This window comes from Petromyzon marinus, chromosome 31, assembly GCF_048934315.1.
Source record: "Petromyzon marinus isolate PM22_M1 ecotype Great Lakes invasive population chromosome 31, UKy_Petmar_22M1.pri1.0, whole genome shotgun sequence".
NCBI classification, from domain to species: Eukaryota; Metazoa; Chordata; class Hyperoartia; order Petromyzontiformes; family Petromyzontidae; genus Petromyzon; species Petromyzon marinus.
The window spans coordinates 5,122,223-5,371,848 of NC_133697.1; the positions used below are offsets into that span (position 1 = coordinate 5,122,223).

The window sequence follows — 249,626 nt, forward strand, 5'->3', positions numbered from 1 at the left end:
CCGAAAAAAAATATACAAATGTATGCCTTCGATTGATTCCTTGTGCAACGACCATGGGCAGAGTTTGCAGAGGGGGCATGGGGGTGGCAATACCCTCCCCCCAAACTGGACACCTTCAATTTATTTTCAGTACCATACGATTAAGATTATAAATACATTAACTATATGCACCCGGGACAAGGCAAACCCCTGCCCCTCCCCCCTCCCAGGTAACAGTCAAACCTGCCCATAAATGTGGCCAAAGCCGTCGGGTGTGGGAATCTCGAGTCCAAGTGAATTGAGCCAAAGTCTGGTTACAACACTTGGCGGGGGAGATTTGTTCTGGAACATCAGACGTAGGTGAGGACTGCGATGAGGTTGCTGTCCAGCAATGAACTATTGGAATACATCTTTGAGCGTCACTCACGCCTCCTCCTGCTGCTGCTGCTGCGTATGCGTGTGGTGAGTTCTCTTGAAGCTCCTCCGGTTTATTTCTCTATGGAACATAACCGCTCACTTGAAATGTATTTGGCCACACAAATCCCAACGTAGCAGCAGCACCCTCCTGAAAATGAGTCTTGTGACTCGCTTTGGCTTTCCCGGATAAATAAACAACTTGAGTGTTATGCATTCATCTCTGATAGAACTGCAATGTTGGTTATCATTAGCTTGCTGCTGCTGATGACAATGCCACCGATGTGCGGTCGTGGAGAGTGATGATGATGTGATGATTATGGTGCTGGCAGTGTTGTGGCTGAACCAGCTGATTTGCATTTCTCTCTCTCTGCCACAACAAACCCGGCCTGCCGAAGGTTTCGTCAACACTTTCTATTTTTTTTTGTTACTCCGAGGGCTGTATTTTTAAGCTCGAAGCCATGCAAATGGGCGCATTCAGCAGCAGGGGGCCACAGAGCATAATAAGAGGGAAGAGAAGAGGGAGAGAGAGATGGGGCGAGAGAGGGACATGGAAACAGAGTGGCTCGGCGGTCTTGGGAAGGCAGCATGAATTTGATAGAAAGGACTATGAGATTTAGAAAACAAAATCAAGGGAGCAAAGAAGAAACGTGGGTGCCACGTGGACACCAGAACAATCCAGACCAGGCCCTGTCTTACCAGACTCGACACAGCAGCTACACACACAAGACTTATTTTCTCAATTGATTTTATCCGGATCCCTTCTAGGCTGGCTTGGAAGTAAGTCGGGATATTACCGGCGTCAGGCACTTACCACTCGAGAACAAGATACACCTTATCCATAATAATCATACGATTCTACCCTACATTCATATAGTTCTGTGAACATGCTTTGTATATATAAAACATTAAGGGCAACATGAGATTAGATGTGGTGTGGCCAAATGAAATCGGAAATAACGTTCTGAACTGTTTAGAGCAAAATTTGAGAACTGGGTGTACTGTACTTACTGTATACCAACCAAAACATAAGAAGGTACTGTTGAACTTTGTTTTCACCTAGAGTCGGTGGTGGGAATTCCATATTCCGATGACGGGGGTGAGTCTATCCATCGGGATTACTCTTTCATGTAAAATATTATATTTGCACTGTGAAAATTCCAGAATGTATGACCCATAGTAAAATGTTTAGCCTACTTAATATTTAGCTATTTTTTATATTCAACATTCGCAAACGTATTATGCCAAAGTAAGAATTGTTTTGTTGTTTGAGGGTTTGTTCAACCACGAATTTAGGATTATAAAGGAAAGTTAGAAATATGAAGATCCTTAAATTCCTTTCTATATGTGAGCCGATGGGTTATTCTATGGGTTTACGTGTCTCTGAGGCTATGGGTCTCTCTAAATCTGAGGGTCTCTATGTGAGCCGATGAGTCTGTGTGTGAGTCTGGGTCTATAAATCTGTGGATTCCGATGTGAGTCGATGGGTGTCAGTGAGTCTATGGGTCTCTGTAAATATCTATGTCTCTTATGTGCCTATGAATCTCTCTGGGTTTCTCGGTCTCTCTGTGAGTCTGTGGGTATCTAATGTAAGTCTACGTGCCACATAGGGATGACTGCCATTGTGGGGCTTCCTCTGCCTAGACTGCAGCAGGGGAACTGGAATGATTGAGATGAGATTGAAGGTGCTTTGAGTTTGCTGAGACATTTAAGCAAGTGACATGTAAATACACGTCCTTATGCTTAAATTCTTAATATCCATTATCCACCAAGCCTTAAAAAGCCATCGCATCTCAAATAACGATATAGAAAGAATGCGCCCGCATTTTTTCCCCCTCCCGCATTTCCCCCCCCCCCCTCCCATGTGGAAGGGTTAGGGTTTAAGGGTTTGGCAGTGGCACGTCAACCTTCGCTTGGCTCATGAATTCCAGAGGGTGACCTTTTTTTGAATGGGATTGGCAAACACATTTTCACGATGCGTCCACATCTCGGGCGCAATGAAACTGACCGCTACAGAGCCATGGCGATGACACGAGCAACAACAGACGCGTTGGGTCGATTGCGTTTGGCGATTGAGATGAAAACGATTTCATAGACCGGAACGTGGCGGGGGTGGGGGGGAGGCCTTCATCCAGCAGTGGATAGACAAAGGGCTGTAAAGTACGATTCTATTTCTAAAAGGATCCATTGAGCCTCAAAGTCTCTTTTTCGAGGGAGACTTGGGTCAGAAAAAAAATGCAGCTAAAACAAACATGCTATTTGTGCTGAACACGAAAACAAATCTGAAAATGTGGAAATTTTTAGAGCGCGTAACGCAAGGATTAAAAAATGATAGTCAAATGCAATAAATTGTGAAAGTTAAATTACAAGTTCAGAAAACACAAGAATGTATATACTATTCCACTGTAACACAATTAAAGTTCCGTATCAACACTCATTTAAAAAGGGGATTAAGTGCATTGACGTTCCAGGTGGCTGCATGGGAACACAAATTAGTGTTAATCATTACATACATTTTTACGGACATCCCGGGATCGCACGCACATATATTGGGTCTATATATATATGACTGGGCTGAACTAACACAGTGCGTTAGCTGCAGTGCGTTGCTTTGTGTCCTATCAAATTGCAAACGATTCTCGAAGTTGCCCGTCTGAATTAAAGCCATGTAATTACGTCAGCCGTCGCAGAAAGCACGCAAGGCTAAGGTTGCCCGGCTTGTTTGCGGAACAAAGTGTGGCAACCCAAAGGCCTCGGATGAATTCCACCACCAGTCTCAGGATGGCAAATAGTGCTGGGAAAGTCATGCCATGTTAAGCTTGAACATTAAAACACGTTTAGGAGAGAAAGAGAAAAAAATACTCGCCACGTTCGTGACATTTGAAGAAAGCCACAACTTAGTGCATTTTCATTTGGCCGAATATTTATTCATGCTGGAGGAATTCGATCAGCTATAAAGCTCTTTTTTGACAGATGTCCAATAGGGGCATGTCAGAACGTTACAACGACAAACAATACGAGTAATTGAGCAATGGCAAGAACGACGTTAAAGTGTCCACCGTGAAGAGTGTAGTTCATTGCGTCGTGTTCTTTGCTGTGGTGCGCTGTGCAACTGGCGAGTTTAATTCCCACCCGTGGCTAACCCGAGCATCAGTGGTGAGTGAAATGTCAACTGATCCTACGTCCCTTCCCCAGCGCGGGGAAGTATGGTCAGACCACACCACATGAGCGGCACTGAAGGGAAGCCTTAATGCAGCTGTGGACTGATAACGGCCTGGTTATTGTTTCAATGTCGATGGAACAAAAATACGAATTTAAGCATAAAATAAAAACAACTGCTGTGACAATCTATGCCTGTTTAATCCTGGGGTGGGGGGGGGGGGGGGGCAGGTGAGACACCACCCTCTGATATTTTTGATTGCCGATCATTTTTGCATGCTGAGGGTCATAGCCAGGGCTTCGTTTCTCACTGGTTATGTCTGGAATGCTGAAAGGCTGGCTGTGGAGTAGGGACCATCGGCGTACAATGTTCACGTTAATAAAACAATATTCTAATATTATTTTCCTATATTGTATTTTTGTACCCTATACGATAGGACTGCCACTGCCGCTCGCACCGTTGCAGCACGACGAGGACATGACAAGGCGAGATGGATGTAGCGTGCCGGTAATCCCCGGAACGCCGTTGCGGACTGTTCTGGCTGAAATTAAGCACCGATTCATACCCGACTAAAATCCGGAGGGCAAACTTTTTCGATCAAGGGGTGCTCCAGTGATGAGATTTACTAAGGGGTGGCGTAAATAACAATAATTAGCATTCTTACCACAGTGCTGTTTATATGCACGGTAAATTTTTTAAAACATTTTTGAAGGAAATTATTTTTATGCCAAGCCGCGTCTCGGAAAATCATCTGCGAGCGGCGAAACGCGCCTTGTGTTGCAGGCGCTGGCGTGACCCCTGCTATTAGGGGCCACTTGTGTCTGCAACCCCGAGCGTCAACACTCCACCGCTGGTACGGGGCATTTCTCCCGCGTCTCTTCCTCCTTCACCTGAGGGTTGCGCAAAATTGCTCGCAGCTGAGAGGGTGGGTTAGTCGGGTGCATGCATGGTGGGGGGCGGGGGGGGGGGCAGTGGGGATGGGTCAGAGGCAGCCTTGCCTGGGCTCCCCACTCCCCTACCCTTCCCTCCTCCCCGTCCCAACTACCACACACATCCCATACTGTACACACCACACACCCTAACGCCACCATCGCACCACCACCACCACCTCCTTCCTCATCTGATCAGACGCCTTTGCTCCCATCCAACCCCGTCGCCCGATCTCCCCTTGCGCTCGCTCTCCCTGGCAGCTGCCCACCCCCCCTCACCCACAGCCCCCCGTAAAATAACCTCCACTGCCGCCGCCAGCGCACACTGCTGGCCGCCGTGGGTTGCGTGGGCCACCGGGGGTTCAGGGGTGAACGCCGTCAATCAATGCGGGCCGCGCCGGCCCTAATTCCCCAGGACGGCCTGCCAACTGAGTTTACTGTTTGGTATGTAGCGTCAACATGACCTATACCTTCCACCACCGCGCCCCAACCCTCCCCTCCCACAACACATGCGAGACCTCCGCGACACGGAATAAGATTGAAGCGTTCATTTAAGGGGGGGGGGGGGGGGCGAGGGTGAGCGACAACAGTTGCCGCTATTCATCCGGTGCGCTTAAATGGCCCGCCAATTGCATTTCGGCGCAATTGGGTCGGCCGCATTTTAAGGCTCACCGCGGGCGTACTGTTACGGGACACCGTATACATCGCGGGCCGACGTTCCGCTCCGACCTTCATATCTCGCGTCGGTCAAGCCGGCGACTAAAGAAGCCCTGTGTGTGGCAGCCCGTGCGGGCGCAAGGTTGGTCTGGGAAACGACGAGGTGACCGACACCTCCTTGGGATCCCTGTGCGGCCGACGTGTATGTCGTTGTGATTTATGCGTTTCGACCAGTTAGTGACGACTTGACACTGCCGCTAAGCCATCGTGAGTTACACTCGTGAAATTGTAGATTAATTGCAGCCCCCCCCACCCACCCCGGACCGCCCCCCCCCATCCCCCCACGTCTTAACATCTTGGCAGTTCCCCTCTCACCGTAACACACCGCGGTTACATCGGTGCCGTGACTGGGATTGTTTTTGTTGTTCTTGGAAGAGAACCGTTATCATTCGGCGGTGCCTTGCTTGCTTGCACGGTTTGTTAAACTGTTACACAAGCACTGTGGACTGTGATGGGAGATTTTTGCCAAAGCCCAGGCAAAGGGAATGATAGTTCCCCGTGCTCAGTCGTCCGAGTAACAGCGCCAACGGAACCGGGGATGAGATTATCCATGATTCAGTCCTTTCGGTTTGCTGGGACGATGTTCCACACGTTGCAAGTTGTTACACTATAAAAACGAGCGCCACTTAGCAAGGAACTCAATGGTGAGGTTTTGTCGTACGAATATACTGTACTTGCCCCCGCGATAGGAATGTGGAATTCCACCAGTGGCTCAGGGCTTAAACAGGAGATGTGCACTGTGTCAGTTGCTCATTTGAGCAGGAAATAACATTTGATTTGATAATTGGTATATATTTATATTTACGTCATAAATGCGTGGTCCCAGGATGTTACTGAAGTACGTAACGATTTACGTTCATTCACTTTCCAATACAACCACCCACAAGATCCACGCCCTTAATGCCTAACACCACGAGCCAATATGGATCGGATCTTGAACTGTAGCACAGTGGAAATGCAAGCATCTTTCTGTCCTGAATTGTCCATAGTTTTACGTCATTTCCGAATCTTGCCGTGGGAAAGCACCATCATCGAATCACCTGCCTATCGTTAGACACACGGCTAACATCAGTCGCAAGTGATATCCGGACCGTGTCTGTGCCCCCCCCCCCGCCTTCACCAACTCCCACTAACCAGCGCAGGTGAAGTATGGTCATACAAGCCCCAGTAACCGACACGGTCATTTCACCCGGTCAATTTTTATTTATTTTGAACTACTGCTTGTATTTAGTATGTTGTCCTTCCCTTCGCACCTCCGAGTAGCGCGGTTGGCTACGTATGGTGCGACAGAAGTTCAACAAACATACATACATACGTCCATATGGAAGGCCTCCTTCATCCAACAGTGAATTTAGAAAGAGGCCACGAATTATTGACCACGGTACGTTCATAACGGCGCGCGATGCAGGCGAATGTCATACCCGCGCAAATGAATACGGCAGCTCCGGCACGTATGTGTATGAGAAGTTCATTCCAGTGGAACGTTATAGATCAGAGAGGGCTACGGCCCTCTCCGAGATGGATATTGTGTACCGCGCAGGGGGCATTTCTGGGCTCACCATCAGTCCTGGGAGCAGGCAGTGCGAAGAGGCTCGGCTAACGATGATAGTTTTTCCATTTCCAAACGCCGCCCCATTTGTCATCCCGCTTTACGTCGCTCCAGTCACACCACACTGAACATTATTTTGATCCATCCCGGCTAAGGATGGAATTTACAGACCCTGTAATTTATGATAAAGTGCTGCGCGCTTTTCCATAACGCTTTGTTGGCTTACTGAGGTATAATGCTCAGCGCCAGTGGTGGTGGTGGCGGTGGCGACAGTGGTGGTGACAGGCCGGTGATGTCATGACACTTGGCCTGCAGGCCCCATTTCTCTGTCGCAATATCGAGCCAGCCCCCCCCCCTCTCCCTCCTCCTCACTTCCACCATTATTTCTCCCTGCCAAACTTACGGCCAATAAAGCTTTTATTGCCACAATATTTAAATCAAAGTTTTCTTAACCCAGATCAAGACTTTGCATTGTCGAGTCTCCAGCTGTCCTTGCCATAAGTCACGTAGATTACGTGAAGGCTTAATAAGCCTGCTGGGGAAGATGCTGGCAGAGGAGCGGAAAGAGCTTTTGCATGTTGGTTGTTTTTCTCTTTCTGTTCTCCGCTAGTTTTCAGGGTCTGCAGGTGAACGATAATATTCTCAACGTAAGTCAAAGCAAAGTTGGTCGCGAAATACTCAAGGGTGCGAAAAAATACTCCTCGTCGTTTTTGAAGTACAATCCCCAATGAAGGGTTCGAATGGTGGTGGTGATTTTTTTTTAGTGTTGTTATCGTGAACGTTTTGTAAATAGTGGATATACACAGATATTTATTTCTGAGTTTGTTTATGAACATTGATAATTATAGCAAGGAGGCTCATGGCCTGTGAATATGTCCATCCATGTAGAGGATGAATCGGGCTCACGTTGAAGACGGTAGACTGTTGGGGATTCTCCAAAGGGTTTTAAAATGTAGAAAAGGTGAACATTTTAAAAAATAATAACACAAATTTTGAGCGTTCTTGGCTCATACTTAACGGCGATGTTCAAAATCTGACATCAGCGTTTCGGTAGTCGTAGGTCTCATTTTGATTCATTAGGGTTTGATATCCCCATATGCCATTATCTTCAAGCAGTTTTGGATGCAGCGTAACTAGAAAATCGATTACTTACACCGCGGAGTTAATTATTTTATTGTAATTTCACGTGGACCGGGCCTGCCTTCGCGGAAGATAAATTGCAATCTGAATGTCTTCATCTCACTCCGGGTAAAATTAACTGGGGATTTAAAAAAAAAACCCTAATGTCCCCAAAGTGATACCAAGAAACCCTGAACATATCCGTACATTTTAAGGACATATTAACTCTTAACATTACCTTTATTAAATATTTAATCACAGTTTCAATTAAGTTGAAATCTCTTTGTACGATGTCCTATTTGTATTCAGCATATCTTAACCGAGCAGGGACTGAAATAGAATTATTTTTTTGCTAAATGGAATGCCTTACGTGGAAAGAAATGTTGAAATTGTGTGGCTAATATACGGAGATCCCTTTTCTTCTATCTTCAATACGGTACATTACACTGAGCCGTACATGTGTCATTTAATATATGACCATATTATATTATCAGTTGTGAAAACTCATGCACATCAATTCAATAATCAATTTATTTTTTTATTCGATAAAAAAAAATTATACACAACACGGGACGAAGCCCTTGTTTGATCATCGTCATCATCATCGGACATTGTCTGTCCACTGCTGGATGAAGGCCCCTCACTGTTTGTTATCCCTCGTGGTGGACAGCTGCTCCAGTCCATCTCAACTCCCGCGCACAAACCGATGTCATCGCTCCATCTCCACGGGTGGTCGTACTCGATTTTAGCAGACTCGTATTTACCGCCAACGTAATGGAAACATGGAAAAATTAGCGAAAGTTGTTGGCAGTTATCCTGGATCTACCGCATCTGCAACACTTTCACTCATTTACTTCTGCAGCTTGTGACAACCAGGGTGGGCTTTCAGTCAACTTATCTCTATTACATTTCCCTACGAAGAAACACTTTGCGATTGATTTTTTTTTACCTGAGCATTAGGCCGTTGTATTAACGTGGGCTGTACAATTCAGCATTCGCAACGAGCGGCAGATGTTTTAACGTACCGCTATTTTTTCTTGTGTTCGTAAAAAAAATATATAAGTGGCTTGCGGTTTGCTTGACTGCGGTGTCGTCCTGCGCACACATCGACGCAAGGGCTTACTTGGTTGAAACCCGGTTAATAAAGAGAATGTGAATCCTCAAGGGGAACGAGAGGGTGAGGAGGGGGGTGGAGGTTGGGGGGGATGGATATATACTTCAACGTGCAGCCTCCCGTGCAGAAAACATAGGAGCGGGCGAAGTGTGAGGCTTGGATCTGTGCCCGGGCAATGCGTCTTAGCCTTTTCTAATTACAGCTTGCAAAATGAGGCAGTGATGGAAGGTGGCGGGTTCCGCGAAGCCGAGGAAATGAAGTGACAACACCCAGCGTTTTCCTACATTAGCGGCCTTTCCATCCTGTCAGAAGGTGTCGGCCAAGAATTAATTGGGCTATGCGCTGTCCTCATCTCCCGAAAGTGTCACAGGATCTGCCAGCCTTCTCGGCTAACGACAATTGATTGCTTTGCCCTTGTTTCCCCGTGACTGTAGAGGAGAATTTCTAAATAAAGGTCACTCATGCAGAATGATGAAGAAGGGTACCGGAGTTTACAAGCGAAAAGTCATTTCCGTGATGTGTTGTCTGGGAGCGCAGGGGCGAAAAAAAAAAGCGGGCTTAACGTTTCCACAGCACGTACGTGCTGTCACCGTTTCCACGATGGAAGAATTTCCCTGATATTAATTCTTTGATGTGCTGCGCTTTCAAAAGTTTTTTTGTGTCCCCCCCCCCTCCCCAAATAAAAAGACAATTTTTTTAGACCGGGAATATTTTAATTCTTTGGAGCACTCCGTAAGATTAAATGAATAAAGCAACCTTGGAAACGCAGGAAAATTAATACCGGGGTACAATTTTGCCAATAAATTAAAGGCTGTAATGCGTTCCTCTTATACATTATTGAACAGGTTTCCTTTAAGTAAAAAATTACTGTATATATATCACACACACACACACGTACGCGCGCATATTGCGCACAATACATAACGGCCCTTAGTTTCTTCATATTAATTCATCCGCGTGCGACCTTCCCTTGAAGCTTATTATTGTTTATTGTTTATTGCTCGACGGTCTGTGGTCATCGCAGAATGAAGTGTCACTCTCGCGCGCGAGGGCGGTGATGAAAGACTCATCGGCAAGTGAAATGATCACTAGGTGTCTCCCTGTCGCGCTGGTTGACGTGCGACTCTAAAAGCAAAGGAGCGCCTTCCTCCTTTCGGACGGGATGGATGTGCGGGGATTGGGGTGGGTGGATGGGGGTGGGGGCCAGCAGACGCGGGACACCCAACGCATCAAATCTCTCTTTGAAATGCCAGCAGTGTGTACTTTGCATGTGGCTGTCAGGCAACCTGCCATATTCCTTCCTCTGCACCCCCCCCCGCCCAACATTTCGCGACTCCCCCCCCCTCCTCCTCCTCTCCACCCCCCCCCACCCACCGCCCCCCCCTCCCCGCCACCACAACTTCAGCACAGGCAGACGCCCCGTCACGTTGTCCAGTCAAACACCAACGCGGTGAAGCAAAACCTGATTCTGAAGGTAATTTTCCTGACAAGAAATTGGATTATTTCAGACACGCCATCTGCGCTGATCGGGAATTAATTGTTGTACCTGGTAGGAAACAAATTAATGCTGCATCTGTTATTTGATTTGTGGAGCGTTGCTTCAGCCAGCTTGGCCTTCTAAACGGTTTTTTTAAATCATTTTTTTTTCCTCTCGCGCTGTTGCTGCTGCTGTGCAGGATTTCGCGACTGCGTTGCTGCACGGCTCTCCGATGTGTTTTCGGGTTGTACCTTACCTCCACGTGCTGGGAGCTTCTGCAGGAACTCAATTGAGCCCAGGCCCACTTTCTGCTGGGAGTAGCAGCAGGCTGCTGCTGGCACGTGGAGTGAAACGTCGGACATCATGTCGAACAACGTGTGGTACAGAAACAGAAACGCATCGGAGAAGCCTAACTGCTGTGTTCGTGCCTCTGCTCCCGTGACATTGAGAGATGTGTTCGCGGTTGCTATAAAATGTCCTTTCATTCGCTTTAACGCATTTCACCAAAAATTATAATAACAACGTGACCATGATGGAATCTCCTCGGAAGCACCTGGTCTCATTAGATCTGAGAAGCTAAGCAGGCTTAAGCCTGGCTTGCGCTTGGAAGGGCAACTGTCGTACGTTACAGCAGTTGTTTCGAAGGCTGCTTCGTGCCTACAATGGGGTCGGAACAATTCCATTGTTGTATTCTACTTCTATGCCTCCACATCTCTGCTGCCTGCTGCGACCAAGCCGCACTGGCCAGCATGGTGAAGTGTGGTCATATTAACCGGCAAGATCTGCACGGCATGGGGAGGCCCTCATCCAACTGTGGATTTTATCCGGGGGGTGGTGGCAATGCACGTGGCCTGTAATCCTGTACCCTGGAGGCAGCGATGGATGGTGGAGCGCGCAAATGTTGCAAAACTGCTTTCCCATGAGCGTCGAGGAGGTGATATAGCCTGTCTCCCTGTTTACTGGACACCTGTGAAAAAAAAGCTTCATAGCTCATCGGATTCCTCGAGTACAAATAAATATTCTGATTCTGCCTCGTCGGAAGAAGGCGGCACAGCAAAATGTGGACCCCACCTGTTCCTTCTGTGTGGGATACAGCGTTGTCCCCTCGCATGCGCGGGTTTTCTCCAAGCGCTTAGGTTTCCTCCCACATGTAAATTATTCATAAATTCACCGATAACACCTAACTATTGTAGACAACATATACATTTGTCGTTGTCGGCGTGTTAAAAGGGCCTGAGCCGTTTGCTTCCCACCGTTTTGGGACAGTTAGGCTGAGCGACGGTGTGAGTTGGAGTGACGCTCGTGGCTTTGCGGCTGTTTGCGCTTTTAATTTTTCCGAAAGGTTTTCATTTGATTGTTAAAAAACCATCCTGAGTGCGACCTTCTTTTGCTACACTAGTTAGTAAGGTGTCGAATTAGGAAATAGACCACTATATAGAGGATTGTAGAGCTTGGGGTGGGAGGGGTAGAATTTGGCATTCTTTCACCTTTCCTGCTTGTCTGTGGTTGCTCTCATCTCTGAGTCATACTCTGTCCTCGAGAGCGAATGAATATTGCGCAGTGCCCCATTAAGGACAAAAGCTTCTGTACGCGTTCGCCAGTACATTATCGAGAGGTAATCCCTGTGCTATGCTTCTAGGGTGGCAGGATGGCAAAGGGGTAACGCTTGTACCTCTCAGCAAGAAGGGTCTGGGTTAGATTCCCACCTCGGGTTCCCCTCTGTTTGGGGTTTGTATGTCTCCCCACTATTCTGTATGGGTTTTCTCCCATTGCTTAAGTTAACTAAACTAAATTAAACCTCTTATTTTACCAGGTAAGACCCACTGGGCTATATAGCCACAAATAATAACCATACGAAGTGGCTTACCGTGTGTAAATGTATAGCAACGAAATACTCTAAGCGCATGTTTATAAATGTGGAGGGGAAAAACCGGAGGACCCGGAGAAAAATCTACGCTACCACAGGGAGAACATGCAAACTCTCTATATATACAGGCGCCAGGGTTGGGATCAAACCCATGTCCTCCTGTTAACACTAGGTGAGGTAGTTAACATCTCAGCACCGTGGCACACCATACAATGTATCTGGCATTTGACCAAACATCCCGATGTTGAAAAAAATACCTGGAAATTACTCAATTTGGATGACACTTGGCTACATTGGCTCGTTTTACAAAAACTTTTGTTCAGGGCCTCCCTGAACAAAAGAATCGTGAGACTCAGCAAGGCGTTACTGGGTAAACAATAATATTCACCAAAACAGCTATTTTGCCTGGGCAAGCAGTATTATCATCATCATCAGCCATGATCAATCCACTGCTGGATGAAGGCCTCAGAAAAACAAGTAGCCATGTTGCCCATGCCTCAGTATCTTCATTATCCCGTCATCATCAGCCAGAATCCCAAGCTGCGGATTGACACAATAGCTGTACATGAGCATGTTAAATACAGAACAACAACAATAATAATAATACGTTTGACTATTATATTTAATCTTGACTTACTTTTTTCGTGACTGCAGTAATTCATACCCTTTGGGTCTTTCGGTAAAGCCACGTAGATAGAAAAATAATAATACAAAAATATCACGACGTCAGGAGTTCTCCTGCTGTATTTTTTCACCCGATGACGATTGCTCGTGTTGCGATCGAAACGTCGTGATATTGTATTTTTTATTATTATTTTTCTATCTACGTGGCTTTACCAAAATACCCAAAGAGTGTTGTATTTCATTTAAAAATATTCACGCGGCTGCGGACATCTTGAACGTAATAGAAAAATGTCACACTTCAAAACGGTCGATTAGGATTAAACGCAATGAGGGGTTTAATTTTATTTTAATTGCGCCGCACCTTGCGCACGTGCGTCCGCGCGCACGCCAGGTGTCCGTTAAAAAGGCCCCGGGTTGCGATGCCACCTCCTGTACACAGCACCGTGGCTGGGTCACCGCGGTGGGGTCGCTGTAGCGGGGTCACCGTGGCTGGGTCGCCGTGGCGGGGTCATCGTGGTGGGGTCATCTTGATGGGGTCACCTTGACGGGGTCGCCGTGGCGGGGTCACCGTGACGGGGTCACTGTGGCGGGGTCGCCGTGGCAGGGTCACCGTGGCAGGGTCATCGTGGTGGGGTCATCGTGGTGGGGTCACCTTGACGGGGTCATCGTGGTGGGGTCACCGTGGCAGGGCCACCATGGCTGGGTTGCCGTTAGCGGGGTCATCATGGTGGGGTCACCTTGACGGGGTCACCGTGGCGGGGTCGCCGTGGTGGGGTCACCATGGCTAGGTGGCCATTGCAGGGTTACCGTGGCGGGATTACCGTGTTGCCGCTGCCACGCCACCGCAATTTACTGGCCAAGTGCAAACCACCTCACGATGGTCGGCACGACGGGGCCGGTAGTAGCGATGTTACGGCATCGCTCGCACTAGGTGGCTGGCGATGCCCGTGTGTGATTTTCCGTGGGATTCTTATTGCATGGAGAGTGGATGATGGTGGTGCAATTGCCGTGGCTTGCGTCTCTATCCGTTTCATGTCTTTGATGGTGAGCAAAGGCTCAAAGTGCCAAGTCACCGACAGAAAGCGCAATATTTAAAGGTTAATACCTTTGTTAATATCTCGCTACGGAGCCGAGATGTTAACTAACTCGCCGAGTATACAGGAGGGCATGGGTTCCATCCCGACCCTGACGCCTATATATTTGGAGTTTGCGTGTCTCTCTCCCCATGGTCGTGTGGATTTTTCTCTGGGTCCTCCCGTTTTTTCCTCCACATTTACAATCAATATACATTTAGAGTATTTAGCTGCTATTAATTTCCACGCGATAATTCACTTCGTTGAGCTATCATTTGTGTGGCCAGGTCGCTTCTGAAACAGAGCTGTATAGCTCAGTGGGCCTTGCCCGTTTAAATAAAAAAATTGTTTAGCTCAGTTTTATATAATTGAGCGTGGTTATTATAAAAACTTGGGAAAATAGACGATGTGAGAGAATTTCAAAGCAGAGCAGTGTGAGGATAGAAGCAGGAAGGGAATTGAAGTGACCTGCAGTGTGGTGGTTGAACACAGTCTGGATGAGGAATCAGTGGGGTGACGCTCATGGGAACAGTAACCTTGGTAGTAGCGATAGTAGAATTGCAAGGAGGCGACTGGCCACATCTAAATGCAGACGCATCTCAAGATGCTTTGTGCTAAGTTTATAAAACATAACATCACGCAGTGTAGAATGTGTTTCTAATTTCACCATTCGGGCTTCACTACCTCCACTATCCTGGATCCATTATATTCACATCTTTGCTGGTTATGAACTCCAGCAAAAGATGAGTTCAATTATTGTATGATGTGGGTTTTCTTTGGGTGCTCCAGTCCCCCCCCCCCCCCCGGAAACATCGTAATATACAAAGGACCGCAGAGCTTGAGAAATGTTTGACGCTGCCTCGACACCTGTACTTCCCCCACACGCCTCTGAGTCGTCTTCTTTATTAGAGCGAGCGAATGCTGTGCGACAGTGGTGGTGGCGGTTCGTTGCATGTTGAAATTATTATATTATACTGATTATATTACCACAATCAGAAAGTCCCCTTAAAAACATAAAACCTTATCCGTCAAAACCCCCAAAAATTCCAACATTTTTACATCCGAAACTCATCCGTTATCGACATCATTCCTGTTTGTTTATTTATTAAAACGGCCGAAATTATTTAAATTGCCCGTCTATACGCACAACTTAACGTTTATTATATTTTAGTAACGGCGTTTGCTTCGGTGGCTTCAAATAAATAACTTTTAACTCGCCATCTCACGCGCTTTCCCGCGTTTGCGTTAGTTGCCGCCGCCGCTGCTTCCGTGAACGTTCCGTTTGTGGTTTTTTTTGGGGGGGGCGGGGGGGCGGGGGGGGGCGGAACGAGGTTTAAAAAAGAAAAAAAATGTGCAGACACACTCTTCCGTCATCTTTACACAATCTGTTTAAACGTGTCAGAAACGATCGCGCCCATCCTAAATCATAACACCGGCGAAAACATTAACTCGGACGCGAGCGGACGCTTCATTGGGCGAGCTATGAGCGCCCGACGCAAAGTGGCAAAAAAGATCTGTGCGCGCACGCGCGGAAACAAAGTGAGCGTGAGCTATGCCGCGGGAATGAATGAGATTTTATGCCAAAGAAAAAAAAAACGGGGGAAAGCCCTGAGCTGTGACGTCGGCTCTTCCGCTGTCCGCGATCGGGGCTGCCGTGCCACTTGCGGGATTGATCTGTGTGCCGCGTTCCTATTCAAGTAGTCGGGGCTTGAGTCGCAAGCCCCGCAATTGACTGGCTCGCGCCGCTGCTGGCAGAACGGCCCTCCACGAGAGGGAGCTCGAGAGAGGGAGCCTCTCTAGAAAGGGTATTTTGGCCTACTCTTCCGCGCTTGGCCAGACATCTTGGAAAAGGAGGGAATTGCCCACGTTTTACTCCCACCGCCTGCACGCGACCTGTCAATCAACTAAATGTGGGGGGGAGTGTGGAAGAAACTTGCACCGACGTTTCAGCTGAGGTGCCGGGAGATCGATTGAACCGGCGACTTCTGGATCGCAAGTCCGGTGCGCTAACCATCGTTACGCCGCGGTAGGATGGATGACACTCAGCGTGAGAAAAATAAAATGAATTGATCGAAGCATTAACGTTCAACGTTGCACTTGTCCACAATGCGTCCTTACGGAATTGTAACGTTTTTTTTTTCTTCCAGAAACACCGAAACAAAAAGTCGAACAAAAACGAAACTGAGGACAAATATTTGCGTGAAAAAAATAGGTGGCAGTAATTATCGCCTTTCATCGTAATAGCAAGCCAGCCCCACGTGGCGTGCACTGCTGATGATGGTGGAGCATTCGCGGTGGCGCAGAAGCAGCAGCCGCCGCCGCCATGGCCCCGATATGCGGCAGCCCAAATTAGGGGTCATCCTCATTAATTTGGTCTTAGCGGAGGAATGGGGAGAAGGCACCGCAGGGCTCGACAGGGGGAAACCGCTCGAGCACGCTCCTCCGCCTGGCCGCTCGCCCTGCCGCGTGTGTGCCGAGGTCTCGCTGCTCGCACGCTCGCTCGCTCGCTCGCTCCATTGCTCAGCCTCTTAAAGGAAGAACGAGGGGGGAGGGGGGTAGGAACGAATAAAGGAAGGCTTAAGTTAAATTAGGCCATTTAATCGTCTAAAGCTGCCCGAGAGGAGAGGCACGCATTGCACGCCGCTGTCCACATGCGGAGGACGCGGTAAGAGCGGGACGAGGATCACAAAAGAAGTTGCAGAAGTGGCGAGACGGGGAGCGAAACGAGGGCAGCGGCACAAATCCAGTTTTGTTCTCAATTTTCCCGATAAAGTGGTTCTGGCAGATCTCCAGGACCCTTCGATGTGAGTGGGCCGAGCTGGCGGGCGGGGAAGGAAGTAGGGAAGGAAAGAAAAAAAAATACAACCCAGTGAGTTATTCTGTTTGACATTTCACAAACAGCGGATCGCCAAGCCAGAATGTTTTCGTTTTGTCTCTGGAAGTGGTAATTTTTTCGCGTGAAAACGTAGTGTTACCCGCGCGCCAGGTCCTTATCGCATAATATACAGTCCAATCAGGCAATTGCATTGAGGTTTACTCCGTCGTATCATCATAACTAGGGTAATAAATTTGTTTGCGTGAGGGAAATACGTTAAACGTATAATGCCCGTGAAGAATTAAACACGCGATATCCCATTTGTGCCGATTCCTTCATTCAAACTTTTTAGGCCTCATTTACAAACAGGACTCGTTCTCAAACTCTTTTATGTGGAGTGATTAACTTAGTGGGTTGCCGTGTCAAATAAAAGTTCTGCAAAGCAATTCCATTGATAATTTTAAGCCTATGACCAATGCAACCCGCCATTTTTATAGGACAAGTAACACCTGTTGAGCTAGGTAAGGCCCAATTAAGCTATATAGCTCTTTTTCAGAAGCGGCCTGGCCACAAACGATAGCTCAACGAAGTGGCTTATCATGTGGGCATGTGTAGCAGCAGCCACTTTTTTTAAGGAGGACCTGTCCATAAAGTCAACAATGCACCCGATCTCACCAGAACTCGCAAGCTAAGCAGAGCTGGGTTTGGATAGTGCTTGGATTGGGTGACGACCACACACAAATGGATGTCCTAGACTGCGGGGATAGGCGGTGGGCAATGCAGAAAAAATCCATCGTGTACCCTACTGTGATCCATCATCTTTGTTCCCCACACGTAGGGTTTCGCGACCAATATTATTCATAATAAAGGTTTTTGGGTAAGGTCGCGTTATTTATAAATGTGTCGCAACCCTCCAAGACCCGACACGGCCAATCAGTAAAAAATAAAATGTTTAACGTTGACAAAAGACAAATAGTTCACTACTTTAGCCCACCGGTGTGTTAAAGAGTGTACCCACAACATTTACAAATTTTTTTTAGTACGACGTTTCGCTGGTAATTATATCCAGCATCATCTGGCAAATTGCCCGGTGATGCTGGATGTAATTACCAGTGTATCAACAACATTTACAATTTTTTTGAGTACGACGTTTCGCTGGTAATTTACATCCAGCATCATCTTGCAAATTGCCCGGTGATGCTGGATGTAATTACCAGCGAAACGTCGTACTCAAAATAATTGTAAATGTTGTTGATACACTCTTCAACACACCGCTGGGCTAAAGTAGTGAACTATTTGTATTTTGTCAACATGAAACATTTTATTTTTTACTGATTGGCCGTGTCGGGTGGTGGAGGGTTGCGACACATTTATAAATAACGCGATCTAACCCAAAAACCTTTTTTATGAATCTTTGTTCCCCGCTATCATTAACCCCTTCTGGCCAGTGTGCTAACGTATTGGTTAAAGAACCCCCATGACCTGCGCAGAGTAGGGGGAGGCCTTCGTCCAGTAGTGGATTGACTAAGCTCTGTAAATAACGGTGACATTGTTAAGAGCCCATCGTGCCTAAAATTATTTTACAAGAGGACACCTGAGTAAAAAAATAACTATGCACTTGTGTACTCTCAAACTCAACAACTCTTCCACACATTTTGCACATCATCTATCAGTGCCACACTGTGTGCGCACGCGTCCAACCCTTGTCAGTCCACTGCTGGATGAAGGCCTCCCCAAGTTGTCGCCACCGCTCACAACCATGCGATGTTAACAATCCACCCAGCACCTGCGCAGGAACTGATTTCATCATCGCTCCATTTCCCTCGGCGGAACGACCACCCCGAACGCCGCGTTCCACTCCTTGGACTGCGGTGGCTGAGATATGTTAACTCCCTCGCCTGGTATACAGGAGGTCGTGGGTTCTATCCCGACCCTGGCGCCCGTATGTATGGAGTGTGCATGTTCTCCGCGTGGTCGCGTGGATTTTACTCCGGGTCCTCCCGTGTTTCTCTCCACATTTAGAAACATGCGCTTAAAGTATTAGGTTGCGATACATTTCCACACGTTCAAGCCACTTCGTTGGCCTATCATTTGCGGCCAGGTCGCTTCTGAAAAAGAGCTACATAGCTCAGTGGGGCCTTAACTGGTAAAATCAAAATAGTATTTATTTTGCTTATTTTTTTAAATAATTATTCTTGACCACCGGCCATCGTCTCCTCGCCGCCACGTGCCCTGCCCAAAACCCCGCTCACCATCCCTGTGATGTCACGTGTTGTCGAATCGACTCTGCTCCTCGTTGTGTCTCTCGACGCAAATCGCCAAGCGTCGTGCTCGTTCCATCGTCACCGCCATCGCGAGCTGTTTACGCAAGACGTGTGCGCCCTTTTATTTATTTATTTACGTGCGTATCAATGCGTGTCTTGATTGCGACCGTTCTTCGCCACGTCGAGGCGTCCCCCAGTGGCACGTGGCGGAGATAATTCCTTTGTTCATCTCTCCGCGGGTTTTGGCCGCGAGCCCACGGGCAGGCGGGGAGGATGCCTGAAAAAAAGTGGCATGGGAATGATCCCCGGGGTGTGCGGCGGAAAGGGCCCAGATTCTCTCCAACGCCTAGTGTGGTTTAAAATAGAAGTTATTTACATAAACCGGGGGGGGGGGGGGGGGGGAGTGTGGACATGAGAAGCAGACAAGGTATGAGACGCTGTAGTAACCTACCAGGCACATTTGAATAGGGCGTGACCCAATAGGAATTCGAAAATGTGCTGAATTCTCTGCACTCTTAAGACGTCTGCATGGGTTTGTTTAAAGGGACGCTGGGTATGTTTAGAGGGAGGGGAAGCGAGTGAGCTGTGTTGCCTTTGTAGCAGAGGACGTCCATCGTGTGCAGGTGCCAGGCGCGTTTTTTTTATACATCGCAGGATCGCGAGAGATGGCGACGGTTTTTGAGAGGCCTTCATCCAGCAGTGGATTGATCCTGATTCCCGATGAAGGTAGTTTCCGAATGCATGTTTTTTTTGACGCGTATTTAAATGCGTCTTTTCCAACCCCTGATGTTTATCCCCATCGCGCCTATCGACGTCATGGCACGGGGAATTCGCAGCTCCGGCAGATCAGCAACGATCCTCCCCTTCGTGTTCAAGAACGGCCCGCGGAATTTTTTTTAAACTATATGAGCTGTTGCCTTATTTGACCAGGTAAGGGCCTCTAAGCTGTTTATCTATTTTTTCGGAAGCGACTTGGCTATCACAAATGATAGCCCAACGAAGTGGCTTATCACGTGGAATTTTATGGGAGCAGCCAAATACTCCAAATACTCTTTTTATGAAGGGTGACCTGCCCATAAAGTCGGCAATGCACCCGATCTCACCGGAACTCGCAAGCTAAACAGAGCTGGGCCTGGGTAGGTAGTGCTTGGATTTGTTTGACGACCACAACACAAATGGTGGTGCTGAAAAAAGTCCACCGTGCTGTACTTTTATCCGTCACCTATCTTCCACGTTGCCATCAACCCGGACGTATATTTCTAAATGTGGAGTGAAAACCTGGAGGACCGGGAGAAAAATCCACGCGACCACGGGGAGAGAGACATGCATACTCCATATATACAACAGGCGTCAGGGTCGGGATCGAACCCACGACCTCCTGCATACCAGGCGAGGTAGTTAACATCTCGCCACCGCGGCACCCCGAAAGCGGATATTACAGAGCTACCTCTCAGATCTTTTGTTCAATCGACCTCTGGTCCCCACACAGTGGGGAGCAGCACTTTCCTGCCCGCTCTGCCACTGAGAATGTTCATCACATGACAGTCTCCCCAATATTTTTCTTTCTCACAGCTGGAATGTGGGCAAGATTTAGTGTAGAACCAAATGTAATGTCACTTTTTATTTTATAACGTGTGCACATCCATTGGCCACTTGGCTGAGAGCAACAACTCACTTACAACACTTGAGAATCCCGGTTTAAATATCGTGCGTGGCTGAAACCTGGATTTGATCCCAGAAAAGTTTCTGGACAGATTCCTATAAAGCATGATTCTTCACTAATTTTCAAGAGGGCGGGGGGGGGGGGCACTTTCGCCGATAAGATCATCATCAGCGTGAGGGTCACCCCACAATTCTAGATTTAAAGCTTTCGTGACTGCAAGGATGCATACTCTTTGGTTCTATTCGGTAAAGTCACGTAGGTACGTGACTTTACCGAATAGAACCAAAGAGTATGGTCACCCCACACTTGAAACCATTGGGGTTTGACAGCACAACTATGATGAAGGGGAGTGTTTTGACATTTGTGTATTGTCAAGGGGGGTAGGGGGGGGACAGGGCTAGGGGCCTTATTAAAGGCCAACGGGGGAGTCGCCAGGGAGCCCGCGGGGCCTTGCGACGAAAAACGCCGCTGTTACGAGCGACGGCTCTTCGCAGCGCCCCTCGCCGATGTCACCTTTTTTGCCGCTCCGCTCGACGCGCGGTGCCACCGTGGGGGGCCAGCGGCGACACGCGCGTTCATGCCGTGGATTTATTTTCGGTTGAAGATCGCCGACGGTGCGGCGTTGGCGGTGGCGGCGTTGGCGTTGGGACTTCTGCCAACGTCTCTCTCCCACCACCCCCCCCCCACCCCGACGCTTTGGAGAGGCGCACCCTAGTCATTTAAAACCAGTGGATGGAAACACTCCTGGGAAGTGCTTATTGATTTTTTTCAACATCATTGACCCCAACTGCTAATGTGCAGCTTTTTATGTGCCAGACTAAAGCTTGTGGGAGGCTGCACACAGATATAGAGCGAATTGATTCACCTTCCCTTTGGCTATGGCAGACCGTCATTAGATTAGAGGTTTTTTGTTGTCATCTGCTCTAGTTCCCCCACCACCCATCCACCCCATCCCTTCTTCTTTTCTTTCTTTCTTTGCTCCATCACAAAAATTGAGTTTTGAACTCTTTGATGCCTGCGTCCACGAAACCTTACGTACCAGATTAATTCACCGCACGCTCCACTGGGTCCTTTTAAAGCCCTCTCTCCGTCAGCTGATCGCTGGATTAGAGCGGCCGGCTGACGGGTTGCCCCCCCCCCCACCCCCTCGAGGCCGACCTCCACACGTGTGGGGGCAACGCTTTAGCACCACCTGTGCGCGACAGGTCGGCAGCCTTTGCCTGCGACCCATCGTTTTCATTTGTTTTGTTCTTCCGTTTTGTCTTTCTCCCCACCCCCCTCCACCCAATTTTACTCCGACCCCCGTCGTCGCATCAGCGAGATGAACAATCCCTTCGGGGGTGCTCTTTCGTGCAGCAGTCTTTTTTTTTTTTACCCCTGAGGTGCGAGAGAACGGCCCACAGAAGTGGACTTCACAGAGCTACCGCTGAGATCCGCTCGAACCGACCTCTGGTCTACAAGGTAGGGGGCGGCAACTTCCGCGGCCACTCTACGGCTGCGGGCAACGTTCGTCGATTGGCAGGTCAAACCAATATTTTTGTTTGTTTCAGTTGTCACAGGGCTGATATTTTTTGCCACACTGAACCCACGATCAAATTGAACGCGATGGGTTTTATTGTGTGTATTAATCGGTTGACTGGGCCGAGACGATCAGCTCGCTAGGCTTGAGAACCCGGTACAACCAGTAACCTGGGTTTGAACCCAGCTCGGAGCTCTCACGTCTGAGCCACCAGCATCACCTCGCACATCAAATAATAGGAAAGGTTATCATCCCTCGCTTGTGCTTAAAAGTGATGACTTCAGGTGCATTAATTTAAAACGTTAAATAATGATTTGTTCTCTAAATAGATGCTTATATAATTATATATTAGATTTTTACTTAAATTGCCTCATTTAATAGAGGACTGAAACCATTATCTGCTCTCATAATACGCCTAATGAAGCCTGTCTTATTACCTGTAATGGGTGCAGTATTTAGGTAATACGCGTTTCACTTGTCAGCATACTCAACACTTCAGTGGCACATACATGCGGCTGTGTATGAGATGTACTGCAAGTAGAAATTATTTGCGAAATAAAACTGATTTGCGCCCACTACTCAATAGGACTTCAACGGAATCCAAAAAGAATGTGCCAAGCTCTCAACAAAACACAATTTTACAAACTAATGCTACACGGAACAATGCTTTGCCAGAATAATTCTGGCGACTGCCTGATGCTGCTACTTGTAACCTATGAAACGTCGTACCCAATTGTTCAATGTGTGCGGATTGCTCTCCGGCACGCCGGGCGGTGTGCCAGAACGGTAATAAATTGGCACCTTTGTTCATGAGACAACTCTAACGGCTGTGTCGGGTGGAGGAGGGTGTACAACACACATTTTCACCTGCGCAATCTGACTCAAACGTCAATTATGAATCGTAATGCTTCGTACAAGGTCAACACATTTGGCAGAAGGCAAAAAAAAATAATAGGTGACGTTTCGGCCAATGGGCCTTATTTACAGCACATGCTTTTATATATATTTTTATGTTTAAGGCGATAGCGTTATTGACGAATGTGAGTTTTGTTTGTGCGTTAATTGTGCCAATGCAGCCGCAGCAGCATCGCTAAATAACCAATCTGTTACAATTCCGTACACATCAGTTTGTGGATGCCATTGAAATGACACGAACGTGCTTCTGGTAAAAAACAAAGTTTGTTTCAAAGCATCACGCTCGGAAGACATCGTTCTTTCACTTTGAGAAATTGGATTAGATCACCAATTATAGGCCCTGTAGTACAGCCCTAAGATTTGTGCTCCCACAAATGAAGCACAGTACCTTTCTGATCTCGTCAAGCAGCATATAAACCATCAAGCGAACTCCGGTAATCCTCGCAGCAGTGGATTTTGGCGAGCCATCGAACAAAGGCGGTGGTCACCGCATCACATCCTTTCAGACGCGCTCCTGCGGCCGTCTGGAACGTTCTTCCGATATTAGGAAGCCACTGGAGCTGCGCACTTTTAAATCATCGAGATTGAAAACTCATTTCTTTAGAATTGATTTTGTGTTTGTTTTGTCGTCCTTCTCCCGCACCTCCGATTAGCGCGGCTGGCTACGTACCGTACGACAGAGGTTCAACATACGTGCAGGCCTTTTTTTTTTGGTGTAATTTTGTCAAGGCGATGATGCCCAAAGCGATGGTTTGGTGTCCGCTACAAAACAGCTTGAAACGGCGTTCCTCAATGGGAGCGGCACTCGCCAAAATCATGAACCCTTCTCGCGCTTAGGGCACACTCACAAATATTTTAATAGCCTAACATTTGTGAGTGGATGGGCGTGTTGGTGCGACACCGGTACAGCGTAACACACTGGTCCCTCCCTAAACGGCGCATAATAAGAATTTGAACCGAGATTCGTCTCTCGACCGCTTCGACATCACGAGAACCAATTTTGACGCGCCACCACCCCGCAAGATTTTCTGACCGTGGTTGCAGCGCGCTAAAGTATGGTCACCCCCCCCCCCCTCCACGTCTTCAAGATAGTCACGGCGGAGGGCACGGGAAAGCCCTCGGCCGTTTGTGGATTGAAAGTGGATGTACAGCAATGCAAATTTTCGCGTCATTTAATAATTAACGGCAACTCCCCCCATCCCCCTTCAAACCACTGCTTGATGAAGGCCTACCACCCACCTCCCCCCCCCCCCGTGTCGCGTCCGTCATAATGCATTCGTTTCGACCGTACTTCACCGCGCTGGCCTGTGTGAATCGGTGAAAGTTGGCCCGCCCAGGACCGGCTCAGATATCACTCACAAGTGAGGTGAGCTGCGGACATGGGATCGAACTCGCGCGGTTCGGTCCACGGTGCAGAGGTCTCACATCCACTGCTCCACTTTGCCCCCCCCCCGCCCGCGCCCCCCCCCGTCCCCCCGCACCCGCCCCCAGCAATGCTATAAAGTGTACATGAATAAATAAAAGAACTTAATGCCACGGCAAATGAAAGAAGGTGTACATTATTTACAACAAATTTGGAAATGAATTAATAAATAGATAGATAGGCGAATAAATAAATAAGCATTCGCATTAGGGGCATCTTTTTTTTAATATAAAATGCCCTTTGGTAGATGGGCGCCGACTGAGGGTTGAGAAGTAATTGTGCACAGGCTGAGCGGACTCTTTAATTGATGTTAAATTGTTAAAGCGGTCAACACGGGCAACGTTTACCGTACGGTGCAAGACCGCCAAAGGGATGCATCGTTTCATTGCTTGTGGTGGTGGGATACATGTGTTCATTGTGGTGGTAGTGAGTTACATGTGTTCCTTGTGGTGGTGGTGAGTTACATGTGTTCCTTGTGGTGGTGGTGAGTTACATGTGTTTCTTCTGGTGGTGGTGGTGAGTTACATGTGTTCCTTGTGGTGGTGGTGAGTTACATGTGTTCCTTGTGGTGGTGATGAGTTACATGTGTTCCTTGTGGTGATGAGTTACATGTGTTCATTGTGGTGGTGAGTTACATGTGTTCATTGCGGTGGTAGTGAGTTACATGTGTTCCTTGTGGTGGTGGTGAGTTACATGTGTTCCTTGTGGTGGTGGTGAGTTACATGTGTTCCCTGTGGGGGTGGTGAGTTACATGTGTTCCTTGTGGGGGTGGTGAGTTACATGTGTTCCTTGTGGTGGTAGTGAGTTACATGTGTTCCTTGTGGTGGTGGTGAGTTACATGTGTTTCTTCTGGTGGTGGTGGTGAGTTACACGTGTTCCTTGTGGTGGTAGTGAGTTACATGTGTTCCTTGTGGTGGTAGTGAGTTACATGTGTTCCTTGTGGTGGTGGTGAGTTACATGTGTTCCTTGTGGTGGTGGTGAGTTACATGTGTTCCTTGTGGTGGTGAGTTACATGTGTTCCTTGTGGTGGTGAGTTACATGTGTTCCTTGTGGTGGTGAGTTACATGTGTTCCTTGTGTTGGTAGTGAGTTACATGTGTTCCTTGTGGTGGTGGTGAGTTACATGTGTTCCTTGTGATGGTAGTGAGTTACATGTGTTCCTTGTGGTGGTAGTGAGTTACATGTGTTCCTTGTGGTGGTAGTGAGTTACATGTGTTCCTTGTGGTGGTGGTGAGTTACATGTGTTCCTTGTGGTGGTAGTGAGTTACATGTGTTCCTTGTGGTGGTGGTGAGTTACATGTGTTCCTTGTGGTGGTGGTGGTGAGTTACATGTGTTCCTTGTGGTGGTGGTGAGTTACATGTGTTGCTTGTGGTGGTGAGTTACATGTGTTCCTTGTGGTGGTGGTGAGTTACATGTGTTCCTTGTGGTGGTGGTGGTGGTGAGTTACATGTGTTCCTTGTGGTGGTAAGTTACATGTGTTTCTTCTGGTGGTGGTGAGTTACATGTGTTCCTTGTGGTGGTGGTGAGTTACATGTGTTCATTGTGGTGGTGAGTTACATGTGTTCATTGTGGTGGTGAGTTATATGTGTTCATTGTGGTGGTGGTGAGTTACATGTGTTCCTTGTGGTGGTAGTGAGTTACATGTGTTCATTGTGGTGGTGAGTTATATGTGTTCATTGTGGTGGTGGTAAGTTACATGTGTTTCTTCTGGTGGTGGTGAGTTACATGTGTTCCTTGTGGTGGTGGTGAGTTACATGTGTTCATTGTGGTGGTGAGTTACATGTGTTCATTGTGGTGGTGAGTTATATGTGTTCATTGTGGTGGTGGTGAGTTACATGTGTTCCTTGTGGTCGTGGTGAGTTACATGTGTTCATTGTGGTGGTGGTGAATTACATGTGTTACTTGTGGTGGTGGTGAGTTACATGTGTTCCTTGTGGTGGTGGTGGTGAGTTACATGTGTTCATTGTGGTGGTGGTGAGTTACATGTGTTCCTTGTGGTGGTGGTGGTGTTGGTGAGTTACACGTGTTCATTGTGGTGGTGGTCAGTTACATGTGTTCATTGTGGTGGTGGTGAGTTACATGTGTTCCTTGTGGTGGTGGTAGTGAGTTACACGTGTTCATTGTGGTGGTGGTGAGTTACATGTGTTCCTTGTGGGGGTGGTGAGTTACATGTGTTCCTTGTGGTGGTGGTGAGTTACATGTGTTTCTTCTGGTGGTGGTGGTGAGTTACATGTGTTCCTTGTGGTGGTGGTGAGTTACATGTGTTCCTTGTGGTGGTGATGAGTTACATGTGTTCCTTGTGGTGATGAGTTACATGTGTTCATTGTGGTGGTGAGTTACATCTGTTCATTGTGGTGGTAGTGAGTTACATGTGTTCCTTGTGGTGGTGGTGGTGAGTTACATGTGTTCCTTGTGGTGGTGGTGAGTTACATGTGTTCCCTGTGGGGGTGGTGAGTTACATGTGTTCCTTGTGGGGGTGGTGAGTTACATGTGTTCCTTGTGGTGGTAGTGAGTTACATGTGTTCCTTGTGGTGGTGGTGAGTTACATGTGTTTCTTCTGGTGGTGGTGGTGAGTTACACGTGTTCCTTGTGGTGGTAGTGAGTTACATGTGTTCCTTGTGGTGGTAGTGAGTTACATGTGTTCCTTGTGGTGGTCGTGAGTTACATGTGTTCCTTGTGGTGGTGGTGAGTTACATGTGTTCCTTGTGGTGGTGAGTTACATGTGTTCCTTGTGGTGGTGAGTTACATGTGTTCCTTGTGGTGGTGAGTTACATGTGTTCCTTGTCTTGGTAGTGAGTTACATGTGTTCCTTGTGGTGGTGGTGAGTTACATGTGTTCCTTGTGATGGTAGTGAGTTACATGTGTTCATTGTGGTGGTAGTGAGTTACATGTGTTCCTTGTGGTGGTAGTGAGTTACATGTGTTCATTGTGGTGGTAGTGAGTTACATGTGTTCCTTGTGATGGTAGTGAGTTACATGTGTTCCTTGTGGTGGTAGTGAGTTACATGTGTTCCTTGTGGTGGTAGTGAGTTACATGTGTTCCTTGTGGTGGTGGTGAGTTACATGTGTTCCTTGTGGTGGTAGTGAGTTACATGTGTTCCTTGTGGTGGTGGTGAGTTACATGTGTTCCTTGTGGTGGTGGTGGTGAGTTACATGTGTTCCTTGTGGTGGTGGTGAGTTACATGTGTTGCTTGTGGTGGTGAGTTACATGTGTTCCTTGTGATGGTAGTGAGTTACATGTGTTCCTTGTGGTGGTAGTGAGTTACATGTGTTCCTTGTGGTGGTAGTGAGTTACATGTGTTCCTTGTGGTGGTGGTGAGTTACATGTGTTCCTTGTGGTGGTAGTGAGTTACATGTGTTCCTTGTGGTGGTGGTGAGTTACATGTGTTCCTTGTGGTGGTGGTGGTGAGTTACATGTGTTCCTTGTGGTGGTGGTGAGTTACATGTGTTGCTTGTGGTGGTGAATTACATGTGTTCCTTGTGGTGGTGGTGAGTTACATGTGTTCCTTGTGGTGGTGGTGGTGGTGAGTTACATGTGTTCCTTGTGGTGGTAAGTTACATGTGTTTCTTCTGGTGGTGGTGAGTTACATGTGTTCCTTGTGGTGGTGGTGAGTTACATGTGTTCATTGTGGTGGTGAGTTACATGTGTTCATTGTGGTGGTGAGTTATATGTGTTCATTGTGGTGGTGGTGAGTTACATGTGTTCCTTGTGGTGGTAGTGAGTGACATGTGTTCATTGTGGTGGTGAGTTACATGTGTTCATTTTGGTGGTGAGTTACATGTGTTCCTTGTGGTCGTGGTGAGTTACATGTGTTCATTGTGGTGGTGGTGAATTACATGTGTTACTTGTGGTGGTGGTGAGTTACATGTGTTCCTTGTGGTGGTGGTGGTGAGTTACATGTGTTCATTGTGGTGGTGGTGAGTTACATGTGTTCCTTGTGGTGGTGGTGGTGTTGGTGAGTTACACGTGTTCATTGTGGTGGTGGTGAGTTACATGTGTTCATTGTGGTGGTGGTGAGTTACATGTGTTCCTTGTGGTGGTGGTAGTGAGTTACACGTGTTCATTGTGGTGGTGGTGAGTTACATGTGTTCCTTGTGGTGGTGGTGATTTGCATGTGTTCATTGTGGTGGTGGTGGTGAGTTACATGTGTTCCTTGTGGTGGTGGTGGTGAGTTACATGTGTTCCTTGTGGTGGTGGTGAGTTGCATGTGTTCATTGTGGTGGTGGTGGTGAGTTACATGTGTTCCTTGTGGTGGTGGTGAGTTACATGTGTTCAATGTGGTGGTGGTGAGTTACATGTGTTCCTTGTGGTGGTGGTGAGTTACATGTGTTCATTGTGGTGGTGGTGAGTTACATGTGTTCATTGTGGTGGTGGTGAGTTACATGTGTTCATTGTGGTGGTGGTGAGTTGCATGTGTTCATTGTGGTGGTGAGTTATATGTGTTCATTGTGGTGGTGGTGGTGAGTTACATGTGTTCCTTGTGGTGGTAGTGAGTTACATGTGTTCATTGTGGTGGTGAGTTACATGTGTTCATTGTGGTGGTGAGCTACATGTGTTCCTTGTGGTCGTGGTGAGTTACATGTGTTCATTGTGGTGGTGGTGGTGAATTACATGTGTTACTTGTGGTGGTGGTGAGTTACATGTGTTCCTTGTGGTGGTGGTGAGTTACATGTGTTCCTTGTGGTGGTGGTGAGTTACATGTGTTCATTGTGGTGGTGAGTTACATGTGTTCCTTGTGGTGGTGAGTTACATGTGTTCCTTGTGGTGGTGAGTTACATGTGTTCATTGTGGTGGTGGTGAGTTACATGTGTTCATTGTGGTGGTGGTGAGTTGCATGTGTTCATTGTGGTGGTGAGTTATATGTGTTCATTGTGGTGGTGGTGAGTTACATGTGTTCCTTGTGGTGGTGGTGGTGTTGGTGAGTTACACGTGTTCATTGTGGTGGTGGTGAGTTACATGTGTTCATTGTGGTGGTGGTGGTGAGTTACATGTGTTCCTTGTGGTGGTGGTAGTGAGTTACACGTGTTCATTGTGGTGGTGGTGAGTTACATGTGTTCCTTGTGGTGGTGGTGATTTGCATGTGTTCATTGTGGTGGTGGTGGTGAGTTACATGTGTTCCTTGTGGTGGTGGTGGTGAGTTACATGTGTTCCTTGTGGTGGTGGTGAGTTGCATGTGTTCATTGTGGTGGTGGTGGTGAGTTACATGTGTTCCTTGTGGTGGTGGTGAGTTACATGTGTTCAATGTGGTGGTGGTGAGTTACATGTGTTCCTTGTGGTGGTGGTGAGTTACATGTGTTCATTGTGGTGGTGGTGAGTTACATGTGTTCATTGTGGTGGTGGTGAGTTACATGTGTTCATTGTGGTGGTGGTGAGTTGCATGTGTTCATTGTGGTGGTGAGTTATATGTGTTCATTGTGGTGGTGGTGGTGAGTTACATGTGTTCCTTGTGGTGGTAGTGAGTTACATGTGTTCATTGTGGTGGTGAGTTACATGTGTTCATTGTGGTGGTGAGCTACATGTGTTCCTTGTGGTCGTGGTGAGTTACATGTGTTCATTGTGGTGGTGGTGGTGAATTACATGTGTTACTTGTGGTGGTGGTGAGTTACATGTGTTCCTTGTGGTGGTGGTGAGTTACATGTGTTCCTTGTGGTGGTGGTGAGTTACATGTGTTCATTGTGGTGGTGAGTTACATGTGTTCCTTGTGGTGGTGAGTTACATGTGTTCCTTGTGGTGGTGAGTTACATGTGTTCATTGTGGTGGTGGTGAGTTACATGTGTTCATTGTGGTGGTGGTGAGTTGCATGTGTTCATTGTGGTGGTGAGTTATATGTGTTCATTGTGGTGGTGGTGAGTTACATGTGTTCCTTGTGGTGGTGGTGAGTTACACATCTTCATTGTGGTAGGGAGTTACATGTGTTCATTGTGGTAGTGAGTTACATGTGTTCCTTGTGGTGGTGGTGAGTTACATGTGTTCCTTGTGGTGGTGGTGAGTTACATGTGTTCATTGTGGTGGTGAGTTACATGTGTTCATTTTGGTGGTGAGTTACATGTGTTCATTGTGGTGGTGGTGAGTTACATGTGTTCCTTGTGGTGGTGGTGAGTTACATGTGTTCATTGTGGTGGTGAGTTACATGTGTTCCTTGTGGGGGTGGTGAGTTACATGTGTTCGTTGCGGTGGTGAGTTACATGTGTTACTTGTGGTGGTGAGTTACATGTGTTCCTTGTGGTGGTGGTGAGTTACATGTGTTCATTGTGGTGGTGAGTTACATGTGTTCATTGTGGTGGTGGTAAGTTACATGTGATTCTTCTGGTGGTGGTGAGTTACATGTGTTCATTGTGGTGGTGGTGGTGTTGAGTTACATGTGTTCCTTGTGGTGGTGGTGGTGAGTTACATGTGTTCCTTGTGGTGGTGGTGAGTTACATGTGTTCCTTGTGGTGGTGAGTTACATGTGTTCCTTGTGGTAGTGAGTTACATGTGTTCATTGTGGTGGTGGTGAGTTACATGTGTTCATTGTGGTAGTGAGTTACATGTGTTCCTTGTGGTGGTGAGTTACATGTGTTCATTGTGGTGGTGGTAGTGAGTTACACGTGTTCATTGTGGTGGTGGTGAGTTACATGTGTTCCTTGTGGTGGTGGTGAGTTGCATGTGTTCATTGTGGTGGTGGTGGTGAGTTACATGTGTTCCTTGTGGTGGTGGTGGTGAGTTACATGTGTTCCTTGTGGTGGTGGTGAGTTGCATGTGTTCATTGTGGTGGTGGTGGTGAGTTACATGTGTTCCTTGTGGTGGTGGTGAGTTACATGTGTTCAATGTGGTGGTGGTGAGTTACATGTGTTCCTTGTGGTGGTGGTGAGTTACATGTGTTCATTGTGGTGGTGGTGAGTTACATGTGTTCATTGTGGTGGTGGTGAGTTACATGTGTTCATTGTGGTGGTGGTGAGTTGCATGTGTTCATTGTGGTGGTGAGTTATATGTGTTCATTGTGGTGGTGGTGAGTTACATGTGTTCCTTGTGGTGGTAGTGAGTTACATGTGTTCATTGTGGTGGTGAGTTACATGTGTTCATTGTGGTGGTGAGCTACATGTGTTCCTTGTGGTCGTGGTGAGTTACATGTGTTCATTGTGGTGGTGGTGGTGAATTACATGTGTTACTTGTGGTGGTGGTGAGTTACATGTGTTCCTTGTGGTGGTGGTGAGTTACATGTGTTCCTTGTGGTGGTGGTGAGTTACATGTGTTCATTGTGGTGGTGAGTTACATGTGTTCCTTGTGGTGGTGAGTTACATGTGTTCCTTGTGGTGGTGAGTTACATGTGTTCATTGTGGTGGTGGTGGTGAGTTACATGTGTTCATTGTGGTGGTGGTGAGTTGCATGTGTTCATTGTGGTGGTGAGTTATATGTGTTCATTGTGGTGGTGGTGAGTTACATGTGTTCCTTGTGGTGGTGGTGAGTTACACATCTTCATTGTGGTAGGGAGTTACATGTGTTCATTGTGGTAGTGAGTTACATGTGTTCCTTGTGGTGGTGGTGAGTTACATGTGTTCCTTGTGGTGGTGGTGAGTTACATGTGTTCATTGTGGTGGTGAGTTACATGTGTTCATTTTGGTGGTGAGTTACATGTGTTCATTGTGGTGGTGGTGAGTTACATGTGTTCCTTGCGGTGGTGGTGAGTTACATGTGTTCATTGTGGTGGTGAGTTACATGTGTTCCTTGTGGGGGTGGTGAGTTACATGTGTTCGTTGCGGTGGTGAGTTACATGTGTTACTTGTGGTGGTGAGTTACATGTGTTCCTTGTGGTGGTGGTGAGTTACATGTGTTCATTGTGGTGGTGAGTTACATGTGTTCATTGTGGTGGTGGTAAGTTACATGTGATTCTTCTGGTGGTGGTGAGTTACATGTGTTCATTGTGGTGGTGGTGGTGTTGAGTTACATGTGTTCCTTGTGGTGGTGAGTTACATGTGTTCCTTGTGGTGGTGGTGAGTTACATGTGTTCCTTGTGGTGGTGAGTTACATGTGTTCCTTGTGGTAGTGAGTTACATGTGTTCATTGTGGTGGTGGTGAGTTACATGTGTTCATTGTGGTAGTGAGTTACATGTGTTCCTTGTGGTGGTGGTGAGTTACATGTGTTCATTGTGGTAGTGAGTTACATGTGTTCCTTGTGGTGGTGAGTTGCATGTGTTTCTTGTGGTGGTGGTGGTGAGTTACATGTGTTCATTGTGGTGGTGGTGAGTTACATGTGTTCATTGTGGTGGTGAGTTACATGTGTTCCTTGTGGTGGTGGTGAGTTACATGTGTTCCTTGTGGTGGTGGTGAGTTACATGTGTTCATTGTGGTAGTGAGTTACATGTGTTCATTGTGGTGGTGGTGGTGAGTTACATGTGTTCATTGTGGTGATGAGTTGCATGTGTTCCTTGTGGTGGTGGTGAGTTACATGTGTTCATTGTGGTGGTGGTGAGTTACATGTGTTCTTTGTGGTGGTGAGTTACATGTGTTCATTGTGGTGGTGAGTTACATGTGTTCTTTGTGGTGGTGGCGAGTTACATGTGTTCCTTGTGGTGGTGGTAGTGAGTTACATGTGTTCATTGTGGTGGTGGTGGTGAGTTACATGTGTTCCTTGTGGTGGTGGTGAGTTACATGTGTTCCTTGTGGTGGTGGTGAGTTAAATGTGTTCCTTGTGGTGGTGGTGAGTTACATGTGTTCCTTGTGGTGGTGAGTTACATGTGTTACTTGTGGTGGTGAGTTACATGTGTTCCTTGTGGTGGTGGTGAGTTACATGTGTTCATTGTGGTGGTGAGTTACATGTGTTCATTGTGGTGGTGGTAAGTTACATGTGATTCTTCTGGTGGTGGTGAGTTACATGTGTTCATTGTGGTGGTGGTGGTGAGTTACATGTGTTCCTTGTGGTGGTGGTGGTGAGTTACATGTGTTCCTTGTGGTGGTGGTGAGTTACATGTGTTCCTTGTGGTGGTGAGTTACATGTGTTCCTTGTGGTGGTGAGTTACATGTGTTCCTTGTGGTAGTGAGTTACATGTGTTCATTGTGGTGGTGGTGAGTTACATGTGTTCATTGTGGTAGTGAGTTACATGTGTTCCTTGTGGTGGTGGTGAGTTACATGTGTTCATTGTGGTGGTGAGTTACATGTGTTCCTTGTGGTGGTGGTGAGTTACATGTGTTCATTGTGGTGGTGGTGAGTTACATGTGTTCATTGTGGTAGTTAGTTACATGTGTTCCTTGTGGTGGTGAGTTACATGTGTTCCTTGTGGTGGTGGTGAGTTACATGTGTTCATTGTGGTGGTGGTGAGTTACATGTGTTCATTGTGGTAGTGAGTTACATGTGTTCCTTGTGGTGGTGGTGGTGGTGAGTTACATGTGTTCATTGTGGTGCTAGTGAGTTACATGTGTTCCTTGTGGTGGTGAGTTACATGTGTTCCTTGTGATAGTGGTGAGTTACATGTGTTCATTGTGGTGGTGAGTTACATGTGTTCCTTGTGGTGGTGGTGAGTTACATGTGTTCCTTGTGGTGGTGAGTTACATGTGTTCATTGTGGTGGTGAGTTACATGTGTTCCTTGTGGTGGTGGTGAGTTACATGTGTTCATTGTGTTGGTGGTGGTGGTGGTGAGTTACATGTGTTCATTGTGGTGGTGAGTTATATGTGTTCCTTGTGGTGGTGGTGAGTTACATGTGTTCATTGTGGTGGTGGTGAGTTACATGTGTTCCTTGTGGTGGTGGTGAGTTACATGTGTTCCTTGTGGTGGTGGTGAGTTACATGTGTTCCTTGTGGTGGTGGTGAGTTACATGTGTTCATTGTGGTGGTGGTGAGTTACATGTGTTCATTGTGGTGGTGAGTTACATGTGTTCCTTGTGGTGGTGAGTTACATGTGTTCCTTGTGGTGGTGAGTTACATGTGTTCATTGTGGTGGTGGTGAGTTACATGTGTTCATTGTGGTGGTGGTGAGTTGCATGTGTTCATTGTGGTGGTGAGTTATATGTGTTCATTGTGGTGGTGGTGAGTTACATGTGTTCCTTGTGGTGGTGGTGAGTTACACATCTTCATTGTGGTAGGGAGTTACATGTGTTCATTGTGGTAGTGAGTTACATGTGTTCCTTGTGGTGGTGGTGAGTTACATGTGTTCCTTGTGGTGGTGGTGAGTTACATGTGTTCATTGTGGTGGTGAGTTACATGTGTTCATTTTGGTGGTGAGTTACATGTGTTCATTGTGGTGGTGGTGAGTTACATGTGTTCCTTGCGGTGGTGGTGAGTTACATGTGTTCATTGTGGTGGTGAGTTACATGTGTTCCTTGTGGGGGTGGTGAGTTACATGTGTTCGTTGCGGTGGTGAGTTACATGTGTTACTTGTGGTGGTGAGTTACATGTGTTCCTTGTGGTGGTGGTGAGTTACATGTGTTCATTGTGGTGGTGAGTTACATGTGTTCATTGTGGTGGTGGTAAGTTACATGTGATTCTTCTGGTGGTGGTGAGTTACATGTGTTCATTGTGGTGGTGGTGGTGTTGAGTTACATGTGTTCCTTGTGGTGGTGAGTTACATGTGTTCCTTGTGGTGGTGGTGAGTTACATGTGTTCCTTGTGGTGGTGAGTTACATGTGTTCCTTGTGGTAGTGAGTTACATGTGTTCATTGTGGTGGTGGTGAGTTACATGTGTTCATTGTGGTAGTGAGTTACATGTGTTCCTTGTGGTGGTGGTGAGTTACATGTGTTCATTGTGGTAGTGAGTTACATGTGTTCCTTGTGGTGGTGAGTTGCATGTGTTTCTTGTGGTGGTGGTGAGTTACATGTGTTCATTGTGGTGGTGGTGAGTTACATGTGTTCATTGTGGTGGTGAGTTACATGTGTTCCTTGTGGTGGTGGTGAGTTACATGTGTTCCTTGTGGTGGTGGTGAGTTACATGTGTTCATTGTGGTAGTGAGTTACATGTGTTCATTGTGGTGGTGGTGGTGAGTTACATGTGTTCATTGTGGTGATGAGTTGCATGTGTTCCTTGTGGTGGTGGTGAGTTACATGTGTTCATTGTGGTGGTGGTGAGTTACATGTGTTCTTTGTGGTGGTGAGTTACATGTGTTCATTGTGGTGGTGAGTTACATGTGTTCTTTGTGGTGGTGGCTAGTTACATGTGTTCCTTGTGGTGGTGGTAGTGAGTTACATGTGTTCATTGTGGTGGTGGTGGTGAGTTACATGTGTTCCTTGTGGTGGTGGTGAGTTACATGTGTTCCTTGTGGTGGTGGTGAGTTAAATGTGTTCCTTGTGGTGGTGGTGAGTTACATGTGTTCCTTGTGGTGGTGAGTTACATGTGTTACTTGTGGTGGTGAGTTACATGTGTTCCTTGTGGTGGTGGTGAGTTACATGTGTTCATTGTGGTGGTGAGTTACATGTGTTCATTGTGGTGGTGGTAAGTTACATGTGATTCTTCTGGTGGTGGTGAGTTACATGTGTTCATTGTGGTGGTGGTGGTGAGTTACATGTGTTCCTTGTGGTGGTGGTGGTGAGTTACATGTGTTCCTTGTGGTGGTGGTGAGTTACATGTGTTCCTTGTGGTGGTGAGTTACATGTGTTCCTTGTGGTGGTGAGTTACATGTGTTCCTTGTGGTAGTGAGTTACATGTGTTCATTGTGGTGGTGGTGAGTTACATGTGTTCATTGTGGTAGTGAGTTACATGTGTTCCTTGTGGTGGTGGTGAGTTACATGTGTTCATTGTGGTGGTGAGTTACATGTGTTCCTTGTGGTGGTGGTGAGTTACATGTGTTCATTGTGGTGGTGGTGAGTTACATGTGTTCATTGTGGTAGTTAGTTACATGTGTTCCTTGTGGTGGTGAGTTACATGTGTTCCTTGTGGTGGTGGTGAGTTACATGTGTTCATTGTGGTGGTGGTGAGTTACATGTGTTCATTGTGGTAGTGAGTTACATGTGTTCCTTGTGGTGGTGGTGGTGGTGAGTTACATGTGTTCATTGTGGTGCTAGTGAGTTACATGTGTTCCTTGTGGTGGTGAGTTACATGTGTTCCTTGTGATAGTGGTGAGTTACATGTGTTCATTGTGGTGGTGAGTTACATGTGTTCCTTGTGGTGGTGGTGAGTTACATGTGTTCCTTGTGGTGGTGAGTTACATGTGTTCATTGTGGTGGTGAGTTACATGTGTTCCTTGTGGTGGTGGTGAGTTACATGTGTTCATTGTGTTGGTGGTGGTGGTGGTGAGTTACATGTGTTCATTGTGGTGGTGAGTTATATGTGTTCCTTGTGGTGGTGGTGAGTTACATGTGTTCATTGTGGTGGTGGTGAGTTACATGTGTTCCTTGTGGTGGTGGTGAGTTACATGTGTTCCTTGTGGTGGTGGTGAGTTACATGTGTTCCTTGTGGTGGTGGTGAGTTACATGTGTTCATTGTGGTGGTGGTGAGTTACATGTGTTCCTTGTGGTGGTAGTGAGTTACATGTGTTCCTTGTGGTGGTGGTGAGTTACATGTGTTCATTGTGGTAGTGAGTTACATGTGTTCATTGTGGTGGTGGTGAGTTACATGTGTTCATTGTGGTAGTGAGTTACATGTGTTCCTTGTGGAGGTGGTGAGTTACATGTGTTCATTGTGGTGGTGGTGAGTTACATGTGTTCATTGTGGTGGTGGTGAGTTACATGTGTTCCTTGTGGTGGTGATGAGTTACATGTGTTCCTTGTGGTGGTGGTGAGTTACATGTGTTCCTTGTGGTGGTAGTGAGTTACATGTGTTCATTGTGGTGGTGGTGAGTTACATGTGTTTATTGTGGTGGTGAGTTACATGTGTTCCTTGTGGTGGTGAGTTACATGTGTTCCTTGTGGTGGTAGTGGTGAGTTACATGTGTTCATTGTGGTGGTGGTGAGTTACATGTGTTCCTTGTGGTGGTGAGTTACATGTGTTCCTTGTGGTGGTGGTGAGTTACATGTGTTCCTTGTGGTGGTGGTGGTGAGTTACATGTGTTCCTTGTGGTGGTGAGTTACATGTGTTCATTGTGGTGGTGGTGAGTTACATGTGTTCCTTGTGGTGGTGAGTTACATGTGTTCATTGTGGTGGTGGTGAGTTACATGTGTTCATTGTGGTGGTGAGTTACATGTGTTCCTTGTGGTGGTGAGTTACATGTGTTCCATGTGGTGGTGGTGAGTTACATGTGTTCCTTGTGGTGGTGGTGAGTTACATGTGTTCCTTGTGGTAGTGAGTTACATGTGTTCCTTGTGGTGGTGGTGAGTTACATGTGTTCCTTGTGGTGGTGGTGAATTACATGTGTTCCTTGTGGTGGTGAGTTACATGTGTTCCTTGTGATGGTGGTGAGTTACATGTGTTCATTGTGGTGGTGGTGAGTTACATGTGTTCATTGTGGTGGTGAGTTACATGTGTTCCTTGTGGTGCTAGTGAGTTACATGTGTTCCTTGTGGTGGTGGTGAGTTACATGTGTTCATTGTGGTGGTGGTGAGTTAAATGTGTTCATTGTGGTGCTAGTGAGTTACATGTGTTCCTTGTGGTGCTAGTGAGTTACATGTGTTCCTTGTGGTGGTGGTGAGTTACATGTGTTCCTTGTGGTGGTGGTGAGTTACATGTTTTTCTTGTGGTGGTGGTGAGTTACATGTGTTCCTTGTGGTGGTGGTGAGTTACATGTGTTCATTGTGGTGGTGGTGAGTTACATATGTTCCTTGTGGTGGTGGTGAGTTACATGTGTTCATTGTGGTGGTGGTGAGTTGCATGTGTTCATTGTGGTGGTGGTGAGTTACATGTGTTCATTGTGGTGGTAGTGAGTTGCATGTGTTCCTTGTGGTGGTGAGTTACATGTGTTCCTTTTGGTGGTGGTGAGTTGCATGTGTTCATTGTGGTGGTGGTGAGTTACATGTGTTCCTTGTGGTGGTGAGTTACATGTGTTCATTGTGGTGGTGGTGAGTTACATGTGTTCATTGTGGTGGTGGTGAGTTACATGTGTTCCTTGTGGTGGTGGTGAGTTACATGTGTTCATTGTGGTGGTGGTGAGTTACATGTGTTCCTTGTGGTGGTGGTGAGTTACATGTGTTCCTTGTGGTGGTGAGTTACATGTGTTCCTTGTGGTGGTAGTGAGTTACATGTGTTCATTGTGTTGGTGGTGAGTTACATGTGTTCCTTGTGGTGGTGGTGAGTTACATGTGTTCCTTGTGGTGGTGAGTTACATATGTTCCTTGTGGTGGTGGTGAGTTACATGTGTTCATTGTGGTGGTGGTGAGTTACATGTGTTCATTGTGGTGGTGGTGAGTTACATGTGTTCATTGTGGTGGTAGTGAGTTGCATGTGTTCCTTGTGGTGGTGAGTTACATGTGTTCCTTGTGGTGGTGGTGAGTTACATGTGTTCATTGTGGTGGTGGTGAGTTACATGTGTTCCTTGTGGTAGTGAGTTACATGTGTTCCTTGTGGTGGTGAGTTACATGTGTTCCCTGTGGTGGTGGTGAGTTTCACGTGTTCCTTGTGGTGGTGGTGAGTTACACGTGTTCCTTGTGGTGGTGGTGAGTTACATATGCTCATTGTGGTGGTGGTGAGTTACAAGTGTTCTTTGTTGCGGTGTGAACATGAATGAGTTCCTCGTCGTTGTGGAATACCTTCGCATGTGGAAAGCAGAGCTGGCCTCAGGGGTTGCCAGCCAAAGGCGACTGAGACCGCCCAGGGTAGGAAGCTGCGATGGGCATCCACGGCGTGCGAATGGCAGCGGGTCGGGGTGGCACTAGGAGAGAAATGCAGAGAAATGTCAAAAGACGCACGGACAAACGCATGGAAGCAGAGACATTTTGAGACGCGGACAGAGGGAAACACAGAGACGCACTCCAAGGAACGTGGACAGAGTATAGAGGCAGAAAGACAGAGAGAAAAAGTCGAAATAAACGCGGAGAGGCGGCGAAATACAGCGGCAGATGCAGAGAAGCCTGTAGAGAACAGCTGCGGAAAAATAGAGAAACGTCGAGAAGAGACAGACAGAGAGGTGAACAGAGGCACAGAGATTTGACCCAGCGAGACTAAACCCACTTCGACCACCGCTGCTGGAGGCCTCTCAGGGTGGCAACATTCATTTGCTCCCCCCCCCCCCCCAGGGCTGGCATGCATGTTGTGCAGCAAGAGCGGTCGCGGTGACGCTCTCCAAATAGGTTCACGGCATTAGTAAATACGCTAATTGCGGAGCGTGCGCGCGCGCGTGTGAATCACGCTAATTGCTGTTCCGGCACGTGACACTCGCTTGGACGCGTCCAGGTCCATCGCGCGGTAGGCAATGGGCTCGGCGCTTCGCGGTGCCGCAGTGCTTCGTTGTCCTGCGCTGCGAGCCTGGCGCCGCCGAGGTTCGATTCCAGACCGTGGGCCAACGTCGGTGGCGAGCGATGTCTGAACCGGTCCTGGGTCACCCTGCACCCGGTCCCCACCCCCCTCTCTTCAGTCATCGGCACCCCGCGACACGGCACGGGAAGGGAGACCTTCATCCAGCAGTGGATTGACAACGGCGGGGGTGAGAGTTACCATGTCAATTGGAACCTGACGTCCATGAAGAGTGACGATCTACGAAAGTCCTGGAGACAGTGGTGGCAGTACCGCGTTCCTGTGGTGGAGGCGAATACGTCCTAGGCCAACCACTGTTGACTCCCCCACAGAGGTACTCACTTTATCGACCCCGGAGGGAAGGATGATGGGTCGGGTCAACCCCCATCGGCAACCAGGATTTAAACTCGCGACCTTCCGATTGCGAGCCACTCGCTATGCCGCTGAGCCGGATTCATCGTCGTCTGCCATGGCCAATTCACTGCCGGGATGACGGGCCATGCTGAACCATCATTTTATCGACCCCGGAGCGATTGATGATGGGCTGAGTATATCCCCCCCCCGGCGAGGAATTTGAACTCGCAGCCTCGCGATAAAATTGACCAAAGGTAGGCGGTGAGAATTCCCGTGCCAAATGAAGACGTCGCGTCGTTACACTGATGTAAGAATAACAAAAAAAAAATCAAATCACTTTTTTTTTTTTTACAAAATCTCGCAAATTCGTTCCGTGAGCCCGAGGGTTACGGACTGCGCCCGGCGAGTGCGATGAGATTCCGTGCACGGGGAACCGCGAGCTCCTCGGCTTCGCCCGCTGCGTGCAGGGCCACGGCGCGAACGGACTCGTCCCGGGGAAAGTTGCATCGCAGATTCATGCCCGCGGGCTGCCGCTTTGTCCCCGACGGAGCTGCGGCGAAACGTGACGACGCCGCGCACCACGAACTCCGCGTTGGCAAATTCCCATTCGTTTTGACCGTTCGCTTTACCGTTGGGAGCGTTCTAGGCCTCGGCAAGGTAAGGTAAAAGGTAAAAACAACGAGCCTACCTTTACCCTACCATTTACCCTTACCCCATACAAATTACCCGATCACAGGGTAATTACTGGGGCACTACTACACATGAAAAAAGGTTTGTAACAGGTAAATGCTAGGTAGAGCGCTTTATTCATATAGAAAACTCTCAATGATTCCAATTTTAAATGGAGGCCACGGACTGTGCCACGGAGCTTTTAGCGAGCGGTAAACAAGGTATGTACCTATTCTTGGTTCTTTCGGTAAAGTCACGTAGAAGGGAAACAATAACATAATATAAAAAACCGCCACTTTTTTCAAATTTTCTTGCTGTGGTTTACACACCTGATGATGATTGCCTGTGTTGCAGTCGAAACGTCGTGAGAATTTTATTGTTTTATATTTTTATGATTTCATTGTTTCCCTTCTACGTGGTGACTTTACCAAAAGAACCAAGAATATGAATCCCTGCAGTCACGAAAGCTTTAAATCAAAATTTAAGGTATTTACCGGGTAATGCTTCGCGCTGCCTTTACCCTACCATTTACCTTACCCCTTGGCATGGCGACACCTTCACCCTTTTACCCGAGGCCAAGCGCGTTCCTTAAAACTTCAGTCGGGATATTTTAGTTTTCACGAGGAAATGCCGCGTTGGCGAATTTTTTGCGGTTCCTGCGGGTTTCCCGTCGCTGTGATGCCCCTGCATTTATACGGAACCCCAAGAAGAGTATTAAAGGGTGCCGTAGTCCTGGCTCTGTGAGTCTGGGGCATTCACATTGAACCCTGGGAGTCCTAAGGGCGTCTTAATCTGGTTTGGTGAGACTCAGGCAATAACATTAGCCACTAAGAATCGTGAAAGTGCCTTTGGCTCTTTGAGCTTTGAGAAATGTCACTTAGACCTCCAGGAATTCTAAAAGGTGTCCGAGCCTGTCTCTGTTTTGTTTGCATTAGTTGGTGTGTGCGTGTGTGTATATATATATAAACATTGACGGATGCTCGATGCTTATTTTGTAATAGTGTATTTATTTGTGTGTTTTCTTTGTACGGTAATCGGTTGCTGTTGTTGTTGTTTTCGTTTCGCATTTTAAACCACTTTGTATGCACTTTGAGATGTAATGGCCTGAAGCATGTAAACAATTATTAAAGGCTATTGCTGCTGCAGATGACGATGCCTACTGTGTGCGTGGTGACTGTGCGTATGCATGTGTGCGGACTTCTTTCACACCGTACGTCGCCAACCCGCGCTGATGGTTTACAAGACGTGAACACGAAACAATAGATGTGCGAGCGTCACGACAGCAAAGTCGCACGTTTGGACTTCACGACATCAGCGATTGCTGTCGACATGACGACAAATGTAACTTTTGCATTTCCTTTCCTGTGCCACACATTCACCGTAACTTTATCCAATGATTATGTAGCGGTAATAATAATAATTATAACGCAAAACATAATTAGGGCTCACCTTTAGTAAGGCAGAACATTTGTTACCGTGCACGAATGCGCGCTGATCACACACACACATCAATCTATTTGTAACAACAACAACTGTTTCAAGTCTGGAGCAGGCTCAAGGGGTGGATACCGAACATCTGCCGGCAGTAACCGGGTCCGCGTCTTCCCGCCGGCCACTCCGGTGAAACTGCGCCGGCCTCATCGCCGCACGCGAGGCTTTTACTCGTTCCTTTCGTCTGTTGCTTTTCTTTTTTGTTCTGTTTATTATTGCTGTTGTTGTTGTAACTTTCTCACCCGCCCCTTACTGGACATCTGCGAAAGAGAGCTTCGTGGCTTCATTCGGATTCCTCCAGGATAAACAACGATTCTGATAAGAGGTTGACCCGCGGGTTGCAGGAGCAGCAGCAGGAGCAGCAGCAGGAGCAGCAGCAGGAGCAGCAGCAGGAGCAGCAGCAGCAGTAGCAGCAGATCACCCCGTGATACGGATCTTAGGCGGCGTCGATTGCGGTCCGCTGAGGCTGTTTTACGCACCGTATATGACGAGACGGACGATAGCGGGGGCACTCCTAAAATGGCAAACACCGTTATCGCCAGCTCGCACGTATTTTTCCCTGCCGTGCCCCGATGTAGTGCGTCCGAGCTGCTTCCACGGTGACCAAAGTGTTGCTTTGCCGGCTCGTTTAAAAATAGCGGTAGTCGTCGCGTGGGACCGTGTGAAATGCAGTCGAAGGCCCTGTTGCCGGTATCGAACCTCTAAGGGGTGGGTTTATTGTCTGTGTTGAAATTCTTTCGCACCGTACGCAGTCAGCCGTGCTAATCGGAGGTTTGCGGGCGAAGGGCAAAACAACATTGCGAGTGGACGAACGACTTTCCCCACGGCCGCCCCTCACATCGCTCACTGCCGATCGCGGTTCTTTCGCCACCTCCGTCGAGGAGGACAAATCTATAAACTATACATTTTTATTTTTCCAAGTGAGGCCCACCGAGCTATATAGCTTTTTTTTTCTTTTTTCAGAAGTGACCTGGCCACAAATGATAGCCCAACGAAGTGGCTTATCATCATGTGGAAATTTATAGCAGGCACATACTTGAAACGTGTGATGTTGATTCTATATGTGGAGGGAGACAGAATATGGAAACTCCTAATATACAGGCATCAGAGTTGAACCCACGATCTCATATATACCAGGCGAGGTAATTAACATCTAAAAGCCCCGTCAACACCTCGGCTTCCGAATTTGATTGCTTGAAAGTAATTTTCACACATCCCTATCAGCCGCAAGGCCTTCTGGTATGTTACGGACGCGTTTCGTCCGCTTGTTAATTGTTTAACTTGTATTCTCCGCAATGGCGCTAATGATTATTTAGTGTCGTGTATTGTGTAGCTTTGTGTCGAATAAGGACCCTTATAAATAGTTCACAAGCATTGATTCAAGCAAGCCTGATTGTGCTGATGAGACACTGAATGTCAAAACCGGTCTAGAGTTTGGTTGTGTTGAACCAATGCTACTAAAATTACGCACTCCCAGAAGGCCGTGTGGCTGATGCGATGTGTTAAACAGACTTTTTATTCATCACATTTAGGGACTGATAATGTGAAGGAACATATTGTCTGCTTGTTTTATTTGTCAAAAGGTTGACTCTGTCTTCACTTGAAGCAACCTGTCGCTCCCAAATGCTCGCGACCAGTTGCAGAGGCGTCAGCAAATAAGCGATTTGGTCAGTTGCATGCAACCAAATTGCATGCAACCGATCACGCAAGTGCAGGGACCCTCCTTAAGAGAATCGGGGCTGTGGTTCTGCACGGCAGAGGAGATGAGACTGTGTCGAACCGACTTCCACCCTCAGCTGGAAGTGGCGACGGCTGCGTTTGCGGTAGATCAAGTGCTGAATTATTTGCTTAATTTCCCTCTAATCAGATTTCCCTAATGGGTGTAAAGAATCAATTCGCAGCCACAGATAGTATCGTGCGAGGGATCCTTAGGAATGCCTCCGCGTGAATAAACAGTCTGTAATGAGATCAGATTAGCAAGGCAGAAGGGGGTTGGAATAAGAATATAGGGCTTTTCACTATCATCTTGCGGCCGTGTTTATTTACACTCCCAGCGAGGGAAGGGAAGACACGGCTTGGTTTGGCTTCCCCGCATTGGACTCTATGTGGTCCGTTGGTTTGAAGTGAGCGTGGGGCTCGGTGGTGGTGGTGGTGGGGGGGGCTCTGTGCCTGAACTCTCCCTCTCTCCACCAGGCGCTGCTACCCTGAGCCTGCCCCCCACTCTCCGTTTGTCTCTCGCTGTGAGCCTCCACACTCCCAACAGCAGGGGGGGGTGGGGTGGGGGGGGGTAGTTTCGTGTGGCTTTGTTGTGGAAATAGCCGCCCGGCCTGGCCTGGCCTGGCCTCGCCTGCGGATCGCGGAGGTGCGACGCGGTGGGGTTTAATTTCTCACCGCATATCTTTTCCCCGGGGTCGCTGATAATGCTCTGGAGTGCGTGGTACTCGACTGGTAGCCACAGCCCGTACCCGTAGCGAGAGCGGTATGGTGGATGCGGTGTGCCGAGTGCGGAAATCATTTAAAGTGTCCCTGATAGAACAAAGTAGGTGGCATGTGACAAGCATTCACAGTCAAACATAGCGAGGAGTATACTGGATGTGGTGTGCTGGGAGGATAATTATTTTCTGGGTCGCAGACCTGGACTGACCTGGCTGAATGTCGGCTCTGCGTGTGCCGATGCATCAATACCACGGTTAATGTTGACTCTCGCTCATTGCACGTGCGCTAACCACTACACTACCGCTCCCCATTCAGCATTTCTACCACAAAATCTTGCAAGAAAGGTAACCAACGTTCATGTGCGGACAATTCAGTCTAAGTTCTTCACGTTATTTTATTCCCACACTTTATATTGAAACACAACAAAACAAGACACTGGGCTAAACGACGAATACAATTTTAGATATTCGATGAGATTCAATTGATAGAGTCCCAGGAAGAGCATGCATTTTTCTCTTTACATGTGCCAATGTCACCACACCTTCCCCCCGCCACTCAGGCATTATTCGCGTTCGCCTGATGGATGATTGGCCTGGGCAAAGGCCATGTTTGGATACCATCGGGTGGTGGAAAAAATTGAAGGCAAGTTTAAGGGCTTCATGCGGCGCTCAGACACTCAACTGTGCCGCGCGCTTCATCCTCAGGGCGCAAAAAAAACCAAAACGAGGCTCGCGAAACTCCGACGAGCCGCAGAAGAGGAGCTAAAAAGCCGCGCTCACGCTCGGCAGAACAAGAGCAAGTGTATTTTTATATCTGGCACGCCACGTATCATACCACGCATCATACCCGTGACACTACTCAGACCTTTTTTTGCGCTCTGCTCTGGCCTTTCTTCCCGTTGTTCGGGCCCACGCCGCGATTTTTTCCGTGTCCTTTTGACTGTTCTGTTCAGTGGGGGTTATCCGCCGGGCAGTTTTTTTTTTGTTTTCCACGGGCACGTCCGCGGTAACAGCCTTGATTGATTTTTCGGAATGCGCCGAGCGCCTCTCTGGCCATTCATCAATAGGGCCCCCCCCCTCTCTCCTTTTTAGCCCGGGATCCTCCGCCTGACAAAATGGGAAGATTGAAAGTCGCTTGTTTTCTTTGGCCCTTTTGGAGTTCATTGGCATGTTCATAATCGGAAAGCTTTTACCTCCTGAAAGCTTTTGCATCAACATGCAAATTACGGGTGAAATGGAATAGGACGTCGACTGGAAAGCCCCAACATCTGTCATGCACATGTCTGCCGAAAAGAGGGGGTGACGCCAGGGTCGTAGTTGAGGAACCGAAATTCTGGCCAAATGATTCCAAGTCACAGCATCTGTGGGCCCCCCCCCTCCCCCCACTTGTTTAAACTAGAATCTGGCTGGCCTGTAAAGTGGGCTCGAGCTGATGGAGGCGCAGAGATCACCAAAGGAAACGTGTTGGATGTTTGACGTTCTGCCTCTTTTTTTGGCACGGCGGGCGCACGAGGAGTCGGGGAATTTGTTATCGTTAGAAAAATGTCCGGGTAAGTTGATTTATTTGCTCTTAAAAAAAGCAGGGGGAAATTGCAACGAGCACGGAGCTGCTGCCAATGAAAGCTTCCCATAAAAACACTCAAATTATTTGACCGAACAATTAAGTTGATCAATTTTACAAAGGGAACTGTTTTGCCGAAACACCTGGAATCTCAACGGTTACCGCAAGAACAACCCATTGCTCTCCGCCACCTTCCCCCCCCCCCCCTCATTCCAATTTTACTCGTGCTTTTTAAACAAATCCGAGAGAAATGTTCAAATCCCAATCGTGTTTTGGTACGATGCTTGCATATCGCTCGGAGGAGGAAACAATAAAACCGTTATCGCTACAATAACCGTAATTTATTCCTTTGTTAATCGTTTGTTGGACGTAGGCCTTCTCACGTTGTGTCGGCCCATGGCGTACTTCACCACGCTCTGGTCACTGTGGGGTTGGTAAATTGATATGAGTGGGACCCGGCAGCAGTTCGGATGTCGCTCACCAACTTATGGTAGCCGTGGCCAGGAATGAAACTTGGGTTCATCACGCACGTGTCATTGTATGCGTGTGTGAAATATGTTTTGTCACTCTCTCTCGCTACACTTATTTCCCCGTTTAAAGCATTGCATGCTAGTGTACAATTAAGAAACATTTCAAATTTATTATTATTATTACTTCTTCCCGGAATGCGTTTCTGCGGATGACATTTGCAGGGGTTGTACAGAAAGATTCGCACGGATTTTTTTTTTCTACGGCGTTTCATTCGGCTGCTCTTGTTTCTGTCGATGTTATTGGCCTGATTGCGACGTTGAAAACGTGCCGCGATTTGAATTTATCGCACGCGCGAGCACGGGGACTGAAAGCGCCCCTTGTCCCGAGTTCCACGAAAGAATCAAAAGTGTCCCGCGGAACATTGCAGCCTGATGAACCGCAATCTTAAAAAAAAAGTTAAGAGTTCCTTCCGTCTCCGCATGAGAACGGGACGCTGTTCTAATCCGGTCGTGACCCCCCCCCCCCCTTCCCTAGTGGCCCAGTGGAGTGTGCAAAGCCACGAAATAATCAATAATAAGTGAAAATTCATGAAACGTCGGAGCGACGTGAATACGAGCACGGTCGGCTACGTACGGTGTGAAAGAAGTTCAACATACATACGTACGTGGCAGAAGCGGCTTGGGCAGTGTGTAGTTATTTTTTTTTTATATACTACTAAAAGCTACTTCAAGGGTTTTTTGTTTGTCATTTTGGGCGTTGGTCGTGCGGGCCTGGAATTTATATTTCGGGGGTAATTTTTTTTTATTCTTCTGACGGCTGATTGGCGAGCTTTTGCAGGCATGGTGTTAATTAAACCATACGGCATGCTGTTCGCTCTGTCACATCCACTGACAATAAAAAAATATATTCGCCCCGCTTCCCTCCAGCAGGCATTTAAATCTCCTAGCAATTATATTCCTACTCCAGACAAATGTCACATGGCAGGCAGTGGCGCGAAAACACTCATATTCCTGCTCTCTTGTGGTTTAAGTGAGAAATAATTTCAATATTCAACTGCTCGCCACAAAGCTGATGATCATTCAAAAATGTGTTTCAACTGCCCTCTGATACTCAAGTTCACAGCGTTATTATTTTTCTCAGGCATGATCCCCCCAATTGTCCTCCCTCGCACAAGTCCCAGATGCCCGTTTTTAATAAAACCTGTTTGGTTTTTCAGTGAAATTTGCTGGATTTTATAATATGAACGCGAGCAGCCGTGGCCTTAGTGGCACAAAACAATTCACTCCGCTCAGAATTGCGTATTTACGTGTTTTTTTTTCTTCTTCGGGAGCAGCTATCTGTGATGTGCAGACTCCTCAACGCGAAACATTTGGCTCACACTTTGAGGTGACAATGGATGATAACAGTCTTTAACGTGCTAATAAGCAGTAATTTTAACACTAATTAACCTATTAGGTTAATGTAAATGCTTCAAACGGAAACTGTAACTGGGTTCGTGCCATCTCATAACAACGTAAACAGCGCGGAGAGGCAGTCGTTGCTGCGAGGCCTCCCAGACGATCTGCGACTTCATCCACACCAGGGCGCGATTGTTCCGCCGGTCGCAGCCGCCCCTCCGCGTTTTGTTTTTTTTGCATCATCGCCGCCACCGCCGCCAGCACCGCATATTGCCTTTCGCCGCAGCTGAAACGCCGAAAAGGTCACAAGATGAAAGCCGGGCTATATAAGAGCAACAACAACAAAAAAACGGGCCCGTTTGTTTTTAGCGTTTGTGCCGGTGGTTGCGGCGGTCTGCGTGCCATCGACGACGGCAGGGAAGGGTTTATTTTGGATCGGCCTCAGATGTTGACCCCGTAGTTGCAGCCGCGGCATCCACCCCGCGTGACCCCCCGCCCGGCCACGGCGCTTGACCCCGCGTGGGGCAACGGCCAAGGCCCCGGGGGTCAACAACTCTGGCTCGTGTCGAGACACCTTTGGCCGCTCCCCGGGGGGAGGGATGGGGAACAAAACCCGGAATGAAAGAAGAAAGTCGGCGCCAAAATAACGCGCCGCGTCCACACGAACCATGCGGCCCACCGGCTTGCTCTTTGCGGGAATCGGTAGTGGGCCGGGTCGGCAACCCTTTATTTTACCGGGGAGATTAAATAAACCCCCGTTGAGACATACGCAACACCTTTTGGCAAGGACGACCCGGGTGGTAAAGTGGCGGCACAAAAAACAACGTGCGGGAACCGTGGGAAGGGGACACGAAACCGCGCTTTTCGTCAAACTCTCGATCGACACGCGGCGCGCACCCGCGGTAAACTCGCCGCTGGTGCCCGCCAGGAAATGCGTGGTTCAAATCGCACGCTTGTTAAATTTAAATGCGCGCAACATGGAAGCCTGGGTTTTTCATGTTTTTTTGTCGTCGGCGTCGGCGACATCTTTTTGGGGCGAGTACGCCTCCGCTAAGCCTCCTGCGAAGACAAACAAAAAAAAACACGTGGAGGCTGCAGAGCGATACGTCCTCTCCGACGCCGTGGGAATTTTAGATAACTGGTTATTACCGTGTTGGTGATCGAGACGTTCGCTGCGTGTGTTTTGGGCTTGCGCGCGCGGCTAAAAGGAGAGAAGTGCACAGCTGTTTCGCCGTCTCTCGACTACGGACGCGGATTCGTGTCGCTCTGATCACCTCCGATCAGCGGGGTTGGCTACGTACGGTGCGATTAAAAGTCCAGCATTACATGCGCACACTGAACGTGAGGGTGAACAACAAGAGAAATCACGTATACCTTTTCAAAAAGATTTCAAAGACAGTTGTGGCTTTTGAGGACAATGAATTAAAGGTGTGGCGGGATTTGGGATATGTCCACGTGGACACATCCGGCCATGTAACTCTTGCAACGTGGACTTATTGCACATATGAACAATACTTTGAAGAACACGTAATGGGACTTCTTGAGTGTGTATCCCAGCCAGGAGGCTTAGCGGTAGTGCGAGTTGCTCGCAATCGGGAGGTTTCGGCGTTCGAATCCTGGCTGGAGGAAGTCAACAGTGGGTGTGCTTGTGGAGAGTACTCGCCCCTGTCGTAGGAATACGGAATTTCCACCGCCGGGCTCAGGGCTGTAAACAGGCGATGAACACCAATGCCGCATTGCTCAACCACTGTGGCTTTTAAGAAATCGTTGCGTCGACTAACAAGATTTCGGTGGTCGCGTGCGCGCGCGTCATGGATAGAGTACTTCACACGCGTGTTACATGAATGTTTCCGGGGGCAGCTGAAAAGGAACATAAACAGTTTGGTACAATATTGGCAAAATGAATCCCCCTTCGCGGTATTGTTCTACTTTGAAGGCTCGTGGGGGGATTCGCTAATTTTACATTCTCAAGCGAGGGTCTCCAGGGTACCCGTGCATATGGCGATCTGGGATAGAAGGACTTCCTCAGCCACTCGGAGAACGAGGAGGAGGAAGAGCAGGAGGCAGTCGCTCTCACGCGCTGGCCCTCCCTGCTCACTTGACTTCCCTCCGGGGACTTAATTTGTGGCTGGCTGCTGAGACTGGCCGACCCAGAGGCAGCTGAAAGTGGCTACAGTCGCTCTTTGCGGTGTTATATACACACAGGCGCGTGGCAACACCGCCGCGCGCGTCACCTGATCACCTGCGATCGCTGTTGTCGGGGTCACAACAGCCGGAGGAGAGCTTTTGTGACTAGCCTAGGCTGCCAGTAAAAATGTAGCGTGCAAATATTGGTGTTATCAGCTGGCTGGCCAAGTATGTAACCGATTGTCTTTGCAATGTAGCAAATCAAAAGTCAAAGTGAATTCCTTTCTCAAATGAGCATTGAGGTGGTGCTCATCTATTGTTTACAGCCCTGACCCAGTGGTGGAAATTCCACATTTCTATGGCAGGGGTGAGTGTAAACCATAGGCCAACCACTGTTGACCACAAAGTGGTATTAATTTTATGACCCGAAAGAGATGACGGGCCGAGTCATATTCCCAACCTGTGTTTGAGTCAGTTTGGAAAAATCCGAATACTTGTGGCAGGGTCGTGTCTAAACCGGAGGACAACCGCTGCTGACTTCCCCGCAAAGTGGTATTTATTTTATGACCCCCAGAGGGCTGATGTGCCGAGTCAACCCCCAACCTGGATTTGAACTCGCAACCCTCCAAATGCGAGCCGCTCGCTCCCGTGCTGTATTTCTGGGTGCTTGTGTGGCAAGTGGTACTGGCGATATCCTGCCAATTTTGCACCATCGGTGAGGCACAAGCGATGTGGCGACGTCTGTTTCGCCGCGCTCTGCGCGCGCGTGCAGCCTCTTTGTTAATCTAGGTCACGACAATTCAATCTTCGCTGCCACTTAAAAGGCCGGCTTAGATGCCCCAATTTTCGCGGCGAGGGGGCCACGTACACAAACCTTTGACGGAAACGCTTTGGTAATGGGCCAATCGGAGACGCGGCGGAGAAGCCCAAGGAATGATGCACCTAATTCTTGTGGCCATAATCGTGGTGACAGGCCCAAAAAAAAACGCCATCAGAGCGATAATTGGTTTAAAATGTGTGGTGGAAAAAATTACACCACATTAATGAACCGCCGTGAAGGAAAAAAAAACCTTTTTTCCCACCCAAAATGCATTTTTGGAAGACATTTTAATGGCTTTGTGTAATTAAAACGCCGGGAAAGAAAACTACAGGGACTGAATTAGCTCCTTCTGGCTCATCTCGGCTGTGTATAATTGCGACATTGCGGAAGGGGAAATTGTCAGGCCAATCAGCCGCGCTTCACTGCTGACTTGGGCCCGGCCACTAATTGGGAAACTGCACTTTAAGTGGCATTCTCCGTGTGACACAGTCGCCCATATTTTAATGGTCTCGGGTGCAATTCCTGTGAGTGAGCGAGGTGGTGAGATAGGGTGACGAAATATTCGCACACGGAGCTGTGGTGTTAATTGCCTCGACTCTGCCAAGTGTTATTTCATAATTGGTATCTCTCCCTTTCTTTCCTTCCTCTCCGTTTCAATCTATTGTACATATCTTATTTCACCTCTATTCCCTTTTGCATTTTTTTTCGCTTTAATGTTGATATTGCCACACAAGCCTATGAATATGCAAATGAGCCTGTGTGGCCGTGCGTTAGACCACATACCAAGCAAAGTGTCCTGGGCGTGGGCAGATGCTCTGTTTTGTCTCACGCGCTCCCCCCTCACCCCCCTCGCCCCCCCTCCTTACTGGGTTGCAGGCTGGGGAGAGTTTGTTTTCACTCAAGTTCGCCTGTTTGTGTGTTGTTCGCTGTGCTTTCACGTGCCTGCGCGCGCGTGCGCATTTGTAAATATTAGCGCTTGGCACAGCGGTTCGCGCACCCAGCTACGAAACCACCCGGCGGCCCAAGTTCGATCCCCGCTCGCGGCCAACATCACCGGCGGATGCATATGAACTCATCACGTGATCTCCCCGAGTCGACTCGCGATTCAATTAGTTCCCGGTGTGGTGGGAAAAAATTTGTGGCGATGGGGAGTCGAAGGCTGCCAGGTGTGGTGCTGATCACACTCACCCCCTTGTGCTCCGTTCAGGTCTTCTCATAGGTGGTCGCTATCGTCACTTGCCCCAACAGTTTACGTAGGCCATAAAAAGGGGTATTTGTCTTTGAATGTTAATATTTCTGTGTGTGATTAGTTGTCTTAACCTAAGGCTAAGGATTTGCATCCCTAGGGAATTTGCTTAAATGCCTTGGCATCTAACAGCACCTTGCGTCTCATCTCAACCGGCTGTCTAACCTAGGGGACCCCCCCCCCCCCGGTGGAATTCATCTCTATGCTGCACAAGAAGTATGCAACACCGGCCTGAAAATGGGAAATGTATATAGTGGTTTATAAATATAAACAGGTCTAGAATGTCAATGTACAGTTCTTTGTCAATCCCTTGCTGGGTTAATGTCTCCCATCACGTGGTTGGTCATGGGGGGCGGGGGTGGGTTGTATGACCATAATTCACCACGCCGGTCAGAGTTGGTTGTTGAAATGGGGATTCGGCGCCGATTCAGATGCCGCTCGCCACCAATGTTTAACCACGGCCGGGATTCAAGCTCAGGTCGCCCGATTTTAGAGCGCAGCACGCGCTAACCACTGCACCACCGCTCCTCCCTCGATTTGGAGTGGGTAATTTATGATGGAGCATTGGTGCAGTGGGTTGCTCGTGAGTTGCTGTCCGATTTGGAAATGTTGGCGCTTGGTATTGCGAGGCACTCGACTGAGCAACAGGCAAAGTGCACGGGGGCTCCCCCTCGTTTTCATTGCGAGCACAAAGTTCTCATCGGAATCAGAATCTTATTTTGTCCTTGGAGGAAGCTCGTGAGCCCACGACGCTCTTTTGTCACAAATGTCCAGATGTCTCATGGAAACGGCAAACCACTCTCGTGAAGCTGCTGAATGGACACGACTGGACTTGTGTTCATAATCGCTCCTTCCCGCACCTCCGATTAGCACGCTTGGCTACGTACGGTGCGAAAGAAGTTCAACATGCATACACACAATGAACGAAACCGGCAACCGGACGGTAAAACCCGCACCACTGAAGCCCGTATGGATCATCGTCATCATCAGCCACGATCGATCCACTGCTGGATGAAGGCCTCTCCACCAAGCCTTGGCTATTTCTCGCGGTCTTGCATTGGCGGTAGTCCTTCGAGCAACTGCAACACGAGCTGATTTTCATCGCTCCAACTCTCTGCTGTGGGCGCCCTCTCCGATGCGCCACCTCCTTTGGCCGCCACTCCGTTGTTCATCCCGAGCGTCTGGCCGCCATCGCTGGTGGCGACGCGTCCTGCGCAAGCCCCCCTTCTGGTCAACCTTACGTCTCTCACGTAACGCCCTCTCTCGTTCCGAGACGTCTGCCAGTTGCAGAGTGGGGTGTGGGGGGGGTGTGGATGGAGGGGTCCCGTTCACTGCTGAATCTCGGAAGTTGCGAGCGGCTCGGCGTTAATTTTGTTTAGGAACGCGTAGTAGCACCGTTATATTTTTAAAGGCAGTGTACCCCGCCGCAGAGAACCTTAGCGACACGACCTACGTGCTCTATGATAGCTGGTGCCAAACTGTGCCGCACGCCCTCCCGCATGGACTTGTGGGAACCTCAGTGCGGCTTCCGACCTGAAGACGTACCGATAAAGTTTGTTTTTCTTCCGATTCCGTTCCGATGTCGTTCGTCACACTACGAGAGTCGGAACGGAATCGCAATTGGAAAGGGTTAAGTGTGATCTCTGTTCCGTTAACTCTTTCTTTCTGTCTCTTAATTCCCATTGTGCTCATATCCACGCTTTTCTGTGCACTGTTCAGCTTTAGTCCCAGCTTTTTCAACAACTGCAATCAAATGTATTTCATGGAAATTATTAATCATCCAGGTGAATTCCTACGGAGTGATCATATATAAATATGCATACATAAATTGCTGAACAACAACAAACTGCGTGTCTTCGTATTGAAAAAAAAAATCAAAATCTACTTAGACTTGCTTAAATCCCATTAATCCGCCGAGAGAAAATAAAAAAAAACAACAACGTAGTAGTGACATAAATCATCTGGAGCTTAATGCAGAAATAATTATTTAGCGGAGACAATCAAACAAACGCAATTACAAAGGCACATTCGTCACACTACTGGGGTCGGAAGAAATCGCCGGTCAAACCCTAAAGTGGCTCTCTGTTGATGTAAGCAGATTCATTGCGGTTGAGGCTAATGCACGGAATGATGAACCCCGACTGCCAGTGAGAGGCATTAGCGGAGCGAAAGTGAAAATAATATAAATATATACCGAGAGTCGACGTGATGCATTTTTAGAGTGAGGGCTACAAACATCCACGCTTAACCAAGGTTCAATGTGAAAACGCCAAAGATCACATGAGCTCCATTTAAAACACAACTCGCTATCGATTGCTCTCCCCCTCCCTGATTGTGCCGCCCATCGATTTCTGTTACTAAATTCATATACGGGTGGCTTGTTGCAATTTTGTCCAGCGGTATCGATTAAAATGCTCGGGAGTGACTTGTTCCTCTAACATTCTCAGTTCATCACAGGTGACGCTCCGTTGTTATCCTACTTTCACGTGACATTAACCCCTTCACTGGGTTCCCGTTCGAAGAAGGAGTTTTTATTTATTTATTAACAACGCCTGTAAGCAAACGACTCTCAACTTAAACGCGACAAGCGATCTCGTAGCAGTGTGTGTGCGGGGGGGGGGGGGGGGTGGGGGACAGCGCCACTTCTACAGTGTAAAAGATTAGAAAATCGACGTTGTGGGAAAGGCCCGATGACAAAAGCCTCTTTGTGTCTCGTTCGATGCCACATGGAGAACAATTCCCGGCGAGATTCCCGAATGGATTCTTCATCGCCACCGCTCCCCACCGCTATCTTTTGACACAAACGCATGCACGTTCATATGCACACAAAGACAACGGTCCATCGTATAGCCTTTAACAAACAAATGCCTGTTAGTGAGTAGCACCTATGAAGGCCGGCACGGCGCATGAGCGGGTGGGTGGCCGTCACCCCGACCCGCCACTTTAGTCTCCCACGTGGCGATGTTTGTACATTGCACCAGGTACTCATTTAAAGGCTGAGTCAACCTATGGGAGCTCCAGGAACGGTTCAAATATATTTACTGCTGGGTTCGTAGTGCAATGCGTTTACCCCAACGCTACCACTCCCCACAAACACACACACACATCAACTATGCATACACTTGCATAATATACACTGAAATCGCATACACAATTGGAATGCAGTGGGGCAAAATACCAAACGTGACATTTTCACTGCTGTATAAATTTGTTTTGAGAAACAATTTCTACAAAGCTCCCCGAATTAGTTTACAATTGGTGGGGTACCCACACATTACCCCCTTTAATTTTTAAATAAAATTTTAGCAGCGTAGCTGCTGGGTGGGAACAGAGGGCCGAGACAATACGGCGTTGATATACCGACCGCACTTGTACAATGATGCACGCTTTACAACAGGGGTAACTGTATGTATGTTAAACTTCTTTCACACCGTACGTAGCCAACTGCGCTAATCGGAGGTGCGGGGAAGGACAACAAACTAAACGCACCAAAAAAAAAACCGAAACACAATAATTCGTGCAACTGTGCATGGATTCATTGACTCATACACACGCTTAAGCGCACGGTAAAGCCCACGTTTTGAATCGCGTGAGTAAGAATCAACGTTTCTCCGATTTGTCTATGTGACCCCTGCAGTCAGTAGACACCGCTATCCATAACACTTAAATACACATTCTTCAATAAAACCGCAGTCTTGATTTGCAGCAATTTCACGTGTGCATGGGCGTGTGCGTGCACAGCCCATTAGCCAATCGACTGCTGGATGAGGGCCGCCCCACGCCGTACAGGCGGCGAGGGTTATTCCACCGAAACTTTCACCATGCCGGTCAGTGATGGTTAGTGTCGGTGAGGTGGGCAGTACAAAAAAAAAAAACCTTCCTCTCTGGCCTCTCAATGTGATGTGATGAAGGATCATCGGCCCGAAACGTCGCCTATTATATATATATTCTTATTTCAAAGGCAGTGCTACTGACAAAGTATTGGCACCTCTACGTTCCTGGTTCGAGCGGGATCGGCGGCGAGAGGATTGCCACCCCCCTTTCGGCTTCGTTCCACTGGGGGCTTTGCCGTGGACGACACGGCGTCCGCACGTGCAGTGAGATCGCGGTTGAACGGGGAGTGGGCCATTTTTTTTGCTTAAATTTTTATATATATATTTTTTATATTTCGTGTCTTAACATTTACTCCAAATTGCACTCCTATCGTGTTTTTGTACCGTTTGCTGTTTGTAACTCGCTGCAACCCCCCCCCCTCCCCTCCCCTCCCCTCCCCCCGGTTGCCCCCATACTAGACACGTGTGAAAAAGGATTTCATCGGATTCCTCCTGCGGTCTAGAATAAAGATTTCTGATTCCGTTTCTCTTGTCCGCGAAGCCGCGAGCCGCACGAGAGGGGACGGACGTGGGTTGGGGGGGGGTGGGTGGGTGGGTGGGGGGGTTTGGTGCCAAGAGATCAACGACACGACGCGTGCGATCAAAAGACGGGACGCTCGCAACAGCCGCATCCGAAAGGCATTGAGACGTCATTCGGGCCGGGATTATGAAAATTGTCATCAAGCCGTTTTTAATTATCGTCAAACACGTTCGCGATAGAGAGAGAGAGAGAGATTAAAAAAAACTAGAAGCAGCTTTATAACGTTGAGTGTTTTTCTCTTTCGCCACGGACAGCAATTGTCAACCCTTTTTTTTTCTCCCACTTAGGGAGACGTGGTGACGACGCTGGGGTTTTTTTTGGTGTCCGATAAATAATGTACGCTAATGAACTCTTGGAAGTTAAGAAGTGATAATGCATACAAATCGCAAACGCAAGCTGTTTCGCTCGGCAGGTTAAAAGAAAAAAAAATCTCCGCTTCTAGTCTCGTATTGATCGGAACGCACTGAGAAATCCCTTTCCATTACGGCCAGCGCTGATGAGTCGCCGGGCGTTGTACTCATCATTCAAATGTTGTGGCTCTCCGCTTCCCCAGAGTTCAGGAGGAGGCCAAGGCACTGTCAACACAGCGGGGAAGGCAGAGCACTAGTAGCGAGTCTAGGGGCATCCTTTGTTATCTTAAAAGGACAAAATACAGAAGATGACGTTTCTGCCAATATGCCGTCATCATTACTGGAGGCCTTTCGGCTCAAATGCAACCCTCTATATTTTATCCCTGTCAGCAGAATTTGTGCCCTCATACGTATCTGCTGATGCCACGGTCTTTCGAGCCACACTCTTCACGTATTTTTGAAAGGTGAAAATATTTTTTGGGGTAAAATAAATTGCAATGTGTTCCCCCCCCCCTCCCCCCACACCCGCCTCGTGCTTGTTGTACGTGTCGTACGTTTATTTCATTCCGTAATAGTGTTTTCAAAAATGTATTTTTCACCGCGGTGAAATACCGCGGTAAATGTTTGCATTTCCGAAACGTGCCATCTCAAAAGGAATAGAAGGCACGACCCAACAAAAAGACAAGCCCAGCAGAGCCACCGCCACTGCCGGAATTGAATATTTGATTTACAGATCTGCTCCTTTGCTGAAACAATTGCATGACTTTGGCGCGTACCAAAAAAAAAAATCCGTTTTCGAGGCACGGGGGTGGTGGGTGGGTGGGCGGGCGGGTGGGTGGGATGATGTATTAAAATGATGGAGATGGGAATGTGCCAAATAAATAAAAGGCAGCAACACCGCGCATCTCACCGAGTCCTGCGACGGGGCGGTGTCTAACAAGGCAAGGTCACGGGCTGTCGAGCCAAAGCCATCCTTCCTCGCCGGCGCCGGTGACAAGCCTCTCGGTGTAATGGAGGCGCCCAATCTGCATTAGACCGACGGTGAAAAACGAGGCGGGCTCTAATCTCGTTTGAAACGGGGAATGTCGCAGGTCGCCCGAGTCGTGTTATGAATGTGTCAAACACTGCCGGGCTCCCATCCCTCATCGCCGGCGCCCACCACGAGATGAAATTTACTCACTGACCTGCAGTGGTAATGAAAGTTAATGACCTGTCAGGGGTGTGCTCAGCCATGAAGGGCCCCGGCCCTAATGAAAAGCAGTAGAACGGGCTCAGGGCAGACGCATGGGCCCCCGTGTACCGAAGGGAAAGGCGATAGACGGATTAGCGAGGTGGGGTGGCAGCAGCGGGGAAGTGCAGCTCGGGCCAGGGGTGAGGAGACATTATGCTTCCACAATGTCCAGCCTGGATGTAATCAATAATGACAAATTCCCTGCATTAGGCCGTCTAAATATATCTGCGAAGTTGCCTGTTTTGTTGGGTACCGCGGACGTCGGGTCGGGCTTTTTCTTTCGGGTGGTGAACGTCTTCCGGAATTAACCGATCGGAGGCGTTAAACAAAAAAAAAATGTTTTATGCGTGCGTAAAATAGAAATTGAATTTTACGCGCATTTCGTAAAGGGTTATTGGTTCGCCTGTTTACATTTTTTTCTGCTCTTTTATTTCACGAGTTTACGAGTTTGCGAAATGAAAGGGTGGCTTGGGGGACGCGTGGGTGATAGTTAATCTGTTCTCTCGACGAGGCGATCGCAGCGCCCGCGTGTTTCTGGAGTTTTCGGGTTAAAACGTGTCGATGACTGGCAGCACGATCACAATAATACATGATTAACATTGTCCACGCAGTACTTTACACAGCAAAGTCCACGGAACTGAACGCAAAGCCTGAACTGAAATCTTAACCCAGTCCACTGACGCAAGACGAAGGTATCTAGTGCAGCCTTAACAGGCTGCAAGTGCTGTTAGCAAACACCTATGAAGGCCTGCAGGGCACACAAGGGGGTTGTTGGCCAGAATGACGCGCCGGCCGCCTTTGTCTCCCTCATGGTGATATTTAACGCAACGCTCCAGGCACTCATTTGAGGCTGAGTCGACCTAGCACAGGCCCAGGACTGGTTCAGATCATTTTCACTGGTGTTGGCCGTGAGCGGGGGAGGTGCAAGGAGCTACCCGCTGCACTGCCGCCCCTCCTCCCCATCCACTGACACATTGAAATGTGTGGGAGGAGATATATTAACGTGCGTATAGCTCTTGCAAATGTACATCTTCATTTCGCGTCACGCCACTCTTAAGCACGTCAGACGCACGTTCAGCTTCCTTCGCGCCGCACGCAGCCGTCCGCACTTCCAAGCGAGGCGCCGTGCGCCTCGGAACAACGCCGCAAACAGGGGGAGCGCGAAAATCATTTCCCGTCGGTCCTCCTCCCGCGCCGGTGAGAGTGCTGTTCCTCCGCCCGGCCCGGCCCGGCCCCACACCCCCTCCCCCCCCGTCATCTGCATATCTAACTATCGCACGCCGGTGGAAATGTCACGACCCCATTCGCGGTGGTAGCTCAGACCATCTTCAGCCGCGTAATGGTTTCATACATCATAATCCCGGCCGCCCGGCCGCCGCTCCCTGGCCGGTGCAGGGGTGTCAGGCCAGGGCAGCTGATGGATGGGGTGATGTCGGTGACACCGGGGAGGGTGGGGAGTTGTCCCTTCCCACGTGTGGGCAGCTTGCTCGTGCTCTCTCTCTCTCTCCCTGGCTCCCACTCCCACGATATTCTCTCCCTCTCTTCCCATCTCCCTGGCTCTCTCTGCCTCACCGGCTCACACTCCGATGATATTCTCTCTCTCTCTTTTCATCTCCCTGGCGCTCTCTCTCTCTCCCTGGCTCCCACTCCTACGATATTCTCCCTCTCTTCCCATCTCCCTGGCTCTCTCTGCCACACCGGCTCACACTCCGACGATATTCTCTCCCTCTCTTCCCATCTCCCTGGCTCTCTCTGTCACACCGGCTCACACTCCGACGATATTCTCTATCTTTCCATCTCCCTGGCTCTCTCTGCTACACCGGCTCACACTCCGACGATATTCTCTCCCTCTTCCCATCTCCCTGGCTCTCTCTGTCACACCGGCTCACACGCCGACGATATTATCTCCCTCTCTTCCCATCTCCCTGGCTCTCTCTGTCACACCGGCTCACACTCCGACGATATTCTCTCCCTCTCTTCCCATCTCCCTGGCTCTCTCTGTCACACCGGCTCACACGCCGACGATATTATCTCCCTCTCTTCCCATCTCCCTGGCTCTCTCTGTCACACCGGCTCACACTCCGACGATATTCTCTCCCTCTCTTCCCATCTCCCTGACTCTCTCTGCCACACCGGCTCACACTCCGACGATATTCTCTCTCTTTCAATCTCCCTGACGTGCTCCGCGCCATGAAGGAGCTGCGCCTGCAGCTGGAGGCACCGGGAGATGGTGGCGGCCCTCCACCCCCTTCCTCCTCTTTCCCAGAGTTGTGCTTCTCCTGCGCGCACCCCCCCGGCCACAGCGACTCCGGCAAACTACTGAAGCTCCGAGGCTGCAGGATCGTGCCCCTCAAGAGTGCCCCGAACAAAGCGCTCTACACGTGGCTGTGTAAAGGCGCTGCATTCCCGGGACCTGGCCGACCTACCGGACACAAAACGGAGAGACCATTTCTCTCCCCTCATTGCGACCGCCCCTCAGTGGAAACAAATGTACAAGTCTCCCGTAGCCAAACGCTGCGGTGACCTCCAGTGGAGGTTGGCACACTGCACGTTGCCATCGGCCGTGTGGCTCAGCCGAATCTCGCCAGGGGGTAACAGACTTGGTGCATCTCCTGCGGTGCCAGGGAGGATCTACCCCACCAGTACTTACGCTGCCAGCGGCTCAAACCAATGTTCCGCCTTTTGGGGGACATCTTCAGGAAACTGGGGGTGCCCTTCTACAACAGAAGCTTCGTATATGGGGTGCCTTACCTGGCTAACAAACGCCATGACCTCGCCAACTTCGCCTGTGCTCAGGCGAAGATGGCGGTGTACAGAACGAGAAAAACGATGCTGCAAGGTGACACTGACGGCTGCTCTGTGCTGCTTCCAGTGTTCAGGGGCCTGCTTAAGGCGCGGCTCCGGCTGGAGCACGCGTACCACACACATGTCGGTGATGTGCACGTCTTCTTCGAACGCTGGGGAGCCGGAAAAGCTCTCTATACTAGCGTGGACGGCACCCCACGTGTTCACCTTCTGAAGCGCTCGCTCGTCAACGTGGCGTGCGCGATGACCACCACAACCACCACCAAGTGACTTTTCTTTCATGTTGTGCGCGGTGCTTTTGAGCGCCACAGCGCGTGGATTTGTAACGTTTATTTTCATTTGTTTGCTGGTGACTTTGTGCATTTCATATCAAAATCGCCTCCAGTGCTTTTGCTGCTGGCGGCAATAAAAGTTGTTAAAAGTCAAAAAGTCTCTCTCCCTGGCTCACACTCCCACGATATTCTTCCTCTCTTCCCATCTCCCTGGCTCTCTCTGTCACACCGGCTCACACTCCCTCGATCTTTTATCTTTATTTGCATCACCCGTACGCTCACTCTCTCTCTCTGTCTATCTCTCTCTTCATGTCACACTCCTGCTATCTCCTCTCTCTCTCTCTTCATCTCCCTGGCTCTCTCCTCAGCTCACCCTCTCACAATTATAATATCTCTTCACACTTTCCATCTCCCAGGCTCTCACTCTCTCTCCAGCTCACCCTCCCACGCTCTTCTCTCTCTCCCTCCTCTCGCTCGCTTTTTTATTTTGTGTGTGTGTGAACTATCGTTGGTGTGAATGCCCGCGCTTATTCATGCCGCGTGATTTAGAGTGTTAATATAGTCCGAGAGGATCTGCTTTGCGTTACCCGCATTGGGCTCACTGCATACAACAACGGCCTCCCTCCCATTTCCATGAGGCCACTACTTCAGAATAGGTCGAACCCTTTCTGGCAATAAAACAGGAGGGGATAAGATGTTCAAATACCAAATAGAAACCGTACGCAAGAAATCAAGTTCGCATTAACCACACACGGTACTTTGTGGTGAACATGCAAACAAACACGCTCTGATAATTGATTATGCATTGTCTTTGAGACTTATTGGCCTACACCAGAGACAGCCTTCTTGATGGCCTTGTCTCGCCAGTGTCAGACCAGAGAATGTCAAAAGGCGAACAGTACAAAGACAGTGCCACACGTGTCAGGGCATTTATAGGTCGGGGGTGAGCAGCTTCATCATGGGATACCTTTTTGCCAGTATGAAAAATCATACTGGCAAAAGTACGTGTCGTGAATGCAGACTTGATTCCTTGCAAAATGCGGTGTTTTGAACATCAGTGCCAGAAATGGGTAAAACCTATTCTTGTTTTTCGTACTGACAAACAGGGCCCCATGAAATAGCCCACTACTTAGTTTAAACATACGGAATAATTCTCTCAAAGGAATAGGGCAGCGGTTCCAAAAACGTTGTGGTCGCAACCCCAAATCGGGTAATTTCATGAGAGGATGGGCTCGCGAGATACAAAGTAATCCCACTCATCTCACGCTCTCAGACATTCTAACATTCACGCTGTGGTATTGGTTGGGGGGGGGGGCGTGCGCCCGAAAGCATCTCCACCAATCAGAAAGCTGTATATTGATTTGAGTCAGATCATAGAGATTTCTGATTGATGGAGATATTTGATGATTGTGCGAATTGCCGTTTTGTTTCCGAGTGAGAAACCTCTTCGCGCCTGCATACGCACCTCCGATTAGCACGGTTGGCTACGTCCGGTACGAAATGAGTTGATGCGTACAACGTATAAGCGAGTAGTGAGTCGATTCTTCCACGGTGGAGTGATGCTTGAAACGGTCCACTTCTATCCGTGAGGCCACCGACTCTGTGAACGAGAAAAGTCACTCAACGAAACCGAGTTTAACACGTAGGCTTTCGCGACCAATAGCATCCATAATCCAATTTTTTTTATGGGTTAGATCGCATAAATATATAAATGTGTCGTTTACCCCGGCACCACCCGACACAGCCAATTAGTAAGATTTTGGTAATCCATTGCACAAACGGAAATGGATACCCATAGTCATTTATACGGTGCTTTTTCTGGAAGACTTCGCTGTTTTTTCCTGGATTTTTCTGTTGCGCGTAGTCACTTTAAGATGTTTTCTTGTTCATGGTTTTTGTTTGTTGCGGTTGCACCCGATTCAAGAGTCGAATGGCTCACAGGGCTATACCAAATAAATTAAATGAACTGAAATGAAAATGAACTGAAATATGCATTCATTAATTCCCCCCCCCCCCCCCACTTCACGCAAGAGTGTTGTGTCACTACATCTACCCCTCTATGTAAGGAACGAAACAGGACTTCTCCACAAATCTGGCTCACGCCTAATGAAGATTTTTGTAATTACTGGCGAAACGTCGTACTCAGATTGTAAATGTTGTGGCTTGGCTCTCCAATGCACCGGTGTGCTGTACTAGTAACCAATGGCATGTTCTGTTTACGTGACAAACCTTGCTAATTGGCTGTGTCGGGTGGTGTCGGGTTTAACGACACATTTTTTTATATTTACGTGATCTAACCCAAAAAAACCCTCTATTTTGGATCAACGAAACTTGTTCGCAAATACGATGAGACGTTTCTTAGAGTATGGCTTCACCAAGTGTGTTTTTTTCTTGAAGAGCAGAAAAAAATCCAAAATGTATTCTCTGGCTTGCCGCGACGTCGAGCGAGAGAGCGATAAACTACGTAAACTGAAGCCGGCACTTGGGAAACTTTTCACAAAGGGCACGCGCCGACGCCGGAGTCATCTCTGTCAACACAGAAATGAGGAGCTGTCGTGCCATCGAGCAATGCGGTTGCCCACTCCGAGAAGATGTTCCTTTGAGCATCTTTGCTCACTCCGAGAAGATGTTCCTTTGAGCATCTTCTCGGAGTGAGCAACCGGATCGCTCAGGCTCAGAAGCAACAAACAATTGTGGAAAGTTTGCCTTTTCCCGCCGCAATTGATATGGTGAAAATAACGTACGGTACGACTACTTCTATTTTTTTTTATTTTTACCAGGTAAGGCTCACCGAGCGCCGTGGCTCTTTTTCAGACGCGACCTGGCCACGAATGAAAGCTCAACGAGGTGGCGGCTCATCACGCGGAAAAATTTAACGCGGCCAAATAATCTGAACGCGTGACCTTGATTCTGAATGTGGAGGGAAAAACTGGAGGACCCGGAAAAAAATCCACGCGACCACGGGGGAGAGAGAGACAACGCAAACTCCAAATATGCAGGCGTCGGCGTCGGGATCGATCCGACGACCTCCTGCATACCAGGCGAGGTAGTTAACCCCTCGCTACCGTGTCGCCCATTCATTGGGGAAACGGAGGCAAACTAAACGTTGTGCTTATATACTGCATTTGCATTTATTCATCGTGACTCTGCTTACGTTTTCTCTATTTTGCACTCCTATCTGTTTTTCTGGATTGTCGTTATAACTCGCTGACCCGCCCCCGACTGGAAATTTTATTTTTTTTGGGGGGGGGGGGGGAAGGAGCTTCATAGCTCATCGGATTCCTCCAGTCTAAATTAAAGGTTCTCATTCCGAAATCTGTACCTCTCTATCAGAACAACACTGTGCGAAACGAAGAATTGAGGCAATATAAAACAGGCGATCAGCCGCATGCCTGAAATGCACCGCTGCTCGCCCTCTTCAAACGGATGTGAACGCCAAGGGCCCGTGATGAACACACAAACTGGCTGCAATTCGGAGGGGATGCTATTACCTCGCTCGACGTCCTGTTCCGCGCCGACACTCGCCAGACAACGGTGACCGCTCGGTGGAACGCCCGGCGTTGTTGCGCGGCTACGAGGAGGTCAATCGGATTCCCTCGGGGGGGCGGGGGGGGGGGGGCGGATCGCACCGATGGCTTCGGGTCCGGGTAGAGGCGGCTCCACGTCCACGGGGGGACACGAAGCAGGGGCACGTTGCAGAGGGGAAGAAGAAGGAGGAGAAGAAGAAGGAGAAGGAGGAGAAGGAGAAGGAGGAGAAGGAGAAGAAGAAGGAGAAGGAGAAGAAGGAGAAGGAGGAGAAGGAGAAGGAGGAGAAGGAGAACGAGAACGAGGAGGAGAAGGAGAAGAAGAAGAAGGAGAAGAAGAAGAAGAAGGAGAAGGAGGAGAAGGAGGAGAAGGAGGAGAAGGAGGATCTGAACGTGTCACAGTGCTACTGGGCACTGAGAGTGACTGGGTCCTGAGAGTGACTGTTAACTGAGAGTGACTGAGTTCTGAGAGTGACTGGGAACTGAGAGTGACTGGGTACTGAGTGTGACTGGGTACTGAGTGTGACTAAGTACTGAGTGACTGGGTACTGAGTGTGACTGGGTACTGAGAGTGACTGGGTACTGAGAGTGACTGGGTACTGAGAGTGACTGGGTACTGAGAGTGACTGGGTACTGAGTGACTGGGTACTGAGAGTGACTGGGTACTGAGAGTGACCGGGTACTGAGAGTGACTGGGTACTGAGAGTGACTGGGTACTGAGAGTGACTAAGTGCTGATAGTGACTTGGTACTAAGAGTGACTGGGTACTGAGTGTGACTGGGTACTGAGAGTGACTGGGTACTGATAGTGACTGGGTACTGAGAGTGACTAAGTACTGAGAGTGACTGGGTACTGAGTGACTGGGTACTGAGAGTGACTGGGTACTGAGAGTGACTGGGTACTGAGAGTGACTAAGTACTGAGAGTGACTGGGTACTGAGAGTGACTGGGTACTGAGAGTGACTAAGTGCTGATAGTGACTTGGTACTAAGAGTGACTGGCTGAGTGTGACTGGGTACTGAGAGTGACTGGGTACTGATAGTGACTGGGTACTGAGAGTGACTAAGTACTGAGAGTGACTGGGTACTGAGTGACTGGGTACTGAGAGTGACTGGGTACTGAGAGTGACTGGGTACTGAGAGTGACTAAGTACTGAGAGTGACTGGGTACTGAGTGACTGGGTACTGAGTGTGACTGGGTACTGAGAGTGACTGGGTACTGAGAGTGACTGGGTACTGAGTGACTGGGTACTGAGAGTGACTGGGTACTGAGTGACTGGGTACTGAGAGTGACTGGGTACTGAGAGTGACTGGGTACTGAGAGTGACTGGGTACTGAGAGTGACTGAGTATTGAGTGACTGACTACTGAGAGTGACTTGGTACTGAGAGTGACTGGGTACTGAGTGACTGGGTACTGAGAGTGACTGGGTACTGAGTGACTAAGTACTGAGAGTGACTGGGTACTGAGAGTGACTGGGTACTGAGTGTGACTGGGTACTGAAAGTGACTGGTTACTGAGAGTGACTGGGTATTGAGAATGACTGGGTACTGAGAGTGACTGGGTACTGAGAGTGACTGAGTATTGAGTGACTGACTACTGATAGTGACTGGGTACTGAATGACTGGGTACTGAGTGACTGGGTACTGAGAGTGACTGGGTACTGAGAGTGACTGGGTACTGAGAGTGACTGGGTACAGATAGTGACTAGGTACTGAGAGTGAAGGGGTACTCAGAGTGACTGGGTACTGAGAGTGACTGGGTACTGAGAGTGACTGGGTACTGATAGTGACTGGGTACTGAGAGTGACTAAGTACTGAAAGTGACTGGATACTGATAGTGACTGGGTACTGAGAGTGACTGGGTACTGATAGTGACTGGGTACTGAGAGTGACTGGGTACTGAGAGTGACTGGGTACTGAGAGTGACTAAGTACTGAGAGTGACTGGGTACTGAGAGTGACTGGGTACTGAGTGACTGGGTACTGAGAGTGACTGGGTACTGAGAGTGACTGGGTACTGAGTGACTGGGTACTGAGAGTGACTGGGTACTGAGAGTGACTGGGTACTGAGTGACTGGGTACTGAGAGTGACTGGGTACTGAGAGTGACTGGGTACTGAGAGTGACTAAGTACTGAGAGTGACTGGGTACTGAGAGTGACTGGGTACTGAGAGTGACTGGGTACTGAGAGTGACTGGGTACTGAGTGTGACTGGGTACTGAGAGTGACTGGGTACTGATAGTGACTGGGTACTGAGAGTGACTAAGTACTGAAAGTGACTGGATACTGATAGTGACTGGGTACTGAGAGTGACTGGGTACTGATAGTGACTGGGTACTGAGAGTGACTGGGTACTGAGAGTGACTGGGTACTGAGAGTGACTAAGTACTGAGAGTGACTGGGTACTGAGAGTGACTGGGTACTGAGTGACTGGGTACTGAGAGTAACTGGGTACTGAGAGTGACTGGGTACTGAGTGACTGGGTACTGAGAGTGACTGGGTACTGAGAGTGACTGGGTACTGAGAGTGACTGGGTACTGAGAGTGACTGGGTACTGAGAGTGACTGGGTACTGAGAGTGACTGGGTACTGAGAGTGACTGGGTACTGAGTGTGACTGGGTACTGAGAGTGACTGGGTACTGAGAGTGACTGGGTACTGAGTGTGACTGGGTACTGAGAGTGACTGGGTACTGAGTGACTGGGTACTGAGGGTGACTGGGTACTGAGAGTGACTGGGTACTGAGAGTGACTGGGTACTGAGAGTGACTAAGTACTGAGAGTGACTGGGTACTGAGAGTGACTGGGTACTGAGAGTGACTAAGTACTGAGAGTGACTGGGTACTGAGAGTGACTGGGTACTGAGTGACTGAGTATTCCAGCATGACAATGACCCAAAACACACGGCCAAGGCAACAAAGGAGTGGCTCAAGAAGAAGCACATTAAGGTCCTGGAGTGGCCTAGCCAGTCTCCAGACCTTAATCCCATAGAAAATCTGTGGATGGAGCTGAAGGTTCGAGTTGCCAAACGTCAGCTTCGAAACCTTAATGACTTGGAGAAGATCTGCGATGTGTGCAAACCTGGTGGCCAACTACAAGGAACGTCTGACCTCTGTGATTGCCAACAAGGGTTTTGCCACCAAGTACTAAGTCATCTTTTGCAGAGGGGTCAAATACTCATTTTCCTCATTAAAATGCAAATCAATTTATAATATTATTGACATGCGTTTTTCTGGATTTTGTTGTTGTTATTCTGTCTCTCACTGTTCAAATAAGCCTACCATTAAAATTATAGACTGATCATTTCTTTGTCAGTGGGCAAACGTACAAAATCAGCAGGGGATCAAATACTTTTTTTCCCTCACTGTATCAACCACGCCGCCAGATGTTTAGAAGCCGTGCCTCATGAGTGTTGAGCCCATGTGTCTCGCGAGACCCGGTTGAGTACATCAAATCGTTGCTTCTTAATTAAAACGTATTTTCACATTTGCTGGTCTACAAGACCAAAACTTTAACGCAATTCGCAGGTTTTTAAATCACGGCCGTTGCCGTGGGTCGTAAGGGATTTTTGTTGCGTGAACAATCGGCTCGCATTGTGAAAAGAGTTCGGGAAACGCCGGGGGCATCGCCGCATCGACGTTACGCCTGGCTGTGGCAGCGTGAAGGACGCTGCCGCCGCAGCGGTGCGTCGGTCAGCGGACTCGCCGGACATGCTGCCCGGAGGTCGCCGGTTCAACTCCCGTCTCCCGATTGTGGCCGTTCAAGAGTGGTGCAAGTTTCTCAATTCCCTCGGGGCTCTGTAACCAGGCTGCGGCGCTGGTCGATTTGGCGGTCGCGTGCGGTGGGGTAAAGTGTGGCTGCTCCCGACTACCTCCAGGACTTCTGGCCAGCGTGTAAGAGGAGGCCAAAGTATCCCCTTATGAAGAGGCCCTCTTAGAGCTTCCTCGGGCAGCAGCGGCGTGAGCAAGCAATTGCAGGGCCGCGCCTTTGCCCATTCGCACGCGCACGTCTTGCTGTTAGGACAGGTTTAAGTTAACGGACACGTGTGGTCGACTCCTAGACCTGCCAAATGAGTTGGCTACACAATTAGAAAATTAATTGCACATTAGTCGGACGATCCACCCCGTTACAAAGTTGTTCAAGCACTAATGACTCTCTCTACCCAATTTAATCCATCACATGAATGCTGCCCCCCGAACAACCTCGCCTTCAGAGGGACCTTTCTTTGCAGCGCTTTCCGTTTACAACAGAACCGATACATAAATATTATTTGTGATAACCTTAAACCGATTGGATCTCACCGCGGACTATTTGCGATTCTCTCTCTCTCTCTGCATTTCAATGCCCCCTCCCTGAGGAAGGCGCCGGTCATTGGAGGTCCTTGCGGCAAAGGTGGTCACGAGAGAGAGAGAGAGACAGAGCGATTGCGAGGCTACACCTCGAACCTTTAACCTGTATATATCTTCACCGCAGCACACCAAGATCTCCCGCCAGGATCTCAACTATATCCACCACCGCAACCACTTGCCCAACGCAGAAACACCCAACGCAGAAAGTCCCTGGGTTTTGATCTTCCGTGAAGATTCATGGGTCCACCATAAACAGGCATCCGCGCAAACCATGGCATACGGATACCTGATGAACACATGGAAAATTGAAAACTCTCAAGTCGTGTGCAACCGTGGTCATTCAGAACAGACGGTACAACGTGTAAAGACGCAATACCCGATCCACAAATACGAAGGAGACATCAGAGCGATAAACTACGCTGCTCCTGACGCGGTTGTCTGGCTTGACCACCTGAATGTGAAATTGTAAGTTGTTGCTCTTCATCTCCATCAGCCGTGCGAAAGAAGAAGACCACCACTTGCAAAGCCCTTGTGTACCCACGTGCTTCACCTTCAATTGTGAGACTTCAAAACTACGCTCCGTGTGCTTCGCCCCCCCCCATACCAATACCGCAAACTTCAAACCCTCATGCTTGGAAAGCCGAATGGAGTTCACAAGAAGTCACCAACACTTTCCTCGTGAAAGACCCAACCACGTGGAAGATCCCTGGCCTCGATCTTCCGCGCATCCTTTGGGCCACAGCCCCCGAGTCGCATCCGCACGCACAGACATGGCAACAGCAGCAGCAGCAGCGGATGTGGTGGTGCGGCGACTGTGGCCACCCAGAACGGAATCGTGGAACTCAACGGCCGATACGCAAATACGAAGGAGGGAGCGTCACCATGGCGATGATGCACCACTCCGCTCCTCCTGACGCACCTCTCTGGCTCAACGGCTTAAATGTGAAATTATGGCCGTTGCTGTCCAGCAATAACAACCATGCGAAGAGGAAGAAGAAGGAGACCAGGAAGAAGACCACAGCACGTGCGTATTCCCCGACCACCGTCAAACCGTGACTCACCCCCGATGTGGGGGAGAAACACCGGAACAGAACTTGCATTGATATCGGGAGCGCCTTGCTTGGACCCCCCCTCCCCTCTCCCCTCCCGCAGTCTCGCACATAATTCTCCATCCCTGAGCACGTGCCCCGACCGAGAGACGATCGACGGACGGGACGACCTCGATGCAGACAAGGGAGTAATGAGAGGAGGAAGAGAGAAAAGAAAGAAGCGATTTGGTGTTCACGCTCTGGTCTTGTTAATCCGGTGTGCGGCGGCGTTGGATAAACAAAGCCGAGCCCGGCGCGTTCCCTCTCGAGGAGGGGGGGGGGGGTCGTGTCACGATTGAGAAAGCCCCAGCAGAGAAAAGAAATAACAACAACAACAACATCCCGCTGCGTTGTTCCTGAAACCCAGGGCCACCCCCCTCCAAGGTGTCATGTGTGTATCTGCGGAGTGTAGAGACCAGGAGCCAGGATACTGAAGTGGCGTCAGCTTGGGTTAAGGTAAGACTTGTCGTAAGTCCGCGATATTGAGCCTTCACTAAGGTACAATCGTAGCCTGCCGTACTTCTCTTACAGGGTGCCACGGTGGCGAGATGTTAACTACCTCGCCTGGTATGCAGGAGATCGTGGGTTCAATCCCGACCCTGACACCTGTATATTTGGGGTTTGCGTGTCTCTCTCCTCGTGGTCGCGTGGATGTTTTGTACAGTTCCTCCAGTTTTTGCCTCGACATTTAGAATCAACATCACGCGTTTTCGAGCATTTGGCTGCTATAAATTTCCACGTGATAAGCCACTTCGTTGAGCTCTCATTTGTGGCCAGGTCGCTTCTGAAAAAGGCCTACATAGCTGAGTGGACCTTACCTGGTGAAAATTAAATTTAAAAAAACATAGCTTAGTTTTAGATAATGACAAATCGTAAATGCGTTTTCTACTCTCTGGCCCCACGTCTCGCTTCCACGTCATACGAGACTTTTGTTGCGGGAGCGCCGTCAAAATAGATTCGAAGAATGACGGCCTTTCCACACTCTCCGGCGGAGAGTGGTTATTTGCGGTTGAAATCAAACTTTTTTGGGGGGGAAATGTACGTCCGGGCTTGACGATAATATACGTTTAAGCCAAGCGGCATTGTACGGATGCTGGTAAAAATGTGAGGTACCGCCGATGTGATGATTCGAATGGTGGATGCTCACAGCCAGGCGCGGCACATTTGCAGCGAATTCCACACGCCTGTTGGCTGGCATCCTGAGCGAAATCCGCATTTATCACAATTTGGCGTAGATCGTTAACTGTTTGTCAACGTTTGTCGGTTCCATGGAGTGCTGCCTCTATTAGGAACTTGAAATGGCGGTGTCAAGAATCTCGATTTTAATCCGTAAATGAAAAAAAAACCCCTGGAAAACACCGTCTCTGGCTGCGGTTGTTCTAATGGAAAACAGCTTGAGCTCGTAGCGAGATCAATTTGCGGCGAGTTTGTTTTGAATTATCCGCCGTTTTTTTTTTTGGTATAAATACAATTGTGGTTTGGCTCCCCGGAGGACTGTAAGCAGATTATCGGGAGCCGGAAGAGCCTTCCTGCCAAGCAGCGCACCACGGAGAAAGCCTTAATGGCATCCGAGCTGCCCTTTAAGACCTGATTATGTCACCCCTCAGTAACTCTGGGTGTTTCCCTTCCTTGCCTCCCTAAGGATTTAGAGGGGGCTACATTGGCCGGGGTGGGGGGTTGTTGTTGGTGGGAGGGGGGGGGGGGTCGGTTATAAGAGAAGGGGTCAAGCAGCTGAACTCTACAACCATCGTAGACACCCCCCCACCACCACCACCCTCACCCACCCCTGCACCTTTTCTTTCTACACCCTCACCCCGGGAATGCCACTGCCTCTCCCCCCCCCACCCCCCGATTTAATTTGTAAAGAAAACTGTGAATTACAATTTGCCTGTTCACAAGGTTTTGACAGGCCAACACATATTGTCCTCATTATTATTACAATCTGTTTTGTGCAGTGTGAAGCACCCGCGCCTTAATCGGGTATCGAGGGTTTGGCGCAGACGAATGCCCCTCGCCTACTGTTGGAGGGCTCGGCTCGCGCCTCGTGCTACCTGCGCGCGGCCGAGTTAACTCCTTGCACCGGGGAGTCGCGAATGGCGCAACACGCCATTCAAGAACCGCGCACGTTCAAGATGAACCACGGTGGCGAGACGTTCATTCCCTCGGGCGTAGGTATGCAAGAGGTCGTGTGGGTTCGATCCCGACCCTGACGACTGTATGTTTGGAGTTTGCGTTTTCCTCTCCCCGTGTGTTTTTTTTTCTCTCTCCGGGTCCTCCGGTTTTTGCCCTCCACACTTAGAATCAACGTGCGTTTAGAGTACTTGGCTACAATACATTTACACTCTGATGATAAGCCACTTTGTTGAGCTATCATTCGTGGCTAGGTCGCTTCTGAAAAAGAGAAACATAGCCTCAGTGGGTCTTACCTGGGAAAGAAAAAAATGTAAAGTAGTAAAATAGAACAATCAGCGTTCATTATTATCGGCCACGATTGTTCCACTGCTGGATGAAGGGTCTGTCCGAGCAGCTGCCACCTTTCACCGTCCTGTGATAGAACAATGCGTCGATTTCGTCGCTCTGTCTCTCGCGTTGGATGTGCTCTCCTCCAAGCGCATCCCTCCCCTGCATGTTCACACTCCTGCGCGTCCATTCGGGCTCCGAAGGCTTCGGCATTAATTGTACACGGCTAATTAATGTGTATATATTTTCGGGGTGAAGTTATTCATTGAAGATCAAAGATTATAAAGTTGAATCGGTGGAGTGATGGGGGCGATGTGGGAATGCTTTCATCCAGAAGTGGATGCAACGTAGCTGATGATGATTAGCGCTGGAGGGGGGTATTGCCATTGCCAGGATTAGACTATTACCGCATTTCACAAACTGACGGGCTTGTGTGTTCCCTAAATGTGACTATCATTCTTGGCTGTAAAATCGAGTTTAAATTCCACCAAGGTTCAGAGAATATGCTTAATCGACTTTAATAATCAAATTTCAATAGTTCGCTCGGATAATTTTTAAGTTGTGATGTCGCTTGATCTCACACTGGCGTCCCTCTGCCAAGGTCACTTGAGGACAGGAGCTGACACATTTTATTCCACTGAACAACTGAACTGCGGCCAGACCCGTGTCGGTTCCACGTTGTTTTTCCACTGCTGGAGCGGTGCCACTGACGTTACACGCGATGTAGGGAGCCGAGTAGCATATAGATTACATGGTGACGCTGTGTCCTGACTGCCGTTGGATGATGCAGTGAATGCGTAGTCAAAACTAAAACATAAACTCTATGTATTTTTTTTTATTCTACCAGGTGAGGCCCACTGAGCTATGTAGCTTTTTTTCTGAAGCAACCTGGCCACAAATCATAGCTCAACGAAGTGGCTTATCATGTGGACATTTATAGCAGCCAAATACTCTAATCTTATGTTTATTCTAAATGTGGAAGGAAAAACCTAGAGGACCCGTAGAAAAATCCACTTGACCACGGGGAGAGAGACATGCAAACTCCAAATATATATGCATCAGGGTCTAGATCGAACCCACGATCTCCTGTATGCCAGGTGAGATCGTCAACATTTCGCCACCGCAATGCCTAGTTAGCCCCAATCCCTGGTCCTACACGGCCATGAGCCAGCGCATCGTGGTTTGGTTCGAGCTCGGCAAATTGCAAGTGGAAAACAAATCACCTGTATCACGAGGGCACCATGCTGACTCGGCACGGATGTGCAAGTGGAAAAAATGCGAGTGTACCTTCCCTCGAAGCCCAGTGGCGGACCGGTGCAGCTCTCCCCCCACCTCTGCTCCAATCGAGCCATAAGTGCGGCTGCCAAAATGTCACCGGGTCCTGAGCTGAATAGATAATTTCGGGCTTTGCATGAAAATTGCCACCGCGGTCAGCATCAGAGCACCTAATTGCGTGGCGCTGAGGCCATTAGCCTGCCTTTCCACGGCTCGTGAGAGCCGCTGACGGCAGGGGTTTGTGAAAGGTGGCGGCGGCTGCGGTGGTGCAGGCTGGCGTCTTACAATTTGCGCAGAGACTGCGGTTTCAGAAGGTGGCTTAAAATGCGACGGCACCTGCCTCTGTCGTGCCGGCTGGGGTATGATGTGGCTGCCATAAATCTATTGTAAATACAAGCAGCTTGCAACTGTCTGAGCTAACAAGGCTCAGCGCTTGCGGATCGCTGGCAGGGACACATCCATTGTAACGATAAGTTACGTGCCGTAAGTGCAAGTCAGCTTTTGGCACATGCTGCCGAGCTGGCGGTGATGGCATGTTTAGGGAAAGGTATCAAAATCTTTCGGGAGTGGTGGTGTCAAGGGGTTTAGCTTGGGTTAATCGTTTATCCAGGTGAGAACTGAAGAGAACAGCATAAAGTCTCATTTGCAAGAGTGACCTGGGAAATTGGTCCGCCTGTAGAAGGGCGACGATTGCTACGTATAATCGCATTTGAGTAATTTGCGTGGTATTAAAAAATTTGGACACTAACGTGGCACACAACAGCCTCCTCTTGCGAATAATGGCAGCGGATCTTTCACGTCCACCGTGAAGCAGACGGCGCATAGTTTTATTCCTGGGGTTAATACCACACCACCGCAGTATTAATCAGGGCGGCCGCTGGTCTCGAACCGCGAGCCTCTGCAACATGCGGCGAACGTGCTGCTACCACTGTGCCGCGTCGCCACCCCAAACACACAGGGTCAATGACCCGGCGACCAGCGTTTGTTTGACCTTTCCCCCATGGAACGGTAAAAAAAAATCTAGTTACAATTTTTTATTGACTTGTTAACTTCACGGGTAAAATTCACTGGAGCAGCCACTTAATAACTTGATATGAAAGCTACAATTCATTTTAATTATTGTAACAGGCATATCTCCATCCTTTAAGGGAGATAGTCATCATCATAATCGCCCCCACCTCTGATTAGCATGGTTCGCTACGTACGGGACAAAAGAAGGTCAACATACATACATCGTCGGGGATATTTTATTAGATTATTATGACTGTTGACACTGATATTATTCACTGTGATAATAGTCTAGTGGTGTAGTGGGTCTCGCTTTGTGCTCATGAACCCAGCAAAATCCGAGTTTGAGTCCCGGTCCCGGCTAACATCAGTAGCAAGTGATATCTGAAATGGTTCTGGGCACACCAACAACTCGTGCCATCTTTCACCCACCCACATTGACCAGGATGGTGAAGTATAGTCAAACATTATCTTATGACAGTACAGCATGGGGAGGCCTTTAGCATTTCGTGGAGTGATAAAGGGCTGTAAACAATACTAATCATAATACATCTCTAGAGACGTGATTAGCTAATCGTGATTAATTGTGACAATCTTTTGAATAATGACAACTCATTGTTTTGGTTTATCCAATATGCCAATCTGACCAATTGATATCGATTTATTTTTAATTGTTTGTCCAATTATTTTGATTCCAAATAGCTTAAGTGAAGATGCATCTGTGGCACGATCATGTGAGACGGCGCTGTGAAATCAGCTCAACGTATTTGTCGTCGCACTCCAACACCATGAGAGATGGATTGGGGTGGAGGCCTCCATCCAGCAGTGGATGGACCCTGGCTGATGGTGATGTAGGCCTGGGGTGGAGGCTTTCATCCAGCAGTGGATGGATCCTGGCTGATGGTGATGTAGGCCTGGGGTGGAGGCTTTCATCCAGCAGTGGATGGACCCTGGCTGATGGTGATGTAGGCCTGGGGTGGAGGCTTTCATCCAGCAGTGGATGGATCGTTGCTGATGGTAATGTAGGCCTGGGGTGGAGGCCTCCATCCAGCAGTGGATGGACCCTGGCTGATGGTGATGTAGACCTGGGGTGGAGGCCTTCATCCAGCAGTGGATTAATTAAGGCTGACGATGATGACGATGAGGTTTCCGCTCCTTTTAATGCATTCGTGTGCAGTAGGCGCGGGGTGAATCTTGCGAGGCTATAGACGCCATCGTAGGATCGTAAAAAATGGCAATGACTTGGGGAGGCCTTCGTCCAGCAGTGGATCGAGCATGGCTGATAATGATTATGACGATCATGCTGATGCTGAAGTTGTTCTAAAATTTGAACACGGTGAAAAGGCGCAGCGGTTGTGGGCAAGCGGGGGCCGAGCCGCTGTAATGCGGATCCAACACCTCCACAACTCTCCACATTCATCCTCACCTGTGGGTTCCACGTGTCTGCGAGTCCATCTCAAAACAAATCAACGACCGCCCGCTCGGTCTGTTAAATTAAACGTTCCCCCTTGGAAGTGAGGGGGCCCGGTGGGGTGGCGTAGGGCGGGGGGGTGGCCGGTAAGGATGTTGGGGGTGATGGATGGGCAGTGGTGGGGGGACGGCGGGAGATGGAGGTAGGGGGCAGGGGGGCAGGCATGACAGTTTACGTCGTGCCTGTGATGGCTGCGGTGGGGGCTCGTTCCCTCTCGGCCGCATCTCGCTCGTCTCTTGACGTCGACGACGATGATGTCGGCGAGGTCCCCTGTTTTAAATCGCGAGGGCCCCACAAGGGGGGGGGGGGGCTACCCGACGCGTGGCATCTTAACGGACCGCCGCGAGGGCCCCCCTGTAATAAAAAAAAAACGCCTTGCGTCGGTGCGCAAAATCGCTTAAAATTTGCACGGGCGGTGTACGGTTGCTAACATGTGCACATGTACCGTTGTCTTTTTGACGCCGAGAAAAATTGCACGCCCAATGAATGTGTCCCCCACCGCCCCCACGGCCACATCGAGTGGAGCAAACTGAGCGGAGAGTGTAATTCTATCCAGGTGACATTTTACCCAAACCCATTTAATGCCCCTTTTCAGAAGTTGCCAACAAAAGTTCGAGATGACTGATTCTAACATCGCGCCTCTGTTCTCGTTAATCGGAGGCGTCATTAACGTGCGTGTAATGCGGTGATAATGTGCGCCTGGAACATATGTACAATGCCCCCCCCTCCCGCACGATGTTCAATCATTGAATCGTTGCGGTATGAACTTGTGTTCCAGCAGCAGCAGCAGCAGCCTTTAAAAATAAAAAAATGCGCCGTATTTTACAACGGAGCGCGTCTTTTTTCTTTTGTAACCGCTAATGACGGATGTGCTCATAACCGTTCAATTCCCTCGCCCAATATCACGGGCTTCATCACACTGATTCCTTCCCATGATTTTAATTTAACGGCCTCTTGTAGCCCACAGTTGGATCCTTTGAAAGCTTCTCAACCGTATGTTTCACTGTCATTAGCTTCATTACGCAGTCAGTTGAATCCGCTCCCAGCACACACTTAACTGTAACAAGCTGTGAACACTCGGAATAATGAAGAGCCGATCTGCTGCTTATTATCTGCGCTGTTATTTATTAACTTCACCTCCCAGCTGCCGCCGCCGCCCGTGCAGAGGTTTTTTTTTTTGGCACGATGAAGCACTGCGAGATTCTGAGTGTCTGCATTTGCACATTTTAATACACAGATATATGCTGTTAATTTGGGAGTTTTTTTTTTTAAAACAACGCCGCATTGCGTTGATTTAATGGCACTCTCGTGCCCAAAAGCAGCAACCGGCTGTTTTTTATCTTTAATGAAATAATTTCGTGAAATTGCTGCGTAAAAAAAAGTGTTTTCAGTTGCGGTGGGGCGGAATCCCATAAAAAAACATCGCATTGCTTTCTGAAATAAAAGTAAATAAAATAAAATAACTTTAGCGATACGGACTTATTTCATCCTGCGCGTGAACGATACTTTGAAGGGCACATAATGAGATTTCTTCCGTGTGAATCTGGCCAGGTGGCTCCAACGGTAGAGCCAAAAAGGTTGCGAGTTCACAGCCTGGTTCGGGGTTCACTTTCGTCCATCTGTGCGTATGTAAAGTTGGACTTCTTCTGCGCCACACGTAGCCAACTGTGCTAATCTGAGGTGCTATCTGGGGTTCTAACATTATTACCACGTTGTGGGGAAGCCAGCAGTGGTTGTCCTGAAGTTAACTCGCCCCTGCAATGGGAATGTGGAATTTCCACCAGTGAAACGGGGCTGTAAACAACACATGGGCATGACCTCAATGCTCAGTTTGAGAAGGAAGTCACTTTCACTTTTGTTTTGCTACATTGGCAAGGGTTTCTCATAATGACAATCCATTACATACTTGGCCAGCCAGCTGAGAATCTTTTTTTTTAATTGCGCACTGCATTGGTGGCAGCCTGTGCAAGTGACAAAACCTCTCCAGCCCATCACCACTCTGAGGTCAATAAAATAGCTAGCGCTTAGTGGCGAAGTCAACAGCGGTTGCCCCGTGGATAGACTTGCCCCCGCCATGTGAATGCGAAATTTTCACCGCCAGCTCAGGGCTGTCAACGGGAGATGAGCCACCAGCGCTTATTTGAGCACGAATTAACTTTCTTTCTATATTTCCCCCTGACGTCTCTCATCGGTTCTTCCCGCCTTTGCTTCAAGCCAGCGCTCACCTTGAAAGCGTGCCAACTGCCGCGCCATCAATTCCGGTCCCGCGTCTCCGTGCGTTCTGCGAGCAATTGGACGCGCGCGTGATGACGCTTCGCGATCAATCAGAGACGACGTCTCCCCGCTAATTGCACACCTCTCTCCGTGTCAGAATAAGAATAATAAAGCGGTACTGTCCACGGCAACGCGGTTCTCGTCACCGGTCGTCGGAAAGTTTCCGTGACTCTCCCGATTGCTCGGGTTTTGGTTGCCCCGAAACCGCCAGCAGCACCGCCGCCTCCGTCACAATCGTCGATCCCGGCGCTCGGATGGCATTTTGGCGGAGTCGCCCGCGCTCGCGAGGTCAGGCCGCTCGCTCCCCGAAAGCCGACTGTTGCGTTTTCGGCCCCCGGGCACGGACCCACCTCTTCCATTAACACGGCCCCCGCGCTCGCAGACCCCAGCAAAGATTTATTGCTTTATTGCTCCTAATAATGGGTCTCTTTTAATGTTGAGTAATGATGCTCAAGAGATGGGAGGGGGGCACGGGGAAAAAGGGGGGGGGGTGGGGGCGGGGGGAGAGGGTGGTTCTCACTTTGGACGGAATTCAAGTGTATTTCGGGGGGGGGGTGGCTTGGGCGTTTTCATAGGGGCACCATTGTTTGGGCAGATGTGCAGGAATGTCCGTCTTGAAAAGTCCTCATTGTGCACAAGGTAAGCTGGGAGGCCGAGGGGCCATTAAGCCTTCTTTCCGCAGCGAGCTGCCCGCGTGAGAGCTGGACAGGGGCGCGTTCACTCGCCCCCCCCCCCCCCCACTGCAGGAGGATGAGGACGGTTCAAAGATGGGGGGGGGGAGCCTGGAAAACCAACCCCATATCAAAGCGGCAGTCTCCGTAAAGGACGGACGTAGCCGTTGAAACCTGGGAGCCTGGCACAACTTCAAAGGGTGGCCCGACCGGGCGACGCATGATATGACGGCGTCAATGTTCTCGGCTCCCGTGGTGGGGGGGGGGGGGGTGCATAACTGAGACGCGAATGATTCGATCGCGACGCGGCGGAATTTGTGTACCGTGTTTATGTCTAGCAGGAGAGTCTTACAAAGAGGATGCGTAATAATTGTCTTCGCTCTGTCTGTGTTCCATTGTTGGTCTGTGTTTGTAATTGCCTCTGGGATTTCGTGAAATAAAAAAAAGGTTCCAAGCGATTTTCTGCTCGTGCGAGCATCGAGGCGTTGATGCTCAACTCCCGTTTACAGGCCTGCAGAGGCAGTGGTGGAAAGTCGACATTCCTCTGGCAGAGACAAGTCTCCCCGTAGGGCGACCGTGAAAGACTTCCCCACGAAGCGGTGCCCATTTTACCAGAGGGACGATGAGCCAAGGACCCAACCCTGACCAGGATGCGAAACACTCTACCGCTGAGCCGTCTGCTTAATTAAAGCAACAGCGCCATAACTGCAACAGAACGCCGCCCGTCCGACGAGACTCCTAAGCTAAAACAAATTTTCGAAATTGAAAACTCATTTCGTAAGTACCGCTTTTTTTAGTTGTTTAGTTTGGGCGTCCATCCTCCGCACCGCCGATCAGCACGGTTGGCTAAGGGCGGTGCGAAATAAGTTCAACGTACACGTCCATACATCGACTCGCGTCGGTCATCCAAGTTGGGTGGGGAACAGAACGTCCTTGAGATGAGCGTGCCGACCCACAGCGCGTGGACGCTGGCTGCGCGGGAAGCCCTTGGGCGGTTCAGGAGAGACGAATGCGTTTGACCTGCGCGCGTGGGTCCACTGCGTGCCACGGCAGAGCGGTTTAACCACAGAGCACAGCGTGGTGCTGCCTGCCCGTCGCTGTCGTGTCGCTTTTTAAACGCCCTCCGCTATAAGTTGGTAGCGGCTCGCGGGATCCTGTGCGTCGCGTCGTCCCAGCAACACCCCCCCCCAACGTCTCCTGTACCGTCACCATCGTCTTCACCACCACCATCGGTGTCGGCAGCGTCACGCCTGCTTATTTTTGAAAGGGTTGTTCAGGTTCAAGCTTGCTGCTGCTGTGAGTGGACACTGCTGTGGGTGGACGATGCTGTGGGTGGACGCTCCTGTGGGTGGACGCTGCTGTGGGTGGACACTATTGTCGGTGGATGCTGTTGTGGGTGGACAACTGCTGTGGGTGGACGCTCCTGTGGGTGGACGCTGCTGTGGTAGACACTACTGTGGGTAGACACTGCTGTGTTGTCAATAGTTCGAGTGCCCTTGCTCTGCAATCCAGAGGTCGTCGGTTCGATTTGAACTCTCAGCGCGGCTCGTGAAATAATGGTGCAGGTTTTCTTAAACCGCCTCTGTCCGCCCAGCAGTATGGTTGGATACACCCAAGTTAACCGGTCGGCAGGTCGCCTGTGGTGGGGTAAAATGTAGGTACTTCCGCTCCTTCTGAGATGTTTGGCCAATGTGGAAGAGTTGGCCAAAATAACCTCGCTCAAGCTCCACCTTTGCCTATTCGCATTGACGCTCCTCTTAATTTCTACCGGTTTAAGACATTTAGCCAACTGTTAGACCCGCTGAATGGGGTTTGTCTTTAAAATTAGAAAAAAATGTCACTTCAGAAGTCACAATCCTAATTTCATCCTGGAGAAATCCGATTAGCTATGAAGCTCTTTTTTCACAATACTTGTGGTCAGAATGCAAAAAAAACACACTCTGATAATATATGCATTGTCCTTGAAACGGATTGGTCCACACGAGAGGACGCCAAAAGGCATACAGATTGTTGGCGTCCTCTGGTCTCGCACCGTTTCAGACGAGGCTCAAAAGAAAGCTGACTCTGGCGTGGACCAATCCGTTTCAATGACAATGCATATATTATCAGAGTATGTTTTTTGTTTGCATTCTGACCACAAGTATCGTGGTTAATGCAGACATGATTCCTTGTAAAAGTTTTCAGTTTGGTGTTTTAACATCTTAACACCTAAAAAAAAGAGACCTGATGGTTCAATTAGCCACTCTGTCTACAGGAAAGCTACCCATACGGATGCTTACCTGAAACCGGATTCCCACCACCATCCATCCCAGAAGAATTCCCTCATGAAGACTCTGCACCATAGAGCCCAATGCATATCCGACCAAGAACACATAGCCAGTGAACTCAAGCACGTACACCAAGCTCTTAAGGCTAATGGTTACTCCGACTACACAATACGCAAAGCTATCAATCCAACCATGAAGAAGGACTCTGTTGAGGAGCCTTTCAAAACCATCACTTTACCCTACATTGCGGGGATCACAAAAAAGATCTCCAAAATCTTGAATAAACACAAGATCCAGGTCCGATTCAACACATTACATAAAATCCGTGATCTGGTTCCGTCTGTAAAAGATGTGATTCCGGACATACAGTACCCTGGCGTCTACAAACTATGTTGCCTCTGTGGTAGTAGTTACATTGGAGAATCCAAACGACATGTCTCGGACCGCATTCGTGAACACAAAGCAGACCTAAAACACGGTAGGACCAACACCTCGGCCGTGGCAGATCGCTGTTATAATTCAGTAGGCTCACATGACATTGACTTCTCCAAGACAGAGGTTCTTTGCAAGCCATCTAGCTACCATGAGAGATTCGTTCATGAGGCTATCCACATATACAAACACAGAGACAATTTCAACCGAGAAGATGGATTCTGGCTTAGCAATCATTGGAAGGATTTGATAAACCATATCGGGTCTTAATTGATTGTTCATGCTTACGGTGGCTTTCAGACCGCATCCATTATTTTCGTCTCCCCCCTCCTCTTTTCCGAACATAGATGGACTCGTCCATCTGAATAGCTGCCAAATCGCTCTCCATGGTGCTAACGTTAAAAACGAAACGCCACTTTTTTCAAATTTTCTTGCTGTGGTTTTCACACCTGATGATGATTGCTTGTGTTGCAGTCGAAACGTCGTGAGAATTTAATTGTTTTAAATTTGTATTATTTTATTGTTTTCCTTCTACATGACTTTACCGAAAGAACCAAGAATATCTTAACACCTGTTTTGTTGCCAGAAAAAAGGGGGAAAACGTATTCTTCTTTTTTTTCCTGGGTAGTAAGTATTATTTACTAATTGCTTATGCCTCAAAAATACAGAAAATAGCTATTATTCCCCAAAAACATTGCTTTTGTGACCAGAACATTGATATTTAGAAATTTACCTATTTTTCAGAACATTCAAGATAGATTCAGTGCTGAGTAAACTTTGAGTAACTTCTAGAAGAGTCTAGAACTTTCCAGTAATATAAATAGTATATATATACAGGAGCCTTAAGCCCACCAGTTCATTTTAGTTCCAGCTGCCTAAGTGGATACATATCTGCATTTTTCTGAGATGGCATCAAGAGGCTGCAAGCATCTGGCAGACGCATTTTGCCATGTCTGCGGCCAATTTATCAAGACAAGAGCGAAAAGTACTCTGTGGAAGCATCTGGTAAGATGTGTGAGGCCTACATGGCATATTTCGGCATGCCTGTCGGGGATCAAGACAAACCCTGGGCACCTCATTTAACCTGCGAGCAATGCAGAAAAACTCTGGAAGGTAAGATGGATAATTGTTGCTCGGAATTTAGTGGTATAAAATTTGTTACAATCTTTAAAATTGTAAAAAGTTTTAAATGTTCAAATGTTTTACAATTTTAAATGTTATTGAAAAAATTTAATATATGAAAAATGTTGCGAGAATCACATTAGTCGTGGGTAAAATAAATGTATTTTTGTAGGATAGTACAGAGGGGAAAAGAGAGCCATGAAGTTCGCTATCCGAAGAATTTGGCGGGAACTCACTGACCACTCAAGCAACTGCTACTTCTGCATGGTGGACCCTTCCAAACGTTGGACTGGCAAGAATGCACCTGCTATCACGTATCCGGACCTTCCTTCATCCATCACCCCGGTGCCACACTGCCATGAGCTCCCCGTACCCACTCCTCCTGAGAGAGAGCAGCCGTCTTTAGAAGAGAGCAGCAAGTCAGAGAGCGAGGAAGACGTTGTAGATCCAGATGCCAATTTCAGAGGTGGGGCTGAGGATAGAAACCAATACAATCCAAACCAAAAAAAACTCAATTACTTGATTAGAGATATTGGTCTCACCAAGTCCATTGCCGAGATTTTGACGTCTAGGATCAAGCAGTGGAACTTGTTGGATGAAAGTGTGCAAGTCGCAGATCAGAGGAAGCGTCACCAACCTTTTTGCAGATTCTTCACTCGTCAAGATGGGCTCTGCCTCTGCCACAATTTGACCAGTCTGTTCGAGGCAATCGGAATCGCCTGTAACCAGAATGCGTGGCGCCTCTTCATTGACAGCTCATCCAGGAGCCTCAAAGCCGTGCTGCTCCATAATGGTAGCAAGTACCCGTCCCTTCCCCTGGCTCACTCGGTGCACCTCAAAGAGGATTGCAACGGCATCAAGACCTTGCTGGACGCCTTGAAGTATGATGAGTACGGCTGGGAGGTCATCGGAGACTTCAAAATGGTGGCATTCTTGATGGGTCTCCAAGGCGGTTTTACCAAGTGTCCCTGCTATCTTTGCCTTTGGGACAGCAGGGACACCAAGGCACACTACCACAGGCGGGACTGGCGACAGCGGACCAGTATAACGAGAACATGATGGGAGACTATATTTTAGGGCTGCTTCGTGAAAGTGATTTACAGTATAATAGTAAATTTCGAAAAACTACTCACCTCAAAAACTTTTGTCTTCATTTTTATATTAATTTAGTATAAATACATCTTCATTCTGACTTCATTTGAGCGAAAAAACACATTTGCCCATTTTCTCATTGAAAATAGGTGGATTTCAAAATATCACTGTCCTGGTCACAAAAGCAAAGTTTGTGGGGAATAATAGCCATTTTCTATAATTTTCAGGCATAACAATTACAAAATAACACTTACTACCCAGGAACAAAAATTGTGTCACATGGTGTAATGATTGCAAATATGAAGCACCTCTCATTGAGGTATTTAGAGCGCTGTAGAAGACACAGCAGCACTCAGGATAAAAACAACTGATGAAATAAAAATGTTTTTATAATAAAGTAGTACATGCTAAAAGCCTTTTTCTTAAGTAACTAGTAGTTGAATAAACTAAAGTGTATCAATAAGTCTGAAGACGTTCTTTTTAGAATGTCCAGAAGACTGAGAAGATCTTGACAAGTACGTACTTTGAACTTCTTTCGCAACAGACGTAGCCAAATGTACTCATCGATGGTGGGGGATATCGGAGGTGCCGGATCGCGGGGAAGAGAGTTGCAGGGTTCCGAGCGGGAAAACGTTCGGTCGCTTATCGACCGAAGCCTCTGTGACCTGGGATGTGTGGGTACAGCAGCATACCTCTGAGGTAGGTTGGGGCAAGGTGGTTCAGAGCTGCATAAGATCGCAATAGAACGTTGGAACTGAATCCTACGTGAAAATGGAAGCCACCGCAGAGATGCCAACACAGGCATAATGTGATCTAAAGAAGGTTTTCTGGTTAACACCCTATCAGCCGCATTCTGATCCACGTTCCACCTCCTGGAATGCCTTCAAAAGTGTTCAAATGCGAACGACTCATTGCACGTAAGTGTGAATCCACTATCTGACATCACCCACCGCCGAGTACCACCAATCAAGAACATTTAAGACTCTCCCTCCATATCAACGTCAATATTTGCCTTGCTGCTGATCTCGTGAAGGAGCATAAACCGTCACGTGAACTCCGGTCATCCTCGCAGCGGTTTCTGGCTGACCATCAAATAAAAACGGTCGCCGCATCGCGCGCTTTCAGATGCGTTTCTGCGACCATCTGGAACGCTCTTCCTTCTGATATCAGGAAGCCACTGGGGTTATGCAATTTTACATCAAAATTGAAAACGCATTTCTTTAGAACTGCTTTTTTTGTGTTTAGTTTGTTATCTTTCCCCCCACGCACCTCCGAAGAACACGGTTGGCTACGTATGGTGCGAAGGAAGTTCAACATACAGTACATGCAATTGCTGACGAAGGCCAGGTGACCAAAACGTTGAGTTCATCCGTCCAGTCAGTGCGGTTCGGTCGGTTTAGTTTGTTTCGGGCAAGGTCCTTTCAGCCAAGAAGCTCTTGTTCAATGGCGACTCGGTCACAGTGGCTGAGACAGCAATAGGCGACTTAAGGGGCCGTCCATAAATGACGTCACGCACCTAGAGGGGGGGGGGGGTCAGGCATTTGTGACGATGTGTGACGAGGGGGGGGGGGTTGATAACTTTGACGTCACATCAAAATGCGCAACTTTAAATAAATATAGACAACACGTTCTACTTCATTAAATAGACTTTTAAATAAATGTTTTCTCCTACAACTTCAGAGTGCAGCGACATATTAAATACGCACTACAATGACAATAGTTTAAAGCGATTGTTTTTCTTTGGGGGGGGGGCAGAGCTTTGTGACGTCATATTTGAGGGGGGGGGAGGATTTACAGAGTCACTGGCAAAAAAAATCATGATAGTGTAAAAACAAAAAAACACCCACGAAATATTGGTTTTAATTCAAAAATGGTTATTTTCTGTGTAAGCAATTTCAAAACCAATTATTCTGTGGCCATATCTCAATCATCTTCGGGGAGACGGTGCAGCATCATAATAATTACTTGGCATTGTTGATCCTCATTAACATTATGATTATTATTATTCACACTGTTCTACTGGTGGAGCGGTGGCACGGTGGTGAGCACACTGCGCCACGAAACCTGACCACGGCTAACGTCAGAGGTGGCCGGGAACCCGTGGGCTCTTCCTCCTTCTTCACCAAAGCTTGGTGAAGCACGGTCACAAACAAAGCCCCCGCGGTCATCTTCAGCGTTGGAGGGCTGGGGGGACGGGGGAGACGGCCTTCATCCAGCAGTGGATTGACAAAGGGGGCAGGCGTGCGTTTTAATTGTAGGCCGTGGTTTTTTCGGGGGGGGGGGAGGGGAGAGTGGTGGACACGCGGTTAGGAAACGCAACGTGAGCGCGCAAACGAGCGCCTCTCCGACCGTCCGTGAGTCAGATAAAAAGTTAAGAGATACATTTCCTGAAGCTCCCCTCGCTGCATAATAAACCGACATTTGTGGATATGCAAGCAAGCACGAGTCGTACGCTCGTGACGACGACGGCGTTCAGACGCGCCTCGTAAACTTATCCCGCCGATGTGTGTGCGTGTACGCATGTAGGTACGTATGTCTGTATGTTTGTATGTGTGTGTGTGTGCGTTGAACTTATTTCGCACAGTACGTAGGCAAACTGTACTCGTCGGGGGAAGGACAAAAAACGAAACGCAAAAGAGCAGTTGTTTAAAGAAATGAGTTTTTAATGTAGATTTTAAAGTGCGTGGCTCCACTGGCTCCTGAATATCAGAAGGAAGCCTCTGAATGAACGTGAGCACCCCGGGTCAACATTAAAGGCGTGGGAGTCTTCCGTTTTTGTAATTTGTGTTCCAAACGACACACAAAATATGTTTTGGTCTCTAACGAAGGGGGGGGGGGGGGCGCAGAGTGTGGGGGCCCGGAGGGGGGAGGGGGGGGGTGGAGCAGAACCGCATCTCGAAATTACAAAGCGGCACGTTTACTAATTCCGAAATAATTTATTTCGGAGGGGAGCGAAAAATGCCACCTTTTAATATGGTAATGAAAAAGCGGGAAGCTGAGGTGGCGGTGGCGGCGGCGGCGGCGGCGGCGGCAGATTTGCGAGTGAGCAAGGCTCAGACTCTCATTGTGATGATCTGGGCTGGAGTGGTAATGGGCACACGTGAAATTGCTGTGAAATGAGGTGTTGCCGGGCTGATGGAGTCATGAGATGAGCTGTCAGTCGCAGAAACAACCTGTCTCCCATCAGCCACATATAATTTGGGGGCGGCCGCTGGCCTGTGGACAAGTGAGTCGAATGCGCCGGCAAATGGAGTGGATCTCTCCGCCCTTGATTAAAGTTTACGGATTTTTTTTGTTTTTTTTTTATTCAGGGGTGGCAGAGCGAAGTTGCGGGGCGGGGGGGGTGGGGTGCGAGGTTTAAATTTAAGAGAGGCTTAATCGGCCCGCTCGCCCGCTCGTTTCCAGCAGCGCTCGGCTCCACCGTTAACCCTCGCATCACCGCTGCCCCAATGCCAAATTCTGTGCTCTTCTCCTCCTCTGCCATTGAGCATCTCTTGGCTGTAAAGCCCTGCTCTTCATTGCAAGGCCCGCGGCCCAATGGCGGCCCCTGTTGGCCTTTAGTGCGGCCCCTGGGGTGTGGCCCTCGACAATACAAAACGAGTGACAACACCCCCCCTCCCATCATCATCGTCCTGCTGCTGTCAAACCCCCAATGGTTTAAAATGTGTGGCGGCCCTCACACTGAGATCTTATCGGCGAAAGTGCCCCCCCCCCCCTATAAAAATGAATGAAGGACACTGCTCTAAGACATTCTTATCATCATGTGACGCAGTGGGAACATTCGTGCCTCACAGCAGGAAGCACCCCGGTTCGATTCCCAAATCGGGTGCCTTTCTGCGTGGAGTGTGTATGTTTTCCTGATCTGCATGGGATTCCTCCTGTTTCTCCAGGTTGCTCCCCACAGCTCAACACAAACACACACACACACACGATGTCAGCGGTGTTGACCAAACATCCCAATGGAGCAGGATCCTGCTGAAGTTGAACCTTCGAGCTCAGTGTGGCTTTCCTGGGTGAATAAGTAACGATCAAAAACAGCATCGTCAGCTGTGATGCACCCACCGCTGGATGAAGGTCTCCCAACACTGCCTCCATCCTTCACAGTCCTGCGATTCAACATTCCATTGAGCACCTGCACACAAGCTGATTTCATTGCTCCGTGTTTGTATGTTTGTTGAACTTCTATTGCACCGTACGTTGCCAACCGTGCTAATTGGAGGTGCGGATGAAGGTCACCAAACTAAACACAAAAAGCAGTTCGAAAGCAATTAAGTTTTCAATCTACATTTAAAAGTGCATAGCTCCAGTGGCTTCCTCATAGCACGCGATGCGGTGACCGTCTTTGTTCGATGGCGAGCCAAAAGCCGCTGCGAGGATGACGGGAGTTCGTGCGATGGTTTATGCTCCGAGCTGCATTGTATAGAAGTCGCTTACATCATATTGAGAAACCTAGTATGGCATTACCATGCTAGCTTGCCTGTGAGGAGGCACACGTTGTCAAAAAGTTGTGGAACAAATGTTCTACAGATCTCTAGATTTGTAAAGCTACGTAACATGGTTCGCAGGCTGGTGCACGTGGCGCGTGCACTCGCGTCTGCCGTGAGTAAATCGAAAGCCGAGGCTAACGGGAGAACATTTTCACAAAGGTCAAGAGTTTTCGTTAGAAACTCAATACAGACAACTTGCAGTTCCCATTAATCAATACATTAACCCATCACTCCTCTCATCCCTCGCTCCATGCATCGCTTAATCCTGAAAATACTCTCCGGAGCCTTTATAATTCATGAGCAAGGAATAAAGAAAAAAAAACTTCCAGCAAATGACAAAAGCTAACGCGGATATTGTGGGAGAGTTGTTTGATTAAAATACAATTTGAAGTGTGGGACCGCATGCCCGGCTGATTAAAAGAAATGAATTCAAACCCCGCGCAAACGTTCCCGTGGACTTTATCAATCAGGCGCCGCCAGTGCTTGGGAAAGTTGTAGTCTTTGGGCATTTCTCTCCCACCCCCCGCTCCAATCCCTTTCATCCTGAAAGATGTATTTTCAAATCGCGCCAACTTCTCGCCATCAATTGCGATGAGCGATCCGCGAGAGCCCCTTCGCCCCCCCCCCCCCCCGAGGCCACCCGGCTCCAGCGTGCGTCTCTGCACGCGCCCCTCCGCAGCACGCCACCGCCTCCGAGCCACGAGAACGTCCGTGGCGTCCGCTGTCGCCCGATCTCGGTGCGCAACTTCAAAGGCCCGCGTGGGTATCGCTAATCCACCGCGCGAGCCGCCGCTAATGGCTTTTTGGCCCCCACGAGGGGAAATTATTTTAACATAATACCGTCCCCCAACGTACCACCACCACCCCCCCCCCAAATATATATAATGGTTTGTGCCAGCAATACAGCTGGAAATTAGTTTGTAAGTAATGGCGCTCGTTCATTGCGCCGGGTTATGAAGCAAAGATCTGTCGAGGCTTGATGGACAGTGATCATTTAGCCCGGTTGCGCAAAGCCGCCACGCTCCGCTGTAGTTTTGAGATCGCTCTCTCGTCCACGGCCCCCCTCCCGCCCGCCCGCCCCCGCGCCCCGCAATCTACATCGCGGACGAAGGGCGGGCACGTGTTTTTTTCCATTAATATTTCAGACACCTGCATCCTTTATCCGCGGCGGACGCCGATTTTTTGTAATATCGCCCCCCCCCTCCCTCCACTCCCGTCGCTCGCTCACTCGCTCGCTCCAGCAAGCAAGAGCAGTTTCCACACAGCCAGAATTCCTTCCAGCGCGTCAACCACCTCGGCCGGAACCGCCATTAGTCAGCACGCGCACGCGCGCTCGTAGATTTTTTTTTTCCAGCTCTCCCGAACGACACCGCCGAGTAATGAATCGGCCATCGCTTGCGACAACTGTTTGACTGGAATTTTTCATCCGTCCCTCGTATAAATTACGTTGATTGCACACTTCATTATTCAAGAAATGGAGAATGGGCCTTTTTTTTTTTTGTGGCTGCCGCCCGGCTCAGCCGTTTCTTAACCGCTCATGGATGTGGCGCGCGAGGCCTCCACGGCCACCACCGCAGCCGCCGAGGGCCTCCACTCAAAATTTAAGCAAAGCAAAATAGAGGAGAAAGAGGTGAGAAAGCAATTAACGCGTGACCGGCGTGGCGACCCCCACAATTACGCCGCATTTTCCACGCCCGCGTGGATGAATCGCGCAGAGGCGTTTCGCGAATCGAGAGCCTCACGTCTGCCCCCTCCGGAGAGGTGAGACGCCTCGCGAGGGTGCCAATTTACCCGCGGTGGTTTTGAGAGGAGCCCAACACGAGCAACGGAACGCGTCCGGGCGGATGCCCACCGAGTAGGTGGAGCGATGAAATCGGCTCACGTACGGTGGGGAGAGGGGGGGGGGGGGCTTGACGGATTGATGCATCGCAGGATAGCGAGAGATGGCGACGGCTTGCAGGGGGCGCAAGGTGGGGGGGGGGGGGGGGGGGGAGAGGCGGGAGGGGTCCTTTATCCAGCAGTGGTTTGATCAAGACTGCTGATGATTGTGAGAATGAAAAGGTGTTATTGTCACCGTGAACTCTGTCCTCGCAGAACGCCTTGCATGCCACGTGACATGGTCATACTACTTGCGCAGCGCTCAGCAGCTTTGGTTTCGAATCGGCGAGATGCAACATCGTGGCGATTATAATCGTGAATCTTACTGATAGCATGGCCCGACATTGAAGGGCCACTTGATGCCATCGCGTTGTACAGAAAATATAATTTGGGACTTTAAAAAAAAGTTATCTTTATTTAAGATTTCCAACGATACGCACGGAGCAAAGCAGACCCAGGATACACGGGATCAGCACAATCGCGAATTGAAGTTTGTCAAATGACTCTTGTTTAACCAGGTGAGAACTCAAGGGACCAGAATAGCATTCGTCTGCCAGTTGGGAGCGAGGATTGCTTCTGTGTATAATCCCAATGACTACTATAATGAGCCAAGAATGTCTGTTTGTGTGTAACGCGCGTGACGTCACTCCACATGCCGCACCCTCCCGTCATTAATATTCATGAGCTGGTGGATTTTTACTCTCACGGAGAAGAAGGTCGAGCGGAAATACATTTTTGTTTTTCGCAAATTCGCTTTAAGTTTGACGTTTCTTGATTGAAAGTGAATCTAATAAATAATTCTATGCAGCAGCAAAGTGCATTTGGTGTCTTTATTTATTTCTTCAGCACTCGTGACAAAAGGTAAGTCTAATTTATGCTTCTACATTTTGGTAAAATAGACATTTCTCGGTGATTTTCCAGATATTGTATCGAATTCCAATTTATTTCAACCCCAGCGACCGAAAGTAGAAGCGAATAAAGTACCAGAGCAGTGAATTTGAACAAATTGAAGGTCAGTTATATACAGTGCTACAGTGAAATGCAGTGAAGTGTTTGATGACATTTTCGTGCAAGATTCACTGCTATTAAATTTACACAGGATACAACAATTATACTCTGCTCAATTTTTTCGTAAATATTACAGCTTCCGTCCTAGGACGGGCAAACAAGCTAGTTGAGTAATAAACATAAAACTACATGTGCCCCTAGTTTGTGATCTTCGGGGAAAAATAGGATGACAAAAGAGACGTATGCGCATTGCACTTCTTTCGCGCCGTACGTAGCCAAACGTGCTAATCGGAGGCGCTAATCGGAGACACAGAGAGAGAGAGAGGAAAGATGAAGAAGAGAAAGGGATGGAGGAAGGAGATTGAAGAACGAATTTTGACTTTAAACGGCCGCGGCCCGCAGAGCAGCGTCCGGATCGACGTGTGTCCAACAACGGCGAGGATTCAGAAGATCAAACAAAAGTCACTCAACTGACCGCGAGACGCCGGCATCGCCGGAAATGTTTTGAGCGCGTTATCGCTGAAGACTATTTACGCGGGGGCACAGATTTGGCGGAGCGGCGAAGGATGGGCGCGTGCATTTTTAATATTCAAATGAGGGGGGGGGGGTGGAGGTTAGTAATGTGTTTTTTCCGTTTGTCTGCCGACTGCGGCTGGCACACCTGAAAACATGTGAATTCTAATTGAACACCTCGCGATCCATCTCGCAGTAATACCTCTGACAAGTTGACTGATTACGGAGCGGAATGTTTGCATATTCGGCGCCCTTGCTAACGCAACCTAATTACCTGACAAAATGATCAACAGTAGTGCGGTAATATCCATGTATGTTCGGGTCTCTCCCTAATATCCGTCATTTTTCAGACGGAAACAAACACCATTAAATTAGAATGAAAAAGATGCCCTTTGCGTGATGTGTAAAACAAAGTTCACTCTTTTTAAAACAACTTACCGAGGGGAAGGGAAGAGAGAGAGAGAGGATTCCGCCCTTCTCTCTGGCATTGCCTCTTCGCGCCCTTCATGGACGTGCACCAGGAAGGTTTTCACGACTTGTACGGGTGTGAAGGGCAGTTTTAATTTAGATGAGCGTGGAAGTTGCAGTTCGCGACAGTTTGGATAAATGCAGTGTCTTAAAGAGTGGTTTACAACTTTAAGTTTATTTTTGTAACTGGCCGCTTGTCATTTTTTTTGGTAGGCGTGTTCTCTGCATCTCCAGATGCTGGACATAAAAAACCGTGGGGAGAGATCTACAAGTGCACGAATGTGCCTCTCTCAATCCACTTCTGGATGAGGGCCTCCACCATGCCACGCAGATCGCTGGGGCTATTTGCCGATACATCGCCACGTTGGTCAGTGTGGGTCGGTGGAGGCGGGGAGCGCATCGAAGAACGGTACAACGACGGTTTTTTTTCCTCCGGTCGCCACGGAGGCCTACAGCAAGCGGACGTGCTCGCCGGTCGCCCATCCGCGTGCATATCTACGATCAAACCTCCTTAGCTTCCGAGGTGCGACAAGATCGGGCGCATTGAGAGTGATTTGATCGTCAATATTTTTGCGCGGTAAACAAGCGAGCGAACAAACGCGCGTAAGCTTAACAAGTTCGAACGCCGAGACGGAGGAGCGAACGGGAGGGGTTTGCACTGGACCAGGGAGCGGCGTTATCCACACGAGCTTCACGCTCGGCCACGTGTGGGCATCGCTCTTGCCCGGTTCGAGCTGTCGCACGGACCGCGTGACACAGCGCTCGGTTTCACCGGCGGCATTCGGAACTTCTCCGTCTTTTTGAACGGCGAGGCATGGAGCGCGGCGAGCGCGCGCGCGCGCGCGTGCGTGCGTACAGACCGCGCGTGACAAACGCAACCACGACCGCATTCCGCCCCCCCCCCCCACAAACCCGCCCCCCAGCACACCCCGCCGCCCCCCAACTCTCACTTCTCGAGACCGCATCACGGATCGTTACGGGGAGAATAGGGGACTGCTGGTGGAATGATGTGCGTTTAAATGTGTTTTCTATTCCATCGTTAATACATCAATCTGTGCATTCTTTCAAGCTAAAAACAAAGTATATGCTTTACTTTTAAGCGCATTTTTTTTCCTCTACGAAGGGCATCATCTATTTGGATAAATGAAGAGTGCTTAGTGCGTACTAGAATGCAGTGTGCGCTGGCGCGCGTGCGTGCGTTCGCGTGTGTGGATTAATCGGCATTTGGCTGAGAATTGCCAAGGTGTAATTTACAAGAGATTGTTTATCCTTTCAGCTGTGAAGAATTAGACGAATGATAGTCGCGGCAATTGTTGATGGCTGCCATTCGAAAGAGTAATGTTTACTGGGCCGGGGTGTTCATTGTGGCTGGCGACAAAGCTGGCATCTGCATATGTATAAAGAAATTGAATGGCGCGTGTGAAAAAAAAGAAAGGGCCGTTTAGATTTATTTTAACGGATGAGCTAATGTTTTTTGGCAATGAATTGGGAAAAAATTAAATCGGCGTCAGTTAAAAACGTCGCAAATTCTTAAATTGTACAGCGGTAAAAAAGAAAGTATGTTCTTGAGTGAATATCATGATGGACAGAGTTAAATGGAAGGCCGCGATTGTCGACGTCTTTGAGAAAGGCCTTGGCACATAGAGGGACGGAGAGAGAAAGAGATAAAATACATATCACCAAAATATTCAACAAACGGTAAAGACACGGGCCTTGATTCATCCACTGTTGGATGAAAGCCTCCTCAAGACCGGCCCGGTTATGCAGGTTGTTTGACCATGCCTCACCATGCTGGACCGTGCGGGTTGATGAAAGGTGGGGGGAGGGGGGGGGGAAGGTGACCCAGGAATGGTTTGATGTCACTCGCCACTGATCTTAGTCTCGACAGGGACTCAAACGTTCGTCCACTGGGTTCGTAGCCCCGTGCGCAAAGCACTGGGCCACCATCCTCCACCAAAGTATTATATATAAAACCCATTACAAGATGTAACAATACTTACTCGTGCTGCTGAGCTCATTTGAAATCTACCCAAACACTTGGATGGTAATGGAGTTTATCAGCCCGTGTGCAGGAGACAATGGATCGTTGCACCAGCAGACCATTGGTGACAATGGTGGTGATGGCTTAGGGGGAAGGCCCTTTTCCAGCAGTGGATGTATCATGGCTGCTGCTGGTGGTGGCGACAGTTTGGGGAGGCCACCGCCGCCGCCGCGGCTGCTGGTGATGATGATTGATGGTCATGACCATGACGACGTTGAAGTTAGCGACCACTCTGCCGGTTGCGTTCACACCAGACGCGTGCGCGCGTGTTTTTCGCACGAGGAATCTTTCCACGCGGTCGGACCTCGACGTGAGTGACGCCACCTCAAGCAGAAAGCACTGGCGTCACCGCGCCGATGGACGTTTCCGGTACACGCTCTGTGCGACCAGCGTGGGGGGCAGTGGGGGGGGGGGGGGGGGAGGCCTCTGAAAGACGTGGCCTGTTCTGCCGTGCCACGGCCCGCTGGAATTCGGGTCCGAGGTTCGTGGGGGCACCCTCATTCTCTGGGAGGAGCGTGGAGGAGTGGTGAGCGGCGGCGGTGAGCGGCGGTGGTGAGCAGCAGTGAGTGGCTCACCGGTGCCGTCGCTTTTGGCACAGGTTCCGCTTAGGTTCTGCTCCGGTGCAAGCGAAAAAGGGGGGGGGGGGTGTGGCGGGGAGGGTGGCTGGGGCTGGCCAGGCTGTTCGAGGGGGCCCCTGGGATCTTTCCTCCCAGCCTCCGGCCACTCATCCATCACCCTGCCAGCCTTTTATGACACAACCGAGATGCTCAGCTGCGTTATCGGCAAATTGGACAAGTGCTTTATCGACAACTGAGATTCGAAAATACACGCGGCTGTGTATAGGGCCTAATGTATAGGAATAAATATATATTTCTACAAAAATGCCGCTTTCGTTTTTTTATTTTTCACACGCCGTGTTTTATTGTTGTTGTTATTATTCGCCGTGTTTTATTGTTGTTGTTATTGTTCGAAGGGTTTGAGCGGCCGTGTCGATGCCAGCCGAAAGGCGTGCGTCTGATGAGTATCACGAGCGTGTTCGTCACGTTATAGCGCACGAAGAATATTTATCGAAAGTAAAGCGTTTTTTTTGTTGTTAATCCCCACGATCGTAACATAACGAGCGGCTCACAAAAATACACGCTCGTTCCGTTAAATGCTTTTACAGCTCCCCCGCAGTTGCTGTTTTTTTTTTCTCTCTCCCTCTCCCTCTTCTTCTGCTGCTGCTTCGTGAAATCCCGCATGAGTTTACTCGCCGTGCGTCAGGCGCCTCCGAAGCGCACCTGCGAAACGCAGCCGCCACCGCGCTGCGATGCACAGATAGGGAACCCGCTGCGCCGCAGCCCACCGGATCGGATGTCGGCAAAGTGACAGCGAAAAACCGCAGCGCCGCCTCGGCACAGCAGCGTGCCGCGCGCGCGGCACGCATCGAAATCTACTTAATCTCTGAGAGGCAACCGCTGACAAGCGTGCCGCAAACGGCAACACGGACTTCCATTCTAGATAATGCACGAGCCTCCCCTACCACTCCCCACCCGCCCCTCCGGGCCGAAAAGGAGTGTGGCCTTCTCAGATAAATATTTGACGTGATTAGTATAATTTTTGTTGTTGCTGTTGAGATTGATTATTGTTAGGAGAGCGAATTAAGTGCTAAAGCAGTTCGAAAAATCTAATGTATGAACGTGCGTTGAACTCTTTTCGCACCGTACGTAGCCAGCCGTGCTAGTCGGAGGAGTATCGAATGCAAAGTTGTTGAGTAATCACCACGGACAGAGCTAGACGGGAGGAAGGCCACAATCGCGAGCATGGACGTTGCACACAGACGATTATTACTGTCGACGTCAGCGGTGCAGTGTTTAGCGCTGTGCGCTCGAAATCTCTCGTGACCCGAGTTCGAATCTCGCCCATGGTGAAGAGACTTTGGAGACTGACATCCGAGCCGGGCTCCTGGGCACCCCTACCTTCGTCAAGCAGCACTGACCAGCTGCGGTGAAGTATGGTCAAAGCAACGGACGTGACCCAACGCGTGCGTGCAGGAAAGGGGGGGGCATTTCAGTTTTCATCGAGCGGTGCGTTGACAAGAGGGCTGAACATGAACCGTCGGTTTTTTTTTCTAAGCTCGAAATCTGAAAATCAACACTGGCACTTTGCGCTCTATGTTATGTACGCGCATAGTTTTTGTTGGTCATAGATTACTTCAGTTGGGGTTTGTGGCGTTTGCGGGGGAGTCTCGGGGGGGGGGGGGCGGGAGAATAAAAATAGGGGATGGGGTGGTGGTGGGGGGGGGGGCCCTTGGACAAAAGAAAAATAGCTCAGTTTTGCAGCCGAGAGGTTAAAATGCTTTTTGTAAATCGCTTTAGGCACAATGAACACGAGAGGCACAATGGAGTGTGTAAGGCGGCTCGCACAGTGTGCGTGTGTAAGGGCTGCGGGGTCACCGTCGCGGGGGGTGAGGGGGGGGGGCGAGCGAGGTCGCCGCCTGTGCTAGGATTGAGCCTGGTCTGAGACCCGCAGAGAGGAGCCTCGCGCGCACTCTCTGCTCGGAGGTCGCGCGCGCACTCCTCTCCTCTCCTCCTCCTCCTCCCCGTGCGTAATCCCTCTTCAAGGCCCGGCCCGGCCTTTTTAGCTCATTAGGAAATCCGTCCCATGCCGAGTGTCTGACCGGATCACTTACAGGGCACGGACGCCCCTCTTAGAAACGGCGAGAAAAATCGAAAGCTTGCTCCGTGTGTGCGTATGCGCACGTGTTCAGAGTGTTGGCTGTTGCGGAGTGGAAGTGCTTGCGTTTTGAAATGACAACGCAACGTTCGTTACTGTTGTTATTGTCAATGTTGCTCGCACCGAATGGAATGTGCAACAACAACAACAAATGAGGTCATTATTGTTTCTATTATTTTTGTCGGATATTTTTTTATTTATTTTAATAATGTTTTTTAGGTCGCGGAGATGGAGCCGTGAAATCGGCGTGCGTGGGTGGATCGTCGCGTCGCCATGAGTGACGGCGACGGTTTGAGGAGGGCCCCCCCCCCCCCATCCAGCAGGGGACTAATCACGGCTGACGCTTGTTATGATGCTCTCGATTATAATGATGGCCGACAATAAAATTTGGTTTAACACGCAGTAGGTTTTCGCGAACGATATCATCCATAACAGAGGTGTTTGGGTGAGATCGCGTGAAAATGAATGTGTCGTTGAACCCGCCACCACCCGACATAGCCAATTAGTAAGGTTTGTTACCTAAACAAAACATGCCAATTTGTTACTAGTTCAGCACACCGGTGTGTTAGAGTGTAAACCCACAACATTTACAATTGGAGTACGATGTTTCGCCAGTAATTACGACCAGCATCATCGGGTGGACAGCCAGAGTTTTGGAGAAATCTCCTGCTTCGATCTTAAATAGAGGGATAAATGTGATATCGTCAATTCAATTTTACCAGAAAACCATGGTGTCAGAAGTGGACATTTGTATAATGACACCAACTCTCTGCTTTATCCAGGTATATTTTTTAACATTTTTTTTACTGCTGCTGCTGTTGTTGTTGTTGTCATTAAACATCCGTCATTGACCGCAAATGTCTGCTATTACACGCAACGACGTTGGCAGGATATCTACGGCAGCGAGGGGTGCGATCGTTTGACGGAGAGCGTGTGCCCATCTCAAAGCCGTCTCATCCGCGCCGAGGAGGATTTGCGAATGAGCACACGGCGCAGCCTCCCGGTTCAGCTGCGGACGGGAATCAGCAAGGCCAAATAACTCATTTATGTCCGATTCCAGGGTGCTACCCAGTGGTAAGACAGTAATTAACAGGCGTGCAAAGGCGTTATTATTAAGCTCAAAGTGGCTTCCTTTGCCGGGGGTAAAAAAAAAAACCCCTACACACGCACAGACACATGCACACACATACGTACGTGTACGTACACATCAACTCACCACCACCCCTACCCCCCCACCCCACACCCACACCTTCAACTCAAACCCTTGACAAGAGTAGCTACCCCCCACTCCCCTCGCCCCCCCCACCTCACCCCCCCTTCTCCATTCCAGCCAGCCCAACACCCCAGCAATCACCACATGCATCTGCCACCCACCGTGCTCGCTGGCCTGCCAGCTGCTCTGAGACGCAATAGATGGACAGGGCCATTTTTTTAGGTCCGTGGGCCAGAGCAGAATTCGGTCGCTCTAGAGGTGGCAAATATGTTAGCGATACCAGCCTCTGCGAATATGTGTCCACAAAGATGCCTGCCGCAGGAGTGAGGTGGGTGGGCGCATTCAGAGGTCGATTCGATCTCCCTGCACAGCAGTTGGAGCATCAGTGCGGGTTTCTCAAATCCACCACCACCCACCACTGTCGATCGATAGAGAGCATGTGGTGGTGGTGTGGGGTGGGGGGGGGGGGGTAAAGTGTGGGTACACCCGCCTCTTCCAACACGTCCAGTCAACGTGCAAGAGTAGACCACACACTCTCTCGAGTTCGCTCCGCCAGAGGGCCTTCCAACCAGCAGTGACACGAGCGAGCAATGTGCCGAGCCACACCGTAACCTTTTATAACGACTTTGTTATTTTACGACCGATTAAGGTGGATTACACGTGGAATAAATAAGGTCATTGCACAATTCACTCCAGTTGGTTATTTAGAGGTGTTGGTGCGACTCAAGTTTTGTCATCTCTGGTGGAACCAACAAGTCAAGGATTTGGGCTGGGCCCGTGCCGTTGGCAGAAAAACGAGTGGCGGAATGGCGAAAGTTCTAAATCCTCCGGCATCGCGTTCGTGCGCAGTTGGAGGTGCCGGCTCAATGGGATGGCCCTCTCCTTCGACTTATAAACTCCTGATGAGAAGACCGAAGAGATATAGACACGAGGCCGAGGTGAAATGCGGACCCAAAAGTAGATGAAGAGAGAAATGAGAGGAATGTAGACAAGAGATGGTGCGGGTTGGTGAGGGTGAGGAGCGTAGATGCGGGAGCATAGAAGTACAATGCAACAATGGATTTTGTTGCACTGCTCTCTGCTCTCCAACACGTAGCCTCGAAGCAGCCTATAACACCTGTGATGCATGGTGGTCGCCCATCCAAGTGCACCAACCTGGCTCAAGCCTCCTTAAAGCTGCCGAGATCTGACAAAATTGGGCACATTTTTGCCACTTTCATCATGTGCACTCGATAACTGATGCAATATAATTATTGTTATGCATCCGAGAGAAGGTCCACCCTGGAAATTGAGTGCTGAAATCCGCATGCGAGCAGGCGAATCATCACATCGCGGAACCGTGAGAGATGGCGATGATTTGGGGAGGCCTTCAACCAACAGTGGATTTACGGTGGCTGACGACGGCGAGGATAATCATTGCTAGGTGTCCGACAGAGTGTCCGCTGCAGCGATGGAGCGATGGAATGAGCGCGCGCGCATGTTCCAGGCGGATCGTTGCATCCTAGAACCCTGAGAGGTGGCGACAACTCAGGGAGGACTTCATCCACCAGTCGATTGATGGTGGCTGACGAGGACGACGACGACGACGATGAAGAAGAAGAAGACGATAACAATGTTACGCAAATCGTAATATTGACGCGACACGCTTCTGAACATCTTAGCGTCTGTGCCGGCACGAGGCGTCATTCGCCGGTGCTATCGACGGGGGCCAGGGCGTGACGCCGAGCAGGCCCCGGTGAGAGGCGTCACCCTGACGGATGCCTCGCCCGCCTTCCCATCAATCAGCTGCCCCCCCCCCCCCTCTCAATTATGCAAAAGCTCCATCAGGCTAATTTGCAGTCCAAATTAAGACCAGCGGCCTCCCGGTGAGCCGGGGGAGAGCCGGAGTCCCTCTGGCTGAGACAGAAGGCAAGCGCAGTAGCATGTCTGGCAGGAGGAACACGTTGGGCGCAGAGGCATCACATGTGTATGTATAAATATATACATGCATGGTTGACCTCATTCTTTCACTCAATAAATAAACATATAAATATGCTTTTACGCATAATTAACAAAAAATAACAACCGCCACAATGTAAACATAATTTTTCTAATTTTTTTTTTAGCCCGAACGATTGTAATTATTTTTATATTTAGCCGCGGCTGATCGCGCTCCGCTTCCCGGAGGGCCGCGCGCACCCCACTCGCGCGATCGCTCCCCGCCGGCACAGAGATCGTCGGGGAGCGACGATGTCAGTCGAGAGCAACGTCAAACTGTTTGTGGGGAACGGCGTCAAAGAGAAGGGAGCCCGCCGCCCCCTGAGCGGACGTCCTCCGGCGTCGGGACGGATATAATTCCACCCCGAGTGCCGATGGGCCCTGATGTCCTGGCCCTTTGAGTTCCCGGCTCCCCCCCCCCCCCCCCACTGCGCCCCCCCCCCTCCCCCCTCCTGCAGTTTGGCAACTCAACTTGACTTTTTTCGTTTTTCTTACGTTCGTCTCCTCTTACGTTTTCTTTGCCGGCATTTTTTTTTATATTACATTTAAAAAAATAATAATTTTAACGTATCCCTTGTCGTTTTAAGGGGCCCGTTCTCCGCTTGCGGGGTTTCTCGAGCGCTGGCGGTTTCTTTCGGTGGTGAATTTCGCAACACGTGGAACAAATTGCTAATGCTCTCCCTGGCAAGGGGCCGAACGTTGACGAGCGCTGCTCATATAACGTACAGCGGTGGAGGTCCCCCCTTATCTCGCCGTTCTTAATGCATGTTGAAAATTGTCAGGTTCAATTACGCCTCTCATAGATACAGCTTTCACCGGCTTTGAAACATGATTGAGACTTCAATAGCGCATTGTTGCCTTTTATTTCTTTCGAGCGTTTACTTTAAAAAGTTCCACGGTCAGCACTTTCCGCCAATCCACTGCTGGATGAGGGCCTCCCCTGCGCCGCCTGGGGTCGTCGTCGGCGGGGGGGGGAGGGGATGGGGGGTAGGTTCGTTCAACCGCAATTCAACACGCCGCTCAGTGTGGGTTCGTGAAGGTGGGGAACATAGAAGTACCTGACAGCAAGGTTGTTTTCCCCCGGACTGTCCTTTTGTTGCCCATCGCGTACGCACAGCCCCGCAGGCCACCCATGACAACCTTGGAGTGCAAGACGGTCGGCCGAAAATAACCGCTATATCCAGGCTCAACTTCAAAAAATCTGACTTTTCCCGGGTGATTTTGCCATTGCGTGTGCACAGCTTACGCACACATTTATACACAGCAAAGGAACCCACACGTACACGAGTGCGCGCTCAGGCTCTTCAAATATTTTTTGGTGTCAAACTCCCAGCTTTTCATTTTTGGTGCGCTGCCAGCGGGGCACGGTTACCCTCACTGCATTCTCGTCTGCGCGCGGTTGTGCGTGCGCACGCGTGCGTGTGTGTGAGCGCATGTGTGTGTGTGTGTGCTAATGTGTGTGTGTGTGTGTCCAATCACCGCATGCTTTTGTTCGACCGGATCGAGGGGGGTAAACGGGCGCGGCACGGGCTAGATAAGCTGAGTGGACTTGCCGATGACTGGTACCAGCGGTGTCAAGATCGGCCTCTGTGGAGGAGGCTCGTGAAGGACGCTACTGGGCAGTTGGGGGCAGTCACCCTCCAACAACAACAACAGAAGGCGGAGGAGCGACGCTCACAACAACGAGCGGAGCGCCGGGTGGCTAAAGCACAGCAAGTTGGCACAGTCGGGGGCACAGGAGGTGCATCAGCCAGTCATCTCAGTCATCTCAATCAGTCGACCCGTGGCACCTGGGTCTGCTCCGTGACCTCCTGCCAGCGGGCGTTCGACACTTCACGTGGCCTCAAGGTGCACATAGCCTGGCACAAGCGTTGTGGTGACGTCACCGCCACTTAGTGGCGAATGACGGTTGTTTTTGTTGTTGTGTGTGTGCGCGCGCATGTGTGTGTGCGAACGCATGTCTGTGTGCGCATGTGTGTGCGCATGTGTGTGTGTGTGCGCGCGCTTGTGCTCGCGCGTGTGTGCCCATCTCGCCCGAACGGTGCCGCGCTTAATATTCCAAGGGCCACCTCGCTCCAGCGCCGCTAATGAGCTGGCACAGGAAGGCGGCGCCGCGCCCGGCGATGACACCTGTCCATCTCGGTAGGGCGGCTCTCGCCGAGGAGAGCAGCGGAGCGGAGTGGAGCCGCGCGCGAGGGGAGAGGCGGCCACGGCGTACGGGGTGGCGGAAGGATCGGTGGGATTTGTTGCGGGGGAGGGCCGGAGCGAGACTCTGAGCTGGCTCGGGGGAACTGGCGGGGGTCAGGGTGAAGGTGCGTTGTGCCCCCCTCCACCCCACTCTCTCTCAGTCAGTCCAGCTGGCAGGATACGAACGGGGGAGAGAAAGAAAAAAACATCCACAGCCTAAGACAAAACAAAAAATCTAAACAAACCTCAACGGAAATGAAGTGCGTGCGCGTCGAGTGAGGATACTCCTTTTGCCGACAGTTGAAACGCTCGCGTTGGTTTCCGAGTTCCAAAAAAGCTCCACCTCGGCAAATCTGTCATATTTTACGGCGGTGTCACATTCGTACTTAAGCGTGATTTATTTGGCTGGGCCGGCGTTGTGTGTTGCGCGCTCTCGCAGCCGCCGTCACAGTTCGGGCGCGGGCACCTCAAGTCCGCGCTCTCCACGCGTCGCGTCCCCATTGCCGACGGAGCGATTTTGGGGGGCGTCGGCGTCGTACTCCCTGACGTTAAGCGGCGGCAGCGCTCGCTCGCTCGGTATTTGATTTGCGGAGGGGTCCTTAATGCGCCGCGACGTCCCGGTCACATTGCGACGTTGCTGTCAGACGAAGCGGAGCGCTCGCATTGCCGACAGATCTACGCAAGCGTCGCTCGGTTTGGAACGCGAACCGCGCGACGCCGGCCTCTCCTCTCGGTCTTCCACAGAAAGGGGTCTCTAAAGACCGTCGATACCCTCGGGCATTCCTGCAGACATTGTTCGCTGGCAATCTTCGCGATCTGTCCGTCCGGCCAGGTGGCTCAGCGGCAGAGCGAGGGAGCGGCTTCGCAATCACGCTCAAATCCCCGTTGGCGGTGATGACGGTTGCACGTCTTTAATCCAGCGCAGTGCAGGCCGCGAGGGTTGGTGGATTGCCCGGTTGTTGTATAACTCCCCGTGGCTGTCGAGGTGCCATACCCTGGGCTTGCCAGGAGAAGGTGGCATAGCAAAATGTTGACCTATGCGGTAGTTGCGTTGCCCACTCGCATGCGTGGGGTTTTATTTTTTGGTCTGGATGCTCCAGTTCCCTCCCGAATGTAAGCGCCCATTGACAGGTTTGTAACCACCTTCATATATAGAGTATTGCAGAGCTTGAAGAGGATGCTTGCCTCTCCTGCTCCTCTTTGAGGGGTCACCTCTCCCTTCGTGAGCGAGCGCACACCTTGCGGCGGTGGCGTATTCCAAGTTTAAATTATTACAATTACAACGCGCACCGCCTCGTTTTAGACCTCCCATATTCCAAATGGTCATCGTGTTATAAGAATCGGTTTTACCCTTTCTGGCAATAAAACAGGTGTTACCCCGAGCTCTCAATGCTCCTGATAGTGGAATTGTCTTTGTGCTGTTCGCCTTTTGGCGTCCTCTGGTCTGACACTGTTTGAGACGAGGCTCTCAAGGAAGCTGTCTCTGGTGTGGACCAATCAGTTTCAAAGACAACGTATCATATACTATCAGAGCATGTTTAACATCTTAACAGCTCCTGTTTTCATTGGCAGAAAGGGTAAAACATATTCTTAAATTTTGATACTGGAAAGGGAGGTCCCATGATGTTGATCGTACTATTTAAGGCAACGGCATGACAATGAAACAAGGTGTCAAGCCAGTTTCACCCTTGCTAGGAGTCATTGTTACGCTATCCCAATCACTGGCCTGCCACGTGTGGTTTCTGGCTGCGAATCGCGATCACGAATCATAACGATTAGTCAAATGACTGCAGAGAGAGAGAGAGAGAGCAATGTTGTGTGAATGTCCAACGAATGCATACATTTCAGGGTTCAATCTCAATCCCAAATTCCTACCTTTGTCAGAACTGGGTTTACATTAGGTGCGCTTAAATCCAGCGTCCACTGCACTACAGGCCATTGCGGACTGCCAATTAATGTCTCCATATAGTTCGGAAAACCGCGAGGCCGGCTTGAAGTAGGGATTATGATCGGTGTAAGGCACTGCCACTGTATTGCAGCACGTGTCCCTGTGAGTCCTACGAGCAGGTTTAGACAAATTACAAGGACAAAATAACGCGAGATGGACGCCACCGAGGGCGAAAACAATTGCCCGAAACAGCCGCTGCGGATTGTTCCGACCGAAATTAAGCACCGCTTCCAGCGATGGCGTGTTCTACCCTTTGCCCACTGCATCACCCAGTTACCTATCAGAGACAATTACAGCTGCTTGCACAACAGCTGTCGCCTCCTACCCCCCACCCCCATACTCCCCCTCTCCCACCACACCCCCACTCTGACATGTTTTGCCAACACTGGGTTGCCTTCTCTCCACCTGGGAGGAACGATTCCGCAATTTCCCTGCTTCTATGAGTCCCCCCCCCCTATCGCCGCCCCCCCCCGGCACTACCTCTACCGCCCCCACATCCCTTTAAGCTTTCGTATTAAAGTCGTGCTTGAGCATGCACGTGCAGACTGCTGTTAGAGGCCACATCTGCATTTTTAGCAGCGAGAGCTCGAGACGACGGTAATCCCCATTAACGGAGGGGGAGCAGTGGGGGGGGGGGGGGGGGTTAAAAATAAATAGACGAAATAATGAAATGAGGATTATGTTCATTTTGTCACTGCTCGAGAAATTTACGAGGACGTCGAGACGTCTTCTGAGCCCCTCTGTCCCTGCGTGTTTCAGGGGGTGGATGAACCGTGTACCGAGTACGTACCGATTTATATCGGAGGTCAACGGAAGTTGTTGGCAGGTACGCCCCTCAACTCTCGTGTGAATGCCGCCCCCCTCCCTGCCCCGCCTTGGGAATGTGGAATGTACACCTCTGACTCGTAAGGTTGTGGAATGCAAGAGGCCAAGCAAGGTCAAGAGGTCATCGTGGCCAATGCTGTCGGTGCCAACACACACACCGGCCTGCCACCAATGGCGCAGCCAGAATTTTCAGGTGGGGGGGGGGAAACCTCTCCAGCAATGAAAAATGAAAAGAGGAGTTGTTAGTAAGTAAGGACTTGTTAGTAAGTAAGGAGTTGTTAGTAAGTAAGGACTTGTTAGTAAGTAAGTGAGGAGTTGTTAGTAAGTAAGGACTTGTTAGTAAGTAAGTAAGGAGTTGTTAGTAAGTAAGGACTTGTTAGTAAATAAGTAAGGAGTTATTAGTAAGTAAGGACTTGTTAGTAAATAAGTAAGGAGTTGTTAGTAAGTAAGGACTTGTCCCTTGCTTTTTTATTCGACGCGTGTGCGGCGATGGCACAGCCATCGATCGAGGGTCGTAATCGAACCGCATTGTGTGATCGGCATCGCGCTCGCTGAAGGTGTTGATTGCCTTCAGGTAAGTCGTGGACTCTGTATACGCAACTGCGCACAATTCGGAGTCACTTATAACCGCTTCGCCGTTACTTCTTGCCAATTATGGACTCAGACTATTGTCCTATCAACTCATAGAGTCCCTGGCACATAATAATATTCTATACAGTGGCAGTGGGGGTCGCAAAATGCCGATCTATTACTAATAAACCTCAATGATCCGATCGAAATTAGGGATTTCGATCGGATCATTGGGGGGTGGGGGGGGCACGTGCCACCCCTTCCTTCTTTCTCTCCGCTCGCTCCTGGTGTCTGTTGCAAGGCTGCAGCTCAACGTACGTTTGAGTAACACAGGAGTCACGTACAACAAGTTCCCTGATGCAATTTAAGATGCAACATTCTCCTGGCAGCGTTCTATTTTGAACTTCAAAGTGGCCTTAACCTCTCGTCTGTATGTTGCAGCGGGCGTATCCCACCCATCACGACTCCTCCACTTCCCGATATTGCGTCTGAAAAGCGTCCGTGCCACGGTCTATTCTGAACTTCAAAGTCGTTTACACTCTCCTCCCACGAAATTCCTAGCAAGGCCAGCCACTCGGCTCTATCCGTAGTCAATGAGAGACGAGCACCCCATAATCGCCATCATCGCTCGTTCCAGCAGCGGAGATGTCGAATTTAATATATATACGTAACTGTATGTATGGTAATCCTCTTTCGCACCGTACGTAGCCAACCGTGCTAATCAGAGGTGCGGGAACTGGAATTGGCTGCGTGGCTCAGAGGGCAGAGGGCAAAGTTTTCTAGCTGGCAGCGCTTAGATTCTGTGTTCAAATCCAGGTTAAGCTGCATGTGGTTTAACCGGGTTCTCAGATGGCAGTGAGTTGATGGTCGCAGCCCTGGTCACCAAATTACTGCACGCATTAAATTTGGTTCCGCACTCAATTCGGATCAATTCCGTATTTTGAAAATGACGGAAATATGCGACAAACGTTGCACTCTGTGAGCAGGTCGCATGAAACAGTGCTCTGGCCTCTCCGATGAGGTCACGTAAAGGGATCTCAGAGGCAGCTCTGCGATATCCACTTCCGTGGGCCGTTTTCTCACGCCGCATTGTTGGTTGCACTGCTCTGCGATAGATCCGAATGGATTCCCCGCCTGGTGACGCGACCCCGATGGCGCCATGGGGATAGAACCGGACGGAAAATGACGAAGACTTTAAGAAAGCAAAGCGACTGAAGGGCGGGGTGAGTGAAAGGTCGCTCACCGTGGGAGTGAAAACCGGCGAATCCCGTCTACAGCACCGCCACCACTGCTGTCTCAAAGTCTCATAGCTGCTGTGGCCACGCAGCAGGTTCGGCTACACGGTTCTGTGCACCACGGAGATTCCGCCACTCACCAACCTTCACGAACTGGGGCTCACAGTTACTCCTCGTCTGTAGGATTACCCACTGTTTGACCGTACATGCCCACGCTGGTCAGAGTTGGGGAGGATCGGAAGTGGTATTAGATATCACGTGGCTGGCGATCGAACTTAAAGTAGGTCGAGTTTATAGCGCGGCACGTTAACCACTGCACCAACGCTCCCCCACTCTGCATTTACATATCAATACTGCAACGGCTATTTGTCAGTCCGCTGCTGGATGAAAGCCTCTGCACACACCACGTCGACCATGTGGTTTGACCATACTTCACCACGCTGGTCAGTGCGGATTGGTGAAGTGATTAGGGGGGTGGTGAGGGGTGGGCGTCAAATTTCAGGGCGGTGCTGGAAATCGAACTGAGGATGGCGCACCTCACGAGCGCAGCGCGCTAACGCTAAGCGCTGCGCCTCCACTCTTCGTGAAATTACGAATGCGTTGTGAGTGGAACAAAGGGGGTCTAATGGATCCCGTGGGCCGCGATGTCAGCATCGACACCTCAAAACGGCGCGAGCACGTGCGCGCCACAGCGAGCGGTGCGTGGGCATGCACGGCACCTACCGTGGCGAGAGGGAAGGCCGTCGCGACACTTCTCCCCCCCCTACCCGGCTGCTGGAGGAAGGGCCTCTCGGCGAGTTGCGCGAAGACCCTCGCAGCGCTTGAGGTGCGCCGCTCGTCACGGGAAGGACTTTTGAAGATGAAGAAGAAGCGCGGCTTAGTCTCTTCGATGAGCAAGGTTGCCTACGTACGGTGCGAAAGAAGTTCAACAACAACTGCCATTCGCCAATAAGTGGTGGTGGCTGACATCACCACGGCGCTTGTGCCGGGCTATATGCACTTTAAGGCCACGTGTATGTTGAAAGAAGTTCAACATACGGTTCGGGAGAAGGTGTTACAGCCCTTTTGCTGGATAAGAACTAGTCGTGGGCAGTGCCGGATTATCCTAGTAGCAAAAGTAGCATATGTTGCGGGCCCCTCACTTTCAAGGGCCCCGTGCTAAATGCTTTCAAGCTATCAATTCCGGTTCAGCGATTCTGCACTTGCTCTATTACTATAGTACTATACCGCCTTCAACTGTTTTGAACGAATGGGTGTTTAGGGTTAGCGATTTGTCATATTATCTGGCTGTATAGCGAATGAAAAAATACAATTACTTTACTATGCAAATATAAAATGTATGTGTTTTAATATTTAGGTGTTTGTTTTACTGGTAGGAACGAAGTTGTAAACTGAGTGTACCAGCCTGCAATAGATTAATGTGTCCCTCCGTCCCCTTTCAATACTTTAACGAAGTGAAATCTCGTGCTGTTGGGTGTATAATTTGTCCGAAGAACCCTCAACGATTTTGAGGGCAAAAAGGTGGGAAGACGCTCTCAATATGCACAATTTTACGTAACAATGTCATAAAATTGCGCAAAATTCCAATGTTCCTACCAGCCCACCCTGCAGGGACCTGTTTTATATTTAGCGCGCCTTTATAACATATGCTACAGACCCCGCACTAACTTAATCCGTCGTCGTCATTGTAACTGGGGGCGGCCCGGTGATACGGCCCGGTGATGGGGCCCGGTGATGGGGCCCAGTGACACGGCCCGGTGACACGGCCCAGTGACGGGGCCCGGTGACAGGGTCCGGTGACGTGGCCCAGTGACGGGGACCGGTGGCGGTGGCGCTGTAGTTAGAGCAGCGGTTAAATTCGTACGCCTCACAAAATCACCGATCACAGATTTGCCCTCCCCCGTCCATATATGGAAGAGAGTGAGCGTGGCTTTGGCCGAAGGGGCTTGTCTTTGTCAATATGTGGTTATGTGCATTTTGTTTTTTAACGATTGTAAATGTTGTGAATTTACTCTCCAACACACCGGTTAGTGCTGTACTAGTAACGAATTGGCACGTTCTGTTTACGTGACAAACCTCACTAATTGGCTGTGTCGGGTGGTGGCGGGTTTAACGACACATTTATATTCACGTCATCTAACCCAACAAAACTTGTATAATGGGTGCAATTTGTTTCTTTCTCATTATTTATGTATTCATCTTTTTAGTTTTTTGATTTGCTAAGCAGTGAAGGTTTTGTTTTTATATCACCAGTGTAAGGGACCGGCTAATTGATGTGCAGCGTTGTGGGATAGAAATTAGATGAATGACGCTCTATAAAATGACATTACTATTACTGTGGATCGTTAATCGAATTTTTTTTATCGATCTCGCTCAGTCGATCCATGATCAAACAAACATCAAAAACACCGGGTTAATCGTAATTTTTAGGGTTAATCGCTGTGTCGATTAATCGCCATTCGATCCGTGTGGATCCAGTAATGATGTGACAAGTACCCCCCTTCATTTGATTGGCTAATATCCTCAGCGAGATCGGTGGTTCCGTTGCAGTCCGATTTTATTTTTACCACAGCGCCCTTCGCCGCTCGTTGCAGAGCTTCACGGTTCCAATCTAGCGGCGGCCCCCAATCAATACCGCCACGTGTTTTAACTGTAGTCTTAGCAGTACTAATCATCATCATAATACTATTACTGCTACTACGCGCTGTCTGCTTCACAGTGGACGTTAGAGATTCCCTGGCGTCACTCCGAGGAGTGGGTCGCCGCGTGCCAGCGGGGTCAACGGTTCAACCTTTTTCTTCCAAATTCGAAAATTACAGCGTAAATTACCTGATTGGGATTATACACAAAAATACAAAGGATCCCCCCCCTCGCCCGCCACTGACAGACTGATTCCCCGGGTCATCACTCTTGCAAATGAGACTCATCCTGGTCTCATGAATGCTCACCAAACAAAATAAACTTTTTACTAGAGGACACACGATACGTTTGCGCACATGACAAACTTACCACCGTGCAATAATAATAATACCACCGCGTGTATCAGAATCACAATGTTTATTTATTCTGGAGGAATCCGATGACCTACGAAGAGTTCCAGACACGTGATCAAGAGAAGCTTGCAAGTTTAAAAATGTTTAATGGACGGGATAGTCACGCTGCTCACAGATTCACCGTAAAAACATGTTTTAACAAAAATTAAACGCACTCATTCCAGTGCATTATTAATGGGGTGCGACGGCGGTGAGTTGGTTCATAAGCACAGATAAAACACTCCGATTACATTCCTGGTGTAAAGCACGCGTACACTTACACACAACGCGCGTGAGTGACCCAATTAGCTTCGTGTCAACAAAGGATGTAGCAAATGTGAATCCTTCTGCGTAGTAAGTCCTAGAGGATCTACAAACTATTTGTTTTGTTGCCAGGTAAGGCCCACTGAGCCGTATAGCTTTATTTTCATAAGCGACCTGGTCACAAATGATAGCCCAACGAAGTGGCTTATTATAATCACGTGGAAATGTATTGCAGCCAAATGCTATAGACGCGTGATGTTGATTCCAAATGTGGAGGTAAAACCCGGCGGATCCGAAGAAAAATCCATGCGGCCACGGGGAGAACGTGCAAAGTCAAAATATACAGCAGGCGTCAGGTTCGAGATCGAACCCACGACCTCCTGTATACCAGGCGAGATAGTTAACATCTCCTAGCCACCGTGGCGCCAATTATGCTGCAGTAGTTGGGGCATGACTCGCAGTATACACAGGGCGTGGCGATGGGGATGGTGGATGTGGTGTGCCGGGGTGGGGGGGAGTGAAGGCATTTTATCCGGTTCACCTACCTGGGCAGCACCTCCGGACAAAATAAAGGCGTGTGGATACGGCAAAGTGATTTATTACCGCTGATCCTTCAACTGCTTATGCCGTTCGACGTTTCGCTGCACGAACCGGCAGCTGTTATCAGGACCTACGTTCGCGCCGGTGGACCGAAACGTCGGACATCCGCGCGGGAAAAGAAAAAAAACACGGGCTAGGTACAACCCGTGGCATGTCCTTCCCTCTGAGAATCCACTGCTGGGTGAAGATCCTCCAGCGCCGCGTAAGATAATGGGGGCTTGTTTGGCCACACCTCACCGCGGCGGCCAAGTATGCAATACGGCAGTATTAGCGAAGCTCTGCTGCGACGGGGGGGTGTCCCGTCGAACGCCCAACGACCCTGCGCCGAACCGCGCGCGCTTCGCTCGGCCGCAATGTAAGACGAAAGAAAGAGCACTGGGAGTGTTGTGCCACGGTGACGAGATGTTAATTACCACGCCTAGTATGCAGGATGTCCGTGTCGGTTCGATCCCGACCCTGACGCGTGTTGTATATTTATTATTTGGAGTTTGCGGTCTCTCTCTCTCTATCCCGTGGCCTTGCGGAAGTTTCCTCCAGGTCCGCCGGTTTTTTTCCCTCCACATTTAGAAGCAACGTGCGTTTTAGAGTATTTGGCTGCTATAGATGTCCATGTGATAAGCCACTTCGTTGAGCTATCATTTCTGAAACAAGAGCCTTATATTCTTTGGGTCTTTCGGTAAAGTCACGTAGATAGAACAATACAATGAAACAACTAATAATGAAAATAAAGTGAACAAAAAATAAGAAAAAATAATACAAATATCACGACGTTTCGATTGCAACACAAGCAATCGTTATTTTTTTTGTTCTATCTACGTGACTTTACCGAAAGACCCAAAAATATGAATACCTGCAGTCACGAACGCTTTAAGTCAAGATTTAAGAGCTTTATAGCTCATTGGACCTTACCTGGTAAAATACAAGTTTAGTTAGTTTAGTTGATATTCGGATTAGAAAAAAAGGATGTTTCTGCCCCTTTGTTAATCAACCCACTTGCCGGGTGAAGCTCTTCCATCCAACACCGTGTAGACCGTGGTGGTTTGATTGACCATACTTCACCACGATGGTCAGTGCGGGTTTTGGTGCTTTCCTCTCTGTCTGCCACACTCCGCAGTGGAGTCTCGAACACCGGCCCAGCCACTTTCCTGCTAGCCATCACGTGTCCTGCCCAGGTCCACTTACCTTGATTAACGGTCAAACCGATGTCTCAGTAATTAGGGATGCCGCGATACAGATATATATATTTATTTTGTTCACGAAACGTTATTACGTTTCACGATGGCTATTGTCGCGATGATCAGTTCGCCGGTTGTAATTGTTTCCCGTTGTCATCGTTTCATTGATTTGTTTGTTTTAATGCTTTGCGCAGTTTTTCGTTTTTGCTCCACGATCACATTTCCGATCCACATTGTCACGGCGCGTTGACAGACATTGATAAACAACCATCTGGCATAAAAAAAATGGTGCTGTACGTGATATTTTATTACCCAATCTGAGCATTCCAAACTCACTCCAGCCTGATCTCGTCCACCTCTTAAATCTCCATCAGCTGTTGGCTGCTGCCAGCTCGTACCTCTCCCCTCCCCTGCTCGGCAAATTGCCTCGCACCTCCTTCCATCCTCTTCCGTTGGTCTTCCTTTCCTGAGTTGCTCGCGCCCAGCCGTGGTCTCCGAACTCTGTGAAATTAATCTCGCCGCCGTCTCCTCCCGCTCCATCTCCCTCTGCTCCGCTTCTCTCGTGGGTCTCCATTGCGTGGTTCGTGTTCGCCTCGCGTCACTCGTTCTCGTGACGCGTACTGCCCATTGTCACGTGACTGTAACCGGTCGAGAGCGGTGTTTCGCAAACTTGATTTGGCCCGCGGAGCACTCGGGCCGATGCAAACACTTCCGCGGACCACCAGGCCCCCACCACCCCACCCCTGATGACAAAACGCATTAATCTCTCTCTAAATACCACTCATACTAAATGATTCATGTTACTGGAATATAATACATTGCTTTTCTTAAACCCAGCTATCAGGGTTTTTTTTTTTGGGGGGGGGGGGGGCGGGGGGGGATGGAGATCTCAGGATTATATGTAGTTTAATCAGGGTAGTTTACGTAACTTTGTTCTTAAATTAAATATGATGAGTAAAATATTAATTAATGTCCGAATCGAAAGGTGTAATCAACATCGTCATTATTGTCCGGATCAACCTGCGATTGTCATCACAGCCCCGGGGACCCACCCGGAGGACCATCGCGGACCCATACGGTGGCACCGGGCACCACAACTCTGAGAACCACTGGGCTAGAGGGAAAATTGTGTCATTGTGACCCATCGCCCCACTGTTCACGAGTCGCGGTCGCAATTGTGGCCGTTCGCCGCTCTCTCGCAGCGCGCACGCCGTCGCTAGAGGGCTCCCCTTTATTATTCCGAAATCGCCTTCTCGGCTCGCACGGAGAGAACGTCAGACTCGCGTCCAACGCCTCCCCGCTCCATCCCAACTACCGTCACCACCACCTGAACCCTTTGTAAAGTGGTCCACGTACACACACGCGCGCGCGTTACACGTTACCGTGCAGCATGCTGCTTAAAAGCACAACAACTGAAACAAAATTCTGCCTGTATTGAGTGGCTTTACATACTAATATGATTTACAGCAGGTAAAGTATGGATTGGTTTCAAACGCGTGGGTCTCATCAGCAGTCAGACTCGTTAAATAAATGCTGCTGGATTACGCAACGCTACTGAATAGGGCACGCTATTTAAACGACGGGGTCCTCTTTCAACGTGAAAAAAAAACATTACCATACACAGACTTAATTTTCGACTGCGCCAGTCGAAGGCAATTCGTTTGAAGCTGGAAGAACCCGACGCCCTATGAAGTTTTTTTTCTTTTTCACAATTGTCTCAGCCCAATATGGTGGTTGACAATAAATGTAACATCACGGAGGCAATTTAAACAGCTTAACATAGGAGATACACAACAAGGAGTTGCCTAGGAACATGGACAGCACAACACGTGTGTGTGTGTGTGGGGAGCGGCAGTGTAGTGTGGCGGTTAGTGCACTGCGCTACGAACCTGGCGATCCGAATTCGATTCCCGTTCACGGCCAACATCAGGGACGATTATCTGAACCGGCCCTGGGCCTCCCCTAGGTCGACTCAGCCTCAAATGAGTACCTGGTGCGGTGCATAAAAAACATCGCCACTGGGGAGACAAAGGCGGTTGGGCGTGGTGCTGACCACCCACCCCCTCGTGTGCCGTTCTGGTCTTCATGGGTGCTCGCTAACAGAACTTGCCCAAACAGTCTAGTAAGGCTATACGTGGGATCTTTGTCTTTAGAGCGGCAGTGCAGCGGTTAGCGCGCTGTGTTACAAACCCGGCGACCCGAGTTTGATTCCAGCTCACGGCCAACACCGGTGACGATTATCTGAACCCGCCCTGGGCCGCCCCTAGGTCGACTCAGCCTCAAATCAGGACCTGGTGCGATGTATAAACATCACCACGAGGGAGATGCATATGGCCGGGCGTGTTGCTGGCCACCCACCCCCTCGTGTGCTGTGCCGGCCTTCACAGGTGCTCGCTAACAGCACTTGCCCGAACATTCTGTTAACGCTATACGGGTATATTTGTATTTTTTTTTAGCCAGCTGTTTCAAGGTATGCAGCAGCACAACACTACACCCCGCAGTAGCTATTCGAATTAAGGAAAGGGTGACCACTTCGGTCCACTAGTGGCTGGATGGGGTCGCGGGGCGGATTGCTCGTAGTCACGGTAAGTCTGCAGAAACACATGTGCCACGGTGGCGAGACGTTAACTATCTCGCCTGGTATACAAGAGGTCGTGGGTTCGATCCCGATCGTGACGCCCGTTGTATATTTGGAGTTTGCGTGTCTCATTCTCTCTCTCTCTCTTCGCGGCTCCGACTGGAGCACGCATACCACACACATGTCGGTGATGTGCACGTCTTCTTCGAACGCTGGGGAGCCGGAAAAGCCCTCTCTGTACTAGCGTGGACGGCACCCTCATTGTTCACCTTCTGAAGCGCTCGCTCGTCGCCGTGGCGTGCGCGAATGACCACCACAACCACCACGTGACTTTTCTTTCGTGTTGTGCGCGGTGCTTTTTAGCGCCACAGCGCGTGGATTTGTAACGTTTATTTTCATTTGTTTGCTGGTGACTTTGTGCATTTCATTTCGAAATCGCCTCCAGTGCTTTTGCTGCTGGCGGAAGTAAAAGTTGTTTTTGCCTCCGCATTTGGAATCGACGTGAGCTTAGAGTCTTTGGCTCCTTTAAATGTCCACGTGACGATACGTCACTTCGTTGAGCTATCGTTTGTCGCCCGCTCGCTTCTGAAACAGAGCTACATAGCTTAGTGGACTTTACCTGGTAAAATAAAACACAATTTACATTGTTTATAATAATCTTCAGCTCTATCATTAGACCTCCTTTGCCAGTACCAAAATGAAATAATAGGGTTTTTCCCTTTTTTTTCTGGCAACAAAACTGAAACCTTTTTACGAGGATTAATGTCTGCATCTGGTCGAGCACCAATTGGTGCACCAATTGGTGCTCGACCAGATGACGCCAAAAGGCGTCATCTTATTTTAGACCTAATGATGTAGATGCTCACCACGAGCCCTCATTACTTTGATAGTGCATTGTCTTTGAGCTGTACACCGTTTGGCGTCATCTGGTCGAGCACCAATTGGGTCGAGGTTCAAAAGAAAGCCGTCCCTTGGTGTGGACCAATCAGTTTCAAGGACAATGCATATATGATCATAGTATGTTTTTTGTTTGCATTTTGACTACAGGTATTGTGGTTAATGCAGACATGAATCCTTGAAAAAAGGTTTCAGTTTTGTTGCCGAAAAAAGGGGAAAAACCCTATTATGGAATCTTCAGCTCTGTTCAGTCCAGCTCAGTGGGCTTTACCTGGTAAAATAAAACGTAGTTTAGTTTTATTTGCATTACTTTTCCTATACTTAGCACTCCTATCGTGTTTTTTTGTATTGTTGTTGTGACGTTCTGACCCGCCCCTTACTGGACACCTGTGAAAGATAGCGTTATTGCTAATCGGATTCCTCCAGTCATCAATACGTTTTCCGATTCTGATCAATCCACTGCTGGATGAAGGCGTCCTCAAACCCTCGCCGCCTCTCGCCTTCCACGAGATGCAACATCCCACCCAGCTCCTGCGTGCACGCGGGCTGAGTTCATCATCGCTCCCCTTGTGTGGTGGATGGCCAATGGGACGCGTTACAATTCCTCGGCAGCCCCCGCTGTCCCTTCCCCGAACCCTTCAACACACACAGACAAATGCATCCCAGTATGGCCGGAGCAGAATGACGGGGCAAATGCTGTTAGTGAGCGTCTATTAAGGGCGTGACGGCGAGCCGAAAGAGTGGTCCTGTGGAACAGCTCCGCGTCACGGCCGACCGCCTTTGTCTCCGCAGGGGTGATTTTCACACACCGCGCCAGGCACTCAATTACGGAGGAGTCAACTTAAATTAGAGACCCAGGGCAGATTCAGATACCGCCACTCACCATTCATTATCCGTGGCTGGGAACTGAACAAGGCTAGCCAGCTTCCTCCACAGGGGCCGATCTTGACATTACTGGTAGCAGTCATCGGCAGCTCCACTCAGTTCCAAATCCTTCCGTATCACATCATCCAGTTTCTTATCTAGCCCGTGCCGCGCTCGTTTAGCCCCTACTATCCGGCCAAACAGAGGCTGCTTGGGCATGCGGTGGTTGGGCATGCGGGCTACATGACCCAGCCAACGTAGCCTTGACTGCCGGAGGAGCTCACTGATGTTGTCCAGATCTCTCAAGGATCTGTGGGCTCCACACAGTAATCCAGCCTGGCTAAACCCAGGATGTATCGTAGACAGGCCGTACTGTTTCAAGCCGGGGCAGGTGTTCTTCTAAAGGGGAACCACGTGAAGGGTTCGATATGTGTGTGTGTGTGTAGGCTTACTCGGTAAACATGGATGTAAACGTGGACCACTTTACAAAGACAAAGTTCCCCCACATAGGATTTCACGGGCTTTTGGGCAAGTATTTTTTTTAACGAGTAACGACTCCGCTTTAAATAAATACCTGGTGCAGTGCGCAAACATCGCAGGTGGGGAGATAAAGGTGGCCGAGCGTGGTTCTGGCCACACCGCGCCCTCGTGAGCTGTTTAGGCTCACCCCCCTCCCGCCCATCCCTATTGACACAGACAGTGACAACGATAGAAAGGCAAAGGAATCCCATATAGCCTTTAACAAACACTTGGGGCAAGTGCTGTTCGCGAGCACATGTGAAGTACGCCAAGGCGCACGAGGGGGTGGGTCGCCAACAACACGCCCGGCTGCCCTTGTCTCTCCAGTGCTAATGTTTAACGTATCGAACCAGGTACTCATTTAAGGCCGAGCAGACCTAGAGGAGGCCTAGGGCCGGTTTAGATATTCGCCACTGTTGTTGGCAGTGAGCTGGAATATAAGTCGAGTCGCCGGGGCTCGTAGCCCAGCATAATAACCACGACACTAAACTATTTTATTTATATAAAAAAATGTACCAGCTAAGCGCCACTGAGTTGTATAGCTTTTATTGCAGAAGCGACCTGGCCACAAATGATAGCTCAACGAAGTGACTAGTCATATGGAAATGCATAGCAGCCAAACACTCTAAACGCATGCTGATTCTGAATGTGGAGGGAAAAACCGGAGGGCTCGAATAAAAATCCACGCGACAACCGGGAGAGAGACACGCAAACTGTTAAGACTGTACTGGGATCTTTGTCTTTATGATATATGTATGCGGACGTGTATGTGTCTATCGATATGTTACGTATACGCGTGCGTTTCATCTACGTGCGCTATTTTACGATGGCCATTCACCCAACGTGTACGTGGATTGTTGGAGTTAGCGTGGCACGTGTTACGACGGTGGAAACATATAGTCTTAAGGTGGGAATATGTAGCTTCATGAACGTAATGACTCGAGTAAGAACAGGTTAAGACTAGCCGATGTATATCCTAGCCACAGTGGCACACCACCGCTGCCCATCGAACACACGAGACACGCACGCGCACATCGCGCGCCGCGTCCATGGAGAGAGTGTGGCGGCTGATCACGGACAGACTGTGGCGCTGGCCACTGCGAGCGATGCACAGCGCGCGCCGACACTTCGTGGATTACGCGGAACGCGCCCGGGGCCCCCGCGTCCTCATTAGAGGCGTTTACATCGCCGCTCCGGCTGTGATGAGCGTGCGGGAAGCCAACTCTCTTCGACTCTCTTAGAGCAGCAGCAACAAGGAACAATAAAACGACGGAAACCAACCGCTACTCTCCCCCACCACCGCCGCCACCACCATCACCTCCTCCTGCCGACGTCCAGAAATATACAATCCACAAAAACAGACCGCCCTCCTTATCTTGTGGCCACACCGAGAGGAGGATGTGTGGTCCCCCGGAATGGCACGCACGGGTCTTGAAATGTCCTTTTTGATGAGACGACGAGAAAGGAGAGAGAGAGAGAGAAAAAAAAGCTGCATTTAAAGTTGCGGCGGAGGAGTTGCGTCGTCAGTCTGTCACGACTCCCAGCAAGGTCGCTCCGTCACTTCCCATCAAAAGATTTTTAAATGTGGCAATTGGGGCGACGACGCTGTAGTGGTGTGTTTGGTGGTACATTTTAAAGTACCGATTCTCCCCCCTCTCTCTTTAATAAAACCTAACATCGGACACCACAACCTGGGTTGAAGCATCGTCATCATCAGCCATGATCATCCCACCGCTGGATAGAGGCCTCCCTCCCTAACCCGTCACCATCTCTCGTCGATCTGCGATGCAACAGTCCACCCGTCACCGGCAACAAGAGTTCATCCAATGGCTCCATCTCCTTCGTTGGGCCTCTGCCACTCCGTCGTTAGTCCGGCTCAACGGCCGCCGTCGCATCTAGCGACCTGCCAAAAAGGCTGCTTTGCTCACTTTCGTCTAAATATTCCACGTGATTACGCCCCCTGACTCTCTCGTCTCTCTGTGTGTCGGCGCAAACTCCGAGCGGGCGTGCACCTCTCCGACCCCTGCCTCCTTTTGCGCACCCCTCGGCTTCCGTTCCACGTCGTTTTCATCGTCGAGCGGCCGTGATTTGCCGCCGCCGCTCGACGCGTCGACGGAAAATATCGGCACGTGCGCCGACCGAATCGGAAGGGCTCGTCGAGCGTCACCTCGCAACGGACACGGTACACGCTCACACGCTCACGCGTGTGCTGTGTGCTCACGCGTGTGCTGTGTGCTCACGCGTGTGCTGTGTGCTCACGCGTGTGCTGTGTGCTCACGCGTGTACTGTGTGCTCACGCGTGTACTGTGTGGCGAAATGAGCTCAAGCCTGCCGTAAATCACGCGACTTCCGTGTGGCAATCCCCCACTCTGCCCGCCCCCTGTGAAAACGCACGCCGCTCCGTGCAGCAGCGTCGAGGCCCTGATTCAGCCTCCTCCTCCCCCGCCTCGCCTCCTCCTCTGCCCCCCCCTTCGACCCCTCCTCCTCTCCCCCCTCGCCCCCTCCTCCTCTCCCCCCTCGCCCCCTCCTCCTCCTCCTCTTCATCTTTCCCGAACCCTTTGCTCCCATTTTCTCCGTTCCGTTTCCAACCTTTATTTAACTTTTCCAATTATTTATCTTCGCTCTTCCCTCTCCCGTTCCCTTTTTTCTTTGCCACGCATCAAACCACTCGACTCGACAGCCCTCTTTTTATTCTACCCTGGAGTAGCCACCGTTTAAAAAAAAACAACGTCAATAAACAAAGTTGCGAGTTTAAAATGAATCCAAATCGCCCACCCCACAAACAATCAGGGGTCTCGTTTACGTTGCCAGCGCGCGCGATGGGCGCACGCTTTGAGGGTTAAAAAGCCGAGCCAATTCCCAATTATTACCAACTTCTGCGCTCAAATAAATGACTCCGGCAGCCGTGCACGCAGCGGGGGGGGGGGGGGGGGGGTGGTAGGGGTGGGGGGACGGGGGGGGGACGGGGGGGGACGGGGGGGGGTTGTGCCGCTATCTTGACGGCGCTCAGACGCCGCCGATCTATTTATACAATTCGTACTTTTCCACGAGAGCCCCCCACCGCACCCCCACCCCCCCACCCCACCCCATCCCCCTTTATTATCCTCTGTATCGCTTTGCAATAATCAATGCGGGCTAATGTAAGGCGTTGAGGATTTGTATTTGTTTCGTTGTTGTTGTTTTCGTGGTAAACTTTGCTCTGTGTTCTGTTGTTTTGATCGTCATCTCTGCTCGTGCTCGCGGGCGAGTTGCTGCTACTCTCCGTTTACAAATATCCCTCCACCGCTTGTTTCGTTTCTTTTCTTAATTTATTTTGGTGACGCTCGACACTCAATGCCCCCCCCCCCCCCGCCAAACAGGAAAAAAAAAATTCGCGAATCCCGTGGCCGGAATCCTCACTTAACCCACCCCCGCCCTCCACCCCTTTAATTATCGGTGCTGGCCGTGTCATCGGACATAGCGTCCGTCGGAGTGACACAAAATCTTTGAAAGCAATTCCAGGCATAATGACGGTGTGTCATCGCTTGATGTAGCCGCACGCTTGGTTAGAGGGGCGCGTTTATTTGCGCGCGCGTGGAACCTGTTGGTGTCGCCCGGAAGAGAGCTCCGTCACTCTCTTTTTTTTACGATCAGAGGAAACAAGAAGATGCTCGGTGTGGTCGTGACTTTGCTTCGTTCATCATTTCGGTTTTTTTGCGTGTTTTTTTTTCCAATGCTTTGCTTTATGTGCGCATCCCTCCCCCCCCCCTTTTTAAATGAAAGAATTCACAAAAGCCGTCACTCTCTCGCTGTCCGTCCGTCCGTGTAACGTGTCTGTTGCGTCTGTGTGTGTATGTATATATATATGTGTGTGTGTCCAACAGTGTTTGGTGGGGAGCGGTAGCGCAGCAGTTAGCACGCTACGAACCCGGCGACCCGAGTTCGATTCCCGGCTCGCGGTCAACACCAGTGACGGATTACCCGAATCGGTCCTGGCCCTCCCCTAGGTCGACTCAGCTTCAAATGAGTACTTGCTACGGAGTGTAAACATAACTACTAGGGAGACAAAGGCGGCCGGGCGTGGTCCTGGCCACCCACCCCCTAGTGTACCGTGCCGGCCTTCATAGATGCTACTCGCTAACGTACTTGTCCCAACAGTCTGTTCACGCTGTACGGGGGGGGGGCGTCTTTGTCTACTTATATCGTACGCACAGTTACATTGACCGCGTCATCCATTGTGATCGTGCGCCGGATGCCATTACCTAAATGTGACATTTGGAAGTGGCTCGTGGCAACGGAAAGTGCATGAAGGGCGGAGCGGTGGCGCATTGGTTAGCGCACTGCCGCTACGCACCCGGGGAGATGCGTGCAATTCCCGAACCACGGCTAACATCAGTGGCGAGTGAAAGCTTGAAACCGGGCCGACCTTCACCTCCACCCCCATACCACCCGCCCACTTAATGTCATCAACCCGCGCTGACCAGCGTGATGAAGTATGCTCAGACAACCCGTAGTGACCGACACGGCGTGGACAGGGCCGTCATCCAGCAGTGGAGTGACAAACAGGCTGCAACTTACTACGCATACAAACTGCATAACAAACAGTAACTCATTTTATCTCTGCGTGACTCAAAAATCCCATATCACCCTTGGCTGCAGACCGTGAATAAACGTCAGCGAACTCGCATTTAATTAAATACAGCACATAGTATATCCTGTATGGTAGTACACAGCACAATGTACACACCAATTTATACTAGCCTTATGTTTACATTATATATTGCACGGATATGTGCATAATTGCATCACATATATTGGCAGATTCAAATTAATTTCGTGTCGCTTCAACGCTGGCCCCTAAATATATAATCCAATGATAATCAAGTTGGCGTAAGTCCTCGGTATCAACGTGCGATAATTAGATACATCGGCTATTCTTAACCTGTTCTTGCTCGAGTAATTAAATTCATTAATCTACACATTATCACCTTAGACTATATTTTGCCACCGTCGTAACACGTGCCACGCTAACTCCACCAATCGACGTACACATTGGTTGAATGGCTATCGCAAAATAGCGCGCGTAGAGGAAACACACACATAGGCATAACATATCGATAAGACACAAAGACGCCCGCATACGTAAACATATCAAAACGACAAAGCTCCCCAGTGCAGCCTTAGCAGACTGGGTATCCCTCTGCATCGACTTAGCCTTAAATGAAGGCCGACACGGCACACGAGAGGGTGGGTGGCCAGCACCACGCCCGGCCGCCTTTGTCTCCTCAGCGACGATGTTTACTACACACCGCACCAGGTACTCATTTAAGGCTAAGTCGATGCAGAGGGATGCCCAGGACCGGTTCAGATAATCGTCACTGGTGTTGGCCGAGAGCGGGAATCGAACTCGGGACACCGGGTTCACAGCACAGCGCGCTAATCACTGCACTACAGCTCCCCCAAACATACATACACATACATATACACACACACACGTGCGAAGATAAAGACGCATACAATTACACATCACGCACGTATAGTCACAAGCATATAGATACATACTCACATGCATACGGACATACGTACATACATATACGCGCGCACATACATGTATATATATATGCACACAGACACATTGCAGAGACAAACATTCCCCGTATTGACATAAACAGACTGCTTGTAAAAGTGCTCACCTATTAAGGCCCGAATAAAAACACGAGGTGGTGTGGCCCGCACCACGACCGGCCGCTGATGTTTGATAACTGCAACAGGTACTTGGTTTAAGGCTGAGTCGACCTAGGGAGGCCCAGGACTGGTTCAGATAACCGTGGTTGGGAATCGAACGCGGGGTCGGCCGGTTCGTAGCGCGGCGCGCGAACCATTGCACACGACCGCTCCCCCCCCCCCCCCCAAGATAGACAGAACCACACGCACACAAAGATCCCCCGTATAGCCTTAACGAGCTGGGTTTTTTTGTGGGGGGGGGGGTCTGCTGTTAGCGAGCACCTACGAAACCCGGGACGGCATACGTGAATGACCAGAGCCACGCCCGGCCGCCTTTGTCTCCCGCGTGGCGATCTTTGCACACCAAACCAGGTACTCATTTGACGCTGAGTCGACCCAGGCGAGGCCCAGCCCCGGTTCAGATAATCGTCACCGATGTTGGTTGGCCGTGAGTGCCAATCGAACGCGGGTCGCCGGGTTCGTAGCGCAGCGCGCTATCCGTTACACTTAAACCTCTCTCTCACCCCCCACCAGAACACACGCACACGGACGCACGCGCGCACAGATGCCTACACGACAGCACCCACGTACACACACGTACACACACGTACGCACTCACGCGCGGGCACACGTTTGGGTTACGACAGCAATTGCGTGCAAAGTTCAACAACGTTCGGGGTGATAGCGACGTGCGACACGCCAGCTAACGGGAATAGCGTGTGTCCCGGGGAGCGCCAGCGATTTCGTGAAGTTACTCAATTTATTCCAACTCATTTCGCCGGGCAGTTTCGTCGCAATGCACGGGATACGTATACGTAGCGCACACGTGCATGCATGCATGCATACATACGTACCTACATGTAGGGGGATTAAACTCGATAACGGAAGGTGCCACGCTCCCTCCGAGGATGAGCGCCGCGCGAATTTAAATGACGAACATCGCTCGCGTTTTGATGAGTTATTCCGCAATCGCGTTTTTTTCTTTCGCTGACACAGTAAATTGCTTTCGCCCCCCCTCGCCCCTCCAACCGTGCCGGATTCGCACGCCGGCAGCGATCGCGCGAAAGATACGGCGACGACAATGTCACGGCGACTTTGATTTGTTTTATTTATGCAGTCGACGCGGTCATGTAAATGCGCACCGATAGAACGCATACGGCCCTGCCGGCCGCGAGCGCGCGCGCGTGTACCTTGTGCTCGTGCACGTGCGGTACGGAGGTGCGCGCGATATATTAAGGGCGTTTTCCCAGCACTTGCCCCAACAGTCTGTTAAAGGCTATAGGGGTGAACTTTGTCTTTATATATCTAACAAATTATAATCGCGGGGAGCGGGATTGTGGTGGTTAGGCAACTGCACTACGAACCCCGCCGAGCCTCAGCTCGATGTCCGCTTCCCACGACCACGAGCTGTGGCGAATATTTGAACTAGCTTTGGGCCCTTCAGCACTGGGGAGACGAAGGCGGCCCGGCGTGGTGTGGTCCACCCACCTGCCTCCTATGCCCTGCCGGCCTGAAAGGGTGCTCGCTAATAGAACTTACTCCAACAGTCTAAACTAAAAACTATACCCTTTTAATTTCACCAGGTAAGGCCCACTGAGCTCTATAGCTCTTTTTCAGAAGCGACCTGGCCACAAATGATCGCTCAACTAAGTGGCGTATCACGTGGAAACATATAGTAGCAGCCAAATACGCTAAATGCGTGTTGATTCTGAATGTGGAGGGAAAAATCCGAGGACCCGGAGAAAAATCCGCGGGACCACGGTGAGACCATTCAAACTCAAAATATACAGCAGGCGTCAGGGTCGGGATCAAACCCACGACCTCCTGTATACCGTGCGAGGTAGTTAACATCTCTCTTCCGTGGCGCCCCACGGTGGCGAGACGTTCAAGGTTATACTGGGGATGTCTTTGTATATCTAAATAACAAAATAGGTGCTCGAAAACATATCTTACGCAAACAGCCTGTGTAATCTATACGTGGGGGGGGATATTTGTCTGTGTAGGTTAAATAAAAGAAACGCGACACTTGATCATGGCCTCTCTGCTATGAAGAAGGCTCATTGCCCTAAACGTCGCCTATTATAAAATCTCCCTATTTAAGGGCCGTGCGATTTAGGAATGAGTTGATTTTTTTTATATTTGTGTTCAAGCCGTGTGTCTGTGCGTCGTATTTATACACAGTGGATGTTGGGGGGAACGTGCTTCAGTGGCCAGTTCCCTGCGCTTCAACCCTTGCGAACTGAGTTCGACTCCCGGCCACGGCAAACAATCAGTGGCGAATATCTGAACCGATCCTGGGACCGTTCCCAGACCGACTCTGCCTTCAAATAATCACCTAGCCATGGGGAGACAAAGGGGGCCGGGCATGGTTCTGGCCACACACCACCTCCTCGTGCGCCGTGTTGACATTAATAGGCGCTCGCTAATAACAGCAACCTGCCCCAGCAGTCAATACGGCTATAGGGGGCGTATATGTTTTTTTGTGTGTAAAATGTGCGTACGTGTATATTATGCACGTCCGTGTCTCCCCGGTGCTGTTGTTCACACACCGCGTGATCCTGACCACCCACCCTCTCGTGCGCCGTGTGATACTTCATAGGTGCTCGCTAACAGCACTTGCCCCAACGTCCTGTGAAAGGCTCTGCGGGTGATCTTTGTCGTTCTGTTTTGTCTTCCGTACGGGCACGCAAGCGAAAAACAATACACGGCGCAAGGATTATCACGCACAAAGTTTAGCGAGAGGTAGCACTCGAATGTAATTAGTGTCAATTATCCATTCATTATGGAATTGGCCAAACACCGCTGATGCAGCAAGAACCTCCACAAAATGAATCTTGAGACTCAGTGAGGCGTTTCAGCAAAAATTAAATAGATCGAATTGACGCCGCTTTAATTAATATTATTGGTATCATCACGGAGCATAAATGTAATCTGATTTTTTTACGTAATGAAATGGCAATCTGATATCCATTGTTACGTTCTTTAAGAATATGATCTATAATTTCAAGAATATTCTGGCGAAAGAATGCATTGATAGGAGTGCTAATTGAAAAGTGAGGGCGATTTAAACATTTACCTTGGTCAGTAATCTCTCTATTCGTTCCTCCCATCTCGTCGGTGTTGCTATTATTATTATTATTGCTACCACTACGCCTTCCGAACTTCTTCCAGAGCAAAGAGCTAAAACTTTGAACTAAAAAAAAGTTGACAACTCAAGCTTTTTTTTGTTTAACGTATATACTGTACATGATGGTGACATTTGAGCAGTGCGTACAGTATACTTATAGACTGCACGTTGTGGGAGCGTGACGTTGCATTGCAATTTACAAGCGAGATCTGTTTGAACGCATTAGCGAACTGTGCGTTGCAAAGCGGGGGAAATTAAACGTACACTTCGCGATGCTGGTGTGCCTTCCTTCACAGTTAGCGGGTCAGGGACAACCTCATCAGATGTCATTCGCCACTGATGTCAGCCGTGGCCGGGAATCGAACTCGAGACGCCGGACTCATAGAGCAATGCGCTAACCCACTGCACCACCGCTCCTCCTCCAAATGTATCATTATTTTACTTTTAAAAAATATGAATGGATATTTAAAAGCTTCTTTTTTTAATCCACCGAACGCCTTCCGATACTGTCTCAGTTTTTTTTTGTGGGAAGGGTAGGGTGTTTGACCATACTTCACCGCTCTGGTCCAATTCATGTTGGTGGAGCGGAATGCTCAGAACCAGTTGAGATAATCTGGCCAACTGATGTTAGCCGTGTGCGAGAATCGAACTCCCGTGTCAAATGCGCCTGGTTCACAGCGAAGCGCGCTAAGCACCGCCTCCACCACTGTGCCGCAATTCTCCCTTTCATGATGTGATATTGTTACATGTACACAGCACTGTACTTTATACACACACAGTGGGGCTCCGTGTGTAAAGACTTCGCAATGCGTGAGCGTCTGTGTCACGGCTTGAAGCTGCGACGCGTGGTGGTGGTGGCGGCGGGGGTTGGGGGTTTGGCCAGTTGGTGAGTCGGGGGAGCACGGCTCCCACCGTAACCCTCTCGTGACCCCGACTCTTATCCCCTCGCCTCCCCTACCGCCCGCGGCGTGGGTGCATCCCGTCGCGGCGGGGGAAAAGGGGGGGGGGAGGCGAGGAGGTGATGGAGCCCCCCTCCTACCCAACCCATCCACCCCCTCCCTGCTCAACCCCCCACTATTCCCAATCTCTCTCCTCCTCTCCTCTCTCCCGCCCGCTGTTACACCCCCGCAGTCATCAGCGCAGGGGTCCGGCGGTGATCCCCCGTGAACTGTTGACCTCTGCTCCCCCCTCCTCTACAACTGTCCTCCCCTATCACTGCCCCCCTCCACCCAATCCCACTACCCCCACTCACTCCTCCCCCCCCCCCCCCTTCAACACACTCCCCCCATCACTCTTAATCAGCAATGCCCCCCCATCCACCTTCCATCCATTCACTCGCATTCCCTCCAAATACCCCGCCCGCCCCCACCACGAACCCAGTGTCTTCTACTGTCCGGTTACACAGGGCCGTGCCGGATTTCGATAGCTATATTGTTTTTTCGTGGGGAATTTTAGAATAAAAAAATACTCGAACGCATCGGCATGCAATTGATACGTGTGCACCGCGTCATTTGAACAAAGACGACGATTTCACCCCCTCCCCCTCCAGTGTGGTCGCACGGACAGCTGAGCTGGAGCAGGACATTTATGTTAGCGAGCGCCTATTAAGGCCGGAACGGCGCTCCAAGGAGGCTTGCATGTGCGGCTGGCACCACACCACTCCCGCACGGCCCACACGCACGCCAGGACAAATACAGATACGACGGGACATCGGTGGCAGTGGTGTTAAGAACGCAGCCACAAACTCACCGTCTTCCTCGTACACTCACAGCACCGTCAGGCAATGGCTCCTGTACACGCAAAATAAAAAGACAAAGATCACCCGTATAGCCTTGACATACTGTTTGGGGGCAAGTGCTGTTAGCGAGCACCTATGAAGACCGGGACTCTGCACGCAAATGGGTGGTGGCCAGCACCACGCCCCGGCCCGTCTTTGTCTCCCTAGTGGCGAAGTTAACACACCGCACCAGGTACTCATTTGAGGCTGAGGTGACCTAGGGGAAGCTCAGGACCGGTTCAGATAATCATCACTGGTGTTGGCCGTGGGTGGGAATCGAACTCGGGTTGCCAGGTTCTTAGCGCAGCTCACTAACCGCTACACTACCGCTCCCCACACAGACGCACGTGCTCACAAACGCTGCATCACCAGCAATCAATGGTACATGACAATAAATAAAGAACGGAGTAACACGGAAATACAAACTATGCGGATACAATAGTGGAGGGAGATCTAACATTGTTTCCCTTTAAAATTAACATGTATGATAGGCGATGTTTCGGGCAATGGTTCTTGTTCACAGCACATACATAGAGAGGCCAGTCGAGAGACAGCGTATAATGAGATGTTGGGGACTGCACTGGTTTACACCATGGCTGGCTGGCAATAAATAAACAACCAATTCTGATGCCCGGTTTTTTTTTGTTAAATTGGCGTATGAATAGTTAGACTATTAGCAGATATTGGGTAACTATTCACGTGCCACCTCGCCGCTAGAACCCACGGTGTTTTATTTCATGGAACCCGCATCGCAACTGCCTTATCGGCCCAAAACATCAAAGATCCCCTTTCACTGTTATTATTAGTCTGTGCATCCACACACAACAACAATAACAATGTTAATCACCACACGCACAGTCTACATGATGCAGCGTATACACAGTGCGGATGTTTAATATTATTAACGCAACTGTTTTTTTGTTACATATCATGATATATACGCATATGTAGCTAAAATTATTTCGATGTAATTTGGCATTACATCGGATATTTAACTCAATTTAATCGTCATTACATCAACGTTGGAGAGGCCTTCATCCAGCAGTGCATCAATCACGGCTGATGACAATGTTGCAATGTCGATATAAATGAACAGGCAACGGCAATTCTTTCTCACAAAGTGAACAAAGATATATATATAGCTATTGGTTTATGTCCATCAACCTATGGACCTTGGGAACCAACGTTTCTTTACCAACAGCAGATCAACAGACCCGCTCGTGACGCGACGCGCCCGCGTGCAGACACGCGTTTAAATGGCATACAGCGGGGGGGGGGGGGCAATATGAATCACCCCTTTGATGCGTCACAATAACAGCGACACGGATTCTGTGTCGCGTCACGATCCGTGTAAGCATCGGCGTCACAAAGGCGTTTTGGAGCGGTGACAGAAACGACTTCGTCGATTATTTAATTTGAACAGAACAAATATGTGCGCGCAAATATAAGCGAGAGCTTCGATTGAGACGAGAATGCTGTTGTGCAAACGAGATCATTGGTCGGTATTCTTGTAAACAAACAAACCACTTTGGATCGAGCAACGTGCAGTGTGTGTATGTTTGAATAGATGCGAGGGTGTCAGTGTGTGTGCATTGTGGGGGGGGAGCGGCGGTGTAGCGGTTAGCTCGATGCGCTACGAACCTGGCCTCCCCTAGGTCGACTCATACTCAAATGAGTACCTGGTGCGATGTGTAAACATCACCGCTTGGGAGAGAAAGGCGGCCGTGCGTGGTGTTTGGTCCACCCACCCCCTCGTGTGCCGTCATAGGTGCTCGCTAGCAGCACTTGCTGCAACAGTCTGATAAGGCTGTACGGGGGATCTTTGTTGTGCCGAGCCGTCAAAACACAGCATTTTGACAATGTAAACAAATACACTACATTCTACTACATTCTAGAAAACCCAACAATAGACATCATGCTACACGTATGTTGACAGCTGTTATTATCATTGGCACAGTGAATATCTTGCACTTGCAAACATATATACACTTACACAGGTGCCTGGGTCAGAAGTCAACTTGTGTAGGCTAATTCCCAATGTCATAATTCTCAACAGTTGATTGTAACCTCAACACAAAGATCCCTCATATAGCCTTAACAGACTGTTGGGGCAAGTGCTGTGAACGGGCACCTGTGGTACACGTGGGGGTGGGTGGCCAGCACCACGCCCGACCACCTTTGTCTCCCCAGTGGCGATGTCTTTACACAGCCCACCAGGTACTCATTTGAGGCCGAGTCGACCTAGGGGTGGGCCCAGGACCGGTTCAGATAATCGTCACTGGTGTTGGCCATGAGCGGGAATCGAACTCGGGATCCCGGGTTCATAGCGCAGCGTGCTAACCGCTACACTACTGCTCAATACACACACGCACACAGACTCACATATATGTATACAACACAGGTGTGTGACAGTTAAGCACAGACACGCGCGCACACACCTGCTTATACACGAGTGCATACAAACAACAAACATGAAGCAAACACACGTATCGTGTCCCCACGTGATGTACATATTTATTAACCTTAGGCGAGATGAAATTCCACGCCGGGGAAGGCGGGGGGGGACACAGACCACCTCATTGCATCGAACGACAGCACAGAGGCAATGTTTTTCGTAACACGGCACACGTGAAACACTCGATTGATCCCGAGCGGAATACTTGCGTTGCCGATTTACTGATAATCTCTCTCCACGGTTCAACAATCGGACCGCGTGCTCCTCAATCGTCGACGGTCAGTGACTCGGCAACCACGTAACCGCAGCAAACGTCGAAAAGAAGTAAACCGATTAACGTTAATAAGCGATTAAAAAAAACACCACACACATTAACGGATTACACGCTCTACACGTTTACACCCTTACGTCCCCTCCCGCGATAGATAGCTCAGCAGTAAATACGATTTATAGACTCGTTTAAGCGAGCGTTGACATTATCCGTGTATTTGTATCAACCGAATCGTCCCTTGACATCGGATAATCGGGGGCTGGCCGTCCTTGAAATATCGCACGTACCTTGCGTGATTATACGATTTCATCCATCGGTTATTGTACTCGATGTTTGTTACTGTTATACTGAAGTACGTTACGCAATGATAGTAATAAGAATATTATAATGATTTTGATTTCACATGCCAGTAGTTCCAATGCGATAATACTATTCATAAACGCAATGAAGACACTCTTATCACATCGTGTTGAAACAGAGTACAGTCTATTAATTGTACACAAATAGCCGTCGCGACACAGCGTTTGTTACACGTTCTGTTATCCAAACAATTGCGTTTGTAAAATAAGCCGAGTCTCCCCGATCGTTAGGGCTCGGGGAAAATTCGTGTACGCGACTGGTTGGTTAATCCACTGCTGGATGAGGGATTTCACAATCAATGAGGCTACATATATACGCACGCATACATACAACAACAAAATAAAATTATACAACAGGCGACGTTTCGGCCAATGGCCCTTCATAGCTAGGTACAATCATATATATGTACACACACGCCGAGTGATCATTTTATATATACCCTCCTAAATAATAGGGTGGGGGGGGACATTTCATAGAAAACAACTTTATGTTAAAAACCCTTCTCCCCGTATCCAGCCATCTTCAACACGACTTACTAAACATGTTTACACTATCCTTCGTAACAAGATACGAAGCCATCGCTGCCACGATCACCTGTTGCGCAAAAAGTAAGGCGGTGTTTGGACGACATCGGTGGCATATCTACGAATGGATCACTCCGTGTGTGCGCGCGCGCGTGTTGATGATCCCACGTGTTCCTCCTCGCTATAGCCGGGGTCCCCGTGACTCCCTCCCGCCACCCCCCCCCCCCCCCACGGGCGATACAATGCGAAGAGCGCTCGCCGCTTAAGGGCGCCGCGCGGCAGTCCAGCGCGACTTCGTTGAGCCGAACCGAGGCTTTCTTTCGTGGAAGAGGAGACGCGATGCGTCGCTCGCACTCACCGCCACACGCCAGCGTTGTTTCGCCTCCACCGTTGCGGAGAGCACGACGGCTGCGCGGAGAACGCGCGCGGCAGAGGGTTTCCCTTAACGCGTGACACACAACCAGGCGAAACAAAAATCACCGGAGCAAAAAAAAAATAACAACAATAACAACAGCGGCAGGAGTCGCCGCCGTTCATTGAGAAAGAGCCCCTTCTCTTCAACGTAAACAGCAAGCGACTTTCATGCTATGTTGTAATTGAACACGATCGCTGTAATTGACCTGGTCGCTGTGCACCACGCGGACACTATTAGTGTCGAACTGCCCCACCGACCAGACCCGACCCGACCCGATCCGACCTGACCCTCGACCAGCTCAGACCCCGACCCGACTTAGCTCCCGACTTCCTTGCCGACACGTGGATCGGGACCCGACCTGACCCAGACCCCCAGACCCGTGCCACCACCCCAAGCCCCGTGCGGCGCGGCGGCTGCGGCTGCGTCGTCGTCTGTGCCGGTTGTGTCGCGCCGTCCGCACGGGCGCGCTGGTTATGATCGCCTCGATTAAGTGACGTGTTTTGTTTGCCAAGAGTTACCGCCGTCGTGACGGCGGTCGCCCCCCGCACGAGATGTACGGCACCCGTTGTTGTGCAATGCGCAGCCATCGATTCATTTGCAATAACCGAATCAATATCCCGAGAGGTTCCGTCGAGGTGGCTGGTTATTAGTGTTTAATATTTGTTTTCTAGCCGTTGATGTTTGTTGTTGTTGTTGTTGGTGGTGGTTGGGTTGCTGCTGCTGCTGCGTTTTGTGAATAGAGCTCGCTCCATTGGCACGCATAAGCTGTAAAAGCTCGCGACAGCGACGCAAAGCGCACGTGAGTTGCCTTCTTTATGCGACTCCGGTTAACCTGTAAATTTATGGCCACAATCATCGGGCGTGTTTCACTTGGTGTCGCGACGTTGCTTAGACGGAGCCAACGTGATTCATGCTCCCAATGTGATCTTTCGAAGGTGTGTTTACCGTGCTGGCCGCGAGACGTAGGAGACAGAGGGGATTGTGCGAGAGGGCAAGAGAGAGAGAGACGGAGGATAAAAAAAAAATATGAAGCATTGTCCCTGTTGAGCCAGGCGCCTTTTCTGTTATGAATATTCGGCTGCGGGAGCTAAGTGCGACTTTCCGTGCGTTCTCAAGTTACCGCTTTTGCTAATGCACTCATAGCAGCCCCCCCCCCCTCCTCCTGCACCCATCCCCGTCCCCCCGTCTCTCCGCCCCTCGCCGGCGGAAAAGGTCCTTGGAAAAAGGCGATCTGAATCTGGGGGTGTCAAAGTTTCCGGGTTGTATTTCAACTCAACAATTCGAACAAATGGGCAGATATTCATCGTCATTTGTTTCTCTCTCGTCGTAAAGTTGGTTAGGCGCGAGTGACCCGCGATTGATTCAGCAGCCCGGCTGTTAGCGACTGCACGAACAGGCAAAACATAGCAAACATAACGCAACTCGCGTGCTGTGGTAGACGGCCGGCATAGCACGATGTGAGTGTGTGCGCGCGCAACGCGCCCTCGAATCCTGATGCGCGCGCGCGACCGCGTGTGTGCGCTCCTCTTGCGCGATCAAACCCCCGAGCGGTCGTGCGGCACGATTTTTGTTGTTGTCATTCTTTCCTTGTATCGTTCTACTCCCTAGTCGCTCCCGAGAAGGAGAGCGAACCTTAAAAGACAATGAGGCGCTAATTCTCCCCGAGCTTTGTGGCCGGCGGCTCGCGGCGTCTGCACGAACCGCGTTTCTTCTTCCCTTGCTCCCAAGCGCATTGGGCTCAGCCGAGCGCTCGCACGATCCACCCAACCCCCCTCCTCCACCGCAACCCAGGAGCCCACCACCCCTACCCCCCACCACTTGAAACAGTCCGCCGGCCCTGTATAACTCCCAAACACGAGGCATGGCCACCGCTATTTGCGAGTATCCGTCGTCGGAAAAAAGAGCTCAGATTCTCTGAACCCATTCCGTGTGTGTCTTGCACTCTCGCGACTGCTGCTGCTGCTACTGCTGCTGGTGCCACGGGGAATCGTCGCTCTAGGTGACATCTCCGAGCCCCGCGGAAACCCCACGCGCTGCCGAGGCCAAGCATCGCGCGGCGACCAGTCGAATAGCGCGCCGGATCATCACTCATTCAGTGCCTTGACAACGCGGTGCTGATTGACAGCTGGAGTGGCAAAAAGCCATGAGCCCCGCTCGGCTCCGGAGAGGCGCCTGTTGACGGCTTCACGCAGCCCGAGCGCGCGCTCGGTCCCGCCTCGGATCGTCCGCCGCGACCGGGGAGAGTCCCGCGTCTCTCTCGGGGAGAGGGGGGGGGGGTGCTGCGAGTCGGGATCGGCTGCGGGAGCCGCGGAGACGACGTACGGCGGGGGGGGGGGGGGAGAGACAGGCGGACGGGCGGGAGGGCGAGCGGCGTCAGCGGAGGCGCTGGGAGCGGCCCGGGCTTTTGACGGCGGCGGAGGCGGCTGGGAGAGGAGAGCCCGAGAGCGCGGACCCATGGCGCAGAGGGTAGGTTAATCCGGAGTGCTCACCTCTCTCGCTCTTTCTCTCTCTCTCCCCCCCACCACCACCACCACCGTCTCTCTCTCTCACCACGCGTGCTCGCATCCCGGGCGCTCGGCTCCGCAAGCTCTCGCCCAGCTGTCGGGGCTCGCAGCCTCCCACAGCCTCTCGCCGCTGCTGCCGCCGCTGCACTTGTGACGTGATGGCGGCTCGGTGCCCTCTCGGCTCTGGCGGATGAAAGATAGACCCTGTTTACGTGTCTGACACGTCCAGTTGGCGGCGGCAGATCGTGACGATAGCCGGCCGCTCGGCAGCCCTCCTGCCCGTCGCCGCTTCCGCCGCGGTTATCACCGCCCGAACAGCGAGTTGCCGGAAAAACAAACACACACACAACACAGCAACAACAGGCTGTCTCTCTCTCTCTCCGTGTCTCTTCTCCATCTCTCTTCCCTTTCTCCCCGCGCGCGCTGTGCCTACTGTCTGATGCAGTACGATGAGCTGGGCCATTACGGCGGCATGGACGGGGTCGGGGTGCCGGCCTCCATGTACGGGGACCCGCACGCGCCGAGGCCCATGCAGCCCGTGCATCACCTGAACCACGGGCCGCCTCTGCACGGCCACCAGTACCCGCACCCCGCGCACGCGGGCGTCATGTCAGCCGGAATGGGCTCGCCCGTCAACGATGCGCTCAAGAGGGACAAGGACTCCATTTACGGGTACGGGCTCCGACAAGCTTAGGAGCAAAAACAACTTCAACAGCAGCAGCAGCAACATTGACACGAGAAGCTACGGGGGGGGGGGTGGGTAGGTGACTCGGCAACTTACCTGGAACACGTGCGGTGTGAATGTGCTAAATCATGCGGATGACACCTTATCAATAATCACGGTCATCATCTCGACGGCGTTAGTGCGACGTGCTCAAATTGCAGCGGCGGTAACGTTCGCGGTGTCGGCGGGCGACGCGCTGAAAGTAACGCGAAGTCGCATCGCGAGCGAAGCGGAGACTTCGACATGCGCGGAGGGAAGGGCCGAGGGAGGATCGGTAATGGCTAAACGCGTTACTTTCGCAATTACTTTGATTGTGAAGGCTCGTCGAGTTTGTGGCTTGTACACCCATTGGCAAAGTTACTTTGAAAGGGAGAGAAAATAAAAAAGAGAAGTCCATCTATCCAAGCGTCTTGATAATGTTAATAATGCGCAATACACGTTGGGTTGTTGGGGCGCAAATTACGGGCACTTTTATTTTATTTATTTTGACAATCGTTTAATTATGAGCATAGCCGGCGCTTTGCTGAGGCGTATAGTGTGTGTCCCTATGTTGTGTCTCTCTCTATGTGTGTGTCTCAGTGTTGTCTCTCTCTGCTTGTGTGTCTGACTGTGTGTCTCCGTGTCTGTGTTTTGTCTCTCTCTCAAATATAGTTCTACCTGATGACGATTGCTCGTGTTGCAATCGAAACGTCGTATTCAATTATTTAATTTATTTTCTTTCTACGTGACTTTACCGAAAGAACCAAAGAGTGAGTCCGGTGTGTGCCCCCTGTGTGCGCGCGCGCGCGTGCATGGCGTGTGCACGTGGAGTGCCTCTGCCTACGAGCGCGATGCGATTTGTGTGTGTGTTTTTTTTATAAACAGGCCTAACGTGACGGCACGTCACGGACACGATACGAAGTACTAAGACGCGCGTTATGATGAGCGTGATATTTAGTTTGCGTGTTTATTGTATGTACGTGTATAATGTGCACGAGTGTCGCGCGTGTGTGTGTGTGAGAGCGTGTGTGCGTCTGGCGTGTGCGTGTGGAATATGTTCATAGCGCGTAATGCATGCGATGAGTGTCGTATATATGTATTTGGAGTGTGTGTATATATGTGCGACATGTATGCGTGTGCGGTGTTTGTGACTGGTGTATACGTGTGGTGTGTAGTATAGGGTGGATGGATGTGTCTAGTGTATAGTATATATTTGTAGTGTGTGTATATGTGGTGTGCATGCGTGTGTGGTGTACGTGATTAGTGTACAATATACGTGTGTGTGGATTGTGTCTGGCGACATGTGTGCATCTCGTGTATATCATGTGTCTGGTGTATACACGTGTGCAGTATGTGTGTGTGTATATATATGTGTGTGGGTGGTGTATGTTGTGTATACGTGTGTAAGCAATACGTGTATAATGACACTCACTCATACAAAGTTACATGTAACTGGGTTTGAAAGTAATACAATTTACACACAATAATTCAACTTATTTTACGTCCCAGAAAATACACACTCACACACCAAAAACAAAACAGCCACGTCCTCCCATAATCATCATGCCATTATCAATCCACTGCTGGATGAAGGCCTCCTCAATGCACTGTTGGATGAAGCCCCCACCATCGTCATCACCAGCCATTATCAATCCACTGCTGGATGAAGCTCCCCTCCCTCCCCCTACAAAAAAAAATTACACACCCCCCCTACCACTGTGATGCAGACATCCGCTGTTCCCGCTGCTGGCCCTCGTGTTTGAAAAGTGCGAGTTGGCGACATGCACCCCGAGGGAGCCAGGAGTCGCGGGGGGCGACGTTTGCTCTTCCGACTCCTTCAACGAGGACATCGCTGTGTTCGCCAAGCAGGTACGGGAATGGTGAAGTATGGTCAAGGGAAGGTGACGGGGGGCGGGGGGAGAGAATAAATTGCGCGGCGCCATCACCAACACACTTACGCGACATGCGGTCACGAAGTCGTATTGATTATAATTATTTGAACAAACATTTGCAAGTAAGTGTTGTTATTAAAGCACACCTTTACCTGCGTTGTTAACATTGTTGGAACGCTCCTGTAATTGTACTAAAACCTATTGTTACTTGCGCTAAATCGCTGTTTTGCCTCGTTACTAAATTACTATTTGCGGCAATATCGTGACCGCGCAGTACAATCTATGACTGTAATGTAACAAGTGTGGCTATTGGTATATTTATTTAATATTATGCCTATTATATATTGTAGGCGTCACGTGTTGTGGGAGTGGGTCACACTGTCTAACTTCAATTTGAAAAAAAACAACAACGGTGAATTAAAGCGAGCAGCGTGAATATGTATTCTTGTGATGTTAACAAGGCTGCATCTGCTGTGTTATTGCTCTCGCAATCAATGCGTTAATTGCCTGCTATTAAATTAATTCCCACCGAATAATTTGCGTACGCTTCTGCTCACCTACTACAAATAAGCATTGCGTGTGTTTATATATATACATACACATAGTGCACGTATTGTAGTATAAGTTAATCATTGCAATACCGTAGAGACAGAGACGTGATCCAAATATTACTCCAAGACAAATTTGGGTAACCAGATAATCAATGACATTATGAAATACACGAATTATTTTTACATATATAAGTAATTCAGGAATTATAACTTACACATTGTGTTTGTGTGGACGACATGACGCGCGTTACAAATATTATCCGGAGTTGCAGAGTTATAATAATAATCAGAATGATATTAATTAATTGACGTGCGTTTTTAGCTGACAAATCGTGCAATTAATAAGTCGATCGTCCATCAATTAAAATGTAAATCGTTGCAAGATGATCCCAGCGCGTGACGTCACGCGACAAATGAACCGTCGTGTTACGTGCTCAATATAGCGGCTGTCCAAAGCTATGCGCACATAAGACAAAGATCCCCCGTATAGCCTTGACAGACTGTTGGGGCAAGTGCTGTTAGCGAGTCGCAGCGCCTATGAAGGCTGCCACGGCACAGGATGGAGGGGGGGGGGGTGGTCAGCACCACGCACGGCCGCCTTTGTCTCCCCAGTGACGATGTTCACACACCGCACCAGGTACACATTTGAGGCTGACTCGATCTAGGGGGATGCCCAGGGCCCTGTTCAGATAATCGTCACTTGGTGTCGACCATGAGTGGGAACGCAACTTGGATTGCTGGGTTCGTAGTGTAACCGCGCTATCCGGCTACTCTTACTGCTCCCCACACATAAATACGTGTGTATACATACACACGTGGTTGAATGTGTATCGTAATTTATCATAAAAATATGATCCACGGTATGCGTAACAGCTTTTGCGCGGCTAAATGCTACATGATTTATAGTAACCGAGCGATTGTACCACATCGTGCGACAAACATAGCAACGTATGGTGCCTTACGAAACAACACGGAGGCTCAATTTACAAACGTCCAATCTGCGCTGGTACACGTCGCCTGTCTGTATATATATACACGCACGCACGCGTTATTATCTACAGTTGTATGTATTATAAGCATCATAGTATTAGTATTTATATATAAAAAAAGTATATAAACACATATCCTGTTTTTGGTATCAATATTAAGACGTTCCAATTAGGTGTGTCACTTGCTTAATCATGTACTTTTGCTCTCACACCTGGCTATTTTTTTTTCATTCGCTGCAGGTGAGAGCAGAGAAGCCATTGTTCTCATCCAACCCGGAGCTGGATAATTTGGTAAGTAGTTCTTTGTGATTAATATCATCATCATCATCAATTACTTCAAATTCATCACCACAGATCGAGTTGCACTGCTGTCATGTTCCGAGACGCTTATACAACGGATGACATTTCCTGCAGATCCACACACACACACAGGCCTGTATCCATGCAATCGTGCGTGTGAGTCAGTATATATGATCGAGAGCAGTAGTGTAGTGGTTATCGCGGCTACGCTACAAACCCGGCGACCCGAGTTCAATGCCTGCTCACGACCGTGTACCAGTGGCGATTCTCCGAACCGGTCCTGGGCCTCCCCTCGGTCGACTCAGCCTCAAACGGAGTACCTGGTGCGACGTATAACCGTCGCTACTACACTCGGGAGACAAAGGCGGCCGAGCGTGGTGCTTGCCACCCACCACCCCTCGTGTGTGCTCGCTCACGGCACTTGCCCCAAACAGTATAAGGCTATACGGGGGATCTTTGTATTGTGAATACGTGACTTATCCGCAAATTAGTGGTAACCCGGTGCGGTTTGTTAAACAGACAAAGGCGGCAGGTTAGCCGGGCGCGGTTTCTGGCCACACCACTCGTGCCGTGAGCCCTTCCGACCGACCATTTCTTCACCGGCGGCTCACTCGCAACACTTATCCCCCCCAACAGCTATCTTATGAATATTTTTTTAACGCGGCTACTCGGGGACAGAGGTGGACAGGTGGGGAGGGGCGGAATCTTTGCCTTCGGTGCGTGCGGTGTGTGGTGTGTGAAGCCAATAGCGCACGTGAGCGGTACCACCAGCAGCAAACAACAATAGCATCATCATCATCATTGTTATTATTCAGAGACACAGCGCGCGCGCGCGGGGGGATGCCTGAACCGCCGTGGCAGCACACCGATCGCTAACCCTTCGTGTTGTGAAAGCGTCGCTTTTGTGTTCTAACGCGCTTTCGCTTAATCCGCCGAACAGAAGGATCGGGAAAAGAAAAAACCACACACACACAGGGCGATTGTTGGTGGCTTGATGATCGCTAATGCCCGCGTGCCGGATTTTTTGCCGGAAGATCAAAGTGTGGAGGGGGGGGGGGGTGCCTCTTACATTTTAATTGGCCTCCGTGCAGCGCGCGCTGGCCGCTAATTGAAACAGATGTGTGCGGAAACTTCGCGCCCTCCTTTTTTCTCTTCCAAATTGCGAGATGTTTTTTTTAAGCATCCCTCCGCTCTCTCTCTCTTTCCCTATCTTCTCTCTTTCTCTCTCCCCCAAAGTCTGTGAAACGATACTGTTCGGCGAGTTTGTTGAGTTGTTATGTATTGGTGATGCTGCTTGATGGTGATGATGAAAGTCCGCTTGACTTGCTATAACATAGCCGCGTAATTATTTTGCTTCGCTCGTTGATTTAAAATTTAGAGAGTCGATCGAAATTGACACTGTAGCTTGTAAAGCGTTCCTCGACGGTATAGATACCTATGTTTATTTTAAATGCCCCGTGTGTGTATATATGTGTGTATATATGTTTGTGTGTACGCTAGTGTAGTGGGGAGCGGTAGCGCAGTGGTTATCGCACTGAGCTCCGAACCAGGGCACCCTAGTTCGATTTCCGCCCGTGGCGAACATATGAATAGGTCCTGTACCTCATCTAGGTCGACTCAGCCCTAAATTGGTATCTGGTGCGGTATGTAAACCTCATGACTGGAGATACAAAGACAGCCCGGTTGTGGTGGTGGTCACCCGCCTACTCGCGTAGCGTTCCGGCCTTAATAGGTGCTCGCAAACAGCACTTGGGATGGACAGTTTGTTGAAGGCTATACTGGGGATCTTTTGTGTATGTGTGTGTGTGTACTCGGGGCATAATCGATAATTGAATAGTTTAGGGGTCGCTCACAGCCTGAAGTATAAGTGGCAACGTGACCACAGTAAACACACAGCCTTAGCGCGTGGTATACTGGGTGTGGTGTGCCGCGTACCGAAAGGTTTTCCCGGGTCTCTCCACCGGGCCAGCATTTGGCTGAAATGAATCCCTGTGTGTGTGTATATATATATGAGACAAAGATCCCCCGTATAGCCTGAAACAGACTGTTGGAGCAAGTGCTGTTAGCGAGCACCTATGTATGTGTGTGTATATATATACACATACTTTGTTTTATAGAAACAAAAGATACATTCCCCCGCATAGCCTTTAACAGACTGTTTGGGCAGTCTGTTGAAGGCCGGTAAGGCACACGAGGGGATGGGTGGCCGGCACCACGCCCGGCCGCCTTTGTCTCCCTAGTGGCGATGTTTACACACTGCACTAGTTACTCAGTTGATACACACAGTTACACACGCACAAACAGATACACAGTTGATACGTACAATTGTAAATAATGTTGCACCTATGAACGCTCAAGAATGGCAGTTGTCCAAAACGCCAAATGCTCCTAAATATATATTTTAATTATTTTCAAGTTAGCACCTGCTTTGTGCTATATATTGTACAAATACATTCACGCGTGTTCTATTGGAACACTCTTACGTACTGCAGTGCGTTATGCTATATTTGCGTGGCAATGTGTAGTAATATCAATTGTCAATATTGCGATTATACGTAATAATGTGTGTATATGTGTAGAGGATGCGGGGCCCTGCTGGCCCACGTAGTTGCTGCTCGTGAACAGCACTTGCTTCAACACTCTGTGAAGGCTACACGGGGGAGTTTTGTCTTTGTCTTGTGTGTACGCCGCGTGGCGCAGTGATTAGCGCACTGGCCGCTACGAACACGGCGATCCGCGTTCGAATTCCCCGCCTACGGTAACAAACATCACCACTGGGGGAGACAAAGGCGGCCGGGCGTGGTTGCTTGCCACACCTCCCCTGTCATATGTCGCGCCGTTCCGGCCTTCGTAAAGGTTGCTCGCGAACAGCAGCAACTTGTCACCCCCTCACCCCCCCCCCTTACTACTACAGCCTGTTGTTTAAAGGCTACATGGGAGTCGTCTTTGTCGTTTGCACGCCGCCTTCGTGCCCGGCCGAAGAGGGAGCGTGCTGGTCTTGGATGACGCGGATAGGCAGAAGACAACGAAGACATTTGCCACGCGTTCCGCCAGAGTTGGCCCATTGATCAACGAGTCACGCTTAATCGATAATTTTTTTTGTTAATGTTCTTTTGTTTTTTTTTGCAGATGATCCAGGCGATACAAGTATTGCGGTTTCATCTCTTAGAATTGGAGAAGGTACGTCATTCCCCGTGTGCTTATCAAGTTTTCACGTCGCCGTCGCTACACACACTTGACGTACACCATATATATTTATCGTCGTCCATATATTTTATTCAGTGTCGATGTAATAATCTCGGTAGCTCTCTCGCTGCTGTTTTTTTTAATTGGCGCATTGCTTTGCGCGCTGCGCTACGAACTCTGGCAGCCTGAGTTGGGATTATCGTTCACGGCTAACATCAGTGGCGAGTGGTACCTATTCTGCCCCACCATAGACCCTCGTTCACCCCCCCACTCCCCCCGTATAGCCTTAACAGACTGTTGGGACAAGTGCTGTTAGCGAGTAGCCCCTATGAAGGCCGGAACGGCACACGAGGTGGTGGGGTGTCCAGCACCACCACCACGCCCGGCCGCCTTTGTCTCTCTAGTGGAAATGGTTTTTTTGTTTTTACATATCGCAACTAAGTACTCAATTGAGGCTGAGCCAACCTAGAGGGAGCCCCCCCCCCCCCCCCCACACGCAGTCCCTTACTCCATCCAGCAGTGGATTGACACACATGCAAATCACCGTCGTGATTGCTATTCATTGTTAGCATTATGACGATTGAATCGACGTTGGGAAAACATCCAGACGAGCGTAAAGAGAACAACGACCGGTCACAATCGATACGTGCGGTGCCACCCAGTGCAGATGCGAATACGCGCACACAGACACGTGGAGCGGTGGCGCCAGTGATTAGCGCACCGCGCTGATGTCAACATCATAATGATGACGATTATTACTGCTACGACCATTTAAACTAATGAGCGTGGTGCGCGTTGTTTTATGACAACCGATATATATAAAGTAAACGATTTATTTCATTTTATTTCAAATGCGCGGAACCGCGACCGCACGGGAGTGAGTGGGGGGGGGGGCGGGTGAAGGGTTGAGCGCGAGAGAGTGCGCGCGGGGCATCGCCGTCGTCCTCCTGAATAATTAACTTAATTAATTAATAATTAACTTCGAAACCAGCTTTTTTTCCCCTCTCTCTCTCTCTCTCCTACCCGCCGCAAGTCGACTCGAGCAGCAATTAAAGCGCGCGCGCGGAGCCCGTGGCTCGACGACAGCGTCGCTAATTGTCCCCGGTGCGACAAACGCGGGTGGTAGTGGTGGTGGTGGCGGTGGCGGCCCAGGTTCTTTTTGTTGTTGGTGCCGCACACTTAAAAACCAACCACACACTCACTCGCTCGCTCGCTCGCTCGCACCCTCGACAAAGTTTGCTTGCGCCTAATGTCGCAGCTGCCCCGGGCCCCCTGCCCGCGACAACTGAATTTGCCCCAATTTTTAATACGAAAAATATTGCTCGCGGAATATTGAATGTAGTCGTCATATTAGGGGTTGGTGTGAGAGAGGGGATGGCAAAAGGGACCCCCCGCCCCCCAACTCCATACTCCTGCGGCGGTCTCATGAATGCGGTCGATCGGCCAAAGGAGGAGGCGATACGGAGAGATGAGATCCAGGGGATTTGATGGCGGTGTGGCGTTTTGAGAATCATTGCTTCGAGTTGTGTGCGCACCAGCACGCGCACGTGGCTACACGCGTAGTACACGTGCGTATGTGGCCCCCTCTGTGTGTGTGTGTGTACGTCAGGCTATGTGTGCACCCGACGTGTATGTGTTTATAGCTTTTAAATACGTGTAGCCCGACGTACGTAGTGCGGCCTCTGTGTCTTATATATGAGAGACTGATGATTAGGGCCAGTTGAGAGCCAATTGAGACTACAAGTTACATTTTCAACTGATACCATGCATTTACTTTATACATATGTATGTCATATTCGTTAGCCAGGGTCAATCCACTGCTGGTCGAAAGAGCCTCCCACAAAGGCGGAGCAATCCCTCCACAATCGGCGATGGATCAATCCCACCTTGCGCCTGCTCACGAGCTGATTCCATCGCTCCATTTCCTCGGTGGATGCCCTATCGGAGCGCGTTCCCTCCTTTAACTGCCACTCCGTCTTTATTCTTGACCATCGACCATGAAACCCTCCCAGCGATGTGTAGAGCCCTCGCACACACACGGTATATGTGGGGAGCGGGAGTGTAGCGGTTTGCGTGCTGCCCTACCAACCCGGCAACCCGAGTTCAATTCCCGTTCACGGCCAACACCAGCGACGTTTATCTGAACCGGTTCTGGCGCCCCCCGCCTAGGTCGACTCAGCCTCAAATAAGCAGCTGGTGCGGTGTGTTCACATCGCCACTGGCGAGACAAAGGCGGCTGCTGGCCACCCACCCGTTAACTGCACTTGCCCCAACAGTCTCTCAAGGCTATACGGGGGATCTTTGTATAATGTAGTAAGCGATGTGAAACGTATCCTCATGTTTCACGTGCACCGTACGTAGTTAAGTCATACACGTAGACATCCGTCGATGCCAGGGGCAATCTCGAGTTGGATTCGCAGCCACGGTTAACATTGGTGGTGAGTGGCGGCAGGTCGCGACGGAGTCTTAAAATGTAGCACCGTCATCGGTGCGGTGCGTAGACGTCAGCACTCGGGGAGACAAAGGCGGGCCAGGCGTTGGCGGTGGCCCCACGCCAACCTCATACGCTGTTCCGGCCTCAGTATATGCTCGCTAACAACACGAGTGTTTGATACTTTTGAAACCTGTTCATTGTATATGCCTCAATCTGAGTCTTGTGTGTGTGTACGTTTTTGTATACACGCCTATTCGACAAACGTAATTAACCCTCAATGGTTTTGTATACACGCCTATACATCATAATTCGAAAGCTAAGCAGCTTTGAACTTGACTGTACTCGGATGAGTGACCGCCAGGATTGAAACAGGTGTCATAGGCTGTGGGATTACGTGATTGACGAACAGCGGAGGGCAGTACAGCAACAACCCATTGTTGTACTATACTGCTATGCTCCCGCGTCTTTCTATGCGCACCCCCCGCCTTCAACCCGCAACCTCCCCGACACGCAGGCTGCGTGGGAGACCCTCATCCAGCAGTGGATTGAGAAATGCCTTGCACGTCGTTGCACTTGCACATCTCTCACATTGGCTCTGAGAGTTTTCTCACAAAGCCAGTGTGAACATCCGCCTGCCTGTGCGACATCCGGAGCTTCACGGAGAATCATTTCTTTTTTTTTGTCCTCGCAGAGCCGCAGGTCCCCCCCCCCCCCCCAGAGATGCCGAGCGGCCCAGTCGCGAGCGGCACTTTCGGAGTTGTGGAGCAGCCTTTGTTGGCGCTCGATAAAAGGAAAACAAAAACAAAAACAAAAAAAACGTGCCGCCGACGACGGGTGACGAATCTGCGACCGCGTCCCATTCAGGTTCACGAACTCTGCGACAACTTCTGCCACCGGTACATCAGCTGCCTCAAGGGCAAGATGCCCATAGACCTGGTCATCGACGACCGGGACGGAAGCACCAAGGGCGACGACGACGTCTCGCGGCCCTCCTCCAGCAGTCTCGCCGAACAGGTGCAAGGGGTGCGGTGATGGTGGCTGCGGTGGTTTTGACGACCGATAACCCCCCCCCCCCCGCCCGCCCCGCCCCCCCGGCGTCGTGCTCTGTGTGCGCGTGACGTGCTGACCAGATGAGCGGGTCGAGCGAGCGGCTCAGGTAAACGAGTTCCCTCGGGCTGGGGGGGGGGGGGGGCTAGGCAGGTGGGCAAGCTCTTTCAGGAGCTAGACCAGAGAGGGGGTCTGACTGCAGACCTGCGACTCCGAAGCTGCACGTGGCTCTTCAAAGACTGCCTCGTGTGATTTCTGTTCACGTGTATTGCGGCGGCACTTTCGATATTGAGTTCGTTTTGTTGTTGTTTTAGTTTTGCCGACCTCTGGGTCAGACGTATGTACGTGTAGAAACACTCACCCGACTTCGGACTGGTCAACTCTTTGTATATGTATGCATGTTGTGGGGAGAGGTAGTGTAGCAGTTCGCACACCGCACTACGAACCCAGCAATGCGGGTCAACACCGGTGACGATTATCTCAACCGGTCCTGGGCTTCCCCTAGGTCGACTCAGCCTCAAATGAGTACCTGGTGCAGTGCGTAAACTTTGCCACTGGAGAGACAAAGGCGTCCGGGCGTGGTGCTGGCCACCCCCACCCCCTTGTGTGCCTTGCTGGCCTTCATAGGTGCTCGCTAACATTACTTGCCCCAACAGTATGTTAAGGCTATACAGGGGGGGTCTTTGCCTTTGAATGTATGTTGAATTTCCTTCGCGCCGTACGTAGCCAACCGTCTTGATCAGAGGTGCGGGGGAAGGGCAACAAACCGAACACAAGAAGCGCAGTTGTCAAGAAATTACTTTTTTTCAAACTAGATTTTAAAAGACAGATGTGTGAGCCAACTCTACAGGTTGGGGTCGCCACCTGAGGTCCCGCAAAAACCGGGACATTTCGTGTTGAAGATGAACATCTCACAACAGCCGAAGAGGGGGTTGAGGAGGAGGTGGCCGATGGGAACAGCTAAATGCAGATGCATTCGGGGCCTGAAGTCCTCACTCGATATTTTTCGAAACGCTCCTGCTCGGCTTGCATGGACTAGGGGACAGTACCGCTAGGGTACGTAATAATGATATATATGTACATCTTTTGTAACCTATATTCCTATAATTTTCTTGAGGTTTAGATAATGTACGAGGACGAAGCAGAGCAATATCGATGTGACATTCCAAAATGATTCCCAAAGTAACGTTCCGGGCTCCCAGCTGAAATTAATCACCGGATGTACAGGACCATCGTTGCTATTGTAATGTGACTGACATGAACCGGGATTTGTGACGTTCCCGGGAAGACTTGCAACATTTCCCAGGGGAACGGCTACCATCGCTCATCAAGGGGGGGGGGGGGGTGAGCCTGGTTAAGAGCAGGTCAGGTGGGGCAACCCTAATGCCACAGAGCCAGCCAGGTGAGGGATCAGCTCACCTTGCCGATCTCGTCAAGGAACTTTTAAACCATCACGCGAACTCCGATCATCCTCGCAGCAGGCGGATTCTGGCTGGTCAATCGAACAAAGGCGGTCACCGCATCGCGGGTGCGCTTCTGCGGCCGTCTGGAATGCTCTTCCTTCTGATATTAGGAAGCCACTGGGAGCTGTGCCCTTTTAAATCTATTTTGAAAAAAAAATGTTATTTATTTAGAACTGCTTTTTGTGTTTAGTTTGTTGTCCTTTCCCCCCGCACCTCCGATTAGCACGGTTTTTTGCTACCTACAGCGGGTGAAGAAGTTCAACATACGGTACGTACATACAAGTGAGTGATGCACTCTTGACATTGTAGTTTTGCAAGGGACCTTGGCTTGGTCAGGGTGGGGGGGGGGGGGACGAGACCTTTGGGAACTCCCCGGCCGTCCCCTGCTGTGAGGGTCCCGCGGATGAGATGAGTGGGGCCCCACGTAGGCTTGGAGCAGGGGGTCCTCCTTATCGCCGCCGGTGGACAGAGCCAAATGAAAGTGAACGCGGTGGCCGCTGGCGGCTCGTGGATATTGAAATGGCGAGTAATTCAATCTGTCTTGAGTGATCCCAGTGCGTTTGCGCTACAGGGCCTCTCGAACCACACCGTGGCTATTATCATCGTAAGTGAATATTGAATTGCCGTGCGCGCGCATGTATGTGCACGTGTCGGTCTGTGTGTTAATATTTTACTTTATTGGTTAACGATTTTGTATAGTTAGTTGATTAGATTGTTTAGCTCATTAGCTTATTGGTTATTTAGATCGGATTGCCAGTTTATTCAATAATGTACGAGCGACTTTTGTTGTAAAGCACAGAGACATAAAAAAAAATACTATCATTATAAAATTACTCGTGGCAGTTGCACGCGCATTCGTTAGTTACCTAATGTGTTTGTTTTGTTAGTTGATAATTTTGTCAACTAGTTAATTCGTTATTTGGCTAATTCACACGTAGTTATTTGTATTAGTGAAGCACATACATAGGGATTTCACTCAATTTATTGATCAATAACTGGTGCTAGTTTCGCGTGCATTTGGTGCCCCGTAATGCAACCGTGCGGTCAACGGCGTGGATCTGTTTAGAAACCAAACGGCGGCACAGGACTTGAGACTTTACAGATCCTAGACGGTGCATTGCCTTTAGCTTGCGATGCACAAGCGAGTGGAGGTCACGTGAGCACAGCTGTTACCGACCCACTGCTGGAAGAGGGCCTCCCAATGCCGCGCTGGTCTTTGGGCGGGGGGGGGGGTTACATGACCATACTTCACCATGCCGGTGAAGGCGGGGAAACAGACGTGGAACTGTATAGGTAGAGTGCTACGCTGTCTGCCCCTCTTGCTGATTGTCACATCAACCTGACATGCAGAATCAAAATCTGAATCTTTGTTTAGACTGCAGCAGGAATCCGATGACCTATGAAGCTCTTTTTCACAGATGTCCAATAGCAGGGAAGGGGATGGGGGGGTGGTGAGAAAGTTACAACAAGACGAATTGCGTCATCGATCACCCATGCACGCACTATCCAGGCTCAACCCCGCTTAGCTTCTGAGAGTTGTCGAATTAATGGGCTTATTTCGAGTGATTTTCTCATACGCTCGGCTTTACATACATATATCACTCCTTAAATAACAGTTGGGGTGGAGCGGTGGCGCAATGGTTAGCGCAGTTCATTCTATAAGCCCTGTGACCTGAGTTTGAATCCCAGCCACGGCCAACATCAGTGGTGAGTGATTTACTCCTTCACCAACCAACCAGCCCTCACTGATCAGCGTGGTGGTGAAGTGTTGTCCAACACCCAACCCTTCCTGTACGTTGAACTTCTTTAGCATCCGTACGTAGCCACCCGTGCTGATGGAGAGGCGCGGGCGAAGGACAACAAACTAACACACTAAAGAGCCGTTCTAAAGAATGACATTTTCAATTTAGAATTTTAAAGTGCATCGCTCCAGTGGCTGCCCAATCCAGCAGTGGATCGACAAAAGGGGCCATACAAGCGTGTGTGTGTATATATATAAACACAACAACAAATTGTGTAACGGCTGTAGTTCCTGTGACGGGGGGGGGGGGGGGGTGGGGAGCGGGTGGCTGCACGAAATAAGGGTCCCTTCTCCCTCTGCCAGTGGAATTTTGGCTACTGTAGAGCTCGAGAAGGGGTCTAATTGGGGATGCAGAAAAAATCAAGTGGTGTTGCTTGTGTCAAGTTACTGGCGGCAGCGATCGGTCAACCCTGTGGGCTCCCACTTTAGGCAAACGGTAACCCCCTTTTCCTGCCCCACTTATCCAAAAGTATTCTTTACGTTTTAAAAAACCAAAAATCACACCAGGAGAAGGCGAGTTGGTGGGGGGGGGGGGCATGGGGGGGGGGCATGGGGGGGGGGTGGGTGGGTTGCGGAACCTTGGGTTGGGTTTCTCTGCGTTTTACACCAGTATGCGCATCGTGTTTATTCGATACGTTTTGTAGCGTTTAAAAAAACAAAACCTAAAATGTATCTGCCGCTTTCTGTGCGTTGAGTTCGCTGTTTTAAGGCAAACCCCCGTTATGTTTTTGTACCTGTCGATGTTGACTTTGGTTATGATCTTCCAGGCTGATAAGCATTTCATTTTTATTTTTCAACTCATAACTTTTTGCCAAGACAGGGCCAATGACATCTGCTAAAGCGGCAGTGTTTGTTGTTTCGCAAGCCTGACTCCGCTGATGACCTCCGAAAGAGTGAAACCAGTCCGGAGTGTGCGTGTCTAAAAACACAATTGCTGCTTGAAGTCCGCGAGGCTAACCGACTCGTACGTATTAAATTTTTATGTGGAGATCGTGAACGTAAGATATTTAATTTGTTCAGGTCGGACTAGTTTTCTATGCTCCTGCCGCGCGGTCTCTCGCGGTCGTGCCGTACAGCTCTGCGGTTTGTGCTTTCGGGTCGTTCCGCGTGTTGATTTCCAACGTTTCCCTTCCACGTGCTGGGAGCTTCTGAAGGAACTGAACCGAACCTCTGAGCTTCCTTCAGAAACTCAATTGAAGCTTCTCAAGGAACCGAATTTTTTGAAGCTCCCAGAACGTGGCGCGAAACGTCAGACATGGTTTGTTGAACGGCACGTGGTACAGCCCGAAGGCAGTTGGAGCCCTTGCAGGTTTCGGTTTTGGCTACTCGGGGCAGATGCGCGGCATGGACTCCGGTGTGTGAGGACCACAAGCCCCATCTTCTCTCTGTCGGCAAGAGGGGAGATGCTTACGTTACTCTCAGAGGCCTGATCGGTCGAGTCGATGGCCTTCCCTTCGCTCAGCTCATCGTGTGTGTGTGTGTGTGGGGGGGGGGGTCGGGGGGACACACACTTAGCCATGAGCGTTTTTCCGTGCCACTTAATGGATTTGTTTCAAGGTAGTCTCAAATAGGCGGCAAGGGTCCAAGCAATGGATTTTGTATTCGTGAAGAGGATTGTTTTTATTTTCATTATATATTTTTGTTTGTTGGGGTTTGACGAGCTATTGAACGTAACTTGTTCACCTTAATCTGGCAGCTGCGCGACTGATGTTTACGTGATGCCAAACCGTTTCGACTGAGCGAGACGGGCGCACACAGAATTGGATTTAAATGTTTCGGTTACAGTTTTGCTTATGTTACCAAACCCCCCGTGCATAGCGTTTCAAATTGCCACTCTGGCATAATTTTCGTTGCCGTTTTTTTTACTCGAGCAGCGGAGGAGTCGGCGGGGTGGGTTGGGGTCCTCATCGCCGGCTGTCTTTCCGCCCAGCTCATTTTTATTGACGGTGAATGCTGCCTCTCTGCCCTTTACGTGGGCAGCTGTTTGGTAGGGATGGGCTCCCTATTTTTTTGTTCGTATTATTCCGATAAATTCAAAGGTCAGGCCACGAGATGTGACATTTGGAACGATCCGGGCGAAATACAATAAAAAAAAAGTTTCGGATCATCCGGAAAAGCGTAAGTGACGTCACGGTTGCGACGTCACCAATATGGTGTCACTCCCGCCGTCTTCCTGCCAAAGGTGCCGGTCACGTGGCATTGGGTGACATGTCTCTCGTAAGCCCGAACACGCATCGTGTCCCGACGACACAAATCTGGAGCTTTGACAGATGCCTTAAAATTTTCCTTGAAGATCCGAAATGATTTAAATGCAAAACTCCCTAGCTTTTCGTGGAGCCAGTGGTTGTGCAATTCGAGCACTTTGCCTTGGTAGGAGCCCTATTCCCCATCCTCGTCCCCTTCACCCCGACACCCTCCGACCCTCCCTGTTCCTTCCACCTCACCTCTTCGCCTAGGCTGTGATGGCTTGGCAGGGATCATTGCCCGGCCTGCGAGGTTCATCATTTGCTGTGCCATTAGTCAGAAAGTCCATTAGCTCAGGCTGGCTTAATGGAGAGAGGAGGCTTCTCAGGGCCAGCCAGCCAGTCATGGCCAGGCCATGTTCCATTAAAGCCTCCGCAGAGAAGTGCCCTGCCTCATTAATTAGTCCTTATTTCCAGCCGCCAATCCCCTCGCCCCCCCCACCTCCACAAGTCTACTTTGTAATGGATTCTCTTAATGCAGCAATATTGTTTTGATCATTTTATAATTAAGTTTGACCTTTTATTTAGTGGGTAATACGCCTCCTGTGAAGGGGAGCTGCCACAGTGGTCGTGACGGTTTGCGCACCCGGACTTTGCAATCCAAAGGTCGCCGGTTCAACCTCGTCTTCCAATGGCGGCAGTTGAAACGACGGGTCAAGTTTCTAAAATCTTAAAATCCACCCTCCCCCCCCCCCCTTTGCTGCCCCCACTCCGTCTCTGTCCACCCAGACGCAGTATTGGTGGGTAACTACAGTGAGGGAAAAAAAGTATTTGATCCCCTGCTGATTTTGTACGTTTGCCCGCTGACAAAGAAATTGTCAGTCTATAATTTTAATGGTAGGTTTATTTGAACAGTGAGAGACAGAATAACAACAACAAAATCCGGAAAAACGCATGTCAAAAATGTTATAAATTTATTTGCATTTTAATGAGGGAAATAAGTATTTGACTCCTCTGCAAAACATGACTTACTACTTGGTGGCAAACCCCTTATTGGCAATCACAAAGGTCAGACGTTTCTTCCAGTTCTCCACCAGGTTTGCACACATCTCAGGAGGGATTTTGTCCCACTCCTCTTTGCAGATCTACTCCAAGTCATTAAGGTTTGGAGGCTGACATTTGGCAACTCAAACCTTCAGCTCCCTCCACAGATTTTCTATGGGATTAAGGTCTGGAGACTGGCTAGGCCACTCTAGGACCTTAATGTGCTTCTTCTTGAGCCACTCCTTTGTTGCTTGGCCGTGTGTTTTGGGTCATTGTCATGCTGGAATACCCATCCACGACCCATTTTCAATGCCCTGGCGGTACATAGCCCCGTCCATCGTCCCTTTCATACGATGAAGTTGTCCTGTACCCTTAGCAGAAAAAACACCCCCAAAGCATAATGTTTCCATCTCCATGTTTGACGGTGGGGATGGGCAGCATTCCTCCTCCAAACACGGCGAGTTGGGTTGATGCCAAAGAGCTCCATTTTGGTCTCATCTGACCACAACACTTTCACCCAGTTGTCCTCTGAATCATTCAGGTGTTAATTGGAAAACTTCAGACGGGCATGTATATGTGCTTTCTTGAGCAGGGGGACCTTGCGGGCGCTGCAGGATTTCAGTCCTTGACGGCGTAGTGTTTTACCAATTGTTTTCTTGGTGACTATGGCCCCAGCTGCCTTGAGATCATTGACAAGATCCTCCCGTGTAGTTCTGGGCTGATTGCTCACCGTTCTCATGATCATTGCAACTCCACGAGGTGAGATCTTGCATGGAGTCCCAGGCCGAGGGAGATTGACAGTTCTTTTGTGTTTTTTCCATTTGCGAATAATCGCACCAACTGTTGTCACCTTCTCACCTAGCTGCTTGGCAATGGTCTTGTAGCCCATTCCAGCCTTGTGTAGGTCTACAATCATGTCCCTGACATCCTTGGAGAGCCCTTTGGTCTTGGCCATGGTGGAGAGTTTGGAATCTGATTGATTGATTGCTTCTGTGGACAGGTGTCTTTTATAAAGGTAACAAGCTGAGATTAGGAGCGCTCCCTTTAAGATTGTGCTCCTAATCTCAGCTCGTTACCTGTATAAAATACACTTGGGAGCCAGAAATCTTTCTGATTGAGAGGGGGTCAAATTCTTATTTCCCTCATTAAAGTGCAAATCAATTTATAACATTTTTGACATGCGTTTTTCTGGATTTTTTTGTTGTTATTCTGTCTCTCACTGTTCAAATAAACCTACCATTAAAATTATAGACTGGGCATTTCTTTGTCAGTGGGCAAACGTACAAAATCAGCAGGGGATCAAATACTTTTTTCCCTCACTGTATCGGCAGTGAGTCACGTTGGAAGAGTTGATCTCATACCCTCAAGAGATCGCTTGAGTGGAGGCCCTTCTGCCAGCAGTATGATATGAGCAAGCACTTGCATGGCTGCGCCTTGACCTCAAAAGCCCCTGTGCGTGGGGTATATGTTACAGGGGCGGGGTAGTGTTGTGTAGGTACGATTATTCTAATTTTGTGGGTTGGTGACAGAAAATAATCAATGCCGCCGCTTTTAAGGCAAAGGTTAACGTTAAATATTGGGGTCTGTAACAATTAGCTCAAAAGTATTCTCCCAAGTTCGGCATGAGTCATTTATTAACATTTTAATTAACTCTCTTTGTAAAGTACCTTTCCAAATAAATATTTTGTAATGGGTCATTGTTTGTATAACTTAAAAAAAAGGATTTAAATTTTCTATAGACATACAAAGACAAAGATCTCCCGTATAGTCTTACCAGACTATAGTGGGAAGTGCTGTTAGGGAGCTCCCATGAAGGCCGGAACGGTACACGAGGGGGTGGGTGGCCAGCACCACGCCCGACCGCCTTAGTCTCCCCAGTGGAAATGTTTTTATCCACCGCACCAGGTACTCATTTGAGGCTGAGTCGACCTAGGGGAGGCCCAGGACCGGTTCAGATAATCGTCACTGGTGTTGGCCGTGAGCAGGAATCGAACCCGGGGTCGCCAGGTTTATAGCGCAGCGCGCTAACCGCGACACTACCGCTCCCCACTCACACTCGCACACACGCACACACGCACACGCACACGCGCTCACACATATGGGTAAAGTTGCAACGATTCTTGCGTAACTCTTGCGTGCGACAATCTGTCCCGTGCGATGGACGCGGGCGTCCATTATACCGCACAGGAATACCCGAAGCATGATTCGACGAGTGTTTTTTTTTTTTACGGTGCAAGAAACAGAGTTTGGATTATTTCGGAGTGAAACCGTATACATTCGCGGTGGCTCGGGCTCATAAATCAGAATGTAATCCTCTGCTTTGCTCCGATTTATACCGCTACGCTTTGTTAATTTCTACATCGTTTCAGTCTCTTGAGCCCCTTACGCCATTAAATTAAAACCTGAAATTAAAATATTGCACAGCTATTGTGCTAGCGAGCACAGCACTGCCGCATGAGCTCAATCGGGTGGATAATTGCCGAGCACAAATGTCTTTTTAATGGCAGCAAGTACAAATGCACGGCTCCGTTGCCAGAAAAAAAAAATCCGCCGGAGCTTTTAATACATATCAGCGGATTTTTCAATTATAAGTGTTACACACACTCATTAGAATAAGCTGTTTATTTTTAAACATGCCCCCCCCCCCAGTGCTGCCCCCCCCCCAAGTCACTTTACGCACACATGACCACGGAAAGCTAAAATTAAATGCGGACAGATTTTCCCTTAAAGCCGATCCGTTTAAAACGCGCTATCGGTTATGCCGCACCATCAATATTATTTACACGTTACTAATGCCTGTGTGTGTGTGTTGCGTTTTCGAAAGAAAAAAAAGCAGCTGTAAAAGCTTTTGTCAGCTCAAAGCACTTCGGCAGGCCAGGCGAGCGGGGCTGGCCAGCACGACCCCACTCGACAGCCCCCTTCTCCGACTCCTCCTGCGCTTTGCGGTTTTTGCGAGGTGCACGGGATGGCTGATGATGATCACCGTAATTTACGGCCCTTGTGGTTTGGCTTCTTTTTTTTCCTTCCCTCCTCCGCTTGCAAACGGGAGTGGTGAGCGGGGGCTACAGTGCAACCTCGCCGCCGTTGTTGCGAGCGCGAAGGAGCAGACTGCCGATTTAGTTGTGCGCAGATGAGCCACGTCACCCGATGCCTTCACCATCACGACATTGTCCTGAGCGGGTACGGCCGTGTAGCTGCGCGAGGGGGGGGGGGGTGGCTGTACGGTGTTGAGAGGGCGGTGGTGGGGTGGCGGTGGGAGGGAAGGGTGGAGTGGTGGGGGGGTGCCAGGCGGTGGGGTGAACGGGGAGGTGGGATGGTTGTGGTGGTAGTGGCGGCGGTGGTGGTGGGGAGCCGAAGTGTAGCGGTTAGCGCGCTGCGCTACGATCCCGGTGAACCGAGTTCTGTCCAGTCCTGAGCCTCCCCTAGGTCTACTCAGCCTCAAACGAGTACCTGGTTCCCGTGTGTAAACATCCCCACTGGGGAGACAAAGGCGATCGGGCGTGGTGCTGTCCACCCACTCCCTCGTGTACCGTTTCAGCCTTAATAGCTGCTCGCTACCAGTACCTTGCTCCAACAGTCTGTTAAAGACTTTCGGGGGATCTTTGTCTTTGGTGGTGGTGGTGGTGGCAGTGAGGAAAGGAGATTATGGGGGGAGGGTCGTGGAATATTTTTAAAACGCTTCCTGATTGTTGGTCGCAGTCGCATCAAAATATACTGGCACCGCTTTTTAAATGTGACGACATAGCAAGCTGTGTTTTTTTTATGTCTCCCAGAGAGACAGCATAGCTCAGCACAGAAACAACAGGTCAACCAAACACGTGTTGTGGCGAGTGCTGGGCTGAGCGGTGCACTTTGGGAATTGTAAAAAAATAAATAGTTTAACCTTGGAGCATATTGGGCGCTTTTGTTTCTATCCAGGAGAAGAAGCAAACCACGTTTTGGTTTAACACGTAGGAGGCTTTCGCGACCAATATCATCCATAATAGAGGTTTTTGGGCTTGATCGCGTAAATATATAAATGTGTCGCTAAAACCCGCCACCACCCGACACAGCCAAATAGTAAGGGTTGTAACGGAAAGAGAACGTGGCCAATTCGTCACTAGTACAGCACTAACCGGTGCGTTGGAGAGCAAAGCCACAACATGCAAGAGCGCAGAAGGGCGGTCACCACTTCTACGCCTCTATATATGTAGTGAAACAGTTAGACTTCTACACAAATCTGGCTGCCGCCTGATGAAGCTAGTTGTAATTACTGGCGAAACGTCGTACTCAGATTGTGAATGTTGTGGCTTGGCTCTCCAACACACAACGGGTGTGCTGTACTAGTGACGAATTGGCCACGTTTTTATTCTTAGTTTTTTCGGTAAAGTCACGTTGAAGGGAAATAACAAAATAATAAAATATATATAAAACAATAAAAAAAATTCTCACGACGTTTCGATCATAACTCAAACGGTCGTCTTCAGGTGTGTTGGTTTGCATATGCAACCAACATGGAACCAACACCAACAGAGTTATGGTCGAAACGTCGTGAGAAATTTTTTAATTGTTTTATATATATTTTATTATTTTGTTGTTTCCCTTCAACGTGACTTTACCGAAAAAACTAAGAATATGAATTACTGCAGTCACGAAAGCTTTAAATCAAAATTTTGGCCACGTTCTGTTGACGTGACAACCCTTACTAGTTGGCTGTGTCGGGTGGTGGCGGGTTTTAACGACACAACATTTATATATTTACGCGATCTAACCCCCAAAAAAAACCTCTTGTGGATGATAGTGATTATCGACGTCACTTTCCTACCCACCGCGCGTGGTGTCACGCAAACACGGAGCTTGGCGATCGTCGTGGTTTTATTGGCGTGATTGATGCAGGCGGTGATATTCACGTGGGGTTTTTGTTTGCGTGTGTAAATGTTGCCCAAGGTGTGTGCGAACTGCGTGACAAATTCACGCCACGGCATCAAAATGACGTGACGCAATTACATGAGAGAAAGGACGTCGCACCGCCACGTCACGGCAGAACGTGGCTCGTGCGTACGAGCCGCGCTTTAAACATTTTTGCGACACAAGGAGCCCCGGCTAATCTCGTATGTGTACGTTAAATACCACCGTGTTGGTTTAAACACCAAGGAGGGATGAAATGTTCCTTGTGGCAGATGGATCGGAACCCACGGCCCCACCCCTCCCTAAAACCCCTCCCCATCCACACGTGGACAGCTCAGCAAGGCCCTGCCTGGTTATTCAGCACAAGCCGTTAAAAAAAAACCCGCCCAGGGCGGAGGTTTATCTGGAGTGAGCGTCGACCGTTAATAAAGTCAGTGTTTGCATGTTTTAGTCAGCCATCCAGAAAGCCGTACGGTTAGAGCCACTCGGGCATGCAAATGCCCAGAGCCGCAGCTTCTGCCGCGGCTTCTGCTGCTGCTGCATCCACCAGGGGCGACTCGACGGGGCACTGTCCCCTGGCTCAGCTCGCAGGACGGGGTTGGTTCTCTCGATGACATCCGCTCGATTCGCATGTCTAACTTTGTTCGGAAAATGATGTTTGGCGGTGCCCCCGTTTCAGTTGAATGAAAATCCTAAATGAAATATCAAAAAGAATATCAACAAAAGACATAGATGTCGTGAGATTACTGAATTGTCGACAGAGATACGGAGATGTAATGTAAGATAAACGATGCTAATTAGGATTTAAATTTGCGCCAATATTTGGTGCACCCATATTTTTTCATGCAGTTTATGCCCCTTGAGCTCCTTTGAGCCCAACTTTGTTGCTTTGCTTGTGCCAAGTGCCACCAGTGGTGGAGCCATGACTTCAATTCCGCTGGGTCTCTCCTGGTCGACGACCCGGGAAAATATTTCCACGCCTGGCACGCTCACATCCAGTATCCCTCTCGCTCTGGCTGTGGCTACCGCTCACGTTGTCCACCTACCGCCAATCTCGCAAGCACCCCGAGAAAATATTCGCCGGGGAAACATAACCATTGTACGCAATATTATATAATTCGCCGGGGGAATTGCGAGTTATAATTGGGCACGTTTTCCGAACCGACTTGGCAACGCGAATTGAAACGGCACGCGGCGACACTCTACGGTGCATGCTTGTTTGTTTATTTTAGTCATTCGTGGTGAGCGGGTTGCTTTGTGAAGTTAGACGAAGAGGTAGCCGGGTATATTATTGTTACTACCGAAAGTCTATTGGAGGACACTCAGAAATGAGAGTTGTTTTTCTCTCTATGGTCATGATCCCAATGTCTTGATATCTCACCCTTGTGGTTATGGTGCTGATTCAAAATTCACGAGACTAGGAGATCGGCTGGCTAATAGCATCACCATCCAACTGTTGATACACGTTGAACTTTTTTCACACCACCGCACGTAGCCAACCGTGCAAATCGGGAGTGTGCAGGGGGAAATGACGAGGACAAACCAAACCCAAAAAAGCGGTTCTGCTGAAATGAGTTTAGCTCTGACGCTGGCTCCATTCGCTTCTTTCAAGACCCAAAAAAAAAAGAACCACCGGGCCGGTTGATACGAGAGCCCTCTTTCGGTTCGCACCGTAACCACGGCCCCACGGCCACTGCCAACCGACGTCGCCCCCCCCCCACCTCCTCTTGCCCCGTGAGCGAATCGCCGCCGTTTCCTAGAACACGAACAAACCGCCCCGTTGCGCCGTGCACCCAGGGTGCGGCGTGCGGCACGACTGGGATGACCGGGCAGCACCCCCACCCCCCCCCAACCGCTCCGTAGGTCGCTCGTATTTCGATGCGCGCCTGGGCGAGCGTGCTAACAGCTCGGTAATTATATTTTTTTGGGGGTGGTGGTGGCGGGGATGGTGGGTGGGGGGGGGGGGGGGTCCCCCGTCCCCGGATAAAATATGAACGCGTCACGGTTTCGCTTTGAAGGGTACGCGTGCAGACGGATGGCAGGGAGGCAGAGAGGCAGGAAAGGCACAGGCCAGACCTTTGTTTCGTCCTTTTCTCTGCGTCCGAGTTGAGGATTTAATCCCGCGGTGGGCCTCGTCCGGCGATGAATAATCGGTGGACTTGGGGAGACGATGATGGCATGACGCCGTAGGCTCTTGTGTTTTCTAGCCAATGATCTAACTTCTCCAGGACCGCCTATAAATAACGACGGAATGGAAAATAGTGTGGGATACAAATCATAAATAATAAATGTTACGCTCGTAAAAGCCGCACCAGCCACCCCCCCCCCCCCGCCAAATACGACTGGGCTCCGTGTGTTAACGGCACAGTACATCTATACTGTATTTATTTAATGCACACCTTACGCCACAACATGCACGCTGACGCCGCACGTCACTCGCGCACGCACTGCATGCATAATGCAGTGCGTGCGTTACACGTAACACAACATACATACAGTGCATGCAAACGTGCGTTCACATATTCATAATTCATAGCACAAATGCCAAGGGCGTAAATGCCCCATGCAATATGTATAGTGCTTAAAATGATAAGTACGTTGTTGGTACGTGGCGGCGGCGTTGAGGTTGGGAGTGAGGGTTCCCACCCACCCCCCCCCCCCCCCCCCGAACCCATTTTCCCTCCAGTTCCATCAGAAACCTCCTTCAGACTCATTCGAGTCCGTTTCATTTCTGGAATGGAACGCTGTTTTTGCCACTCTGAGCCGGGGGGGCGGTGGAGAAATGTAGGGGCACTGGGGCCTGGCAGGAGAGGATGGGCCCGGTGGAAGCTCACGAGGCAAAATCCCTTCACGCTAAATTAAGGAGGACGAAACCATTCCCGGGATGGCTTAATTATTCTGCAAGGGATGGGGGAGCGGGGGGAGCGGGGGGACGGGGGGGGGGTGCGCACTCTGGCTGGCATCCTACGTTCCGTGCGAATATGCAAAAAAAAAGCAAGCAAAAGGAAACCAAAATCTTCTTTAGGTCACTGGGCACAGAGGAGATTTTCCTCCCGCACCGTGTTCTGAATCCGCCAGCAATCGTGGTCTCAGCCCATGAACAGTAATGATCTGTCCACTGCTGCGTGAAGGCCTCCTCTTCTCCCCCAAGCCATCTCGCCCTGCGACGCAACGATCCATCTGTCGCCTGGCACACGAGCTGATGTCATCGCTCCATCACTGCGATGGTCACGGTGGCTAGGAGATGTTAACTACCTCGCCTGGAACGAAGGAGGTCGTGGGTTCGAGCCCGACCCTTGACGCCTGCTGTATATTGGGAGTTTGCGTGTCTTTCTCCCTGTGGTCGTGTGGATTTTTTCTCCGGGTCCTCCGGTTTTCCCCTCCACATTGAGAATCGACGTCACACGTTATTTGGCTGCTGTAAATTTCCACGTGATAAGCCACCACTTTTTTGAGCTATCATTTGTGATAGCCAAGTCGCTTCTGAAAAAAATATCTTCATGCACTAGCTCAGTGGGCCTTACCTGGTAAAATAAAAATAACTATATAGTTTCTAGTGTTCCCTATTTTGGGCTGTCACTTTGTCGTCATGTCACGTCGCCTCTCGGCCACTGCGGGCCACCATCCCTTCCAAGGACGCCTTTCTTCAAAGGTCTGTCGTGACATCTTGATCTTGTGTACATTCTCCAATCTGTGTGTTTCCCTTTCTGCCTGTGCCTCAATGCAATCCCAAGCATCTCTCCGTGCCTTACATAAACAATGTCGCCTCCCTGCTATTGCCATTACTTGGCAGGGGGAGAAGGTGGAGGCAGGGGTGGCTGCTGGAACAGTTGCTCGACCCTAGTTCGCATTTGGCCACTGCCAGGCTGCATTATTGTGCGTTCGTTTGGGGGAAGGCAATTCTTGGTTTTTTTTTGCGCGTCGCAAATGCGGCCCCATTTATTTCTTACCGAGTTTGTCAACAATTGGGAAAGTCTCGGCTGTTCACTCGTTGCGTCGGTGGGGCTGGGAACGTCCGCGGTTTATGATGCCGTTTAATCTGCTGCGCCGCATCTCCGTTGAGTAACAACTGGCACCGTGGGTGCATTAATGAGTTGTGGACCCGGCACTGGCAGGTAAATGAAGTCTGTAGATCATGGCTCTCTGGTGACAGCCCCGGCAAGCCCTAGCCATATTGTTTCTGGCTTTCAGATTAATTACATCGTACATTATCAGCTTATGCATCTCTGGACCGGCAAATAGGCCCCGTGGCTCCTCTGGGAAGGCGTCCCCAGTCGGCTGGCAGTGTGGTCCACGCTGTGTCCCCTGCATTATTACGCCTTCTCTCGCTCTCTATCGCCCCGTCTCTCTCTCTCTACATCTCTTTTGCTTGCTCGGGCTCTCTGTGTTCTGGCTGGCTCCCAACGCAAGCTACCCCCCTCCCCCCCCACCACGTTCCCCCCCCACCCCCACCTCCCCTGCCCCACGTCCACCGCCCCTTCCCTTGTCATCTGTGGATTGAGACTGCAATTTTCTCTGGCTTGTGCCCCCCAGCTCATTCATTGCCATGGGAAATTTACCTGGGCCGAACGGTGGTGCGGGCAAGTCCGTTCTTGCACGGAGGCCCCGACTATTATTAAGCCGGCATGGCACTGCCGTCATTAGGGCTCGTTCAATTAAGGAGGAGCAGACCAACAACAAAAAGAGATAGGGAGAAGCGGGGGTGGGGGGGGGGAGTTATTGCTCTCGGAGCTTTGCTTGCTGCAACGCCAATAAGCCGGCCACGAGACGTAAAAATATATTCCGATAAAAAAACACGCACAGTGACAGGACTCGCGGTGCAAGTGCTGCCCCACCACATGTCCTTTTTGTGCTGGAGATCGTCGCTCGTGGTAATTAAGTGGCTGGGCGTTTTTTGCAAGCAGGCCCCCATGCAGAGACTGAGGGAGGCCAGCGTTGCGTTTTCTGGCAGTAATCTGAGTAAGAAAAGATGTGTTTATAGAGATTCCCCGTTGATCGGGGGGGGGGGGGGGGTCCCCGTAGTTTATATGGAGTACTCTTGCCAATAACATCTGGTAACCCCAGCAGCATTCTGTTTAATAAGCTCCGTCTCTGCTGATGAGACCCAGAAGGTTGAAACTCAATCCAGCATTTTGCTGGTTTTAACAAATGCCCGCTGCTCGATAAGACCACAAGAAAAAGCCAACAGGCTGATGGCCTTAAATATATTTGTACGTGGAGACAGAACGGAGTTGGAGTCAGATTATGCAGTTATATGCCTTCGCCCACAGTAATGCACGGCAATGCATAAGGAATTCGAGTACATTTTGAGTTAAAGCTTTCGTGACTGCACGGATTCATCTTCTTGGTTCTTTCGGTAAAGTCACGTAGAAGGGAAGTAATAAAATAATAAAAATAAAACATAATATTTTTTTAATTAAAATCATAAAAATAAAACATATTTTTTTATTATGTTATTTTTTTATTTCCCTTCTACGTGACTTTACCGAACCAAGAAGAGGAATTCGAGTACAGTTAAAATGCATGTTTATTCACGTTCACGCAAGATTGTGTGCTGATTACAGATGAAAACGCAGTGGGTATTTTTATTATTATTAATCTTTTGATTCGTTTTTTTCCCTTCGATAACTGGTTGAAATTAAATGATCCCCCCCTGTCAGCGCAAATGAATGAATTGTCACAATTCAGGGGGGTAACTGGCATGGTTAATAAGAGACCCATAAGTCAACAGCATCGCCCAAACACACCCCAATCACTCGCGTCGGATCTAAGAAGCTAAGCAGGCAGGTTTCGAGCCCGGACAGTGCACGGATGGTTAGCCACCATGCACAAAACAGAGTCGTTATAGGCTGATGCGGATGCTGCATTGCGGTCAGCAGAATACCGTGGAGCAAATCACATTGTTGGACTCTGCTTCCGCGGCCTCACATCTATGCTTCCCCGCCCTTTGGGAGGCAGGAAGTGTGGGGGGGGGGGGCGGACGCCTCTTTTTAAAACTATAAAAACAATTTATTTTATTTTGCCAGGTAAGGCCCACTGAGCAACGTAGCTCTTTTTTCAGAAACAACCAGACCACAAATGATCGCTCAACGAAGTGGCTTGTCACGTGGAAATTTATAGCAGCCAAATATTTAAAACCCCGTTGATGTTGATTCGAAAAGTGCCGGTAAAATCCGGAAGACTCGGAGAGAACATTCAAAGGACAAATATACAGGTGTAAGGGTTTGGATCGAACCCACGACCTCCCGCATACCTGGCGAGGCAGTTAACATCTCACCCCCGAGCAGTCGATGGCAAAAAACAATAGTCGTCGATGACAATCTCTCATCGATCAATCGACTTCACCGAGTGATCGTGCCAGCTCCAAGCGGGGACGGCTCTCGCTTGTTCGGCCGTGGCGCATCGCAGCGTTTGATCGGCAAGCGTGAATTTTTGGACGTTTACAAAAAATATATATATAGTAGACGCCTCCCGTCGCCACTCGAGGCTCGCGTCTAAGGCAGCTGCTCGTAAGCCCGGGGTCGTGACCCCCTCTGGGCACCCACCCCGATGTTCCCGCTTGCCTGGGTCGCGCTGTCAAAGGTTCTCAGTCACCGGTTTAAGGGGGCGGGTTGAGGTTATACTCCACCGATCTGGTTAAACCCGTCTTGGCGACAGGTATCGGCAGGCGAAATTTGTGTTTGGACTCCGTGTTTGCAGTCGCACCGCAGTGTGAATTAAACGCAGAGCGCATGGCTTAATGATTCGGTTGCTTTGAGCGCTGCATTTGAGTGCGACAGACTCATTGTAGGAAGGTTAAGGTTACGAGATCAAATTCCTGTCGAGGGGGTCGCCTCCGTCATTCATCCCGCTGAGATTGGTCACGTGAAGACTATTCTGTGGAGAACAACGCACCCTTTGCCCCCTATATATATTTTAAATCAGAAGTTGGGAGATTCGTCTCATGATCCGGCAGATGTGTGTCTGTGTGTGTGACCGGATGTTGTTTAACTCGATTGAAACCGAGCATAGGTTTTTTTGGGGGGGTGCGTCTTATAATCCGGAGAATTCGGTAACCACCACTTTTGTAGGGGCATCAACAGGGGTTGTGATATACGCAAAAGGACTTCACCCCTGCCATAGGACTGTAGAATTTCCACCACTGGCTGAGAGTCCGCAAGCGGGACATGGGCGCCGCACCCGCGCTCAATAAAGCAGAAAACCACTCCGGCTTAACGGTTTTAATAATTAAATTGTCAGCGGCGGCCGTTGGCAGGAGACGCTTTGATTCTCGAAGTGGGGCTGATGATGATGATGCTGCTGCTGCTGCTGCTGCCGCCGCGTAGAGCGAGCGGGCGAGAGACGGATGGCTGCGCGGTGTCGGGGCAGGCCTCGCCGCCGTGAGTGATGCGGTCACTAAGGGGAGCAAATGTCAAACGAGCGTCGAGGACCGCGCGTGTAAATTTTAAAAACTCCGCAACGGCGCGCGGCCGGCACACGTCCCGCTCCGCGGCGCGGCGCTCCGTAGCCGAACTCTCGCCGATCGTCGCCGTTGTATTTTTCACGTCGGATATTGTCCTCTTTGTTGTGGAGTGGCGGTGCGATGGTTTAGCGCTCTGCGCTGTGAACTCGGAGAGACCGAGTTCGATTCCACCCCCCCCCCCCCCCCCCCCGGGGAACGCCTAAAATCAGACCGCCGCTGACCCCTTTGTCAGTCCGCACTCACCAGCGCGGTGAAGTATGGTCAAACAACCGCAATTAGTGGCACGGCATGGGGAGGCCTTTGCACAGCGATGGACTGACAAAGGGCTGTAAATTCTACATTCATGTAATAATGTCATAAAGAAGGGCCATGACCCAAAACGTCGCCTATTATTGCTATATATTTTTAAAATTACAGTGTTATTGACGAATGTATTGATTTGTTGTTGTTGTTGTTCACTGCGCTTCGGCACCACTGCCAAAGCAAATCCTTGCGCAAGAACAGCCGAGTGCTTCCCGTTTTGTTTTGGCAAGTTTCAAAAGCGCGAATGATGATCGCGAGCTGGTGAACGTCGGCGGCGATCACGGTGTCTGTTGCGTGTGCGCCGTGTGTGTGTGTCTGTGTGTGTGTGTGTGCGTCTGGTGCTGTATGTAAGCATCGCCACTCTGGAGATAAAGGCGGCCGGGGGTGGTGCTGGCCACCCGCTCCCTCGTGTACCGTGCCGGCCTTCGTAGGTGCTCGCTAACAGCGCTTGCACCATTAGTCTGTTAAGGCTTCATGGGGGATCTTTGTCGTGTTGTGTATCTGTGTGTCTGTATGTCTATGTCTTTGTTTTGTGTGTGGTGTGCGTGAAACCTTGTGCGGTAGTGCAGCGGTTAGTGCGCATGTGCTACGAACCCGGCGACCCGACTTCGATTCCCGGTCAACACGAGTGACGATTATCTGAACCGGTCCTGGGCCTCCCATAGGTCGACTCAGCCTCAATGAGTACCTGGTGCGGTGTGTAAACATCGCCACTGGGGAGACAAATGCGGCCTGATGTGGTCCTGGTCACCCACGCCCTCGTGTGCCGTGCCGGCCTTCATAGGTGCTCGCGAACAGCACTTGCCCCAACAGTCTGTGAAGGCTACACGGGACATCTTTGTCCTTGTTGTGTTGTTACAAAAACACTTTCCCCGTGCCACTCGTGTGCACTCAGTTGGTGGAAACGAAGGTGTTGGGGCGAGGGCATTCACAGCTGGGTATTGGAGAGGGGTGTGATCCGGGGAGAGATTGTTTGTATACCATTAACACCGGCACAATACCGTGTATCATCTCTTCTTACCACTTCTAATTACGAAATGCGCTCACTCCGTGGTGGGCTATGACGGCAGAAGCGTTGGTGGAGGGGGCGGGGTCATCAATGTATTCATTTGTTTACTCGTTCCTTGCTTATTTTTTCGTTGTTAAATTGCTCAAATTGTTTAGCGAGTAGCATCAAATTTGCACTGGAATCCTTCAGCTCCTAAATGGTTTCTCGCCCGCGTGCCAAAGGTTAAACGAGGCGCGGCAATTACGCCAGTGTTGTCTGCTCCTAATTGCGAGATAATTTGATTGAATGTTTTACATTGGCATATTTGAGGAATTAATTTTAATGAAATCAGTCTGAAAGGCTCTGCAAGGAAAGAGATTTGAAAGGATACAAAGCTAAAGAGAGGGTTCTATCCAACGAGTAGAAACGGTGTTAAAAATAAGGCCTATTACAATCATAAAATCACAAACCCACTTAAACAGTCCTCCATATTTTCCCAAGGCTTTAACACAAATAAGAACAATCTTTTAGAATTTAAAATCGAGCCTATTGTGCATGGCGGGAGTGGTGGTGCTATTGTTCACGTGCTGCCCAATGTTCTACCGGGTGACGACCTCAGTCGTGATTCCCCGGTCAAAGCGAACATCAGTGGCGAGTGATATCTGAACTAGTCCCAGTCACCCACTTCACCGACCATCCGCTTCACTGATACGCAGTGACCAGCACGGTGAAGTGTGCCACGGGGACGGAGGAAGTTTCGGAATGAAATATGCGGACTGGAGAAGAGGGACATAATCGAAGCTCACGGAGGGAGAAATCTGACCAGCTGACTCCACACAATTTTCGGACTTGCGGCTGAGGAGAAGCTCCTTAAGTCTATTGATATCTCTGTAAGTCTATGTAAGTCTATGGGTCTCTGCGCAAGTCCCCGGGTATGCAAATTACATAACAGTGGATGTAAGAAAAGAATAGAAGCTCGTGGTCAAAGAAAAATCCGAGCAGTCGACCGACGCGCAGCAAAGGGGCCTGTGGCCCGGAGGACGTCTCGCTACGTGCTCGCCTTAACGCCCCCCTCTGCTCGCTCCTCTGCCACCCCCCTCGCTCCCGCAGATGCAATCGTGGAACCGGGACCACGATGACGTCCTCTCCACGCACTCCGGCGGAACTCCGGGGCCCTCGAGCGGCGGCCTCGCCTCGCAGAGCGGCGACAACAGCAGCGAGCAAGGTCCGTTGTGCCGTGCAAAAACGTACACACCCACACGCGCACGCACGCGCACGCACGTGCACGCACACACGCACGCGCACAGCTCATGGCCTGCGTTGTATGACAACTTGAATGCACATGATCTCGGAAGCTAAGTAGGTTTGAGCCCGGATAGTGCTTGGATGGGTGACCATTTAATCCTGCGACGCAGAAAATATTTCCACACCCGGCACACCACATCCAGTATACCTCCGACTGGTGTTATGGATGCTACTACCAGTAGTTCTGTGCCACCTACTCCAGTCTACCAGCGATCCGTACAATATTAAGTCAGATTTTAAGCCCTGCCAACCACCATGCACAAACAGGTTGTCATAGGGCTTGTGGGGACTTCGTAGTGGGTGTCAGAGGGGGCACTGTAGCAAACTCCATTGTTGTCCTGTACTTCTATGCTCCCCGCCTTCACCACCAGGGTCAGATTTGTTTTGTGCCTTACATTGCATGACAATCACACGGAGATGCTGCAACTGTCAGAGCCGGAATTTTATCATCGTCATCATCATGAGTGAAACGCGATGGGTTTTGTGTGTGTGGTTAGTGGAAGTGGTGACCGGTTGCACACCTGCCTGGCAGCCGGCTTGCTGTGCTACCGTTCTGATGGAGCACCACTCCAACACTCCCCGCCGCCCCCCCTCCTTCTCAAAAAGCTCCAACAGTGCCGCTCAACGGCTATAAAAAGACTTTAATATATTAACTTTTTTGTTTGGATGTTTCTTGTTCTTCTTTTCAAATTTATAACAAGAACCAGCGGATCGACTTGAACCGAATTCGTGTGCTACAGTGAAAGAAAGCTTAAATCCTCCTTGCGCGCCTCATTCAGGGGAGTTGGCCTGACAGAAAAGGAACGTGCATTTAGTTTTAATTAAAATAACTCTCTGCCAATGGCTATGCCTGCGCGGCTGCTAGGGTTACCTGCAAACTGCGTTTTGCCCTTGCAGGGCTGCTGCATTGTTCCCCCTTAAGACCAGCAGCCGACTCGCTCAAGGGTATCTTGCCCCAAAAAAACAATGTGCCGCTGGAAAATCCTCACTTAAAGCGTTTTGAATAGTTTTCGCCCTAAAACTAATAACGGTGGCGCTAAGCTGCCCGAGATGGAATTTCATAGGGTAGACACAACACACCTGAAGGCCGATCGTAGGGAAAGCTCCACCTGGACATTTGAAACCGGTCGGGTCCCATACCTGCCGGTGACCTTACCACGAGCATGGTAGGCCTCGGGCTTCGGAGGCTCGCATTCCCAGGTGTCACTCTGCCATTTAGAAGCCTCCCGCCGGCAACATCGCGGCGATTTTGCTCACGACTCGGCAGGCCCGGCACGGCTTTGCGTCGGCCTTGCCCGCTTTAAGTCACCTCTGCGAGAGAGAGAGATTGAGGTCGATGGCGAGAGTGACACGCAGCGCCGGCGGGGTGCCTTCGTCTGGGTTTACACCGAGTCCGTGAGCTGCACTGGCCAACTCGGAATTGGAACCGTCTTGGGGTACAGCCACCTGAAATGTGAGAGTCTCTTTCGATTTGAAGCTTTCGTGACTGCAGGGATTCATCTCCTTGGTTCTTTCGGTAAAGTCACCACGTAGAATGGAAACAAAGTAATGAAAAAAAAAGATTTTATTTTATTTTATTATGTTTTATTTTTATTACTTTGTTTCCATTCCACGTGACTTTACCGAAAGAACCAAGAAGATGTGAGAGTCTCCTTTCTGCGTGGGTTTAGGCAGATAAGGGTTTGCCAAGCCCCTTTGTGGGCCCGATGGCTGTCTCACGGCATTGCTGGGGTTGCCACCTGTCCTGTTTTTAATCGGGATCATCCTCTTCTTGTGTAGGCACCTGCTGTGTTGGGGAAATCGATACGTCTTCCCGGGACATTCATTAGTCCTGGAGGGTTTTTTTTTCTTTCAGTTGTGTAATAATAATAATAGACTATTCAAGACAATCCATTTACATCTAGAGATATTCTCCTTCCAATGATTGTACGACAAAGGTTTGCAAGTCCAGGCATCGCAATGGATGCCAAGAACCCTGCGTTTTTCCACAGGAGATGCATCCTGTGTTCAGAGATGAGCTCTTGGCTACTGGAAGCTGCAGATGCAAACTTAATTGATGACATAATGGAAGCCGACCAACTCTTGCAAGTCATTTACGCTGTCAGCACCAGGGCTATGTGGACAACATGCTTTTAATCCGTAAGAGTCTTGTTTTTTTTAACCCGTGAGAGTCTCAGGTTTTGGTACGTTGCTGGCGTTTTTCTTTTGCTTGCCAGCAACGCACAATTCTCTCGTGGTTTTATGAATACATATTTCACCGCTGTGCGCAAGCCGTCGGAGATGACCCGATGGACGACGACGGACGACGGTGTCCGTGTTACTGGACGCCGAGCGAGACGCGGCCGCGAAGGGGTTGGCCTCCTGGGCGTGCTCGTCGAGCCGCAGGTTTTTGTTGAACTCCGCCAGGAAAGTGACCACCGGCTTCTGTGCCACGGGAATTGTTCCGGCTGCCAACGCCTGACCGGCTCCGACGCTGTCGCGCACCGACATATTCCGACACGCGATGCCTCGGCAGCCCCGCCGCGCTGTCTCTAAACACGCTTGGCTCATGCGAACCAAGATAAAAAAAAAAAACAACTACCCCGAGGGGATAATCCCGGCAGCGTGCGGTGGTAAAGACGCCGAGATCACCAATAACTGGCGAGAAAAACCTCAAAATTCCAGCCCGGCGCTCTGCTCTCTAACACAATCCCCACCCGCCCGTACCCCCCCTCACCCACCATCCATCCCGCCAACCCCCCCCCCCAACTGTCACAGTCTCGTCGGCGCATCTCTTGTCTGGTTTCCCTCCCCCCACCCAGTCTCTGGCCTCCACATCCACCGTAGTCAACTCCGCCTCGGTGCCCCCATCCCCCCCCCTCCCCCCCCCTAAACGGCCACAGTTAATCCCGTTGTCCATGGGTTCATACGCGGGCTGGAAGATCAAGGTTAGGCGCAGGCTGGATCACGCAGGCTCTCACCTGCCTTCAGGGATCTGATCCCATTGTTTTTGCTGATCACCGTGTTCGGATTAGCCGCGGCCTCCATACCGCCGCGGCTTAGCAGGTGGAGCGGCCGAGCTGCGAGCCGATCGGCCCGGGGGCTTGCGGAGGCGGGAGGTTGGGGGGTTGAGGCTTACGCGCCAATCGCGTCTTGAGGCGTGCGTTTCTCCTGGCTCGGGATTTACCGCGACCATTCCTCCGAAATGCCGAACGTGTCCCGCAGGTTCTTGGCTCCGTCGAGCGCCGCCGCCGTCGTCAATGTCCCCGAGTTGTTTTTATGGCGGAGGTTGATTTTTAGCGGCGAGGGCCCGCAAAGCGTGGCTCGTCAAAGCGCCGTAACCTCGGTGACTTGTCGCCGAGGTTACGGCGCCGAAACTCCCTTTGAGCAGCCACTTAAATAAACTTCTGATAAAAAAAATATCGGCATCGGCCATGATCAGTCCACCGCTGGGTGAAGGCCTCTCACGATGCCCACCGCCATCTCTTACGGCCTTGCGATGTAGTGACCCATTCGAGCACCTGCACACTGAGCTGAGTTCTTTGTTCGATTTCTAGTGAACATTTTGCCGGACAGGTTTCCCTCCCTTGGCTGCCACTCTGTGTTGGTCTCAACCGAAACTGAATTTTTTTTTTCTATTTTACCAGGTAAGGTCCACTGAGCTACATAGTTTTTTTTCAGAAGCGACCTGCCCACAAATGATAGCGGAACAAAGTGGCTTATCATGTAGACATTTATAGCAGCCAAATAATTTGAACGTACGTTTCTAAATGTAGAGGGAAAAATCGGATGACCCGGAGAAAAATTCACGCGATCATGGGGAGAAAATGCAAACTCCAAATATACAGGCGTCAGGGTCGGGATTGAACCAACGACCTCCTGCATACCAGGTGAGGTAGTTAACATCTCGTAAAGCGCGCACCCAGCCACCAGCCATCATCCCTTCTGGCCATGATACGTTCTGTGCGAGCCCCGCTTACTTTATTAACAGCAACTGCATGATGACTCTAACTCGCATAAGTCCTCCAATTTATCTGTTCCTCTTTCTCTCCCTCAAGTGTAGCAGTAGCTACTAATCGCAAAGTTACATTTTGAGATGGGGACTTGATGCATATTTGTACTGATTAAATTATAGCTATTGATGGGGCCCAAAAGGTCAAAACCCAATACAGAGTTAACTTTTTTAAACAATTGCTGCTGGATAAACACTCGTCTGGCAAGGTCATGTGCTGATGGAGTAAATACTTGTTTTTTTGTACTTGGAGGGACAGCCATATGTCTATTTATGTATCTTAGTACACACGCATACATTGCTACAGCGTCATTTATCATTTTCAGTTTAGCATAATATTCGTGAGCAAAACAAATAAAATGACATTCTTAGAAATTCAGTATTTCTTTAAACAAATTTAGTGTATGATGCATAATTATTTATTTTGGGGTAGATTGTGTGGGTATGATGTCAGTTTTTGTATTTGACCATACGTTGGTTGTCCGTCCTCTGCACCTCCGGTTAGCACGGTTGGCTATATATGGTGCGAAAGAAGTTCAATGTACATACGTACCCGACAGAGCCAATGAAAGGAAGTTGTCGCGACATTTTGACAGTGTTGCTTGGGATTTTCAACATTCTGGCAGTTTGTTGAAAAACTAAAACAACAATTGGCACGTTTTCCCACGACGAGACAACTTGATTTGGTTTGACTCTGTCGGGTGGTGGAGGGTTATAGTTTAAAAAAATTAATGTATGAATATTATACCTACACGATCTAACTGCCCCCCCCCAAAAAAAAAAACCTTATTTCGAATCATAATATTGGTTGAAAAAGTATTTGCAAAATGCAAAACATTAAAAATTAACCTGAACGCGTGTCCATTAATCCGATTGTAAATTCTCAATATCCAATCTCCGTTCGCCGTGCCACACGCAGACCCATGTCGCGCGCTTGGGGCAACGTCGGGCGAACATCGCCTTTGCGAATCATCAGCATTGCCACCACGATCCCCGCCACGCACGATACGTTTCTAATGGTGCCCGAGAAATAACCAATATACGGAGGGAGGAGAGGGGGGGTGAGATGGCTCGAAATGAGACTCGGGGAAAATTATATTGACCCACCGAAGCCGAACCCGCAAGTGACCATCACCGGTGCAATTTCGTCGAGTTTCGGACAAATTAGGCAGAGGAGGAAACAAATTGCGGGGAAAATCGCAATTTCAAAATGGTAGCTGGGCCGGGCAGTGGTGGTGGGGGTGGTGGTGGCTTGGCCCGGCGGTCGGTTGCGTGGGGGCGGTGTTGGTAGGGGCTTGGGGGGGAGCTCGGCAGCTGTAGAAATGTGAGCGATTGGAGGTGGGGAGTCAGGCTGGTCGCAGGGGGCCGCACGGGGCACAATGGCATCAGCGGCCTGTCGAGAGAAAAGGCCCAGTGGATGTTCCGGACCCAAAGCTGGACGGACAAGATAACGGAGGCTATTAGCAGGTTTCGTTGTCCGTGGGAGGCATGGCTGAAGCTGGGGGATCCTTTTTGTGTGTGTGTGTGTTCTACCCGATCCTTCGATGAACTCTGCGTGAACCCGGCAGGGAGGGGGGGGGAAGACAAAAAAAACAACAAACAAATCTCGGGGTCGCCTAGAAAAAACATTCCTCCAACAGGCCCTTCTTGACCTCACCGGCGACGCGTTTTTACAGCGGCAGGCAAACGAGGTAAAACACTCGGCAACACTCGGCCGCGTCTGTCTGTCTGTCTGTCCGCGGAACGCTGTAGCAGTGGGGGTAGGGTAACTCGAGCTCGCGCGAAGATTGAGAAGTTGGCAAGGGGGGCAGGGGGGGGGGGGCGCAAGCCCTGTCGCCAAAACAAAGAGATGGTTAAAGGCTCTGCATGGAGAGAGGGAAGGGTTCGTCAAATGGGGGGGGGGTTAAGCAAATTTCTCCAGCGAGTTCGTTCGGCCATTAGCGGGTTCCTCTGCAACAAAACAGCACGCGTCGGCATTAGCAAGCCGCCTATAATCACCGCGGTTTTGCGCAGCACGCCGTCGACTGCAGCCGCCACCGCCGGCGCGGCAAAGAGCGGCGGGAGCCAGGCTGGCACTTTATCACCTGTCCTCGTTTCCCGCCGAGATAACGGTGGCGAGCAGCCCCACTCGGACTAGCAGATGCCAGCGGCCCCTTCGCCAATCCTGCTAGGGCCCTTTCCCCTGCCCAGCCCGGCCCGGCCCGGCCCGGCCCGGCCTGGCCCGGCCTGCCGTCAAATCGCGCCGCAATCAGCCGTTTTTTTTTTTGGGGGGGGTCCGTGGTGTTTTACGCCGCCGTTTTTATGAGGCTCTCTAGTAAACCTCCTGAAGAATCGATTAATGAAATTGCAGCGGGGCGGTTGGAGAGACAGAGTGGTATAAATCATGGGGGGAAGCAGATGAGCTGCCAGCAATTCAGTACCTCCATTATCTGCCCATTGATTTTGCTGTTTTGGCTGCAAAGTTGGGTTGACCCCGGGCAGGGCACGGGAGCGAGAGAACAAGATCTAAGAACGGACTGAATTTTTTCCCATTACATGGTCATGATTTTATAAAAGTAATAACTTTTCCCGACTGACCTGATTGTTGAAACATATTAGCCTTTTACAACTTGTCTTGCCCATCCTGCCAGGATTAATGTATAGTGTGTTACGTCATTTCTGAGTTTAAATGGGGGCGGAGGTTGGGGGGGGGCGCTGGCTTTCGATGTAGTTTTCTTTCTCACTTCCCCCCCCCACCTCGCCCCCCCCCCCCAAGATTTCATCCCAATCTAGCTATCGGCGCGCGTCCTGAAACGGCGAATCCGTTCAGAACTGACGCAGATCAGTGCCAACCGTCGTGTTGGAGAAATGCCCCGCGGAAGTGGATATTGCAGAACTAATTCCGAGATCGCTTCAAGTGACACCCTGATCCACATGGTCGGGGGAAGCGCTTTCCCAATCCACATTGCCACGGAGAGTAACGCTCGCCGCTGACAGTCAAACAGATTATTTTTTATTTCTCTGAGCTGGAATTTAGCTAAATTAAGTGCAAAACCACTTTTTTTTCTGCAGCCATTGGTGACCGGGCTGACACCATCAACTCGCTGCGCTCGAGAGCCCAATTTAATCGCAGCCCTGTCTGTGCGAGTCTGCGGCTCTCGCGACGTGAACCTGTGGGGCGTCTCCATAATGAGTCATTGCTGGACCGTGCTGAAGCCATCAACTCCGAGAGCCCCGGTTGCAATCACGGTAGCTGAAACCCAGAAACCCAGTTCCAGAAACCCAGTTCCGTGATTGTGAATTCTCGTGCAGAGCGGCCTCGGCTGCGAATGCGACGCCAGTTACAAAGGTCGGCGCGTGGAGCGTTTCTGGGAATCGAGACCCAGCGCCACACTGCCGACACCGCAAGCGCCGCCGCCGTGGCGTTTTGCGCCCCAGCGCTTGCCTAATGGTCGTGGCACGGCTGCGAAAGCTGGTGCCGCGCTAATCCGTCTGATCCCACGGTTTGTTTTGGGGTCTCGGGGGGGAAAGATGTGAGAAGCCCGGCTACTTGTCCTGGGGGCCGCGTGCCCTCCCACGCAAGGCTGCTCCCGGCCCGATACAAATAAATATAGCAAGGCCTTTGCCTCCGCATGCCTGGCCTGTCATCGCTGTGCAGCTGCAAGTTTTTGTAGATTCGCTGACTCATTTTTGTGTGTGTGGCAAGCTGCTTAATAGCCGTGTGTCGGTTCCAATGGCAGAGACTCCCCGGCGTGAGCCAGTGTGCTATTTTTTTTGTATCGGAACAAAATTAATTATTTGTGTCGGGACAAAAAAGTCAGTGATTTCCTGCTCCAATGAGCGGTGAAGTGGTACCCATCTCCTCTTTGCAACCCTTACCCAGTGTTGGAAATTGCACATTCCTGTGATAGACAACCACTACAATGGGACAACCACTACAACCATTGTTGGCTTGCCCACAAAGTGGCAATCATTTTATCGACCACGGAGGGATGACGGGGTTGAATCAACCGCCCAACCAGGGTTTGAACTCTCGACTTTCCCGACTGCGAGCCGCCCGCTCTACTGCCAAGCAGTGTTGGCCAGAAATCCTCCTTAAAATATTTCTGATTTGACCGGAACAAAACAACAGATTCCCCCCCCCCTCCCTCCCTGCCCACGTCGCATAATAGAAAGAAAATAAATGGAGGCAGCATCAAAGCCGACTGAAATCTGTTCTATTGCCAGCGGTCCTGTAACAATGTTCGCCGTGGGTGCGCCTGTGCGTGCGTTGCGTTGCATTGCGTTGCGTGCGTGCATGCATGCCCTTTAAACGTGGCGCAGATATAAACCGTTGCCGATCTCGCAGCGGTGCTGCTGCTGCTGCTGCTGCTCCTCCTCTTGTGCCGTTCCTAAGCCTGCACGCCCCATTGCTGTGATGGTAGTATTTAAAAACATCGAGGAGTTAATGGGAGATGAATTGGCTTTTTTGGTAGACTCATTAGGAGCGAGCGAGTGGGGGGGGGGGGCCCTGCAAGAAGGCACACGCAGCAGCAATCAGTTCAGCTCATTGCTCCGTGCCCGCGGGCTACACTCAGCACTGCGGTTAGGCCCTAATGAGAGACCCGGGCACATTCCCCCGTTCCGGCGCTTGATTTGTTGATCAACAACATTTTCCCGGTGTTTTGATGTGTCTCCACCACCAAGTGTTCCCCGCACTGCGTTAAACTTTAGGCGGTTTATTTAGGGCCCTCGTTATGCATTTATTTCATCGCCGCATCCCGCACCCCTTGACGTTTGTAAACACGTCCCCCCATAAAATGTGGCGATTCACGAGTCCCGCGGAGCGATGGCTACGGTCCAGGGCGCTGGATAAGGAACCGGGGGGGGGGGGGGGTGCCGCTGTTGCCGAACGGCGCGTCGCCGTCGCGTTTTTGGTGAACCGTTTTTTAATGGGCGCGGCTTCCGGCCCGCGAAAAAAAGAAAGAAAATAAGAAACCGAGAAGAATATTTCAGCGCGTAAACATGTGAAAACAATGAAAAAAAAAGTACGTGTTTAAAAAAGAAAAAGCAAGAATCGCGAAAAAAATCCAAGGCATGTGCGTAATCCAAATGAAGGGGTTGAGTACCTTCGTGTGAAGGAACAGAAAGAGGATCCCGTGGATGAGTGAACGGTACGAAGGTTAATGATGTCATACTGGCTGCTCACAAAGAAGTAAAAAGTACGGCTTGGATGTGACGCGTCCAAACCGATGGCCTACGAGATGGCAATAAGAAGTCGCGGTGGCACCCAAGGAATGAAACGGATCCCGGGGGACGCCTTCTGCGGAGACGCAGCAAAGATAGCGGCTCGCGCGCAGGTGCTGAGATGGTGACAGCTCGGAGAGGTCTTCGTCATCCAGCTGTGGAGTGACCACGGCTGGTGTTGACGATGACATGGGGGGGGGGGGGGGGGGGCGGGGAACCTTTGCGCTGTGAAGCCTCTTACAGAGTAAGGGCGCTCGATTCACACCATCCGAGAGTGGAGCGAGGGTAATAGATGTTCACGGTGACGCCAAGGGTGGAATCTGGCGGAGGGGACCATATGGGAAAGCTGTCCTCCCAGCCTGCTCCTCCTGCGGCCGCCGCCGCCGCTAAATGTGGGAATCCCAGACAAAGGGGAGACCCCCGCTGCTCCCAACATTTGGGCCCATTGAGCGCCGACTGAATGCGATAAACGCCGTTTTGATCCCGAAGAGCCGGGATGAAACACGGGGAGAAAGTGAGGGTTTAATCCTCGGCAGGAGGAAAAAAAAAAAACCCTTGAAAGGACCCTGCGGTGTTGTGAGGCCGGGGTACGGCCAGGGGGTAAAGAGGGTCACGAACCCTCCGAGCGGCCCGCGGTGGAACAGGCCACGCTCCTAGGCCCTTCTGGCCCGGCACGGGGGAAGTTTGATCCCAGTGCCCTGAGAAAGATTTTTTTTATTTTACGCGGCTTTGCTGTTTCTGCTGCTGCTGCTGCTGCTGCGCCGGTTGTAAATGTGGTATGCGGGGCTACTGTGGTGGGGGTGTGGGGGCGGGGGGATAATGGGGGGGGGGGGAAACACAAAAAGTGTAGCTCTCCAATGCACGTTCAGGTTGTGTGCGGTGCAGCCCGAGCACGCAACCCCGCACAGCGGTACAACGGCCGGCAACGTCCGTCGGTTTTCTCTGTGCCCGCTTGAGCGAATTGAAAAACAATTGCCGACGATTACTTTGAGATTCATGACGCCACGTGTGTGTTTTTATTTTTATTTTTTTTATTATCGTTGCTCTATATTAATTAGGGCCGTGCTGCGTCCGCGCACAGTACGCTGCGGCAGAGTGTGATATAACTGCGTAAATAATCCGCGTTACGCACGGCGCTCGTAATTGTTTAATGCAATTAAACCGACGGTCGCAATGGCGGTGATCGCGCGCAGTTGCGTGCAAATTAATTAAACGGCGGTGGCTACCGTCGTCCGGCAGCGGTCGCGTTTTGGGGTATTCCGTGCGTTTTGGCGGTGTTCACAAAACTGCCGCTGAACGCGAGCGTGCCTCTTCACTTAGTCCGTGCGCGGCGTAGCGGGCACGGCGCACAGAATAACTCCGGCTTTGTCTCAGCCCCGTTCGATATCGAGTCATTTCCCTTCAAGGCAGGACGAGAACCATCCGCAAACTGAGCGACGTAGAGAGCCACGAGAGAGCGATCGGCCGAGCGAGCGAGCGAGCGAGCGAGTGATTGATTGAAGGCAAGAGAGGGCAGTGGAAATGGGGTTAATCTGCATGGAGGAATATTCAAACGTGGCCTGACGTTTGTGTGTCAAGTGAGCACCGGCTTTTTATAGCGGGGGGTGGGGGGGGGTGGGCCCGCGGGGGTGAGCGGCCGTCCCTTACCCGCGGTGTCTCTGCTGCGCCGCTGCCGCCCCTAATTGGCACGCGGCCCCCAGGACCCCATGGGCAGAGACTCTGACATTTCCCGTGCCTGTCGCGAGGGAAGCGGCGCGCGGGGGGGGTGGTGGTGGGGGGGGGGGGGAGTTGGAGGAGCGGTGGTGGTGGGGGGGGGGGGGCTCGGAGGCGGTGGCGCGGGTTACCGCGTCCACGTTTCCAGGCGGCCGTCAAAAGCCATTAGCCGTCGCGTGGACCTGCCCCGCGGCATTTCCTCGCGGTATCTAAGCCCGGCCTGGAAACCTGGGTCCCCGCGCCCGCGCCTCCGTCTCTAATGAGCCTCCACAGTTGTTGATGGAGGACGAGGAGGCGGAGGCGGCGTCGTGAGCCTCTTGAATTTTTTTTCTTCCTCCACCTTTTCGTTTTATCCCCGCACGTAGCCACGCGAGCTTCAACCGAGGCCCGCGCCCCATCCTCCGGGGCTAAGGTTCGTCCGGGGATAGGTGTTGTGCGCGGGGTGAATTAAAGAATGGAAGAAAGGAAAAACCGAACCACCAAGGCATCGCAGGCATGATTTACACACACTCATGAGTGTGACCAATAAGCAACATGTTGCTTTGAAATGCGAATGCCAATAAAATAAATCCTCAACATTTTGCTAAAATAAATTTGCACGTTTTTGATGAGTTTTTCGTGCGATAATGTGGCGTGACAGATCCGAGCAGCAGAAGTAACAATATTTGGACGAGTTTTATTTTTCTCGCGTGACTTGATGGCTTATCCTTCGGTTATTCAAAGGATTCTGGGCCGTGTGGTTTGTCCTATTCCCCAGGCTACAGGGCGTAAGTATGCAGCAATGCAGTGATTATATACGTGGGCTTTCCCTTGGCTTTGCGAGTATTGTCCTAATTAACGCCCTATCTTAAATTACAAAATAAAGTTCCAGACAAAAATGACAGCATCGTCTGCGCGGTCCCAAAGGCAGATCCATTTTAACTTTCATGTCGAAACCATATACTTTCATCATAACAGCCTTTTGTGCCCCCTTCCTCATAAAGTTTCAGCCTGTCACATGGCTAGGGCCTGCTTTTATCTTTAAAGCAGGAAAAAAAAATACCCCGAGCTGTTAAATATTAATTCTGTGATGTTATTTATCCTAAATGGATAGCGGAGCATGCTTGGCGACTGTGGACCGGGGGGTTAAAGTTATGGGAGCGCCAGCCTGGGCCCATTCCCTTCCCTGGAGGGTGGAGTTTGCTCCATAATTTAGAAGGCCCGAAGGCAGTCACTTTCAAGGCTTGGCTTTGCCCCGGGGCTAGGGGAGGCAAGTTGCTACCGCCGGGGGCAGGCCTTGACGCCCATCTCTCCTCCGCTAATGCACCTCTCGCTCGGGCGGGCACAACTCGCGGCGTTCCGTTTGCACGCAGTTCCAGGCGGGTGTCCCTCTGTAGCCTCCCGCTCCCCCCTCGGGCCTTGCCCCGTACCCCCCCCCCCGCCTCCCGTGAGGATAGCCCATCACGAGAGTGATGGGCGGTGGTGGTGGCGGCGGCGGCAAGATGCAAACCCAGCGCTTTGATTGCCCCCCCCCCCCCCCGCTATCTCTCGCCACCAACCGAGCGGCTGTTGCCGGCGTTGAGGAGCCGATGCCGTAATTGCGGAGCGAGCGGAGGATTTTTAATTGGCAGGAGAAACTTTGTGGCGGTGGCGGTTTTTTTTTTAAATAATTGTAAACTTCGGTAGCGTAGTCGGAGTTCGCAAACCCACCTTCCCCCCCCCACCCCACGTGACGTGAAGCCGGGCGAGTTGAGTTTGATTGGCGGCCACGGCTAACATTGGTGGCAAGTGACCGCCTGAAGTTCTCGCTGGGTTTGTGCACGTCCGCCAACACCACACTGACCGGTGTGGCAAAGTACGGTCAAATAACCCCTCCCTCCCGCCGATGAACAACGGCGGCAGCATGAGATAGGCATTCATCGATCGATGAAACGACAAAGGGCTCATTATTGAAAATATTTACCGTTTGTATGTATCAAAACAAGTAAGATGTATTTATACCGATTATTTGTGAAACCCTAACGAATGGAAATTAATTTTGATTTAAAGCTTTCGTGACTGCAGGGATTCATATTCTTGGTTCTTTCGGTAAAGTCACGAAGAAGGGAAACAATAAAATAATAATAATAATTGTTTCCCTTCTACGTGACTTTACCGAAAGAACCAAGAATATGAATGCAAATGAATTTGGTCGCCGCAACGTTTTTTTCCCTTCGCACGCTTGAGCCACCGCACAGCGGCTAGCGCGCCGCACGCTTCGAACCCGGCGGCCCGAGTTCCGTTCCCGGCCTATGTCGGTGGCGAGTTACGTACCAACCGGTCCAAGAACTGTAAATAATTCTATAATCATTGCTGCTACTTACCGGTATCCCCCCAGGGCTACCTTGACACCTTTATTTGATCAATTGCTCCCCCCCACCCTCCCCCGCCCCCATGGCAGGCGATGGCATGGACAACAGCGTGGCGTCAGAAGGGACGGGCGACGACGACGACCTGGACAAGGATAAGAAGAGGCAGAAGAAGCGCGGGATCTTCCCCAAGGTGGCCACCAACATCATGCGGGCCTGGCTCTTCCAGCACCTGACGGTGAGCGCCCCGCGGGGTTGTTGATCACTCGGGGCCCCTTGAAAAATGTTTGTTGTCCTTCAACCCCCTACGTCTCCGATCAGCACTGCGGTGCCACGGTGGCGAGATGTTCATTAGCTCCCCTGGTATGCAGGAGGCCGTGGTGTTCGATCCCGACCCTGGCGCCTGTATATTTGGAGTCTGCGTGTCTTTCTGGACCGTGGTCGTGTGGGTCTTTCTCCAGCTCCTACGGTTTTTCCCTCCACATTTAGAATCAGCGTGCATTTAGGCTATTTGGATGCTTTACATTTCCACGTGATGATAAGCCACTTCGTTGAGTTACCATTTGTGGCCAGGTCGCTTATGAAAAAGAGCTATATAGCTCGGTGGGCCTGACCTGGATAAATGAAAAGTTTAGTTTTCATAGTTTGTAGTTTAGCAAAAGAAGTTCAAAGTACATTAAAATGACAGCCACCACCGAAGGTGGGAACCCCCCCCCCCCGCCAAAGGCACGCCCGGTTATGGCATTTATTTACCCAGCAAATCATAATAACTACATGGTCAATAGCATGAGTGCTTCAGGAATGTGGCATTTCCACCAATAGTTTGTGGCTGCCATCATCAGAACAACAATAATAATAATGTGAGCACCTATGAATACTGATATGACGCACGAAGGGAGTGGTGTGGATAGTACCGCTTGACCATCTTTGTCTCTCCAGTGGCACAGCTCCGAAGCTGCGCAACTGCCCCGAGTGACAAAAGAGGGCACATGATAGCTGGGCTCTAAAAAAAAAAAAATATCAACATTTCTGCAGCATCAAAATAATTCTGGAATGTATGCCGTGTCACTCGAGATGTATATCCACGTGTCTACCTATTTTAATGCATTTATGAGTGTAAAGTTGTTATTTAAAAAAAAAAGCATTGCCAATGTGTAGATTAGCATTTGACGGTTACTCCAAAAAAACGCACGTACACACACACACGCTAGTGCACATTTAGACGCCAGCGTGCATGCTAAGTGATTTCCACTTACATAATAAACACAGGATGAAGAGAAGAATTGGACCTATTATCCCTAAACGAATGCCTAGCTCTCCAATTGAGTTTGGAAGTCTTGAGATGGAGAGCTCGGCTGAGATGGCTGGAGACACTCAATCCTGTATCAATCGGGGAAAAGGGCTTCGGTGTAATCAAGTGCTGTTGTGTCTGTGGAATGGGTAGAGGGTTTGAGAGGGAGGGCAGGGGGGGGGGGCGGGTGTGGGGGGCAGTGGGGTGCAGTGTGGGGAGGGAAGGGTTCCGTGATTTACGGGGGTGATAAAAGAGGCACTTCAGGGCTTGCGCCGTGTGATATTAGATCACTCCGCGTGCTCGAAGATGATACGTGCAGCCTCCGTGTGGTGGCCACAATTTCACGGAAAAGGAGGGACGCTCTGGTTGTTCTCTGCTGCTGTTGCTGTGGCGTGTATAACCAAAAAATTCGAATAATTATCAATATTATTTTTGGAATATTCTGAATTATCCAGGGTTGTTTGTTGAATGTAGCAACTTTTATTAGTTTTCTTTAGCCTAGCCCTTCATCCAGCAGTTGATTGATCATGGCTTGATGATGATGAGTTCATTGCAGCGACAAATTGTTTGGTAAATCGTGTGGAGAATGTGAAAATAATCGTTTGAAAAACGTGATTGGATATTGTTTTGGTGTCGTACACTGGCAGTGTAGACCAATGCACGCACCGGGGTGTTTTTCCCAATTTGTGTAGGATTTTAAAAAAAAAAATGTTGGATATTTATCTTTTCTGACATGTTTACAAACACGTTTACAACTGTGTGTACAACAAAGCCCAAATTTGTACAAGCAAAACAAAAATCCCGTTTTTTTCTGACTGCGCACACGCATGATCTTAAGCTTATCTTACGATGCCTTGAAGAAATGAGTATATGAAAAAAATACAAATCCTGCTAGAAATCCAGAAAACAATTCACCACTTGCAGTGAAATAAGAAATATAAGGTTCGACGTTTGTGGAAAAAAAACCGCAAGAAAGCATATATAATCATTGCAAAACATTTAATTAAGAGCAATTTAATAGCTTTTGTGCCACCCGTTTTGGCATGCCTCTACATTTAATCCCACCAAGAAGTGTATAGCTTGGCAAGACGGAGAGAAAATAATGAGTTCTGAACAAATACTTGACTAATTTAAAGGGCTGTAAATCCATTACAAGCTAATTGGGCAGTCGCCTGCGCTAAATCACTTTATCTATATTGAGGGGCAGTCAAGCCTTCAGAGCTGAGTCAGACTGTGAAATGTGCTGATTATTCTCTTCATTAGCAAAATTGCTCTGCGAGTGGCGCTCCCCACGTCAGCTCAGCTGGGAATCCGAAAGGGGCTTGCCAAGTCATTAAACTCGGGATTGTGTGCCACGTCCAGACGCTCTTTAAAAAAATAATAAACCCCCCCCCCCCCCGTCCTCTTCACTCCGCGTTACGTCACCCAAAGCGCCAAATATCCCAACGGCAATGGAGAGACCGCTGTCTTTTCCGACCGCTCCACACGAGAAGCATCGTCGTCATCATCAATCGGCCACGGTCGATCCACTGCCGCACTGAGGGCCTCCCTGAATCCACCGCCACCTTTACAGACCCGGCGATGTTTAAAGGGTCCACTCGGAAGCTGCGCGTGGGCTGATTTTTTTTTATCGCTCCATCTCCTCGGTGGGGGGGGGGGGGGAGCTTCTAATTCCTCTCGGCTGCCACTCTGCTGTTGCTCTTTCACCGTCGTCCACCGTGCCCCTTCTAGCCGCGCGGCGTCCTGTCCAAGGCCCTCGTCGTTTGGGTGACGTCATTGACCAGCGTGCACTCTGGGGTCCCTCTTCCCGTCGTGCCAACGTAAAATTCTGGCGCGACGATTCGAGCGTTTATGCTCACCGCCGATGTCAGGTGGTGACAGAAACTTGCGCGAAAACACAGAAATCGGAAAACGGGGGTGAAGAATGTTGCCTGCTGCGTCAGCGCGGAGACATTTTAATTGGATGCGTCATTTGCCAGATTGTGTCTCAGTAGTTAAACACGCTCAATTGCTGTTTTTTTTTTCTGCCCGTTTCACGAGCTTGGCACGGCCGGCACCGCTACGAGCCTGCCGTTGCATTTATCGCCGTTTAAAGATGCCCCTGGTTTCACGGCCTCCGGCTCTCCTGCCCCACAATTGCACCTGCGAGTGCCGGACGCGCCCGGCTCTCGAATTCTGTTCGTTTGCCCGCACGTCGCGATGGGAAGCGGGGATGGCATTTGTAGGCTGATCTGTTCCCAGGGTGGGAGGAGGAAGGGGCAGGGGGGAGAGGGGGAGATACAACAGCAAGTCTCCATATTTGGAGCTTGTGGTAATCTTCCTCCCACCCTTTTCTTTTCCGACTAGCATCAGAGCCCTTGAGTGGGCCCTGAAGTGTCCACGCGAAACAACACATTTCCCCTTTGGTTTCCGACTCGCTTTTCCGTTCTTGCATCTTTCTTGCCGATCAAAGCCGCCAAGATGAGAGGCGGTGGTGGGTGGGAGGGGCGGGGGGGGTGCGGGAAGCGGCAGCGATGGGAGACCCCACGCGAGTTCACGTCGTTGCGAGCTCATCGAACGAGCCGTCCACATGCTTCATTTGACCTGGCACATCCCCGGCAGAGGCTCGCGGAGTCAAAACAAAATAGTTTACGAGGGGTGAAGCTATCAGTGTGCAGGTAGGAGCGATGCCAATGACACAGATATACAAGGCACCGATAAGGTCTGTGAGCCCGCTCATCCTGGAATAGAACGCACGGCAGTCATAATATACTTATATCGATGCGTAGCAACAAATAACGTAGTGTGTGCGCGTGCGTGTGATAAATGCGTTGCCCTCTGGTATTCAAATGGGCACCAACTGGGAGCATAGACTTGCGCTGTGAGAGGAAAATGACCTCACTAACACAATTAAAATCGAGGGATTGATTTATATCTCAGATATTTTTCGAGCTCACCGGTTCGCTTTGGAGTAGGTGGAGCTTGACTAGCAGTCACAGCGATAGCGAGAGGTATACTGGATGCGTTGTGCCGGGTGCGGATATATTTTCCACAACACTGGTAGACTCGGGTAGGTGGCACGTGACTAATAGCCACAGCGATTGGGAGAGGTATGGTGGATGTGATGTGCCCGGTATGGAAATATTGTTCGAGTCGCTGACCCAAACGGACCAGACTGAAGTTACTCCCTCGTGGACGGCAGCAGTTTTTGTTTTGTTTATTAGTTTCCATGCTCCTCCCCATGGGCACGTGCATTTTCTCCGGGTCCTCCAGTTTTTCCCTCGCCATTTATCAACGCGCGTTTGGAGTATTTGCCTGCTATACATTTCCACGTGATAAGCCACTTCGTTAAGCTGCCATTTGTGGCCAGGTCGCTTTTGAAAAAAGAGCTACGTAGATCAGTTAGGCCTTACCTGGTAAAATAAAAAAATAATTGTTTTTCGTTTAGTGTATCGTTTAAAGTCAGGCTTGGAAATTTGTGCGCACTTTTGTCACGAGGTTTTGCTCTTGCTTTGCCAACACGGGTGGGAATTGACGAAAAAAAATCACGCGTTGCCTTTTTTGTTCTCCCTGCTACACAAAAAGTGGTGTGTTCCAGAGCTAATGACAACTGTGTGTGTATGCGCGCGTCCTCATAGTGACTTTGCAGGTGTAAGCAGCAATCGGTGGGGCTGTTTCAATTTTCCACGGGGGGGATTTTTTTTTCTCCCAATGCCCCAGGGATGTTGGCAGCGTAACGCATCGGTTAATCACTTCAATCGCAAAATGAGAACCGAATGCCGCCGGAAGATAATTTGAACCAAGCAAGATAGCCTATTAATGAAAGCACACATTTATTCCTTTGCGCATTCAAGCAACCTTTTTATTAATATATATTTTTTTCCATTTGAATATCAGCTGCTCTGGTGCAATGGTCAGCAGCACTGGACTTCTGGACAATCCGTAGGTCACCGGTTCGATGTCCCGGCGCGCGGCGGTTGAAACGACAGAGCGAGTTTCTTAAAATCTCCCCCCACCCTCTCCCTGTTCTTCACCCAGCAGGTTAATCAGGTACACCCCGATTGGACGGTCGGCAGGTTTGCTCGCTCGGTGGGGTCAAGTGTGGGTACTCGCCAAGACGTTTGGCCGGCATGGAAGAGGATTATAAAAAAACAATCCTTCTGCGGGGGGGGGCTCTTCTAAGAGCAGTGGCTTGACCCAGGAGTTTGAAGTTGCTTGCTCCTTGACCCGTCTTTTTTTTTGCTTTAAGAATATCGGCCGATTTCAAAACCCGGAGCCGAATGGCTTTCGCGTGGAAACACTTTACCTTCAGTTGCGACGAGGGATTCCGGCCTCCGCGAGCGATTCCCCTCCTTCCTACGACTCCTCCGCCACGCGTGGTTGTTTTTGTCAAACTGTGCAAGACTTCACAGGTCACTGGCGGCGGTGTAACCAGGCCCTCGTCTGTTTGCCTTTTTTACGCACGCACATATGTACGCGCGCATATTTAATTATTATTATTATTAACTCAACTCCAGAGCGACTTTCGAGGCGATGCACTCAATCATCGCGGGCTTGGAGAGACTGGCCTACCCTGGGAGTAAAATGCTCGGTGCACTTCTTCGCACGTCCGTTCGTGAAAACGCAGTCGCTGATGTGCGTGTTGGAAGAATGGAATTAGGTGCTGAGAGACAGGGATTATAGTTACAGTGACTGAAGGAAATATTAATGATGAGAACAATTTGTCAATCTACTGCTGGGTAAAGGCTTCCCCTCTGCACTGTGATTGTTTCATGGGGGTGGCTTGACCATTCTTTGTCAGTCCCGGTTGGTGAAGTGACGGATTCCAGGGAATTCTTGGGATATCAGTGCCCACTGATGTCAGCCGTGGCTGGAAGTCACGCTCAGGACGCTGGATTCATCGCGCGTCGCGTGAGCGACTACGCCCATGAGAGTGAAATAATAATAATTATTATTATGAAGACAATGTGGATTATTCCAGAAAGCCATGCCGAGTCTCAAGATACAAATTTTCGGGAGGCCTCCTGAATCGTGCTGTTTGAACCAATGTATTTTTAAGTAGTATTTTGTTCATTTTTTTTTTAACACGGCATATGCATACTAATAAAAAACAAAATACCAAACATTTAAAAAAATGTCAAGAACATCGGGGACTATATGAAATCCGAGTGCAAAATGCAAACTAGGCAAACGAGGGCAATATTTCAGGTGGAGACAATCTCTGACAGGGCCCCGCCACCGCTACCGGCGGGGGCCTTTGCGAGTGTCCCTTTTGCGATTGTCCGCTTTGCGAGGAGTGTCCGCCACGCGAGTGTCCGTTTTCGCAGGCGGCAGCGGAGCCGGCGGCGCGCCTCCCTGCTTCGTCCGTTTAAGAAGCTGCATTATTTAGAAAGCAGATTTTTGTTTAAGTGTGGCAGGTCAATGCCCAGCATCATTAATTACATGGCTTTGACAGGCCCATGGGAGATGAATAGGGGGGGCTGGCTTGTGAGGGAGATGGGGCGATGAGGAGGGTGCAAGCGAGACCGTGGGGTGTGTGGGGGAGTTGGGGGTGGGGGTCGGCAGGGCAGTGGAGGGGGAGAGTGGCTGGGAGGCTTGGGGAAGACGGAAGTACAGCAAATTTATCCGTCTTGTCGACGGGGTCAGGGGATGGCCATTGGCGTTGCTCTCGAAAGTGCACGCAATGAGATCCTAAGTCGTTAAAGCACGTTAACCAAATAAGTTTAATCCACTCTGTAGTTATTAAGTGCTTAAGCAAATCAAACGCCGTCAATTGGCCCCAAGTCTCAGAAGGCATGTTCTCAGGCGGGGGAGAGGGGCTGAATACAGAGCAGCAGAATAACGGAGCGCCGAGCCCTGGCCGGTACAAAGGAGTTAATTTGACTTGTATAGCCGGGGCCGGGACAATCCAAATGAAGGGCGGCCTCCCCGGTGAATTGCTCTCTGTGTCAGCCGTGAACCAGTGGAGTCCATCTGTGTGATCGTAGATAATGGACAAGAAACAGTCATGTGGGCCCTCTCTCTGGGCCATGCCTTCCCAAGCGTGTGACGGTAAAGTTTTCATTGCGCTGGGTTTTTTTTTTTGCTCTCGCTATTTTTGCTATATTTGCTAATGCGCCGTCCGAGACGTTCCCGAGTCATCAGAATATTTATCACGACTGGAGAAAGCCGGTGAACTATGAAGCTCTTTTTTCCCGTGTTTGGCCAGTATGGAAGAGTAGACCAAATACGCTCGAAAGGAGTCCTTCTACTGGCGCTGGCTAAAGCAAGTCATTGCGAGGCTCCGCCATAATTGTTTTTATTGTTGGCTAGGCAGAGATTTCCCAATTATAAAATGTGACCACCTCCACAATGGAAGATCGTACGTATTTCTCTTTGGAGTCCATCCTCAATAGCAGATTAGTGACTCGTTAAACAGTGAGAATATTATTGTGTTATTTTATTTTATCAATTTATTATTTCATTCTCATTCTACGTGACTTTACCGAAAGAACCAAAGAAGATGAGTGTTGGTTTTATTTCAGGATTATTTTTTCCTCATCCTTTTTGTGCAAATAATTATTTTTTTAAAGTGTTTTTCGTGTTTTCGTTTAGTGTAATTTTCGAACACCTACCCCTCCCTCCAAACGTGTAGAAAAGATGGTTTATATAATTTTTACACGGATCATATATTTGCATATCTCAGCTGGGTAACTTGCAACCACAAGGCTGTGAGTTGAAATCCTGCTTTGCGGGGGGGGGGGGGTTGAACTCAGCCCTATCATCCTTCTGGGTTATGACATGAATACCACTGTTGGGAAATCAACTTTGGTTGTCCGATGCATAGACTAGCCCCCCCCCCCCCTGCCGGGCAATGGGAAATGTGGAATTCCTGCCACTGACACCGCAGGGGCTTATGAACAGGGGATGAGTACTAACGCCTCAATGTACCAACGCCTCAATGCTTATTTGAGCGTTGAATCAAGCCTTGACTTCCGCCCCCCTCTATCCACTTTTTTTAATAAGTCATAGCAATCCACCCCAGTGGAGGATGATCCAATGAGAGTGTTCGTCGATGGGCATCTCTTACGCCCACAGCTATCTTGTGGATAATTGTTTGGCCTTATTCCTTTCAATGTAGAAACATGTTGTGTACCAGGACAAAGGGAAAAGCCACACGGCTGCTTGCGACCCACCGCCTGCTGTTTGCATAGCCATTAAGAAAAAAACAAGGGAGCCCCCATCCCTCCCCCCCGAGTTTGTGGTCAGCCAATCGCTTAATGAAGCCGTCCATCAACATTTCCCCGTTTGAACAAATAAGCGCTTTGTATCGGGAGGCATCTGTTTATTTTACGTCTCGGCCCATTTATAAAACTGTTGATGTTGCGTTCGCATCTGCTTACGGGGCGGTGAGAAAAATGAGCTTGCTCTGTTTTTGGGCCACGGTCCCGTACTGATTGACTGGCATGAGGAAAAGGGATAAAAACATATATATTTTAATGTTCTTCTTCTTCTTCCGTTGTGGAGGTAGAAAAAAAATATTTTCACGCTAACAGATTTGTAGAAGTGATTAATTCATAAAACACCCAGTGTCAATGTTTACGTAGCAAGCCCTGGCAGGGACACATTGTTGCATATCAGCAGTGCATGAATGGTTCATGACACCATGAACCAAACGCATTGTATTAGTTGTATCGAGTAACCTCTCTTTGGCAATGATGCGTGTTTAGAATATACTTTTTTTTATTTCTAAGATGTGACCGGGTAGCTGACAGGTCAAGGCAGTGAGCCGGCTCCTCTGAGCATCCTGAGATTGAATCCGGGTTTCAGCCGCCCATGACTGAATCGAGTTCTCAAGCTTAGCGTGTTGGTGGTCTCTGCCCGTTCACTAATGACTGCACAAGCACACACACAAACAAAAAACCCCAATCGTATCCCCCTCCCCCCCCCCATCATTTAATTTGGCTACGTTTTCAACACTGCGATTAAATATCATAGTAGAGTGTGCGGGAAAGTGTGCCCCCTACTGTGTCAAGGATAAATATACTGCTTTAAGGATTTCTTCCGAAGGTATCCAGTGCAAATCTTTTCTGTATTCGCTCCTTGGCACCCAGGGTGCACTGCCCCGAGATTTCTGAATGGATCCTTTGTTTTGTGACACGATGCCAGTCAGCCAGTGCTCATACTCTTGAGAGAGGAGGCGGATTTTTTTTCTCTCTCCGAAAATCTCGTTAAACAAAAAACAAATAAAACATGACATTCCATTTTTAGAACCACTCCTCAACCACTGTGCAACTGTGTAACATTTATAGAAGTGACTAGTGCTCAATTTCAGCTGGAATAGTCCAGAATGCTGTTGTGGGAATTATTTTGGCATGCCACATCCATCTTACCGTAATGTTATGTGTCTAATTGTTATAACCCTGTTCATAGGTTTTATCGCAATATTAGGCTACAATGACGGGGATATTAGGTTACAATAATATTAGATTATACCAGGTGGGCAGAACTTGTTATCTAGTGGGAGTGCCTTACGCTTTTCATTCCCTACTCAAAGCCAAGCCATAGCCTAGCCGTATTCTGTTAAGTATTGAGTGGGAAATGTATCACTGGAAGTAGCGTTAATGTCCATGGACACACAGTCGTTATTTATAGGATTTTTTTTAGTTTGGGTTACATCTCGTAAATATAATTGTGCCTTTACCCGCCACCATCCGACACGGCAAATGGTCTTCCCACCTGATTGGCTCACAGTGACGACGTAATCTTTAATCTATTAAGAACGAAACAGGAACACCTCTTCACTATTCTGGCAAGTCGCCTGATGAAGCTGGTTGTTGTAATCGCCCTTGAAACGTCCTACTAAAATTGTAAATGTTGTGGGTTTACTCTCCAACACACCGGTGTGCTGACGTAGTAACGAATTGTGATGTGTTTTTTTTACGTGACCAAGCCTTACTAATTGGCTGTGTCGGGTGTTGGCGGGTTTAACGGCACACGGAGGGCACCGCTAACCGGCCGCTGGAACCGGCCGCTGGAATCGGCTGCAACCGTGCAAACCCAGCTCCAGGAAGGAGCTCGGCTTGCCTGCGTGCACCGGTGGGGCCACCGGGAAAGCGTCTCCTGGCCTCTCCTGGGTCTGGCCACGGAATGTCCTGGAGAGGAATTATCTAAAACATTCGCTCTGAAACGGGAGTGTGGGAGTGCAACGGGGGGCCTGCTTTGCACCGTGGCCCCTGAACACAGAGCGCACTGATGTGCATGCTATCGCGGCCGATAAGGCGCCGGACACAAAATACATCATCGCCCCCTTGCTATGTTGCAGCTGCGTGTGTGTGGGGGGGAGTGGGGTTTCGCATGAGCGTGGAAAGCAGATATAAGTTGTTGCTGTCACAAATTGCCGTGGTTTAAATCAAATCACAGGAAAAGCGCTTTTTTTTTGTTACTACAAATGCATGCACGAATGCTTGTTATGTATGCGCTAATGCTGATAATAAACCACATGGTTGCAAGGAACAGAAATGCGCTTCAAGATCGGGCCATTACTGGACGCCTTTCATTGCGAGTGAATTTGCGCCAAAATCTTGACGTGGAGTGAGCAACCCCCCCCCTCCCTTGCCATTTGTGCAGCTATTACGCATGGGTCTTCATCCAGCAGTGGATTGACCATGACTATTGATGATGGGGGAGGGGGGAAAATACTTTAACATGTAAATCATATTTTGTTCAGCAAGATGTAAATCAAAGTGTTCGTATGGTGATGTTGGAATTCTGCCATTTTTGAGCCCTTTAGCCCAGCCCACTGGAGCGGGGGGTCCTTTTGACATTCGAGGGTTCAAAGTTCATTTTTTTGCTAAACCAGGTTGAGAACTCAAGAGACCAGGGATGATGAGTCTCGCTCGCAAGCGCGACCGCCTGTGGGGGCATCGGTGTGCGCCAGTAGGAGGCAATGACTGCTATGCACGATCCCAATTCAGTTATTTGCGGGTGACTCCAGGCTGCGGTGTAGTGATATTGAAGTGAGTTTGCAGGCCACTGGCAGTGAATAAGATCTAGCGGAAGAGCAGTAAACCGTTGGGAAGAACTCGCTGCCCCCGTGGTTCTCTTGCCGGACGACGATCGAGCTCGCGCTTTGACGACGGCGACGCGGTGAAGGTGCCGAAAACTCAGCCACCTCCCCCTCCCGATGTCGGCGACGCAAGGAGCGGCCGCGAGGATCGACGCTGCGGACCCACTTCGCGCTCGTCAGCCCCGGCGGCGACCATCGGCGGTCGTTGACGTATCGGCGAATTTCGGCCCCTTGACTGCATGGAGGAAACATCGTTCCCCCCCCCACCACCGCCCCCGTTTAATTAATCGCCATTAGCAGGAGTAGCACCTTGGCCGCAGCTTTGCGGCAGTGGCGGCGCGTTTGGCCGGTTATTTATTTATTTGCTATAAACATGCCAATGTGCAACTTTTAACACGTTAACAACTGTGCTTCAGATTGCTTTGTAAGCTAGTGTTTTGTCAATAGATGCACTTTTCTTGTTTCGCTCTGGCAACAGCGCACACACGTGTGCACACACACACCTCACACACCTCACACATTTTTGCTGAATAGGCATGACCAACCGAAACAACAATCTACACGCGTGTGTTGCAGTCAAATGTCTGTTGCATGCGTGCGTTTATGTGAATGTTTAGCGTGTGTGTGCACGTGAGTTGTATGTACCTGTGTGTTAATGTGATTGTTGAGTGTGTGTGTGTGAGTGTAACGTACATGTGCATTTAAGTAGAAGTGTAGTGGTTAGTGCACTGCCCTAGATTACAAGGGACCCGAGTTCAATTACCGCTCACGGCCAACATCAGTGACAAATATCTGAACCGGTCCTGGGCATCCCCTAAGTCGACTCAGCCTAAAATGAATACTTGGTGCGGTGTGTAAATATCTCCACTAGGGAGACGAAGGCGGCCGGGCGTGGTGCTGGCCACCCACCCCCTCGTGTACCGTGCCGGCCTTCATAGGTAGCTCGCTTAACAGCACTTGCCCAAACAGACTGTTCAGCTTATAACGGGGATCTTTGTCTTTGCTTTTTTGGGTCGGTCTATGCACGTGTACGTGCGTTCAGGAGTCTTGAAAAGACCGGCGGAGGCCCACATGTCTAGCACTCCATGAGGGCACTTTGAATGATAAATGGGGAATTTCTACAGAGCCTTTTCCCTCCCTAAAAAAAAATATTAGAAGCTGGAACAGAGTTCCTGGCTGTGAATTAGCTCTGCCCAATAACTCAGCTTGATTTGTTAGACCTGAAAATCTGCCCAACGTTTGCCCAGATATGGGGTGGTGGAGGCCACTGGGCCTTAAATGCAGGATAGTTTTTTTTATTGGCAAAATAAATAAATAATCGCATCGCATTTTGGGAGCAATAACCCAAAAATACTTTTTCTTGTTTTTGTTTTTCACGTTTTTATTCGACTTATGATTGTTTTGCTTGATGTGGGTCCAACTCAATGCTGCGTTCGCTTTGGCTGTAAAATATGAGTTAGTTAATTAATTTCTTTAATTTCCGTAAGGTGATTTTTGAAGCCAATCGGAGACCTGAATAAGTTGATTAATTTTATTTGTGTGCTTTCTTGTTGCATTAGAGCGCACGGGTATAATGCTACTTTTTAACACTCTGGCTCTGTCGGGTGGTGGGCGGTTATACTCAAAAACAGGAAAATTGTAGCTACATTATCGAACCCAAACAGAAACTAACTTTGAATCACGAGTCCATTGATGTTTGCATTTTGTAATAATCACACCATGACTTGATTGTCTAAATTGCACCTCTTAATTTCCTCGAGACTTTTAAAATATCAATTTGTACCGCGGTATTAAATACATTCCTCTGCACTTTTTTAACCTTAATTTTATTCATGAAAAGTTATAGCATTCCAGTTTTTGTAGGTAAAAAATATATATTTTCAGCATCTTAGGATAATTTGTTAAAGGTTCAGCTGGATTTTAATTAAAACATCATCATCCGCCATGGTCAATCCACTGCTAGATTGCGGTCCCCCGAAGCCCCACCCCACATTGTCCTACAATGCAACGATCCATGCAGAACCCAAATATGAGCTGATTTTATTGCTCCGTCTCCATAGGAGATGTCCCCATGTGAGAGGTCTCTCATTTTGCCCGCCATTCCGTCGTTATTCTCGACTGCCCGGCCATTGTCTCCTTCTAATGTGCTCTGCCAAAGCCCCCCCACTTCGTCATATGGGAGGAAAAACGTAAAGAAAAAAACCCCAGAGGAAATCCACGCAGAGCAGGGGGAGAACATACAAACTGCACAAAGAATGCCTCCCGAGTCTTGATATCAAACCCAGGTCCTTCTTGCAGTGAGGCACACGTGTTACGATTACGCTACCACCCGGCGACCCCCAACTTATTTCGCCCCGCCACGAGTAAAAACTTCTTTCACTAGCAATGCAGCGGCATTATTCATTTGCAAACCGTTATCCATCCGAGGATCGCCCCGGCCGGCGCGTAAAACGCCATCGGTCGCAGCAGTGGCCCGTTGCCACCGCGGTGTTGGTAAACACGGCCCCCGGCTCTGATGATGACGTGGCACGGCGAAACCGTGGCGCTCGGCCGCTGGCGCGAAGCCACGCGGCCGCTCGCCGCTGGAAGGTCGCGATCGCCCGTGTGGGATTATTATTATTATCACTCTGCGTGTGCGAGCACACGGCACATAACGCGAAGACCAGAGTCCCTGAATGGCAGTCAGTGATGATATTCCTGCTAAGTATTTTCTTTTTATATTAATTTCATCATCGTCGTGGCACTGCGGTGGCGAGATGTTAACTACTTCGCCTGGTATGCAGGAGGTCGTGGGTTCTATCCCGACCCTGGGGATGCCTGTATATTTAGATTTTGCATGTTCTCCTCGTGGTCGCGTGGATTATTCTCCAGTTTCCCCCCTCCATATTTAGAATCAACATGCGTTTCGAGTATTTGACTGCTATACATTTCCACGTGAAAAGCCACTTCGTTAAGCTACGATTTGTGGACAGGTCACATTGTGAAAACGAGCTACATAGCTCAGTAGGCCTTGCCTGGTAAAATAAAACAAAATTGAAATTGTCATTATTATCGTTATTATTGGGATGCTGCCACTGCAGAGTAACGGTGAGCACGCTGGGAGCGCTATCCAGAGGTCTGCCAGTTCGGTTGGATCTCCCAGCACAGCCGAGTTTCTTAAATCCACTAGCCCCACGCCTCTGTCCACGCAGCGCTATCAGTGTGTGCACCGTAGTCAGTCGAGGTCGCGTGCATGGGGGGTAAAGTGCGGGTACTCCCACCTCTTCTGGAGGGGGAGGGGATGTTGTGTTTGCCCAGTGTGGAAGAGTAGGCCAAATTTCGCTTGAAAGGCGTTCTCCAGATCTCCCTCTCGTGGAGTCCCTACCGCCAGCAGTGGGCGTGAGCAAGACATTACAGGGCTGCACGTTTACCATTTTACATATTATTACTATTACTTATTATTACGAACGGTTTCTTCTTGCTCGAGATGAAAATTTCCGCCTGCGTAGGACATTGCGGAATATCTGTTGTGAGAGCGTAATCACAATGGCAGCTGCCCTTGTGCAAATACAGCGGCGGGCGGGCGCGTGCGTGCGGTGCACATCGCGGTCGCGTGTTGCGTCGCTGAATTGGAGGGCGCCTCTGGTGCAGCCACGGGGTGCCGGTTCCTGCGGCGACTCGATTGACTTTCTTCCGAATCGTCCAACCCACCAACCCACCCCCGCCCCACACACACAAAAACTTTTACACCCGGCGACCCTTCCCGAAGTAAACGAAGACACACGCCGAACAAGCGCCTTTGTTTTAATGATAAAAAAATTTAAGTGCATTTTGCCTAAATAGAACTTTGTGTGTCGTGGACCCCTAAAGAAAAAGTTTAATTTTTTTTCAAATTGTCTTTAATTGCGAGCGAAAAGACACCGGAGGATGCTCACCTAAGTCCCCAGGTTTTCATTAGCAAAAATAATAGCGACGGAATGGCCATTCTTCCAGCCAAAGACACTCTGGCTTTTTTTTTCGCAATTAACGCACAAAATGGTCCTCTGGAGTATTTCTGAAAATTCCAGCCCCGGCAACCGGCCTGATTTATTCATACTCTCCGCCTGTACTCATTTACAGCCTTTCCCATCATCAATCACTGACCCGCTAATTAAAGAGAAGAGTCTGCTTTGGCTAAAGATGTTATATATATGCGCTTTAGACATGCGTCTGTGCGTGCGTGTGTGCTCTATTTCATAACCAAGTACAGATCATTAAAATTATTTTAATGGTGTGGTAATCCTAAAGATATTTGACCGTTACTAAACCTAACTGTTATATACGTGCAATTATATTACCGTAATAATTAATTGTAATTAATGCAATTAAAACCACACTAAAATATTGCTTACAATGTGTGCTGTGTGCGTTTTACCTTGCGATTATGACGTCATTCAGTAACATTGGCACGTGTGGCAAGGCCTTCATCTAGCAGTGGATTGACCACGGCTGACAACGGTAAATCCGTTGGGGAGAGCGAGCGGCTCGCAAATCAGAAGGTTGCGGAGTTCAAGTCCTGAATCAGAGTTGACTCGGGCCCATCATCTCTCCCTCCGGGGGTGGTCAAAATATGTACCACTTTGTGTGGAAGTTAACAGTGATCATAATTATGCAATAAATAGGAATGTTGAATTTCCGCCGCTGGCTCAGGGCTGTCGAGAGAAGGTGCCTCAATGCTCGTTTGAGCAGAAACTCACTGTGACGATGATGACGCTGATGGTGATGATGACGATGATGACGACGACCATGATGGTGATGATGATGACGACTACGATGGTGATGATGACGATGATGGTGATGATGATGACGGTGATGGTCCTAAGGCTGATGATTTATGTCGTTTCCGCAGCACCCATACCCTTCGGAGGAGCAGAAGAAGCAACTGGCGCAGGACACGGGGCTCACCATCCTGCAAGTCAACAACTGGTGAGGAGCAATTACACACAACTTTATTTCGCTGTGCTGTATTTATATTACTGCCACGGGGAGAAAAAAAACATTATTAGATGTATTACCACATTATATTACTGTGTTATCCAGATTATGACGCGTTTTGTTCCGCCTCTATATTTTAAAAGTGAAATGTTGGGGTACGTCTGAGAATCCGTCAGGTGTGTGTGTGTGTCATAATTTTTATTCCGGTGCGCCTTCAATAACCGACCTAACTCGGCTCCCCATCATCACCTCGCGTATCGTTCAGACCATAGGCCTGCACTGGTCTTCGCGATTTGTTTGAACCAGATGCCGCCTGTTAGTGTAATTCTGCGACGACCAAGAGATACTTTCTATTCACACGAGGGTGCAGATTGTACGGCGATTTATTTAATCAACGGTGTAAACATATTGATACATCACTCCCGACTGGCAGCGCACGTGCGAGCGTGCGTGCGCTCGGAGGAGGAGAATGAGAATTTCCCCGTCTCTTTGGAACAGATTAAGCGCAACAAAAGCCGCACATTTGTATTCAGCTTCTTCTTTATAATTCAAATTTTGACCCAAATCACTAAAGCCCCCTTTTTTTTTTGCAATTATCTCACAGGGTTAATAGCACCGACTCCTCGTATTGAGGTGGAAGGTTTTTGGAAAGATTAAACGGTTTTTTTTTTCCCCCACTAAAATGTAATTACAGCAATCTGCGATAATTCCATCCAAGGCTTCGCCTCACAGAAATGACACGGTGGCCCTTTCATTTACAGTTAACCCCCCGCCGTATTTATCTGAGATGTTTCATTTACAGAGCCCTTTATCTGCAGGCCACAGATAGACAAACATTCCCGAGCCCCACAACTTTATCAGCCTTCTGGCCCCATCCACAGCCTGGGGTCAATTGATTTCTCTTCTGCTCTCATTCATTTTTTATCCCGTTTTATTTGCTGTATCACAGCGTGAGGAGACGCATCTGGAGAATTATGGAGTTTTTCAGCCTTATCTGGCACCGACCCAGACACTGGTTACAAGGCCAGAATCCGAATAATTGCCCCAAAAGAAGCCCCCCTTATCTCGCCGGTTCACCCGGGTTACGCGGCTCGGAGCGGTTTTATTAGCACACGCCAGAGAGAGCTGTGCATGAGATGTTAACAAATCTCGGGTAACATTACCACCTGTTGAAAGGTAACGCGCGTAGGTTACCGCCTGGTTTCCGTGTGTGTCAGAAGTCTGATGCGAGGACATGTCAAACCCCGAAACGCTAAACAGGGCGTGGACAAAGATGACCGTCGTACAATAGTCACTCTGAGGCAAAGTAGCCTGCGAGAGTTTAACAATTATACTGGGGTCCCTTAGAAACGTATTGTCCAATGTTACAGGAGTATAACTGGTAGGCGGTTTGAGTTAGGTAGAACTATAATCGCACACTTGAAATGAAAATAAAAACGTTGCAGTCCTGGACCATCAACCAATGGATAAAGGCCTCCCCCACTCCACCCAATTCACGAGGTTTTATTTACCATACTTCACCACGCTGGTCAGTGCAGGCTGATGAAGTGGGGTGGGGGGGGGGGAGGAGGTAAGACCGGTTCAGATATCACCGGGGCGCCACCGATGCGCACTCACTCTCAGTAATATGCCGATTGTATCGTGCGAGCTTCATCGCTCGTAACCTCCACGTGTCCGCTATTGGCGTCGTCAGCGATTGCTCGTCGCGTCCAGATTTGAGAGTCAGTCCTGGGTGCTCGCCAGTGTCTCAGCTGTGGTCGTTTTCGATGGGCTGTCGAAGATCACTCGGAGCGTTTTTGGTTTGAAACGAAAATAAAAATAAAACGAGACGCAATCCGTGGGCATTTCATGAACGTGTCGCCAACTATTTCGCCCGCGCACTGATTGAAATAGTCAAGCGTGCAGTTAAGTTGAAACAGAATCCGAATATTTATGTACACTGGAGGAATCCGATCAGCTGTGAAGCTCTTTTTCACAGATGTCCGGTAGGGGCAGGTCTGAAAGTTACAACAACAAGCGATGAAAAACAAACATGACGGGAGTGCAAAGTATAGGAAAGGTAAACAAATAACTTAAAATATATATATACAAATAAAAAATAAACTATGTTTGCTTTTTTATATATATTACCAGGCAAGGGCCCACTGAGCTATTAGCATCTTTTTCAGAAGCAACCTGGCCACAAATGACGGCTCGAGGAAGTGGCTTTTATCACGCGTCAAAACACTCATCGCAGCCAAATAACCAAAATAATACAGACGTTGGCACCTTCCACGGATGCTCGCGCCCTGAAAACGAAACACAGCATCCATGTTGCCGAGAACAGTCGGGCTGAAAAAAACAACAATCGGGAGGGCGCGGTTCAGCCTCCGGTTGAGCGGCCGAACGATTCCGTCTAATTGTGGTCGACCCAGAGGCACGCGATGAGTGACCCCCCCCACCGCCCCCCCCCCGCCCCCCCACCACGAGTGTCAGAAACACTTCTCCTTGTGAACGGCAGGCGGGCGGCGGTGGCGTGGCCTTCTGGAAAGGATCTCTCGAACAGCTTCATTTTCTTCATTATCTCCCCTTTCTCATCAGCCGGGGGTGGGTTTTTTTTTTGGCGTTTTGTTTACCGGCCTTTCACAGTGACGAGGCGGCGGAAGGGGCTCCTCCGGTTCACACCGAGGTTGAGCGGTGGTAGGGGGGGCGGTCGGGAAAACCGGGGGGGGGGAGGGCGAAATGAGATGCAGGTTGGTCCCCTGGGGGGTCACGACAGGCTGGCGGGGTGGGGGCAGGAGTGGCATCGCGGTGGCCAAGACAAACACTCATTAGACAGCTGCCACTCTCCATCCTCGCAATCGATTCCTCGCGCTCGGCCGATCTTATTTTGTTTTTATTGCGGGCCGACTTATTGCACTTTGGGATGAAATTAGGCCCCGACCATTAAAGGACAAACCCCCCCCCCCTCCCCCTTGCATTCTATCGGCCTTGCACAAAATTTGCTCATTTCAAAAAAAAAACAAGCCGCTTCTAATGGCGTCGTCGTGGCGATGTTTGAATTTGCGCCGCTCGTGTTTGTAACTTTGTTAGCCGAGACCCGCGCGTGATCTCATGAAGCTCATGGCTTCGCGCGCGCGGACACACACACAAAGACAAAGATCCCCCGTATAGCCTTTGACAGACCGTTGGGGCGAGTGCTGTTAGCCAGCACCTACGAATGCCGGAGACGGTACACGAGGTCGGTGGGTGGCCGGCACCACACCCGACCGCCTTTGTCTCCCCAGTAGCGATGCTTACATGAGGCTGAGTCGACCGCACGCGCGCGCACGCACGCTGCCGGCATTACAGAAACGGCCGTTTGTCACGAAGATAAACTCTGCGGACGGATGGCGGCGTCACCGACGTTCGGACAAGAGCGCCGCAAATAGCGATGGGCTTCCTGAGCAAAACTATTGACTTCCGAGTGCCTTTGTCGAGCGCACGAACGGGGGGGTGGGGGGGGCAGCCAGCCAGCCAGGTCTAATCGCCTCGTGACAGGTGCTCAAAAAGACTCTGCAGCTTCAGAGAAGTGACGACACGTGCTTGTGTTATTGTTATGTTATCGTGCTCCCGCTTTGTGCCGCGATTGGAGCAAAATAAAGGGATCACGCAAAGCAAACAGCAAAAAAATGAACCTCTTCAACGGGGGGGGCGAAGGGGTGAGCCGATCCGTCGCACGTGTGTGTCGGTGTGTGTGTGTGCGTACGTGCGCGCGTGTGTGTCGGTGTGTGTGCGTACGTGCGCGCGTGTGTGTGTGTCGGTGTGCGTGCGTACGTACGCGCGCGTGCGTACGTGCGCGCGTGTGTGTCGGTGTGTGTGCGTGCGCGTGTGTGTTTGTCCCGAGCAGGTGGGGGGGGGGGGTTTGCAGAGCAGAGCAAACACTCGAGGTGACCGGGCGTCTCGGCTCTAATGCGGCTTAAAAGATCAAACCTGGGGAAGTTTACCACTTGAAGTGTTTACAAACCATAGGACAATACCAAAAGGGGAGGCGGAGGTGGGGGGGGGGGGTATTAGCTCATTACTCCACAGTAATGGAGACTGAGATGTACTCAGCGGCTCAGGGCTTCGCTCTCCTCTTGACCCCAAACGGGGGATGCCAGAGGAGGGGGTCGGACGTTGCGGGTCGCGCCGTTTGTCGCCGGGAGATCGGGAAAAAAAGTCGCCGACGCACATCGGCATCGTCAGCTGAAATGAATCGCGGGCGGCCCCGTGTTTATTTTGACGCGTCTCCATCGCGACCGCACGCGCCGGTGTTGACGAGCAAATTGGCATCGACGCCACAAATGAGCTCAACCAAAACACCGGGTAGCTTTGAGTCGATGGTTTCTGCCTCGTGACATCTGGCAATGTAAGAGTGTCGCTCCGACAGACCCGACTGCGCTGATGGCACCCGCACGGGTTGAAGCCCGGGTCCAGAAGTTTGCCGCCCTTAAACAATCGCTGCGACGAGACGGTCGTCTGGAACATCCATCGGCGAACGGGACGGAGAGACCATTTGTGATGGGTGGACTTTAGGTCCGTTTGTTTCTGTGCTCCACGCGTTGCTCCACAGCAGCCCATGATGGGCTTTAAGTAGCTACCTAACGCACGAACGCATATATTGATCACGGAGCGCATGGCGAGCGAAGAGACATCACACTGACCGATTTATCTGGGGCAGAACACCTCAACTCGATGGGAACGACGGCCTGGGGTTGGGGACTATGATGATGGGGGTGGGCACGAATGACGGAATGCACCCCAGGGGCCACGTCCACCGCGGAGATGGAGCAAACAAGATCAGCTCGCGTGCAGGTGCGAGGCGTTATTGTTGCCTCCGCGCGACAGTGATGGATGGCGACGGCTTGGGGGATTCCTTCGTCCAACAGTGGATAGATCGCGGTCGATAAAGATAAATGATGATGACGACGACGACGATGATTAAGATTCAAATCAACGAGCAATCTAACGACGTTTTAACGAGGCCAACGATCGCTGCTGCACTTCGGCCTTTAGAACAGGGAGTGTTTTTCTACCCTGGCGTTTTTGTGCTGAGCTTTGACTCCGATCCATGCCCCCCCCACCACCACCACCCTCTGAAACGTCCCTGCAAGCTCACTCGGCCGTGAGTCACTTTAATCAGTTCCACCGCATCGGTCCCACGCGGCAATTTTCTGCTTGTTTTTACTTCCCTGCGTGGCAGGCCGATCGCCTCTTTCCCACCTCCCCTGGGGTTCCCACACTCCCCGATTCCCAACATTTCACTCCTGAAATGTGCCGAGAGACGTCCCCCAGGCGAGGTGCGGAGGAAAAGGGGTATCGTCGCAACGGTCCGGGCACCGCCCGCGGTGGCGAGATGCTAACTGCCTCGCCTGGTATGGGGGAGGTCGTGGGTTCAATCCAGACCCTGACGCCTGCTGCTGTATATTTGGAGTGTGCGTGTCCCTGTCTCCGTGGTCGTGTGGATTTTTCTCCGGGTCCTCCGGTTTTTCCCTCCACATTTAGAAACATGCTTTAAGATAATTTGGCTGCTCCTATACATTTCCGCATGATAAGCCACTTCGTTGAGTTTTCATTTGTGGTCAGGTCGCTTCTGACAAAGAGCTGTATAGCTCAGTGGGCCTTACCTAGTAAATAAAAAAATGTTTAGTTTAGTTTGGCAGCGCCCTCCTTGTCTCCCCGTGCCGGATTTTGCCGACAAATATTAGCCATTTATAAAAGTTATCAGAATGATCAGAATATTTATTTATACCGGAGGAATCCGATGGGCGATGACGCTCTTTTTCACAGATGTCCGGTATCCAATGGACGGACACGGAGAGAGACAGAGAGAGGAGAGAGGTAATGCATTGCCCAGGAATGAAACAGATTATTCTGGCTCAGCTCTTTCCCCTTTAAAAAAATAAAGAAATTTAAGTGGAAAAACAGATGCGTTATTCGAATGTATGGTAGTTATTTTAGGTTATAGACATGCCTTGGACAAATGAGTAATTCTCTAAATGAAACAGAAACTGGGAAATGCCCCATGAAATGTCATGATTTTGAGTGCCCCCCCCCCGCCTCCAAAGACCGTATTGGTCCCCTCCACGTGTTACCCAGATTTTATATCGTTTTGAAAAAGAAAAAAAAACCTATTCCCAACTCTCGCCTAAAAAAAATGAAAAAAATAAGAGAAATGCGAAGCAATTTGTAAAACGTATATTTTTTTAAAAATATCTATAAGAGCGGCATATCGCGACAATTCTCTGTCGTTTTTTTTTTACATCGGGGGTCATGTCCCGCAAAAGCTCATCACCATCATCATCATCACTACCATAGGTCCCTCGTTCTTTACGGTCAGAATGAGCCCTTGCGCAACTCTGTACAGTGGAGATGACTCGCCGCGTTGGCGTTGCCACTGAGGGACCGACCGCACGCACGCACGCACTCTGTGCCACTGCTCATCATGTGTAGGTACGGCAGGTATCTGTAAAACGCAATAAAATCGCGTAGCTTTGAGATATTAAATAAGTAGCTCGCGTTTGCTACGCACAGGCACGTGGACCCCACCCCCTCTCTCTAAATAAACCCCCCCCCCCCCCACCAAAACATCTAAGCCACCGGTAACAAACAGCACCAATAAGTTGCACGTGCAGTGCAAGTTTTTTTTTTGCGTGGGCGACATGAGAGGCGTGCTCGGGTGATTAAACCTTGGCGGTGGCCGAAGGGAGGAACCCCAAACGCCGGGGGGGGGGGGATCCTCCTTCTTCTGGCCACCCTTCTGGCCTCTCCACAATCATTTGCCTCAAGCCTCCCACGCCAAACAGGGGCGATGCCAAGAGGACGTCAGGGGGACGTCGTAGCTTCCACGGCCAGCTCTGTCCGTGGACCGCAGCAGAAGTAGGTGCCACGAAGGGGTTGGTAAATGCTTAGCGGGACCACTTTCTGTAATTTGGCGAGTACAGGCGGCACTGTGTGATGACAACAATCTTTTTTGAGGAAGTTATTACATGATTGACTTTTTTCTGGCGGTTTAAAGATGTTGTAACGACTCGGGTGGTACCAGCCAGTCAAACAATTGTGCTGGATCCATGGACTAGGTCCATTGGTGGTGCAAAGTCCATTGGGTGTGGAGGCTCTAAACAGGAACATGTATATTATTTAGATGATGGGGGCGGCGAGGGTGGGGGGTGATTTCAATTAATAAAATCCGAGTGAGATGGCAGAAGAGATTTAGGAAAGAGATAGCCCAAGTTCTGAGATAAGAGAAATGTGGACCACAAAAGCGAGGTGGTGGGCGCAGTGAGGTGGGCGTAAGAGGCAAACAAATTAGATGAGAGAAGATAAATTCGGACAAGATAGAGAGTGACATTAGAGAGACTGGCTTGTTACGTCCAATTAGCTAATTATGTGTATTTATTTAACTGGAGTGCCAATTCCAGCTGATATCCATTTGACCCCCATTGTTTTATTCCTGATTCCGGTTGCCCTTGAGCAACTTAGGTCTCCTTAGCCTTTTGCTCGGTGCGCTTTGTGCCTCAGTGCCTTAGTGCCGTCCGCCAGAGCCATCGTGCCGTATGCCAACTGGCGGCTCGACAGGACGCACGCACGCACACAGCACACGTACGCACACAGCATGCGCACACAGCACGCACATAAAGACAACGATCCCCTGTATAGCCTGTAACGGAGTGTTGGGGCAAGTGCCGTTACCGAACGCCTATGAAGGGCAGAACGGCACACGAGGGGGTGGGTGGCCAGCACCACGCCCGGCCGCCTTTTGTCTCCCTAGTGGTGATGTTTACTACGCACCGCATCAGGTACTCATTTGAGACTGAGCCGACCTAGGGGAGGCCCAGGACCGGTTCAGATAATCGTCACTGATTTTCGCCGTGAGCGGGACTCAAACTCGGGTACACCGGCTTCGTAGTGCGGCGCGCTAACCGCTACACTACCACGTGTGCGAGTGTGTGTACACACTCGCACACGCGCGTGGATTGTCGTGCGTGCAGGGTCTTTTGCATTTCCCATGGTGCCGTTTGGAACTCCCCCCCCCCTTCCCCCCCCCCCCCCCAATGTAACCCCTCTTGGCAAGGAAGCGCGTGGGACAGAGACGGTGGAGAGAAAACACTTGCGGGGGGCGGCCTGGGAAAGGTTGCTCGATATTTTTTTTCCCCAATTTAGTTTTCTCCGTCGTCGTCGTTCAGATGATGTGGTGTTAAAAAAAGGGGAGGGGGGAAAGAATGATTTGAAATAAATGCAAGGCCTGTTGCACATTTTTCATTTCAAGCATGTGCAAAGGGGCGGTGGGGTGGGGGGGGGGCGGGAGGTTGTGGGGGCTGCGGGAGCTGGGAGCACACGCGTGAGCCTTAAGAAAATAAAAATAATTTTGGGGACTATAGCGATTTTCCATATTTTCTGTATAACAATGAAGAAGGTAGCGTACGTTTGTTAGGCTGGCAAAGCCCCCCCCCTCCCCCCCCAGAATGAACGGGGGACCAACCAATGCGATCCTCTCGCCAGTGTTGGGTTTCGCTTACATCTGCTGGCATTTTACTCTGAGGTTTCTGATTCTTGCCGAGGGGCCAGCCTGCTTCGATTGTTACCTTATTGAAAGCCAAAGGTGTGGCAACGAAAATAAGGTTTTTTTTTTCCCCACCCACACCCCCCCCCAATTCTTGTTTGTCTTGAGAAGAGCAATCAACCGAATGGGGGACCATGGGCGACTGACATCGGCCCTTCAGGAATGCAGCGGTCGGAGCATTTGCGGAGGAAGGTTGTTTTTCAGCGTCATTACCGTGTGCTCTCCTCCTTTATGTCAGCCCCTTAAAGACGGCTTGAGAGACACGAGAGAGAGAAATATATTTATCGAGTGAGAGAGCAAGTGAGCGAGCGAGGCAGAGAGAGAGAGAAGGATTGGAATGATCCTATTACTGCCAGATCGGCAAATGGTTGTGGCTGTTTTCTCCTGGAAACATCCCTAGGGGAGGGTTGGTGGCAGCGAGTGGTGTGTCTGGCCTGCAATTTCGGTCACCGGTCGCGACAGCGCGCACGTCCTGCCCCCCTGTCTGGCAAATGTGCGTACGTGTGTTGAACTTCGTTCGCACCGTACGTAGGCCACCCGCGCTAATCGGAGGTGCGGGGGGAAGGACAACGAAATACGCACAAAGCGTAGTTCTAAAGAAAAAAGAGTTTACAAGCAAGCACGCTGCGGCATACACACGTCGTGTGACAGATACAGCTTCCTCCCTGCAGTTGTTAGCTCGCGCCACTGCTAAAATAAGGGCCTCCACGAGAGGAAGCTCCAGCGAGCCTCTCTAGAAGGTGCCTTGGCCTACTCTTCCAGAAGGGCTTTTGCTAGAGGAAGCTCTTGAGAGCCCCTCTGGACGATATCTTGGCTACTGTTTCATGCTCGAAGAGGTGGGAATGGCCACACTTTACAGCAGCCCCACAAGAACCGCCGTTCCACTTAACCACCGGTGTTCCCGTTTATGCTGCTGGGAGAAACACGGGCAACGGGATTTGAGAATCCTGCCCCACGGTTTTCCACTGCCCTGCAAGGGAGGTCGAATCGAACCGGCGGCCTCGGGGTCGTGAGTCCTGCTCACTAACCGTTAGGCCGCAGCGGCCGCAGCAGCCTCCGTGATGAATAGTGGGCTGTAAGTAAAGTGAAGTTAAAACGAGCCAGCCATGTGGATAGAGCCGACGTTCGACATGACGCACGTGACTGGGCCGCAGCTTGCGACCGTGGGATAATCGCGTCGGACGGCGCTCGAATTAGCGCCGTGGTTCGCGCGCCCGTGCGCGAAACCGCTGCACGTCTCCCATCCAACGTCGGCTCCGTGTCTGCCGAAGCCTCGATTTTAATTTTTCGCTGTTCCAAACAGCTGCCGAGCAAGCCCGAAGGAACATGTCAAATTAGTTTTGACACGTTATATTGGAATAAGCAAATCTGAAAACTTTCCAGCGAATGCTGGCAAAAAGTATTTAAAATTAATTGCGCAAGTTTGTCCGTGTTTATTTTCTGCACAACCGAAGATTTGGGTTGGGTACCCACACTTTACCCCCGCTGCTCCGCTGCGGTGTAGCAATTTTTTTTGAAAGCTGGGTCAATAGAGGCAAATAATGAATAAAGGACCGTTGGCCCAAGAATTTGGCTGGCGGTGGAAATGAACGTGATGAATAGAGACGCTGCACGTCGGTATTTTCTGCTGGAATGGGGGGGGGAGAGTGGCTGGGGTGGGGAATGAGCTCAGAGCGCTACGCAGGAGCGAGGCCTCCGTAGGATTAGTAAGAAAGGAAACAAGTTGGTTTGGTGTAAGGAAACAGGAAAGCAATTGGGGAGTTTTCTAGAATGCAGTCGATGTAACGGGGACCTTTCCGCCGGTTTGAGGAACCTTGCAGAAGTGTGGATCGTGAGAAGAGGCTCGGTGGCTTAAAGGTCCAAGGACCTGGGTTGGGATCCGAGTAGCCTGTGCATTTGATGGTCTCGGCACATCCACCGATGACTGTTAAATAAATAAATAAATTTATTCCAGCTGTGTCATAGGATAAATATTACTTCCCTACAGCAGGGCAGGCGGGAAAATACTGTCCCCAAGTTTGTGGACCAGAGGTTACTTGAAACGATCTCAGAATTAGTTCCGTCTTATCCACTTTTTCGGGCTATTCTCTAATGTGGAGGGTTCCGCCACGCGCTGAGATATTCGAATGGATCCTTCAACCCATGACACTACACCGATAGCACAATCGGTATACAATTGCGGAAAAATACGAGCTGAATCTTAGTTTTTTGCGTGTTTAGGCAGTCCAGGAGGATTTATTGTTCTTTATTATTCCACTTGTTTACTCGGGAAAGCCGTCACTGAGTCTCAACACTCAATTTCAGGAGGGTCCTGCCAAGTTTTTTTTTTTTGCGGTAGGTGGACGGCCGATGTCTCCCACGTTGTAATCCCAACCGAGATATATACGCAAGTCATATTCCAGCATTGGGATGTTTGACCGATACCAAGTTACTGAATGTGTCAAATAGAGCGCACGGCTGGGAGTTTTGGCACGCTGAGTCACTGGCCCGAAACGGGAGACCGTTGAGTTCTGCGGTCGCCGCGTTACGCTCGCTATTCGCGAGCGAACCTCTCGCTTCTCTCGTTTCCCATCGACGGGGCTGACGAACCTACGGGCGCCCCCCCCCCGCCCGTCATCATTTCCGTATCGCCCGCCCGTCCGTCGCACGAATGCACGCATGCACGTGCCATCCGAGCCTTCAAAGACGAGCGCACTCTCCTGCCAAATCGCCCGAGAAATAAAACCGTGTCTGCCGAACGTGCGACGTCCCGGCACCCTTGGGCCTGCACGCGTCTCCTGAAGCGGCTTGAAGCCGAGCCAGCGGTGGCGCGGGGCAGCAACCTCGTTGCAGAATCCATAAACGCGCGTTCGCCCGGAGAGAGAGAGAGAGAATATATATTTTTTTCTTCAACGAAATCCGTGGGCCCCCGTCACAGGAAGCCGGGCGCTGACCGCAGAACATTTATGGCCGTTATGGTTTAAATTATTTTTCTTTGTCATTCGTATATTTCCTTTGTGTGCAGCTCGGCTGCAATCGGAAGGTAGCGAGTTCACGTTCTGTGGAGGGGTGGTTCAATCGGGCCCCAAATAACCCTTCGGGGTAGATAAAATGGGTACCACTTTGTGAGGAAAGGCAATGGTGGTGGTCCTATGGAGAGACTCGCCCCTGCCATAGAAATTAAAAATTTCCACATCTCACTTAGGACTGCAATCGAGAGATGAGCACCGTCTCGATTACTTTACTTTGTGTTCGAAAAACACAAAGAGGGAAACCTAGATTTTACCTACCTCTTTTTTTTAATGCTCAGGATCATGAGAAGTTTGTACATGTAGGCAACCCATAACTTTGTATAGACTGCTTATACACTCGGCTGATCTCTAGACGTCGGTGACCGTCCCAGAACACATAAGTGAAAAAAGTGGGTTTGTTAAGTTACTGATTTTTTTTTTATTTGTCAGTGCCTGGGCCTTCTTCCACATTAATCGTTCCCAGCGGCATTTATTTAAGGAAGACAACATCGCTCTGGTTTCGACCCAGACTGAGATTAATCAGCAAGGCACGCGGCATCTTTAAACTGATGCCGCTTCGGTCCCCCCACCCCCCATGATTCCATGGGCCACAAAGAGCAGCTGCGTGCAATCATTGCGGGGCCCGAAAATTTTTAGTCACGGCAATTTTAGTTTTGTTTATAAAATGCGCGCAGCTCTGGCAAATTATTGTAACAATAAAAATAAATAAGTGGGTAAGGCGGGGGGGGGGGGGTGGCGGGGGGGGGGGTTTAAGTGGCGACAGCACGATGCCCGGCGTGTGGGAGTGTGGACCTGGAGGACGGACGGCATTCCGAGCCGTATTTACCACCATCCGCAGAGACTCGCGCTGGAATGCGCGCACTCCCTGGGTCACCAGCAGCCGCAGAAACACACACGGGAGAAAGAAAAAAAAAGGAAAGAGGAAACTAGATTCCAGAGCCAAAGTTAGTCCATTAAATTATGTGTTTTGTGTATAAACAACTGTACCGCCCGAGCGTGCAGTCTACCCGCGTCCTCACCGCTTGCTCCCGGATAGTTGGTGGTTTATGTCGCCGAGTCTCTGCGTAGGTTTAGTCTATCGGTTTGCGTTGCGTTCAAAAGAAGAGCGGCCCTCGCTTGGTTCAACATCGTCGTCGTTATCGTCATTATCAGCCACGGTCAATCGCCAAGCCCACCATACCACGGAACATCATCCTCACGGGGTAGGGATGATGGAAGATGGCTATCGTGCCGGAGCGCCAGCTGGCGCGTTGGACTTGTCAAACGACGGCGTGACGGCAGCAGCACCGGCACGCGCTGGTTATTCCTCACGTTCACGAGTCATCATCGCCAGCCGTGAACAATCCACTGCTGGATGAAGCCCCCCCCCCCCCCCCCCACCCACCCACCTTTTTACCACCGAGCCACCACCATGACTCACGGCTCTGCTCTGTAAGAATGCACCGAGCTCCTGGCCTGGCTGGATCAAGGGCGTCGGTTCACTGATGGCAAATGCGGCGTCTTGAAGAACTTGCGCCGCTTGCGGTGAATGTCTATCGGTCGATCTCATTGCCGTTGTTCTCATGTATTCGTTTAACTCTGGCCTGGTATAATCGGCTGGTTTATATCTTGACCTCAAGGGCCCATCAATGCCGGTTTGATTCACACACGCAAGTCATAAAAGTCCGATCCATCTCCCCGTATTTGGGGACGGCTGCGATGAAACGCGGGTCGGTCTCGTCCTTTTGTGGACAAGCAACGGCGGTAATTGAAAGCAATGTCGAGTACTGCCCCTGTGGAAACATTTATGCCTGGGAATACTGTGCAACATTCTTGATGAATGTAAGGGATATGGTTTCAGGCCACCGTCGTATTACGTAAAAATTAACGTAAAAATTAACGTAAAAATTTAATTTGTCTCAATTGTTGCAATTCAGGGTTTGCTATTTTTTTATCAAGATAACCAAATCTATTTGTTGGCTGGTTACTCATCCTCCTCTGCTGCCCGTTGTAGTCTGGAACTCTTCCCGCAGTCGTCCGTGCTGTTGGCTCCATGCCCCTGTTCAAGTCCATACTCAAGACCTTCCTTTTTTTTGTTATCCTTTGCCCATCATTGACTGCCATACAAAACAATTGTTCATACTTTAAATTTTGATTTAAAGCTTTCGTGACTGCAGTAATTCATGTTCTTAGTTTTTTCGGTAAAGTCACGTTGAAGAGAAACAACAAAATAATAAAAAATATATATATAAAACAATAAAAAATTCTCACGACGTTTCGACCATAACTCAAACGGTCATCTTCAGGTGTGTTGGTTTGCATAAATTTATGCATAAATTTATGCAAACCAACACACATATTCGTTTAACTCTGGCCTGAAGATGACGTTTGAGTTATGGTCGAAACGTCGTGAGAATTTTTTATTGTTTTATATATATATTATTTTGTTGTTTCTCTTCAACGTGACTTTACCGAAAAAACTAAGAATATATAATTGTTCACACTGTCTCTGTGAAGCTTCTTGTGGTGCAGTGGCATGTAGGCGCTATGCAATTCCCACACACGCTGTTGCATCGTAAAATGCATTGTAGTATGTTGAACTTCTTTCGCTGGCCTTTTAGTTGCTGGTGGTGTCACGTGATGCGATTTGATTTGCCACATGTACAAATCAAATCGCATCGATTCCTACACCCGCCATTTGACGTGTGCGTTACGAGCCGACACATTCGACAAAGCCTGACACTGCTGATGATGCCCAGAAGGTTGAAACCTTGTCCACGCAAGGGATGCTGGTTACCATGAGCCTGGAAGGCTGATCGTCTGACCGAATAAATTATATTTTGAATCTGCTGCCACAAACAGAAGCCTCTCCATTTTAGCTTGAGCAATTTTCCACTTTGCGATCAGTCAAAGTTATCTAGTAATATTGTTTTACAAAAGCTATCATTTCAACTTCCGTTTGTGGAATTTATGTCCCCCCCCCCCCCCCCGCTGTGTTGTGATGTTAGCCGTGGGGGCCTCTGGGACCTTGTGCGAGTTCATTTTCCCAAGGCCCAAGACATGGGCTCCGCCTTGTCACTGCTGCCGGGTGCAGAGCACCCGAAGGAGAAACAAGTTCAGGCTTCTGACCTATCATAATTTGTAGTCGGCTCAGCATGTGGGGGGCGGGCGGGGGTGGGGATGATGGGGAGAGGGGTGGGTAGCGGGGACCGGAGCTCAGGGCCCAGGGTGTGTGTGGAGCGAACGGTGGCATAATGGTAAGCACATTGTACTTTAAGAACCTGTTCACTTAAGTTAGATTCCCAGCCACGGCTAGCATGGGTGAACTCCGCATTCAGTTGGTACCCTGTGTGTGGTTAATCATCAGCGCTGGGGAGACAAAGGTGGCCTGGCATGGTCCCAGCCACACCACCACCGTTATAGGGATGCGGTTCTGGCCTTCATAGTTGGTCGCGAAAAGCCCTTGCCCCAACAACCTATATGACTATAAGGGGGACCTTTGTCTTTATGTGGGTGGGTACGAGGTGGTGGAGATGATAATGAGGTGGTGAGTTTGTAAGGGGGGGGGGGGGGTCGGAGTGAGGGTATGCTTGGGTGAGGATGGGGGGCAGGTACTCGAAGGCAGTGGTTGCAGGTGAAGGACGTGTGGTGGAGTGATGGAGTGGTGTGGTGGTGGAGTGGTGTTGTGGTGTAGTGGGGTGGAGTGGTGCGGTGGTGGAGTTTTGGTTGGTGGGGTAGTAGAATGTTGGTGCGGTGGGTTGTTGTGGTTGTGGGTTGTGGGGTGGTAAGGCAGAGGGCCAGTGGAGTGTTGGTGCGATAGGGCTGTGGGGTGCTGGGGTTGTGGGTGGTGGAGTGGTTAGGGCGGTGGGGCAGACCGAACGGAATGTCTCTGTGTGTATGCTGCTCGGGGCGCGTGTGGCTGTGCACCGTGGCCCTGCCGGCCCGGCCACTGCACGAGGAGCCGCTGTCTCTTTAGGTGACGATCACGCAGCCCCACGCTGACAGCGGCCGCCGGAGGCTCTGGCGCGTCGCGGGTCTCTCCGTAACAATCGCACACCACTCCTCTCCTAAAGTGCCCTTTGGAGAGCGTTGTTTTCCAACGGCACTCGGCAAAAGTTTTCCGTTGCTTCAACCGTGCTGGAGGTCTTTTCTACGGTCGAGTGTAATTACGCGGCGTTGGAGGGAACGTACGTGTATTTGTCGCGAAATGTGCGGTGTATGAAGCCACGCATTATCTTTAAGCATATATAAATACACACGAGTGGTGACATCAGCGAGATGGATAGTTACGTCGCAGGATCGCGAGAGATGGCCGCACCTCGGGGCAGCCTTTATCCAGCAGTTGATCGATGATAACTCACGGTGATGATGACGAGACGATGATAATGACAAATGTCACATCCGTAATATTTTCCTTCCTTGCGATGCCCTCATTGTGGGCGGCAAGTGACCCCCCTGACCTGGTCTTGGGTATTGCCGCCGTCGCCAAAACCGCACTGACCAGGGTAGTGAAGTACGGTCAAACGACACCCAGGGCCTACACGGGTGTGGGAGGTCTTCTTCCAGCAATGGGTAGACAACCCATTAAACGTGCCACAAGTATGACCAGCGTTGTCACGTGGTTGGAACCGTTATATATGTATTATTGAACATCTGTTAAAAAAGAGCTATAACGCTCATTGGATTCCTCCAATATAAATATTCTGATTCTGAAATAAATGAATATTCTGATTCGAATGTTGAACTTCTTTCGGACCGTGCATAGCCAACCGTGCCAATATGGGGTGCCCAATGTTGCCCCAATGCTCCATATTTACTAGGAATAGACTGCAAATGAATATTGTATTCTAAATTTGAAGTTTTCGTGACTGCAAGGATCCATACTCTTTGGTTCTTTCGGTAAAGTCACGTAGGTAAAAATTAAATTAAACAAAAATGAAAACAACTAAATTAAATCACGACCCGAAACGTCGTTTCGACCCGAAACGTCGTGATTTACTTTGGTTGTTTTCATTTTTGTTTTATTTTATTTAATTTCATTTAATTTTTACCTACGTGACTTTACCAAAAGACCCAAAGAGTATGAATATTGTATTGTCATGATGTTAATTATTGGTAATTGTGTGGCCCTTGAGAGAGCGTTCAGTCATTGTAAACCACGGCTTGTGATTTTAGTTTATTTTGGAATAAAAGTTTTTTTTTAAAGAGTCTCATCGAGAAAACCTCTTGGGTTATTTGTTCTGTTCTTCTGTTCGCTCGCATCTTTTTTTCTTCTTTATTGTGTGTCCTACGTTTTTTGTCGAATAGTTCAAAGTAGCAATTGCTGTTAAAATATAATGCACGAGCAAATACCGCATTACCCCCCCCCCCCCCCGTTAGCATCAGAGATTGTGCAATGCTTATTCTAAATTCCTCACGACTTCACTTTTATCCCGAGCGCAAGTACAATGTATACGCGGAGTCGTATAAACGGCTCAAAGACCACCGCCGAACGTTATCTGGGACGCTGATTATAGTGATGGAATATTTATTTTAAGTCGAGCGTGTAATATTTGTCTTTGGGCGCAAACAAAACAAAATCGAGGCCATTAATCACAACGCCTAATCTCGCAAAGATAAACGCGGCGAAGCAAATGTAAAAGAACGGAACGCTTCGCCACATGAGACGTCATGTGATGGAGACTACGGGTCATCTCACCTCCGTGCATTAACCAAACCACTCTCCCCCCCCCCCCCTTTTGGGGTGGGTGGTTTGGTACGGGGTCCAGTCAAACGTTTCCGTGCCCTTCATTCATCTCGTCGATGCTGCCGCTCGCTCCGAACGTCGGTAACAGTGATTAGATTAGCACGTGGGAGACAAAGAATTGGGGCTTCCGTAGTAATCCGAGCGTTCGAGCTGTATTGTAGCATTTTGTCAACGCGCTAAAGGACCCCGAGAATGGTGGTGGGTCGTATTGTCCGACAGCTTCGGTGTGTTGCATGAGCTGCCACAGCTCCTCGCTTAAAATGTTCCGCTATCAAAAGCGCGCGCTCCGAGGTTGGGTCCGCGTGTGTGCGGTGCCGTGGTGGGTTTGCAACGGCGCTTTGGTTTTTTTGTTGTTGCTGTAATCAGAGTTTACAAAAGCCCTCGTCGCCAGATTCCAAACACCTGCTCCGTTAGAACCGCCGGGCCTGCTGATTATTTGTATAATTATAGCAAGCGCTCGGGGGTAAATGGATTCAAAAATGCGTGGGAAACTTACCCTAAGCGTCTCGTAAACCAAAAACAAAAGCCACAAGTCCCGTCGCGAAGTGAGCACCCGACGGAAGGCGATTGATAAACGGTGGCGGCTCCTCGCCAGATGAAAAGTAAAAGGCCCACGGACGCTCCGTCGAGTTAAACTCACTCGGGGAAGAAAACTGTGCTGACAGCACTTATCAAAATACGAGATATCTGCGACGACGGTGGACGTATTCCCGTGTAGATGCGCGCGCCCATATCTCTTACGGTATCGGTTGACGCGCGCATATTCAGCTGCCTTCTCTGGGGGCGGGGGGGGGGAGGGTGGCTTTGGCTGGGGCGCTACTTTTAGAAATCACTCCAAGGTAGGAATTTAGAACACAGAAGTGTATCTGTCACGCCGCGCCTAATCCCCCATTCCAAGAAGCAGCGCCCCGCATGCCAAGCAGCAGCTTTACAGCTGTTTACGTTGCGCGGGCTACAACTCGACCACGACCCCCCATCGCCGTGTGACCCCCCCCCCCTCTCTCTCCTACCACCACCGCCTCCTTCACCACCCCACCAACCCCAAAATGCCCCACAGCCAACCCCAGCGTGACCCCCTGGCCGCCCCCGCACAGGACGTTAACGTCCGGCCGGGCGATGTGGGGAGGGGGACGAGGCTTTTGCTGGTGGCCGAAGCGGACGCACGGTGGCTGTCACATGAGCGCTGCTGCTGCCGACGACGATGATGGGACAAACACTGGTGTCCAGACGACAACATTTAGGAGATGCGAGCGCGGGACGGGGCCGTGTCTGCAAACTAATAATAATAATACTACGCCCAATCGGCACCGGCTTAATCCGCGAGGGAGCGTGGCCATTGACAGGGGTCACACGGGGAAACATTGCGTGGTTGATGGTGGCAGGCACTCGGTCGTCTCTTTTTCATCATCCTCATCACCACCACGGCCTGGGCCGTCCCGGGGTCGTCAGTTGACGTGAGGAGCTGAGGTCTGGGAGGAGGCAAAGGTGGTGGAGGAGAACTCTCGCCTTGGTGGTGGTGGTTAGGTGGTGGCGGCGGTGGTTTGGTGGTGGTGGTGGTGGTTTGGTGATGTTTTTATTGTGGTGGTTTGTTGGTGGTGGTGGTTTGTGGGTCGATCGATGCCTCGCTTCGTTCATTGGTGGCGTTTTCGGGGCCGCGACGGTTGAGTGCTGTGAAGTTGTTACCTCTGACTAAAAGCTTTGGACCCAACAACCTCCTGGCTTTTACGTGTAGAGCGCCCTTTGTCAGTCCGCTGGATGTTGTGGCCTCCTCCCCCTCTCGGAACTCGAGCCAAAGGCGTGAATGTCGGATGTAGAAAGTGAAGCCAAGGCGATCAAATCCTGAACAAATTTTCTCATGCGTTATTTAATAAAGCACTTCATTATGTTTGTTGTTTTTATAATGCTTATAAAAAGAAACTGTGTAAGTGTAACTGAATACACGACTTCCATCCCCCCCCCCCTTCCCAAATGTTAATGTTCGCCTCGGCATTAATAAATCCTGCCAATTATGTACTTTGCGGTCTAGAGACCGTCAGAGTAAATCCGTGGGTTGCTTTCCTTTCGCGCCAGGTGAGAAAGCACCACGACAGAGCCGTCTCTTTAGCACGGTGCAAACTGGATACCTGCTTGGGGGTGGAAGGGGTAGAGGGTGGAGGGATGGTAGCAACGTCACCTCGGACTGTGGAAACCCACTTTGTGTATAAGTATCTGCAGCGCTAATGCCGTTTGTTCAGAGCGGGGGGGCGATTTTTTTTTGTGCTCTTTGTCCCACGACGCCGCGGGCGGCTGTGGTCATCCTGTCGGTGCCGTGTAGCGCACGGGGAAGGCTGTGGGGAAGGAGGGAGGGGATGGCGGGTGGGGTGATCGGTTTTCACGATACGCGAACACCCCCCCCTGCTCCCCGTCCCGTCACGGTGCTGTCTCATCCAGCGAGGCCTGTGTGGGTGCACGCGCGATCCGTTCGCTTGCTGAATGGAACGTTTAAGCGAGAACGCCCCGTTTGCGGCAATCGGCGTGCGACATCTCAAGTTTGTTTTTGGCTTTGATTGCGCGTGACAGAAACAGTGCCTAGGCATTGCCGTCCACTCGTAGACACGTTGAGTTTGGAAGCGGAGTTGACGTCGACTCGTTAAAAACCAAGTCGGCCACAGCTCCGGACAGTCGGGAATTTAGTTTGTTTGTTTGCGTGATAACATTAATTTTAATGCTTCCGTTTATTGTAACGTGTCAAAGCGAATGTGCGTTTGAGCTATGGTTCAGCCACTCGGATTGCTGCCACAGTAGGAGTAATCGTCAACGGCGTTCTGGGCTTGGAAGCCAGAGGTTGCCGATTCGATTCCATCCCCCCCCCCTCCGATGTTAGCAGTCGAAACAATGGCGCAAAGCTTCTTGAATCCCCACCACCACCACCACCAGCAGTGTTACCGGGTTCACCGCAGTTAGTGGACCGGCGAGCCGCGGGTGATGGGGTAAAGTGTGGGTACCTATCGCCTCTTCCACGGCGTCTGGCCCCCTCGAGGGAAGAGACCCCTTGCCACCAGCAGGGCCCGTGAGCGAGCGATTTCAGGGGCTGCGCCTTTCCCCACCTGCGACGCGGCTGCGGCACGAGCGGGCGGCGTTAGCTTGCCGTAAATCGCGACTTCAGTGTTTATGACGACGAGGAACACGCAAAAAAATTCCAACCCGAGCGTCGGTTACACACACTCCATGGAATGCGAGGGAATAATTTGCAGCATTGCTTTCGTAAGATGTCCGCTGGCTGTATATTTCAGAACCCGCTGCCAAAATGAGAAAGTTAAAGGTTACAGTAAACCTGGCGCGACCTCTCAATGACCCCAGGCTTTTATGGGCAGCAGTAAAAAAAAAGCAGACTCCTTTTCTTCCAGGCCAGAGAGAGGTGGGAGGCGGTGTGTGGGGGGGGGTGCCCGCGGTGATAAAGTCTCGGGGACAGGCTAATTGATGAGTCTGCTGACATAACAATGGCGACTGAAAGGCGAAACTTGTGAACTCTGCTCCCGGCTCAATGACAGCTCCTGGCCCAAGTCACAAGCGACGACGACGACGATGCCGTCGTGAGTGGCCTTCTCGCCTGTGACTTGTTTTTAAAAAGCGCGGCCGCCGTACAGTCGCCACTCCGCGATCACCGCGTAAACTCCGACGCACATGTTCCTGAGCACTACCGCCACCACCCCCCCACCCACACACCTACCCACACAACCACCCCCCCCACACGCAAACCACCGAGTCCCTTCCCATTAGCCGAAACGGCGATGATGTCATTCGCTGACATTTTGACCCCGGCGGTCATTTATCTTGTGCTGTCAGTTCTGTTAGTGTTGTGTCTCGCAGACATCGGGAAGGGACAAAAGTATGCGAGGTCCCATTACGAAGGGCCAGTTAATGGGCGGTGTTTAAAATTCTTTTTCGTTCTCTCTCCCCTGCCCCTGCCCCCTGCTCCCCCGCGGCCCGCCTTCTCCGTTTACAGGTTCATTAACGCAAGACGCCGAATAGTACAGCCCATGATTGATCAGTCCAACCGAGCAGGCAAGTGTCGAACATTAACACTAATCGCGCCGCACATCTGAAAATAATAATCGGACGCCGAGCATGGTGGCGGGGCTGACGCTGAGGCGGGCCTCTGTCGCTAATTGCGCTCTAAATCCACGAGCCTCTCCGATGGATAATTTTTTTTTTGCGTCCGCACGCTAAACGCAGTATTCGGGTAGCCAAATGTCTACGTCTGCACGAGCGACAAAGAATACTTCGTACGTTCGCTGGTGCAATTGAGGGGCACGCAGCGGATTTGTTGAGATTTGTTGATTTTTACCGCGGCGGATTTGTTGAGATTTGTTGATTTTTACCGCACTTGCTGAGGGCACACACGGAGCCACCAAAAGCCCAAAAATGTCAAACGGCCAGAAACAAATGTCAAAATATGCACACATGCTTGCATTTTTTTTTACTCAACATTTGCTCACGAGTAACCGTTCATATTGCCGATTTAAAACGTCGGCTGGGAACATCCTGTAAGAAACCTGCTGTCAGGGCCACGCGGTGTATGTGGCCTGTGTACGTAGTGCTATGTCCAACTGTTATTCACTCGATCTCTATGGCTATGAAAGATTGAAGAGCCATCCCCTTAACGGCACCCATTATATATGTTTCCTTTTCGGGCCGCAGTGTTGGGGTTCTCTGTCCCCGTGGTCGCGTGGATTTATCTCCGGGTCCTCCGGTTTTTCCCCCCTCCACATTGAGAAGCACTCTTTGGCCGCAGTACATTTCCACGCGATAAGCCACTTCAGTGGGCCTTACATGCTAAAAAATGTTTTTTAACCAAATAGTTACTCGTTTAGTTTATCGAGGAACGCGTTGAGTACTCCTTACGTGTGCTCGTGCACCACTGCCAACGGGCAGCAACATCACGAAAAACATTCTGAGTTTGGAAGCGAGTTCAGGGTGGAACTGGCCTGGTCAGTCACACACCGACCACCCGTGCGGTGCATTCACGCGCACACACGCACGGCTTCCCTTTGTGACGCAATACAATTAGACGTGCGGAATGTGGGCAAAGTGGCTTGAGAGTGATATTGAAATCATCCACCGACCCTGTGTAAGCCCCCCCTTAAAATTCTTAACGATCTTATATAGTCACGCAGTAAAACTTACGCGCTTAAAGTTAATTAACAGTAACGGGACGTCGTTGCCCGTTGGTTTCCATCAAGGGCTCCGCTTCTATCTTTGTCCTCTCATCCTATTCTACGGAACATTTTGACCGCCTCCCGTGGAAATATACCTTTATTAACGCACGCACGCATAAGGATGTTCGGGGCACGAGACGGCAATTATGAAAGGCACTTGAACGCGATCGGGGCAAAGAATAAGCACCTAATTACACCGCGTGAATCCGAAATAGGGGTTAGAGGATTATTTCTTGGCCGCTGCCCAGCATTGTAAAGACCCAGATGACGGTTGGCCGAGTCACTTGGGAGGCGAGCGGTCGTACGCGCGGAGATAGGTGTAACGCACGCATTGCGTCCGTACGCTCCCGGTGATAATAACAACAAATGTATGATCACTCTCTGCATCCTTTACAAACAAGTGCAGGTTCAGGAAGGTGGAGGTTAGAGCGCCGAGCTGACACCGCTGAGACCCCTACCCTGGGTGCGGATTTGCAGGAGGAAGCCCTTAGTGGCTGTGTATTAAAACGGGTTTGTCGCGAGTTGATGGTCTCAGCTCGGCACCGCAAATGGCACCGCAATATTAAATGTGGTTCTGCACTTAATTTGGCTGAATTCCAGCTCTGACTATCGTGCCACGATGGAAAAGCGCTCTGCCCCCTCTAAACTGCGTGGGCCCAAATTCGTGCTTGAATGGATCTCAAAGGTAGTTCTGTGGTAGCCACTTCTGTGGCCAGATTCACTCACACTGGTCTGCGAGAAATCCGAACGGCTAGTTCATCTCGTAACATGGCAGCGATATAACTGGATGAAAATATCTAAACACACTTTTGTATATTTGTTACCATTTAAATAAGTTCGGTCTAACGATGTGTGTCTGTGTGTGTGGTGCGGTGCCGGCCGTGCAGTGAGCCAGGGAGCCGGGTACAGCCCCGACGGGCAGCACCTGGGAGGCTTCGTGATGGACGGCCAGCAGCACATGGGCCTGCGTCCTCCCGGTAACGAGTGGCACAGCTCACTCCCGGGCACGTCGGCATGGCACTCTAAACACACCGGCCAAAGGGCTGAGGCAATCCCTCCTGTCCGCCTGTCCGTCCGTCCACTCGTTCGTCCATCCGTTTGTTTATTCCTCTGCCGTGTACCTGTTTGACATCGGGCACGGCGGTGGCGAGATGTTAACTACCTCACCTGGCACACAGGAGGTCGTGGGTTCCATCCCGAACCTGACGCCTGTTGTATATTTGGAGTTTGCGCGTTCTCCCCGTGGTCGCGTGGATTTTGCTCCGGGTCCTCGGGTTTTTTTCCCCTCCACATTTAGAAATAACGTGCGTTCATAGTATTTGGCTGCAAAAAATTCGCACATGATGATGAGCCACTTAGTTGAGCTATCATTTGTGGCCAGGTCACTTGGGAAAGAGAGCTCTATAGCTCAGTGAGCCTTACCTGGTAAAATAAAAATTATATTTTAGTTTAGTTTTAAAGGGCATCAAGTTTTAACGGGTCAACCGGTGCGTACCGCAAATTGTGCACGGGTTTTAGTGAGTGACGATTCACCCCAAGCCCCGAGATTCATTGTCACGATTCGGTGTCACGATGCGATCCATCATTCGACGCTCTCTCGACTCGATTTTACACCATCTCGTTTGTATTGTTTATGCAAGTTCCGTCAGAATGCGTGAAATGGCACGCTGTTTGTGATACATCGCCGACGAAATAATTTATATCTTGTCGAAATACAACCACAACTCAGGACGCAGGCCGTAAAATTGTGGGTGTGTGCATCACAGGGGTTAAAGGGGGGGCGGGGGCACGTTTATGCTCTTTGTTTAAATTCGGCGCGATTGGAAATCATTCTACATGCTTGTAAGGCGATGTAAAGCAACTAAATTACAAAGGGTTTAAATTTCCCATTGAACATGTTGCGGTAAGCGCTCTCAATTTCCCACTATTTGTATGAATCACAAATATTACATTTTTATTTTACACCTACGAATCAATTCAATGTATTACAAATCGTAAGAATAATACAAATTCTAACTCGCAACGCTCCGCCGTCGCACGCGCCGTTCGTTCGCTCGCTCTCATAAAGAGGGGACGACTCGGAGAAAGGACGACTCGGAGAGAGAGGATGACTCAGAGAGTGAGAGAGGACGACTCAGAGAGAGAGGGGAGGACTCAGAGGCGCCAGGAAGGAGGAACCACAGACGAGTGGGAAGGCAGCAGCAGCCACGCGGCGAGCTGGCACAACCAACAATTGGCCATGCTCTGCGGACCCATAAACATTAAGATGTTTTGCGGCAGTTAATGAGTGTTTAAGAATGTTTTTATTATTATTATCGTTAATAAAGCGATGCTTTGATGTGTTGTTACAAGCCCTGTGTGGTTGGTGTCATTGCAGGGCCGATGGGTGGCATGGGCATGAACATGGGCATGGAGGGCCAGTGGCACTACATGTAGAGTGCCCCCCTTCGCGGCGACAAGGAGCACAGCCAGGTACCGCGCGACGGTTCTCCGTTATATATTTTATTTATTTCTCTTCTGAATTGTATCTCTGTGCGTTTTTGTACGTATGTACGTTGAACTTCTTTTCGCACCGTACATAGCCAACCGTGCTAATCGGCGGTACGGGGGAAGGACAATAAACTAAGCACAAAAAGCAGTTGAAAGAAATGGGTTTTCAATCCAGGTGATTTAAAAGTGCCATAGCACTATTGAAATGAAGTCACGGACGATCAAATAAAGTCGCGGGCGTTGGAGAATGGCCACGGAAGTTGATGTCGCAGAACTATTTTTTAATTCACTTTATTTTTTATGCCCTGCCAAACAGTGTTTGTCACATGTCAATAAAACTTAAAATGCTTGAATTTATCTTCTTTGGTTCTTTCGGTAAAGTCACGTAGAATGAGAATAAAATAATAAATTGATAAAATAAAATAACACAATAATATTCTCACGACGTTTCGGCCACAACACAAGCTTGATGAAGGCCACTTGTGTTGTGGCCGAAACGTCGTGAGAATATTATTGTGTTATTTTATTTTATCAATTTATTATTTTATTCTCATTCTACGTGACTTTACCGAAAGAACCAAAGAAGATGAATCCTTGCAGTCACGAAAGCTTTAAATCGAAATTTGCTTGAATTTAGTTCAATTAAGTGGAAAAATAATAATAATTTAAATGACTTATTTGTCCAGGAGAGCCGCACCGAGTTCTCAGACTTTTATTTTCAGGAGGATCTTGCATTGGAATTTTATTTCACGATGGTTTCAGCCAATTAGTGATTTGCGTGGGGGGAAACCGGAGCACCTGGGGAAAACCCACGCCTTGCGCGAAGCAGATGGCTAGCCATTAGTCCACTTGCTCTACTGCCTTCTCCTGGCGAGCCAGGTTAAGGCACCTCCTGGACAACCATGGGAAGGGGAGTTTCACAACAGAATTTGTGTGCGGTGGTCCACCAAGCCTCGCTGCTGCCTCCACAGCGTTGGGTTACAGGCAGCCACATGCAGCAGCGTAGCCACCACGGCCCCGGCTCAAACAACTTCAAATTCTAGCGCCGTAATAGTCACCTCCTGCACCCCCCTCATGCCATTTCTCTGTGTACAGGAAACTTAACTTAACTCAACTATTTTTTAGTTTACCAGGTAAGGCCCCACTGGCTTTCTTTCAGAAGCAGACCTGGCTGTCACAAATGATGGCTCAACGAAGTGGCTTACCGTCGTGCGGAAATTTATAGTAGCAGCTAAATACTCGAAACGCGCGATGTTGATTCTGAATGGGGAGGGAAAAACCGAAGGGCCCGGAGCAAAAAATCCACACAACTACTGGGAGAACATGTACACTCCAAATATACAGCAGGCGTCAAGGTCGGGATCGAACCCACAACATCCCGTATCAATCACCTCCTGGAGGAAGGCCTTCCCAAGCCGCCGCAATCCCCCGTGATCCCGCAATATGGCAATCCATCTGGCACCTCGCTCTGTCTCCACCATCGACGTTGCGTGCGCGTCCCTTCCCGTGACGCGCACGCAACGGCAATTGTCAACAATCTACTCCGGCGCTCACAGTTCGATGCACGTATCACGAGCGTAGGGAATTCGGATTATAACCGATGGACAAATGAAAAAACAAACTCGAATTGTCCCGTTCCAGCGATGTGCGCCTTCCCGATGCCCCCCCCCACCTCCCCCTCACTAAGCCCCGTCGGGTCATCGGGAGGTGCGTTACGAAGGCACGCATTGACGCGCGGGGGAGGGGGGCTCGCCCTTGGAGATACCAGTTTTAATCGCTTCCAGTGGGTGACAAGAACAACAACAACCACCAAAAACCTTCGCGGCTATTGAGACGACCGCGAGGCTGCTGCGGCGATTCTGCGGTGACGGTAGCGGTGGCGGTGACGGTAGCGGTGGCGGTGACGGTCGCGGTGGCGGTGACGGTGACGGTAGCGGTGACGGTAGCGGTGACGGTAGCAGTGGCGGTGACGGTAGCGGTGGCGGTAGCGGTGACGGTAGCGGTGGCGGTGACGGTAGCGGTGACGGTAGCGGTGACGGTAGCGGCGGCGGTGACGGTAGCGGTAGCGGTGACGGTAGCGGTGGCGGTAGCGGTGACGGTAGCGGTGGCGGTGACGGTAGCGGTGACGGTAGCGGTGACGGTAGCGGCGGCGGTGACGGTAGCGGTAGCGGTGACGGTAGCGGTGGCGGTAGCGGTGACGGTAGCGGCGGCGGTGACGGTAGCGGTGGCGGCGGCGACTCCGCGCTCTCGCTCGGCGGGTTTCGTCGGCGGACGGCAACAAACAAATGTGGCGCAGCGTGGCATACGCTTTAGCGGCGGGCCCCCGCCATTCTTCTCCGTTATGTCCATAATCAACTGATTGTTTGATTCAATAATTATTTAACGGGGCCTTGTTTGAAGCTAAACATAGTGCTCCATAAAGCCTATAATGGTTCTGAAGGGAGGGAGGAGGGGGGGGGGCCCTTCACACCGAGGGAGGGTTTGAGAGAAGGTGGGGGGGGGGGCGGGCGGTGGGGAGGGGGGCACCGAGTTGCCTTGGCAACCGCATGTATTAGAGGCGAGAGAAGAAAGAGCTTGTCCCAAACGTGCCTTAAATCTGTCGTCCGGCCTGTGATGCATTGCTTCTATTACCGGATAATACGGGCAGCCCAGACAAACTCCTGGGTAAACACACAATGCGCGGCGCCCAGCTAGGGGCGTAATCCTTTTGCAAAATGGCCCTGCATGTAATTTTGTATTCTTTGCTCGTTAATTAAAATAGAGGGGCTTGCGTCGGCAGCGGAGGAGTGAGTGGGAAGGAGGAGGAGGAGGGAGGAGGAGGAGGGGCAGTTTGCGCGGAAGGCCGGGGCTTGCCGCTGCCTGCCGTTGCGAAGGGAGAGAGGAGAGAAGTGCGCGCGGTTTTGTAGCTAATTGGCTCCGTCTTAATTAAATATTCCATCAAGATGCGGGGGTGACAAATGGGTTTGGCTTTTCGAGTCAGCGAAAAATGGATGAATATTAATGCGCGTCGGGCACGCGAGACCGCTTGCGCCTTCGCGTAGTGGTGGTGGAGGTCTCGTGGGTGCCTCGTGAGTATTTGCATTAAAAAGTACCGGCTTAAGTGTTTCTTTTTTTTTGAATGATCCGCATCTCGAGCTCATTGATTAATGGGAGTGAAGTTTTGCCCTCTCGCTTTTGCGACGTTCTGAAAAAAAAAAACATTTTGGGGAGGGGGGGGGCGGTTTAAGAAATGTTCTGCAACTGTCGCCGCTTCTCGACGAGGTACTGGAATGGCTTCAAAAAAGCTGTCGCGTTATCGAGAGCAGATGATTTCGTTTGCTCTATGTGTACGTCTACTCCATAAAACCGAGCCGCTTATTTAAAAGGCTGGATTATGATGATAGCAGAAAGGTTGTTGATGCGCTATAATACTCCTTGCGTGAATAAAAACATTCGAATGAAAATATAATTTTCAAAAAATGATGGATTTGCCCTTTGCGTTGCAACACATTCCCTTCTGGGCCATGCAAAGACTCAATAGATTTTAAATATTTCAAGGGACTGGTTGAGCTTTGGAGTTTGCAGAGGCTCTGCTGAGCTGTGTTCTCAAGTTAAATATGAGCTCCGATGGGCGATTTCAGCTCGAAGGGAGGAACTCGTCTGGCCCTGTGTCTTATTAACGTGCCGATCGCGTTTTTTTTTCTTTCCCTTGGCCGCTTTTATACCAAAAGTATACGATGTGGAGAGCCTTGCATCATCCTGGCTCATTTTTCAACACTTTTTCCTTAAGCCGTGCAGAAAATCGCAATTTGTAGGCCCTCAAAAAAAAAAAATAGACATTAAAAATCTGAATCTGCAAAAGTGTTAACTCGGTAAGGACGTGCTGATTGCGAGTCCATCGGCCAGGGGGCCGTTTTTAGACGGCTGCGCATTTTCGCGATGCTTATAAGGAAAACAATTTGGGACAGCGGTTGTTAATTAAGGAGTTTCGGCATAAATCTTTGCGAGAGTGGCTCGTAAATCACGCCCGCACCAGGTCACACATGTGGACGTTATTATTTTCGCAGATCCTTCAAGGTTTTCTCAAGGACCGGGCGTGGAGAATTCGCAGGCGCCCGGCTTCTTCCCAACCCCATCCAGCCAACGGCTCGCGGATCGGGGAGAAAGGGAGTGGGGAGGGTCGCACCTCCGCGATGCGGGACCTGTCATCGACGGGACGCGGTGTACAACCGCCGTCTCGTTTCGTTTCTGCTTCTCGCTGCAGCCCACGTTGGTGGTGGTGGGTGGTGGTGGTGGTGGTGGTGGGGGGGGGGGGCGGTGTGTGTCTCATCATCCTCCAGCTTCCTCGTACTCCCAGCCAACCTCAAACCAACAACGACAAACGGGGGGGGGAACCTTGGCCATCGTCTTCGCGTTCGGAGCCTCGGCGTGTCTGGATGGATTTGTCGCAGTGGCGTTGCTGCGCTGTCGCGTCAGGGTGGAATCTTTCTAAGCGGTAACGGTGAACTCGGAGGGGCGTGGACTTCTTCGATGTGATTCGCCGACGAGGAGAGCAGAGGAACTGGAACTTTGGGCACCGTCCAAGGACCAACTCAGTCCTCCTACTTGCACGTCGGAATAATAACACAAACAAAAAACCGCCACAACTTTTTTGTTTTTTTTTTAAAACGTGTATCTACAGAAATGACTTTTAAGGGGTTTTTTTTTTTGGGGGGGGGGGGGGAAGGACATTGTTTTACTACTGTATGATGTCATAAAGAGATGTTGTATAGCCTACTGATCGGTAGTCCATATTATCTTCTCGTCAGATTTTTTTAAAAGGAAAACAAAGATATTTGTTTCCACACTGTGTGTGTTGCTGTGACATTGCCCCGTACCCCCCCCCCCCTCCATAACAACCGAGAGAGAGAAATTGTTGTAATATACAAGTTAATGTCACTTTAGTAATGAAGAGAGAGAGAGAGAGAAAGATGGAAGAGTGTTTTTTTTTGTTTGTTAATAGCATGCTTCTTAAACAGTTACGTAGGGATGTGTTGTCTAGTTAAATTATTTCTTAGTTAAAGAAACAAAAAAAAGCCGTGTACAAAATGTAAAACTGCATTGGAGTGAGTCTGCTGTCGCTGGTGAAAGATTTTTTTTTTTTTACCGCTCAGACCTCCCACTTAGCCTTGCTACCTATCTGATCCTTTTGCACACTACCAACGTATCCGAGGGATGGTGTTGTTCTACTTGTTGACGCTTCCAACCGAATTCCCAGCCTGCTGTGAATTGCGTTTGCGTGTGTTTGTGTGTGTGTGTGGTGGGTTTTCCTTTTTTGTGTTTTTAAATTTACAACGCGTTTTCGGAGAAAGGCGACACGGGGGGCTGCGGCGTTGCGCAGCGGCGGCGATTAAGCGTCGGGGCACCTGGTGCAAGAAATGCAAATTGGGGGCCTCAAGTTCCTGAGTTTTGCCCCCCCCGCTCCGATCCCTGTGGCCACCAGGGCCCCCTGGTGCAGTTGCACCGCCTGCACGCCCAGTAGCTACGCCGCCGGCTGTGCGTGCGTCGCACCTGCAGGTTCCTCGAGAAGTCATCGGTCGCCAAAAAGCTCCTGCAAACTTCACGACCTCGCAGATTTGCAAAAAAATGTCGATATTTTTTTAGAATGAGAAACTTTGGCAAAAATTAAACCGTGCAATTATTTTTGCAAACATTTCTACGGTGAGCGATGGCAAGGTACAAAATAAAAAGGGTGGTAGGAAGAGGAGAGAGTCTCGTTGAAAAGGTGTACCCTAGGAGACTTTAAGTGCCTTCTTGCCATGAAGTTCACCCTTCATCGCAAGAAGGCATTTTCCTGTGGCTCCGTGTTGGTCCACGGACCAGGGGAGACATTGGTACCAGCTGAGATGGCACAACTTACAATGTATGTTTGAATGTGGAACTTGTTTGTGCCGTACGTAGCCAACCGTGCTAATTGGAGGTGCGGTGGAAGGACAACAAACTTAACACAAAAAGCAGTTCTAAAGAAATGAGTTTTCAATCCGAACTTAAAAGTGCATAAAATTATTATTATCATCATAAGCGTCATCCATCAACAATGTAAGCCATTGTCCATCAACTCCTGGATGAAAGCCCCTGCCCAAGCTCTCATCTCAGGCTGCTGCGCGCTCGCCGATTTCATTGCCGCGGACGTCATATAACATTTCTCGAATTGGCCGCTAAAAGTTAATTAATGTGTGACGCCCATTCCAAATGCTTGTGCGTCCAAATGTGAATCCATCGCCGTGTCGACCTTTTCAAACACGCAACTAGCTTTTTTGCAGTGTCAGATGGTACCAATGGGTGAAATGAATATCTCGTCCGGGCTCACGCGTTCTCCAAACTGCCCGCCAAACTTATCTGCGTGCGTCACCGCGTGCTCCCAACGAGCTCCCGGTGTAGTCCGTCCACCAAGTGTATCGCGTACACACACACACACACACCTTGAGTTCACGCCAACTTATTTACAGGTGCACCCGAAATGCGGCAGACGCACCCCCGCCACTTGTGCGGCGGTGTAAGCAGAGCCGAGGGGTCTACTGCGTTACTGAATGTGGTGTGCCGGGCGTGCGAAATATGTTGCAGGTCTGCGGACCCAGACAAACAATTGGCTGAAATTGGGTCATGGGTCTAAAGCTATGGGATGTACTCGGCTCCCATGCGTGTGCTGTAGGGTGGTGGTGGAGTGCGGTGGACATGGGTCCCTGCTGCAAAGAATGAAACGCGATCCCCTCGTCCACACCCTGTTAAAAATTTCCGCCACGCCTCTCCGTAGCCCAGGGGCACCTGGCGGGCCCTGGTGGCAGTTACACCGCCTGCACACCGGCGGCCACCCGCCACCGGTGTTGATGTTCTGACAACGTAGTCTTGTAGCGCTACCACAGGTATCGCCACGTGTACCCCCCCCCCCCCACTATGCGCAATGTGGTTGCCGCATCATAGGCTTGGCTGGCGATTATTATATATTTTTTTGGTGTCTGTGTAACACAGTGCGTGTGCCTCCCTCCCTCCCGTGGGTCTCTGCAGAGACAAAGAAACGTGGCCAATGTGGAATTCAAGATCTCCTCTTAACCCCCCCTCGCAGCAACCAGGACCCCCCCCTACCCCCCACCACTACCCCCCACCACTACCCCCCACCACTACCCCCCCCCCACTACAACCCCACTACCCCGTGCAGTGAAACGATCGTTTTGGAGAACATCTCTTTTCTTTGTAATCGTCGTTTTTATAAAGAAGACTCAACTTGCACATGTGCATACTCACATTTCCAGTTTTCTATAGGTCTCCCGAGATAACACCTTTACTAAATTTGTCCGTCTTACAGCAAACTTTGGACATGTACAGCAATGTAAATTGAACTTGATTTAATAAACGTATTTTGTTCTATGAATGCCGATCCAATGTGCTCATTTATGACGCTGCCGATCAGTGGGAGACGCTCACAACCGAGGTAAGAGCATGTGACCAAATCACTCTTATCTCTGCTGTCACATCTCGGATGCTATCAGAATTATAATCTTTATTTGTCCTGGATAAATCACGTGAGCCACGAAGCTCTTTTCCTTACAGATGTCCAGTAAGTTGGGGGGGGGGGGGGGTCAGAAAGTTACGACGACGAACGATACAAAAAAAAAACACGAAATTAGTGCAAAATATTGGAGAGGTAAACAAGTTACTAACAAAAAGAAAATTTAAAGTTTTTACAAGTTCAAATTGCATAAGTGCACCAATACACAAGCTTGGGCAAGACAACGGAACAACAGTAAGAACAATTCTAGATTTAAAGCTTTCGTGACTGCTAGGATCCATACTCTTTGGTTCTATTGGGTAAAGTCACGTAGGTGAAAATAAAATAACAAAAAATAACAAAAAATCACGACTGTCCAGACAGTCTCGTCCCTTCACCTGATGAAGGCCGCTTGTGTTGTGGCCGAAACGTCGTGATTTTTTGTTATTTTTTGTTATTTTATTTTCACCTACGTGACTTTACCCAATAGAACCAAAGAGTAACAGCAAGAACAGTCCCAGACAACACCAAGACAACGACATCACAGTCCCTCAATAAAATTGCACATTAAAATGTAACTATCGATACATATCGATAAGGATGAAAGTTACAAATTGCGGCTGTATGCATCCAGCGCTAATCGTCTGCTTCAGGATATTTTTTAGGGAAATTTTACAAAGTCGGAGGTGCTGCTGCAAACAGCAAAGACTTTGTCCGCAGGGTTTTAGTTAGGATGACAACTTGCATGGGGTGACCTGACGAAGCGTGCATAACCCCCAGGTGCTATGAGCTTCGGGGATAATGTGGCGCACAGCATCGGGAAGCATGCCCCCAAAATCTCGAGTTGTAACGCACTCGTCAGTATCTCTCTTTTTTTAATCATAGTTATTCATTTTATTGGGATGTCCAGTTGAGCCGTCGACATTGTTATTTATCAGCTTTCTATTTCGCTTAGATGTTATCTCTCTCTCTGGGCGAGTGCGGTTCCGTTTGTGTTTGCGGCGCTTTGAGATACTTCAATATGAAATGAGCTTTCTAAAGTGGAGGTTATTATTACAGCATCACGACTTGTCTGGCCCAATGACTGCGTCTGGCCCCGCCCTCCCCGCCTTTACCAGCCTGTACTGCAGCAGTTTGGTGAAGTATGGTTAAACTCTCCCCTATTAACTCAAACGGCATGGGGGGGGGGAGCAGTGGATGTTTTCGATAAAAAGGGCCGTGCATGCACAGTCACTTACATTTCACATGTTTAAGCAAGGCCAGAAGGAGGCATCAATGATATAAACATGTATTTAGAACAATCTTCAACAGTTAAAAATCCAATGTAAAATTATACATCGTGAGCAAAGAAAAAACACGGCATTCAATTAAAATAACATTATACACGCAACACCAACTTCATAAGGTGGACAGCTACGGGTACAATGCGGGTTACCATTAGTTCAGATGTATGTACATGAAACTGTTAATTACAATAACTATTAAAACTTCACTTACAAGCCTGTCTCAATCCACTGCTGGATGATGGCCCTCCCCACACCGTGTCGGTTACGGGCTTTTTAGCCATACTTCACCGCGCTGGTCAGTACGAGTCGGTGAAATGAGAGGAGGGGGACTAGAAGTGAGGAGGCTGGGTTCTTTAAGCGACACTTCAACCATAATGAGTGAATAATAACAACAACAGCTCATTAATTGCAATGCAAGGATGATGACACCGGCCATAACGCCGCGAGTGCATCGTTATTACGATCCGTGATCAGCGAGGCTGAAGGCCATGCAAAGACCTGCGCTCCGCAAAAGGTGAAGTATGGTCAAACGCCCCCAACCCCCTTCCCAACCCACCCCCAATGACCACCGATGCGGCGTGGGGAGGCCCTCATCCAGCAGTGGATTAACACAACGGCAGTGCCGTAACGGCATCCGGGCCACTGGGTCTGCTCAGAGGCTTGGGAGTGTTGCTGATTATTATTAAAAAGGGGATACAAAGACGGAGGGGGGGGGGAGACCACACGAGGTCGCCGTGGGGAGCGCGTCAGTTGACAATTGTGTGTTATTGTCACGTCAACTCTGTTGTTGATGCGCAAGCCTAATTATGTTATTTGTGAACAAACGAACGCTTTCGTTGAGATGTAAAAAAAAAATTACGAACATATATACCTACTGCACAAGTTGAATCACTTACGGTCGTGGCGCTCATACGAATACCCCGCAATGCACTTGCAGAATCACCATAGCGATTTAAATACACAGCACTGTATGTCTTTAATTAATCATTAAATAATGAATTTAAGTAAGGGCAGTAACAACTGACTGTTTTGTAACGGTGAACTCTCTTTTAAGCGGAGAGCGGATGTGTGTTTAGCTAAGGTGCGTCCCGTGCGTGTGTGTATGTTGAGCGAAGAGTGGTTGTGCAGTGGTTAGCGCACTTCGATAGGAACCCGAGTTTGGTTTCCCACGACGAATATCTGAAACCAATTACGGACCTCCGCTAGGTCGACTCAGCCTTAAATCAGTACCTATTGCGGTATGCAAAAAAACAACACACGTCAGCACTGTGGGGGGAGACAAAGGCGGCCGGGCGTGGTGCTGGCTACATCTTCTCGTGCGCCACGCCGAACCTTAATAGGTGCTCGCTAACAGCACTTGCCCCAACAGCGTGTGTAGGCTACACGGTTGGGTATGAAGGCTTCACGGTTGGGTATGAAGAGGGGGGAGGGGGGATAGATGCTGTTTTCATTTGAGCGAAGGCCGCATCCCGTTGGGTCGGAATCGAACGTCCCGCTTCCCACCCCCCCATCTGTGGAGAGCAAGCCAAGCGAGCAAGCTGCGCTGCTCAACAGCCACCCCCGGGCAAGCTGAACGGCAACGCCGGCGTGCCGCTGCAAAGCACAGCGAACGATCCTCCCCCCTGTCTCTCCGTTGTCGCGATGGGGAATGCGCGCGCGCGCGTGCGTGAGTGTTGTCGCGCACGTGGTCGGCGTCACCGACCACGCTTGCTTCATCCCAATGAACTCATTTGACAAAAAAAAATAAAAGCATAAATTATTTTCCTGATGCTGCTGTTGCGTTGGCAGCGGAAGCACAAGTCACAGCGACAAACAATTAACACGCTTAACACGTTTGTCAATAGCGTCAGCGAGATCATCTCTCTGCTATGAAGAAGCGGGGCATTACTCGAAACGTCGCGTCTTACTCTTATTATTATTTTTTGTTTTCTTTTAGAGCAGTGTTTGTTGACGCACGCGTTTCCAAACTACTCTCGCACCCTTTTGGAAAAGTCCAAGGCGGCGAGTGTCGGTCTCTCTCTCTCTCTATCCGTCTCTCTCTCTCTCCGCTGTTGCAGCCGAGAAGAAGGTGGTGGTGGTGGTGGTTTAAGCCGTAAGAAGACGGCACCTCGCTTCTCGACACAATTGGACAGGTTTATGATAGCTGTGATTAATGCGCGGGTAAAAAAAGGGGGGCCTCCTAAACACCTCCACAGTGAACACGCACACACATACACACACACACACAACGCGCGCGTGCGTGTCCCGTCCAAACCCCACAGCGGCGCTCGCTCTGGGTCCTTTTGCCCGACACGGCGCTCCCGGTTGTGCCGACGCAGCGAGGCAGCGATCGGCTCAAGGGGGCACAGGCGATTCTCCAACGGGCTCGCACGGCAAGAAGGAGGTTTGCGTGGTCCGCTTTGTGTACGGGGCGGGCGGGAGTGTGGAGGTGGTTTTGTCGGTTTGTTTGTTAATACCTAAATGTGTGCCTAACGTTTATATCCACCCACCTAAGACATCGGCTTTTGTGAAAGAGTTGGAGTGGGGGGGGGGGGAGGAAGGGAGCTTCGATGCGTCTGCGTGGCAGCCGAGCGGAGACCGAAGGGGGCGCGAAGGTAATGGATGCTGTGGACCGGTCGGGGGCTACGGCTGGACGGACACCCCGCGTCCACATTCTTGAGGGTTGAGAACGGCGACGGAGGCTCTGTCGTTGCCCCCGCCGACTCGCGTTCTTTAATACAAAACTAAAAACGCAAATTTGGGGTTATTCGTCGTTTACGAATACAAAATAATGATGCGCGTTTATGTGATTGCGCGGGTGGTGATGGTCATGATGATGATCTGACTGCTGCGGGTGGTATGAATGGCGTGTGCGTGACTGTGTATTTTGTTGCGAGAGCTCTAGTTGGATGGCGGTGGTATTAATTTTAACGTGACTAACACCACCACCACCACCACCATCACGTCCGTTTTACACATCGATAGTATCTAACGCGTAAAAGATAACGCGCGTTGCTTTTGCGCAATTAAAGTTACCCTCGTGCAAAACATCGTTTTGTCGTTCCCCCGGCATCTCAGATAAGCACGGTTGACTACGTACGGCGCGAAGAAAGTTCAACGTACACGTATCAAAATAAGCTTTTTACACGAATAAATGTTGGTTTAAAATATGCTCACATTTACATCGACGCTTAGATGATTGATAGCCTGCGAAATCACGCTTACGAAATATTATCAGAGTCAAAATGTAAGGTGTATTTTACTACACGGCTTCAAATAACGTTTTTTTTTTAAATTATCCTATTTTAAATGTGTCTTCCATCTCACAATTTTTTTTTTAAACAAAAATACTGCGAACAGCCCCCGTGGTTTGATGGATTGATTGGCGCGCGCTCAGAACACGGCGAAGACTTCATGAGAAGAGGTCTCGGACACTCCGCGCCAAGTCCGCGGCGTTGCGGATGGGCTGTCTCACAGTCTGCGGAGGATAATAAATACTGTCATAAGTAGCGGACGTAGACATCGGCAGCAGCGGGGAAGCTCCACAGTCGATTCATACAATTTTCTGCGTAACAGAGAGAGAGAGGGAAAAAAATCACCGCACACACCACGCCGCACAACCGCGCCGTGCGTTCATGCGAACCGGGCTCGCTCGATGTGCGCATTGGGAGCGAACGTTGAGTGTGCACGGGTTCGATTCTGGGCTCACTCGTCAACATCAGCGACGATGATTCTGAAGTGGTCCAGGGGCCTCCCTGAACGCCGATTCGGCCTCAGACGAGGACCTACTGCGTATGCGTAAACATCGCCACGTAGGGAGACAAAGGCGGCCGGTCGTGATGCTGATCACCTCGTGTGCCATTCCGGCCTTCATAGGGTGCTCGCTTACAGCACTTTGCTCAAAAGCCTGTGAAGGCTATACGGGGGGTCTTTGTCATGCACTTCTGTGTGTGCAATCGTGGGTGTCTGTATGTATGCGTGTCTATATGTATGCGTGTCTGTATGTATGTGTATATGCGTGTATGTGTATATGGGGAGCGGCAGTGTAGCGGTTAGCGCGCTGTGCTACGAACCCGGCGACCTCTGAGTTCGAGTATCAGTGACAATTATCTGAATCAGTTCTTGGTCCTACTCAGTTTCCCCTAGGTCGACTCAGCTTGAAACGAGTAACTGGTGCTATGCATACACATCGCCACGAGGGAGACAAAGGCGGCTGGGCGTGGTGCTGATCACCCAGCTCATCGTGTGCCGTGCCGGACTTCATAGGTGCTCGCTAACAGCACTTGCCTCAACAGTCCAATAAGCCTATACGGGCGATCTTTGTCTTTATTTTTGTAAATGAGCGTGTATGTATATGCGTGCGCTTGTGTACATCAGTGTGTATATTTATGTAAGTATGTTTGTGTTCATCAGTGTGTGTATATTTGTATGTCTTTGTATATCTGTGGACGCGTGCGTCGTGCGTGTTCACAACAGTACGTGTTTGTGTATATTCGTACTGTATGTAGTTGCTCGCTCACGTCTGTTAAGCCTGTAAGGGGGGATCTTTTGTCTTTATTACGTATATCTGTTAACACTTGCCCCAACAATGTATGCAGTCTATACGGTGGTAATCCCTGCGTATCTGTGCGTGTGTGGTAATGAAATGTACGTAACTCCATTGCGATGCTGGTCCGCGCGGCGTTTTGACGGGACAAAAATGCGGCAGGTCGGTCTGAGCGGCTGACCGTCAATATAAAACACAGCGTCCGTGAAGAAGAAGTTCCAGCGGTGTGTTAGAATCAAGCCACGTAACTCCTTGCACGACCGCGGTAGCTTTTAACCTACGACGATGATGTCGTGGTAACCGCGGAGAATCATTGGAGCGCTGTGAAGTTTAACAATGCGTAAACTGCATGCGCTCCGTCTCCTGGCGCGCACGCGGTCAACAATGAGTGTGCTTCATCCAACCCGCACCGACCAGCGCGGGGTCAAGTTATGGTCAAACAACTCCCGTGACCGACACGGCGTGGAGACCAAGGCCTTGAGATTTGCCTTCCTATCGCTCTCTCTCTCTCTGCACATATACTGTACATCATGTCCAGCCAGCCACAAGAGCGCGCGTGACAGACCGAGCGAGAGGCGCGTTCACAGCGCGAGCGAGTGGGGCTTTAGAGCGTCGCCCGATCGCTTCCTGAACTACTGGAACTATATTCTTTGGGTCTTTCTACTGAAACTACTGGAACTATACTTTTATATTTTTTTTACCAGATAAGGCCCACTGAGCTATGTAGCTTTTTTTCAGAAGCGACCTGGTCACAAATGATCGCTCAACGAAGTGGCTTATCGTGTGTAAATGTATAGCAGCCGAATAATCCAAACGCATGTTTCTAAAATGTGGAAGGGAAAAAAAAACCGGAGGACCCGGAGACAAATCCACACGACCATGGGGAGAGAGAGAGAGAACACGCAAACGACAAATAATACAGCAGGCGTCAGGGCCGCGATAAAACCCACGACCTCCTGCATACCGGGCGACGTAGTTAACATCTCCCCACCGCGGTGCCCGACCCGATCCGGCCCCAGTTCAGCAGGGTACGATGTGAGCTTTGCTTTGGAGTTCGCCGAACAAGGCGCGCCCCGCGAGTGAGCGAACGGGCGAACGAGTTGCGTGGCTGCCAACGGTCGAGATTTGTTGGCTCGACGAGAGTTTTATTATAGAAATGTTATTTCGAGGAGGGAGATCTGCGGCAAGCAACGCGCTTTCCCTGTTAAGATTCCGCCTTCGCGTATGTTTAAAAAGGCGACGCACATCGCCCTAGGCCAACTCGCCGCAAGGCAATGATTGCAATTGCCTTGCTGGCGACAGATTATTGCGTGTGTGGGGAGCGGTGGTGTAGCGGTTAGCGCATAGCGCTACGAACCCCGGAGACTCGAGTTAGGTTCCCGCTCACGGCCAACACCGGTGACGATTATCTGAACCGGTCCTGGGCCTCCCCTAGGTCGACTCGGCCTCAAACGAGTACCCGGTGCGGGAGACAAAGGCGGCCGGGTGTGGTGTTGGCCACCCACCCCCTCTTGTGCCGTGCCGGCCTTCATAGGTGCTCGCTAAAAGCACCGGCCCCAACAGTCTGTTAAGGCTATACGGGGAATCTTTGTATTTGTCTTTATATGCGTATATATCCTACATACGTATATGGGAACCGGTATTCGTGGTTAGTGCCGTGCGCCATGAACGCGGCCATCCGAGTTAGATTCTCGGCTACGACTAACATTGGTGACGCATATCAGAACCGCTTCTGTCCCTCCCCAGCGTTCAACCAACACCGAACACAATGCGTGAAACGTGAAACGCCAACGAAGTTGTGTTGCTCAGACGACTCCCTGGGCCCCTGTGAGCGCCGTGTTTTGCTCTTCATAGGCCCTCGCTGACAACACGTGGCACCCAACTGTCTATGGTAAGGCTCACACGGGAGATCTTCGTCGTCTATGATAGAGCGCCCTGGAATTGAAAGACGCTTTCGTTGTACGGAATGAGCCTGCGTGCCTTGTGAAGGTCGAAATATCACTGCCAGATCAGACCACGATCAGGCCACGACCCCCCCACCCCACCCTCTCCCCTTCTGATAACCGACTACGTGAGTAATCGATTACTCTTCCGATTTATGATCAGTTCCATTACTCGACTGATATAAATAACACGAATATAGTTGAAAAGGCAACATTCCACGCCTCTGTTCCAACATGTGCCGCTGGACGGGAGGTTGTGGGCGAGGTTCGTCAACGTCATCGGCATCGTCATAAGCCCGTGTCAGGCTGGGCGTGGATTGGAAGGGGGTTTCCCGCCTTCGGCAGGCTGGATGTCGGCGTGGGACCTGAGAAATTGGCCACAAAATAAGTAACGCCAAACAGTGTTGTTGGCTCATGCGTACATTAACATCAGTACATGGCTTGTTAATTAAGGTTTTATATACAGGACATATATAATAATCACGATAATAATTAAAAAATCAGCTAGATGAAAGTCTAAAAACGCCATGTAGGTTATGGGAATTGTTTGGCCATACTTCACCACGCTGGTCAGTGTGGGTTGGTGAAGGAGCAGGCTGGGCGGGGGTCCGGCTATCCCAGGACTCGCCACTGACGTTAGCCGTGGCCGGGAATCGAACTCAGATGACGAGTGGTTCGCGCAGAGCAACGACCGCTCCACCCCCATGTCGAACAATAACTGCGCCTAAACATCGGAAAGAACAGGGTTCTACCGACGCGTACGATAACTTAAATTGATGATTCTGCGTTTGGCAGCGGTGCACAAACACGCTTAACAGAAGCAGAATCAAAATATGTATCCTGGAAGAATCCGATGAGCTATGAAGCTCTTATTCACAAATTTCCAGTAGTTTCACAGATTTCCAAAATAACTCAACGCGTTCGGCAATAACAATGTGGCCTTAAAAAACTAAAGATACACGAGGCGACGTTTCGAGCAATTGCCCTTCTTCACAGCAAATGCAATTGTTATTGACATGCGCGAAACGTGGCGTAACATTCTATCTAATTTTAGGTTTTTTTTTGCGGCCGCAGCGTTATCGGTGAATGCGTTGCGTTTTTCCTACAGAAAACTTGAACGCGCGTCTGTCTGCCTTGCGTCAATGCGCTGTGACACACAATGTCGATTACGCATTAACATACGCGCTGTACGTATGTCCACGCACTGCGTGTTTAACGTGTATGTCTACGCTCATTATATACTGTAGGTACTGCAGATACATTGCGTAACGCCTGCAAATGCCGTTGAACAAACGTCCCGACGTACGCCGGACTCTCTCGAGGTCGTGTGCCGACACTTCAGTGAGGCATTCCCCTATAAATAAATGACTTTATGACGACCACGATGATGACGATCATCGGTACGTGCTGTTGTGTGACTTGTGCATGGTGAGTCCGCGGGGGGGGGGGGGGGTATCGCTGTCACGCGGCTTGCACGTGAACACTGCCAGCAGGCACGCACACCCGCGTATGTGTGCACGTGAATGCGTGTCTGTATGTGTGTCTATAGAGTGGGGGAGTGGTAAACGTGGTGGTTAGCGCGCTACGCTACGAACACCGGAGCCCGAGTTCGATTCCCGCTCACGGCCAACACCAGAACCGGTCCTGGGCATCCCTCTGCATCGACGCAGCCTTAAATGAGTACATACCTAGTGTGTAAACATCAGCACTGGGGAGACAAAGGCAGCCGGGCGTGGTGCAGGCATACCCACGGCTGCATGTGTCGTGCCGGCTTTAATAGGTGCTCGCTAACAACACTTTTACTTCAAACAGCCTTTCAAAGGATTTATGTTTTTTGTATTTTGTGTCTTTGTGTACGTACATATCGGAGCGGTAGTGTAGCGGATAACGCACTGCGCTACGAACCCCGGTGTCCCCAGTTAGATTCCCGCCCACGGCCAACACCTGTGACGATTACCTGTACTGGTCCTGGGCCTCCCCTGGGTCGACTCAGCCTCAAATGAGTATCCCCGGTGCGGTGTGTAAACATCGCCACTGGGGAGACAAAGGCGGTCGGGGGTGTTGCTGGCCGCCCTGGTACACCTCGTGTGTCGTGCCGGACTTCCGATGTGCTCCCTAACAAGACATGCCCCCAATAGTCTGTTAAGACTGCACCGTGGTTCTTTGTCTTTGTATTATGCGGGGAGCGGTAAGCGTAGTGGTTAGCGCACTGCACAATTAAACCCGGCCACCTGAGTTCGAATCTCGGTGACGGCTCACATCAGTGACGGACAATCTGTTACACGCTATACGGGGGATCTTTATCTTTGACACACATATGAGTGAATGTGGGGAAGGGGATGGTAGTTGGTGGGGGCCGTGGGGGGGGGGCCGTGGGGGCCTCGGTGGGAGGGGGGGGGGGTGTCCCCTAGGCACGCCTCGGGTTTACGAGAAAAAAAACCGAAGAAGCGAGCACCACTATTTCCATCCCCATCGTTTATCACTCTCACGAGATAATGATCCGGGGCTGTAGCCCCTTATTGATGTTTATAATTGTATTATCTGAGAGCGGCCGATCGATGCGGGCCGGCCCGGAGGCTATAGGAGGAGAGAGGAAGGGTCCTCGACACGAATGTGCTGTAACGCTCCGCGGCCGCTGCTCTGTCCGTACCCCAGCGTAAATACAAACGAGGGAGAGTGGCCGTTTGTGTTGCTCATAAGTGTGCGCGTGATGGTGTGCACGTCAATATTCATATGTACGTGTGTATCCGTGATATAGGGGGGGGGGCGGGGTGGGGTGGGGGGGGGGGGTTTGGGGGAGTGGTTAGTTTGCGTAAATATGAATGTGTCGTTAAACCCGCCACCCGACGCAGCCAATTCGTAAAGGTTTGTCACGTAAACAAAACGTGCCAATTCGTAAAGGTTTGTCACGTAGACAAAACGTGCCAATTCGTTACAAAGTCCAGCACTCACCGGTTGTGTGTTGGAGAGTAAACCCACAGCATTTACAATTCGAGTTAACGACGTTTCGCCGGTAATTACAGCCAGCCTCATCAGGCGTCACCCATAATTGTATGAATGTATGTTGAACTTCTTTCGCACCGTACGTAGCCCACCGTGCTGATCGGAGTACCGTATTATCCCGATTAGAAGACGCACTTTTTGTAATGCACTTTAAAGCACATTTATCGGCACCGACCAAATATTTAGGGTGCGTCTTATTTTCCGCAGCGTCTTTTAATCCGAGATTATACGGTGTATACTGCATATATACACACAATTAATGTTGCATGCGTACACACGCACGCACTTGCTTAGATGAACGTTACCCCGAGCAGTGTCGGTTCATATATCAGTCGTTTGACCCATGCTTCACCACGATTGTGAGTGCGGTTTGATGAGGTGTGGGAGCGCGTCGCTCCTGTGGGCGTTAAGCCGTGGCCGGGACTCGAACCTAGGTGAGCCGGTTACGTGGCGCAGTCGCGCTCACCGCTTTGCCAACGTATGCATGCAACATTTATGTATGCATATTTTTTTTTATTAAAAAAAACCCGCTCCGGTTCATCATTTTAAAAGGTGATGCTTTATTGCGTGTACGTTGATGATTATAATGCGTTTACATTGTCATGTTTCGTGCACGGAAATCTATAGGTCAAATGTAATGTGTGCAACGTGCGTACTTGTGTGATTGTATTGTTTGTGTGTGGGCTTATTTGTGTATGCCTCTGTATATGCCTCTGTATATGTTTAAATAACAATGCACAGTCCTGTATCAATCCACTGCTGAATTAAGTCCTGCCCGTGGCGGTAATTGTTTGACCATACTTCACCCACCGCGGTCAGTGCCGGGGGGTTGGAAAAGAGGTTGCCTTGGCTGGACCGGTTTAGATATCTCTCGCCCCTGATGCCGGAGCCGCGGCCGGGAATCGAACTCGGATGGCCGAGTTCATACTCCAATGTGCTAGCTAATGCGCCTATGCATCTACGTGTTGTGAATGCCTCTGCATCCATTGTATATCATAGCGGGAGCGTAGCGGTTAGCTCACTGCACTGCAAACCGAAGTTCGCTTCCCGCTCAGAGGCGAATATTTGAACCGATCCTGGGTCTTCCCTAGGGAGGCTCGGCATTAAATAAGTCCCTGGTGTGGTGTATACAACATTTGCACTGGGGAGACAAAGGCGGCCGGGCGTGGTGCTGACCACTCCACTTCCTCGTAAGTCGTTGCCGGCCTTCGTAGGTGTTGGATAACAGCACTTGCCCCAACAGCTTGGTAGAGGTCATAGAAGGGGGGGTTGGGGGGTGGATATTTTGTCTTTGTTTTTGTCTTCGTCACAGCAAACAATGGACAAACATTTTAAGAGATGAAACAATGAAATCAGCTGTTGTGCGGTCGCGAGGCGGACAGTTGCGAAGAGAGGGAACTCTGGGCCATGGCGGCGGCGTGGAGAGAGAGAGGCGTTAAAACGCAGCGGTGGATTGATCGTGCCCTGTGTTTTTGGTGTTGATGTGTGAGGAGCGTGATGGGTTATAACACGAGTCTGTTAAACCTCCTTACTCCTCCTCACAGTCTTCAAGATATCTCCGCTGCAAGCGGACCAGGCCCGACTTGACTGCCTGCGTTGCCATAACGATTGCATGGCTGTATTCGCCAATTGAAGAACGACATTTGAAAGATTTCCGTGTCTGCAGGATATAATTAATGAATAAAGTTCGCTACGTTTTAGTGCCTTGATTTTTATTTTTCTTGCAAGAAGGAAATGGTGCGCTCGGTTTTGGACGAAGGCCTCCCAAAAGCCTCCCCCCGCCCCATCTCACGGTTCCAGTGATGCAACAATCGACCCAACACGAGCCAAAGTCGTCGCTCCATCTCCGCGATGGCTGTCCTCGTTTCTTCTTTGGCTGCAATTCCGTCATTACCCAGGCCCCACCCGCTACCCATTACCTCTCTATAAGCCATCGCGCGTGTTACCCCTGCCCAAAACCCACTGAACTTTTCTTCAAAAAAATCACACCGTCTCTCCCATCAGCCTGCGTACTTTCTCTAACCCACGTGTTACTCTCTCTCTCTCTCCGTGGTAGTGGTGCTGTTCATTGCGAATGTCAATTTAATAACGCGCAAGTGTTTACGCTTTGCATTCTATGTAGACTTTGGGATTTTATATCTAACGACACGGTGTTTAATTATTTATTTTGTAGGTTGAACGCAATGCTCTATCTGTCTGTGTCGTGATGTGCCGTTTCCACAATAAAACAACTTTATTTTTTAAACAAAAAAACGCAAATGTGTTCGCCGCTCTGTGTTGTATTATATTTAGCCGGCTTTGGTAGCTACCACGGTGATATTGTACACATGTTGATTGGGGGAAGGAAATTGAGATTACTTTCGAAAATTTTTGATTTAAATCTTTCGTGACTGCAGGGATTCATATTCTTGGTTCTTTCGGTAAAGTCACGTAGAAGGGAAACAATAAAATAATGCAAATATTTTTTTCATTATTTTAAAAATATTATTATATTAAAAATATTTTTATTGTTTTATTTTTTCCCTTCTACGTGACTTTACCGAAAGAACCAAGAATATTACTTTCGTATTTATGCGAGTCGGTAACATTTGAACAACAAAAAAAGGAAAATAAGTGTTTATTTGTATTGTTATAATGGAAATTGGTGGAATCAAAGTGACAAGAGAACAGGAAACCTACTTCGCGATTGAATCGAGCAGCACTCACAGTTGGCCCCATCTCCCCGCCATAAACACAAAGATCCCCCGTACAGCCTTAACATATGTTTGGGGCAAGTGCTGTTAGCGAGCTCCTATGACAGCCGAAACGATACACAAAGGGGTGGGTGGCCAGCACCACGCCCGGCCGCCTTTGCCTCCCCAGTGCCCATGTATACACACAGCACCAGGTACTCATTTAAGTCTGAGTCGACATAGCAGGGGGTGGCGGGCGAGAACCGGTTTAGATAGTTGTGATCGGGAATCAAACTCGGGATTGCAGTGCACCAACTACCGCCCACCACGCCACTCCGCACACGGGCACTCACAACACCCCCTTACCCCACACACCCATCCATGCTCACACATATGGTCACACGCACGCAAACGTATTTTCACACAAAAACAAAGATCCCCCGTATGGTCTTAAGAGGCTGTTGGCGCTGTTAGCGAACACCTTTGAAGGCCGGCATGGTACACAAGGGGGGATGGGTGGCCAGCTCCACGCCCGGCCGTCTTTGTCTCCCCGCTGGCGATGTTTACACACCGCACCAGGTACTCACTTGAGGCTGAGTCGACCTCGGGGAGGCCCAGGTCCGGTTCAGACATCAGTCAACGATGTTGGCCGTGAGTGGGAATCGAACTCGTGGCGCCGCGTTCGTTCCCCTTATACACAAACCCACCCACAGCAGCAACAACAACCGCCGTTCGCCACTAAGTGGCGGTGACGTCACCCACGGAGTTTGTGCCAGGCTAGGTGCACTTTGAGCCCACGTGAAGTGTCCGAAGGCTCGCTGGCAGGAGATCGCGGAAAAGACCCAGGTGCCACGGGTTGCCTGACTGAGATGACTGGCAGATGTACCAGCTGTGCCCCCCACTGTGCCACCTCGCTGCGTTTTAGCAATCCGGCGCAACCACAACAAACAAACACACTCACGCACATACTCGCAAGACCATTAGCACACACACACACATATGTACAATCGCTTGTATACACAAACTCACACAATGACAAAGATCCCCCGGAAAGACTGAACAGACTGTTTGGGGCAAGTGCTGTTAGCGAGCACCTATGAAGGCCGGCACGCACACGAGGGGGGTGGGTGGCCAACACCACACCCGGCCGCCTTCGTCTCCCCGCTGGCGATGTTTACACACCGCACCAGGTACTTACTTGAGGCTGAGTCGACCTAGGGGAGGCCCAGGTCCGGTTCAGATAAACGTTACTGGTGTTGGCAATGGGCGGGATTCGAACTCGGGTCGACGAGAAATCACACAAAAGACAAAGATCCGCCGTATAGCCTTAACAGACTGTTGGGGCAAGTGCTGTTAGCGAACACCTATGAAGGCCCCCACGGTACACGAGGAGGTGGCCAATACCATCAAACTCGGGTCGCCGGGTTCGTAGCGCAGCGCCCTAACCACCACGCTACCGTTCCCCCACACACATACAACAACCACTCACGCACATGCTCACACATGCACAAACGTGTTTATACACAAACTCACACACCCACACAACAACCCACTCACGCACACGTTCACAACCTCGTGAGCGTACGCACACACGCACACACAAACTCACAACAAACCCGTTACGCTGCCACTAAACCACACTCCCCGGCTTCGCCGCGGCCCACGTGCCTATGAGCCATCATCGGCTCTGAATCACGGGCAGCCGTCGTTCTTGAGGTTCGTAATGACATCACCTGGGTGTTTCGCGACAATTAAAAAGCCGTTAGAAGCAGTTTACCGTTACATATAAAACCTAACGACAATGTCACCTCTGGGCATGTTTTTGTTGTTGTATTCTTTTACATTCACTCGACGCGCTGACTGGACTACATTGAGAACTGTCAATGTGGAGTCAAAATGCCCACAACGCATGGATGCATTCTATCGGCCGGAGGCTGTCTCCGTTGGGGTTGGGGTGGGGGGGGGGCTGAGCACCGGAAAATATATCCCTGCCGGAGGGTGTTGTGTTTGGAAAGGCTGCGCAAAAATATTCCGTGCGCAATTAAAAAAAAATATATAATAATAATCCCCTACCAACGACATGTAACACAAGTAAAATTCGTACGACCTCATAAATCTCAGCAACTGGCTCACGCTGATTGTAAAAGGGAAGGCAAAGTCGACGAACGCCCAAACGTCCGCACGGAGAAGACTGCGGTAATTGTGGGGAGACGAGTCAGTTCCATTGCATCGCACATTGGCCACGCAGCCCGCGTGCCGCGAAGTGCGTGGTCGGGAGATGTTTTAAACCATTATTTTAATTAACCTAATTCGTAGACGGAGGTTAATCGAAGTTGCCCGGTTGTATTGACTGGCGAGGCGGGGGCTGGGTGGATGGGGGGGTGTTGGAGGTGGTGGTGGGGGGGGGGGAGACAGCAAATGATTCCCCGCAGGAAAAATACGCCAGGATCTGCCTAATTATCCCCAGTGTAGACCTGCCAGCTTCCATTTGTCTCGCCGAGACCCGGGCCGGGCCGGGCATTGGCAGTCAGTCGCCCCGTCGACGACTCGCAGAGCCGGCAGTCAGTTTGGAGCTGTTGTGATGCGGGGGACACCTTAACATCTCATGTATATATATATAATTTTTTCATCCAATATCGATTGTAATAATGCAATGCATTTCCATCAACTGCTGGAAGGAGGCCTCCCCCACGTTTCACGCTGACTAGCGGGGCGAAGTATGGTCAAGTAACACCCCCCCGTTATCGACGAAGGGCCTTACACTATTTATTTATATACATACACACATGTAAAATGACAATACGTTCATGCATGAACAATGCAATTACCAGCGAGGTTCAGAGTCGGTACGGCAAAGTGCGTCGTTCTGACGATCTGACGGCAGGAAGTCTTCAACGCCCGTTATCACAATGGACTGGCGGGCGCTTTGGTAAGTTGCGAGACGGCGACACAGGAATTGAACCGTCGTCACTTTATTCAAGCAAATCGGCTTAGTGACGATGCCCCCCCCCCCTCTACTCTCTTCACCCCCCCCCAACCACCCCCGCCCACACACAACACTTCACACTTGTTAACAGTTGGCAAAGTTTAACCATTATAACATGGCCGCAGGCATTTCTCGACGTTGATGAGTGAGGGCCCTAACCGAGTTGTTTCACCACAGCTACGCGCGCCGGGGTGTGCGTGCAATGCGTTACATGGCCTGTCGTGGTCAACACCGTGCTCTCTTGATTACAGGATGCTCCGCGAAGTTAAGACGCACCCAGCAAAAGCGTTTGGCCGGCCAATCTCCGACAATAGTCATTCACGTATTCTTTGGTTTGGTTCTTGCTGTGGTTGTCACACCTGATGATGATTGCTAGTGTTGCAATCGAAACGTCGTGATTTAAAAACACATTTCACCTACGTGACTATATGGATCCTTGCAGTCACGAAAACTTCAAATCTAGAATGAAGTCTTTCACATTTGGTCCAACAAAAACAAAGACCCCCCCCGTATAGCCTGAATAGACTGTTGGGGCAAGTGCTCTTAGCGAGCACCTCTGAAGGCCGGAACGGCACACGGAGGGGGTGGGTGGCCAGCACCACGCCCGACTGCCTTTGTCTCCCAAGTGGCGATGTTTTTACACACCGCACCAGGTACCCATTTGAGGCTGAGTCGACCTAGGGGAGGCCCAGGACCGGTTCAGACAATCGTCATTGGTGTTGGCCGTGAACGAGAATCGAACTCGGGTCGCCGGGTTTGCAGCGCAGCGCGCTAACCGCTACGCCACCGCTCCCCACGCACACGCTCACACACGCCTACCGGATAATGAGAAGCACCCCAAAACTTTTGCTTTGAAGTACAGGGGGTAAAAGTGGGTCTCGTATTCTGCAGAATATGGTGGCAATACACGTACTTGTACTACGTGTTGTCCTTTGCATAGGAAAGCCGCACTGAATCTTGCGATACAACGCGGATTTGTGGAGCGCCTAAATGCGACCGCATCTGAAGTCGCCTAAACAACAAGAGTGGGCATGTTCGTGTTAGTCGCGAGAGAGGTGGAGGCAAATGTTATGGAGGAAGATCTCAAGCGTGGACGTGAACACGGGCAGGGAGTCGACAGCATGGCTTGCAGGAACGGAGTTTCAGACCACGGGGAAGAAGATATCTAAGGTTGATTGGTGGCTTCGACACAATGGCTTTGGTACTGAAATTGGAATGTTGGTCCAACTCTATTAACGTGTGGTAAGAAACCACAGTACCAGGACAAAAATAACCACATCAGTAGGAGGGGATAACGCTGAAAATTCCTAAATCGCGTGCTGGTTCTGCTCTTGACGCCCCTGTTCTTGCATTAATCCTTCGCGTCGGCTTTCATGTGCAGAGCGGAATCTTAAATAAACACATACACGCGCGTTCATTGTGTGCGTGCACCTTTTGTCCCGGAGAGAAACATAGTTCTGAACACAAAAGATTCAGCGGTACAAAGAGATGTAGTATCATATCGTTCGTAAAGGCAGGGTGAATACATGCAGTTACCATGGGTGGCGCGCGTGTACTGGCACATTTAGTGCTGGTGGATGCTACCGCTCGTATTTCTGTATAGCTTGTTGATCGATAGATAGCCAGCCTTGCAAGAGTAACTGTGTGAAGTAGCGAGCGTCAAAGGCATTGCTTATTTAACTTTGTTCTCGTTACTGTTTTTTTGTAAATTATATTTAAAAAAACCGCGGTGTTGCAAATGCTACACAAAGTACTGCGAACTACATCGCTCGCGTTTCTCTAGAAGTTACTCAAGGGACAGACGAATTTTGTTTGCAAAAGTGACGCACGGTGTTGTGGGGAGAAGCGTATCGTCAGAGGCATTGGGCTTTGTCGACGTTCCGTTCTCATTGCTCGGGGTTTAAAATGCGAGGTATAGGGAGGGAGAGAAGGGAAGGGAGAGAGAGAGAGAGAGAGGCGCTGATTGCTTTGAGCGCAAACGGCGTCGGATCCGTTTGCGTCGCTGAGATTTGTGCGGCGTCTCAGCAGAATCGGAGCTCCTGCGCGGCGTAGCCACGAGGGCGTGATGTCACGCAATGGGCACGCAGTGCTGTTTGGGGCGACCTTTATTAAAATTACACTCAACACCCACCCCAATCTCCTCCCCCCCCACTTTGTCTCGTTGTACCGCGTGTCACGTTGAAACACTCTGTAACAACGGCAAGTTCAGACGCTGAAACTTTACAAAAAGTCAGCACGTATATACATAAAAAAAACAATTGATTACTTTCTTATTTGTATTTTCGCGATCTAACACTATCGAGAAAAAAATCTGTCATGAATAAAATTGGTGGCGACAGCCTACGTGTTAAATTAAGATTGGTGCAAGCAATCACACATATATGTATATCCATACCGCACGGCATGCGTCACGAACACTGCCTTATAACAGAAATACAGACCAACGTTTCGGGCAACGGTTCTGAAGAATGAATACATGTTTTGTTCTAAGGCAGTGACAGTGACAAATGTAGCGAGTTTTATATTTTATAATTGATATTAGGGCAGCTGTCATGCAGTAGTTAGTGACCCTGGTGAACTGAGTTCGATTCGTGGCCAGGGCGAACTTCCCCCGCATCCCCGATTAGCAAGATTGGCTACGTTACGTGCGAAATAAGTTCAACATACATAGAAAACGAAGTGGGTGACATCTGTGTTCCTCCGACCCTTTGAACCTTTCACTGACCAGCGTTGTGAGAACAGTATAGTCAAACAACACCGATGACCGACGCACGGTGTGGAGAGGCGTTCATCCAGCAGTGGATTGACACATCATTTACAAGCACAGACAAAATGAAGATTCAAACACTGGTCTCTGCGCGTAACTGATGGGCGATACGTGACAGACCTACCACCACAAGTTACGCAATTTACTCCGAAGCGCGGGCGCCTCCCTGTGAAATGGACCCAATTGACACGATAGGCCGCTGATGTTTTGGGAACGGGACATTAACAAAAGGCGTATATAACTCATATAACACACTCGGGGTATCCTTCACAACTCCAAGCTGATGCTCGTACGCAATGCACTTGTTATTTTATTCACGGTTTGTTTGAGAACTGGACCGAGAGCCCAAAAACCCCAAACAGCGCTATTAAATCTTGATTTGAAGCTTTCATGACTGCAGGAATCCATACTCTTTGGTTCTTTCGCTAAAGTCACGTATGTAGAAAAATAATAGATCACGACGTTTCGATCGCAACACAAGCAATCGTCATCAGGTGGGACAACTACAGCGCTACTAAACTTGTAACAGAAACGAGTTTAAACTTTTCTTAAATTTGAGCAAGGTTACAAGAACTAAATAACAATGGGCGGTTGAGCGAAGTAAGACGCAGAAAATGCAGTGTTTTGACACGCGGGATGGTGGACGAACACGGTACGGACGAGACGAAATATTCCGGTAGATCCGCGTCGTCGACACGGGAGGAGGAATCGATGAGCTACCAACTTGTGACTCGGTAAACATTCGCGGACCTGCATTATTTGACGAGCTAGAAGTTGGTGCCGCGTTTTCCAAAAAATCACTACCACGAAGTCGGCAGAAGCGACTGCGTCGCCGCATGCGCGCCGCGACCGAAGGCCTGCGCGTTCGGGACCCGCTCTGCCCCCTCCACGTCAATCATCGCACGCCGATGCGCACGGCCCACTTATCAGATTTACAAGCGAGTGAGGAAGATTGGCTGACGTGAAAAAGCCCGCGGCCCAGGTCGTCTGTCACCGCAGGGGTGGCCGTGCCCCCGACCTTGCTTTCTGCATCTCTGCCGGGCAAGGCCGGGCGAGGGAAGCCAGGGTGACGGGGACTGCTCCCGGGCACACTCAAGAATTTATACTTATACTGGAGGAATCCGATGAGCTATAAAGCTTTTTTTCTTCACAGATGTTCAGTAGGGGCAAGTCATAAAGTCACAACAATTTTGCGTAAAT

The 249,626-nt window shown here is 50.0% G+C and overlaps 1 protein-coding gene and 1 long non-coding RNA gene across 5 annotated transcripts; one reads left to right on the top strand and one right to left on the bottom strand.

Moving 5' to 3' along the window:
• Positions 1-15,332: 15,332 nt before the first annotated feature.
• LOC116947949 (uncharacterized) lies at positions 15,333-135,160 on the bottom strand. 4 transcript variants are annotated; one of them, XR_004403741.2, is made up of 7 exons: positions 134,694-135,160; positions 132,148-132,230; positions 108,367-108,546; positions 63,017-63,151; positions 39,207-39,328; positions 19,090-19,378; positions 15,333-16,840 (listed from the first exon to the last, which is right to left on the bottom strand). It is a non-coding gene; the product is annotated as an uncharacterized LOC116947949 (long non-coding RNA). The 4 variants fall into 4 exon arrangements; XR_012945717.1 differs by having other exon boundaries at positions 15,333-19,378; positions 108,411-108,546; XR_012945716.1 differs by lacking the exon at positions 19,090-19,378.
• On the top strand, positions 132,825-229,127 carry LOC116947947 (homeobox protein Meis1). The gene is made up of 13 exons (XM_032964293.2): positions 132,825-134,670; positions 135,154-135,380; positions 137,139-137,280; positions 139,084-139,134; positions 142,273-142,323; positions 145,628-145,777; positions 167,052-167,166; positions 180,575-180,720; positions 196,668-196,744; positions 218,038-218,096; positions 220,138-220,227; positions 221,628-221,722; positions 225,787-229,127. Exons 1-12 carry the CDS (start codon positions 134,659-134,661, stop codon positions 221,684-221,686), a joined length of 1,179 nt encoding a protein of 392 aa, XP_032820184.1. The 5' UTR covers positions 132,825-134,658; the 3' UTR covers positions 221,687-221,722; positions 225,787-229,127.
• Positions 229,128-249,626: the final 20,499 nt, after the last annotated feature.

Coding starts and splice junctions, on each gene's coding strand:
- LOC116947947 (XM_032964293.2), top strand. Junction 137,281..139,083: donor TCGCTGTGTTCGCCAAGCAG/GTACGGGAATGG, acceptor CATTCGCTGCAG/GTGAGAGCAGAGAAGCCATT. Junction 139,135..142,272: donor ACCCGGAGCTGGATAATTTG/GTAAGTAGTTCT, acceptor TTTTTTTTGCAG/ATGATCCAGGCGATACAAGT.